Source organism: Neolamprologus brichardi, chromosome 2 (assembly GCF_056152115.1).
Source record: "Neolamprologus brichardi isolate AB-2024 chromosome 2, ASM5615211v1, whole genome shotgun sequence".
Lineage (NCBI taxonomy): Eukaryota > Metazoa > Chordata > Actinopteri > Cichliformes > Cichlidae > Neolamprologus > Neolamprologus brichardi.
Genome location: NC_142105.1, coordinates 17,855,005 through 18,089,521, shown reverse-complemented (window position 1 = coordinate 18,089,521; position 234,517 = coordinate 17,855,005). Strand labels below are relative to the sequence as shown.

Below are 234,517 nucleotides of genomic sequence, written 5' to 3'. Positions count from 1 at the left end.
ACTACACCACCAGGTATTATAGGAAAACCATAAAGCCTTTGAACTAAAACAAACACTGTTGTGACAGTGATGTACACTGTCTTGTTGGTATATATGTATGATTTGTATCACCTTAATGTTTTCCTCTCACCACGTATCAAAACCGATATCATGAGCAGCATTTACAGATGTGGCTCCAGCAAACATCAGCTGATACTAGAAAGTAATATTAAAAAACAGCTGATCATTGTTTAGTGCATCTGCTGGTTTCCTCTTTCTGGCGTAAAGTGGGCGATAAACAAACAAGAGAGACATCAGCTGATCATTGATCAGTTTCATGATTGAAGTAGCAACAGGAGAGGGAGGGAGAATGAGGGGAGAAGAGGCAGCTGTGCAACATAAAGACAGAATAACTCCAGCTTTGTGTCTTTTTTTTTTCATCGTTGCTGAAGTTCGGGATGAATCATGTTCCTTTTCCCCTCAATACGGATGTATTGTAATTGTTCCAGCCGAGAGTTGATCATGACCAATTGGCTAATCCACCACCTTTCATTGTTTATACCATTACAAAAACAAACAAACATAAACATGAAAAATCACCATCGGCCCACCGGGCAAATGCCCGGTATGCCCAATGGCCAGTCCAGCTATGCGGTCAGCTGGTGGGTAACATCCGAAAACATTAGAGCACTTATGCAAATATGTGATGTCTTGATAAATCGAGCAGATATTTGAAGTTTACACAGAAACATTCTGGCATGAAAATATCTTAAAAGTTTATTTTGTGACCCCGACAGAGTAATATTTCAAACTCCGCCACACCCTGTTTCTCCGCAACTGCCTCGTTTGAGTTTTGGACGAAATGGATTCTGGGATATTGCATTTCATCATTTCGAGCTGATTGGAGACCAAAACAGCCAATCAGATTTTTTTTGCATCCAAGTCTGTGATTGGCTGGTTTTGTGGCACAAATATAACGGTGTAGAGAAAGAGTTGAGCGCGCACTGGCAGAAATGTTGAGAGCGCAAGCAACACATTGCGAGCAAGTGCAAATGCAAAAACTGAGCGAGAGGTGCTGCTGTTGTGCGTGTGTGAATAATAGCAAACACTGATTTTCTGCACGCAGCAATGAATTCTGTTCACTCAAATTCAGTTTTTCTTTGCTCAAAATAAATTTCTCCTCAAAATGCAACACTTGCGCCTGCAAATTTTTTTTATGTGCGCTCAGAATAGTGGCACAAAAATAACGCCATACAGGTGGACCACTGACGGGTTTCTGTGGAAATCTCCACGTCAGACTAGATAAACGTGGCATCTGGAAGTCTTTTCATTTAAAGGAAAATTGAGGAAACTTGCAGAACTCCTTTTAATCAATGTTGACACCCATGTTTGACTTCAGTGTACTGGTAAACTGCTTTAAGGGGAAGTCTCTCAGAATAGCAGCCGATAGGGACTTTTGTACTGTAGTGTTAAACAATATGACATTTCTATTTGCACTTGATGTTACTTGCAGCTATTTGCCCCCCTCCCTCGTAAACAGTCAGTTCAGATCAATTCAGAGACCTGGAATGAAGGGAGTAAAAGCCACCCATAATTAAATGCAAATGAAACAGACTGTAGCTACATTTACTGTGGTTCCAGTGCATGAACACTCGGTGCCGTGATAATTTAGAAGAAAGCAATTTCAGCTTGAACTTCAGGTCCAACAATGAATGGAAGGGATTTGCTCTGTCGACTTGTATTGTTGGCTGCACCGGCGTCATGTTAATGAGATCTAAATGAATCTTTTATCATCAGCTGGCTTCTGACAGGAGTGAGGATGTGGAAGAAATCTTAAGGTGGTTGCAGTGATTCGTCTGTCCTGGTTTCCTGTGTGCTGTAAAACTCCAAATCTCAGGAACAGTAATAATCTGTCAGTGCAGACTCTCATTAGCATTAGAGCATCCTGAAGAGTTCTTGCTGACGGGGGGGGCACAGGATTAACCATATTTCAGGTTTTGCAAGAACACACTGTGTGTGTATATTTGTCTATTTTGATTATTAAAAATAAGAATAAAAAAAATTGTTGTGCGTGAGAATTTAAAGTTTGTGATCACAGCTCCTGTGTGCGTGTTTGTCCTGCAGAAACACTTTGCTGCCTGTCCGCGCGCCCCGCTGCTCTGTAATGCGTTTTGTGTTCACTCACAGCAGAAGTGTAAAGCTGCAGAGTAGTGAAGCAGCTCCTCGGGGACCTCGCCAGTCTATTCTGTGTGCTCGCTCTCTTTACAGAATGAATGCTGCTCTCTGGCACTGGGGGGTTTTTTTTGTTTTTTTTTGCTTGAGCCGAACATCTGCTAATTTGTGTGTGATGCCACAGAGTCGATCTGTCTGCGTGACACAAACGGTTAAAAGCCTTGTAATTGTGTTTTGAGATATCGAGTAAATTCAGTCCCAGACTTCTTCTTTTTTTTTTTTTTTTCCCTGCCGTTTTCAATTTTCAAGCAATCATGCAGAACAATTTGTGGAACTCAGTTTGAAGTGAAGTCTGTACGCTACACATGAAAATCAAAAAACTCTGCAAAGAAGGCCAGGAAGGCACTTCACATGTATCCCCTGCCAATTTCACACATGCTCTGATCATTTCCACTCCTCTTTTCATTTCATTTACTTCTCTTCATACCTGGTGAGTGTATTTTTTTTTCCTCCATTATATGAGCCTCTATCTGATCACCTGTTGAATGATAGTTAATTGTTGCACTCTGAACAGCTTACCTTTGTTTCCCGTATCAATGAGTCTGATTTTTGGTGCCTCGCTCAGCAGCAGCTCACTATCCACTCTCCACTATGACAAGGTTCACCCTCATACTCTGAAAATAAGAATTAGGTGTGAGTGAGTGAGAGCAGCTGCAACTGCTCTCCTCCACTCTTTGTATTCATCACAGCTCATATTTCTGCCTCAGCGGTTTTATCAGATCAATATTTATCATCACAAGCGGTGATCTCTGACCACCATCAAATTGATCTAATGGCAATTACACTGTTTACCTGGTGCTTTGTTTTGGTATTTTTCCTCTACCTCTCCCACTGCCCTCTTTCCCCTCTCACTCCATCTTACCTGCTCCTTCTCTCCAATCCACTCAGTCTTTGTCTCGCTCTCATCGTCTATCATTATGTTTCATACGCTGGTAATCGCATCACCGCTACGGGCTCGTATTTTGGCAGGTCACATTGCCTTTCTGTTAACGGTGGCGACATGCACAATTACATTAGCGAGAGGGAGAGGTGTGCACGCGTGCAGAAAGCGCTTAGCTCAGCTGCATTAAGACAAGAGTTCGTCTCAAGGGTGTGTGAATGAATCCAGGAACAGTAAACAAACTGTACTGTACTCCATCTCCCAATTACTTGATGAAGTGGACCTGAAGAGTACTTTGTCAGAGGAGCTGTTTTTCAGAACTGCCTGCTAATTAGCTGCTCTGCTGCTGCATGCAATACTGCAACTAAAACTAACTGCAGAGTCACTTACATGTTGGTCCTTGAGTGGTCAGTACCACTGCTAATGACACTGTTCACCCATCACCTGTACAGTAATGTGAAGCCATTAAATATGTGGAAAAGAAACAGAAGCAAAATGTTTTGCCTCTCTTCATATCGAAGATAAATTTTAAATAAATCACAACACCCTTTGTGCCACTTTAATATTTTTGATGTTGGATTGTTTGGTGTTTTAACATGTAAAAGGTGCTGTATGTGTTAGTGTGTATTTATATCTTCCAACAAATTTATGCATTCTCTTGTGCTTAATTTGTCCATTTAAAAACACACAGGAGCAGGTTTCTGGTAGCCGCCACGCTGCGCCACCATCTTGAATACAATGGCTGAGAAAGACGTCGCCTAATTGCATTTTATGTAGTAAGCTAGAGAACGACCACATCTGTAGCGTGGCTTATAAGTTACTTTTACATCAAAGATCACAAATAGCTGAATACTCTGCTATAACCAGAGATGGGCAGTAATGGGCTACTGTAATCCGATTGCTTTTTTTTCAAGTAATGAGTAATGTAAGGGATTACTATTGTAAAAGAAGTAATTGGATTACTGTTACTTTCCCATAAGCACGCTGTGTACTTAAAGTGTAGACGTAATCGCATTACTTTGAGTTTGAATCCGTAAAGTGACAAAAACATTAGTGTCCGCTGTGCACTCTGCGTGGAAAGAAAACTTCTTTCTACAGCGAAAAGTTAAACTTCTAATCTGAGCGAGCAGCGAGCACGCTGCCACGGGAATGTGACATTCACAGAGAAACCCCCGGATCCTCCCCACTGACATGACCACTGTGGGCAAACCTCCACCCGTTCCACTCCTGCTAAACGGGTGACAATCCGGTCGTTAAGTCTGACGTCACTAGCCATGTCTGGGCCTAAACTCCTCTGCAGGTCCATATATCAAACGATCACTATGGCATTACTGAGAGTTGAAAAAGTCTTCATCTTTAATAAAATGATCAGCGTTCTGCTCTACTATGTGTAACAATTGAGTTTAACATCCAGGCATCCATGAAAACGGAATTTATGACATTTAACGGAGTTAGAAGTTAGAAGCTAGCGAGCTAACTTCCTGCTATACAATATAGCATGTCCTGACTGCAGGGTTTTGGAAACAAATTAAAACGTACAGCTCTGTTATCACTTCCAACATAAATGAAGACAGAAAACTAAACAGCAGTGACGTTTGTAGGGTTACTGAAGTTGGACTAGCTGGTATATAATGATGTGCTACGTGACCGCTAGCGACACAGCTATGTTAGCATAATATAAACAAGCTAACTTTTTTCCACTTGATAAAAGTTAACGTGAGTGTTCTCGGTGGTCAGGAACAAATGTAATCGCATGGCAGGATGCTGTAAATGGACCAAACTTCAGCCAGGAGAACAACTGAGATAATCTATCCACAATACGAGGTTAGTCATTCATATACTGCTGCATGAGTTGGGCCGTAGTTACATCCTAAGGTTTTAAAAACTGAGCTTAAATCAATGATTAAATAAAATAAAAGCCGAGGGAGGTCAACAGTGAACACTGACTGTTTTAGGATGTTTTTGAGATTAAATAGAAGAAAATACAAAACATTAAACATGTTAACAACACAAAAGCCATATTAAACGCAGACTTTAGGCCCGGAAGTAGGATTCGTCATGTCATCACTTAACGACCGGATAGATTTAAGAGCTGCTGAGTCTTTGATTTTATTTATTTCTGCTGTGTTTTACTTTCATCTATTTGAAAGAGTTTAAACACAAAACATTATTTTATTTTATATGCTGGAATATGCAGACAGTAGATTTAAATGTTAAACAATTTCATTAAGTCAAAGACTGTTACATATAATTTAATTTTTGCTTGATACAATGTGCATAAATTTAAAAGATTAAAACTAAAAACTGTTTAAAAAGAGACTTTTCCATTTGTTTCAATTTTATATGATGGGTTATGCATAAAAATTAGAATTGGGCTTAAAGGTGTGTTGCTTTATTATGTATTCAGGTTGTGTATCATGTTTTTGAAAAGTAACTCCTTAATTTTGAAAATAAGTCATCAGTAAAGTAATGGGATTACTTTTTGGAGAAGTAATTAGTTACTAATTACTTTTTTTCAAATAACTTGACTAACACTGGCTAAAATTGTATTATAATTATTATGTCTAATTATAATTTATTATTGTATATAGCATTTGTATTCTAATTTATTCGATTGTATATAGTATTTTATTTTTATTTTATTTTATTCTATTCTATTCTGTTGTGTACAGTATCTTACTGATATATTATTCCAGTGGGGTTTTTTTTTCTTCTAATTTTTCTATGCAACTTTGCACTGTCCACTGCTGTAACAAAACAAATTTCCCACTCGTGGAACTAATAAAGGTTATCTTGTCTTATAACACACAAAAGCGTGTGTAAATAGCAGCTAGCTATAAGCTAATGTTATGCTAGGCTAAAGTGTCCTAAAACCTTTCACGTCCCGCATGATAAACGGCTTCATTACATTTTCACTTTGTATGAGAGTTTGTTCACTAAGTGTAAAACAGTGTTAGATGCACTTCAAAGACTAATGTTGGCTTAGAGAAGCTAATAAAACTAACAGAGACAGAAACAGCAGCGCCTACTGACAAGATATCTGCGACAACTCACCTCAGTATCACAAGTTTTACAGCCTGGTCCAGAGTAAGAGAGGTGGACACACAGTATATTGATAACTGAGGTAAACAGCAGACTGACAGCCTGCACTCACTACAGGTGAATGGTGGCCGGAGTTATTTGTCCTACAGCGGCCACTGTAGCTGGGATTATACACTTGAATTGGGAGGGGTAAGAAAACAGAATTCAGGTAACAGCAAACTGCAAAAAAAAAAAACTGCAGTTTTTGGGCATCTACCATTAGGCTAATTTTTCAGCCCTGTTGAGCAAGCTAAAATTTGCATCAGGATAACTAAACAGGGCTGCGCTACCTTTTAAATATGGCAGGGTTTATATAGGCCAGCGGTCCCCAACCCCTTGGTCACAGACCAGTAGCGGGCCGCATGAGTTGAGGCTTGGGTGTGAAATATAAGGTTTACAGGGGTTTTTTTGTCGGGTTTTTATAGTTAGTTTTTATCATTTTTATCGTTAACTCGGTTTCCCTGGGTCTTTTCTTGTGTGTGTGTGTGGGGTTCTTTTGGTATCGGTACTTGTTTTATTTTGTTGTATTTATCCGCAACACTTTAAAGGCTACTACTTCTCTGTTTGTATTTCAGGGTTTAAAACATTTCTAACATGCAATGTGAGACTTTAACCGGTTTTCCGAAGATCTTTTCAGACCAGAGTAAGTGAACAGTTGCAATGTAACGAACACTTTCACCAAGGAAACTGGGGTCTGCAGGACAAGCACTTTAAATGTGGCTTCTTGTTCAGTTGTTCTTCTAAGACAGTCATGAGGTAAGTAACCTGAATGAATATTGCCTGAAATCTTATATTGTTGATTTTAGACTCACAAAATGTTATAGCTAGTGTAAAGTAATAAAGTAAAATTCTTTCTTGACATTCCACTTATTTGGGGCTTTTGGTCAATTAAATGCACACTGTCGTCATTAAACTAAACAAAGCATTATCCTGGACCACAGCCTTTCCTGACCCTGAACGCAGACATCTGCATGGAGTATTGCGGAAGCAGCTGATTAGAAGTTGGACAAGATGCAATATGTTGCCTGTCAGTGTGAAACTAGTTTAATCAGGAGTCATTCAATTACAGCTGACGAGCTCTTACCTCGTTAGCGCCTCTGGAGCTGCGAACCACAGAGCTAAATAGAAAAACTCTCAGTTTTAACAAAATCACTTGGCAAAGAATGAGGGGGAGGGGCGGCCTATTAAAACTGCCACTCTGCAGATTGAGACGGAGGGAATGGATTAGTGAGTGGGTTTCTGTAATGAAACTGAATGGCTGTAATCAGCTCTTTGGTGGTGACTGGTTGGTGGCTTTAACAAAAAGGGGAAAATATATTTTGAGTAAGATGTTAGAGCAATGTCAGACTGTTGTTTGGAACATGAAATCAATAAATATGAGAGAAAAAAAGAATTCAAGATGTTATATCAGTTATTCAGGAATGCAGCAGGAGTTTGTTCATTTATGGTATTGAAAAAGGTAAAAATTATGTTTTGATAGCACAAAAGCTACTTTCTTCTCTCTTGATCGCGGTTAGGGTGGATGGGTAGAGAAAGGCGGCTACTAGTCATTTCTACGAAACGTTGAATTCCCATTAGCATGAAATCACTCAAAGCAGTTGTTCACTTTGTTCAGCATAACCATTAGAGAGTCTGTCAGCTGGTAAGGAAGCCGCGGAGTTGCAGTATCTGTGGGTGCCGTATCAACACATAACAGTAATTTAAGAACATGTGCCGAGTCATTCTAGTGGCCACCAAACCCTGAGGTGTGATACAGCAGATCAAAGCTTACTGTTGCTATGCGGCACATACAGTAACATTTTTGATGAATTATTAGGAATTCTGGTGGGTGATGGGCTCCACCAGGGCTGCCCTTTGTCATCAATTCTGTTCATAATTTTTATGAACAGCATTTCTAGGCATAGCCAAGTGGCGGAAGGCTTTCACTTGTTTGGTCTCAGAATCTCATTTCTCCTTTTCGTGGATGATGTGGCTCTGTTGGCTTCTTTGAGTGATGGCCTCCAGCTCACACTGGAACGGTTTGCAGCTGAGTGTGAAGTGGTGGGAGAATCAGCATCTTCAAATCGGAGGTCATGGTCCTCAGCGGGAAAAGGGTGGAGTGCCCACTCTGGTTCAGGGACCAGTTCATGCCCCAAGTGTAAGAGTTTAAGTATCTCGGAGTCTTGTTCTCAAGTGACGGGAGAAGGTCTGTTGTGGTGAAGAGAAAACTGAGTGTAAAAGCAAAGCTCTCAATTTAACGGTCTATCTACGTCCCTACCCTCACCTATGGTCACGAGTGATCGCGGATACAAACGGCGGAAATAGGCTTCCTCCGAAGGGTGGCTGATCTCTCCCTTAGAGTTACGGTGAGAAGTTCAACCATCCGGGAGGGGCTCGGATTACTGTGGAGAGTCCTCCACATCGAAAGGAGCCAGTTGAGGTGGTTCGGGCATCTGACATGGATGCCTCCTGGGTGAGGTGTCCGACCGGGAGGAGGCCCCAGGGCAGACCCAGGACACGCTGGAGAGATTATATCTCTCGGCTGGCCTGCGAACGCCTTGGTGTTTCCCCGGATAAGCTGGAGGAGGTAGCTGGGGAGAGGGAGGGCTGGGCTTCTCTGCTTAGGCTGCTGCCCCCTGGCCGGGCCGGCCCCGGATAAGCGGAAGAAGAGGGATATTAGGAAGACTAATGGCGCAAACGTAAGACTCCAACCTTTTCTACATATAAAGTTGGTCACTAGTAGATGTTCTAGGCTCCAGTTGCATAGGTTTGTATGTATGTCTTACCACCCTGCTATTTGCACAGTAATGTGAAGTTTCGTCTGGACTCGGGAGTCCTGTGGAAAAGCCTTCCACATCATTTTGGAGGACTTTTTCATTTTATTGATTTATGTTGTTTTACAACGTTGTTTGAGGTTTCCAGGCATTTGATTATGCACAGCTCCCTCACTGGTCCCACTGCAGCATTTTAATTGGTTGAAGTCTGGACTTTGGGCCATTTCAACGTGCTGCTGCTGTCCTTCGGATCAATGTTGGCCTCACATTTGAATCTAGAATCCAGTTCGTAGTCAATTCAATAACTGCAAGGTGCCTAAGTCCTGTTGCTTCAAACCAAACCATCACCCCTGCACCAGTGGGCTTGTGAGCTGATATGCTGTGTTTGTTTTTCTCTACTTATGTCTCGTCTGTCCAAATAACATTGTTTCAGGAGTCCTTCAGTCTGTTAGCCTTTTCAAACCTCAGCTGTGCTGCCAGGTTCTGTTTAGAGAGAGAAGAGGCTTTCTCCTGGTGACCCTTCCATACAAGCTTGTTCAGTGTTTTTATAATTATGCATGAACTTTAGTATTTAACATGCTAACTGAGGCTGACTGTCTGACCTTGGGGTGAATGTGCTCAGACAGAAGATTGTGGTATTGTGTTAACACACACCTGAACTGGCGCTAACACTTATTGATGATCAGTTAGTCAAGTGCATGTCATCAGCAGCACCTGGCTGCTACCTAGCTCCTTAATCCCTATGGAAGTAGAAAGAAAGTGCTCAGTTTTTCACAGTGCTGCAGAGTCCTGTGAAACATTTCCAGAAAATTTTCACTATAAATATCTGTATGTATGTCTTTACTATCCTGTCATCTCTCTATCAGGGGTATGCTTCACTGCCATTGGTACTACATGGTTATTTCATGTGGGACATGCTCACATGAAATAACCATTAGTGACCTGTCACAGCAAGTCACTGACATTCACTTTTTCTGGTGTCTGGTTGCTCAATTGTTGCTAGACTCTTCCTTGACTTGTTTAGCTGAAAGTTTCCACAGAGCTGGCCTATTACTGCTGTTAGAAACAGGAAAAATTTTTTATTTCAGAAACGTACAGATCTCATCTACTAATATTTATTCTTCTCTCCACTTAAAATCTAGGCATTGTTTTTCAAAAAGCCTGCATTTGAATATACATTTAAAATGGGCCGTCTGCTTCTCAAAGTCAAGTCTAGCATTCTTTGATGCCAGGCTTTTATTCAGTCTGTAAGAATATAACATAGGAATGGATAATGAGCTTTCCCAACTCGTCTGTGCTTTGGGACCGCTCACAAAGGGGGTGGAGGCGGGTGGGGGTTTGCACATCGGCTATCTTGATCACAGCGCCAGTCCACATGTAAAAGTCGATAGCAGCAGCGCGCATCAAGGTTCCAGTGCTCATGCCCCATTAGCTGTGTTTCTAACCAACTGTCTCAACACCCTACGGAAACATCACAGAGAATAAATCCAAGGAGTTTTTGGTAAAGACAGAGGTGGACTTGTGCTGCCTTCCATTACTTAAACTAATTAATAAATGATGTGTTAAAGATATCGTGATCCTTGGCGGCGCTCGTTCGATCGTGCATTTTTGTCTTCTATTCAAATCATGGTTACTTCTTAAATGTAAGTCTGTTTCTAAGCCATATCTGAGAGCCTATTTGACTGCATGGTTACCTGTGGCAATTAAAGCTATAAATCTAAGCTGTCAGTGTTTTGCCTCTGCACCAAGGACATGCACATGCACTGAGAGCAGGATATCTGAAGGCCTGAAAATAGTTTCCACCTCCTTATTCATTTATGGAAACACCGAATTAGACGGGATTTACGTCTCTGAGAAAATACTTTTTTTTGTCCTTGGTTCTTTTCATTTCTCTCTCACACTCTGAGGTCCATCTCTCTTTTCCGCCATCACGCACACGGCCCGCTTATTCCCTCTTGAATTCTAATGCGCGGCTACATTCAATGAATTAATCATGCATGGTGAAGTAGGCTAATAGTTGCTATGATGTAGAGTAAGAGTTCATTAGTGCTAATAAGAAGACTAGCTTGGCTCTTAAAATCTACGTCAGAGCCGCTCTTTTATTTATAAAAGAATCTTGAGTGTAAAATTTGGCTGATTTGGTTCATTAGGGAAAAAAACACACTTGCTGGAACCTTTGGAAATGTCTCAGCCTTCTGCTGTTGCCTCTACGTGCAATGTCAAAGGGAGGTTCAGCACATCCTCGCAAGGCAACTTTAAAGACCTCAGCCCGAATGCAATAAAAAAGACAGAAAGAAGACAGTGAGTACGGCAGGATGGCTGCTTCAAACAGATTTTAATCCATATTTTAGAGACATTAAATATTTAAAAACAATGGAACTGCATCACAACTTTTGATCAACACATAGAACAACTTCATTATAAAAAGAACCATAGAAAAGGCCAAAAGATAGCACTGATAGAAACAGAAAAAAACTGTGCAACACATTTAGAAATACAATGCAATCCGTGTTGGACAGAACTTTTATTTCGTTCTTTACAATGTTTCGTTATGCCAGTGATGTGCATCAGATTCACAGACAGATTAGTCAGGCTGGATCAGAGGCACTGTGCTGCTGCTGTACCACCAGTGTCAGGCTTCAGATACACAGTCTTAAACTTATTTGGTTGCCTAACTAACACGTCACAGTTTGGATTTAAGCATTTTAACGTCACTGAATACCACACGTGGCGTACGCTGTATTCATGCGGCGGGAATTCAGCCATGTGCTTTATTGCACTAATCAGGAAGATGGCGCTATTCTTCCACCGCAACAAAGATGAAAGAGAAAAAGGCTAGACGAGCTGATGACAATTTTTCACCAATGAATCTTGAGCAATTACACTGTTATAGTTTAAAAGCTGCTGCCCTTCTCGAGATTAATTTGGACATTATTAAGAGTCGCGGAGCAGAAACGAGCTTATTCGAGCAACAGTTTTTCACCGCAGGGAACAGAGTGACTGAAAACCTTAAAGAAACTTCCTGTTAAATGGGTCGGTTACACTTGGACCGTTTTGATTTCCCACATGATTTAACACTGTTATGTTCCAGGAAGAAAAGCAAAATAGCAATCACAGAAATGCTACACACAAGGCAGTGAAGGCTTCCTGGTAGAAGGTCACGTGATCGTAGAAGGAATATCATGGACTATTTGGAAATATGATTTTGCTTTTGCTTTTTTCCACTTTTCCAATTTGCTGTAAAATAGAGAACATGATACAACTGAAGTGCTGATGAAAGTATTAATAGAAATTTTATTTTAGAATAGTCAGTATTTTATCTATCCTCGTCAATTAATAAAACACAAAGTGCTAATTTAAAGAAATAAAAGGGCATTATAGGAAATGTTCTTGTTGCTTTTCTTTTCAGGACACCACTTTCATGCCAGATGTTTAATATGGGCACAGAACCATAAGCTCATTAGCCTAGCCTAGCTAAAATGTTAAAAGTGGGGTTAATCTTCTAAAATGGGCTAACGATACAGCCACTTAGAACTGCTGGACAGAAACTCCGCCCTCTCTCTCCTGGGGTGTCTCTACTTTCCACTATGAATACACTAATTTTAACTCAATTGCAGAGTGTCTCCAAGAGATGGCGTGTTCTTTACTTCTATATTTTTCAAATATTTTGCCATCAACAGAAAGTGGCTAAGTATCGTACTGCAGAGATATTATCTGAAATCGCAGCATGTTTGTGGCTGCCCATGTTTTTAAGGGCTCTGGTTCCAGAAATGACTTTCCCACTTCCACAAATTCAAGCCTTGAACAAAAGGCTTGAATGTTTATTCGAACCTTGAACCAAGCAAGACAGATATGAAGTGAATCATGACTATGCAGAAGTAGCAGACTGTGTACATAAATACTTTTATTGGTGAACTACCCATCCCATAACTCAAGGCAGGCGACTTTAAGGCCCCTCAAATGTAATCCTTTTCTTTTAGTGTTGTATAATAATAATTGTGAATATTATGTTGTAGTTTGTGTTGTATGTCGCTGTTAAGATTCTGGTGTAGTCATTCGTATATGACTTAGAAATTGTACCAAGATATTAATTTATTGTATTTTTCGGACCATAAGGCGCACCGGATTATAAGGCGCATTAACAAAACAGTCAGATATGTCAAACTTTACTCAACTCATTCTTTTGCTTCCTCCACTTCTGTACCATTGATTCATTAATGTTAAATTGTCTGGCAGCTGCTCTATTCCCATGTTGTTGCAGTATATTAATGACTAACCTCGTATTGCGGATGGATGATCTCAGTTGTTCTCCTGACTGAAGTTTGGTCCGTTTATAGCATCCTGCCATGCGATTGCATTTGTCCCTAACCATCGGGAACCCTCATGTTAACTTTTATCCAGTGGAAAAAAGTTAGCATTATGCTAACATAGCACATCATTATATCCCAGCTAGCCCAACTTCAGTAACCTTACAAACGTCACTGCTGTTTAGTTTTCTGTCTTCATTTATGTTGGAAGTGATAGCAGAGCTGTACGTATTAGTTTTAGAGGCGCAGTTTTTAGACTTTGAATAGAGATAGGGATGCAGTTTTCCACTGCTTTCTAGCTTAATGCCAAGCTAGGCTAACTTACACTGACGTGAGAGTGGTGCTGATGTATTCATCTCTTTGTAAGGCAAATTAGACATTTCCAGAAATGCCAACTTTTCTTTACTAAAGAACAGTCAGAGAGATGCTTGTTGGTTATCTCTTGATTATCGATCATATTTCTTGTTTTTGTGAAGAGCATATTAACATCTCCTTCCACTAACCTCAACAAATTCTTATTTATTGGATAATTCTTATTTGTAACACTGCTGCATGACTCTGACAGTAGAACGAATGAGGACGAACACAAAAGAAAAGAAAACATCTCTCTGGTAGATTACAGGAATTTGAGAAGAAAAAATCAAACCCTTTATTATCCTTTTAAATCCTGCTAGTTCATTTACTGTATGAGACAGTTTTTGCAATCAAAGCAAATCTGTGATTTTGTGAAATGCAAACAAATATTAGAGACACTCGTCACTACTGGAGAGATTATCAGTGTATTATCGGCTTGCTACCATCTGCTGTCAAAAAATAAATCAGTGTGTTTAGCTCTATTGTAATCACAACAGCAGTGATGATGTTTCTGCCTTCGATAAACAAGTTGACAACTGTGATAATGCAACAGGAGCTAATGGGATATTTAATAAGATGCCAGCAGAATAAAAGGCCATGCTGAGAAAAGTCTGTCTTCAAAATGTTTCAGAATATACCCACATATTGACATTGCATATAAATAAACTGTTGCATGAATTCAACATTTACCATAGCTGTCATGTGACATGTAGCATAGTGGAATGAAACTGATATTTCCCATGTCACAAATGCAATGTTTCTGACTTTTTACAGCATATTATTGTATATTGTACCGCTGCATACAAGAAGAATAAGGGACCATTAAGTGAACTTAACAATAACCATATAGTAACATCACAGTTTCACCATAAAACAAAACAACACCAAACATCATTGAATTGGACTGAGCAACACTGCGGACCAACTATCGACTTGAAACGACGGAGGTCAGAGAGAAACGGTTTGCGGGTAGTGTTTACAGGTTGTTGTAGAAGTTCAGTGGCTCGCTGGGACAATCCTAATTTGGCTTCAAGACCTCAAATAAATACAAAAAACAACTGTAAAAAGCGTTATTGTTAAGCAACAGAAAGTGGAGCTTGGACAGCTGTCTAAATGGTGATTAGTAAGCATTTTAGTCGTTCAGATGAAGAACCATGAGTCCATTTTAAAGGAACAGTTTGACATTTTGGGAAATAGTCTTATTTCCAATGTTTAAATAGTAAAACGCTAGATGCAGCTAGCGTCAGCATACACGTATAAAACATGAACGTAGCTTCTAGGCCAAAAAATTAAGCCTTAAACCTGCATTGTCTCTGAAGGCCACCAGATGGCACTAGCTGTGGTTGCTGTTACCGTATGGTGTATTATGTAAGCAGTGGTGCCAACTTAGCGACTTTGTCGCTATATTTAGCGAGTTTTCAGACTCCCTTAGTAACTTTTTTTTTCTAAAAAGCGACTAGCGACAAATCTGGCGACTTTTTCTGGTATTATTGGAGACTTATTTATGACGACTTTTTGACGTGAAAACGTGTATCACTCTTATTCTCAACAAACAGCGGTGCTGCCGTGGGCAGCTCACCCGTGCTAAAGCGCTCACAGGCGGAGGATAGTCCTCCCCCCGCTGCTATCAGGGCAGCAGATGTTCACACCTGTACGTCCAGACTGCAAACAGTGTTGCCAACTCCTCAGTAAGGAAAATCGCTATTGGTTGTCCTAAAAGTCACTAGAAGTCGCTAAATGACAACATCGCCTAATTTGCATAATTGGTCATGCTAATGTAATTGTAACCTACGTTGTTGGAGAGAGAAATAACATCGTGGAAGAGACATAAAGTGAGTAAAAAACGTCCTAAATGCATTTAGAGTTTATTTAGAACTACAAATTAAATTTCTTTTAGCAATTATTGTTTTTTTTAATGTCACAATTCCAACCCTGCTCCTTTACCCGGGCTTGGACCGGCAAAAGTGACCCGAAATAGGCACTCTGGTGGAGTTACTTTGTGTGTGTGTGTTTATAAGTAGTTTTAAACCTTGTGATCCACAAAACAGCATAAGAGTAAAAGAGTAAAAGAAGAACTGACTGCGTTACAGCACCCGCTGCTTGTTGAGAGTAAAAGCGATATGCGCTTTCACGTCTTTTTTTAGCGACTTCTTTTAGAAAAAAGGTCGTTAGGGGGTCTGAAAACTCGTTAAAAATAGCGACAAAGTCGCTAAGTTGGCAACACTGACTGCAAATGAATCGCGCATGAGCGAAGCCGCTGTTCCCGCACTGACTGTAACGCAGTCAGTTCGTCTTTTACTGTTATGCTGTTTTGTGGATCACAAGGTTTAAAACTACTTATAAACACACACCCACTCACACAAAGTAACCACCAGAGAGCCATTTTCGGGTTACTTTTGCCGGTCCAAGCCCGGATAGAGGATTAGGGTTGGAATTGTGACATTAAAAAAAAACAATAATTGCTGAAAGAGATTTAATTTGTAGTTCTAAATGCAATTTTTACTCACCCTATGTCTCTTCCACGATGTTGTTTGTCTCACCAACAACGTAGGTTACAATTACATTAGCATGACCAATTATGCAAATTAGGCGATGACGTCATTCAGCAACTTCACGTTTAAACCCACCCATCCTTGTGACATCTGGTATTTTGAAACTAAAATCGTGAAAATGGTAATGTTTAGGATCTAAAATGGGATATCATGTTAGCTACGTCCATCTTTTATACCGTTTAAAAAGCATACATTTAAAATTGTCGATATAGCTCGCTAAAAAGCCTAGCTTGTAACTACACAAGCTAGCTTAGCCTCTTCTTTTTTAAAAAAATAGTCACATCTGATTCAAAAACAGAGAAAGACATAAAGCTTCAAAACTGTAGTTTTTGAAGACTGTTGGGTGGTTATGTTTATCTTTCATATACATTTACTGAGCTTAAATTTTTTACTAATTTACATAAACTAGCTGCTAGTTATAGGTTCTATATTTCATATACAAATACGAGTTTTTATTCTCAGAAAGAAGTAAGAAAAATATTCCCAAAATGTCCACTTATTTCTTTAAGGTTTAATGTTCTTGAGGTTTCAGACTTAGCTGTAGTGTTGTGCAATTAAATGGCTGTGTATTTTCATGAGACGTCGACCTTTTCAACACTGCATGTGACTTATGTAACAAGAAATATACTTTTTTTTTCTTTGTCAAAATGGACACAAGTAGTTCTTGGTCTGAAGCTATCAGTTATTGCATGCGATGACTTAAAATTTTCAGGCATTTCAGACAAACCTATACTTGCTCAAACCGTCAAAAAGAGAAAACACAGCAACAGATGCTAATTTGGCACATTATCACATGTTTGTTTGTTTGTTTTTTTCTTCTTTTTTTTTTAAAGCCAAACCCTGGTGTCTTCATAAACGCCAGTAAAAAGCTTATGGAAACATTTGATTTTACGAAAAAACAATCTCATATTTATACCAATATGGTATGGAAAATCATTTAGATTCATTCTTTGTTTTAAATAAATAGAGCAATTCCCACCGGACACAAATAGAGGCACTTGAGTTTCCTTTTTTTTTTATCTTTTTTGTTTTTGTCAAAGTGAAAATTACATTTCACATCCGCATTGTCTTCCATACACATTCAGCGATGGTCAAATGATCCAAAACTTAAAAATTCATGCTTAATGTGCTGGATTTACAAAGACCATAATAAACTGATTTGGAGTCTTGAAGGCGAACGTGAAAACGTAGAAACAGCTTGGTCTCTTGTTTTTAATGCGCCACGATGACTTCAAAATCACTTTGGTGCTTTGTAAATGCAGCTATAGCCTGCGCGCTGGCACACACATGTAGATGGCCCATTTACCTGCAGCACTTCCTCATTTGCTCACATTGAATCATTCACAAGACACAAGAAACACTGTTTTCAGGAGTCACAGTCTGTACATTATTGTACACAAACATCGTTATTGTTCGGTCAGGTAATGATTTTAAATAGACTTCACAATAAGCTGTACACGTATACACACTAACGACACAGCACAACAAATGTGGGGAAACGACTATAAGACACCCGGCAGTTGATTTGATCTCATTACGTGCTGTACAAAGTCACAGATATAGTTTTTGTTTCTGACATCAGGGCAGAAAAGCCGACGTGACAGTTTCACCCTGTTTACTTGCTCTGCATGTGGGTGGGGGCTTAATTAGAGCCAAATCATACTGAATCTTGTAGTTTTTTCCCCCCAGTAAGTGTTTGACGCCTTAGTTGGTGGGTTACTATGGGAACTAGAACTGAGTGGAATTTCACAAAAGCTCATAACCAGCAAGAGAAGAACCAGACAGATGCTTTATGTGATGGAAGAAAGCCCTTATTTGTAGGTCCAACAAACTGGATGTTTGTTCTGGTAGCCCACAAAACTGAAACTTCACCCTATACTACAAGACTTTAGATATTTTTGAAGCTTTGCCCTATCGTACCTGTAATGTAGTTTACAATTTTATTTGGTCAAAAGATTCTCATTTAAATACAAAAATCTCATTAGCAAAGATTGCCTTTTTGCTAGTCTTCGTTTGTTTAAACTGTGTGAATCTCGGGCTTTGCCGGGTGGGAGTGGGGTAGACTGTCTGTGTGATACTGAGGAGAAACACAAAACCCAACTGCACTGTGTGCTTTTCAGAAATTAAATGTGGCATAAAAGTTCTTCCTGAACTGCCAATAAGTTAATTTTGCCATTGTTGAGAGTAACAGTTTAACTTCTTTACTCCCAAATTAAACGAGAGTAATAGATATTTTTACTAAACCGAAATGTCATCACGTCACACTACAGTCACACTAGGGAAACTCTGAAACGGTTGCTCTGAAAATGGTGACCAGGTGTCCGACTGCTCAGTCTCCTACTTTGGTGCAATACTATGGTGAAAAACAGGGAGTCACTTTGCGATTGTGAACGGGGTCAAGCTGGCAAATATGTGCAATCTGTTTGTGATAATACATGGATTAATGGCAATAAATCGGTGAAAATATCAAATCTGTTGCCATCTGTCACAAATATGTTGCCGTCTACAGGCACAGAAATTGACATGAACTGCAGAAGATCATAGACTGGAAACAGGAACTCAGAAATTCCTCCAGCAAAAGTCACGTAGCTCCTGATGTGGGGGCTCGGCAGTCTTGCTTTGATGTAGGAATATAACCAGAACGCAACAACCATTTGAGACGAGTTCCCTGTCGCAAATATGTCAAGTGCTCATCTGTGCAGACCGATTGCAATAATCTAATCTGTCTGAGAGCGACTGCAGTCAGTCTGAGTTGGACTCTGTTTGGAGACAGGTTGCTGCTTGACGGGCAACCTGTCAACTTGTGCAACTGCCTTGCAACTGGAAGTGGTGAAGCAGAGGTTGAGTGCTGCTCAATCTCTGGGCAACCAGCTGATTGCACCGACTCACTGTAAGTGGAACAAGTTCAGTGCAGTCACCGATCAACAGCTGATCCTCCCCATCACAAACAGATAGCTGTCCTGTTTTTTTTCTCTAGTGTGACTGAGGCTTTAAATGTAACAAAGTAACTCTGTACTAATTAATAACTGCAGTAACAAGTCAGGCATAACTGTGTTTTAGACTTTATACACAGTGCTAGCAGGTTCTATCTTTTGGTTGGTTGTTGAGGATCCCTCTTTAAAGACTGAAGATGGAGTGAAATAAAATAAGTGCAATGAATTTAGCCTCCATTAGTGGTTGTAGCTGAGCCTCTTTACCAGTGTGGTCCTTAACTAATAGATTGGACTGGTACTCTTCCACTTGGATCAATATCAGCCTAAAGCTTTAATTCTATCCTAATCATTGACACATTTCTGGTCCACTGCTGGAGGAGGTGAGCCTCTGTTGAGCTCTTTCCCTACATTCAGCCTCACACTTGTCTGTTGGAGAATGAACCCATCTCAGTGAAACTGGGAGATGAGGTTGGGAACATGTGCGTTCCCTTCAGGAGTTAAAGCTACAATCACTTGTATACTGTTGCTCCCCCCAAAAAAGCAGCATCAGCCAAATTGTTAATATGATCATTTGTATTCTGTGGTTCACAGCTGAAATTCCCAAACTTAGTTACTGTTCACTCCTAATTAAAGGTGATTTCAGCCCAATTAATCCACCTGGTGTAAGCCATTATATTACCATGCATGGTGTAAAGACATTCAAAGGATCCCAGTGGGAACTGAAGCATCGTTCTGGGTCTCATCTCACTTGTTACCCGAGTTCTAGCTCCCAGCCCATTTCTTCTTTTTCTTAATGTTGGCTCTAGTCCAGTCTTCACAGCAGGTGAGCCTCTATGCGGAGCCAGTGCAGTCCCTGCCTTACGTAGCGAACCAGCTCTGTCATGCTGCTCTGCTGACTCAACGGCTCCATCACAGAGTCCAGCTCCTGGAAGAAATCTACGGGAGGGAAGGAGGGGGACAGTGTTACTGAGAGTGCCTCTGTGCTTAAATGAAACACACAAACTACAGCTGGTGTTTTTCCAGTGGAGCTGTGGGCAACATGGGGCAAAAGTCAGGCTCGTTCTTTATTCATTGCTGGTCCTACAAGCCACGCCTGGCGTCTTTTTTCACTAGTCGACTAGTGAACATTTCTCTGCAAAGGTTTTAAGAGCTTTAACATTCACTTTCATAAAGCTCATGTTTATACGGGCGACCACACAGGAAGCAACTCATCACAAATCGGTTTGGCGCTGGTTGGTTGGTAACTGGTAGACGTTACAGACCCTGGTTGCCACGGTAACCTAACATATTAACCACTCTCTCATTTGCCAACCAGTGGTATCCTTCACTCTAATTGGTAGTTGCTTCAAACTGTGAGCGTGAGGAAATTTTAATTTGGGATTATTTTGCCCGTCAACACTTTAAATCACCAAATGTCACTTTCTGTGGTTGCTGCTTACAACATCAGCTCAAGTTGTTTTTTGTGGACACCAGTGTAGACTAGCTTTTAGTCTTAAGATTGTTGCAAATGGAGTAATTCAGAATTACACCGAACAAGTTGTATTTTTGTCCTCAAAACCAAAACCAAAAAAACCCGCACTATGACAAAAGATGAAGTCGACATTGAGCGATGATGAGCTGGTCCTTATATTTCTAAAAACAAAAGGAAGAAACTGAGATGATTTTGGGTTCATTTAATTCTCAAGAGAAGGCAGCAGGGGAGGATTTCATGGTTTGATCCAGGAGTGCTTTGGTTCATATTTCAGGATATCAGTGGGGCAGCTGAGCTGATGTGATGGGGCAGAAAAGTCATTTCTAAGAATCGACTGGCCCGGAGCAGCATCTAGCTGTGTGTCTGAATAAAACAGTATTATTTTACTATTTGTATATTTAGTACTGGTGCAAGTTCTGAGCTACGAGTGCACTTGTTACCAAACGCAGTGACCTGATTGGTCTGATCTGTTTACTCGCATCCTAAAAATCTGAAAAATCAAGCTTGGTCCAAGAAAATAAATGCTGCAAGTTCGACCATTCGGTGTGAATGGCTCCATTAAGAATAGCCAAATCCGAAAAACAACTTTAACACATAAAATATTTGGACAGGTTTTAGGTTTCCGGTGTGTAAAGGCCTTTAGTCTAAAAAATACAACAAAAAAACCTCCACAGTAAGTTGGATATAAATGAAAAATGAGTACTTCAACTCAGCGCTCCAGCATGGTAGTAACTTGTAAATCTTAAGATTGGCCGGCCTGTTTGTGATCCTTCATTGACCTTTGTGACTTTAATGGAAACCATGATTTACACAAAGTCTTTACAGAGGTCATAGACCAAGTAGAAGCAGGGGGGTGTTCTCATAGAATCACACCTACAACCATGCAGTCGCCCCCTGCTGGCCGACACTGGCTTCACTGTTGGTATCCATTTTTGATATACAGTCTATGGCTAAAACCTCTGCAAAGAGCTCACAGAGAGGATCAAATAAATAATAAGAAATAAATAAGAAATAAAAATAAAAACAAAAACTCCTGCTGAACGTTTTTACGTGTTCAGCAGTCTTTCTCAGTATCTTCAACACGTGAGTAAAGCTGTTTTACTCAAACTGACTCCTTTACCACATGTATGAGTCACATGTACATGGCATACTTTGCATGCCTGTCATGTTAATCATCATGTATCCAGATGTTAGAGATATGAACTTGCGGTGGTGACAGTAAATATTCAGCAGCGTGTTGGCGCCCATGTGAAAATACATCCAGCAGTACGCGCTCTTGTGCCGTCCTACCTTGGCTCTCAGCGGCCAGTCTGTCAGCTGTCTCCCAGTGTTCGTAGCTCCGCAGGATGTTGTTTGTGATGTTAACATGACTGGCAGCCATGTGGTGAATCCGCTGGGGGATTGCCACGCTGCCCGATGACCCCGGTGCACCTCCGGATCCTCCTCCCGCTCCTCCTCCGTTGCTGGCTGGAGAAGGGCTAAGCGACAGAGGAGATGGAGTCCCGTTGACCCTGAAAATATGGAAATGCAATAAGTCCCAGTGACATCACAGGGAGCCCCTGTATGCCATAAAAAAGACCTGTTCACTGTTTTTACCTCAGTTTAATAATTATTACAATGTCTGTGCTGTTTGTATAATTTATATGTCAGGCGGTCAACAAGTGACCGGCTTGTGATCTTAACTCAAGTTAGATATGATAGATGCTGTAGTTGCAGTCGAGTTGCTACAGACAGTATAAAAGATGAATGTTTCCATTGTGACATCTCTCATGGAGAAGTCCTGTTTTGAAGGCTTGAGCTGGAGATTTTCCCCGTCGCCTTCTTGCTGCTTTAAAACCAGCTGTGATGAGTGAGAGTTTGACTTTGAAAGCCAGGACAGCGAGCGCCCATTGGCACGACTAACAGACACACGCTGGATAATCCAGCCTTCAGACTCTAATAAAGACCACGGTTTTAAAAATGAAATTATACAATTACTTAATACATTTTTATTCTATTATACCAGGAAGTGGTTAGCACATTTGTTTGATAAGGAAAAGGTTGCTGGTTTGATTCCAGCAGGACACACAAATCCTCTTTGGGGATGTCTTAGGAAGTGGATGTGGTGTGGAGCTTCCTGCTGTGGTGTGAAAAGGGACCAGCTGAAAGTAGTTTAACTATAATACTGGAAACCAGTGAATGAGCCAAATCAGGAAAGTGTTTACTAAACTCAATGATGTCTTCTTTTTGTAACCAGGGGAGGCGCCCCCTGCTGGACATTAGATTAAAAGCACTTCGCTTGTTGGACCGGAACTACTTCCATCTTTTAAACCGTCTCTAGGTTTTGCAAGAAAAGTCAAATATTGTCACATTACAGAAGGCAGCAGGGAATAAGAAGGAAACTATTTGCAACAATACTGTCAATGTGATTTTTAAAGCTGCTCTTATTATGTTTTTCTGGCCATTTGTTGTCAGTGTGGTGTTTATAGCTTGTTCCACTGCCCGCAGAGCAGCATTATCATTGATTTGCAGCTGTGCTGCTGGTCACCAGATGAATGTAGGTCTAAAATTCTTTCTCCCTTTAGCTCTGTCATCAACGACTCTAAGCAAAAGTCTGACTTTTTATCCGTGGGTTGCCAATGTTGTGTGTTTAAAGCTGGAACGGCGAAAACAGCGACTGACAACAGATGAGACCGAACCAAATCATTTTTTAAGTGCGGCCTCACATCCAAAACAATCAGCTGAAAGATGCTGATGGACCTCCTGAGTAAGTAAAACAAGACACACAGAAATCCATATCAAATATCCGACCTCAGCACACAGACACGTTTGCTTACATGAGACAGATGTGTACATATAAGGGGACGGATGCAAGGAGCTAAACGAAGGTTAAAGCAGGATTTTTGTACTTATGCCTCTGTACTCCACCACGATGGATTTAAGTGCAGACTTAAATCCTTGTAAAACACCTTGTTTTACGAGGATTTTGCATAAACTGTTTAGGAGTTACTGTGATATACTCAACCTGTCCAGGCTGTCCCTGCCTAACATCTTATAACAGCTAGGATAGACGCTAACTCAACTGTGACCCTGGATAAGGATAAACAATCCCTGATTTTAGAGGCTTAAAAAGTAACTGGACAGCTCGATCCAATAGAGCAGCTTTTTACTTTCAGCCTCTGAAAGTGTGGGACTTATTAGAAAAATGTCTTTAATTCCTAAAACAGTGCAAATGTTTATAAAACACCTTGAATTCGAGCTGAAAGTCTGCACTTTGGTCACATCAGGATTGTCTGTGGGACCGAACTGTACGTGGTTGTTAAAACATCCACCAAAGAAAATAAACACAAAAAAATACAACATACAAATGTGGTCAGAACGAGGTTAATTATTGCGCTCCCAGAATTGTTTTAATACTGTGTGTTCATGTTTTGAATTCTGACTCTGGACTTTGTCTATGTAAATATCAAAAGCCAGACATCAGCATCATTTTTAAGGATTTATTTTTCCCAGTCTGGAAATCATTCCCAGCTACAAAGATTTTCTTGTCACAATGTTACTGTTCAAATCTGTCTTTGTGTCCTGTGCCCCCCCCCCCCCCCCCCTTCTTCTGTTTTTCCATTTTAATGTAGCACCGGTATTATCAACATCATATCAGTATGTTATTTGTTTTAAATATGAGGGTGAGCATAAATAGAGAGACGTCACCTTTTCTTTTTTCTTCATGTGGAGCTGTTAGCATGCTCGAAGGAGGTGGGTTCTTTACCCCCCTGTGACTCACAGTCAATGTAAAGAGTAACAACTCATTACATTAACTGTGTAGGAAATTAGATTAACAGTGTTTTGTTATTGGCATTATAGCAAACTATAGAAACGGTGACAGAGAGCTTTGACGTGGATACATTAGTGCAAACTGCTCCCTGTTCTGGACAGCTGTGTGTGTGTGTGTGTGTGTTCCTGACATGATGTAATGTCTGTGATGTGGCCTTGACCATTGCTGACCCACAACTTGTGCCTGATTCAGTGCCCCCCCCCCCCCCCCACACACACACACTGAGCCCAGTCCTGCTGCTGTGCAGCGTCATAGCTGTCCAAACTCATTAGCTTCACATCCGCAGGTCCTCCACGCCTCGCCTCCATCCATCATCACTCCCTCCATCACTCCTTCTCACCCAACACCCGGCAGCCCTTCCAGTCTTCTCCTTCTCACATCTACAACAAATCAGTCCCTTTATTTGCTTCCTGAAGGTTTGTTTGAGCAAGTGGCTGTCAGGGTCGACACGGTATTCTGCAGCAGAGCTCCGGTGAATTATAAATTCTCAATTATCAAGGTGAAGGGGTGGGGGGTACTGCATGTGTGTGTGTGTGCCTGTGTATGTATACTCACTTTCCATTGGTCCTCCAGGGAGAGGGTGCTTGGTGGGAACTCTTGGCTGAATTCTGAATAACAAAAACAGAAATGTATTAAACCGTGTTGTTTACAGCTCTCCAGCTGTAGAGGAAGGAGTCAGCTCATTCACTCCAGTAAATACAACAAAACAAATTACAGGTGCAGTCCTACCTCCAAAACACTGCACTATTAATAATACGAGGAAAATGCTGGTGAATTTTAAGAATTCAAATTAGTTGGTTTCACAGAAAAATAAAAGGAGCATGAAGAAAAAAAGTAACAATTTTTTGTTTTTTTGTGAAATAGTTAACAACTTGACCTCTTTATGCAAATAAACTTAGAAGATCTGTACTCCAAGTTTTTAAATGTAAATCTTTAATTGTAAACTAATGAGTAGCCACAGCTGTGTGATTAGGAATAGACTGGAAAAACAAACTTATGCTGAAGTGCACTTTAAGTAAACGTTCCTCCACTGTTAGAATAAAATGCCATTTTGCATACAGCAAAAAACTATGACATGAAGAATGAAAAATGATAACATGGATTAGAAAAACAACACATTTGTCTCTGTGTACTACAATAACAGTACACACTTAGCTTAACCTCCTAAGACCCGAACTCTTCCATGGCATGAATTTTTAATTTCTCTTTGATATTTGGGCTGATTGGGACCCAATGCATGTAAAAACAAAGAATCACCAGATTTTTTTTTTACCCAATTTTTGTTTCTAAGAAAAATGAGATCCACATATGAGGATATTTGTTTTAAATTGTGATAAAACAGAGGCAGTATAAGGTCCTCGTAAGTGGATATCAGGCTCTTGTAGAGCAAAATTTAGTATTTTGGTCTAGACAACCCAAAATGTGATGTCCACATATGTGGACGCCAGGTCCTAGGAGGTTAACTAGAACCCCTACAGCTCAGTAATTATTGCACAATCCATCCATTCGCTTCCGCTTCTCCTTTTCAGGGTCGCGGGGGGTGCTGGAGCCTATCCCAGCTGTCATAGGGCGAGAGGCGGGGTACACCCTGGACAGGTCGCCAGTCTGTTGCAGGGCTAACACACAGAGACAGACAACCAGTCGCACTCACATTCACTCCCGCATTCACACCTTAGATTGTTCAATTAACCTATCTCCACAAAGTGCATGTCTTTGGACTGTGGGAGGAAGCCGGAGTACCCAGGGAGAACCCACGCAAACACGGGGAGAACATGCAAACTCCACACAGAAAGACCCGGCCTGATGGTAGAATTGAACTCAGGACCTTCTTGCTGTGAGGCAACAGTGCTAACCACCGTGCCACCATACTCCAAAACACCGTTATTGCACAATATCCTGTTTATTTAATTCACACAAAAGTGAGAGTGTAAAAAAATAAATAAATCTGGTTTCATGGGGATTATGTACTTTTTACTCACAATTCATTTAGACATGGATCCCAACAGAAATCTGTTCATTTGACTATAATGCAAAAAAATAGTCAAATAGTTTGCCTGCAGTCTCCTCCTACACAGTCAGGAGTTGAGCTGCTAGACCCGGTACTGCGGCACAGCTTAGCCCGCTCATTGCTCTTAACTATATTAGATAAAATGATGCCAACATTTTGCCTAGCAGCCACATAACATCGCTAAATGTTACATTTGTAACACAATACGAAAATGATCCATTTGTAGCATTTACGCACCTGTAACACTTTAAACATTGTATCACTTTAAGTTTGTTACAGAAAGATCAAATGTAGCAAATACTGAATATACCCATTTTTGATAGCTCTACATTGTGATGTTTATTTATATTTTATTTATGTTTATTTATTTATAGTATGTTTACATTACATTTATAGTTACATTGAGATAATATCAAAAGTTTAATATCAGATATATAACTGTTGATATGTGTGGCTGTGTATTCAATCAAACAGAAGTTTGCATATCAATGTTTTATTATACACTACAGGGTGAACAGTGTGTGGCTGATCAGTATAAGATCATACTTATTTTTTCATACAATAACTGACTGACATGTTGTCTTAATCCATTTACATTTTTCTATCCATTCGCACTCACATTCACACCTTTGGGCAATTTAGAGTCATGAATTAACCTGACCCCGCTAACTGCATGTCTTTGGACTGTGATAGGAAGTACCTGGGTAGAACCCACGCAAACATGGGGAGAACATACAAACTCCACACAGAAAGGTGGGTTGTTAATGTATGTAGCTGTATCAGTTTGCTAACAGCACAAACAGGATGAGCACGTACTAGCACTAAAAATACACAAACATTATATATTGCATTCTTCTTACTTCAGTAAATAATCCAGCAATTTTTTTTTTTTAACTTTATGCATCCAATATAGTTTTGTTTTTGTCAACTTTTCAGTTTATGGATGAAGGATGACGGATCAAGAAAAATATTAATTTATTTATTAAGAATAAAAATCTTCGGTTTGATAGATGACAGGCTGCCAGACTGAAGTATTAGACTTAAATGAATTAAGTTTGAGGCAATTAATCAGATCAAATCACATTTTCAAATCATGTAAAAGGTATTTTGTAATAAAACCCTTCAGTCTGGCAAAAGCAATGCTAAAACAATGTGAGCCTCTGCTGAACTTCTGGACAATAGATAGGTCGTAACGTTAGTGAATTTTGAAAATGCTAAATGAATGTGTCATGCAGATAAGTGTATTACAGAAACGGTTAGACTGTTGTTGTGTAGCATTTCCTTTTTAAAATGAACTGCTCCAACTTTATGTCAACACTTACTGAATGTACATAGACTGCGCACACATGCACAGATAAACCCCCCAGTTGGTCGCTTCCCAGAAATCCAATCCCATCACTGCAAATGCAGCACTGTGATAATGACATCCTCAGTAATTAATTAAACTAAACATAATTAATCAAAACAAGCACATTAAACCCTAACAATCCACGGTGATGATTGATGGAGCTAATTAATACATTAATATCAAAGAGAAAGAATGGAATTTAATAACGCCATGCAAAATTAATGCACAGGCATCATGAAAATGAATATGAAATGTATTTGAGGGATTGTAATTGGCTTTGTGTGTTTTCCACAGAGAGAGAGATAGAGAGAGAGCGAGCAAAGAGGGAAATGGAGTCTGTGTCCAAGTATGTGTGCGCGTGTGTGTTACCTTGAAGTACTCCATGAGCGACCGCGAGTACTTGACAGCGTGGTCTTTCTTCAGATGGAACATCCTCAGATATAGCAGAGACAGACAGCGGTTACTATGGAAACAAAAGCATTAGAAGGCAGATGAGTCCTCTGTACAAATTCCCTTTTAAGATCTATCCTCAATATTATTTTCAAGTCATTCGCACAGAATGCACCCAGACTTCAAACGTGCCCCTCAAATCCTTGTGGATCAGGAAGAACTTCAATGAAATAAGGAATGTGGGAAATATATAATACTGTGAATGGAGAAAAAAAACAAAACAGCGGCTGTGCATCACGGAAAGCTCACACAGTCACAAAAATACAAAAAACACTGCAAAAAACACTATTTTTTGGGGGGAAATCAAGCCTCCACATTCACTGGGCCTCATGGCTAACAAATCTGAACACATTTAGTGTAATGTGGTAGGATGTGTCAAATACCACATCTTATTTTATTTGTCATGAAAATACTAGGGGTGCAACGATACACAAAATTCACGGTTCGGTTCGATACTTTGGTGTCACGGTTCGATATATATAAAATATATATTTTAACTCAAACGTACAGTTTTTAAATTTAATGTTGCTGAAACAACAAAGGGATAAAATAATAAATCTATCTGATCGAGAAATTACTCATCTTTGGAAAAGAGAGTTTATTACAGAGAAATGGCTCTTTCCAAAATAAAAGCTATACTATACGCTTCTTCTGGGCTATATTCTCAGCAGCATATTAAACATATCAGGTCCCCATAAGGAGAATCATGTGCTAACGGCTGTCTAAATGACTTGGGTAAAGTTTGTAGCATGCGTGCTTGTTGTTTTTGTCTGCTTCCACTTGTCTTTGCACTAGGATGCTGTCGGAGTAAATGTGCAGTCATATTCATTTTGTTCCCACTAGTGCTGTCAGCGTTAATCTGAAATGACGTTAATGCCACAACACGGCAAATCTCCGTTAACGAGTTACCACGGATCGCCCCGTGCGTGGGGCTGGACGGCGTCAACACGTTAACGAGCAAACTGCGCTAACACAGTAGTTCCCACCCATGTAATTGAGCATTGCGTGGCACATCCGACATACTGTTTTACTTTTGTCCATGACACGCTTACCTTCAGGGTCATACGTCACATGAAGACCAAAATAGTTCCAAAGGCCAGATCTGAATGAGGGTGCGGGAGGTTCAATTTGCCATGTTGCAACGAGCTTAGCTTCTGTCTTGCTAGCTTGCGCTGCACTCAGTGGATCTGCGCTCGACAGTGCAGCCTAGGCGGAGTAGTCGAACGCAGATCCACTGAGCATCGTCAGAAGAAAAGTTGATAAAATAATTAAAAAAATTTGTATTGTTCAATACATATGCGTACTGAACCGAAAGCACTGTATCGAACGGTTCAATATCGATACGAGTATCGTTGCACCCCTAGAAAATACATGTGACATGTGGTGCAGTAGCTAGCACTGATACCTCACAGCAAGACGTAGATCAGTAGATCACTACTCTCAGTACAAATCAGTGTCGTCTGCAAACATCATAATCCACAAAAACTCCTGCCTGTCCACCAAAATGTTATCATTTAAATCTCAATTGTTTGTTCATTTTAGTGACACCATATTTTTTTATTGTCACGTAAATATTACAGTACTTTCACATCCATGATGTAACACATTCTTGCTACTGAATACCTTTTTGCATATGCGACATTCCTCTTTGTTAAACCGTTGTTGCAGACAAATAAAGTATAAGTACATCTAAAAAAAAACACCAAGCTGTGTGTTGCAGGGAACAGCTGTGATTGGCACGCCATCAAGCAGTGATTTGGGGAGCGCTTGATTTTCTTTTACTTTTTGCGTTCTATTGGTCAAGTACTTACCAATAGAACGTGATCAAGATTAACATGAGACTGATTGTGCAGTCCCCTTAATTTTTTTGAGTGTACCGTATTTTCTGCACTATAAGGTGCACTTAAAATCCTTACATTTTCTCAAAAATCGACAGTGCGCCTTATAATCCGGTGCATCTTATGGTCTGAAAAATACGGTAGTTGTCACAACGCCAACTTAAAAAGTAGCCAGCGTGCTCTTTTCTTACAAAAACATGGCCAGATGCAGTCAAATGACCAAACAAGGAGTGCATGACTGAAAGGGGCTTAAGTCAGATAATACTTTTGATACAGTGCTTTGATACTGTTTAGTTTCGTTTAATGTGCCTTATGGTCTGAAAAATACGGCATATACTTTTTCAGGCAACTGTAATTTTTTAAAACATTTTTCTAAATATATTTATTTTAGACAGCAGACATACTTTACATGATTCATTACACACACACACGCACAGACAGTGAAAGTGTATCGTACCACAACACGGCGAGTTTCTTCTCAGGGATGGTGGCTAAATGGCTGGTGAAGTTCTTCAACCTCATGGCATACCTGCAGTGGAGAGATGCTCATTACTCATCTGTGGGCATTTGGGAGAACCGAATGTCAAAACAGAACTCTGAATTTTACAAAAAGCAGATGCATATATACCCAAGTGCTGCTCTTCACTTAGTGATCAATTCTTCCAGTTTACCAGCAGCCAACTGAAACGCTCTGAATTGTTTGTAGGCAAAACAAAGTTAACTTTCTCTAACGCTGTGGGAGATACAGTGCTCCTTTGGCCAGCCCTCTCTGTTCAGCACAACACTTTATCAGTCAAAATCAAATTCAGCCGTCATGATTGAGAGTTCATTGATTCCTGAAGGGAAACGCCGTCCTTTCCTTCTCTCAGGGAGTTCAGAGGTCAGAGTGACTGCAGCTGCTAAAAAGTCTGTGTTTTGCTCAAGGACCCTACAGCAGAATAGATGAGTGCAGGCAAGCAGATCTTGAACCTGAGCACTTGAGTTAAAAGACTCTGTCCCACTACACCATCCTCCTCACAACAAGTCAACCTTCAGACTTAGCAGTCATCAGTTATTCTCAGTTTGCTCTCTTATAGTTACACTCAGCAGCTCTCAAAAGATGAAAACCTGCAGAGATCCTGCAAGGCAACAGATAACACGTCTGTGGACTCAAACAGTCCTCGCTTTTCTCCCAATCACAGGGTTTCACCAGGTGTTACACTGCTTTGAATGAAGCTTTTCAAAATAAAACCATTGATCAATTCTGTTCTACTAACCTGTTAAGAAACTAGAGAGTGTTTATTGATGTTTTTCTGTCCATCCCTACCTGATTAGTTCCACAGTCTCAGAGTACATTGTATATGGTGATTTGGCCTCTAGTGGATCTCGCTCCATAGCATTTCCACACTCTATGAAAGACAGAGCGCCGTCTGCGTAGTTCACTGCTTTCCCAAATTTGTCCATCTGCAGACAGAGGACAGGAAAGGAAAGAAAACAGGAAACAAACGTGAAATGAAAGGAGATGTAACAGAGAGAGAGAGAGAGAGAGAGGAATGAAATGTGAATAAGCGATAGAATAAGCGACGTCTTGACGGCATTGTGGCAGAAGCACGGCAGCCTCTTTGAATAATCTCCCACTAAGATGCAAATCCCTAGATAAATCTGAGGAAACAACTCGTAAACATAAGATAAATACCAAGTTAAATAAATCTCATTTCATTGTTTGTGTGTGTGTGGGGTGGGTGGGTGGGTCCGATAATTCTTTTGATATTGTATAATCTTGCAGACATCATCAGTCCTTGAATGCAATGTCCCCTTAGAGACAAATGGTGCAATAAATAACACAAATTATACAGTACGGTCCTTGGTACCAAATAGATTTTCATTCTACTGAGACTTACAGTGCACACATAATTGCAGTCTAGACTGTAGATGTTAACATTGTGTGTTTCTGCTTTCACTGTCTGTCTGCCTCGTGTCGTTAGCACAGAGGGCTGAAGGTGTGCGTCTACCTGAACTGGGTCACACAACATCTTACCAAAGCATCAGCCTTGTGTTTCAGTCTCTTGGCCTCCTGCATGTAGTAGTCAGCACTGTGGACCCTGCAAACATAATGGTGACAAATAATACAGACCATAAAGAGCATGTGTGCGCTGACATGTTGTTTAACAAAACCTGAAAACAACACCCTGCATCACTGAGACAGATTTGCATAATCACGGACTACAAGTAGCTCGCAGTGAGCTACACACAGTCATCTACTTAGGTATACATACCTCAGGCTTAGTGTAACCTTAGTATAACAACAAGACATGTTGTTTCATGAATAATGCAGAAGCCTTTTGGGACAAATATCCAAGATGATGTATCATCTTTCAACGTTAACACACATCTGGACAAATGATAAGGCTGCTACAGCTTTCCCCATCCACATACACTAACAGGCGAGTGTCTAGCCTTTAGCTGAAGTTGTAGTAAATAAGACAACTTTTGTTACAACAGAGGGTCGCACGACCAGAGAACCAAATCAGGGTTGAGCAGCAAAGACTGAAGATATTCAGTAAAGAGCTATGAAGAGCAGTTATGCGTGGCCGATAAAGTTGATTGTGACAGGACACTCAGTCGTAGCCATGACGGTAAACAAAATACACATGAAAGAATGATCAGAAACTTCATGAACTTTTTATACAATCATCACAAACTTACCAGCTGACTCTCCAAGTAAATGTGTAAAAAGATCACAATGTCCCCTCCTGTTCCTGAGTTATGGCACTGATTAGTGATCAGAAAAGTGCTCCTGATTTATTGCCAGTATTTTTTTGTGAGGTCACTATGACCTTAACCCTTGAGCATGAAATACTAATAGGTGCAACTGAAGGTTTAGGCCAAAGTGGAAGAAATTCCCTCAATGTGTTTCTGAGACATCAAGGCCATGAGAACCAGAGAGCAGGACTGCAACTGCTGCCTCTGGCATGAAGGCATGAACAGACTTCCCAAGTAGCACAGCTAAGAACTGCACTGCAGCTAACATGATCTAGCAATAACTTACAGTTAGGCCTATGTAGTTTTATAATGCCTTTCAGTTTAAATAAAAAATTGTTATAAACATGTAATAACAGCCGTTCCCATTCTTATCTGTTATAAGTTTCCTGCTGTTCGACAGTCCTGGATCTTTTTGCCATTTCATGATGTGCCAGATGTTTTCAGTTGATGATATATCTGGACTGGAGGCTGGCCAGTTCACTACAATGAAATCATACTGTTGTAATAGATGCAGTTGGGGGTGTTTAAGTTTAAACACTTAATGTTTCTTTGTTCTCCTTGCTTTGTTGAGAAACCTTTGCAAGAAACCTGATGTCTAGAATCCATGGTCCTCACCAAAGAGTGTGTTTCCTCCTTTAATAATGGTTTGTCTGGCTTTTACTACAGCTGTCTTCAACTGTTGTTTTTGTTTTTCTGGACTGAACTTTGCCTTTCTTTACACTCTAAAACTGGGTTGCTTCTTTGCTGGTATATGGCAGGTTATTGCTCATTTGTCCTGCTTAGCACCATCTAGTCAGCACTGCCTCATTTGGCAGAATCTGAGCTGAAATAAAACTTTACCTGCCTGCTTCTGTGTTCTGTCACTTCATCAACACAAACACTCATGGCCCAGTACCATTTGGAGCCATGCTCATGTCTCATACTGCCTCCACAGTCCAATCTATCTTTTCTATTGCTGAGGCTTATGAATGGTTTGCACCTTGTAATGAACCCTCTGTATTTGCTTTTGTGAAGTCTCTGCTTTATTACAGACTTGGATAATATTACTCACTCCTACCTCCTAGGCAGTGTTCTTCATTTGGATGTGTGTTGTTTTCTTTACAATATAAAGAATCCTGTAATCACACAGTCCACTTTTTATATCGTCAAGCTCATGAGTGTGTCCTGATTTTAACACTCATAGTGTTCCCGGTATTTCTGAGATGGATTAGTTTTGTTTTTGGAGACAGCCCGTTCCTCATCTGATCATGGGATCGGTGTTAATAGACCTCTCTGCACTGAATCATACTTGTTATTAATCTCTGTCTCTCTTCCACAGCATGTCTTTATCCTGTCTTCCTTCTCTCACCCCAACCGGTTACAGCAGATGGCTCCGCCCCTCCCTGAGCCTGGTTCGGCAGGAGGTTTCTTCCTGTTAAAAGGGAGTTTTTCCTTCCCACTGTCGCCAAAGTGCTTGCTTATAGGGGGTCATGTGATTGTTGGGTTTTTCTCTGTATGTATTATTGTAGGGTCTACCATACAATATAAAGCACCTTGAGGCGACTGTTGTTGTGATTTGGCGTGGGGAAATTCCTCTCTGCATTTAACCCACTCACTCAGTGAAGCAGTGAAAGTCTAAACTTTATGCTCATTTTCATCAGAAACTATAATTTGGATATTTTTTGTAAAACACCTAAAATAACAAAAAATATGTTAAAAAAAATAAATAAATATGGATCCAACTGTATAAACAATCAAATGTTTGTGAGTGCACATCGTGGTGTGTGCTTTTACTTACGTGTCACTGAATGAGAGTTTGGGCCTGCGGGGTTCTGCGGGGTCCATCAGGGGTTCCGACCAAACCTCCGAGTCTGAATGACCGTTGGTATGGTAACCGTCTCCACAGTGCTTCTCGCCATTGGAATCCATTTCCTGTAGTAGAGAGGTTTTTGAAGTATATGCTTCCAACAGTCTTAATTAAGTTTATATTGTGTGGCTTTCAGTGACCACCTACTTAAACTTGAGCACTGGCGTCTGATTCACACTGACAGATTTAAACTTTGCTATTTATCGATAGCAGCTGTATTGAGCAGGAATGAGATGTGGTCACCCTTTCCTACAGTCTTCCTTAGATATAGCATCATCATAATCTACTATGACACATCGGTGTTCATCATTAAAAGCTGACCACCAGGTCTGTGTCCACAGGACTGTATATATATAAGCACTTACACTGCCATTTCTCACATGCGCTGATGTTTTTCCTTCACCTCTCCGGTGTCTGTGTGAGGAAGAGGAGGTGGAAGCAGCGGAGGCGGCGCAGGGCAGCATCCCAGCGGCGCTGGCCTCCTGGCTGAGAGAGGAGCTGCTGTCGCAGGGCCGTTTGCGAGGCGGATCATCAGACAGAGGGGACAGGAGCGGCGGGAGCAGCTTCTCATCGTGCCGTCGGGACTGCTTCCTGTTCAGAGAGCTACTGAACACGGACGCACACACACATACGCACAAACACGCGCGCACACACACGCACACACACACACACACACATAGAGACAGAAAAGAAGTGAGATTATTTGTTTACTTGTGCAGAGGCACTGAATGCTATGTTTTTACTTTGTTCTGTGTTGTATCTGTGCTATACGTGGGTTACTCATGGTATGCTAGTCTCAGTGTAGCTCGTCCTGGCACTGTTAATTTTGCTCCAAAGACACAGACCAAGTGCAAGGGTCCTGAAGCCCTCATGTGGGGCTTTTTGCTACCTTTAAAAATTAAGTGAGTGATACTGAAACTAACCCCACGATGACTGAGGACTCCTCTTGTATCTACATTCAGTTTATTACTGGGTTCAGGACTGTTAGTGGCAAAAAAACACAAGACAGAATTTAGGGACTAATGAATGAATTTACCATATTTTTGAATCCGTGAACGATATTTTTTTCCCCTGTAAAATTATTGGAATTCTGCCTTCCCCCGTAGCACCTCGACAATTATTCCCTCAGCCGCCTTATTGTAGCTCCTGTGACTCATATTGTTTGCAGCACAACAGATAATATTTTTATGTTTTTCCTCTCCCTGGAAACTCTGGGGGTTTGATGCGGTGAGGAAGTTGCTGAGCTCGCAGAACAAGGCCCCAGGCACCGACATTAGCAATAATAGACAAAATCATGGAGACAAAGACTAATTAGCTGCTGTGGAGTGTGTGCATGCGGAGCACGAGTGTGTGCTTTGGTGTCTGCGCATGGCATAATTGATGTGTCTGTGGCTGTTTGTGTGCGTGCATATGCTAATTTGCGTGTAGTGGCGTGTGTCTGTCTTTAAGTGGACGCTGATGTGTGTGCAGGGAAGTAGGTGAGAGCACTCAGACTTCTTTTAAAGGCATAATAAGTTAACAAATTGAGAGGCTCTTAGAATAAAATGACCACAGTATATCTGCCAAATCATTTCCTGTAATGCATTTGCAGTGACTCAGTGAGAAGATTTATATTCCAACTGAAATGAGATTTCTCCTTTTTTTGGTACACTACAGCATTCATATCAGTTTTTAAATCACTTGTCGTGTGTTCGGCTTTGTCATACGAATTAAGAACCAAACAGCAGAATGCCACTTATGAGATTTTTTCCGGTTTTACTTTTTCCAGTGACCCTGCCGGTTTGTTGGGTCGACACAGACGGGAGCCGTCTCTTCTACACAGAGCGAGACACGAAGGAGTAGGAGCCCAGCATTAAACACCTATGTCAGCACCTTATCAAAAGTATTATCTGACTTAAGCCCCTTTCAGTCATGCACTCCTTGTTTGGTCATTTGACTGCATCTGGCCAGGTTTTTGTAAGAAAAGAGCACGCTGGCTACTTTTTAAGTCGGCGTTGTGACAACTCCCATATTTTTCATACATAAGGCACATCGGATTATAAGGCGCATTAAGTGAAACAAAACAGTCAGATAAGTCAAACTTTACTAAACTCATTTTTCTTGCTTCCTCCACTTCCGTACCATCGATTCATTAAGGTTGAATTCTCTCACAGCTGCTCTATTCCCATGTTGTTGCAGTATATTAATGACTAACCTTCTATTGTGAATGGATGATCTCAGTTGTTCTCCTGACTGAAGTTTGGTCCGTTTACAGCATCCGACCATGCGACTGCATTTGTCCCTAACCATCGGGAACCCACACTTTAACTTTTATCCAGTGGAAAAAAAATTAGCATTATGCTAACATAGCTGTGTCGCTAGCCACCACGCAGCACATCATTATAAACTAGCTAGCCCAACTTCAGTAACCCTACAAACGTCACTGCTGTTTAGTTTTCTGTCTTCATTTATGTTGGAAGTGATAGCAGAGCTGTACATTTGAATTCTTTCAGAAATCTCTCAGTCGGAACATGCTATATCATGTTTAGGTGGAAGCTAGCGAGCTAACTTCCTGCTAACTTCTAACTCCGTTAAATGTAATAAATTCTGTTTTCATGGATGCCTGGATGTTAAACTTAATTGTTACACCTGGTAAAGCAGCAACGCTGATCATTTTATTAAAGATGAAAGAATTTAGACAGTTTTTAACTCTCAGTGATGCCGCAGGGTTTGTTTGACTTTGGGACCTGAACTGGATGGAGTTTAGGACCCAGATTACTCCACGAGGCTCCTGACTGCGGCAGCCATAATGCTCCAACAATCCTTCCTAGCTTAGCAAAGTCGTACTAAAACATTTTTTTAAAGAGTTTTGAGTGCCGGGTAGCACATCAAATCTGTTCGAGGTCAGTGAGCACAACCAGAATTCATACCCAAGGCACACTGGATTATAAGGTGCACTGTCGATTTTTGAGAAAATTAAAGGATTTTAAGTGTACCTTATAGTGTGGAAAATACGGTATGTATTACTTTCAGTATGACATGCTGTTACACCAAGGGGCAATCCATGGAGCTGAAAAATGAAGCCGATACAGAACTAGCAAAAGCTGCAGTTCCCGTAGGGGCCCACTTTTCTTTAGTTGTGACAAGAACTTCTTCAAAATCACTAAACATCTTTTGTATATTCTGAGATTTTACTTCGTTCTGTAATTCTACATCTAAAACAGACTGAAATATTTACAGAAAGTACAAGTTGACTGTATAGCACCTAGAACAATGCAGATAAAAGTCTGTGACGGGTCAGATTACAGATGAAATGTTCACAGAAGGTAAATTCATCTGGTTGCTTCCAGCTGTTTCCAGAAGTCTTCTCTCAAAGCTTCTGACACACTAACAACAGCATAAAATGACAAAAACACTTCATGAGTAACTTATGATAAATTACCCATAAAACTGAGACGGGATCAGTGAGGATCAAACAGAAAATGATGCTGATTAAAAGTTTTACTGAAGTTTGTGCGGGTGCATCCACAAAAATTGAGATAGGAGCCTCACTAATAATCCAAGAGGCTATTAAAATACATTCCCCATGGTAAGAAACATTTTTTTCCTAAACATGGCTAAACCACCACGGTAACTTATGCTGAACACATAACCTGGCTGGGAGTCGGGAATTGGTTGTGTTTAAAATTGACTGTGAGCGCCGTGTTTTCACTGAGCCTATTATTGAAAGTTTTAAGTGCAATATAGATTTTCTGCTGAGGGAATAGGTTTTATATGTCCAAGTTGTTAAGCCCTACCTGACTAAAACCACTGAATGAAGCGTGTGTCACAATGAAAAAGGGATGTACATGCATTAATACAGAAAATGTTTAAATGTTATACTTGATTCTAATCTGCTGCTAATCCTCTTTCACACTGATGGAACTGCAGCTACTGGAACACAGAACACACACCAAGAATATCAGTTCAATTAAAAAATTAATTTCACTTTGATCTGCCAACAAACTAAAGTAATTTCAAGGCGTCCTTTATGAGGTTCTGGGATGTTAACCTTTAATGTTTAAATGTATTCAGTTTAAAGTTTCAGAGCTCTAATGTGCAGCTGTCAGAAATAAAGCAGCACTGGGAGCAACTCAGCCATAAAATAATTAACTGGAATTAAAAAATGTATTTTACCACCCTGTGCGCTAAATCACCAGATTAACGATTTTCTGCAGCATTAATTTCTTGTCTTATTTGCGACTGTTTGCAATTTTTCTGTTATATTTTTAGATTCTTTACAGATTTTTAATCACCTTTTTATCTTTAAGAGCATCTGAGATGTGTCTAATTGCAGTAGGGGGTGCTGTTCTGACCCAGTGTTTGTGTTGTTGTTTCTCTTGCAGTAAAAATAATGTATTATATGGACCACAACTGGGCTGTGCTGTTCTGGGGTCAAATCTCAGTCACATGTGGTCATCGCGGATTATCTGCTATCAAAATATGACCCATGTGATTAAAAAAGGTGGGATGATAACTGTCAAAAGTCACAGGAAACTGCCAACTGGATCTGAGGCAGATGATCACATCAGCCAATTCAGAGTATACGTAAAAAGCCTCCCAGATGATAAACGGGCTGTGACAACTACTCCAGTGTCACAGGTTCAACTCCAGGTCACTCCCTCTTTTCTCTGCCACCTCTCTCTGCCGTGCATGCTTCGATAAAGCTGAGATGCTATAAAAATATTTCCTCTGTAGCTGTCACGTTGAGGCTTATTTATAGCGACAGCCCGCTTAGACTGTTTTTAAATAATTCACACGGAAAGCCGAGATTCATGGTTTGTCATTCCCGTGTCACCGTGTGAATTGAACTCGCCTGTCTAGTGGCTCCGTCGCGACATTCAAATTTTTAATCCTTCCTAAAAATACCCAGTCTCTAGTAAAGTTGCCTGATTACCTCTACTAGTGTCTATGACAGTCACATGAGGATGAGGAGCATGGGAAGGATGAATCAGTGGAGGGAAAGCTGAGCCTTTTCCACGTTTCTGGAATTTCTTAACTCATTTTAATAGAGTATCTAAAATTTTCATTCACAGGTTTCTTGGGATGATTGAGACATAATTTACTAATGAAACGAGGCTTCATTGACTGTTTTTCATCATACGGTTCTTTATTTTTTCCCTCACCTGCTCTGGAAAGGGTATTTGCAATGACCCTGAACTTTTGGTTTCAGACACTTTTTACCACTGTTGGCTCTGTATGATGTCACTATGAGCTGATATCCATGTTGCAAGTCAAGGTCAATGAAGTTATCATATATGGTTCCACATTAATGAGTTAGATTTCTCACTGGATCACCATATAGTGTTATATGGAATTGGGGCAACAATTAATATAAAACTGACTACCGTTGTTCTACATTTATGATAGAGTATTGTTTTTTTCATCGCTGCTCACTAGACATATCTGGTGCATGTCTAAAACTGGAGTTATCATCACTTGCACTAGTTTTACATGAGCAGGGTATATAAATAAATATGGTGCCTTCATATTATGGCACCAATTTTTAGAAACCAAAGACAAACAACACCTGTTTCAACATTTAGAACAACTCTTGATATGTATGATGTCTGGGTTTTATCGGCTTGCCACAGCTAGTTTTGATGTTACGATAAGTTTGGCAGTTTGGGTGAAAAACCCGATTTCCCTGAAAAAATGCTGATGTTTGAAATGCTCCAAGGCATTACTGATTGGTCAAATGCAATAGCATCACTATCTGTCACATGACCTGATTGGCTGGGAGAATTAAGTCAATTTAAGGAACCAAATATAGTTCCTCGTACATGTAAAATAAAGGATGAATGGAGCTAAAACAGCTTCTCTCAGGCAGAGGATGAACTAATAAGGTCCAGCATAAGATAAACAAGGATTATATTGAACTGAAAACATGCAAAGCTAGCTGTGTTTTTATTAGCTGTGCGAGTACATCCAGGTAAAGCTGTGACTAAATCCTCTTTCGATTTCAGTAAACTAATGTGTAAGAAACTGAGCTGATGTTTCTTGTGGTTTTTTGTGCTGAGTCTGTGTATCTGTTAAACAGCTTACCAGCTGCTTTGAATTTGTTTGTGATGAAAGATTCCTTCAGTAATATTTTCTCAGAAAAAAGGAGTGTCTTGTTGCATGAGCTGCTTGCTTTCATATCCAGGACCAGGAGGAGAGCGCGAGCACATTATCTTTTGTATTGAATTTAACAGACTTACTTGTCTTTAAAGCACTTTGTGGTCTTGCACCAGCCTGTTTGTCTGGAATACCTCTAATCTATGAAAAAGGAGAGCACCTCGTGCCCTCCGGCAGACTCTTATTTATTTCATTTTTCATTTTTTAAGTGCAGAAAAAAGATTTTGTTGGGCAGGTTTTACTACATTGACTGAGGACATGTGGACAGCTCTAACCGATGGTAGATCTGCCTTTAAAAAAGTAATCGGACTCCTAATAGATCAGATTTGCATGATTCACAGATTACTTTTGTTCAGCCTCTTGGTTCATCCACCACCTTCTTTTGGTTGGCTGTCGTTTGTAAACAGAAGCACTGAACAGTAGGTGGGCGGGGCCAGAGATGACCACATCATAACCAGGTGTAAGTAAAGTCCAGTAGAACTAGAGGAACAGAGGGTTCAGACCTACTCGCACATACGTTAATCTAATCACTCGACACTTTGGCCACGTTTACGCTGGCATCCACCATTGTACCAATGTATGTATGACAGAAAATAAGAAGCAGCACAATAGGATGACACTTTGCACAACATGTCTTCAGGCTGTGCTGCATTCTGATCTATCGATGCTACTGTTTGTGGATTGGTATCAGCACAATTAGTGAAAACCCCCTTGGACATCTGGCTCGTTGATAATGAGGGAGTGATGCCAAAACTTGATCTATGTAGTGTTTCGGGCTTTCATTACAGTACAATCTCTTCCTCATCCCGCTGAGTCCTTTCCCAGAGCTAATCTGCCGGGTGGCTCGTGTGCACTGTTAATGCTTACTCTGCCGTGCTGCTCTTATGGTTGTGTATTGGAGAGATGCAGGGTGGGAGGAGCAGACAGTCTTTGTCCAATCGCAGCTTCTTATTGCAGTTCACTGATGAGTCTCCGTGGTCCGACTAGGAACAGAGAAATCAGAATTCACAGATGTGAAGGAGTGAAGTAAACAGCCAGCAGAACAGTTAAGGCGCTATATGTGAACAAACGCTGCTTCACACCTTGTGTTTCCTCTTGCTCTTGCTTGTGTGTTTCTCGGGTGGAACCACCATGTTTGCAGCCGCCTGCCTTCTGTGTTTACCTCCGTTCTCTGCCCTCTCCGTCCTCCCAGCCAGCCTGGGATTAGTCTGCTCTTGCACGGGGTTGTTGTCCGGGACCCCCAGACCCTGGCACATCTTCTCTCTCTCCCCGAGTCCGAATCTTTCCCTGTCCTCTCTGTCCATCGGCCTCTCTCTCTCTGTTAATCGCTCTCTGTCACCTTGCCTCTCTCTGTCCTGCACTAATCGCTCATTTTCTTCCTCCTGTCTCTCCCCTTTCATCAGCTTCTGTCTCTCTCTGAGCCCCGGCCACTCTCTGTCTTCCTGCTTCTGTCTCTCCCTCTCTGCCACACCTATCCTCTCCCTCTCCCCCTGTCTCTCTCGGTCTCTCCCCTCACTCCCATCCCTTTCTGAAATTCCCACCCTTGATCTTTCCCCCGCGGCCTGGCCGGGCACCCTGCTGAGCAGACTCAGGTCAATTTTCACCCATAAACTCTGGATCTCATGGTATTCCCTCAAGGGTGAGAGAGGCACCTCGTGTCCCAGATTGGAAGGCGGTGACATGGGCTCCAGGTCTTTGCTTTGCCCTCCTAACCCTCCAGGATCGGGAACAGAGGTGCCAAATGAACCACTTATGTTGCTAATGCTCAGGGAGTTACAGCTACTACTGCTGCCGTTACTACTGCTGCCGATGCTACCGTTACTACTGCTGCTGCTACCGTTAGTGGGCACGTTGCTACCATCTTTGACTCGAAGTCCCTTCCCTCCAAATGTTCCCAGACTCCCCACACCGCCAGCAGAGCCAAGGCATGGGAGAAGAGGCGCGTGCATGTGTGCGTTGGACAGAGTCTGCGTGTTAATCGCAGAGCGTGTCGTCTGTGGCGGCAAAGCTGGGATTTTGATGGCTTCCTCCGTATCCGACTGGCATTCTGACGAAGAGGAGGAGGAATCTGTTTCGATGAATTCTCTGGACTTGGGTGTGATCCTGGTGCTGGGACCTCTGTGTTTCCGCTTGTCCTGATGAAAATATATGTAAATGTATGAAAAGGAGCAACAAAATACAAGATACAAGTCAAGAAAAAACGGCACATATAACACACACAAAGGAAACTTCTCATCTTTAGCCATCTCTTATATCCCGTCCACTAATGCACTTTTAAACCCCGATGAAGAAAAAAACCTGGGGTAGACAAACGTTATAATCAAAAGCAAAGCACATACAGCACATTACTGAATGTGATAATATCATGCAAATTAGGCAGCACGAGTTGCCAGCTTGTTCCACTAATCTGTGAAGCAAAAAGAAACATGTTTGACTGTCTCGTTTTGAATGTCACTGATATTCGCTGCACACAAGTCACACAGTTGAGCGCAGGCGGTCTGTTTGTCACATGCAAATTAAAAGATGCGTCTCACATTTCTTAGTTGAGTTCTTTCTAAGATGCGAGGGCACAGTTTCATAAACAAGTGCATCTTTATTATAGAAACTTTTCCAGTTTTCTCTTTAAAGATCCCGTTTCGATCCACTTCTGGATTGCTTCTGGTAAAGCAGGAATTTTTCCTGAGCTTCCTGGGAGCCGTGTCCTGACCACCTTCACTTAGCGATCCTCAGACTTGACCAGAGAGAAAACTTCTCAATGTCCCAAATTTCACACGGAATAATGTGTTTGATGAGCACAGTTCTCAGCCAAAGAGATTTGATAGGAGCACGTCGTCGTTCTCTTCATCTTTGTGCACAGTTAATTTGTCTTCCAGGGTGAGGCGCAGAACTTTTTTTTCCTTTTTTTTAGCTGTACAAACACAATATTCACTTCCTACCACACTACTTACATGATTTGGCACCCTGCGACTTTTTTCACTTCCCCCAAAATGAAAAATCAGATTGACCATCACCATTTTGACATAGTGAAGGAGCTCCAACACTCATTGTGGAGGCATTACCAGCAAGGGACAGAACAGCTCTTCCGGGGAGCGATGCATATAAAGTGGTCTGGAAGATGAACATCATGAAGCTTTAGGTTTCTAGAGTCGTGACTCACATAGCAGATCATTGAGTGTCCACTAAAGAAATATCCTCTTTGATGGTAACAGTGATATTCAGTCTTGATAGCATTATCATTAATTCTTTTAAGTTTTTAAAATATGTGGCGTCATATTCAAGTGCATCTAAAATCCTTGAAGAATAGGAAGAAATCGTTTGGAAAAGCTTTACTGTCTTACTGTTTTTCTCACAGACTGTATATAAAAGATGGACATAGCTTCCATAGTAGCAGAATCCAGATGTGAAACTTAAACTGAGTGTTTGTGCTGTTGTCATGTTAGTGTTTGAAACCTCAGAAAACGAACACGCAGGTTTAACCAGTGCAGGTGTAAGTGCTAGCTTATAGCCTAGCACAGTGGCTCCCAAAGTTGGGGCCATTGCAGGGGGGCACGGTATGAATAAAAAAATAGAATGCTTGAACACTGCTAGCATAATGGACAGGTTTTCAACGGGGCTGCCACACAAACACAAAGCAGAAGATGAAGCATCGCCACATGTGCTTCCAACTTCATTCCAAGCCAAAGACTTGAACATATAATGAAGGATATCTTGCCTTTGGCTTCACCTGCACAACGGTGGTGCCAAGGTAGGTCTCCCTGCCAGAATTAGTTTCTCCTGCTTCGGGAGCACACGCTGTCCAAATCTAGCTCATTTTCTTTCATGTAGTGAAGCTGCATTAGTACATCAGCTACATAGTCTGCTATTATTAATTTAATGGTGATAATTTACAAAACAAACATGTTGTGTTTAGTATGACCGGACACTAGCATGGACGTGGATGCTTCCTTACTGTTGCCTGTAGACTGTTTATCTACTAGCAGGAGCATCATTGTAATTTCAGTTTGGTTAAATGGATTTTAGTTACATGATGCTGATGTTACCTGAATAAACATTAGTATTAGTAGATATTAGACTTAGTATTTTGTCCTTTCTTTAATCCTTGGAATCATACAGTACACGATGACACAATAATGTGACATTTTGATTTAAATTGGGGAAATCCAGAAATCATCAAAGTCATTAGCTTACACTCTGTAAGCAGTCTACATTTGAAATGGAAATAATGTGAAAGGACAGAATAACTTCCAATTAAATTTTAATAGTTTTTCTCCTGTTTTCTTACCTAAATATGAGTGTGTAATATTCTGTTTTTACAGATGGATAAAGAAAACCAGTGACTGGTTAACCTGGCTCCTTTACTCTGTCTGTGGATCTCAGCCTCAAGCTTAGTTTATATCTCCTACAGACCAAACTCTTTGCAAACAGGTCACATCTACACAGTTTATGCCTGAAGCTGCACCACAGGGCACAGTCGTTTTAACCGAATTTTACTTAAACCGGTTAAAATGGTTAATTTTTTGTGGGCTGTCTTCTGTTGCAGTTAGTATTTACAGCAGCAGACATGCTGAACTATTCCATGTTTTTGGATAACAAAGGTGAAGGATATGGGCTTTGGCCTTATTGTAGGTTTGATTAGTGTTTTTGTTCTTTTGATTATTTTTTAACAATAGGAAAATAAATGTATATATAAATATATACGAGTGAAAACTGGCTTCTAGCTGTTTGTGTATCATCAGTTTAACTTTCTGACAAGCCTTCTTTCTTCTTCTGTAAATAATGTGTGCCAGCTGGCAGATGCAGCCACAATCCACTCAGTTTATTTTCATTTTTAGTGCTGTGTAGCTACACCTGCATCGCTGCCCTTGTCTTGTTCCCAATCAAAATTGACCCTGTGATGTTGAATGCTTAATTTTAGACATGTACTGATCAATTATCCTCAACTGAAACAAAGGCGAGCGAGGAGCAGCGATGTGTGTGCAGCAGCAACACGAGAAAGCAACTACAGAGGCAGATGCAGAGAAGAAAACACCACTAATGTTCCCAGTCGTCAGTATAAACCCACTCGCTTGGCAGACGCAGCCCTCTGGAATCTTTCCAATGCGTGTTGCCATCTGCAAAATCCATTCTCAGTAAATGCCATGTAGTGTTTTGCTGAAATAGAAAAAAGGGGGAAACTGTCCCTTGCACAGAGCTTATTTGTACTGCCGGCAAAAGCTTTTCCTTTCTTGAACAAAACTCCTCTGGCCTGTTTTTTCCATAGTTCACCTCTCCTCACTGTTGACATTAGCCGTCTTGCCAGCTGCTCTGCGCAACTAAAACAGGCAGAAGATCAAATGTTGCGACAGCACTTACGGCACCGATTGCACATGTTAGCGTTCATCTCCATTCTCAGGTAATTTAAGAAAGGTTATATCTCTTTAGTAAAACAAGGACATTTTCACCTGCGTACACTTGACAGGAGAGGCACATCTGTATGTATACCATGAAATATAACGACAACCCGTTGGGTTTAATTATATAGCATCGTTAGCTTTGATCTGTGTACGTACAAGAGAGCCAAAATCTCAGACTTCAGACTGAAAGGCTCACGTGTAGATTTTTATTAAACTTTTTGATCCGTTAGATGTGAATGAGACAGTTTAACCCAAATATAATCATTTCAGGCACACAGCTGTGGCTGTGAGCACAGCAGCATCACACAACTGCTGTGGAAGTGTAACAGTAACCAGTATTAGGGCCCCATTAAAAAAGAAATATTATTGCACATTTTGAGAATAAAGTTGACTTCATTCTTTAAATAATATTTCAAGTTTAATCTCGAAATTTCGACCTTATACTCAAAATAAACAGTAATATATATTTTTCATAATGCTTTGTCGTATTAATTCACCTGTAAATAAATGACATTGAAAACTTTGAACTTACAAGGTAAAATATTTACATGTAGCTACACTGGGACAAGTCGGTAAGAGTCAGCTTTCTCAGGAAACAAAGAAAGAATTATATTTTAAGTAAATGTATGTAGTGTTTAGGTCATTTTAAGGAATTGTGTAAGGGATTTTAAGTAGTGGAGGACTGATTTTAGAGCATCACTTCATGTGTTTTACAGCAAAGATGACACAAATCATACTGTAAGTAGAGAAAATCAAAACTGGCCGGCATGTGTGACCTTGTAATATAGGAACCAAGTCTAACTTAATTTATCAACTTTTATTTATAATCAAAAACAATATTGAACACAACAGAATTCGCAATAAATCAAATAAAGATATAAAGATGCAAAAAAATAAAGACCTAAAAATGTAAACTTCCACAGTATGACCGCTGTCCCAAAAAATAATTTACGATGTAAGATGTTCGTTTTTCCAAATATGACCACTGCACACTGCTTAAACTTACATTATATATATTTTTGTGTTGCTTTATTTCTATAAAATATATGAAGTTACGCAATTCTTAAAATTACTTACGCATTACTTAAAATTACCTTCAGAAAACTTAAATTTACTTACAATATAATTCTATCTTATTCTAGTGTATCTACCTTTAAGTGTTTATAGGTAAATATAATGATCTAATTTCAGGTAAAATACATTGAAACTCCATTTAATTACAGGGGAGCCGTTAGTCGTGGACGCCATTATTAAGTGTTACCACAAAAAGTTGTGTATATGTGGGGCAACCAATCAGAAAACAGCAAGGCTGTAAAGGGCTTGCTTCAGACAGTTGGTAAATTGAGAGGATTCACTAACGTCTGGCATAAAATAAACGATGGTCATTCTGAAATAAGAATATTAGGTCCCCTTTCAGGGGGTCCAGTACTGTGGGTAAATCCTTGCAGTGGGATACGTGGAAAAGTATTCGAACTTTTATGTTGCTTCCCTGAAGTCAATGAAAACAAAAGAGAACATGATGATAATTAGGCATTAAGTAATTAGTTGTTAAATTAATTCTAAGTAGTGTGTGAGCGAATTAAAGTTTGGAGCTCTGAGGGGCTGTAGCGCCTGTAGCTCCGGCTGCTGACGCAGAGGTGGCAGTTGTCAGAGTCGGGCACGTCATGCTGCCGGGTCACTTCTTCAAGTCTTCTCTGTGGGCTGTAACAGCTGAGCTGCTGTTTGCTGGTTACTGCAGTTTTCCTCAGTGTAATCTTGTTGTAACATCGCTGACAGCTGCTAACGTGTTAGTTGCTAATTTGTCAGCAGATGAGTTTTACGAGAACAATTTCCACAACCTGACAGCAGAACAACGGAGGGGAAATTTGTTCTCAAAGCAAAACAAGTAATGACGAAAGACACCAGCATCACAGAGATCAGCCAACATGAAAACATCTGAAAAGAAAATCATCAGCAAAATTTGTTTACACGTTTTCTAGGGCTTCTTATTCACTCACTGTTCAGCCTCACTGCAACGTTAAAGTTACATTAGGTCAACATTTTCATGATTTCCTTTTAGCATTTTGAACGTTTGTTGCTGTTTAACCATTTAAATCCTCCTGTTCTTCCACTTGAGTTAAAAACACTCTGTTACAATGTAACACTACCACCAACATCATTAGGTACCCCCTGCTAGTACCGGGTTGGATGCCCCTTTTGCCCTAATTCTTTAAGGCATCACACAGTTGCTGTAGATCTACAGTGAGCTCACTGTCATGAAGAAAGCAGTTTGAGCTTTTGTGATATTGAACATTATCTTGCTGCATGCAGTCATCAGCAGATGGGTGCACTGTGAGAGATGCTCAGGTAGGCTAACCTGTCGCTGGCGTCACACAGATGTTTTTCTAAACATCTGTAACTTCCTAAACTCCTAAACCCTTTGCTAAACTGAAAGAATTCCCACGCTTCCTGAAAGCAGCGTCTCTGTGCTTTTCAGTGATATTAGGGTTGCTGCAGCCCTGCTAAGGTTGCAGCTGTTGGTACCCAATGTGTGCCAAGAAAATATCCTCCACACCACTGCATCACCAGTAGCCTGAACTGTTGACGAGACATCCTGACCATCCACCATCTATCTGAGTGAGTCTGTGCAAATGATATCCTTAGTTTGCTGTTTTTAGCTGAAGGAAATGGCATCATGCGTGGTCTTCTGCTGCTGCGAGGTTTGCTGCGTTGTGCTGCGGTGTCAGGGATGCTCTTCTACATTCATATGTTGTAACGAGCAGTTATTTGAGTTACTGTTGCCTGCCGATCAACTCGAAGCAGTCTGGTCATTCTCCTCTGACCTTTGGCATCAACAAAGCATTTTTTACCCAGAGAATTGCTGCGTTCTCGATATTTTCTGAATCCTTTTTGAGACCATTCTCTGAAAATCCCAGTAGATCAGCAGAAACACTCAGCCGAGCAGCCCATCTGGCACCAACAACCATGCATTTCAAAGTCACTTTAATCACCTTTCTTCTCCAATCTGATGCTCACTTTGATCATGTATAGAGCATGTATGCCTAATTTCACTGAGTTGCTGCCCAGTGAGCAGTTCAACAGATGTACCTAACAAAGTGTTCATCTTTTGGTGTTTTAATATAAGTATGTAGCATTACGTGTATGCATTTAACAAAAACTGATTTCCCTTTTTCATTAATGAGCATAAAATAGCTGTATATATTCATATATATTCACACACAGCTGAGACTGGATTACAAACAGGAACCTTTCAGGGAAGGAACCACGAGTCAGTACATTTGCTGTAGAGTTGCATAAAGCGATAAGTATAGGGTACAGTCTGATACATCTGTACTTGGTGTTCAGCCCTATTCCAAATGTCTGCAACCTTCCTGCAGTACACACACACACACACACACACACACACACACACACACACATCTAAAACTAACCTGGTTTACACTGACAGCAGGTACTGGCAGTGGGGTTTGCTGTAGCGCTGCTGGTGGAGTGGCTGTGTTAGTGTTTGAGTTGGTAGCACTGCGAGGTTCTTTCCTTGGGGCTGTTTTCCCACCGGGAGGTTTACTACGCGGCCTCGGGGGGTTCTGATGCTCCAGGGAGGGGGGAGGCAACAGGTCCTTCTCCCTCGCTGCGGGGCTAATGGGAGAAACAATAAGAGGAAGGCTCACTACTGGAACTAGATTCACCCTTGAGCAAGGCAGTGAAGCCCAAGCTACATGATAAACAATAGAAGGTAATGCTTGCCATTGCTTGGTCTTGTGACAGCATGAAATAATTGAAAACAGCATGCATTCAGTCAAACTTGGACGTAGGAAGTTTAAAATGGAACGGAGAAAAGGAAGAGGTGACTGAGGGAGAGGAAAATGAAAAACAGGAAAAACAATCAATGTTATTTTTTTTCCTAATTAGGCCAACGTCAAGCTGCGCACAGAGTCTGACATGGCTTCTACTCAGTCTCAGCACTGTTCAGCTCAGAGGGAGTGACAGTCTTCAGTGGCCATGTGCCAGACAGCTCAGTGATCCACGGGAAACTCTGTTAGCTCTAAGCTGCAGTGTGAAGCAGGTGGTAAAGTTCCTAACAGTAATTGTAATAGTTTAGTCAATAGCAAGCACTGTATCAGTTATAGAGCCAGTTACACATCAGAATATAGGCTGCTGTGGATTTTTATCTCAAACTGTCAGGCTTATGTTGAAATGATGAAAGTGCACCAGTGTCTTCTTCATGTGCTGCTTTACAGAGACAGCTAAGATGGAAATATCTGGCTCAATTTTATTGATTAAAAGAGATATCACTATAGTCAGATGCACACAAACCCTGCCCTTGTACATTATGGCACAGCCCACATAGTAACAAAGTGTAGTGTAGAATGTGCTCAGCTCGAGTAGGTCAATACGGCTTAAGACAGTTGTTGCTTTTTAGGTAACTGGCTCTCAGAGGAGCTGGAGACATTCACCTGGGAGATGAAAATAAGACTTTTGTAGCTCTAGCTTAAAATTTATATATATATATATATATATATATATATATATATATATATATATATATATATATATATATATACTAGGGGTGCAACGATATACAAAATTCACGGTTCGGTTGGTTCAATACTTTGGTGTCACGGTTCGATATTGTTTCGATACAAAAAAATGTTCATGCTTTTTTAATTTGTCATTTATTACAATTAAAAATATATATTTTAACTCAAAAGTACAGTTTTTAAATTTAATGTTGCTGAAACAACAAAGTAATAAAAAAATAAATCTATCTGATTGAGAAATCACTCATCTTTGGAAAAGAGAGTTTATTACAGAGAAATGGCTCTTTCCAAAATAAAAGCTATACTATACGCTTCTTCTGGGCTATATTCTCAGCAGCACATTAAACATATCAGGTCCCCATAAGGAGGATCATGTGCTAACGGCTGTCTAAATGACTCGGGTAAAGTTTGTAGCATGCGTGCTTGTTGTATTTGTCTGCTTCCACTTGTCTTTGCACTAGGATGATGTCGGGGTAAATGTGCAGTCATATTCGTTGTGTTTCCACTAGTGCTGTCAGCGTTAATAGGGCTTTGGAGCGTGATGTCACGGGGGTGGGCGTGGAAAGGATTTTGGCCTGATCCGCCATTTTGGGGGTCCAGCGCAAGTGAAAAGGGAGCGAAGGCACACACAACAGCCATGGTTTGTATTTGCTGTGTGGTCGGCTGCAATGTTTGATTGCAACATGAGGCAGCTTGTGTATCGATGTTACCAAACGAAGGTGTCTAGCCTGGATAGCAGCTGTGAGACGAGCTGATATCCAGTTCTCTTCCATCTCCAAATATCTGTTGGTGCTCCAGAAGTTTTCATTCTGGTAAGTTCTAAATATGTTCATATCACTCTTTATAGCCTATTAGTTTTATTTTCTATGCGTTCTGAGGTCATAGCAAATTAGAACAAACATCCTACTGAGTGATTTTGCAGAACTACCTTCTGTTTCTAGAGTTGCTAATTATTTGGCATTATTGCAAACAAACCAGCTTATGAAATGGATGAAACACATCATGACTGAGTTCCAGCGCTCGTTAACGTGTTGGCCGTCCAGCCGCACGCACGGGGCGATCTCGTTAACTGAGATTTGCCACGTTATGGCGTCAACGTCATTTTAATGAGATTAACGCTGACAGCACTCGCGGGAACACAACGAATATGACTGCACATTTACTCCGACAGAATCCTAGTGCAAAGACAAGTGGAAGCAGACAAATACAACAAGCACGCATGCTACAAACTTTACCCGAGTCATTTAGACAGCCGTTAGCACATGATTCTCCTTATGGGGACCTGATATGTTTAATATGCTGCTGAGAATATAGCCCAGAAGAAGCGTATAGTATAGCTTTTATTTTGGAAAGAGACATTTCTCTGTAATAAACTCTCTTTTCCAAAGATGAGTGATTCCTCAATCAGATTTTTTCTTCCATTATTTTGTTGTTTCAGCAACATTAAATTTAAAAACTGTACTTTTGAGTTAAAATATATTTATAATTTTAATAAATGACAAAGTAAAAAGGCATGAACACTTTTTTTTATCGAAAAATATCGAACCGTGACACCAAAATATCGAACCGAACCGTGAATTTTGTGTATCGTTGCACCCCTAACACACATATATATATATATATATATATATATTTAGAACCTCACTTCACTATGACTTCAAAAAATTATATCCATGTCCACTACAGTATATCACAACAGATGTGACAGATATGAGCATGCCAGCTGAACTCAGTGGTTATATATTATATTACATTATTATATATATTATATTCAGCCATTAGAGGGAATATATGCTATGGTGAGGATTTTACAGAACTATATTTATCTTATAAGAATCTGTCCTGCCAGTGTTACATATCTATTTTGAAGAGCTACTTTTCTGTGTCTACAATAAAAAAATGTTGTTAACAACAACAAACAATTACTACTCCAACAAAGCTTCTACTATGTTAGAAGTAAAACACAAGCAGCTCGTCATCATTTTCTTTATTTCTTACCTGTGCTGGTTTGCTCTGTTCCATGTCTGGTTCTGATTATCCTCCACGCTGTTTGACCTCTCTGTCCGTCTGGGCTGTTTCTTCCCTGTGGTGTTCCTCCTTGGGGTCGTGACCTCAGGCCCCGACAACAGGCCCAGCGACAGCCTCATCTTAGACCTCTGGCCCTCCCCCGAGGCCTTCTGGCTCAGCTTGGCCTTTGCCTTCTCTCTGCCCGGGCTGAAGAAAACAAAACACATTTTTTTTCATATATATATGGTTAAGACACATTTTTGCCAGCTGCAACCTACAATTAGTCTTTCATTCAGTCTTTCATTCAGCAGATGCTATTTTGAAGAGCTACTTTAGAAATATTCTAAACAAACCTACCAGAAAGCTGCCCTCGTGTCCTTGTGCTCCACTGTAGGTGCAGCTGGAACAGGCGTACTGCTCGATCCACAGGGCTTGGTCTTGGCAGCCGTACCCACTCCCGGTGCTTCATTGCCTGGGGAGAATGTCTCTGGACCCTGGTTGATGGAGCCTAAGCAGTGGACCATTTGACTAGAATAGGTAATTGTAACCTAACCAAGATATGTTTATCTAGGCTATTTAGCACATCCTGCAGTTCTTCGTGGACAGAATGGCTTTAACCTTCCATGTCTACCAACCTGTGCCATGATGTTCTTGTTGTGGGGGAACCAGGGGTTTGGTCTGAGCTTGGACCTTATTCAACCAGCTGTCCAGCTGCCACTTGTTGGTTGACGGAGGCTCGGGCTAATAGGAGGAAAAAGACAACTTTTTATTTTGTTTGTGCTGTGATTTTTTTTACTGCTTTGTCTCTTTACATCAGTTTCTTCCAGTGTGTTTGATGGCACACGCCTATAAACCCAAGCAGCGTCGAGGCATTGAAATAATGCGATAAATATTGTCGTAATTTGTTTTTTCTGCAGATGAAGTTTTATGACTTTCAGAGCACTGACAAGACAGAGTGGGAAGAGTTCATTTAATTTACAGACAGTAAGATTTACAGTAAAGTGAGAAGCTGTGAATCGGGAAAATAACAGTGAAAGGGGATCTGTCTCTTATAAAATGTAAATAAAATTGGAGAGATTTGTCAGAGCTGAAGATATTCACAGCCTCAGTGTTTGTATTGGTGCATTGTTGACAGTACTGTGTAAAAATCTCGAGTGACCCCTCATTTCTTTATCTTTATATACAAGGAGCCAGGCTTTCTTACCATTTTTAAATTAATCTTAAGGAATAATTCTCCACGTTTTCTGAGAACGGCTTTTTCACTCAGTTCCGTCCTTACACTGGATAGTCGCAGATTTAAGCCCTGTGGGAGTGTCCCCCCAAGAGGGACAATGGACCCCCTATTGATCCTCTACCTAACCACACAAGCCAAGGTGTGAAGACGGGTGTAGGTCACAATCAGCCAAGGTTTCGGGTGAACTCATTGTGAAACCTAGCCCCACCCTATCATGTAATTTGTGAGGTCAGATGGCGCTCATATCAACTGACTTTCAGACTTTTTTAACCTATTCGAACTGTACAAACTCTGCTTTTGCCTTAGGTACTGTATTTCCATTTATTTTTGCATGTTTCAATAAATCCCACGACCATTCCTAGAAAAATCTAAAGAATCGAAGGGTGGCTCAAGACTTTATCACATTACTGCATGTGATACAGAAAAAAACTGGCTAAATGAGATCTAACAGCTGAGAAAAAGGATCACCTTTCATGACTCTTCATTTATTTTACAATACATTAAACATAAGGGAATATAATATTTACTTATTTGTATTTAACCATTTTAACAATGGTTAGCATTTTCTCCCAATAAAAAATTTGTGTGTTTACCCAGTTGGTACCCACTGTGTGCACACAGTTACCAGGAAATCTGCATAAATACACACACACACACACACACACACACACACACACACACACACACACACACACACACACCGAGTTGTCATCCTACCTCTGGAGTGTTTGTGCGGGAGGCCTGATTATACTCGCTGTCACTGGAGCTGCTCTCAGACTCGTCGGTGTCAGACTCTGAGCTGCTTTCTGATTCACTGCTGCTCCCTGATGCACCACTAAAAAAGAAAGACAGACAGAATGGGGGGTAGATGGGGTGTATGTGTGTGGGGGGATCAACATGTCACAATGGAACAAAACAAAATCAGTTTCACTGGATGCTGAGAAAGCACAGCGACGGCCACTGTCATCGCTAATGAGGTTACACCAAAAAGTTTCAGCACAAAGTTTCACACTTTGCGGGATGACACGGATGTCCACTCGCTGCTTTGCTTTTTGCTTTTGTTATGACTGTCAGCACTGCCTGTCAGAAACAAAGGTTTACACTTTCAGAACATTATATGGTCTTTATCCAGATGATACTTAATCTTCAAATCTCCATAAATTTAGGACAGGAAATTATCTTTTTAAAGAATCATGGCTTAAACATCTGCATGTCCTCTTCCTTTTTCTCTAAACAACATGACATCCACTATAAAACACTTTAAAATTCTGGCATGACCTCTCATTCGCCAGCTCAAGTCAATTATGTCTTTTATTGATTTCAAATGTTGCACAGCCAAGAGGACTCTATCACCAAAGTCACCTCTCTGCTGGCATGAACTCAAATCTTTTTGTCTGTTTAAATCCAACTTTCAAACTCAGGAAGTAAATTACCCTTAACTGGACATGAATTTGAACAAGCACATTAAAAACGTATCAGAAGTGCCCTTCTTATATAAATATACTTTAATTTATGCACGACGTGTGTGGGTGCAAACAGCCTTTGTTCACTGCTACTGGATGAAGCCCTACAGTGTTTACTGACTCATCCTGCCACTTAGTCTCAATCAGTGTCAGGGCTGTTTAAAGTACCTGCTGGGTCGTGACTTTCACTGTTGCTTGTACTGCTTCTCTTGCTTTAGTGTTAAGATCGTAGCTCCCTATCAGTCTGGTTCAAATGAGATGAGCCAACGTGTTTGTTGTGTTAAAGTGATGAGCGGGGTTCTAGATCACTATTATTTATATTTTGAATATGTATTATATTCATGTAAAATAAAGAGGAAGAAAAATGCATTTTCCCTCGAAAAGCAAATGGTTTGTTTATTAGTCTAACAGGGGTGTTCTGTTGGATGTTTTTTTTTTTTAATATTATTTTTTGGCATTTTGCCTTTTTTGGATAGAGACAGCAAAGAGGGGAGAGAGAGGGGGAAGACATGTAGCAAAGGCCTGTGGGTTAGACCAGCGGTTCCCAACCTTTTTTGCGCCACGGACCGGTTTATGCCCGACAATATTTTCACGGACCGGACTTAAGGTGTCGCGGAAAAATACAACAAAATAAAACTAGTACCGCTACTGAAAAACAGAAGAGTTATTCATAACACACGTGAAAAGGCCCATGAAAACCGAGTTAACGATAAAAACGATAACAAAATAACGCTGAACCGATAAAAACCCTGAAAACCACACATTTCACACCTGAGCCTCAACTCTCGCGGCCCGGTACCAAACAACTCACGGACCGGTACCGGTCCGAGGGCCGGGGGTTGGAGACCGCTGGGTTAGACTAGAACCCGGACCGCTGCTCTATGGCCTTGTGGGATGTAAGCTTAATCAGCACCCAACAACGGTTCTCATTTAAATAAAAGCAGAGGTAGTTGACTTTCCATGTTTCGATTGCCTGGATAGCCATTTAATTCATCAATCAGTGGTATTCTTACCTCAGGTTTGAGAAAAGTTTGACTTTGAGGGTCTTGTCCCAAAATCCCTGATGCTAAATCAGCAGTCCCCAACCTTTTTTCGCCACAGACCGGTTTATGTCCGACAATATTTTCACAGACCGACCTTTAAGGTGTCACGGATAAATACAACAAAATAAAACCAGTACTGGTACCAAAAAAAAGATTTATTCATAACACACGGGAAAAGAACCAGGGATACCGAGTTGTAGCGTTTGACCCGATAAACATACGCTGGGGCGAATATTTTGACAGCAAAACTTTTTATTTAGAGATGTGGGTTTATTCACAGCCACTCCCGCTCTCTGCAGCTGTCACGTCCGCTCTCCCTCCGACTGTCACTGTCAACATAAAAAGACACACAATCAGTGTCGGAACCCAGCACACCTGTCGACCCCGCCCCTGCGCCGCCCCGGGAGCTCACTGTGTCACCCCTCCTCTGCAGCTGGCCAGAGACCACACCCACGCCACACGAGTTAACGATAAAAACCAATAAAAGCCATAAATTTCACACCCGAGCCTCAAGTCTTGTGGCCCGGTACCAAACGACCACGGTCCGTGCCGCAGGGCTTGGGGACATCTGCGCTAAATGATGGCTATGATAACTTACCAGCAGTTTTGGCGGGAAATTTAAATGATTTACATTTTATCCCTTTTTCCAGTTTATATTTGCCTTTGTGTGTGTATGTATGCAACATTCAAATAATCTGCAATATCGTTACATTATCAATGTTTTATTACAAATTCTGGGCTTGCCTCCATTTTTAAAATGAACAAATAAATCTCTGTGTCACCACAACCCCTACCCAAGTACAACGTATGACAATTTAATTTTATCGCTTTATACTCAAAATGAAGAAAAAGACACAAAAGGAGGTGTAAATAGCAACACCTTCTTTTGTGTCCAGATCGCCCAATCTGTCTTCCTCAGCCTCCTATTGGAATCCCGGACGAGCCCCCAATTGTAAATATCAACACTTCACCGAGTTCTTTGGATTTCTCAGAGGCATCCAATGGAAGACAAAACACTGCTCAGTAGACCATTTAACACTTTATTACTTCTAGAAGGGAGATGCGTCCTGCATGACACGCTGCCGTGGATCTCAAAATGGTGGCGTGCCCCTAACAGTTTTATTATAGAAGCTCTCTCATTCTAGTCTAAACAACACCGTCTCAGTAACTTTCCACTAGAGATGATCCCATTCATTCAATGGTCATTCAGTTTTTAACCAATGTGTTTCATTCTTTAATCAAGGGTGTCAAATTAAATCACACTAAGAGCCACAGAAGGAAATAAGAATCACATAAAGAGACATACATATACAGATTATTGACACACTTTAATTTAATTGAACATATATGTCCAATATAGCTACTTTTACATACAATTTATTGTCCTCAGCGTCTCCATAGGAAATTCACAGCTACCTGTTTCAAACACCTGATGTCAGCTAATGATCGTATGTGGCATTTAATAAAAACTCATATATCCTGATGGAACTGGGGAGAAATGAGTGTCAGGTAAAGTAGTTTTTGTGTAAGACAGAATCTTTTCTCAGGCTCCGTCGTTATTGGTCGATTAATAGATGGTGTCGTTGAACGTTCATTTCTTTCTTCCTGCTATCCCTGTTTAGCCCAGAAATGGGAACAAAACACAAATCTTCACAACTTTCAAGACCAAACTATTTGTCCACCTCTCATTTTTGTCATCAGGGAGGAGTTAACAAGACCCGGATGAACTATGATCCCAGCCTATCATCAGAGTGACTGGAAAACTGAGCTCAGGAAGCGGCTCTGAGATCCTTCAGGACGTTTAAACTAATCCCTGTTTTCTCTTCACTTCAAAAACATTTCACACACTTTTTTGAACAAAAGATAATAATCAGAGGAATCGACTGCTTCATGACTGATTTGCTAAAAAATTACGCACCTATCAGTGGGTAAAAAAAAAGCCTAGCTACTAATAAATGCATAAACACAGCATTTTGAACCTGTTCAATTGTCTCATCTTCTCTGGTGCTTCGGCTGGCCTTGTGTTCATCCATCCTTCCACAGAGCTTTAAATGGTCTCCTGGAGGCAACACGCCCGCTCGTCCCAACTTAAGAATACACACAAATACACTTGTGCGCGCACACAGTTTTTTTGCAATTATGTGTAGTTCCCTTTGTGTAAGTGAGAGTGTGCACGTAATTTCAGTTCAAGGCTGCCATCACAGCAGGCACCAATCTGTGTGAGCAGTCAAGCAGCAAATCCATCAACTGTTCCTCGGGCAACACACACACACACACACACAGTGACAGAGACTGTATGAATGCAGTCTCTGTCCTGTTTTTCTTCTATCATTACTCATCTATTCTCTGTCTTCCCTCTCTTTCAGTTTCAATTAAATTTTCACCTCACTTTGCTCTAATAGCAAACCAGTTGAAACAATATTGGCAAAGCACTGTGTTAAACCCTCGTATACATGTTTGTGTGCGCCCCTATGCATACCCTACATCGTGCAGTCTCTGCCAGTTGTGTGTTTGGAAGACATACGAAGGCACCCTCGGAAAGTATTTTTAAGAAACGCAGGAAAGCTTCATGTATGTGTGTTGGTTTTCTTTGCCTGGCTGGTGAATCGGCATCACAGTAACACAGGAAATGAGTCAGTGATATGATTCCCAATTATTTCTCTCTCTCTCTCTCTTTTTTCCTGTAACAGGGGACTTTGATTTTCTACATGTGCTGTGATGGTTATGTATATACTGCTTAATGTCAGTGCTGCTTAAATGTCATTAGGTAACCTTTCCTATGCCTGGGGGAAATTTATTGATGAGGCCAAATGCATCCAGATGAGAAGCGGATGTATTAATTCATCTTCTGTTAACCCCTGGGAGGCGCCATGATACACTACAAACAAACTGACATGCTGACGCCCTAAAAGCTGATCTAGTGAATATATGTCATCTGAACACATCGAGCAGAACGAGGGAAACTTGATCCAAGAATTCTGAGTCATAGTTCTGATTATTTAACAGATTTAAGTGAAATATTAATGCAGCTTTTATCTTTTTACTTTTACTTGATTCTTGAGGAAGGCAGGACAAAGACGATATCCAGTTCATGACAACAATGAGAAGGGCCACTCAACATGATAACTGAGTCAGCGCTGGCTGATCGGTGTCTCGGCACAGGCGACTGGACCGGATTAAGTCTGCTAGGCCTTACCCGCTACTTTGATATACAGCGCCCCCTCGTTTATCGCAAGAGTTACGTTCTAAAAATAATCCACGGTAGTTGAAATCAGTAGTCGGCTTTATTTTTTACAATAATTATAATTATATTAATGTTTCCAGACTACAGTTATAGTGCTTTTCCCCACTAATTTATTTTTCATATTTGCAGTACATATGAAAAATAACTTCTGTTTCTAGTTTCTTAATACTGCTTTTTACTGTTCACTGTCAATCTGACTAAAAGAAATAATGGATTATATGTAAAATAATAATAATACAGAAAATCCTCAGACAATGATCTTTTAAACACTTGTTGCTCCTTCAGTTCTCTTTAGTCAGAATCTGAGATATTATACAGCTTGGCCCAATATCACTGTTTAAAGTCTAGTATGTGTTTATGTTGGAGTGGTGAGTGTTCTGTCCGTCAGATACCTGATAAGGAAATGGGAGGCAATGTGACGAATGATGTGAACATTAACTGCATTTCTGGATTGTTTCAGCATGAAACTGAAAACAAGGACTGTTAGGTTTTTTAGTGACGATCCTGCTTATGCTCAGATTAATGAAGAAATGAGTTGAGATGCCAGACAGATGGTAACAGCAGACATAACCTGGACTTCAGTCTAAGCCGACGTTTTTATGTCCCTTACTGCCTTTAAAGATCTTTTGATGTGTAACCAAAGAGAACCAAGTGTGTGTGAGTCAGCAGCAGATCTCTCTTGCAGAGGAGGCTCATTAATATTATTGATTCAAGTCCAAAAGACCCAGACTGTGGCGTGACTACAGTATGCCACTCTTTTTTTTCCATCTAACAAATGAATAACTTTTGGACAAATGAGGCTTAAATCAGTGCTACAAGAGGACGTTACCTGATGCATCTCTTCAAGAGAATTATTAAGTAGTTATCATTTAGTTTACATAAAGCTCCAAAAGCAAACTGATTGTCCACTACTGTGCAAAAAGATCTGGCAAAGTTCAAAGTTCACCCCCAAATATCCCAAAATATGACACTGGACTTGACGTGACCCCGATGGCAGGCAGAAGTCTTTTGGTCAGCAGTTTTTTCTTAAGCCGGATTACAATCTGCTTCTGTTGTTGCTCCAGGAAAAACTGGAGCTTGCTTTCATATAAAGCACCGTCTTATTTAATGAGTGTGTCTACTTTCTAACTCTCCTCAGTGGGCAGCTAGCCCACAGTGCCGATAAGACATCTGGCAAGAAATCAAGGTGAGAACAAACATCAGCTGAGCATCTGCTGCATCGAAGTAGGCTGCACTTGTTTGTCATTAGTGCTGGAAAGACTTGTACGAGTGCTGGGCTCCCTCTACAGAACTGTTTAAGTGGACCTGGGTGATGTTAGTTTTTTAAATTATTCATTATGTTGCTATCAGACGTTTGCAACATAAAATGTCTTTTTTTTACACCACAATAGAAACATTATGGGCAAACGGTGCAAAGGGCATTTAATGCATCTGATGGGAGGCTTTTTTGTTTCAGCTCGTCATTCGTCAAAAGACAAAAACTGCCCGACACGAGTTTACGTTTCCCGCTCTGATGTGTTTCGTTTTTGTTTAAAAAGCGCCGAGTGAAGTTAAAGGAGGAGCGTGAGCGTCTTTTACTCTCAATGGGATTTTCAGTTGAGTGCTCTCTAGCCTATTTTATTCTGGCAACATAAACAGTATGTGTTGAAGGAAGGAGATTAAAGGAGATGAGTATGCGTGTGAAAGCATTACATCTGGCTTGCTTTCCTCCTCTTTCCTCAGGAATCAGCCATCAAGCCGTCAGAAATAAATTAATGCCGCCGTCGTTGCCAAATTAAAATGCGGCGCCAGCTGGTGCAGACTGACGGAGCAGCTTTTAAGTGGACGTTTCGTGTACATGCCTCAGATGTTTAGCTCAAGTTAAGACATACAAACTTCATCTAGGAGTGCATTAGTGTGTCTGAGCCGATGACTTGATGGACACTGAGTTACTAGTTTTTCCAAACACATTCCCCTTGTTGTCAGTTAGAAACGGTGAAACATATGTCACTTATCTCTGAGTGAGCTTGAGATATTAGCTCTTATTTCATTATTAAATCCCTATTGTTGATATCCTGTCTCCCATAATATCTTATATTACCTCGTTCATGTATTTATAATCACTCAGCTCAGTCTGTGTTATAAGGCTGTATATAAAGGAAGTGACAGGACATATGTTTCCTGTATACAAACTACCCGAAAGACAATTTCCTCTTCAGTGCTTCCAATTAGTGTTTCTGTCCTTGTTTATGTCGTAAGCATCAAACCTGTTTGCTCATTTAGGACAAAGAGGCTTCGCTCTGGGTTTTTTCCTGTGTATTCCTGTGTCAACGTTGCATAAGTAACACAGATAAGACTTACAAAATAGCCTTTGTCAGATCTTCAGGCTCCAGCAGAAGCTTCGGTGTCTGTTTATTTGTGTGATAAAATCACAGGCACAACAGGGGAAATGAAAGCCTTACAGCCTTGACAAAGTGATCCGTTGGTTTGATATGTCCAGTGGGCCTCACAAGATCCACACGACACCCACATATTTAAAGGCTGCAGCCTTTTAAATAGTGACTCAACAAAGTATTCGTGGTTGGAACTATCAACAGGGTCAAGGGGGAGAGCTCGGTAGAAGTAATTCCTGGTTTTTGGAGGTTTTCTTTTCTTCATCATACCAGTGAGACGTGTGGAAAATGTGTGTGTGGGTCACAGTCCTGTGCTACAGCTGGTCTTTCAGCATTATGTGCATTATGTGAGTCGGGAGGTAACAAAGTAACTGTACTGAAGTGGAGCTTTTGGGTATCTGTACTTTACCTGAGTAGTTTTTTTACTTTTACTCCCTGAATGTTCAAACAAATATCTGTACTTTGTACTCCTTACATTTTCAAAACAGGCTCATTACTTTTGGTTTAACGCTTTGAGGGGTTTTTATTACACATCACGGCGGGCTTCAAACATCAAAGTGATTTGAGCCCAAACTGAAACACATGAAATGCATTTATTACCAGGAGATGTGGCACAAAAAGACATGAAAGATGCAAAAAACAAACAAACCCCAAAACCCTGTGTGGCATAGTTGAAGGGGTTAAATTGGGTGTTTTTATTTATTTCTTTTTTTGGCACAACACCCGAAAAACTGCAGGTGGTACTTCAGCCTCTAGCCATACAGAAGACGAGCGAGCATAAAGGGAGTTACATTTTTTTTAAGTGTCAGGTAATTTCAAATGTAACCTTTCTATCAGTTCAACAAACAACTAAAGGTCCAGCTGCTGTATTTCACAGAAAAGGAAGAGAGCTGACTTCACTCAGAGATGGAGAAAGATAAGAAAGGCAGGAGAGGAAGAACAGAGGGTAGATTTAATAGTAAGGACGCTGTTTGATGAACTGGAAATGTAAAGTACATGTGGCATTATGTTTTTTTTTTCATATTGTGAAATGTGCTACAAACCAAACTGAGGTTGTTATTTAAGGTTGCATGAAAATCCTTTGCAGTTCAGTGCAGGACAAACAGGTTAGTTTGCTGCACTGTGATGGATTTAAAGTAAAGAACAGTGTGACTGGTGCACAGCGGCCGTGGTTTCATGGGCAGAGTTTGGTTACATCGAGGGGAGCAGAGATTCATATGATTTTTAGCTGATGATGCTGAGATCCACTGACCGAATTCTACCTTCATACCAACTGCATACTGTCTAATACAAAGCCAGCATAGACCGTGTAGTGTCAGTGTCGAGGATGAAAATCAGCTCATGAAACTTCTGTTAAATTCAGGTAAATCCACAAAGAGCAGTAAACCTCAGAGCAGCAGCAGGTCAGCTGATCACAGCCTGAGCTATAAAAATCTGCTGGAGCTCTGAACAGAAATGACCATGAGCTGTGATTCTTTCCCACCCAATGAGCCACTACTACTGATTTCTAGGATTCCTCCACCTGCTGAATCCACTTGAACCTCTTCCCTACACATGTTTTCTATTTCGAGGCAAAGTCACCCTCAGAAAATAAACATGTTTTTTACTCCTTCTTTTTCTCTTTCCTGATTCCAGCTGAGTAACTTTATTATTCCCATCTACTAATTTTATTTTATTGTTAAATGAATGTAGCACAAGGTTCAGCCTGCTTTGCATAAAAATAGGTGATAGAAAATCAGCTACTTTTACTTTTTTACTCTGAGTACATTTCAGAGCCGGTACTTTTTCACTTTTACTGGAGTAAAGAAGTTGAATGAGTACTTCAACTTTTACAGGAGTATTTTTTAACGCTAGTATCTGTATTTCTACTCAAGTACAGAATGTCTGTCCTTTAGTGTCATGATGCCTCATTGTTTGTGGGTCCAGCCTGACCACAAAAACACAGCAGTGGTTACAGAGTGTGTTTACACTGCCAAACACATGTGGTAGTCTGAGTGCATGTAAAATGTCTGACCTTAGAGCGGGGGAAGAAAGCGTCACTATAAAAACACGAGGAGGTGTATACACTGTGAAAGGGCCTTTTTTAAAAACTGAAGTCATTGTCTCCTCCTAAACTTAAACTATACTGTTTTTTAGCTAAATCTGACTAGACTTGTATGATTGTTATTATAGTTCAACCTCAGGTTTAGTTTAATTGCTTTATGACTCATCATGATTTGATGCAGTCCCTTTCAAAAACAAGCTTAAGATTACTTTTACATTCAGATTGATTTGTGCTTAAATTAAAAATACTTTAGTTAAAATAGTGACATGTTCTCACTCCCAAAGTGTAACATTTTACACCAGGTGACAAAACGTCAGTATATTACGCTTCCGGGCACCCAGCATGTCCCTATATTACCAGATCGGAAAATGAGGACACATGAGTATGGAATAAATCTGCATATGTACGTTCGTTTTACTTAAATTGCTTTGGAAAACACTATCTAACGTCATTAGAGTGCTGGTTAAGGTTAGGGATAAGGTTACAGGGTTAGGGATACATGGCTGGAACGTGTATGACCGCGGGAGCATCATTCTACTGGATTTCATCCACAACCCAGCGCGTAGCATAAGAATGCTGAAGGTCACCTTTCGCGTTCCTCAGGAACGCCTCCGGACATGACAAATCGGCACTATATTGTTGTGACAACAGACTGAAAGTCTATATCTATATCAAACTCTGCACGCTGTCTATAATGCCCCTCCCTGACCCTGGTTCAGCTGAAAATTTCTTCCTGACAAAAAGGGAGTTCTTCCTTCCCACTATCAAATAATTCCTGGGGGTTTTCTGTATTATTGTATCAATGTAAAGCAGCTGGAGGCAACTGTTGTTTGATTCGGTGCTTCAACTGAATAGATGTGCGGTCCTATGGAAAACAAAGTTGACCCTTGCAGCTTCCGTAGAAGTTAAGAGGGTAACAAGGTAATACCTTTGGAAACAGTAAAGGTGCACTTAGTTTTTCATATGATTGCACAAACCCCTGTAAAAACTATAGTTAATCCTGTCTATGGTTAAGTTATACTTTCATCGTATATAGTGATATTTACATCTGATTTTCAGAAAGGTTTTGTTTTCTGGTCTTTCTCCAGGGTCCATCAGCTTTACACTGTACTGTTCACTCTGGACTTGGTCACCATTAATTAACCAGGAGGTATTGAACGCAAGGAGGACAATCAAGAGACAATAGACAGCTGCTGATGTTGTTTTTTTATGTTCCATTTGCCTCTGCTGTTAAACTGAATTGATCAGGCTCTTTAGACAAGAGAGCGCATGGCTTTGATCCAGAAAGGCCACCGCTCAGATAAACTGCTGCCAGCGGAGACACAATGCAACAGAGGCTGCAGGAAAAGTGATCATGCTGAACAGGTAACTACAGGTTCTTCAAATAACCGGAGAAGGGAGTGAAAATATGCACAATTACAACAGCATTATGGGACTGTGAAGTGAAGATGTGGAGGCCATCTGGGCTCAGTTCATCTGTCATCTTATCATCTGCCTTCAGCTCGCTGGTTCTGCCCTTCACTTGGCAGAGCTTCCTGCCGCACAGCTGGCTTTATAATCTCTCTCCATCTCCCTCTCAATCATGCATGTGTGCACGCTCCAGCATGTGTGCTTGTTTACCTAACGCATGTCTGTGTAGGATAGAAAGTGAAAATGTGACATGATTTATGAAATAGTTGCTGTTACTTTGTTGTGGGACACCAGTGTACACATCTATCAATAATTACTGGAAATACAAATTCCTTGTTGGTAAGAAGATTATTAGTCGGGTGAGTAAATCATTAAATTCTAACAATAAAACTCAATCAAACAAAATCAGCAGCATTTATTAAGCATTTCTTAAGCACGGTTGCATGAAAACTAAAATCTGCAGAAGAAAACCTTTTGTTTTCACCTTCACGTTGCTTCTCTCGGCCTCCAGGATTCAGCGATACGTGCATGTGCATCTGTGTATTTGTGGCGTGTGTGAGAGTGTGTTTGCCCCGGGCGCTACTGTGGGGAAGGCTATAATAGGTTTCCATTTCTACATATGTAGCATAATGTTCCCTGGCAGCAGCAGGGGTGACACTGTTTGAAAAGGTGTTTTTACATTTGAACTTGCGCCAAGCTGCACGATACTGCTTAACCTGTCTGTTTAACTTGCCAACATGATTGCATTATTTATCACCAACGTCAGTGCATTCACGTCTGGTTACATTACAACAGAAATGAAACACGACTACTTAAAATACAGTTAAGGTAATCACATAGATATCTTAGTTTAACAGGTGTGTCTAACAAAGTGGCTGGTGAGTGTATTACATGTCACATCAGTTGAGGTATTTCTTTACTCCCACTAACTTCAGTCACTAGTCTTAACTTTGAGATGATCTATTTCAGCACACAAATTAATATATGACCATGTGACTGTGCAAGTGGTTTTACAACCTTTTTAAAAATCTCTTCTGTGTGTTTCATTTGATATATCACAATAAGCAAGTCTTTCTTTTAAACTCAGCTAATGCTGGTTTATGTAAATTTTTTTAAAGTAATGTTTCACTGAAAGTGCCACGGTTAATTGGCCCTGTAGCTGAACGTCTTATTATGTTAAATACTCCTAAATTATCTGGGTGCTGGATTCTCTTTTACTACAATTAACTGAAACATATACTTGAGTTGTAGCTACATAAGCATCCACATATGTATTATAGATATAGTTGTAGGCTTTGTAACAAATCAAACTTGATTATAATGATATTATGATAGTGTATAGACCTCTGCCTCCCTAGAGGCCGGCCTGCCCGTGAGCAACATGGTGGCTGTGTTCAAGCATCGCCACGATGACAAACAGCAAGCGATGCAGCGTCTGTGTTAATATATCTGCAGGACACCCTTAATGAGCTCGATCGACTGACGAGCTCTACAATGTTTTCAGGTGACTTATTAACAGCTCGGCCACCGGCTACAGTGTAACAACACAATCACAGCGTTGTTGCTCTCAGGTGTCACCAGTGAAGTAACCAGAGCTACTTGGTGACATTCAGCCAATCACGTGAGTGAGTGCCGAGTATTTAAGATAGTGTTTTAAGTTATTCTGTATTTGGGTCTTTCTTTGTGTTATCATGACATTTAATAACTTACAGTTTAGTCTTGAGTTTATTTCTGTCTTTGTCTCATCCCCATGTCTCCTGTGAGAGTCTGTCATGTCCTCTGTGTATGTCTCTCGCCCTGCGTGTCACAAGTTCCTACATCTTCGTCACTTCCTGTTTTATTTTGACAGCGTCTCGTCCTGTGTTCAGTGTGTTCAGTTTTCCTATCCCTGTCTCGTCACGTCTAATTCATTCCTGCTGCGTTCCCCATGTGTTACCATGTCTGTCCTCATGTGTATATATTGTGTCAGTTTCCCGTTGTCCCATGTTGATGTGTGTTAACCTTCCCATGTGTCTGCATGTCTCAAGTGTTCAGCTGTTTAGTTTTGATTCTTCTCTCATTTGGTTAATGTTTTGTAATCTCCCATAATTATTTCTTGCTCACGTCAGAAGTTTTTAAGCTCGTGCGGTCCTACGTTTACATAAATATACTGCCCGTGGTTAACGTCCATCTCCATCCTGACTTTCCATATAATCACAAACACTGAACACCTTTAGGATACAACAAGTGAAAGAAAAGCTGCTATTCGAGAAATAAGGTCTCATTAAATAATAATAACTTTCCCATGAACTAAAAGTTGGTTCTTCTTCTGTGTCAAAGCATTCTGCTAAACTTCCTGAACACAACACACTGACCCGACAGCCTGAATGAGCAGCCTGTTCTCATTACTGCTCATGCAAGCACATCCATCATTGTTGAGCTTTACTATATCAGCATATTGATTTGCCCGTGTCTGAATGGTTTTGAGTTATTGCTGTCCCCAGTTATGAATACAGAGGACCTGTACATCAAAGAGCTCTCAGTAAAACCCATTCAACACCATTCACAGCACCGCTAACTAAAATAACACTAGGACTACCCACCCAGAACTACTCGAACGCTATTACTATTAAAATAATCACACAAAAAAAGACCAGTTCATATCACTGGAGGCGGTTTTCCTCACCAGTGTGATGAAAGATGTGAACGGGATATAACGCACAAAACAGAAGCAGCTAGCAGAGATTGTGAAGATTACAGAGAAGTAATAAAAGAATGATACAGTCTAATATACACTGTGGTGGGATGATAAGGTGGGTGGTTGTGTGTGTGGCACAATAACGATTGGTATGTGGGTAACGCTGTTAGAGCAAGGATTAAAAAAATATGCGTGTCTGTATGGATGGTGTGAGGAGTGTGGGTGAGACAGCGAGTGTTGCTTTCCACGGGGGGATATAGCCAGTGGATCGCTCACAGCATCTCTAGTCCCAGCGTCCCCACAGATATCTGTGTGTGTGTGTGTGTGTGTGTGTGTGTGTGGTGTTCAGTAGATTGGGCTGCAGAGTGAATGGGCTCATTAGCGGTAGCAGAGTAACACATGGCCTGGGGCACACACAGACACACACTCTCTTTCTCTCTTGCTTTGCTGTCTGTCTGTCTCTCTCTCTCTCTCACTCACACACACACACACCTACACACACACACAGTCACACTCCAGACTTGAATACTAATGCCCTCAGATTGTGAACACAACGAGCCTCATTTATAAAAGATTCTTATATCCTAATGCACCAGTCTGGGCTTCACAACACATTGCAAGTAAAAGATGAACTTATGAAAAATTGATCCCGGTGCCAAAATCAGCTGTTTACATGGATTCTTTCCAATGTTCTGTGATGTTAAAAATGCATCTAACATTGTTTTTCATTCTAATGATTAAGTAGGTGATATGTTCCCCAAAGATGTTAACACTTAGCAAGAAGACAAACCGGGGAGCCCACACAGCCCTGGAAGATAAATGGAAACATGTCTTAAAATAATGAAAATGGGCTTTAACACCTTCAGAAAACTTATCACTGATGACAATGTTACATCCGCAGTGTCTCTGCCTATTAGATATATGTTTAGTGAAGAATGCAATTAGTGGCAACAAGAGAAGCACAATTAAATACATAAAAAAAGATGAACCAGGTGATCTTACCGAGCTTGTCTTGGAAAAGCAAATATGTTTGGCACAGCAGTGCAGATCATAATTCTGATTGCAAAAGCTGCCAGACATGACAGGCTACAAAAAAATAATGAATTCATTAATTATTACAAAAAAACCAACACCAACAAATATGCAGTCCTCTGGAGAAAGCTAGACTCATCATCGATGACTAAAACATTTGTTTAATCAGCCCTAAACCTGTACTTCTGATATCACAATGCCCAATAAACGGCTTCAACTGTGAAACAGAAATGGAAACTGAAAACACTGACAGTTTTCAAGAGATTGTTTTTGGATCCATCCATCCACCCCAACATCCTGCCATGGTGGAGCATCGCTCGGCAACATCAACTCTCACCTTCTCCTTTGCTCCCGTTATTATACAAGCCATAGATGGTTGCAGCTGTTATAATAAAACTATGGTTTATAATCAACTGCTTCCATAATTGCTCAGTCACACTGGGGTAAAAACAGTACAGGAACATCGGTGCATCTCGGAAAAATTCATGGCTGCCCTGAACATGCAACACCCTCAGCCTCAGTCTGTGGGTGAGAACTTTAGACGGTTAGTCCAGTACACAGGAGGCGAGAGGCGACCTGTTTCGACTGAAATGGACTCATCATTCTCAGACAGACTGGCAAAGATTTGCTAATCATTTCTGTCAAATTTATAAATGCTATCCCAGTTTGTTGCACTATGAATGCAATAAATGCAACTTGTCTACGGTGTCTTTTCGCAGTAAGCGATACAACTCAGCTGGTTGCCGACTCGTAGTACTTTGGTTATATTCGTATATGAAGCAGCCATGTCACTCTGCAGTTAAACTGCCATCCTGCAGCAACTATGTCACTATTTATGGAGGAGTTTCTGTTTCAAATCTACGAGGCTGGTTGGAAACTGAATGTAACCAGTTGACTTTCTCTTTAATGTGAATTTATGCATACAGATTTGACATTTTTACCAATTTCTTACAGCTAATCACCACATTAACAGACACAGGTCGCATGTAATTGTTAATTTAACCCCATCCAGTGTCAATCTGATAACAGTGGACTAGTGCAGACCTGGTCCCTGTCTTCAAAGCCACCATTACAAGATGCAAGAAGATCACCAGTGCATTGCACATGGCCACAATAATTTGATCATGCAACCACAGTTTTCCATAGTGTGACTGTGATACTAACAACCTATTATATGGGAGGAAAATATCCAAACTCTGATACACTCAGAGGTAACAGAGCCACAGCGGTGCAGTGGTTAGCTCTTTCACCTCACAACAGAAGAATCTTTTCCTCCCACAGTCCAAAGACATCCATGTTCGGTTAACTAGCTATTCTAAATTGGCCGTGATTGTGAATGTTTGCCTGTTTGACTAGAAAACCTGTCCAGAGTAACCCCAGCTTCTCACCCTAAGACTGCTGGGATATGCTCCAGACCCTGACCCCCGGTGGATGACAACTTTAGGACAAGAGCTGCTGAGGCTGGGAGGTCCCTCGCTGCAGAGTAATGATTAACAATGTGGTGGGAAAAAAATAATGAATTGAAAAGAAAACAAATCAGGAACAACGTGTTCATTAATTATGCAGGTCTTAAATCATTTGTACATGTGCCACTTAACCAGCTGAATCAAGAATAAGCTGTTCATTTACTACAACATACCGCAGGACGATTATTACTGATGCTTGATCTACAGTAACAACTGGCAGAAATAAGATTACGCTAATGCACAATGCATTACATCCCATAACCCAGGATAATAAACAAAAAAGGAAACGCTGGAAACTCAAAAAGCATCGATAACAAGGTGCCCTACACTCGAACGAACAACAGAAGCATCTAAATGTTAAATGTCTGTTAAGCTGTAACGAGACCACATTTATTAAAAAAGAGCCTGAGGAAATGTTACTCGCTGACCTTCAAACATAACGCATGCATGCATGTATGCAGGGTTTTATGTTTCCTCCTCAGAGCCACAGTCTACACGCAGAGCCCCTGCAAAGTCTCCCTGCGATACAAATAGCGAGTATGCTGTCTAAATCTGAATGTTAGAGCTGAAGCGTGCGGGCCGCTGACTCTCCTTATCAAGTGGACACCTGTCGCCGCAGATGTTTTGGTGAATTAGAGGCGCAACACCTGCAGAAGACTTAATAGCGGCTGCATTTGCGATTAACTTCATATAGCAAAAAACCCCTAAAAATTAAATGCTGTCCCGCTAAAACGTTGGATATTTACTAAAGCAAAACGTGTTAGACGCTGAGGGTTGTGAGAGCCGGCTCTGCACTCCTAAACCGTGCTTTCAAAAACAAGTACAGAAAGAGAAACACTGACCACAGCTACCTCAATTGCCTGTTTCAGGGCAAGAACAGTTATTTATAGCTTGTTGTTTGGCTGATATTGAAAGTCACACACTCCATTAACCTCACACCCTCTGCCAAAGACTCGCTGGCTGCCACACCATATAGAAGCATGACGCCCCGGCTACTTGACTTAATGCAGGCCATATGTGGATCTGCCTTATTTCTCTCTGCCAAAACAACAAGTAATACACGACATCTGACTGCGGTCTTACTTAGCCCAGGTTGCTCTCGGTGGCAGAAGAGCAGCTTGCACGCCAGCTCTATTGTGAGTGCTATTTTCTGTGAGGATGAAAACGAGGCTGCAGAGTGCAGTCCATCCGCTACGTGGAATTAAGACGAGCAAATCACCTCATTACAAATACAGCGTTTGGTTATTTGTCTTACCTCAGGGCTGCGGCTCTGGCTTTAGGCTTGTCGGACACCTGTCGCAAAAAGAAACAACAACAAAAAGAAAAAATCAGAAGTCACGTTCATAGATTATGTTTAACTATCGAGACAGTGATGATGGTGAGAACACGATACGACGTGTGATAAACATCACTGACTTTACTCGCCGTCTGATTAATGTTCTTATTAAGAAACAAATGAAAGCTTGTTCATTTTTTAAAACTCCCGAGTGTGACAGATGCAGTTATTCCACAATCGGAGGACGAGCGAGGAGCGAGGTGCCTCTATCGATCACCTAATGGTTCGATTCAAATCAATTCCAGACAGCGCTGATAAATTGATCAATGCGCTCATTTGGTTGGATTAAATGATACTAGACACTGTGTCAAAAAAGAGAAATAAAATCAACCCAAATCGTCACAGTCTGTGTAACTATGTATCTCTAAGACATCTTTTAATAAACATCAGAAACAGGGTGGTAATATTCGTTACATTTATTGAGCACAAAAAACCCACAAAAAAATACGACACAGCCCAGCTCGCTCTCAGGGCAGCATTTACTTTTAAGACAATAGTATCTTATTTTGTTTCGCTTTCTTTGTTCTTTTTAAATACTTTAAATGACAAAAGCTGCTCTTTGCATGTGTTAGACTGCACTACAGATTTCTTACCATTCCCTTAAAAGTAAATGCTGCTCAGAGAGCGTGCTGGCTTGGCACAGGATTATTTTTGTAGATATAAAACATATGTTGCATAGTTTAACTGCATAGTTTTTTCATAGTGTAGTAAAATTTGTTTAAACATTTAATAATAAACATCAGGGAAAAAAGTTGCTGATCACAAGTTTATTTTATTTTCCAACAAAAAGTTAGTCGGGAATGATTAGAACCTGTAACATACACAACAAAGACTTTCCCTATGTCGTTTCCTATTGGTCTGTATGTTTTCAATACAAACAACGGCGATGCTATTCGATGCTTTTAATTAGCGACATAGAGCATTATTGTTGAGAGGTCAAAGGTCAAATGTATGACAGAGTATTTTAAGATTAAATTTGAAATCCTAGTTTGAGAAAAGTTGAGATTACAGTTGTCCTTTCCAGCTGCTGCACTCAGTGTAGATGAGTTAGTGATACGACCCCCTCTGTACTGAACGACGGTGTAACCATGTGTGTGTGTTGCTTTTCTTAATTATTTTCCAGAAAACACAAACTATCTTTTCACCTTCTTAGCCTCACCTTCCCTCAATCAGCTCTCCTCTATTAGAAGAAGAACGTCTTGTCATTAAAATAACAGTAAACCTCGATTTTCTCCTTATCGTCTCTTCCTCCCTGCCCTCTCTCTTCACTCTGAGCCTCTGCTTTATTTCTATTCATACTTTTCCTCCTTTCAGCAACAAGAACAGGGGGGGAGGGGGGATTGGGGAGGGGGGTGATTAAGCATGTCAGTGAAGCCTTTTCCTAACCTCCACCTTCTACCCCGTCCTCTCTTCCTCCCTCTGACGCCTCCCAGTCATTTTTGCGCATGGCTACATCAATTAGAACGGCAAAACAAAAACAGTAAACACAATTCCCGCAAATATCAGCCATTAATTTTTCTTCAAGCACTGTAACCCAACAATTAAAATGAATTACTCAAACAAAAACAGGACCTTTTCTTCCCTCCGGCTTGTTGTTGTTTCCCCCCCCACTCTCTCTCTCTCTCTCTCTCTCTAGGAATAAGGTGATTAACTGGACCAGTGAAGTTTCTGATAGATCGATGCGGAGCTGCAGGCTAGAACAACAAACCTCCTCAGATCTTTGGCTTTGGGAGGCTTGCAGGGCTCATGGAGAGGATCTATGTGTGAATATATTTAGCTGGCTGGTGGCTTTACTTGGATTTAAATAAAGAACAAACCAACCAGCATTTATTCACACAATCTCCTCTGTTATAACACGGCTGCGAGCATTGTTCCCGACAAAAAGGGACAAGCTGTTTTACCAAAAGCAACACGATTCAGACCTTAAAGCTTTTCCAGACGTATATGATTATATTTCTAAAATCCCCTCTTCGCTCGCCTTTCTCGTGTGGGTGCGAGACATCTCAATGTTTCACAGCGGGGCCGGCAATACGGTCTTAACAAGGCTTTAAACACCCCCACACCAATTTAAACAGGAAGCGAACAATGAATTCTTTGCTTGTCTTGTACGGTGTCACTTTACTTTCACGTGAGAGACTTTGTAAAAGCATTTCTAACACCTGAACTCAGTTCTCGAATTTATGATGCAACTCTTGCGAGGAGGTTGCGTTACTGAAAATACAGGAGCTGCTGGATTTTCACAAGTGGAACACAAAGAGACTGTATTTTAGCATCTTTCCCTCCGATGCCAGCTGGATTTGACACAGCAAGTCCACCGAACACTTTCCTGTTCGTGAACATTATCAGTCTTTAATCTGTCCTGTTACATACACGAGCATTTCTGCTTGGTTTGATGGCTGTGATCTCAATCATGTCGAACAGACAACTAACATAAGAACAAGTGTGTTTCTTTGCGATGTGTTAGCTATGATAAGGACTCCGTTTACTCAGCTGCCTTTAAGCCCACGTAGTCACTTTAACACTTTGCATTTACTCGGCAACCTTTTGAACTCACTGATCGATGCCTTTCTATACTTCTATTTGTTTGTGCTGTCTAGCTTGCTTTGACTCGTTGTTACGCGATATTTCTATTTCAAGGTTCGTTGGTAGCCTCTGCCCTTTCCTTTTTTTTAAACTGCTGCTCTTCTGCAGGAAGTCTGCCAATCTCTGATGGAAGTCGCAGCAGTGGACATGATCTGCGCTCTGAGATCACCTAGCATTACGCCAAAAATGAACAATTGCATTTAGTTGCAAAACTGGTGATTATACAGGCACAAAAAAACCTACCAAGGCTAAAAGTAAACACATTCATTTCAAAAACCCAATTTTGAGCTTTAATTAAAGTTGTAGTGAAAGCGGTGTCCTGACACTTGTCCCGTCGTCCTTGTTCTCTCCATAAACACCCACCGTTCACTTCTTTTAGCTTTTCTTTATTTATGAGGCTGCTTCGCAATTAAACCACCCAGGACTGTGATTTGAGGTCACCCTGTAACTATGTGCTTTAGATGATTAATAGGATGTTGCCACTGGATAGATAAAAGGTCAGAGCTGCTCACTTGTGCAACACAATATATTTTCTACACGTGTCAATTGCACAGACTTAACGGCACCCCGAACACCAGCGTGGGTCTTTTTGTCGTAAAGCTCCGCTAATCAGATTTCCTTTGATGCTCTGGTTTCATGTTTCCTACCTAGTGCACATTCAAATCCTTGAGTACATCACAATGATGTGTACTGGATTTCCAGCAGTTGAAGTGTTTTCTGTGCATTTTGTAGTCTGCATGCTCATTTGCATTCTGCAGTGCACGCCAAGTGCCAAGCTAAACAGAAAGCCATTCACAGAAATACTGCTTCATAGTACTAGAAGCAAATGCTTTACTTCCTTGTTAGCTCCCTTCTTACAATCTGTGATCCGTCCAGAATATAGATGATATAGGAAGCCAATGCAAAGTGTTTTAAAACTATTTTGATAGGAAGAGGTGATGTGTGAGGATCTGTCACATAGTAGACCTTTTTCTTCATGTAAAGGCTCAGTCACAGTAAAAATGATTTGGCAACTGGTGATTACACTGACAGACTGATCGATTTCTATATATTTCTTAGTTTTATGCAACTGATTGCAAGTAGCTACAACAATGAAATATTCACCCAGAGGTTGAGTGTGCAACACCCTCAACATCTGGGCAACTTTGATATAAAAGTGACGCCACAGGTCACCTGGTGGGAGGCAACCTGTCTCCAAGCAATCATGGTCCAACTCAGACTGGCTGCAATCACTCTCAGACAGACTAGTGGTTTTTCAACTCAACTGGTTGTAGATTGACGAGGACTTATGTCATTTTGCTTTGCCAACCTGCAGCAACAACATCACTGTCGGTGAAAAAAAATATGTTTCAAATCTGTGAGAGTTTATTTGGACCTGTGTAGATTTGGGATTTATGCCAAATTGATATTTGCTGTATTAATACAAAAAAAACTATATTAACCCCATGAAATCACTGACTGATGCACTAACACTGTGCACTAACTGATAGTGGACTGAAAGCAGGTTGGTAGGCTGCTGTTTTATCACTATCTCGACGCATCAAAGTTGCTTAAAGGAGTTCATTGCACATGCTCACAGTCATTGTAGTCGTGCCTCAGCCTCTCGTCCCTATTACGATCGTAGTATAACTGAAATTTGTTATAGAATTTGTATTTCCTGCGCTTTCCCTGCTAGCAGAAGTCAAAACATTTGCCATTACTATTGGCTGAACATTGATTGGCCTCAGCAGGTTGTCTGCCAATTGGAACGCCAATGGCTTAATCCTTGGGCAATGAACCCCGGTGACTGTAAAGGCATAGATAAAATAATACAGATCACAATGGTAACCAATGTCGGGAAAACTAAACCAACTTTTCAAACTAAAAAAAGGATATCAGCTTAATTCTATTTAAATATTCCAGTTTCAAGACTCTTCATGCTAATTCACTGCAGAGCTATTGCTAATGTTTCGACCAACACCTGTGAGTTTCCCATGGCGACAAAGCCAACTCTGCTCCATGCAGTGTGCATGCAGCTCAAGTTATTTCATGCATGCAGCTCTTTTAACCTTTACCAACCAGCTCTGTCAGGCTGGCATGTTTATCTCTTTAGACCTGATTTCCTCCACAGATTCATCCGAATGCTGCGCAGCTAAAACTGATCTCCTCCAGCTGCATTTTCCTGAATTTAATATTATAGCGTCGTGTAACATTACTCAGCCTACGCACAACAAAACTCGTCTGCATTCAGTATTACTGTAGCTAAGCCACAGTGCAGCAGGCGTGATGTGTTTAAGGCTTCCTTTCTGCTAGACACTTTTCCCAGCTGCAACTGTGCCTTCATATAGAGACGGAACTTTTAAGCCCGACTTTGCTCTGACCAAGGTGATCTGTCATCACGAGCTCGCAGAGAGAAAAAGAGAGAAACACAGGCAGATAGAGACAAAGGACGGTCCTGCAGCGGTAATTGGGTTGCTGTTTTTCTGTCAGTTTCTAAAGTCATTAGGAACATCTCTCTCTTTTCTGCCCTCACTCCTTTCCTCTCCTCTATCCTCATCTCCCCCTTCCTCTGCTCCTTCTTTCAATTCCCTCCTCTCCTCCATCTCCTTTTGCTCTGTGCCAAAAACATATTCATCATACTCCTCTGCTGCCCTCACAGTGTTGTGCCACGGCATACTAATGACACTGTGCATCTGTGTGTGTGTCTCTCTTACACACACACACTCTGTCAGCATGTGTTTATATTTATGTGTTTGCTGGTGTAAATGCTTGTGAGGCAACGTCTGCATGAGTACACTGTATGTGCACCTCCCTATGTATATGTGCGCAAATGTGTAGTACATGCAGGCATATATGTGTGTGTGTCAGTTATGAATGTGTGCGTGTTGTATTTTACTTCAGGCTAAGAAAGCTTGATAATACACCGTGCACTCATTTGCCATAAGCCTGTTAAGAGCATGCACGGAAAAATGCCACCAAATACATCTCAGCCTCGCTGTCATCTGGTTTTCTTTCCCTCTTTCTCCGTCCTTTCCTCCTGTCTGTGTTGTTTTCACTCTGTTTGGTCTCTCTCCCTCTAACTTATTCAGTTCCTTTCATTCTTTCGCACCTCCCTCTCTGTTTATCTGAATCAATCCCAGTGTCTGTCTTGCACACAGGCTGACAACAAAATAAAAAATACAGAGCGTGAGAGAGAAAGAGAGCGACTGAATGTATGGTGAAAACAGTCGAATTAGACTTAATCCTGTCCTTTTTTTGCATATATTTTGTGTTTTTATATCAAAATGTCAAATATCGCTTTCGCTAACACACATAATAAAAATAAAATTTGCACAGACAAATGAAGCCTGTAGTTTTTGTTACCTACACACAAACAATACAACAAAAAGTCCCTCATACACTGCTGCCTTTCCCCTCGCTCTTTTTAATTCTGCTGGGACTTGACAATATGTCAGCCACAAATGGGAGATTGGAGGAAAACCATTTGTGTTTGAAACTTTGCTGCATAAATAAAACCCATAGAGGATGTTTCCAGCCCCTGTCGAGGTGTTGACTGCTTGGCTTCATCTTCAAATGGTTCAATTAATTCTGAGTAAAACAGGTTTTCGTTTTTTTCTTAAATACAGAAAGACAGAAAAATCCAGTTTTAACGTAAAGGCATTCAGACACTTCGTTAAATCACCTTTAGCAGCAACGTCAGCCTCAAATCTTCGTTTCTTGTTATCTGAGATTTCTTCTGGTGTTTCTTTTATCCTGTCTCCCTCCCATCACCCCCGGCTGGTCATGGCAGATGGCCCCGCCCCTCCATGACCCTGGCTCTGGCTGGAGGTTTCTTCCTGTTAAAAGGGAGTTTTTCCTTCCCACTGACTGTTGGGGTTTTCTCTGTACAGTTGTAGAGTCTATGCCTTACAAAGCTTGAAATGTCTGTTTTCTTTTATTTGGCGCTATATAAATAACATTTTATTTAATTTAATTGAAATGCTTGAGCCTTTTGGGAATCTTCCATACGACTGTCTGTGACCTTCTATAATGCCCTCCCACCTCCACGTCCTTGGAGCTTTTAGAACCGAGGAGGTTCTTTAGTACCTTTAGTACCTCAAACCGAGGGAACTGCTGATGCTAGTACCTCAAACCGAGGGAACTGCTGATAGTTCCTAACAACTTCTGTTTCAAACATCATACTTTCAGCGCTGCAGAAACATACTTGCAATTTTCCCCAGATCTATGCCTTTACACAATTCTCTCTCGCAGGTCTAAAGTCAATTCGCTCATGACTCCCAAGGCTTGTTATTCACTCTGACACACTATCAGCTGTGACTGCTATATCCAGTCATTTTGGCACATTTACGTGAAGTCATTGAAGTACCTCAAGAACAGCTGACAAAGACCAAATGTCATGTTAAAGGACCGGAAAACCTTTTCAAAGAGGTTGTTTCTTAGTTATTTCTCAGAAATTAATTAAATGATGGTGTCTTACGTGTAGATTGATGATAAAATAAATAATTGAATCTAGTTCAACAAGACAAAATGCTGATGTCACTTATTGGTTCAGGACACCGTAAGTTAAGGCCTCAGTGTGACTGATGCCACATTCATTAGAATTAGCAGACAGTGACTGGGTAGAGCTGCCTGTGTCAGCACAGTCAAAGTGGCCACACATCTTATTTTCCCCATAAGAATATAGAAAGGAATGAGAATATGAAGGAGGAAATCAGCTATAGAACAAACTGTTTTTGTAGCAGGCTTTATTTCTTTATATGGATAAAGCTGTGCATATGGAGACTGAGTGGCCAACAAGAACGGCAGTTTTTGGCGCTTCTACCTTGGCTTCATTTTTCAGCTTTGGCTGAAGGTGGCTTATATGACAAGTAGGACTCGCTAGTTGTTCCAAATCTCATTCGATTGGATAAATATATGCATACAAACTCAGTGCAAATGATGCAAGCAATCAAATGTATGCTACTGACATACAATCATATGAAAAAGAAAGTTTTTCACAGTACTCTGAGGTTTGCAGACAATCGTTCATGGATATTTTATTTATGGTCTCGCTATAATATTTTGGTTGAGTTCTGGACTTTGACTGAATCATTGTAGATTTGTTGCTGTGTTTGGGATCACTGTCAGACATACGACCTCACATTTGACTCCAGAATATGATGATTACAATGTGCCCAGGTCCTGTGGCTGCAAAACAAGCCTAAATCATCACCCCTCCAGCACCGTGCTCGACAGGGTGTTTGTACTGTCGTAGATGGCCAAACATCTCCACTTCTGTCTTGTCCGTCCAAAGGACATTGTTCCATACGTCTTACAGTTTGTGTGCAGACCTAAGCTGCGATTCCATTTCTTTTTCTTTTAGAGAGAAGATGTTTTCTCCTGGAAACCTTTCCAAACAAGCCATAGTTGTTCAGTATTTTTCTAATTATACTGCCACTCACTGCAATCCTGAATGCACACATTACACAAACTTAAACCATTATAAATGACCTGCCATCATTTATAATTATAATATCTACCATCATGGTTATTATACAATCAGAAGGCCAGTTAAAATGGGATGAGAGGAATCGGTATCGTCATTAACAGAAAACATCTCACAGACTCTTTGATGAGCGCTGATATCTGTGTGCACAGTGGGGAGGGGGCAGCAGCACGACCCCCACTGACTGCTTTGAACTCATCTCTGGCATCATTAGTGCGTGATGACAGTGATTAGAGGAGAAAGGGCCACCGTGCCAATTTCCATACTGAAAAACAAGACAGGAAGAGCAGGACGACCGCACGCAAATATGCAAAGTTTCCCAGAGTGACAAAGCCGACCTCTTTAGTCAGTGAATAGTGGATAAAAAATGCTGATACACCCCACAACAGGACACATCACCGCTCCAAGGTTTGTAAACATCAGACCAGTGATGGAGAAGGTACCACCAATACTGACATTCTGACCTTTAATGACTACGCTTGGTGTTTTTTAGCCCCAGAATTAGCAGGCAGAGCCACCAGAACACTAACTGACCTACTGTATTTAATTACAAACACTTAATAAATTGAACAATTTAAAAAGCTATTACAGAATGACGAATTGAATTAGCATCTAAATGATTCATTACAAAACTTAAAGTAAAAACCAAAAGATCGCCAGTAATTAGTCACTCAATAAAGTCAATAAATAAAGTACAGGAGGAGCCTTCACTTTCTTTTCTCTGTGTCTGCTTGTTACTGGAACATCTCACTTTCCTGCATGTCTGTGTTTGGTTTATTGCATTTTAATAGGAAAAAATAAACAATCTCACCAGAAATTACATGTATTAGTTTTCCTGAAGCTTTTGATCATATTGCACATTTTCTTCAGCATGAAGTTGCACAATGTTAGTCTTGATGTGTAGTGTGAGATAAATGTCAGGTTAAACTTACAGTTATTATGTAATAATAACAACTAACCGACTCTTCTAAAGTGTAAATGTCAGCCAGTATTTATACTGTAAAACCTGAGTTGTTCCCCCTGCACCCTGCATGACTTCAGTATAAACCTGTAGCCAGCTTTGTTGTACTTTGATTTCCAGCTGTTTGTGACATCACAGTGAGGGGGCAGCTTGCAATCAGATTTAGTCTTCCTTAGCGCCTCGTCCCTGAGCCTGGCCTGTCAGATCTGACCCAGCGTTTTGTGTATTGTTGATTTCTTATGTTAATATTATGTTAAAATCACGCGCGCTCCATAAGAAAGGGTAGAATTAAGTTATTTTGTAATACTCATGAGCAGTGTTGTTCAAGTTACTTGAAAAAGTAATTAGTTACTTATTACTGATTACTTCTCCAACAAAGTAATCCTGTTACATTACTGATTACTTATTTTCAATTAGTTACATAGTTTCTTAGTTATTTTTCAAAAACATGATACACAACCTGAATATGTAATAAACCAACAGACCAATTCTATTTTTTATCCATCATATAAAATTGAATCAAATGGAAAATTCTCTTTTTAAAATTGTTTAATTAGTTTAAAATTTTTAATGTTATGCACATTGCATCAAGTAAAAATTGAATTATATGCAACAGTCTTTGACTTGAAGAAATTCTTTAACATTTAAACCTATTTTCTGCATATTCCAGCATATAAGATTTGAAGTTACATTTTTCACTGTAGAAAGAAGTTTGCGTACGGCGGACACTAATGATTTTGTCACTTTTTACGCAATAAAACGTAAAGTACTATAAGTCCGTCCCATTTTTAATGCTGTATGGTCGTACTCTCTCCTGCACTCCATATTATCCATTGTTAATCTGCACACATCTGTCGCTGCCACGGATGTCGCACACTCGAACGTCACTATCATGAGACGCTCTCACAAACAAAATCACGGTTTAGTAACGCAGTAACATAGATTACTGTTACTTTCCTGTAAGTACGCTAACTTATTTTGCAATAGTAATCCATAACATTAATTGTTACTTGAAAAAAGTAATCAGATTACAGTTAATTGTAAAACGTTACTGCCCATCTCTGTTCATGAGATAATGTTAAGTTTGGGTTACGTTTCCACTCAGGCCTTCTGTGTTAGTTGTGTGTTTCTTGTCTGCGTGTTTCATGCTGTCAAGCCTGAGTTGTCATGGTCTGTGTCTCTCAGTGTTTCCTGTTTTATTTTGAAGAGTCAGGTGTCTCTTGTTTTACTTCCCCTGCGGTGTCATTATGTTGATTTGTGTCAGCTGTGTCCCCAGGTCTTTCCACTTTCCCTGATCACCTCCTGTGTGTATTTAGTCTGTGTGGTCCATTCAGTCTTTGTCAGGTCGTCTGTTTTCTTCCCTTCATGTCAAGTTTCAGGTCGTGCTCAAGTTTCGTGTTCGTGTTTATTCTCATAGTTTCCTGCTCTGAGTCATATTCATGTTTTTGTCACAGTCATCATAGTTTAGTTTTTCCCAGTTTAGGTTTTAGTTTAGTTTTCGCCCCGCTTCGCCTTTTGCTTCTTTTGTTTTGTATTCATGCTAATCAGCCACAATAAACGGCTCGCCCTTTTGTTTAAACTTGTTTAAACTCCGTGTCCTGCGCCTTGGTCCAGGTGACATGACCCGACTTTGCCGTGTCATTCATGAAGAACAAAATAACTTTGGGTGACTGACATCCAGCACCTATAAACAGTGTTACTCCTGATTTTTATTTAATACTTCATAAACAGGACGCAATCATTTTGAGGAAAATGCAACTGAAATATATAAAATCAAAGGTTCATTTATCCATATAATGAATTGTTAAAGAAAAGCGCTTGATATAAACTGAATGCAGTCAATTCCATTAAATCTAACACTTTACAGTGTACTCATGTCACTCATAGGAAGAGTTACATGTGATCCTATTAAAGTAAGTCTTCGAGTATGTGGGCACTTTGGGGGCTCAGTATCCTTCATATGAAGTCCACAGTCAAAGCTGATGCAAGTTTCTAAGTATCTATCTTTTAAGCTACTGTAATACAAGACATTAAGTGACAAATGGAAGGAAAAATTAGGACGAATTATGCTTTCAGAAACACTGACAACTCCTAGATGAATGAATTAACAAATGTGACACAACCACCGCTGAATTTACTGCGTGCTATGCTAGTAGATGAAACGCTGAAGGACAGATGGAGGAGAAGCCGGAGCGAGGGATCATATGCAGCAGCTGAATAAGAGGACGGACAGCAGAGGGAGCTCACCTGTTGTTCGGCCTCTTCCTCGTCGCTGCTGATCTTCAGGTCATCCTCCAACATTCTGCACAGAGATACAGAGACATGTGTTATTGCGGCCGTGACCTCCTGTCTGCTTGCATTAGTTTGATTATGGCAAGTTGTGATCTGCGATTCCCTTTCAAGAGCCTTTTTTTTTTTGGTCAACAGACTAATTACACAGCAAAAAAAAGCAACAAGCTGGTGGTTCATGTTGGGGAATGAGGAAGCGGACATTCACAGCTAAAAACCTACCAGATGTTCAGCTTTTAGAGCTCAGGGATTGTTTTTTCACCTGGAAACTTTCTGTCTGACAACTGCTGACCTACGGCCAAGAATTTCTTGGAAACAAAAGAGGAGGTGCTCGGCAGACACGGGCCCTTCATCACGATTGCACGCAGATTTTTTAAAGAGGTTTCTAATTGGAAAAAGAACCTGGTCGTTGCCCCGTTTCTCCTATTCTCGTGTTTGCTTTGCTAACAATACAGCTCCAATGAAAGAGATATATAAGGCGCAGTCGATAACATGACCTCCCTCACAGCATCACCTGCTCCTTACCACACAAATTATTCAGTATTTATGTGCTGTGGATTGGCAAGTTCCCATGTTTTATTGCTTTATATAAACCCTCCACACAAACTACTGTTATTTTAAGCTTGCACTGCTATTGTTATGACAGGAGAATCCCCTAAAGGGATTTTTACTGCCTCACGAACCACTCTTGTCAGTGCTTGCACCGCTAAAAAATACTCCCCAGTGTTGTGGTGTTTTCAGATGGGGCTGTATGAGTCGTGAATAACCGAAGCACAATAAGAAAAAGCTTTGCAGATAAGGGGCACGGCGCTGCACACGGCAATGATAGATATGTTTGAATGAATGAATAATGGATTCATATTTTATTTCATAAGAAGGGACAGATGGAGAGAGAGAGATAGTGAGTGAGATGGAGATGATAATGATGGGGAAGTGAAGGGGAGCGAGTGGTGGTGGCAGCGACTGAAAGAGAGGGAGATGTAGGCTGAATAGAGAGAGAGGGAGAGAGAGCGAGGAAGGGAAGCATGGCAGGGAAATGAATAAAATGCACAAGAGAGAATAAGGAGGACAGACGCACTCAGATATAAATGAGTTATGGACTAAAGCATCCATGACATGCAGAGCTTAGAAAGCAGAACATCACATTTCTACTAGGTGCAGATGCTCTTAATTGGCTTTATAAAATTGAGTCCTTTTATTGGTAAAAGTTCAGCGCTACCAGAGCTCCATCACTCGAGGAGGAGCCACAATCAAAGCCACGCTAATCTAATTACTCAATACTTCCACATGTGCATCTGCTCACCCTGCAAATCTAAATGTACACACGGTTGCCTGGACACTCGTCTCCCTGGAGCACAGCGTAGCGCTCAGCAGATAAAGAGCCACAGTTTTCCCTCTGGACACCAAAACAGTGTGTAAAGTGGAAGTTGGATGGAGTGGACGGATAACGGTATGCAAACGTGTTCATCGTCTTAGCATAAGTTCACTTTCAGAGTTAAGTTTACGTATTCTTCATCACATTTGCAAGACTTTCAGAAAACTTGACCTCTGACCTGGAGGTCGAGGTCCCTGAGATTCAAAATCCGAGGTTTGATTTGATTTGATATACCTTTATTACTCCCACAAGGGGAAATTTCTTAAGGCTGCTGACCGATTGCATGCGATGGCGGCGCCATCTTACCCTCCGACCATACATACATTACACAAAACATCAAATGGGGAAGACAGGTCAGAGAGGTATAACAATGGAAAATGCACCACATGAGGAAAGATAAGGAGAAAAAAATAACTCCCCTCAGACTGAGCTCCAACAGGTTTATACAGCTGATCACTGAAACTGTAAACTAATTTGGGTCATAGTTTGTTGTCTTTTAAGCAAAACATTAGCTGTGAATGATTAACACCATGATTACTTACTGTACATGGTAGAAAAAAAATCTCTACCACGTAATGCAACAACACCTGCTTCATTTTAGCTTTAAGCTACTTCCTGTATCAGGTTTAGATTTATGAATTCACTTTTTTGCATTTTCTATCTGATCGAGTGTCTTCTTTGGTATAATCTTTTATCTTTCTGAACTATTTTGTTTTCTGATATTGATATTAGATATGTTTTTAATCTTGTTTTTCATGTTTTGACTGCGATAAAGTATTTCTTCTTATTATTATTAATAACTGCATTTTAAAAACAAATGTTGAGGAAAGTTTTGGCAGGCTGCTATTTTAGACTTTACCTGCGTAGTAATACCACCACCTGGACCCCAGTTTTATGGTTAATGATTGCTGGACACCAAAGGTAGCACTTTTCCAATGATAATGTAGGGGTTTGTGTTCTACCTGTAAGGAAACTGGTAATGATTTTTGCTGTAAACTTATTTAACTGGCACCTTTGGCACTTCAGAGTTCCTCCTCCTATTTGGGATTCTTCAAGTGGTTTGTTTATCCTTTCTAATGTCTCTGGCTTTGTAAAGCTGAAATGACAAGCTTTTATTAGCTCTCGCTAACTAGCTAGCTAGCTAGCTTAGCTCAAAATGTATTTGGCAAAATGGCTAAAGTTAGCGTAAGTGGGGTTCAACTGTGTCTGTGATTATTTTTTAAGTGTCAGACAACTGTACTTAAAGTGTACTGCAGTAAAAAATCTTTAAGCGTTTAGTGTCGCGAGTTTTTTAGCATTATATTTTATTTTATACAAAGCGCTTTTTGTTGACAAATGCACCCTAACCAAGGTGGTCAAAGGAGCTTTCAAAGAAAAGCTACACTGGAAAAAACTACTACAATGACCTGGATGACTGAGAACCTTCACAGACACTATCCAAGGTGTTATCTGTGTTTCTGAGCCAGCAAAGCTCAAAAACTGGTTCACTAAAGGCTTCCTGTACTAAGGCTTTTTCATGCATTTGCCTAAATGAATATCATGTGATTGGATCACAGTGTCACAAAACTTCTTACTCACTGCTCTATCGACTATAATGAAACAGCAGAATTCACTGTGTTTTTCTTATTGGGCATTAAGGTACTGAGCCTGTTGGAGAAGGATTACAGCTGGATGAGTTTTCTGTAAAGCCAGACATAGTAAACATTCAGCAAAGAATATAGCAATTAGCCTAAACAGCTCATTTACTGTTGAATAAGACGAGGTAGGGCTATTCATTATCGAGAACATTTTACGCCTGTTGAGCATCACAGTGAAAACAGAGAATGGCCTAATGGCAGCAGTAAACTAGGCATTGTTTTTAACCAAGAACAATTATTTCACCCTAATAAACAAAGCAGCATTTATGTTTGAATACAAGATTGGGGAAAAATTGCACTGTGGAGTATACATGAGTAATCAACAGGAAAGGGCTTATCAGCTTTGAAAGCTTAGCATAAAACGGCACAGAAAGCACTACAGCTCCCACAGACTTCATCCTAATGGAGATATAATTAACTATTTAACTGCATATCTAAAGTGAAGGAAATGAGAACTTACATTTTGACCTGGGACTTTAATCAAACCATCCAGCTGAATTACTGCTAACTTACAAGACTGCCTTGACTTTTTCTTAAGTTGCAGGATTTTTGCATCATCTCCTACCCATCAAGTCTTTTTTAGGAGAGTGCTTTTTGACGCCATCCTCACCAAATACTCTCTAACCCTTAAATGAGGTTTTTAATAAAGTGTATAAATAATGCATCACACTTGACACTTAAAAACTCTCATTAGATGTAGTAACACGAGAGTTGTACTACTTTATATGATATGGTGTGACAGCAGATCAAAATCCTCTTCCTTAGATACTGAAATATCTTTAACTAGGAGACTAGCGTTTGCAGGACAGCAACCATTAAAGACAGCAACAGGTCAGCACGGTCGCAGACCTGGTCCCTGACTTCAAAGCCACCATTTCAAAGGCTACGAGACAGCAAGCACGCTGTTGCAATAATTTTATTTGTGGCTCAGTCTTCAAACACTGTTTTTCCCGGTGTTACAGTAGCACTGCAGAGATTAGACTTTTAGGGAATAGGACAGAAAAAATATGGGTCATAGTATTATCATCTTTGGCACTACAGAGTTCCTCCTCCTATTTGGGATTCTTCAAGTGGTGTGTTTATCCTTTCTAATGTCTCTGGCTTTGTAAAACTGAAATGACAAGCTTTCATTAGCTCTCGCTAACTAATTAGCTAGCTAGCTTAGCTCAAAATGTATTTGGCAAAATGGCTAAAGTTAGCGTAGCTGGCGTTCAACTGTGTCTGTGATTATTTTTAAGTGTTAGACAACTTTATTTAAAGTGTACTGCAGTAAAAAGTGGTGAAAAAACTACAAACATTCCACAGCTTTGTTCTTTGTTCTGCAAAAAGCAGCTTGCTACATTGTTACAGCATTATACTGTATATAATAAAGACTTATTTAAAAAGAAATTTCTGTGTAATTAAAGAGTTTGTGGCTGCTGATAAATATTACATGCAAGCTATTTTAAAGAATTATAAAACCCTGATATGAATAAGCAAAAGAGAAGAGATGGATACATATATAGACGGAGTTTAATTTTAACTTGTTTAATTAGTTAAGAAACAACTTTCAGGATAAAGTCTAAGTATATTTAGCAGATGTATTGCTGACTCATTTACTGACCACCCCTTCTTCTCACATTTTAGGTTACTAGGTTGCCAGTTAGTGTCATTTTCCATGATTGAAAGAACAATGGAGAGGCAGGTAAGGTGGTAGTTGGTATACAAGTCACATGACTTCTGACTCCTATCTGGTTCCAGAGTTTTCAGACTTTCTTATGTGTCACTTTTCAGTTTGAGTTAGGGAAACCGCTGCTATTTGCAACAAGCTTCTCCACCAATTTCTTGACACAATTTCAGACATGGAATAGCCAGTAACACAGCAGAGAGGTCCAGCTTAATGACTCAAAGCAACAGATGAGCAGGTGCTAGCAAGTGGATGAGTTATTTAAAAAATCATATAATCACAGCTGATATGACAGGGGAAAAACTCTCCATAGAAGTCAAAACCATCTTTGTACCCGGCTGTAAATATGTTGGACATTTTAACATGGGAGTCTGTGGGGACTTATCTGGAGCCAACCTCAAGCAGCACCTAGTGGAACTGCAGTTTTTGCCATCTGGGGCACCTTTCAAGCCTTTCAAAGCGTCAGTCATAAAAGGGGAAAAAGTCACCCAGTATATAGTTGTCATGAAATGAGGAAATTCACTTTCAAGGTTAAAAACTGATTTTTTTGCACCAGACTGTAAACATGTCAGTTTCATCTGTGAAGTGGGGATTGATTTGCCTCTGGAGAGCCTAAAGGGGTGTCTGGAGAAACTGACGTTTTTTACACTTTACGTTAGCTTGATGTTTCATGCCCAGAGGTTAGCGCTTGGCTTGAGATGAGCTGAGAGACGCAGCAGTTTGATCTTACTGACACTGTTAAAATATGAACCGCCTCAAATCCAGATCAGGGTAAGTTGGGTTAAGTTACCACTGCAGGAGCTAAGCTGGCTAGCTAGCATAATGACACTCAGTTTTATCCTTCCTTTCTCACTTGCTCTTGCGTTTTTGACTCGTTAAGCTCGTTGTGAGCAAACGTGCAGTGCAAACCGGGGTCATAACACGGCCTTACGAGTCGAGATTTATGCCTTTCCACTCTCATCCTGCCGTACAGCTCTGTGAGTGATGCGTGGAGTGGGTTGCAGCCAGAGATGTTGCAATATGCTCCTGGCTCACGTTAAATTAATGTAGCTGCACTTTCCCGCTCTGATCCACACAATCTTTTTTTTCTCCTCCTACCACCAGTGAATTTCATCCAAGAGTCAAGTTTAATTTTACCTTGAGGCAAACGTAGCAGAAGCAGCAGCAGCAGGTCAGAAATTCTCAGTTTCTCTGTGTGTGTGTGTGTGTGTGTGTGTGTGTGTCAGAGAAAAAGAGAGAGATATACTCACGACTTCTGCGGTGCAGTTGGTGGTTTAGCAGCAGGCTTGTTAGCTGATACAGTACATCGCTCTGCAATACAACAGAGGACATTCAATCACTGTATCACAGTTTTGCATGTGTCAAGACTTGTGTCTGTGTGTGTTGATTAGTGTTTGACAGGAAGCCAAACTCACATCACTGTAGACCAGCAGTACTGTCACATTGGAAAATATGACACTCTGTTCCAGTGTGTATCTGTTTGCTTTGGTAACAGGATTGTGGGGTAAAAACAGTAAGTAAATGTCCTTTTGCAATAAAAGTCAAACTGAAACACTCTGACAAAAACGAGGAGATTATTTATTTTCCAAGTGGATATACAGAGGAGTCTGTGAACAGAATCCTTTTTGCTGTATTTCATATTCCAGTCAGTCGTATTTCTTCTTTTCTTACACAGAGAGGAAAAACCTGCCAGTGGGGAAATGCTTGAGCTTTATATACAGCACAAATAACTCAAAACACTACAAGATGGATTTAACAAAGAGCAACAACCTCAGAAAAGCTTTTCATGATCTGATCAACCCTGGGAGTCGGAAATACTGTAAGGTACTACATGCAGTACTGGGTGAAGTTTGCATAGAGTCCTGTGAAAAAGGAAAGTTTCCACAGGACTGTGAATAACTAAATGCATCCCATGATTCACTAGCTTGTAGAACCACCTTTTCCACCTTTTCCAGCAATAATCTGAAGTAATCGCTTTTTGTATGACTTTATCAACCTGTGGCAAAACAGTTTTTCCTCTCTGCTTGATAGTATGTTAAAAACGGATGCAATGGATGACCAGCTAGACTCAACTATGGAGCTTTTTGACAGTGGTATGGCGTGTTGCTTTATTCTGACTGATTCATAATGACCTATTTTGTGGTTTCAGAGGTGTCTCGACCAATGGAAGAACACACACAAACACAGGAGCCCAGAGGCCACCGGTGAAATAGAAAACTGTATTTAAGGTGTTTTTCAACCTCTAACACCATCACCATTAACCAGACGTGTTATCTGTAAATATGCAGTATATCCATAAGGTCTTAAGAATCAAAGCTTTTTACACCTGGTTCTGATATGCAATCTGCATTTGGACGCATTATCTACATAATCACATCTGATTGTTAGCATTAACACCTTGTTTTAATTATTGTCTCATTATCTCAAATCAGCCTGGAATGTGATCAGATATGGTAAAATGGTAAATGGTCTGTATTTGTATAGCGCTTTATACTAGTCCCTATGGACCCCAAAAGCGCTTTACACATCCAGTCATCCACCCATTCACACACTGGTGATGGCAGCTACATTGTAGCCACAGCCACCCTGGGGCGCACTGACAGAGGCGAGGCCGCCAGACACTGGCGCCACTGGGCCCTCTGACCACCACCAGTAGGCAACGGGTGAAGTGTCTTGCCCAAGGACACAACGACCGAGACTGTCCAAGCCGGGGCTCGAAACAGCAACCTTCCAATTACAAGGCGAACTCCCAACTCTTGAGCCACAATCGCCCCAGATCTAGATATGTAAATTACTCTGGCCCACCTGGCTGACTTATCAACAATTTAATCCGTTACTTTGTGCAACCTCCACCACCAACACAGGTTTTTAGATATCTAATTGTATAAACATCTTTATAGGGGCCTGTAATTCTTATTTCCAGCTTTGTATTTTTCTTCCTAAATCATATTAGAGGATTCACATGATTCACAGTTTAAAATAAGCCATATTTATGTTATACAACAGCCCCGATTGCCCAGGTCCCACAGGTTGGTTAGCAGCCAACTGACAACCACCTCTCGCTAGGGGACCTCCGTATCCCCCAGACGGTTGTGAGTGGATGTTGAAGGTTGCTGGCAGTTGCTGTGGAGGATCGGGGAGCAGCACAGTCTTCTCACAGTGCCTGATTTAAGCGAGTGACAGCCAGAAACCACTTGCCAATCACTTACAGAATACCTGTGGTTGCCAGGGGGGTTGTCAACATGTTTGTGTCACTGAGCTCACTGGCTAAAAGAATGACCTTAACTTAAAACATCTTTCTTCTGACTGGCTCAGTCATTCATTTGAGAAATGAATGACAAAGCAGCAGGTGGGTGGGGCTTCTGTATTTGCCAGCTAGAGCTGTGCTATGACCATATAAGGCCATCCCTGCTTCCTGACATCACACAGAGCCAATAATAGGGGGAAAAAAACCTCAAACTCAGCATTTAAAGTGAGTCTGAAGAGCTTTTAAAGCAGCGTGATTGTTTGTGCATATGTTGACCTCACTATCTAAACTTCGGTTAAGGTTAACATCAATCCTCTAACAGTATTTATATGACAGAAAACGCAGGAGATCATACAACTGCTGCCGTGTGCACGCATTTTCAAGGAAGAGCTACTTTTTAAATGTTATGCATGAATTCATATACACTATGACAGAACCTTTTACCCTCATTAATCTACTCTAATGTGATGTTGTCAGTTCAAACACAAGCCCCCAATTTCCACTCATCACGTAATCACGTTTGTCTGATTACTTGTTCAGATGAACCCAGGAAGATAAAAGCAAAGGTTTTTCCGACTACCCTCCTCCCGTGGCAATGATTTCATTTCAACGTCAGCTGCCTTTCTCACATTCCTCCTGGGTGGCGTTGCCTTTAATGGCCTCGGCAGCATTAATTATCGCAGAGCTCATACGTGAGTGTTTACGCTGGGAAAACTTACTCTGGGTGTTGTAGCCCGAGGTCACATGCTGTGACTCCTAGAGAGCGGGAGAGAAGGAAAGAGAAAGCCAGAGGGAGACGAGTTGAATGAATAAACCAACAAATGTCATTATTGATTTCACAGCAGCACAAGGATGCCATTACACAGAATTCAGAGCCTCTCATCTCCCCGCGTCGACGCTCCTCCTCATTCTTAAAACTCACTGTGACGCAGGATTAGTGTGAGGCTGGAGGCTGAAGGCGCCACAACAGTCCTTCCTAATTCATTAAGTACTCGGTCAGACTTACTGCCTCTGTGTTTACATTCCTACTTCACCTCACACCAACACCAATGAGGCGCTTTGCATATTAAGAGTAATTCATAAAAGCATGAGGCAAAAAAAATTAGCCTGCTGTTTCAGGGAGGATTGTTATCGTCACCTCAGAGATAAATGTTCAATACAGCATTGCTGCTTCTTTTAATGTGACAAATCTTCTAGATATTTATATTACAAGGCGTCGTAAATCTTCCCTTTTTTGTAGCGGCAGGTGAAACTTGGAACATCGATCTTCTGAACTCTTCTATCTGCTTTTATTGTGCCTGAACGTCACTTTTCAAACATGACAGACAAACAGTGCAGGTGAGGATACAGAGTTATTTTGCTGATGACATTTCTGTAGGTGATCTTTGTTTCCTTGACTCTTCAGCTGTGGCTGTTGTCACTGTTCCTGTTAAATACACACTCAGTTTTCTTGTTTTTGATGAACGGTTAAAAGATAAAGTGGAAAAGCGTTCAACTTGAAGTAGTTTTTATCTTATTTATTTCTAAAGCCTAAGTGATCTGCAGATCCTCAACTTTTTTCTTTTTTTATTCGAATTTGTTCTGTTGATTACAGGCTGGCTGTCTTGAGCTCTGAGAGATAATTGAACTGGTGAGTCACAGAGGACGCTGTTGGTGCTTATTAGCGGTGTTCACCTGCGGTCCTCTGCTTCACAAAGTAAGGAAGACGACGCCGTGTCAGCGGTGGAACAAAGTCTTCTCAGACTGTTTTGTCCTTTTCCTGACTGAGCGATTAAACATGTTAAGGGACAGTAAGAATAGACGGTAATAGCTAAGTTAATAAGAAAGTATTTTGTTGCCGAGTGAATAACTTTGCATTAAACTGTCAGTAAGTTTAATTCCAGTGATTAGGTGGAAACTTTGAAATTCGCCTGATTTGCTGACGTTACTTGAAAATACTTTTTTATTACTGCCGCCAACGAGGTGATGATTTTGGTAGACTTTGCGTTTCAGTCTGTCTGTAAACATGATAGCTCCAAAACTTTTGAATTAATTATGAAAAAACTTTGTAGGGGTGTAGAGCGGGGTCACGTTAGGAGTCCATTAAAATTTGCCTTACATCCACAACTTGTGCATCAACTTAATGATTTATTGGTAAAAATCTGACAAAAAGCCGAAAAAAATGAGAAACTATGATTCTTACAATTTATACCAACAACAACCAAAGGTGTTGTTTAACATGTGGAAACCTTTTTTTATTATGGCTGATCTGACAACTTGATAGATGATTTTAAATATAAATAAATAAATAAATATCCCTACTTTTAAGATTAGGCTTCAAACTTTCCTTTTTGATAAAGCATACAGTTAGGGCTGGATCAGGTGACCCTGAATCCTCCCTTAGTTATGCTGCAACAGGTGTAGGCTGCTGGGGGATTCCCATGATGCACTGGGGGTTTCTCCTTCACTCACTATGTGTTAATAGACCTCTCTGCATTGAATCATATTCAATTCAATTCAATTTTATTTATATAGCGCCAAATCACAACAAATGTCGCCTCAAGGCGCTTCATAGATACAGAGAAAAGCCCAACAATCATATGACCCCCTATGAGCAAGCACTTTGGCGACAGTGGGAAGGAAAAACTCCCTTTTAACAGGAAGAAACCTCCGGCAGAACCAGGCTCAGGGAGGGGCGGCCATCTGCTGCGACCGGTTGGGGTGAGAGAAGGAAGACAGGATAAAAGACATGCTGTGGAAGAGAGACAGAGATTAATAACAGATATGATTCAATACAGAGAGGTCTATTAACACATAGTGAGTGAGAAAGGTGACTGGAAAGGAAAAACTCAATGCATCATGGGAATCCCCCGGCAGCCTACATCTATTGCAGCATAACTAAGGGAGGATTCAGGGTCACCTGGTCCAGCCCTAACTATATGCTTTAGCAAAAAGGAAAGTTTTAAGCCTAAGTAGAGATAGTGTCTGTCTGCCATATCCAAACTGGAAGCTGGTTCCACAGAAGAGGGGCCTGAAAACTGAAGGCTCTGCCTCCCATTCTACTTTTAAATACTCTAGGAACAACAAGTAGGCCTGCAGAGCGGGAGCGAAGTGCTCTAATAGGGTAATATGGTACTACAAGGTCATTAAGATAAGATGGGGCCTGATTATTTAAGACCTTGTATGTGAGGAGCAGGATTTTGAATTCAATTCTGGATTTAACAGGAAGCCAATGAAGGGAAGCCAAAACAGGAGAAATATGCTCTCTCTTTCTAGTCCCTGTCAGTACTCTTGCTGCAGCATTTTGGATTAACTGAAGGCTTTTCAGTGAGTTTTTTGGACATCCTGATAATAATGAATTGCAGTAGTCCAGCCTGGAAGTAATAAATGCATGAACTAGTTTTTCAGCATCACTCTGAGACAGGATATTTCTAATTTTAGAGATGTTGCGCAAATGGAAGAACGCAGTCTTACATATTTGTTTAATATGTGCGTTGAAGGACATATCCTGGTCAAAAATGACTCCAAGGTTCCTCACAGTGTTACTGGAGGCCAAGGTAATGCCACCCAGAGTAAGAATCTGGTTAGATACCATATTTCTAAGCTTTTCAGCACCGAGTACAATGACCTCAGTTTTATCTGAGTTAAGAAGCAGAAAGTTAGTGGCCATCCAAGTCTTTATGTCTTTAAGACATTCCTGCAGTTTAACTAATTGGTGTGTGTTATCTGGCTTCATGGACAGATAGAGCTGGGTGTCATCTGCATAGCAGTGAAAATGTATGCTATGTCTTCTAATGATGCTGCCTAGGGGAAGCATGTATAATGTAAACAGAATTGGTCCTAGCACTGAACCCTGTGGAACTCCATAATTAACCTCAGTGTGTGAAGAGGACTCTCCATTTACATGCACAAATTGGAGTCTATTAGATAGATATGATACAAACCACTGCAGTGCAATACCTGTAATACCTACAGCATGTTCTAATCGCTCTAATAGGATATTATGGTCAACAGTATCGAATGCTGCACTAAGGTCAAGAAGGACAAGCACAGAGATGAGTCCACTGTCAGAGGCCATAAGAAGATCATTTGTAACCTTCACTAAAGCTGTTTCTGTGCTGTGATGAGCTCTGAAACCTGACTGAAACTCTTCAAATAAACCATTCCTCTGCAGATGATCTGTTAGCTGTTTGACAACTACTCTTTCAAGGATTTTTGATATGAAAGGAAGGTTGGAGATTGGCCTATAATTAGCTAAGACTGCTGGGTCTAGAGATGGCTTTTTGAGTAAAGGTTTAACTGCAGCCACCTTGAAGGCCTGTGGTACATAGCCGATTATTAGAGATAGGTTGATCATATATAAGATCGAAGAATTAATCAATGGCAGGACTTCTTTGAGCAGTTTTGTAGGAATGGGGTCTAAAAGACACGTTGATGGTTTGGAGGAAGTAATTATTGAAGTTAACTCAGAAAGATCGATTGGAGAAAAAGAGTCTAACTTAACATCAATGGTACTAAGAGTAGCTGTAGATAATATTACATCTGTGGGATGATTATTGGTAATTTTTTCTCTAATGATAAAAATTTTATTTGTGAAGAAGTTCATGAAGTCATCACTAGTTAACGTTAAAGGGATGGTTGGCTCAAAAGAGCTCTGACTTTTTGTCAGCCTGGCTACAGTGCTGAAGAGAAACCTGGGGTTGTTCTTATTTTCTTCAATCAGTGATGAGTAGTAAGCTGTTCTGGCTTTGCGGAGGGCTTTCTTATAAAGCAACAAACTATTTCTCCAGGCTAAATGATGATCCTCTGAATTTGTGACACGCCATTTCCTCTCCAGATTACGAGTCATCTGCTTTAGGGTACGTGTTTGAGAATTATACCACGGGGTCAGGTACTTCTGATTAGAGACCTTAGTTTTCACTGGAGCTACAGTATCCAGAGTTGTACGTAGTGAGGAGGTGAAATTATTAACAAGATAATCGACCTCTGTTGGGGTAGCGTTCAGATAGCTGCTCTGCTCTGTGTTGGTACAGGGCATTGACGATGATAACAGTGGCTGGATTATATTCTTAAACTTAGTTACAGCGCTTTCAGAAAGACATCTACTTTGATAAAGTCCACTCTCCACTGCTGCGTAATCAATTATTGTAAATGTAAATGTTATCAAGAAATGATCAGACAGGAGAGGGTTTTCAGGAAACACTGTTAAATGTTCAGTTTCTATGCCATATGTTAAAACAAGATCTAGAGTGTGATTAAAGTGGTGGGTGGGTTCTTTTACATTTTGAGAGAAACCAATTGAGTCTAACAACAGATTAAATGCCATGTTGAGGCTGTCATTTTTAGCATCAACATGGATGTTAAAATCACCCACAATAATTATTTTATCTGAGCTCAGAACTAAATTAGATATAAAGTCTGAGAAATCAGACAGAAACTCTGTGTAAGGCTCAGGTGGACGATAGATGATAACAAGTAAGACTGGTTTCTGAGTTTCACAGCTGGGGTGGACAATGTTAAGCATCAGGCTTTCAAATGAATTAAAAGTCTGTCTTGGTCTTTCATTAATTAATAGACTGGTATGAAAAATTGCTGCCACACCGCCCCCTCGACCTGTGCTTCGAGACTTCTGGTAGTTAGAATGACTCGGGGGTGTTGATTCATTTAAACTAACATAATCATCTTGCTGCAACCAGGATCATATCTGTTATTAACCTCTGTCTCTCTTCCACAGCATGTCTTTATCCTGTCTTCCTACTCTCTCCCCAACCAATCACAGCAGATGGCCCCACCCCTCCCTGAGCCTGGTTCTGCCGGAGGTTTCTTCCTGTTAAAAGGGAGTTTTTCATTCCCACTGTCGCCAAAGTGGTTGCTCATAGGGGTCATATGATTGTTGGGTTTTTCTCTGTATGTATTATTGTAGGGTCTACCTTACAATATAAAGCACCTTGAGGCGACTGTTATTGTGATTTGGTGCTGTATATATAAAATATACAAGTAGTGAAATCTACTAATAGTGCCTGTTTAAATTTTCCTACCTATGTGAATCAAACAGGCAGTATTTAACACAGTAATTTCATTGGCTGTCATTTGTGCCACTGTGCAGAATGAGCCAACAGTAATGTGATTCTATCCCAGCATCACTGCTGCAGTAAATTTGTGAATCAGAGCTAATGAGCAGCCTGAAGATTTTCAGTGACAGACTGCAGTTAGTCTTACTGCGCCCCTCCAATAAGTGTCACAGTATAAGTAAAGGTTTTTCACGACTGTATCACATCTTTTTCCACCGCTCGCTGACTCACGCTGTAAAGTGAAAATGATCAAGCCCCAAGAACATGATAACAACTTTGAAGGAAGCATGCATCAGCAGGCGTGTCATTCGGAGAGGATGTACACTATTACGGATTAATGTGAGCCACTTTGATTTTAGTGATGAAAGGTTTTGGGTGTAGTAGAACGAAAAAGCATACTAACCTTGTTTGGGATGGGAAATTTGGTCTGATCAGCTTTCCCAGGAGTGTGTATGGCTGTTAGTGGAGGAGGCCAGGAATGGGTCATCTCCTGAACACACAAACACATTTTTAAATATATTATTTTAAACAAATAGTCATAAGTAGCAGAATTTCTGTCATCATAACCAGCTAAATAAAGGATACACAGCTTGCACTTGTGTTGCCTTTACCTGGTGTCTAATCATGATAAAGTTTAGCCCATTGGAACAAAGGGGTTTGCTTATGCAACATCTTTGGTGCAGTGGAGTGGAGTCAGCATTCAGTCAAGGTTGTGCTGCACCAGCACCCAATCAGGGTGGGTTCAGTATAAGTTTTAGTATAAACTGGAAGGTGCTTAGGGAGTTAGTGACCCACCAGGGATTGGTGCAAATGCAGAGTTGGTGATTTACCAAAATAAAAGCTGACTCCAGTCGGCTGTATTTCAACAGAGCTGCACAAGGCAGCAGCAGAAGCAGCAGCATCCCCTTTCAATTATTCTAATCACACCGTTTTCTCAGTTGAATTCCAATCTCAGTATGTAGAAGCATCAATTAGTTAACAAGATAAACATATGTGCATGAGTGGGTGGGTGTGTTGGAGCTTTATAATCTGTTAGGTACTGGCTGTTTTTATTTCTCACAAACATTGGAAAGGAGGCACATAGAAGGCTGAATATGGAAAATTACCAGATAGATTTTCTTAAAGCTTTGATTCCCTCCTTGATGTCCTTTGTAACCAGCATCACCTGAAAACTGAATTCTTGGTAAATGCGTTTTAATGACCAATAACTTCTTTTTTTGTGACATGTGTTTAAAATGGTTGGTAAAGTCATTAAATCCATTTTTTTACATGCTCATTTCCACTCACACAGCTGCCGTGCAGCAGGTCACGATGTCAAAGGGCCTGAATTTTCCCATCATCCATCTCTTCACCCCCCCTTGGTAGATGAATGCTATTCATCAGATGACACATGAGTCTGGGAGGACGTATGTGTGTGGGTAAGGTTGTGTGTATAACTGAGCTACACATTAATGACGATACTTGAGCATGAGTGTGTGGCTGTGTTTTCCCTCTTTATAATCGTAACGCACTTGGCCTGACGACATATGGTGTGTTGCTAGGTAACCGCTCTCTGACATCATTAACATCATTGAGTCCATCCTTGAAGAGTTCCTGTGCTTTCACAGACAGGACAGCTGTTTTCTCCTGAATTTGTGTTTGCATGTGTCTGTAAATGTGATACTGCAGCCACTGCGCGTGAATTACTCAGTCTGTCATAGTTAAACGCAAATGGTTTCCCAGTTATTATCAATTTGTCATATTCTCCATTATCTACATCTATTACGCCCCGACACAGACATGCAAAATGTACATTTATCCACCACCGTGCACTGAAAACACGACTGACCTCGCTCTCTCCTTTCGCTCCTTCTCTGTTTTTTAATAAAGAAGCAGAACAGGGCACGCTGCATGCTCCGTGTTAGATGGATAATGTGGTGTGCTTCACATCACCAGCTGTTTCTCTCTTTTGCCTTTTTTTCTCTTCCCATCTTTCTGGTAATCTTTCAAGTTATTCTTAAATTCATCTTTCCAAAGAGTCTCTTTTAGATGTTTTCTGGCAAACATGTTCTAATCTGACCTTTTTATTCTTCGGTGTAACCAGAGGTTTGCAACTTGGTATAAATTTTTTAAATTTCCATTCATGAAGGCGTCTCTCGATTGTAGACTTTATGCATGTAATTCCTTGATAATATCACTTTTGTTGTTTTCTGTGGTCTTTCAGGCCATTTGCTGTCGATGAGCTACTCTGCCCTTCTTTTTAAGAACATATTATATATACACATATCAATTGATTTTTCCCAAGTTTTCTCTAATTGGTTAACTTTGTTTCTTGTCCAAAAATATGCCAACTGTAAATTACAACAAGCTAGCTAGTTTTCTTGGCTTGCATCATTCCAAGTTAAAGCTAGCTAGCTTCTGACTCACAGTACACATGTAGCAATGTAGATATGGTAGGAACAAAGAGGGAAAATGCAGCCATTAAATGTAAAAATGTAATTATCTACATACACATATATCGTGGCTTCTTGATATTAGTTTACTTTTCTAATTGGCTAGGTTTAGGTTAATGTTAAAATCAGATAGCTCAAATATCCAGTCTTTAAGTCTGACGTCATTAGCCATTTCCGGGTTCAAACTCCGCTTCAGGTCCCAAAGTCAAACGAACACTGGCACAACACTGAGAGTTACAAACTGTCCAAATTCTTTCATCTGTAATAAAATGATCAGCGTTCTGCTCTACCAGGTGTAACAATTGAGTTCAACATCCAGGTATCCATGAAAACAGAATTTATTAAATTTAACCAAGTTTGAAGTTAGCTCGCTAGTTTCTCCCTAAACATGATGTTCTGACTGAGGAATTTCGCAATGATTTCGCAATTTCGGAATAAAGACGTACAGCTCTGTTATCACTTCCAACATAAATGAAGACAGAAAACTAAACAGCAGTGACGTTTGTAGGGTTACTGAAGTTTGGCTAGCTGGTATATAATGATGTGCTACGTGGTGGCTAGCTACACAGCTATGTTAGCATAATATAAACACATTAGCACTTTTTTCCACTGATAAAAGTTAAGGTGAGGGTTCCCGATGGTTAGGGACAAATGCAATCATTATACAAATCATTTAAACATTTTAATGGCAGGAATAGCCGGTTTGCCTACAGTCCCCTTTTGGCTCATTAATGATGTATCTTTAGATAATGCTTCTTGTTTATAGTGAACTTACCATAAGCTAAAACATTAGCATGGATATCATAGAGCTTGGTGCTCCAGTGGTTCAAACACTGTAAAAAGTCAATACTCCTCAGAAGGATTGACTTTACTGTACAATATCTCTGATGCACACCGTTACCTTGAATTGTGCAAACATCCACGACAACAATGTTCCTGTGACAAACATCTTGTAGCCGTGTCATTACAGAGAGAGAAAAATGAAGTCCGGGCCCCGTGCTCCGATTCACCTCACCTCACATTTTGAACTCCTTGATCTTTCCACTTGACACAGCTAAAAACCACAGACTGAATTCAATAGAGCACCAATATTATCGACAAAGGCATTTCATGCAGCTCACAGCAGCCTATCTGTCACACAGCCTGTTGACCAGCCTATTGATTTGTGGAGGGGGAGGAGAGGGAGGGGGCTGAATGACAGAGAGGAATGAAGAGGGAGGAAGACAGACACTGAGGAAGAAAGAGAGGGCGCACCAAGTGCAAGAGAGGAGAGACGGCAAGAAGTGAAAGCGGTAACTTGACATAAAGAAGTCAAAGATGGTCCTTGTCCTAATCTTCTGACTGGCAGTGAGGGAAGATTAGGGAGGGAAACATTTTTGTTTTGACATCACTCCCAGGAAGAGACAGGAGAGAGAAACTGTGGGAAAATGTATTGCCCTGTGTGATTTTGATTACATGCAGCTAGAAAGGGGGAAGAAAGAACGGGTAAAGGAGATGATAGGTCTGTGGAAAAGATGTCTGTATGATGTCATCCAAAAAAAAGGACTTGTGTAATCATTGACCTAAGCCAACAGATTGCTTTCTCTTCTCCCTCCCTGCCTTGTAGTCCCCTTTCTTTTCCCTGTCCTTCCTTTGCAAAATCAGACTCTGGAGAGGGACCAAGCTCCTTGTGAGCAAACAGAAAACAGCTGATAATCAGTGCAATTACTGTGCATGCGTGTGTGTGTTTGTGTGTGTACCCAAGCAACGTACCCGCAGAATCTCTTCAACACAGCTGGAGTCGTTTGGTAGGCTGACCTGGAGAAAACAAAGGAAGACAGAGAGATTGACTTCAGCACTATTTATAGCGACATTACATTGCATGGGACACAGCGGGGGTACAGAAGTTTAAGCACCAAAAACAAAAAATTAAAAAACATCCGCAGCGCAATTACGAATCGCCGCGGACTCGCACGGCACATGCTACAATGACACCTGTGGCCGATTTACCATTCAAACTCAACGAGAAGGACTTCTGAAACAATAGCTCACTGATTTCACAAAGATGTAAACAAACAATGCATTCTCATTTCTAGCTGCAATAGATGCTCTTGGGTTTTTTTTAATTGTTTTGATTTTATTGTTAGTTAGTCAATTTAGCTAACATTTTGAAAATAATTTATCCTCACTGGTTAATGCAATATTACTCTTGCAGGGTTATACGTTGCCATCATGTCTCCCCACGACCTTCAGTAATGTACATAATGTTTGTACTGTAGTGAAAATTCTTCGTTATCATTATCCTGTATCGTTTTCATTGCAGCTTCTTCACCGCTCTGTAAATTGTTAGAAGATGATTATTCTTGGTTGACAAAGTGTAAGAGTGCTCTGATGGATTGATGTTTTCAGCTTATTTGATCAGCAGCAGCTGGCGGCTGCTTTCCCTCAGAAGCAGTAAGGGTCGACTGCAATACGTCATACACTGGTGTTCATGTGAGGGTCAAGGAAGTTTTTTTGTTTTTTTAAAAAAATATGTCCTGATATATAAAACTACAGTAACAAAACACCAGAATATAGAAAAACATTGCAAAGGACACAAAAAAACACAGGAGTGTTTTTGGGGGAGACAATAACAGGATGGAGCAGCTGTGGAAGTGACAGAAAACTAAACATGCGAAGGACTAACATGGTGCAGGATAGTGTATGTTTTAATCACAAGATTTATATAACACAGTGGGTGCATGTTTGTTAGCTGTTTAGCTGTTATCGTGTCACTTCTGCAGCTGTTCCCTGTCATTACTGCGAGTAACACTTGTAACATTTTTCTGTGTGTGTTTCTATTTGCTGGTGTTTTCTTAAATTGCAATGTGTTTGACCTCTTGAGTACGGTGGCCCCTAGAGACAAAACACATACAAACTCCAAAACACATGCAAACTCCAAAACACATGCAAATTCCAAAACACAACGGAAGTGCTCCAGGACGCTAGGGGCAGTGTTGAGCTTTTGTTACCTAGTAACTACACAAGCCAGGAAGTACCAATGACCGGATTTGGGGTCTGCAGCCTTAAAGGCCGCATGTTAAGGCCGATTACGTCACAGCGACACGACGAAGGCTGTCCCAATTCAAAGGCTGCTCGAAATGCGGCCCTCAAATGCGTCCTCAATTTCCCTAAATTTTAAGGATGGGTCGGTGTAGCCTTCATGGCCCAACATATCCCAGACTTCATAGCGCGGCGGTGGTGTGGATAATTTTGCCGGAAAAAACGGCGGAAGCGGAGCGGACGAACAGTAAACTTTCAGAAGTAAGTACTGAATATTATGTCACTTAATTTATGCGCAAATGTTTTTATAATGAAGAACATTAAAACATTACTGTTGGCCACATGTCGGGAAAGTTATGTGCCATTAGCGATGTTTGTACTAACTTGGTTTTAAAGCCTTTACTTCAAAATATACGCCGTTCAATAGTTGACTTTAATCTTACAGAGAATGTGATGATTTTATGGATAATTAAAGTCAGTCATGTATCCACAAACACAACAAGCTGAAAGTCAGTGATGCAGCTCAGTTTGCAGTCCTGAATATCACGGCACAAGCAGGATCCACTGCACTGTTAATGTTAGCTATGTTATATTGCTGCCTCTGTTCGGTGGTGTCGAGCCAAACGGACTTTAACGTGTGTTTGAACGAGCTGACGGTTCACTCGTTAAGCTGAAAGAAAGATGCTTTAATCACAGGAGTCACACATGTGTCCACTGTACCATCTGGGAACTCTTCTTGTTTCGTAATAACACAAACACTAAATCCTCCTTCTTTTGTGCTGTTTTGTAGCAGTGTATACACCTGAGACTGTCACCTGTCTGTCTGTCCGGCACTCTCTCTCTTTTTCTTTCTCTCTGATTGTGTAATAAAAGTATGAACATTCATTTATAAGTTACACTTGTGTTTGAATCCTGCAGCTTATCACACATTTGATTTCCATGTGTGACAACTGCAAGTGTCCAGAGTGAGGACAGACTGAGGGACCCACTGCTGCACCTCATCTGTGAGGCTTTGCACCCCTGATGATCCACCAGGACAAACTCAGCAGTGTGTGAGGAAGAGGAGGAGGAAGAGCCAGCAGCAGCTGACAGATGGAGAGAATAGACAGACTGTTCCCTGTTTGTGAAGGACTGCTAGGAAAATTTAAAATAACTAATTGTCTGTCCTGAATCAGTCTTATTAGGTAATGTTCAAATAATTTGATCATTCCAGTGTTTTCAGTGTGGGAGAAAGTACTCAGGGCCTTCAAGTTACACACTATGAAAGGCAGCAACAAGTTTAATATTCAGAAACCCAAAGTATGTATCAGCAGCTGAATGGAGCTAAAAATAAATGTTTGTTTCAGTTCTATGAAGCTTTGAGTATTTTGGATTAGTAGCACTGCTGTGTTTGTTGCATCATATTGCTGTAATTGTTTATATGCTTTATATATTCTGAGGTAAGTTGATCTATAGTGTTACATCATATTCTATAAGGATGTTATGTGTTTGTATACTTTCTGCCCAGTTTGACCCATTTAGCAGAAATCAGCCTGTTTAAGGCTCTGATATCTATTCTGTATGACTTAAAGCAGTTATGACATGGTCTGATTTTCTCACCCAATAAAGGAATATTTAATATATCAGTCTACTCTTCATTTTATCAGAAACAGTTATCACAGCTCATACATTTTCTTTTTATAAATATATGTAAGCAATGAGCCAAATTTAGTAATGCCAACATACTGAAGGAACAACATTTGTCTCTTATATATGATACACCTATATATGCACTGTCACAGATACTTGTCTTTGAGTGAAGATTTAAGGTGATAAGACATATAAATAACTGCAACTTGAATCTGTACTGAGGCTCAGTATTTGACACAGAGTTCATGTTCACTGCTGTAATAGCTAATAATGATTAATATAATAACTATAATATTGGCCATATTATATTTACATTACCAAAGTGAGATGACTTTAGTCTCATGAACAACATCAGCTAATTGTTATTTACTAACTAATCTTAAATGACTGTTCAGTACAGAAATGAAGCCCAACAATCATGTTTTACAGTCCTGTGGTCTCAGCCTCAGATACTTATCAAATCACACAAAGCTCTTGTACAAACAAACAAACAAATGAACAAAATATGTTCTCCTTCATTTCTGTCAAACCAAGTTGTATGACACGTTTCCAGCGGTTAGTATCATGGTTGCTAGGCAACCTGAGAAGCGCGACGAAGACTAGACCGTCCCATACAAACAAACTTGCCGTTTATTTTGCAAATCGAGCTCAACACTGCCCCTAGCGTCCTGGAGCACTTCCGTTGTGTTTTGGAGTTTGCAAGTGTTTTGGAGTTTGTACGTGCTTTGTCTCAAGGGGCCACCGTACTTGAGACTGCCTGTCGCTCACATGGTAGCTCAGGTCACCTACTAACTGGAAGGTTGGTGGTTTGATCCCAGTCTTCTCCAGTCTCCATGCCAAATATCAGTGGGCAAGATGCTGACCCCATGTTGCTCTTGTGTGAATGAGGCAAGTTGTGTAAAGTGATTTGAGTGCTCAGATAAGTGTCAGTCTCACAGTGAAAATAAAACCTTAACATCTCCTGTTTTATGAGGTTTCCTCAAATTGGTAAATTCCTAATTTAGTGAATGTTTGAGTCCACTGAATACAAACATCTTGACTCTAAGGCAGAGAGTGGGGTATAGCTGAGTGGATGGTGGATGAGAAGGCAGATGGTGTGACACACTTCCACAGTTCTACTTTTAGAAAATGAGTTTATAAGAATGTGTTTATTTTGTTGTAGGCAGTTATGTGGCCCTGTTCACAGTGAGTGCTTTGTTTTTATACCTTCTTCATTTTAATGTAACTAATACGAGGCATTTTAAATCCATCCTAACTTTCCATTAACAGTGTGACTCTCAAGGGGATTTGGTATGTGGGTGGTTCAGGTGTTAAAACCTAAAATCAGGAAACACATGAATTAAAGCACTGTTGTCAGATTTCCAGGTGATCATTTGGGTGTTGTCCAAACAGCACTTTTGCTATAGATTTTTAAAGAGCTGTTGACAGCACATGTCTAGCTACCACTGAGTTTTAATATTTGGAAACTCGCCCCACTGCATAGAATTTATGACTCTTGGCATTCATAAAGTCTAGAGGCCAACCTGTGGGCCAAAACATTATTGTACATATGCACTAGGCTGCAAAAGAGCAAAATGAGACCCCAGAGACAGAAAAGGTTTTGGCTACAACGCTAGGCAAGATCAAATTTAGAATTTTATCAAAGGCAAGATGTTTGAGTCTTGCTGCAGCAGAGGAAACAACACAGAAAGACTCAGAGTACAGCCTTACTTTCCAGCGTGTGAACTGGTATGCAGCTTTGGTATGTATGTAATCAAGCTGGTTAATTATGTTCTTTTTGGTCTTGAATGGAAAAATCAGTCATTAGCGTATTTGGCTAACAAGCTTGCTACTTATGTTTGAAATCAACATTTTTAAACTATTTGTTCTTTTTGTAAGTACATATTTTTGAAATAAAATTAGAGTAGACACCATAAACAGATTTTTTAACTTCCAAGAAGGGCTTTTATGATTGTATACAAATGCCTTCAGTGTCTGGTTATGGTTATTCCACCCACTGTGGTTCAATCCCTTTGAAAACATTCATACTTTTCGGAGCATTCATTTAAAATTCTCTCATTGCAGATGTAATTTTCAATGAGTCTTAATAAAGTCAAACCATTTGTGCACCGTTTGTCTAAAACAATGTGATGCACTGTAGTCATCCACCCTCCTTGTTATGAGCGACTAACTTGTGCAGAGGGTAGAGAAAAGATGTTTTGAAAAATTAGTTATTTCAGGTTTAAAATTCAAAAACAGCCATTAAATAGCTGTGGTTTGGCCAGCATCGTGTGAACCACGGGGCCATTTTAGCTCCACAATTCACTGGACTGCTTCGAGGTTTGAGGATAAAGAAAGAGGCTGTTTGAGCTTAGACATACGCACACTCTGATTAACCAGTTCAGTGGCTGCGCGCTGCTAATCTATGTTAACATGCGCCCTTGTCAATAAAGTCGTCCTTTGTTAACAGGAGTCATCTGCACTGAGCACTAAAGCAACATTGCAGCAGATGCCTGGGATATCACTGCAGACAGGTCTGGCATTTCAGAATGCTCCTAAAAACCTAAATAAAGTATTTGTGTCAAACTACACACAAACATTTCTGAAGCTAGAAGTCTTTGCTTTTTCAGATAAGCCAGCCCTACTAAGAGGTTTTTTCCCTGCTCATTCCAAACAAATTATTATTGTCGCTTTTGGAAAAACACAACTTTTTTGCTAAAAAAGACACAAGAAAAAAAATGTCCACTGCCAAATCATTGCCTCACAAACAGTAATTGAAAAGAAAATCTGTCTGGGTCAGATCTGGGCTCAGATCAGTCCAGCAGACGGGCTCATTAAAGCAGAAAGAGTGTGAGGAACAGCAAGATGAAGGCGGACAGACTGAAAAGCTCAGAAACTCTGAGGCAAATTCACTGCAGAGCTCTAACATATTACATCAACATAACCTCTGTTACACACCATTACTAATAGCACTAACACGAAAAGAGGAGCAATTTAGTATAACCGTGATGAGAAGGATGACATCATACTCTGCCTTAAATCACTGACTGTTAAAACAACAAAAGGGACTCTGGGCCGACGGGCTGGTTGAGCTCACCAACGAAGTATCCGCTTATTTGTATGTTTTCTAGACATGAGCTGTTCATCTACATCGACATGTTAATTCAACAGTGAGTCATGAGGAAACCAGAGTGGGAGGATGAAGATGTGTTTTTCCCCCAACAAAAGTCCCAAGGCCACTTTTTACTAAAAGAAATCTTACAGACTTCTAGACAATACGAAGCAGATGTGCTACATTTGTATCATGCAATAAAAAGCCAACAGCTGGATTATTTAGCTAATGAAACAACGTCATTACCATCAGAAGGCAAGCACACGAGGTCTTGATTTACTGTAGATTACAAAGTAGACACGAGATTTCACTCACAGTGCAACAAACCTGAAGCATCAACATGTCTTGAAATTCTCCAGGGGCCCGGTAACAAACTAATTATTTGACCCAGGGTGATATCTGGCCTGGAGTTGGACAGCTCTGGTCTAGGCCACACACAGGATGGATGCCTTGCAACTACGTGAAATTGCACTGAAATTTTTTGCATTCTGCAACTGATTGCAAATAGTTGTGACTGCTTTTGATTGCAAGGCATTTGCACTGGTTACCTGATGGGAGGCAGAAAAATCAAATTTTTAAATGCAGACAGATTGTCAGCATGCGGCACTCAATACGAGTGAGTCTATGCCAATGAGCATAACTCATCTGCCACATGACTCGACTCAACTGGCTGCCAAATGTTTGTATGTTGGTTATGTTCATATAAAAGCAAGGTTGCTGAGGATACTCAATGTTTAATTAACTTTAAACACCGAGAATTTGTTTTTCTAAATATTTTGATATGCAATTTTGTCTTCAATCAGTCCTTAGGGAAATATCTGCTTCTCTAGCTTGCAAATGCTCAATTTATGTCCAAATGACAGTTTGTGTTCTTTAGTGAGCTTCAGGTAACGTACAGATGGTTGATTAGAGCTGATTGGCAGGCAAAAGTTGCAAACTGCAACGTGGAAATGAAGCTCATTAGATTTGTGAAAGAGAACCAAGAGAGTAACGTCGAGGGTTTCAAAGTTCAGAAAACGAGCTGGAAAACACTAAAACACTTTGCAGAGATGAGAGGAAAAGCACAGTGACCGATAACTGTCAGCATTAATGACCCCTTTTTTTGGTGTTATTATAAAAATAGTATACTCAGAGTGTAATGCAGTAATGGTAGCGCAGGTTGAATTTCTTTAATGACTCAAAAAGAATTGCCAGCAAAAAAAAAACAAAACAAAAAAACTGAAAGAAAACAAAGAAAAAGACGGCTGGTTAAAAGAAAGGAAATTTGATAGTTTAGGAAGAATTGATTTAACCACAGTTTTACTTTGCTGTTCAAGATCAGTGGTGTGTTTAGTGTGACAGTACCTGGCTTCCCATATGGAAAACAACTAGGAAAAACTTATAAAAGACTTGCATCAGCTTTAGCTTGCTTCATATAGTGAATCATATAAGGCTTATATGATTTACTCATGAAATTACTCATTACTTTCATATATTGTTTTAGTAAGTATCCAAAACATACAAGTTTTATTTATATAATTTTTCAAGGGATCTTATATCTGTTTTCACTCTTGTATGCTTTTCATACAAGTTTCACACAAGACAGATTCAAACTTTATAAGATTTATATATATCTTTTCCATATGGGATACTTCTGTATATTCTGCTAATGGTTTCACTGTATTTCACCCTGAAATACACCTCACGAATCATTGTCACTGCTTTGCAATTACACAGTTCAAACCGCTAATCACACATTGTCAACTATAAGGATAGAGCTACATTAACAGCAGTTGTGCTTGGGTTATAAGGTGATATAATTTAATATCATTTAATTAGTCATTTTAGTACTACTCATGGTGGCTGCTGCCATGACAAATTGCGATGTTTGCGGGGGAAATTCTGATTCGGAACTCGGAATTTCCTACTTCCCGTAAATGACAAAGCACAGAAAAATTAGCCGTCACTACAAAACAAAAGACAAGTATACACAGAGGGCACAAACACATAAACAGACACAGGGAACACAGATTTACAACCTTCAGTACGATACTTTCAATTCTGTCTTTACTTAACTGACTATGAAATATTTTCAGTTTTAGTTTTTATCACATATTATTACAATATTGTCATTTAAATAGAAGATATTTGTGTTGTTATATTAGATTTATTGTCCTATTACTTTTTTTTTCTTATTTAGTTTTGTTATACTTTATGCTTTTAAGTTGCCTGCTGTAACGCTGAAATTTCCCAACTTATGATTTTTTTTAACCTTAGCTTACCTTACTGTGTTATAACCCTAAAGTATTATCTTATCTTCAACACAGCACTGAAACAAGAATATCACAAAAAACTGCAACATGTCACTACAATAACTCAAAAACTACAAAATACAAAAAAAACACAAAAAACTAAGGGTTTAAACGAGAATCCAAGACACACACAAAACACAACATGCGATGCCACGTATACCGGATTTTTTGGACCATAAGGCGCACCCGATTATAAGGCGCATTAAGTGAAAAAAAACACAGTCAGATAAGTCAAACTTTACTCAACTCATTCTTCTTGCTTCCTCCACTTTCCTACAATTGATTCATTAATGTTGAATTCTCTGGCAGCTGCTCTATTCCCATGTTGTTGCAGTATATTAATGACTAACATCGTATTGTGGATGGATTATCTCAGTTGTTCTCCTGACTGAAGTTTGGTCTGTTTACAGCATCCTGCCATGCAATTGCATTTGTCCCTAACCATCGGGAACCCTCACGTTAACTTTTATCGAGTGGAAAAAAGTTAGCGTTCATCCTCCAGCTCCACTGTGTTTATGCTATGCTAACATAGTTGTGTAGCTAGCGATCACGCAACACATCATTATAAACTAGCTAGCCCAACTTCAGTAACCCTACAAACGTCACTGCTGTTTAGTTTTCTGTCTTCATTTATGTCAGAAGTGATAGCAGAGCTGTACGTTTGAATTTGTTTCAGAAATCTCTCAGTCAGAACATGCTATATCATGTTTAGGTGGAAGCTAGCGAGCTAACTTCCTGCTAACTTCTAACTCTGTTAAATTTTATGAATCCTGTTTTCATGGATGCCTGGATGTTAAACTTAATTGTTACACCTGGTAAAGCAGCAACGCTGATCATTTTATTACAGATGAAAGAATTTAGACAGTTTTTTAACTCTCAGTGATGCCGCAGTGTTAGTTTGACTTTGGGACCTGAAGCTGATGGAGTTTAGGACCCAGATTCCTCCGCGAGGATCCTGACTACGGTAGCCGTAATGCTCCAACAATCCAACTTACAAAAGTCGTACTAAAACATTTTTGACAGATTTTTGAGCGCCGTGTACCACATAAAATTGGTTTGAGGTCAGTAAGCACAACCAAAATTCATACATAAGACGTACTGCCAATTTTTGAGAAAATTAAAGGATTTTAAGTGCGCCTTATAGTGCGGAAAATACGTTACTTAAGCTTTAAGCTACTTTCCTAAACAAAGCAACAAACACAAAGTAAGTCGGTGTATGAGACACGTTTCAGTACCATTTCTGAGAGAAGTGCATCACTTATGCAACAAACAATGCTCCCTTGTGTTATTTTCCCAACACTTCCACACTTGTCACAGCTGATGGATACAAACAAGTGCATTTAAATGTGATTTTCTACAGTGGTCTAAAACACAACTGACAGGCAAAAATGGAAACACTCATATGATTTCAGGCCCGCCCGGTCTGTTTACGTCCATCTCCATCCATCTCTCTATACATCTGAAAGGAGAGAGCCTTTCATCACTTTATCCATCCCTGTCCATCACCATTGTGATGTAGCTCACCGAAGCACAATACTGACACTGCCAGGGTTTGGTGTTTGTTTTGCAGGATGGGCCTCTAAAACAGACTGTGTATTATCATAAATATACCACTTAATCATTTGAAGGAAGTCTATTATGAGTTTACTGAATGGAAACAGGCTTTAATGGATTTTAATGGACAGGTGACTTACTTGTAAATGTGTGCGTTTCCCTAATTGATCTTACTGTGAGATCACGGTTGATGTCAAGGACTGAGAGATGGAGGGAACATAAAAGAGAGCTGAAAGATGAGTGAGAGCCACAGAGCAAGTCTGCAGGAAGAGGAAGGACAAAACTCAGAGAGAAAATAGATACAAAGAAAAATGAGAGCGAGAGAGATTCAGGGGGAAAATATAGCCGAGGCAATTACTGAGGCAGAAATCCTTTCTCTCTGAAATAGCTGCTCAGATAGATAGACACACACACACAGAATACCCACATCAATCACAAAGGTACATGTGGATACACGAGCACACACACTTACATTACCACACTCACAGTTACTAAAACATCATTATCCATTACTATTATAAATACTGCCTTAATGTAACCAGGTTTTTTTAGACAGAAAAAAATCTATGAGCCTGCGAGGTCGTCTCAGATGTTGTCAAAATGTTGTACTCTGAGTCACCAACAGCCCAAAACCTGAACATGTTTCAGCTCACAAGCATAAACATCCAATAGAAAAAGAGATACAAGTAAACAAGATGACATGCTCGAAAAATAATGCAGTTTACAAATCATGTGCGATTGTGCCATACACACTGCGAGCAAAGATCCAGTTACATCCAGTGAAAAAAGTATTTTGTCTAATGTCTACAGTACTGTAGACTCTACTCTTTAGACATTTTACTCAAGAACAGATACATTATCCAGTATATATTACATTAACTTCCCAAAGAATCAACAGAAATTACATATTACTGAAAGCATCGACACCTCCTGCAGGGTGTAAAAGTGACACTGCTCATCCCAAATAAACCAAGAGGAAGAAACCTGAAGTCACACAGACTGACAGGCTGCTCGGTCACCGGGCAGCTCGGGTCACGGCATCACCGGCAGTCAGGCCTCTGCTGTGTGTAACAAAGAGCTCAACAAGAAAGAGCTGACAATGAGCATTATTAATTAGTTCCAGCTGGAACTGGGCCTTGTGCGATGTATAATAAATAATGACAAACATGTAGAAACAGTATCAAATCGAGGAGGTTGTAAGTGGGGCTCGGGGTTAGTAGCTATGCTACCTTATCGTTTGTTTTAATAAAAAAAGTGCCAAAATACATACACACACCTCCGCTTCACTTCCTGATGTATTAGGGGAAATCCATGCTCTCTTGTGTTCCCACTGCTACCAAATATTCACGGATTAAATTTTCCCAGCCTCTTATCCCTCCATTATTCCTTATAAGATCGCTCTCTTCACAGTCTGATCACCCGGTGGATTTAATACCAGTTTATGCTCTATTTTGACTGAATGCTAATACAGGAAAAACACAATCATCCCATATACTGTAAATAAAAGATGGAAATAATCAAAACCCCTTGAGGCAGACGACCACACTGATCTAACAGACTTTTCATGACTAGCTTCTGGTCCACCCTATTTTTGCATAAAGTTTTGACAGGTTGTTCAGTTCCTGTTCGTTTTAGTCTTTTACCAGTGACAGCACCGAGTTCAACATGGACACGGGACGATAGCACAACAACACCCTGGCTATCAAATATCAACATGCCACAAACGCTCACTTTCTGTCAGCATCTTTAAATTAAAAAAAAAAAAAATCCTTGGTTTTAACCCAAATATTACATGAATTATGGCCCAATACTTCATTCTGATCTGCTGAATGGCTGTTTATTACATTAATTTGTCACATTAGCGAGGAGCCCATTTACACTCCACAAGCAGTCACCTGTAAAATTACACAACAAACACATTTAGTGTGATTCCATTCAAATGATTTTCTTTTTATATGCCTGTCTTTTCATGTTTCAAATCCACCAGAGTGTCTTGTTTCTTTTATATTGGAATTAAAAATCATTAAGAGGTAATTACAGTAATGTGTTTAAGACTGAACAAACAGGCTTCCCTCTCTGCATTAGTGTGTGTGAGCGTGAGAGAGATGAATGACTCAGTGTATGCATGTGGGAAGACAAATTATGAATTAATAAAAAAACACCCCAAAACACACGCAGTCTATTCATATTTACAATAACAGAGAGACAGTATCATTTGACTTGGAGATTGGCAGAAACAGAAGATGAAAGAGAGAAAAGAAGAAAGGCTAACGAGGAGAGAAGAGAGAGACGAAGTCAAACAGAATCAAATTTGGAGCCTGATTAATGTAAACACGGTTTCCTGCACTGCCCTCAGAGGGCTATTAACACATCACCGCATATTTCTGCTTTATTTCTGAAATGTTTTCTCAGGATATTTTCTCGGAAAGACGAGAAAGAGGCTCTCTACGTTGGCTAAATTACACAAAGTATCTCGCTTCATCCCTTGAGGCGGCTCTACGAGGCCAGAAATGTGCCACGGAGGGAAAACTATCGCGCTGCTGTCATGAAAAATGCCAAAGTCAAATGAAAGCTGTCTATCATCCAGTCGACGCGATTGAACTTCTGAGTCGTGTACAGTTCAGGCTGAGGTCCAACAGGGTTTGGAAAATCTTCAAGGATTTTCTTTTTTTGGTCCGTGGGCTTCTCGTTTATTCAGTTTCATCTGCTCCTTTTATCATCCATATTTCAGCTGTTTACAGAGCTGGAGTGACCGCCATCGCTGGGATTACCAGCATGCTAGATAGATCACAAGCACTGCCCTCAGAGGAGACATGTATGTGTGTGTGTGTGTGTTTTGGTTTGTTCAACAGTTGTGTGCGAGTGATTCACTGAAACGTGTACATGTTTATGTATGAGTCAGCCTGCCTAATAATCCGAGGATTGGTGAAGTAGGTCTTTCACATCATGTGTCCTCTTTGCACATTTATACCTACTTCACCTCTCATATAAGAAAACAGGGTATTTTTTGGGTGTTGCAGTGTCTGGTATTCTCATAAAAACAGATATTTTTATCGGCTGCACAAAATGTCCTGTTCTGTTGCTGCAGCGTTTTCCGCTGTCCCAGTAATACAGCCATTACTGCCTCGTGTTGTGCTATCAGCCTCCTTGAGGCCATATCCTGGTAACGCTGTAATTGCGGGGAACATACTGAGCGTACAGATGGACAAAGAAGATTTTGCTAAGAAAAAATGGTTTGAAGTTTCTATAAATGCTTTTTTTTCATTACAACTGTCATTATTTCAGTCCGATGCAAACCATATCAATTTAAGCTGCCATTGTAAATTATTACAACCACTTTTCAAGCCAGCAGGGGGTGATACTCAGAGGCAGAGCTGGAACAATGCAAGAGTTTCAAGGCCAATGCAGACATTCATAACTACAGGAGAACAAAAAATTAAAAGTAAAGAAATAATGTGTATTTTGATTAATCACATAAAACATTAAAACATTTGGCCGAGGTTCAGACTACACACACGTTTGTTGTATGATTGTCTAACAATTTAACACGTACAGCAACAGATTAGAGTTATTCAGAAATAAAAACATTTCGATTGATGTACATGATGAATTTACATATATACTTACAAAATAGGAAGTACACAAATTTAAAAATATGGTAGACATAATATATGCTATAATAAATATTATAATGTAATGCTTTGTTTCTGGTTTTCCCCACTAGGACATTCAATTACTCCATTAAACATTCCCAAAATTGTGTCTTTTCCCACTGCATCATTGAAAAATCTACAATCTCTTATTAGATGCTCAGTCTAAGCCGGGCATCTTTGTTTAGACCTCAGCAGTCCCCTATTTTTCATTTCAAACGGTTAAGTTTGGAAAGTGTCCTCTCCTAGTGATGCCTAAAATACTACTAAATTCAGAGTTTTTGTCCAAGAAATTCTTATATTATTGCCTTGTCCAAGTTTTTTCCTCTGGAATGGCCCTAATATACGAACATAAACGACTTAATGTGAGCTATAATCAAGCATTAAATGTCCATAAATTATGCACCACTTACACGTGTTAGTTAAGCCCAGATACTAATGAATTTCATATTAACGGTTTAGTATTTCTCAGTATTTCAGCAGTTAGTAACCAGCTTATTGTTAAGGTAGACTATGTCAGCTGCTTCTAAGTTATTGCATTAACCAGTGGAGCAGTAAATGGTAGCTGGTTACCTTGTTTCCTCCAGACCACTGACAAAGATCATTTAACACTTAATCCGTGACAGTAAGTAAACTGTGTTTATGTTTAAAAGCAAGGAAATTTGTCTCTGGAGATAGATTTAAAAGACAGGAGTAAGGCAGCAAATCAGTATTTGGAACTCATTAAGCAATAACTGTGAATCAGAACCTCAAGCAGGAAAAATCAAGTGTTAAAGTTAGCATGTTCCAGCTAAGGAGCCATAGGAAAATAAGTACGCTAGGTTAACAAAAATTAAACTTAATTCATTTGGATGCAGCTTCCCATATGGAAAAGAAATAGAAAAAATGCATCAGATTTGGCTTGCTTCATATAGAGATTATATATATGATATTATATATATGATATGAGATATATGATTTACTCATGAAAGTGGCCACTTTCTCATTACTTTCATATATTGTTTTAGTAAGTATCCAAAACATACAAGTTTCATTTATATAATTTTTCAAGGGATCTTATATCTGTTTTGACTATTGTGTGCTTTTCATACAAGTTTCACACAAGACAGATAAAAACTGTATAAGATTTATATATATCTTTTACCCTGGGAAGGATAAGTGGAAGCGAATGGATGGATGGGTGGATATATATCTTTTCCATATGGGCAGGGCTATCCCCATATTAGATTTTCACTTCATCATCCATCTGTTTTCTTAAGTGCAAATCAGGTTAACAGCCAGGCTGGAATTATCTCAGCTGTTATGGGTCAACAGGCAGGGTATACCCCACCACAGACACAGAGGCACAGGCTGGTGTCTTATCTAGCAATGAATTGTTCAGTTATCATTCAGCCGCTCCTTATTTCTCTATATTTTTCTTCCAAATAGACACTTTTTGTAATTTCACCTGGTCTTGAGCAGTTGTTTTCCAGGAATTCTGAAGATCTTTCAAAGGTTTTTTGACACTAGCTTCATTTTCTGTCCAGTCCTTGTACCTGATCTTTTTAGAGGAAAGGTTCTTTTTGTCTGTTAAACCACTTCACACTGACCTGTGAGTCATCCAGGCACAAAGATGGACCTAATACAAGGGGTGAATCTGAGTTGTGCCTACACATAACAGACAACTTGGCAAATAACCAACATTAAATGGTATCATCAGGCAATTTGTTACTAGCAGCCTTTTATAAAAACACATCACTTGTTCTGAGTTCTTAGGCTGAATATAAGAAAAACACCAAAGATCCAGTTTGACAGGCATAAAACTGTATTATAAGTGATTCCCAAAGTCTTTTGGTCCTTGGCAGATCTACAAAACTACCTACAGCAGATAAACAGGATCTGATAGTCATGTCAATTAGCCAGTGGTGTTTAGGTGGTCTCGTCAGCTGAGGGAATTCAGAAATGTGGAGATAAAGCAAAGACCAAATACTCATTTTCAAGCTTTGCCTTACTGTATTTCCACGTTTGCATGTTTTCCCAGTGAGATATGAAGACATGTGAAAAGTATAATATTTTAAATGAAATTGAAAAAAGCTGAAAGCTGATGGAAGCTCAAGTTAATTCAGAATCAAAATAAGGAGTTCGCTTGATTAAAACTACATCTGTTCACTAATCCTAAAAATAGATTGTAAATATAAGGTGATATTTTATAATATTCTTACCACAAAAAATTCATTTTTTGAAAGAAAACTCACATTTTCCCAGCAGACACTGTGAATGGAAACTGCTGTAAAAGCATCTCTGTAATTACTGACATTAATGAGCGCTGCATTTCGTGTACGTGATTCTGTTAGCCTAGTGTCAGGCATGCTTAGTTTACTGGCAAACATGTGCAGAGCAGAGCCATCGTAATTATTATCCCTCCGCCATTTTCGTTTAAACTATTAAATGAGAAGAATAAACCAGCTGACCACTGTGTTATGCTATTGATTTGGATTTTCTACACTGCACATCCATCATGCTGCTTCCATTCCTGTGTTGAAGTCTACCACACTAACTGCCTCTTATCAGCTGGCACCACTATGACGTCCCAGAGTTTCACCGTCACGCTGGAGCCCGCTAAGGTTACATTAAACTGCTGTGCACAAACATACACTCGTACCTCCACCATGTGTCTCTCAGCTCTTTTCATTTGTTTTTCTTTAGCTCGCTCTCTGCGTCCTCCTCTTCCTCTCAGCCATCTCTCTCTCCCACCAAGCTGTGGAGAGGCTGATAAGGAGTTGATTTACCGTCCAATTAAATGTCGTCATTGAAACATTGCTTCAAATAAGCCTGACGTTTTCACGCGCGCTAATTGGCCTTCCACTAACATGTTCACGTGTTGGATATGTGTGAGATTCTGAGTGCTGTGTGTGCGTTTGGTCCTTCTGTGTGCCCCGTGCAGTGTTTAGACAAGGAAACTCAGGCTGTAGCTGTTCCTCACTTTAAAGAGGGTCATTTTAAGTTCAGACTACGGAGTATGACAGGATGGTTTAGTCTCTCTGTTGTTAACAACTGAGTCAAGTAGTGATTAAAAATGAATGACAAATTTCTCTTTGAATAATTTTAGCAAGGCACAAAAAATGTCTAAATGCACAAAACAGTTAATTTGAGTCTGACCGTTTTATCAGCTTATATTAGTTATTAGTTATCAGATCTATTAGCACCGGCATTTAATAACAGCCACTAAATGACAAACACAGTTCAGCCATATTATGTTTCAAGGGTCATCGTTGTCTGTCCGGTCTTTAAGTCTGATGTCATTAGCCATGTCTGGACCCAAACTCCGCTTCAGGTGCCAAAGTCAAATGAACACTGCAGCATCACTGAGAGTTAAAAAACTGTCTAAATTCTTTCAGCTGTAATAAAATGACCAATGTTGCTGCTCGACCAGGTGTAACAATTAAGTTTAACATCCAGGCATCCATGAAAACGTCATTTATGAAATTTAACTCAGAAGTTAGCAGGAAGTTAGCTCGCTAGTTTCTATCTAAATACAATATATCATGTTCTGACTGAGAGATTTCTGAAACAAATTAAGTCGCACAGCTCTGTCATCTTCATAAATGAAGACAGAAAACTAAACAGCAGTGACGTTTGTAGGGTTACTGAAGTCTAGCTGATATATAACGATGTGCTACGTGATCGCTAGCGACACAGCTATGTTAGCATAATATAAACGGTGAAGCTGGAGGATGAACGCTAACTTTTTTTCCACTTGATAAAAGTTAACGTGAGGGTTCTTGATGGTCAGGGACAAATGCAATTGCATGGCAGGATGCTGTAAACGGATTCGCAGAGGATTCGTCACGTCATCACTTAAAGACTGGATAAACACTATAAAACACAACAAAGTTTTGCACCGTGTTAGTAACACTGAAATTTTAAGACAATTTCCTAACCAACAAAACTTTTCCATTTGGGAATAATGGGAATTTTTAATTCCAGACGCTCTCTACGTTTTTTTTCTCTCATTCTCTGATTTTCTGACTGTCATCATGGTCAGGAGAAACCACATCCTTTAGACAATCTCTGCTGAGAGCTTTTTACAACACAGTGTCAAGTAGATTTATCGCTTGTGTTCTTATCATTTGAACTGAAGTAGATGCATGTTTGTGTTGCAGGGAGAAAATCTGCATCATTCCAAACATCAGCTGCAGTTTTACTCATTCTGTTAACAGTATGTCATTATTTGCTGTCAATTCAACATCAAACAGCTGCTAATATTGTTAGCAACTAGCTGGTGCCAAGCCAAATACCCAGCTAGCAGCTAAGAAGCTACATGATCAGAAACTACAAATAAAAAATAAAGATAAAAAGAGTTAATATGACAATTACTTATGCTTATTGCTTATTTATTTGTTGAATAGTTAAAACACAAAATGACTTTTATAAATGGAATTGTTGCTTGGTTTCTAAAAACAGGTAGATAGTATAATATTATAATAGTTGATGCTTCTTGTCCATTGGTCTGTTTATTGGTTCTTCTAAACTATGGTTACGTTTGCTTCTAACTAAAGTATTTGATGTGTATACACACATATCATTTAATAAGTCCACCATTCTTTTTTTCTAACATAAAAAAGAGGTTTTATAGAATTTTAATAAATCCATGGCAAAGTGCTCTCAAAACTCATTTATCAAACATTTAACACCGAATTGGCCATTAAAGGGGGAGAGAGAGGAAGAGAGGAGAATAGATTGAAGAAGAGAAGCTATGATCAATGCCAGTGGACCATATAATTGCACCAGGAGTGGGTTAGCTGAAAACATTAGCCTTGTTTTCTGATGGATCACATCCTGGAGCCGGCTAGCCAAGCTAAACGCTTCAATCTGTATTAGTACAACCCAGAGTCATCCATCTTAAGGAGCCGCGCCACTAAAATTAGCCCAAGTTTTCTGCAGTTGATGAGCTGCTAGCAAAAAAACGCTCTAATGCCATTTTGGAAGAAAGAATAACAGATGGTTGTTATTAACTTTTTTAAAATACTTAGAATCTAGCCTCTTTTTTTTATTCTTGACCTTTTTCAAGAAAATTACACCAAGTTTACACTTGTTCAATGTCGTGTAGTCTCATCAGATACATGTGTCTCCTCCTGGGATCTTTTCACATCAGCTCCTCAGCAGCAACAATCACAGGCAGTAACCTTCTACTGAATCACCTGTTGTACCATCACACGTGCCAAAAGGAGATTTTCCAGCTCTACTGTGAAAACTATCTTAGAAGCGCGCGTTCAAATACTGCTTTTTCCTCAGCAGGAGATTGTGCTACTGGCCACTTGGTGTGTCAGTGGTCTTACTGACTTCCTGTTCTTCGTTGTCACATACTCTTCCTTTGTGTTGTGGCTTTGCATTTATTGACTTTGATTTGCATGTGCTTTAAGGCCCTACACTCTCACACAGGTGTTTTTAATTATTCTTATTGATCAGACTGATTGAAAATGGATCAGAGTATTACTGGCAGTGATGGGATGGTAAATGGTAAATGGACTGGTTCTTATATAGCGCTTTTCTGCTCTGTCCGAGCACTCAAAGCGCTTTATACAGCTAATTCATTCACCCAATCACACCCATTCACACAAGCACTTCTAAGCTTAAGTGCTAAGTATCTAACATTCATACACATTCACACTCCGATGGATGCATCGGAGAGCAACATGGGGTTAGTATCTTGCCCAAGGATATTTGGCATGCAGACTGGAGCAGCCTGGGATTGAACCACCGACCTTCTGGTTAGCGGCTGATCCGCTCTGCTACCTGAGCTACATCCCACACTGTGATGCAACAACTGAATAGTGGTTTTCTCCACTCTCTCCCTCGTTTCCACTCTACTTTCTATTAAACTGTTAAATAAAGGCTAGAAAACATCAGAATTTATTAATATATTTTTAAGAAAAGACATTGTAAGCATGACAAAGATGCCAGCCTGCCTTAGATGGGGGTATCCTGTGGATGTGAAGGGTCTGGCCATGGGATCTCTCCCTTCTGTGACATATTCTTAGTGGCTTCCCATTACTCCTAACCGTTATCCTTCTTCTTTTTTAATTCCCTTACAATAAGACCAAAAGTGGGACTTTATAAAACTATATTTTATGCAAAATTACACCCCCATAGTCATTTTTTAAAAAGTCCACGTAATTCTATACCTTTGACAGTCAGCTACAAAGTGCACTCCCAGGAAAAATACAAACTACATGTTAACACCTACAACTGTCAAAGTCTTGTCAATGGTTTTGTTTCATTTTGTAATTTTTCATATCTTATTTCTCTTTGATTTTTCAGTCTTCACAGTATGTGTAAAGAGGGAGAAAATGTAGTTGTACATGCCCACAAAGAAGAGCAGAGGTGTATTTGATGCCAGACTTAAGACCTGTGTAGGTGGAGTCACTGAACCGCTGCTTTTACAAAGTTTGATAAATGTCAAGCTCTTGGAATTCACCAGACATGGAAATGACTCTTCTGTTAGCTTACCATGTAGCTTAACTTTTAAGCTAACACGGCTTAAAACAGGGTCTGAACACGAGTGCTTGAATCTGGCTAACTGTTTTGGAGAAATGTGGAGGCTGGAAAATCATCTCTGGTGATTTGGTTTTGTTTAGCTAAAATGTAACAAACTACATTACAGAAATCTAATTTAATGGCAACCACAGGGAACAAATACGCATTCCAAACACTTTGTCTTTCATCTGCCCCAGGCAGTGTCAACATATGCATGTGACAAATACAAAGAATTCCCTGTCACACTGAGTATTTGTTCCATACTGTTTACAGCACAGTTGTTACACTTTTGCATTTTGCTATTAGGCCTTTGTCTTTTTTGGGTGGAGTGGGCGGGGTTTGTTTAGTTTGTTTTGAATTCCATGTATTTGGCAGTAACTTTGCTCATTTCAGTTCAACTTTCATTGCTTGAAAATGTGCAGTTTCTGTTCAGGTTATATTGTTTTCAGTATTAGTTTGTTATTCAATTTTATTTATACGGCGCCAAATCACAAGAACAGTCGCCTCAAGTTGCTTATATGAGGGTATTTTGTCAGAGGAAAAAAAAGAGAAGTTATAACACAAACGCAAAACTTTGTGGAAAGAGTTAACACACAATCACGTAGACATTCTAATTCTTAATGAACATTTACTTTAAATCCTCATCAGATTATGGTGGTTATGGTGTCAAAGGTAACCAAACTGACCATAACTAAAAATAAGAACGTTTCTTTTTTCCCTGTTTTTCTTTTATTCCCTATGTAGACAATAATATTTTAGTTAACATGTTTGTTTGACTCGTAGTTTGTTTGTTTTAATAAACTACAATCATCTTGGTTTAGAATTCACTTGTCTTTGTATTTAATATGCACAGCTGTGACACCAGGGGTGCAGTGGGTACCACAATGTCACAAATAGGCCCGTTCATAATGAAGTTCTGTATTGCTCATCTCCGCTGGGGCTAAGTCACTGTTTGTCACTGTAGTTTGGTTAAAGATAAAAATCACGTGTAAGGATCCCTTTTGATTTTCTGTGAATGTGTTCATTTGAAAATACAGTATGTTACGTTACATGTGGACACCACTAACAGTAAATTGAAATGTAAAAATTAAGTAGGTTTCAAAGTGATTGAAAAGTGATAAAGTTAAACACAGAAAATTACTAATAAAATAATTACTCCTAGCTACCCCTGCCAATCTGTAGAGTGTAGCCCACCCCTCGCCTTATGGTAGCTGGGGTAGGCTCCAGTGCCCCCATGACCCTGATAAGGATAAGCAGATGCATGGATGGATAATTACTGCTAATAAAATGCAGAAATGAAGTTGATGTGAATTTAATGGTAACATAAAAAAAGATAATTTAAAGCAGTCTTGCATAATTTGAAAAAAAACCCCACATCTTTTGAAAGTCCTTGATAAACCTGGGGCATTTTGATTCAGTGTGTGTAATGATAAACACATAAAAAAATCAAAGATGAGATTAACTTGAGGCGTTTCTTTTCCAAAAAAGTTACAATCTGAACTTGTCAGTTGCGTTCTTTTTCTTTTGGCTCCTCCCTTTAGCGGCTGCCACAGCGGATCATCCATCTCAGCCTATCCCCAGTATCCTCCTCTGTCAGACCAGCCATCCTCACATCCTGTTCCTCTGCATCCATTAACCTTCACTGTGGTCTTCCTCTTTGCTTCCCGCCCGGCGACTCCATCTTCAACATCTTTTGTCATATCCACGATCCTTCTAAATAGTCATCTACATTACGTGGCTCCCAGTTTGTTGCCTCCTGTCACTAGCTCAGTGTTGCTTTGCTCATAAAAGGATCCCAACAGATGAGCCGCTGTTTGACTAACTTTACTAACATCTCTTTGAGCTGTTGTACTACTGCTTCTGTACAAAATGTCTGCTGTTTAACAGCCATTTTCTTCTTTCTGTCCTGCTGTGATTACAGCCATGTCTAGAGCCACGACTAGTCTATACAGAGTAAACCACAATTAGAGCCAGGTGATGTGGAGACTGCACTTTCAGTCATTTGCATTTGTACAAAAGGTACAAAAGGCTTTTTTCAGTCCTTAGGCAGAACTTTGATGCTGTCACTTCAGGGCTCTGTTTCCTGAATAGCCAAAAAACTGCTGACAGCATCATTCAGTTTGGCGTGTGTTGGTGGGTGACCTATAGCAAAGGTCTTGGCCCTTTGTTGGTCTATCAGCAACCCCTATTATCTCTGCTGTGAAGCTCTCATAGTTCTCCCTATGAGTATAAGTAAACTAAAGCTGCTAAACAACTGTAACACTGAATTGAATGGCAGACAAAATAAATAATAACGGTAAAACTCCTTGTGCAGTAGCTGCAGTATGGAGTTACTGCTGTGGATGACATCTATATTATACGACAAGGGGAGGGAGATTCACAACTGTGATTAATTGTGAACAGAACACCTCCCACACACACCCCCGCACTCTCTCTTTCTCTCTGTCTCATAGACATCCCCCCCCCCCCTTCCTTTTATAAATACACACACACACACAACACATGCACACACTCTGCTATATTAACGGAAAGAAAAGGGCTTTATATAGCCACACACGCACCTCTGTTTTAATTAGCGGAAAAAGGAAACACACACACGCTCAGAGACGGCAGTGTAGCGGGGACAAGGGGATGACTGACAGCTGTATGTGTGTTCGTGTGTGGAGGCAAAATTCAAGCTGAGTATATTTGATTTGTTCTGTTGGCAGGACGTGTTTGAGTGTGTGTGTTTGCACTCGCTGTGTGTGTGGTCTGTCTGTGTGGGGCTCTCAGCGTGATGTCTGCGTGCTAACTAAATAAGTGCCTCTTGAGAGGAGGGGACGGCGGGTGGAAGGTGGAGGGGTCCTTGGCAGTACAATAGGGCATCGAATGTGTGTGTGTTTCTCTATACATTCGAGTTTATCCGTGAACACACGTATAATTCCTGGAGGACTGAATAAATTCCTCTTTGCAGGGAAAACAAATGGCATCTTTTCAGCTAAACATTTGTTCTAACATTGAAGGGATGTTTTTTTTAAGAATACTTACAGGCTTCTAATAAAGACTTAAATTTGGAGGTTTTGAGTTTTTGGCTGTAGGGAAAGCACGACAGCAGGCTGGATACGGGGCTTTGCTTTAAAAAGCACTGATGGCATTTTCACAACCTGTGAAAAGTTCACCTTAGATTGTTTAATTTTCAGTAGAGAACAAAGACAAAGCCGTTTGTTTGAACCAGGAGACCAACCCTCCCTATCAGATGTTCAGTTCTTTCTAAAATCCATCTCAAAGCGTCAACTTTGTGTATGAAAACACTGCGGTGGCGTTTCTGTATCAGTTTGAGCAGCGCACAGGTCTGCATGTATGCAGTCAGAGTAACAGAGCAGAAAGGCACTCAGAAGCTGCATGTGTCTCTAACGATGCACCCACTGAGAAAAGGAACTTGTTGGAATGCTTTTTGTTACAAAATATCAACACCCCTTTGCAATTAGCTTACACCTGCTGGTTACATTGTTCAGAGGCTGCTCACACTACTGTACATTAACCTCTGATGTATTGACTTTGCCTCACTACTTTGCTAGTTGATCCTGGCAGCATCTCCTCCATCACAGAACCAGGATCATGTCTAATTTCCTCACAGCAACACGTTAACTGTTAAATTGCTAAAGCTGGGTAAGCAGAGCTTCTTTGTACACAAGAAATGTAAACGATACAGTCTTGTGTTACACTAAAAGAAATCCAGTAATATGATCTGATTGAACAAGTAACTAAATAACTGACTGCTGTGAGTGACACATTACTCGATACAACGAAAGCGTTAACATCGTCTCTTTTGCTTTTGAGCTGCTCGGCTCATTAAAAAAATATGATTGGTTTGAAGAAACAGCAGAAAAAACAACTTTGGGCACAAGATGCTTTTCAGCTTCTATTTCACAATCTTACTCAAATTTATTGCTCCCAAAGTAATCTCATAAAAACCTCAAAGCCACAGATTTTATTAGAAAAAAAGATTTTTTTATGGGCGACCAATACAGGATTTTTAAGACAACACCAGTGTTGTACAGTTTACATTAATTCATATTGATGGACTGGTGCAGCGCAGGCTGTGGTCTTCATGGTCAACGTTAAACTGAGGCAGAGCAGGGCATCTACTGATCGGAAGGTTGTTGGTTCAACCCCTGGATCGAATATCCTTGGGCAAGATCCTAACCCTAAGTTGCTCTCCGATTAGAAAAATAATAATATTGTTTTCCGTGCTTCGATCTGGTTTAAACTAAATTTGATTGTACTGACAAATAAAAAATGATGTGGAGAGGGAAGTGCTAATAACTTGTTCATAATCTAATTTGATTACTGCTTGAAGACTATTTTGGATGTCCTACATCAGCGGTCCCGCCATTGTAATGTCAGACAATATTTTCACGGGCCGGCCTTTAACGTGTGGTGGATAAATACAACAAAATAAAATGATCTGACCAAGACAAAAACTGTGTTATTTTGTAAATATAATAATAAATGTGAATTCACTGTGTAATTGTGTAACTTCATTAGCAGCGTCCTCCTGAAATGCGGCAACAACACTGACAGTAACATCCTCCCCTCTGCCCCTTAATGCTCTGTGGTTGCTATGGTAACGCCTAAAAATTTCTTTCAAAATAAGACGCACAACTACAACACGGGAAAAGACCCAGGGAAACCGAGTTAACAATAAAAACCCTGAAAACCATAAATTTCACAGCTGAGCCTCAACTCTTGCGTACCAAGCGATTCACGGTACCAGTACCGGTCCGTGGCCCGGGGGTTGGGGACCGCTGTCCTACATGACATCCTTAGTTACAGCTCCTTGTCTCGCTTCCTCTCTGTCTGTCTGTCGCTGCCTGCTACCATAAAACGTGTTAACGGATAAGCTGCATCTGCACAGGTCGCCCAGCAGAAATGTCTCAGCAGCATCACCGGTGCCAGTGCTGGCCTTCGTCCCGGACGCTGACAACCACAGGGCTATAAAATGAGCAGAGACCTAAGTGACTTCACAGGTAAGCTGTGTGCATTTACACTGCGGCCAAAAGCACCGCTGCAGTGTTTCACACCGCGGTGGCGACGACGAGCGAGCGTGTGACACAAAAACACAGAATCCACAGTGGTGTCGGTCTCTTTGCTTAATCAGAAGATAACAACACCTCAAAGTTTGGTGTGTCTATTTCTCACTCCTCTCTCACCTATTTGCTTAAAGCACTTTGGCTGTTTCTTGTGTTTATTCCTAACAAACACATTCTTCGCTGTGAAGAAAAAGTGTGAAAGCGGCGTAAACCGTAAACGAACACTTCTTTCTTCCACCTCGACACGTCTTCCTGTTGTCTCATCAGGCCAGCCCGGTCATATTTTCCTCCTCATTTTCTTTTTCCTCTCCTCATCCCACATTCTTTGTCTCTCTTGCCTCTCTATGCAGTTTAAGTCTAAATCAGGGGATTTGGGGGTGTTAAGAGCTGAGGTGTAAAACACCGGCTGGCTCTCTGTAAGCTCCTAAGAGGAGAAAATAATCCAACACAAAGTCTTTTTCTCAACAGCAGCTCTCCTCCCCCCTAATCACCCCATTAGCTGCCTCTTCCTCTCCCCTTTTTTCCTTGTGGCCTAATGCTGCCTCGTTAATAGTTGTTTGACTGACTTTCTGAGCGTTTGTTTCTTCCTGTATTAATGTCCATTTAAATCATCAGTGATGCAGCGGCCTGCACGGGCAAAAGGAGGAAAAAAAGGACTCGGCATTCTGCTCTGATTGCAGGATGCCTTTTGTTCAATCAACCAATCACGCTTCATGTTTATTGATACTGAGCATTCCCATTAATCTTTGTGCCGCCTGTAATATGAAGGAACAGGAAAACGCTAAACAAATGGCAGCGACAGAGGGAGAGGGATGGATCTTCTGTGTAATCTCTCTGATGCATTCTCCCGTTCACTCTTCCTTAAATAACAAACTGTTGCGCACAGAAACAGAACAGAAAATGTTTCCTCTCACTTTCCTCCCCAGTCATATCTCTCACTCTCTCTCTCCATCTGCGCTGCTCTCTCGCCCATCTCTCTCATCTTCCTCCTCTCCTCTTCCACCCTCCTCCCTCTCTCTCTTTTTTATATTCATAGGATTTTAAAATGTCTGTAATGGCCCTGGTAGATCAAAACACTCTTTCTCCCACTGTGTGTATATGTCTGTGCGGGTAAGCTTGTGTGTGTGTGTTTACGTGTGTGTGTGTGAGATTTGCATATCGTGGCTATGCTCTGATTGGCAAACTGGCAATGCAGAGCCCAGCGGGGCATTTTTTATTAAAAGGCCCAACGACACACACACAGACACACACACAGACACACAAAGTTAGGAACAGCCACTGGCCTGTATCAGAACCTAATGAATAATACTAAAGACCTAGCAGTAGGGGTTCTCCATGTATTGTTCTGTAATGCGAAGAGCTATAAAGCTTTTTTATTACCATATTTTTATGGGCAACAGACATGAGCTGTTATGGAACAGTCAGATATTTTATTACTTGTTTGGATCAGTTTTTTATTGTACCAAAGAAAGTTGCTCTGTAATTTATTATATTTTACAATTAAAGATGTTTAAAGATTAGCTAAAATGTTTTTTACCCAAATAGCTCGAGCACAGAAACAGAGCAGCTTTCAGTAACGTGTTAGGAATGTGTTTGGCACAAGAAGGAAGTGAAAATAAGTCCAATTTTTTAAAAATCTCAGCTGTACTTTGGACCAAATACAAAGTTCTGTAGGGTATTATGAGGAGCTGTCTACAGACCTATAATAGATATAAAGGGTGATCCATGCACTACCACTGCAGCAATATAAAATAGCTCTTTTTTATAGTCGAGCAGGCAATCCACTTTATTTGGCACCATGTGGGCACATAAAAGAATGAATGTACTTGCAGAACCAGTGGCTCCAACTAAATCTGATGAAATAATATCCTGAGATATAATGAACAGAAAGTGCTGCCATTAGTCAGCTGAAATGTGGGTTTTCACTTTTTTCTAGTCTGTGTATCACGACTGTGAGACATATGAGACGTCGTTAGTTTAACATGTCAGATGTGCAGCAGCAGCTTCAGATGCTCTCTCAGCCTCTGACCTCCACAAACTATTCAACTGTAAGCTGTAGTGGAAACAGCTTTAATGTACCGGCCCTGGAAGTATATCCACATCGGAGGGATCTTCTCTATCGACTCAGTACAGAAACTCGGGCTCCTCTACTTAAAGCTAACACTGATTGTTTTCGATTCATGTAAACTTGTTTGATAACTAAGTATTTAAAAGTATAATTTCCATTGATTGTGGTTTAGGTTGTGCTTGCCCACTCACATATCAGCTTTGTAGTAAAGAAGTGCAATTATAATTCTATGAGTTTGTGGCCGTATTGTTAACTTAACTCCATCGCAGAGCTGAATATAATTAACCTTCCTGTTACGTTTGTTTCTCAGGAACACCAATGATCTTGACCCAGGGCATGTTTACTTATCCAAAAGGGTCAGAAACGAAAACAATCCCAATAAACATTTTTTATATCTCATTATTAACTCCATTACTAACCATTTTAATCAATATTTGGTGTAATGGTCTTCTTTACCTCTCACAGATCATGGCTCATTGGGGATAATTCACTTGTTTTGCATAAAAAATGTTTTAAAATTTTATTTTATAATTTAATTTTTTTTATGTAGTGATGTAGATAAAGTAACATGTGACATCTCTGCTGTTATGGGTCAAACTGACCTGCTGACTTAAATAATGTATGAATAGTTCATATGTTAAATATTATAAATTAGTTAAATATAACTATGTTATAATGGGTATAATAATCTTAGTAGAACTGTTATATAGTTACAGTATAACATATTAACTGGAAATAGTGGACTTAATGATTTCATTTTGAAGGTTAATAGTTAATCAACTTAAAAAAAACCCCGTGATGGTAGCAGGGACAAAATCAATCAGGGTTTTTTTTTATTCTGTCAAATTATTTATGATTAAGATGCTGTACAGTCAGTACACCTGAGCTTTCCATGTGAACTGCCTGCTGCAGTGGAAAACAGTAACTTGCACCAGTGAGGTGAAAGACAGTTAAGCGCTCTGTAAAGCCCAGGGAAACTGCAGAGTCAGGTTAGAAATGCTTGTGACACCTTTCATATCATACAGTCACCTCATACTGCAATTTAATGCATTGTTAATGTCACATTTGAAAGCTTTAAAATAAGGTTTTAGACCAAAAGCTAGCACAGCAGTGTTTGAGGTGAACAATAATATAAGCTGCATGGACACGATTAGCATTTGTTCACAGAAAACTTAACATTATTCTCTTTAAGTCTGGATTACCAGCTGGTCTAAACAGGCAACGGCCCCGAGTCCCCCGGGTCCACAAAGCCTGCATGTTCACCGCCTGTCAGTTTTTGGTGAAATGATTAATTGAACCTCGGGGAATTCACACCATTCAAGTGCATTACAAATGAAGCAGCAGCATGACCTCAGGGTTATGTCAAATACTATCTTTAAAAAGCTTTTATTGATGGCTGCTATTTCTCAGTAAGGCTGTACTCAATCAAATTAGCAAAAGTAACAGTAATTATTCAGTTTTATTCCACATCGGTCTACTGATCACAGTGGATTTACATGAGGTAACCTTTACATTGGCTCTGCATCCCCCTGAATGTTTAGAGCCACGATCCCCTAATAACACATAAAAATCTGTTTTAATAAAATAATAATAGGTCAATATTGATAATTACAGTCTAAAACGACTCGCTGTCTATTTTGCTTTCTCAAATACGTCTTCCACCACTGCCCATAATTATTTTATTAGAATGTCACACACTCTGGCTTTAGACTATGAATTTCATTCTTTGACTGTGTGAACCCGTGACACTGGCTACATGCTACCGCTGGCACTCTAAACCCCCTAAATCACTCTAGCAGAGGCTATGAAAGTGCAGGGATTGACTGCCTGACCCCCCCCCCCCGGTCAACGATCGCTAGGAGTTCGCTGTGCGTGTCGAGCGGTCCAGCCTCCACCGACTTGAACTGCGGACCTCGGATTCACCAGCCATGCGTGGCTTGAAACATTTTTGAATTAAAACAGCACTTTTATCTGACTAGCCTCTTGAAAAGTGTCTAATTTAAATGGTGTGAAGGAGAGAGGGAGTTGGAGGGGGGGGTTTACTTAGGGGCGAGATGACTGCACTCTGAGGGGCCATAATACACACCATCAGCCTATTATAGCGCCTGCAGAGATCACTGCAGCTAATCCAGTAAGCAGAGCTATAATGTTAATCCTCGGGGTAAACAGTTCATCTGAAATCATATTCCGTCTCTTATAAACAGCATCTTGAAATGACTAACTACTCATGTGGCATCCACATTAATTCACCCAATACGCTGTGTGCGCTCTCTCTTAGATTAAAGCACTGTTAAGCATTGCAGCCATGCACTTTTGACTGTTCATGACGCCGGCCCGGCACCTGCTACCTCGTAACAAACCTAACGGCGGTCTCAGCTGTTCTGAGATCCTGCCGCAGTGGCAAGCCCGGCTGCAGCCCTCTCTCCTCTGTGATCTCTCTTATCACGGGGCGACTATTGCCGTGATGACACCCTGGCAGCGCCATCGTGGTGGGAGACCTCTCCCATGCTATTCATTTTTAAGTATATTTCTCCCCAAGCACCCTCTTCTCTGTCTCCCTGCAGCCACTCGAGGCGAGTTTGATTCATGGAACTGTGCTCTTTGTTTCTAGAAGATGATTTTTATGATCGTTTTATTATCAGCACAAAGGCTGAATCATTTCATCTTTCCTCTTTTTTTTGCAGAGGCAATTAGTCGGCTTTATGAAACTCAAATAAATTAAAGCGTTAAAAAGCTTCCAGTGAGTCACAGGGAAGCTTTGAAATCACATGACGTGATACGCAATTGCTACTTTGCAGGGAGAAAAGACAAATATATAGCTACTGATATACTGAAAGGTTGTGTGCGTGCGTGCTCGTGTGTACGTACCATTCGGCCGCGAGTTGACAGGCAGCCTCGGGGAAAGAGGGGCCTGATGGGTATTATGCAAATGAAGCCAGCTGTTTGCTGCATTGGCAGACTCCTCATAACTCTCTTCTAGTTCTGCTGCAAGTGAGAAAATATTTTATCCCCCGCCGCCACTTTCTCCTGCCTCTTCTTTATTTCCTCAGAGAAGGTATTTCTATAGACTGTAATTTTATACACACCCTTCTCCCCACATTTCTCCATTACTCCCCTGCGTCTGCCCGGCCATCCATCTGCACTGTTACAGTAATGAATGTACAAACAGGGAAGGTTTCCTTAAGCATTTGTTGACTTCTGCAGTATAAGTAAAGTAAATTGCTCCGTGGCTTGGAATACATAGCTTACTGAAAAACAAACAATAAACAGTGTTTTTAATGGCTGCTTCTTGTGTCACTTCACACACACAAGTGGTGCCTTTCTGCTTACAACAGAAAAGATAAGCACAATTTTCTCTAAAATAAGGTGTAATTCTTGCTAGCTGCTCTCTACTCTTTAAGAGACACTTTGCTGCTTTCTTTTCAACGAGGAAGACGTGATTTAAAAAAAAAAAAAATTAATGAAAATGTCATGGCCAAATATAGTGGGACGAGTCTTTTGCAGCACACCCCGTTGAGGCAATCACAGCAATCAAGTGTTTCTTGCAGAGAGACTTCTCAGCTTGACTCGTCTTGAGCGAAACTGCTCCACTTCTCTCATGTTTGATGGGCGGCAGACGGGCGCGTAGCCTTTAACTTGACCACGTGTGACAATTATTTGTGTCTTTCTCTCCAGGAACAACTCTCCTTTAAAAGTTTTCTCTCTCACACTTTTTGGGTTAAACTCTGTCCCAGCAGGGTGGATTCACTCAAAAAGACTTCAGGGGAATTTGTTTCTGATATACAGTGGTTCACCTTTCGTGGCCTCGCTGTTTCTCAGATTTTTTTGTGTGTGCAATTTTTGCAATTTTGCATGCATACAGCGCATTGTGTTCTGCGTCCTGATTGGCTGTAGACCATTGTAAGTCAATCTCCTCCGTGTCTCCTGTACAGTACAGAATGCATTCAGCTTGTCAAATTTACATAAATCTTCGATCGCTAGCAGAGTGACTCTGAAGTGCTGTACTGTATGTTTGTAAGTTTTCTCCCCAACAAACACAACAATGTCAACGAAACGTTTTGCACCGTCAAAGACACCTGCGGTAGTTCCCAGCAGGCAGAGGACGATGCTAACCATCGCACAAAATGTTGGACTTCTGGAGATGCTAAAGGAAGGTATTTTTCGGATTAAAAGGCGCATTAAGCAAAACAAAACAGTCAGATAAGTCAAACATTCCTCAACTCATTCTTCTTGCTTCCTCTGCTCCCGTATCTTTGATTTAATAATGTTGAATTCTCTCGCAGCTGTTCTATTCCCATGTTCTGGACCCGAAAACAGTTTGATCTTTGGTTTCATTCTATAATACTGGACTTATTTTTCTACGAAGGTTTGAAAAGTGTATAAAGTGTGTAGTGAGGGGTTTTACAGCCTTAAAACATCTATTAAAATTGTAAAAAATAAAGCTGGCTACTTCACAGATTTCACCTATCGCGGGTTATTTTTAGAGCATAACTCCAGCAATAATTGAGGGACCGCTGTATTTACATCATGTTTCAGTCAACGGTCTCCTACACACTCGCTTGTAGTCGCTTCAGTCAGCCGACTAAAAGATGAGCAACCTAATTACTTCACATTGCTGCCAGTTATTTTGCTCTTTGTTGCCCAGATGTCACTCATTTTCTGGTCTGTGGATGCCAGTTGCTTCCCGCATACACACACGTGCATACTCTATTTGCCTTTATGTTCACGCTTTAACTTGCTTTTTTCTTTTTTACCTCTGTTTTGGTCTCCACCCACTCTAGGGGCCTTTAACAGCTCCACTGTGTTCAGAAGCCAATCACAGAGTCGTGTTTCAAACACTGGAACAGTCGAGTAATGTGGGTTTATTGTGGAAACTTATGAGGGCAGTCAGATCGTTAAGCGCAGCTTTAAAAATGTCCCCTTGCTTTAGAGAGGCGGATAAGTGCTGTTCAGATTGGTAAGAAAAGCTACATGTAAACCACCACAGCTAAAGCTTAATGTCGACACAACAACCATTTCTACCCATAGCAGGGGGATTTTAGTGCAATGACTCCACAAACACTTGCTAATAAATCAGCACAGCTGCTGCTGAATCGCACCGGCTTATCTTCCTCAAAGATGCTTAACGTAGCAAATTAATATGCAAATTGGCATATGACAGCAACACACACCGGTTTTACAACACGAGATCCACCAGCGGGGTCATTTTGACCTCATCTTGCAGCTACAGCAGTGATGGCACAGATGTCAATTCTTGAAGAAGTTCAGTTATATCTAATTGCTATAATTATAAGTAAGATTTGTAAGTAATGTTTTAAATTTTAGGAGTTTAATTAGTTTTAAAACGATTTAGATTTCATTACTGATTGTAGAGGTATGTATAGTTTATAATTCAGTAATAAACAAACAACATAGTACCTGACACATGTAGACAATTAAGTTTTAGTAGAAGAAGAAAAGTATGGAATTGTTGTTCTTTTAAAACAATGAGTCATATTCAGTTAACCTAAATTAAAGAAGGTATTAAAAACAGAGCGCTCACTGTGAAACACATTGAGCCGGTCACGTGCCTACATTTCACAATCAACTTCACAGTTGGCTACAGCAAAATAAGAAACACGTTAATTTAATTTAATACATTCATTCTTGCAAAAGCGCAACAGCGACACTTTATAATTTCGTCCACATCTGCCTGCTCTTTCAGCCAGACCTCTCTCATCCACGATTCCCACCGCTCTGTCTCAGTCTGCAGCCCTCCTTTACTTTCCTGAACTCTCCTGTTCGAGCCTGAAACCCGTGGTGTCCATCTGATCTACTCCAGATTTCACCCATCTGGCCTCTCTGGCTCATGCTGTAGCCGCCTTTGTATCTAAATGTGTGTTACCTGTATGTTTTGGCAAACAGGGATTTACATGAATCTCTATGGCAGGGGTGGGAAACTCCAGGCCTCGAGGACCGGTGTCCTGCAGGTTTTAGATCTCACCCTGGGTCAAAACACCTGAATCACATGATCAGTTTGTTACCAGGCCTCTGGAGAACTTCAAGACATGTTGAGGAGGTCATTTAGACATTTGAATCAGCTGTGTTGGATCAGGGATAGATCTAAAATCTGCAGGACACCGGCCCTCGAGGCCTGGAATTGCCCACCGCTGCTCTATGGGGTCGAAATGATGGTGTCAACATTTTCAAACAGTCATATTTCTTTTTCGTTTTTTTTGGCCAACACCTCAAAGTTCACTATGTGATACATGAACCCATTTTAGGAGCAGTCATGAATTATGACTGTGGGGTTACATAATGTGGTAGATTTGATAAGTTACCAGCAGGATCTAAATGCAGCGTCTAAATGTTCCAGGTTACCTCTCGGGGGATGATTTGACTCTTTTCACTTTGCTGAAAAATATCGTTTTGTTCAAGATTATCAAGAGTTTTGATACGTGAAAGCACGAGTGACAGCATTTTTAGGATAATCATAAACTTCCTGCACTTGTGCTGTGAAGATTGATATTTGAAAATTTAAAAAAAATTAAATTTCTGTTATTAAACGCAGAGCATCACATCTTGATGTGGACTCGATGGCACCCACACTCCTCAACTGCTTTGGATGCGGTGTGATGCGGCCGTGACCCTTTGCTGTGGCCATTCAGCACGAGAGCACATTAGGGTGAGTGTTTTCCTCCGATCGGGAACGAGCTGCTGCAGAAACATAAAGAACGTTGACTGTAGTGCAGAGAGAGAGCGAGGCAGGGATGTCGCAGACGGTCCATCAAAAGTCAGTTTAAGCAGCTTCTCGGGCTGACATCAATTTTTATAAATGTGCATTCCCGCGCTCCTTTTATCAAGCCACTGTGTTATATAAAGGCAGAATCTTTTCATCCAAAAAGGCATAAATGAATGCATTCTCTGAGAGCCGAATTGATTTGGTTGGTGTTAGCCTCGCAGTGATTACTGACTGGAGGTCTTAGTCTACCCTGCTTCTTATTTACCGCTACATTAGCGGCGAGGCGCCGCGTGCACCTCCACACGCGCCTCACGGAAACACCACAGCGGGCCTTCAAATCAGTGTGAAATTACATCAGCGCCATACTTTGAACTACATGTAAATGAAAGTTGTCACAGTGCTGTTGGAAATGTCACCTGTCACCTCCATGTTTACCTTCTTGCAGTCTTGCTTGCAGGGCCTCACAGACGCACTTGTGTATCCACTTGACTTGAATATTGTTTACCCGAACGAGAATGCAGACTGGAAGCAGCTGAATGTCACTAAAAGCGCCGTGACAGCTTGAGTGGTTTTTGAGGAGAGAAGACAATTCTTTCCTAAATACGATAGTGTTTTTGTTTAAGGATAGTGAGCCCACGGGAAACTGCACAATTACTAAGGACGAAGGTTTTAAAGGTGTCTTTAAATGAAAAGTCAGTGCAATAAATTTTTCTGTTTAGTGTTATCAAAGAAGAATCTGTTGTTTTAAACAAATAAAAATAAACAGCTTTTATGATGGCTGTTTTGTCGCCATCTTGAGGCACCAAATTGCTTCGAAGACAACCGACTGAGCGCTCGCACACCTGCTCCACGTCTTTGAAGCAAGCAGTTCAAAGGAAATATGGCTGCGAGTTCACTGCGCACAGTCACTTCGTCACTTTGGTTGTGCTGCTGTCTCCAGTCACTGTTTCTCCTTGTGTGACTGGAGCGTGAACCACCAGATGCTTGTGGTTTAAAATAGGGTGTTTAGCTCTGCAAAGGTGTCCCTGTGTATCACTTTACTGCATTTATTGAGCTGTTTTTTTGGTGTAAATTTAACAAGTTTCAATCAAAGTTTAGCGCAGTTAAGTGGGTGGCAAATGGGCTTGCAGCCATTACTTTCTTATTTCCCTCCTTATCTCCTGGGACAAGTCAAATCTGTCCCAGCAGAGTAGTCTCCCATTAAAGTTGCGTCCATACAGAAAGCCGTTTACTAGCACACAATCTCAAAAGTTCAGTCACAGCCAATCAGCTACGCAGCCACCAACCCTTCTCATCTCACGTTTCCCCTCCCAGCAGGCTCGACGCGGCGCCATTGCGGCAGTCTTTGGTATCATTTAGCTGCCTCTCCAGAGAGTCTGACGCAAACATTCGGGACTGCAGCAGGTGATGTGTCAGCATTTCTGAACGAGCACGTTGTGAGCTTACAGTATGCTTGTAATTGTGCAAACTGCTTCGCAGCCTGTGAAAGTAGCCCAATGTGTAGAGCTATATTTAATATATACAACCTCTGTTTTTGTGGACACAGGTGACAGTTTGAACGCAGGCTCCTCTGTCACAGTTTATTTCTGTATGAGACAGGACATCAGAGTAGCCCGCAGTCTTTATGCTTAGTAAAAATCTTTCTATGTATGTTTGAAAACCTGTCACGTCGTGTGAATCGTAACTTGAACTCTGAGCGGTTTGTTATGTTATTGTTGGCTGTTATTTGGCTGCATGTTTACGTGATGAGGCTACAGCAGTAATGACTCAACGTAACAATATCTCAAAGCGGATCAATCCAAAGTGAAACCATGCAGCGCCTTGCTGTGAGCTGCTGACAACAACTAACAGCGTGTGTGTGTGTGTGTGTGTGCGACCAGAGGTAGATTTAAGCCTACTGTAACTGTTAGGAACAGATCAATAGTGTTATCACTCTCTCTGTCTCTCTCTCCCTCTCTCTGCTTAGTCTCGCTCTCTCTCTTTCTATCTCTCTCGATCTTTCGCTCGCTCACAAACACACGCGTGTGCGTCCGAGCGCACTTGGAGATAAAGCGCGCTGATCGATAACTCTATAGTGCTAACAGAACACTTCCAAAGCAGTTTAAAGGTTTATTGCACACACTCAACAACACAGCCATGACTCTAATATCGAGGATTTCCAACACATTCATTACACCTGAACTCATTTGAAAACTGTTCCATGAAAAATCAGCTTTAAGGATCTCTTTCACTGGAAACACATTAAAGATTCTGCTGCTACACTGTAGCCAAAGTTTCGGTTCGTACACCGATCAAAAGGCCCCAAAACGGACATCTTTCCCCCGCTTGCTGGCATGAAACGAGCAGCGGGATTCTTTGAGTCTTTCATTTGCTTTTTGGTTCAGTCCTCTGATTTGCTGCTATTTTGCTGTTTAAGCTGCAGAACGCATCCAATAACTCATCTAACCAGAACAAATACAGCGATGATAAGGTGCTGTAATCAGTCAGTCATTGTCTTTCTCTATCCCCTCTTTCCTCTTTCTGCCCACCCTCCCTTCCTCCCTCCGCCGCCCCGCGCTTCACATCATCAGTCTCCCCTTTTTTCCTCTTGTGTCACCCCTCACCCCCACTCCCCCCCTCGGTTCGTATTGAGTTTGCATTCTGCTTCCAATAAACTCTCGTCAGGATAAATATGAGAGGAGTGAAAAACAAAAAACAACTAAAAGAAAAAACTAAACAGCGAGCAGGCGATAACGGAGCATCCATGGATGTGTGGGAGAAAACAAAGTGAAAGAAACACTCATGGCCATGAATGTACTCTCTCTCTCTCGCTCGCTCTCAGCAGCCATAAGAAAGTGTCGAAAGTATATTTTAATTCCCTCCTTCTCTTCCCCTGCTTTCTCCTTCTCTGTGCCATATGCTCAAAGCTCCATCTTGGGCTCATTTGCAGCGCTGCACACACACACACATACACACACACACACACACACACACACACACACACACACACACACAGACCAGCTCTATCAAAGCAGAGGAACAGCTGGCTTGCTCGATATGGATGACTACTTGCCTGTCAACTACTAGTTTCACATAGCACGCACACGCACACACACACACGCACACACACACACACATAGAGACACATGCACAACATCATCAAGTCCCGGTTCTGTTTGGAGACGGTGAGCGAGCGAGAGATTCTGGTTTTGTCAGGACAATTAGCCAGTGTGAATATTCACCGAGATAATATTTAAGGAAATATTACAGGAGACTGGAATGTAATCAAAAATTGCAAACACGCACTCAGGCTCATGACATCAGAAGCAAAATGACAGTATGTGTCGCTGTTAACGGTCTCACACAGATGCTCATGAATAATTTTATGTGTCAAGTTAGGAGGGGTCTATTTTACTATATACTCTCCAGGACAAGTAGTGCTGCGGTATAGAGTCATTAGAGTGATAACTTATTCTACAGTTAGCATCAGTATTTGTCTAATGCAGTGGTTCCCAAACTTTTTTTGCTTTGTTTTACAAGAAAAATACCCCCCCCCCCCCCCCACACCCATATTTTGCTCCATTGCAGTTTATTTCACACCTCAAACATTTAGTGAATAATTAAGCAAATACAAGTAATCTGCAATAAATTACAGGTAATAAAATAAACTACTAACTCTTTTATGCTACGTCCACACCTACACGGGTATTTTTGAACACGCAGCTGTTTCGTCCACACGTAAACAGCGTTTCGAATCACCGAAAACGGAGATTTTTAAAAACTCCTTTTTTGGGTTTATGTGTGGACGAGGAATACAGAGTTCGTCACAAAACGTCAAAGGTATGTGCCTTTTTTCACGTTACGCTGTGCGCCACGTTATTGTTTACATGAGATGAATTGCAGAATGGCAGATAGAGACAAAATACTGTTAATCTGACTATCTGCAGTATTTACACGCTTACATACACACACGCAGTTACTGTCCCTCTATTTAGAAAGGCAGAGGCGTCACGGTGTAATTATGTTACATGTAGTTGTTTTTTTCCTGTGTAATAATATTCAACATTGCTATCAATACATTTTTCAAAAATGTCTCTCTGTGCAAAATGGGTTTGAAAACATAAACAACTGTGGGATCCTGTTTGTCCGTGATTTGAACCGAGGGAACAAATCGTGGCAGGATCAGCCTGATATTATTTATATCCCACTGTAACTTTACTGTATAAAGAGCTAACATCTCCAAAATGTCAGGAGTTGTTTGTCAATACAATAAGAATCAAGAATGTGGGATCCTGTTTGTCCGTGATTTGGAGAGCCCAGCGCTGCTCTCGACGCAGGGAAAACCAATTTTGCAGGGGAGACCTACCTCGGCACTTGTGCAGGTGAAGCCAAAGGGAAGATTTGCTTCACCATATTTTCTAGTCTTTGGCTTAGAATGAAGTTGGTTTGCAAACATATTCAGCGATGCTTCATCTCCTGCTTAGGGTTCGTGTGGGCACCCCGTGCTAGCAGTGTCCAAGCCTCAGGGTTTTTTTTCCCTTTTCATGCCGCACCCCCCCTGCAATGGGCCCCACACTTTGGGAGGATCTGGTCTAATACATGATTAAAGGCATGATTAAATGAAAACTTGTTAAACAGCACTGCATCCATATGATTTACTAGTTTTAAATTTTAGTATGTTGCTACAAAGTTCAGCATAAACAGGATATGGTCTGCTGGCTTCATTCGCCCTGACAGTGATTACACAAAGGTGGTTATTAAAGTTGTTCATTTTCCAGAAATACAGGGCAAATTTCAAAGATTAAAGATGTAAATTTCTGAGGAAAAAAAGTGATAATTTTATGAGAAAAATATTTACAAGATTAAAATTGTAAATTTGCATTAAAAAATCGACACATTTAAGAGAAAATGTATTAGGTTAAAGTGATCATTTTAAAAGATAAAGGTTTGATTAAAACGGCAAAGGTCAGACAGAAACTGTGGACATTTATGGCTTAAAGTGGGAAATGTACGAGATTCAATTGTAAGTTAAAACAATGAGTTATTGAGTTCAAAAATAGGAATTTCTTTCCATTTTAACCTTGAAAAGTGAAACAATATGACACTGACTGCAAAAAACTATGTTTCCATTCTTTGGCATGAATCTGTCATTCAGACACGTATTTATTTATTTTCTCTGCCTTCTGTGGCCCTAATGCTGCTGTATAGTCACCATGTTGCTGTGAATCACTGTTGTTCAATTAATCTTGTTGTCATTAAGACAACATAACGTTTGACTGTAATTTTAACACCATTATTAGAGCATCAGTGATATGTTTAAGGTTGTGCTGTAGTGACTAGAAGACCTTTCGCCTGTTTTATTTAAGGCACAGTTAAACGGCAAGAAATTCAAACTGGTAAGGAGGCTAACATAATTTTATATGACGTTAATATGTAGCAATACTTAGATGTCCTAAGTGTTTCTTTTATACAGCAGTTAAACTCCTTGAACTTGCTTAAAGCCCACATGGGGAAACAGTTGCTATTCGATCCTACATTTCACATGGATCCTCTTCAGGGAGGAAATTAGGAATACTGACACTTTTTTCCACAAAACTGTTTTTTGTGTTGGTTTGTTATCTTGAACATAACCTGCTCTGGAGCAGGTTAGGTATGCAGAGTGAGTTACCATTTATCTCATCTTAGACTAATTCAGTGAAGACCATTTATTTCACATTGGTTTAATATAGATATGGAAAACACGTTCCAGTAATTCTTCTCTTACCTCTCCTGTGTGGTTGAGACTCAGCTTGGGCAGTTTATTCTTCGCATTTCCAGAGTTTCCTCCATAAGCCTGACTGCTGTTAAATCCCTCTGTGGCCACTAGAGGGGGTTTAAGTTGGGGAGAGTCACTAGGCGCCTGGTCTTGGCCATCCATTGGTCGAACATACGCTGTAGGCTTCTGCTGTACAGCTATCGGCTTCCCTGATAGGCTACCAGGTGGGAATGTAGGTGTGGTCAATCCAGATGTGGGCGTGGTTAGACCTGGAGTGGGTGTTGTCAGAACTGACGTGGAAGCCAGCGGGGAGGACGATGTACAGAGGTGGGAGCCTGTCTCACTTTCAAATGGGGAGGATTTAAAATATCCACCATTTTCTGCATTAGTGGAAGACTTAAAGTGGCCACCATCCATGGCAGTAGATCGAAAGTTGCCACCATCTGTAAAAAAAAGAAGACAACAATCAAAAGTCAAGACTAACCAAAGAAACACCTGTTATAACACAGCGTTGCTTAACTCTCTGCTGGCAAAACTTAATGAAGGTTGACATGCTGAACCTCTCCCAGATGGATGTAACCAATCACAATCAAATCAAATGATGTGTTCAACGTGCTTCTGAAATCAAATGCAAGATGTGGTTATCATAGAATGCAGATGTCAATTTTCATGAATTCCCCAAAAAGGTGACAGAGTGTGTTTGTTGCTGAAATTATTCATTCAAATGATTCATCTGTGCTCATGGCTCAAGCAAATAACAAAGAAACAGATTAAAGAGACTTTTTACCAGATGTCACCTGGAATTAAGGACTTTCTAAAAGGTGGGGTAGGTGTGATCCCACTTTCCTATTTAAGCCAAAGATGAAGCTAAACCTGGGATTGTATTAGTTGAGGTTAGCATAAAGGTTGTAGTGGGGGCGAGACAACTAGGCTGAATTTGAACAAAGTGTGGGATGAGTGCCTTCTAGAAGAAGAGGAAGATGATGAGGAATAAGAAGGGCTTGAATCTTCTTTTAGATCAAATAATACAAACTTATTGGCCTGCTGGGCCTAAGTTAACGAACCATTTAAAAAAAATAAACTCTAATATTAGCTCGTACATCTTATTAGCCTACCTATTAGCCATTTTTGCATGTAAAATCACAGCTTGAAACAAATGTAAATAAGCTAAAAAAGACACTAAAGAATCAAGTAAATGTTTCCATTTGCATGTACGTGATGGCACCAATACTCCTAAACTACTTTGGATGCAATGTGAAGCGGCCGTGACCCTTTGCAGCCGCCCATTCAGCACAAGCGCATATTAAGGTGAATGTTTTCCTCCGAACGGGAACGAGCTGCTGCAGAAACATAAATATGTTAAATAAATACGTTGACTATAGTGCAGAGAGAGCGAGGCAGGGATGTCGCAGACGGTCCATCAAAAGTCAGTTTAAGCAGCTGACATCAATTTTTATAAATGTGCATTCCCACGCTCCTTCACTAACTGTGAATTTCCACTAACTGAGCATCTAGCATTATAGCAGGTGGATACTTATCACCTTCACTGCTAGAAACCCTGCTACACATGATATCATGTAGACATGCTAGCTTATCTACATGATATTTTTCTTAGAGTACAGATGTGAAAGTTAAACAAGCCAAACGTCTTCTTTTACAGCTTTTTTTTTTTTTTGCCGACTTACCGGCGAGTGGGTGGGTTTTGGCTGGGTGGGATGAGTGCCTTCTAGAAGAAGAGGAAGAGGAAGATGATGAGGAAGAAGAAGGGCTTGAATCTTCTTTTAGACCAAGTTCATCTTTGAGTGAGCTGAACAGCTCGTCATGTCGTTGCTGCTCATCCAACAAAGACATTTTCCCTCTGCTGGTGGTAGCTCCTGCTGTCACCTGCCCCTGCCCATTCTGTCCTAACCCCACAACAAGGCCTGTCCCCTGGGTGCTCTGTCCGTGGCCTCCCCTTGACCAGTCCATGGAGCTCCGGGACTTTTTGGAGTTCTGATGTGGGATTGCTGTTGATGAGGATGTGGTTGAAGGGGGTGGTTGCATCGAAGCTGTAGAGGAAGAGGGTGTATTCCCCTTCTTGTCCCCACCTGTCTCTGCTCCTCCTCCTCCACCTCCTCCTCCTCCACCTGCTCCTCCTCTCAGGGCTTCGTTAAAAAGCTGGGATGGCTCTATGGCGGGTCTCTCTGTCGCTGACGTGGTCGGGGCTTGCTGGAGGTTGCTGTTCGCTGTTGTTCCTTTGGGGATTCCCACCAAGTGGCTCTGGTTGGAATGGCTGGTTAACAGGTCTTTCATTTCTTCATACGAGCCCAGCGTGTTCTGGACACGATTGGCCAATGCATCACCTTTATTAGTCTGAGAGGAGAGAAGGAAGACAAAAAAGACAAGGGGGAAGGGAGATACAGAAGAGTATTAATTAAGCCTTCCATTCTTCTTTTTTTACAGGTTTGATGAAAAGCCCTCTTTACTCATCTGGAAAAGAACAGTGAGAGATAGATAGGGTGACCACTGACCAGACATCAGGATGAGATGATTAATTAAATACATGCCACCCTTAAGAGGGTCCAGTCCAGGCTGGAGTAGTAAAATTAATGGGGCAGAAATCATTATTAGCCTGACCCCAGATTCTCAGGCATTAATGGCTTGGAGGACAGTACACGTTTTACTGATATATGAAGGTAAAGCTCTTTAGCTTCTACCTGGTAACATGGAGATGTTCCTCAGAATAGCTCAGCAGTACCTTTGGTTTCAGTCATTGACAGATTCTTTAATAATCAAACTACACGATTTGATCATCTGGCATTTTAAAAAGGACACGGGTAATCAGCAGCGGTTTCAACGCTTCTATTTTAGGAACCGGATTCTTGCAAAACGTCAGGAAAGAGGAGCTGGGAAAAAGTGAAGGCCACTAGATTTTTATCCTATCCATTGACATTTCCTTTTTCTACCAGAGTTACAAATTGTGTAGCAAATATTAATCATGAGTCACGTCTGAATTATGCAAGATCTCCAGCCTATAATTTACGTGTGACATTTCATCATGAGCTGCAGACGAATGATGAACAATGGAAACACTGAATGAGATCAATGTCGAGTGTGGCCCTGTAATTTTATTGTACAACAGTGTTGAGGTTTGCTCAACAGATTTTCTCAGGTAGTTGACAGCCTGCACTCGTCTAATCAGCCCTGTGCTAACATTAAAAGGTAGTGTCAAATAAATGTGAGGTTGAAACGTGAGAGTAAAAAAACAACCTTATTCTAATTTTTGAGCCAAGGTGAAACTGCTTTATTTGAAGAACTTAATGAATTTGTGAATAATGAATATTTAAGGTGAAGGTCATAGTACCAGTATTGGACTGCAAAACAAATATATAATTATGTATCTATATCTATATAATCTGTGTGAGGTTTCCTTATATCCTTTATTCTCCTCAGTAATGTCAGACTCTTGGCTACATGTTGTGTGGTTTTGTTTTTCCAATGCTAACAGCTTCAGTCAATAACCACATAATACTGTAATAACATGCAATGATCCATGGAGAGGTCTTATTGCTGAAGAGGGAATTGTAAGTGCTTGTGCGCATGCGTGCGCAAGTGTGTGTGCCACTTCACAACATTACAAATTAGTATAACACCACCCCAGTATTTGCTCTAATAGAGGGCCGTGTAAGTACCATTTGATAATAATTGCTATATTGTGGTGCCCCCCTTTTTCTAATCATCACTGGTTTGACAATAGTTTATGAAGCAGGCAGAGCCAACTTTCTCCTTTTTATTCTGACCAGTCACACAAACATCAGGCTAAACTATTACTAACTAAAATCACCAACAACAAGAACAGGAAAAGTAAAAACCCAGCGAGGTCCATAATTATCTGGACAATGACATTTTTTGTAAAATTAAACTGTACATATATGATTGAAATGCAGACTGTTTGGGTTTGACAAAAGTATTGCATGGGCTGTTTAGGAATTATAGATATTTTTATACATTTTTGAGAGGCTCAAAAGTGGCTTAAAAATCCGATCATCCAACAAACTCTAAGAGGAGCCAAATCACGCTGGGCTTCTGGAAAATGAAGAAGGTCAGCATCATCAAAAGGCACTAAAGACCACAGAAGATAACTTTACCAAATATATCCAGGAACAGCCTCAAAGAGGTAGGTTTATCACTGTCAAAGGCAACAATGTAGACACACCGTCATAAATGGAAAGACAGACAGTTTACAACAAGGTGCAAACTGTTGGTGCAACACTCAAGACCAGATTAGACTTTTGTGAAAAATACATTTAAAGCAATTTCTGAAAAAAGTCTTTGGAAAGATGAAACTGATGCTAACTTGTAGCTTAATGATGGGACAAGAAAAGTATGGAGAAGGAAAGGAACGCTTCACAATCTGAAAGCGCCCCACATCATGTGTCAAACACAGTGGAGACCATGTTTTGTCATGGACATGTATGTCTGCCAGAGCTATACTCTCTGTTCAGATTCAGCCAAATGTCCTGATTGGACAGCTTGGATCAGAAGTAAATATATGTGCTGTACTGGCAGTTCACCAAAATACCAACAATGTGTAGCCCAGTGGTGATGGTGCTCCGTGGGCAGTGTTGGGAAGGTTACTTTTAAAATGTATTCCATTACAGAATACATGCCCCAAAATGTATTCTGTAACGTATTCCGTTAAGTTACTCAATGAGAGTAACGTATTCTGAATACTTTGGATTACTTAATATATTATCATGCTGTTTACAACTACATGAATGTACTATTGCTGTGATTTATTACTGTTACTGAAGGTCCGCGGCTCCGAACCGTAGTAAAGGGACCTCTGGCTAACACGGTGGGTTCTGTGTCGGGCTCGTAGCCGAAAACTAGCTTTACTTTGTTGTCTGGGTCAACTTTGCTAGCAGAGACAGAGAGAGGCGTTGAAAGGCTGCTCCAACGGAACTTATTGTTTTTGGAGGAAAACACGAACACGGTGTACAGTCGAGTCTTAATAGCTTACTTACAACTGGGCTCGTCAGGCACTCTTCTTGGCTGCAGTGGTTATTATTATATTTACATGCTTCCAGCTCCCATTTTTGCTCAATGACAGCTCGTACTTTTCCTTTTTCTCCCTCCCTCGCTCACAGACACATAACGGGTATGGCAGTCCATTCTCCCTGCAGCACGGACTACACTGCCTATGATGCTACATTCTTTAGAGCTATACCGGTAGCATTCTGCCTATTAGCTTAGCACAACAACAACAAAAAGACCTCTCTCACCCAGGAAACACGCAGAGAGAGAGCGTCACCCTGTAACCATGGCAACCGTAACGCTGCCACCTGGAACAACAGAACGTAGCTGTCAAACAAAACCCAAACAGTCCTGACCCGCGACAATATGAAACAGGGAAGTACCGCCGTGTAATCCATTTATTTCAACAAAGTAACTGTATTCTAAATACCACCTTTTTAAACGGTAACTGTAACGGAATACAGTTACTCATATTTTGTATTTTAAATACGTAACGGCGGTACATGTATTCCGTTACTCCCCAACACTGTCCGTGGGTAGGTAAAATGCTCATTCGTTGAAAAGCTATTGGCAGAAAAGGAAAAAGAAAAAACGTGACTTCCATCTTTCCAGATAACACAGGCTCTAAGCGAGCACATTTAAGCATCTTTAAAGTCTAAGCTAACCAGCAACAAGAGTAGCTCATTTACGGTGGTTGCACATATTTTAACACTGTCCCCTGGTGTCACACATGGTACACTCCTACAGCTCTACACAGGACCAATGAATAACCAGCACCCAACCATCTTTACTGAACATCTCTGCACCGGTTACACTAATATAGAGGTTAATAGAACTGATTCTTATGATTGTGTGTGTCACAAAAAACGTCAACTCGAACCTATGCGAGTGGAAGGACCATTCATCTCTTCGTCACTTCACTGTATCCTTCAGTTTTAGACTCTAACAAAGCAGGAAAACCATGGAAATACCGAAATTAAACAGGGCAAAGAATCAAGCCTTATTTACAAAAGATTCACGCAAAAAAGGACAGAATTGCATTCAAATAATCTTAACAGATGTAATTTCTGTGTGCGCACACTCACACACTGGCACGCAAACACTACACACCGTGAAGTTAGCTGTGAATAAATTAGCCCATCTCTTCTCCATCTCGGGCTCATGAATAAAAGATCTGGTGGCTGAAGAGGAACAGAAAACACATTTACAGAGAGGCAAAATGGAAAACAGAGGAGAAGAAGAGGATGAATACCTATGTGCGTATGAATGTGTGTGTGTGTATGAATAGATCATCCCAAATAGCTGCTAACGGCATAACACTCTTTAACAGGATTAGAAGAGGGATTAGCTAATAGCTGACAGAGAGAATGAATACTGGAGAGAGGGAGAGAGAAAAGACAGAGGCAGAGTGATGGACAAACGGGAGATACGCAGGTACAGAGAGAAAACAGAGACCGGTGGTGGACAAAAAAAAGTAAAAATGAAAGCAAGTGGAGCCTGGAATTACTAAAGTTCTACAAATTGTATACGTGATGATCATAAAGTGATGATAACAATCTATAGGCTGCAGTTCAGCACATTCACACAGATGAACTGCAGCAAGGTCGCGCTGGCGCTGGTTAAGCCAGTATGAAGTAAAGCCGGCATTGAAAAAATGAAATGTTTCTGTGTTAAATAAATCAGAAGAAAAAAGTAGCAAACTGTGGGGAAGCCATTTTCAACTTCAGCAGAGAGACGCAGACCTAAGACACACATGCTTAACATAACATCAGGGAAAATAGAAACAGGAGATGGGACACGGACATAACTAAGAAACAAATACAGAGGGCATGACGGGCTGGGGAGAACACACATGACAAATGGGGAAGACATAGAATGAGACACAAGGGGAATTTAATAAACAATGAGCTATAACAGGGGAACCTAGGCAATATAGAAAAACCTCAAGGCTAACTCAATGAATTTAAGCCTAAATAATACAAAATAATATTAAAATACAAGAAAACTCAAATGACCCTGGACCATGACAAATATTTATAGAAAAACAATATTTATAAGAACTTTAATACTTAAAAATTGAATTTTAAGAGTTTTTCTATGCTCGAGCATGAAGATGAAGGTTGGTCACTAGCAGACCTTACAGGCTCAAATTGCTTAGGTAGCCTAACCTGATATGTTAATCAACAGTATCCTTTGCTCGCATTGGTTATCGCTTTAGCTTGAAATTGAGAAAGGTTTAACTCACAACCTGCCCGCTCCGTCACCTATTGTCAGTTGCGGTTTCATTGACTTTCTGTGGTCTCTGATTGATGCTTGTCGCTTACAGTGTGAATGCCCGTTTAGGAGTGAAAGAACGTCTCATTCATATCTATGTCAGCTACCATGCAGTGAATGTGCTGTGCCTCAGCCACTCACTGAACAGAGTGCCAACAATGGTACTGTTCTGGAGAGGGCCACAGGCAGAAGCTGCATGTTTAAGCTTAAAGCTACAGATAAAAAAAGAAAGAAAGAAAAGCTACAGACACCAAGACATCTTGGAAAAGAGTCAAATCCAGGGATATCTGTGCAGTATCTTGCACTGAAACTTCAAAGCCATATTTTTGCGGGACCTTTAAAGTGAAGAACTATATATGGCTGATGAAATGTATGGTATCCGGTCATTAAGTGATGTCGTGACGAATCCTACTTCCGGGCCTAAAGTTGTCTGCGTTTAATATGGCTTTTGTGTTGTTAACATGTTTAATGTTCTGTATTTTCTTCTATTTAATCTCAAAAAGCTCCTAAAACAGTCAGTGATCACTGTTGACCTTCCCCGGCTTTTATTACCGCTAATCATTTATTTAAGCTCAGTTTTTAAAACCTTAGGATGTAACTACTGCCCAGCCCATGCAGCAGTATATGAATGATTAACCTCATATTGTGGATGGATTATCTCAGTTGTTCTCCTGGCTGAAGTTTGGTCCTTTTACAGCATCCTGCCATGCGATTACATTTGTTCCTGACCACCGAGAACACTCACGTTAACTTTTATCGTGTGGAAAAAAAGTTAGCTTGTTTATATTATGCTAACATAGCTGTGTCGCTAGCGGTCACATAGCACATCATTATATACCAGCTAGCCAAACTTCAGTAACCCTACAAACGTCACTGCTGTTTAGTTTTCTTTGTTTCCAAAACCCCGCAGTCAGGACATGCTATATTGTATTTAGATAGAAGCTAGCGAGCTAACTTCCTGCTAACTTCGTTAAATGTCATAAATTCCGTTTTCATGGATGCCTGGATGTTAAACTCAATTGTTACACCTGGTAGAGCAGAACGCTGATCATTTTATTAAAGATGAAAGACTTTAGACAGTTTTTCAACTCTCAGTAATGCCATAGTGATCGTTTGCTATATGCAGCGGAGTTTAGGCCCAGACACGGCTAGTGACGTCAGACTTAACTACAGGATTACTGTTCTGACTTACACTCTTCTTCTACAGTTTAAATCTACCAAATCTAAAACAAAAACATTTCAGATTAAACAGGCTTCCTTTTATCAGGCCGCAAAATTAAAAGTACTTGCAAAAATACAAGCAGGAAGCAGAGCAAGCAAATGCACTGATTAAATTAATCAAATCACGACACTTTTAACTACTTATTGCAGACAGCAAGGCGGTGTCTAAAATTTCCGCCTTCCTTCCCACAGACCAGCCCGCACTGATCTTTGCACTCTCCCCACACATGAATCTTGACCTCACCTCAGCACCATTAATTAGCTGGAAACAATTAGTTGGAGTGTGAAGACAGTTAGGATTGGATTCATTATCAGAACAACCTCTCATTTGCTTTGCACTGGCCCTGAACCGCGAGCGGCATCTTAGTGAGAAGACCTTGTGTCCTCTGAGTTCAGACGCAGCAGCGCTTAAACACGTTCTGTCAGGATTCAAAGCCAGTCTGTCCCAAGGTCGATACACTTGGGAGCATAACCAAGTGTTGAAGTGCTTGGTGGTAGCAAATGAGAGTTAACAAACCAAAATCAATTTTATACACAGGGGCATTCGAGTGGCCGTGGACTTCATGCGTGGCTGCTTCACTTTCTGCTAAAAAACCCCAAAAAATCTCTGAAGCGCCTCAGAAGATCAGGACCTTATACACAAGGGCTTTAAACTTCATTCCACTGGAGAAGAGCGTGGTTATACTAAAAATGAATGGTACAAAACATCTTTGGATAATTGCTGATTAGCCGTATCAATTCCTTTCAACTGATTGTTTCATATGACGCTAAATCACAGAGCAGTGCTGCTGCTGTAGAGGGGAGTCGCCCGTCCTCATGATTAAGATGTCGTAAATTCACTCCATGCCCAAATGAATTTCTGGTGTCCAGTACATCCACTTCTCCTTCCATGGAGATCAATCAAAAACTTAACAGCGAAGTATTAAAACTGTCTCTGGAACAGCAATGAGGGAGCACTCGGTGCGAAGTCTCAGCTCAACCACAGCTCAGCCACAGCCGCAGCTCAGAGCCTTACGTTAGTTTTGTTTTTCAGTCTACAAATCTGAACAAATTGCCTTTTAATTTACAATTGAGAAAGTCAGAAGTGTTAATGTTTTCTCACATTTTTCCACACTTTAGAATAAGTGACATGCAGAGCTGGAGCTCACATGTGCCTAGCTACTGCAGGAGCCATGCTAATGTCTCATTTAGCAACACCTGTACAGAGAAACCTTTACAGTTTAAAAATGTTTATTACAGAAATTGTCATCCCTGTCGGACAACATCTCCCACCCCATGCAGGAGACTCTGACAGCACTGAGCAGCTCCTTCAGTGGCTGCGGGCGCCACGGTGTGGGACGGAGTAGCTCCGCAGGTCTTTCTATGGTGGCCCTGAGAGTCCAAATGGACTGCAATTTAAGAAAAAAACAGCAATAAGAAAAACGCTACAAAATCACGCAAAACACAATGGGAATAGGAAGAACGAAAACAGAAATAGGAAAAAACAGATTTCCAAAAGCACAAGTGTTTCTGGGGAGACAATAACGCGACGGACCAGTTGCAGGAACTAATATGCTAAGAATTACGCTGGGAGACACGTGAAATAAGTGGAGGATCTATCAGTTTTGTGAGGAAAGAGAGGTAAGTCTGTTAGCCTAACTATTAGCCTAAATCTGTCATCAGTATTATATGAATCATGAGATTAAAACACACTTACCTAGCAGGTTTTGGTTCCTGCAACTGGTCCGTCGGGTTATTGTCTCCCCAGAAACATTTCCCTTGTACTTTTGCAAATCTGTTTTTTCCTATTTCTGTTTGCCCTATTTCCGTTGTGCTTTGTGTGCTTTTCCAGCGTTTTTCTTATTCCTGGTGTTTTCTTAAGTTGCAGTCTGTTTGGCCTCTCAGGGCCACCGTATCTTTCCTTCCTGCTGCTGTCAGACTTCACAACAAAGACTTTGCAGCTGACCAAACACACACAAGTGCAATTATTGTTTTCTGACAACATTGCATTTTATTATGTTGTATATAGTATTTTATTCTATTCCTTTGTTTACAGTATCTGAAACTTATTATTTTATTCTATTCCAGTGTTTTTTCTTAATTTTTGCTACTGTAACGTTGCACTCTCCACTTTCTGCTGTAACAAAACAAATTTCACATGTGTGGGACTAATAAAGGTTATCTTATCTTTAAATACACTTCCTATGGAAAAGTGTTACTTCATTAAAAAACCCTGAAATTTCTCTCATTTAACATGAAAAACTGTGTTTAACAACAGAAATGACCTTAAATACAGACACTGTTTTCTGTGTTTCTCTGTGACCAGACTTCCCAACACCCTGTCACCCAACACAGAGAAAAATTCAACAGTGAACCAAGCTGTTGAGCTTTGTGTGTGATTCTAAAATGGTTAAAATAACATCCCAAAAAGCATAAATGAGTAATTATCTACTTGTTAACCATCAGTTAACCTTACTTTATAGGGTTCTCCAAACAGGTTGAATCCAGTAGAGAACAAGTCCTCATCCTGTTGGACCTCCTGGTTCCTCCTCTCCCACTCTCTCCTCTTCAGAGCGCTGCGCTCTGACTCCAGATGACTGGAAAGGCACAAAGAGAAAAGCTAGTTAGCGTCCCCCCTCTGAGGCGACACATGGCCTGCCACAGTGGTTTTTAATGAGTATTGCTTACAAGTAGTATTTGGAGCTGCAAAGAGCATTGGCTGAAATTCTTTGTTTTGAACAGACTAGCGGGGAAGCTGGTAAAGGAAAATAGCAGGCTAAGTCATGTGATTATATCGTGTGAAAATGACTCAAGTTCCAGGTAAACGAGGAGGAAAATAAAAAACCTAAACCCTGACATGAGTCTTGAGGTAAGAGTAAAAATGTAACATTCAGAATTGTAAGAAAAAGGTTTTCAAAACTCAGTTTCCCAAGTCGACATGGGAAACGCAGTTTATGATTTACCTAACTATGAACACGTAGCTGTTGTGGATGAAATGTTTGTACTGGCAGTTTTAAAACTGAGGAGTGTGTTCGTTGCCTCTTTGAGCAGCTGACGGGGTTTAAATTGTTATTTTTACTTAACTTCTGAATGAATTCCAGGAGTCTTTGAGTCGCTTTGCAAACTCTAAAATCTAACAAACCTGACCTGCACCGTTTGGTTCAAAAGGAAAACATCTGATCAGCCGAGGTTATATATGCCAGAACTGTTGCGTGGCAGGTCTAGCACATTCTTTCTCTTCTTTTAAGTCCATATTTATATATCTACATATTTACTGCAAAACTTTGAAATCTGAAAGAACTACACTACAAAAAAAAAAAAAAAAATCAGACAAATCTATTAGAAAAATAAATCATATCTAAAAGTGGTTTAAAATTCATTAGGATTCATGGCTGCTTTGTGACAACTTGAAACAAATGATTATCATGTTTTTGTCTAAGTTTCCAAAGTAAAGCAGTGAGGGAAGATGGTGCGCGCAGTTTGTTGCTTTGCTTATATGTTCATACTGCATGTCAGTGATAATTACAATGATGCTTTGAGGAGAACAGGCCTGTTTTTCCAATTAAAAAAAACGATTCAGCCACCCCATCCACCCACCTTTAGCCAAACCCCTGCTGGACATGTTACTCTACATGAATGCTCACTAAGAAATTATGTCATCCTAAAACTACGCGTTGTTTTTTTAAATAGATAAAATAAAGACATAATTAGGTGCTGGAAGATACATTTGCCAACTTTGGACAGAGCTAAATGTTCCCCCGACTGTCCAGCTGATGCTATGCTAATCCAATTACCTCCGGCAGCCTCCAGCTTAATACTTTCAAAGAAACCAAACAGTATTTCCAAAAACATTTAACTCCTCCTTTGTACAGCCTGTGTCATCTTTGTGAAAAGCTTTAGGGACGACTGAGTCAACAACAATAAATAATACAATTAAATGAAATTCTGAGTGACGATCATTATATACAGACATAAGACGTAACACACACACACACACACACACACAAATAAAGAAGGCATGAGCAATAAATAGTCTGCTCCCTCCTCAGTATCAACCCTTTTTTTTTCAGATTTCTATTTCCAGTGAGTTTAATGCTGTGATGTAACATATGCTTTTAGCTGGCTGGTTTCATTCATGAGTGCATTCATTTTTAACACAGGTGAGCCCAGTGGGGATTGTGCTCCTAATCCAGGCAGTGTTTACGACACGCTATACCCACTGAAGCACTTGAAAGGACGGATACATTTATTTCCTGCTACGGCATCTTTGGATGGCTCCCAATCAAATCAGCTTTTAATCTTCAAACGTTCCCACAGAACGTACGATTGCTAGATTCATGTGATTTAAAGTATGAAAACATTTAAAAAGGAGACAGCTGACTGTAAACAGGGACAGAAATGATTAGAATCAAAGGGGTTCGGTCTGTAGGGAGCAAAGGGGGGGGGCGGTGAACCTCAGGTTTTTGGGACATTTTCGTTGCGTAACCATGTATTTTTAGAAAAAAATCTTTTACTGCACAGTTCCCAATTCACTCTGCCCTCCTGAACTTTCTTTAGTCACCAGCCCCCACTGAGGATTCTACAAGCTGGCAGCCAAACTGGAATCCCAGAGGCACAAAGTAATGTGTGAGAGTGTTTGTGAATACATGTTATGCATAAGCTCGTGGCCTGCTGACCCAGGAAAGGGCATCCTGTTTTACCACATCCACTGCAGAGAGATGAGACAGGCTGGCTAATTAGTGATCAACACAATTAAAAGAGACTTTCCTCTTTTTTTTTCACTACCAGGCCTTGCCTTCAACATTTCATCTATCAGCAAGATGTGAGTGGGAGGGAGAAAGAGCAGAGAGGCAATGAGAGGAAAGAGAGAGGGAGAAAAAAAATCGGAGACCCAGGGGAGAGAAAAAGACCCAGTTTCAGGGCAACAGACAGTTTCTTTAAAAGGAAAGAAAAATAAGAGAAGGATGAAAGACAGAGTGGAGGGATGGGGAGAGGAAGGTAAGATAGGAAGAAGGGAGGAGCAAAAAGGAAGCTAGAGCAGTGGGAATTTCAGATGAAATGATTGACAGGTTAGGTAGGGGTGTGTGTGAGTGGATTGGGGGATGCAGCGACAGAAATGTACGTAGATGTGATCATTGTGTGAGCTAGCACTGCTGGTTGACATGTACGTTGTCTGTCAGCGCAGAGAGATAACTGACAGAGCTGTCACGACCACAAACACACACGTATGGAGCACGCACACAGAAGCACACAGCCCCCACGTGACAGATCGCTGTCTCCGTCTGTCACACACCAGACATTCACACGAAGGGAATCGGGTCAGACGAGGTAATTAACACATCCAGGATTTATTTCCCAGCATGTAGCAGGGCTACAGAGCTACCTGTCACATACGGGTTAGCCGAGGCTTTTATGGCTCACACCTTCCTTCCTTCATGAGGTTGCATGAGAGGTCACAATCCCCCATCTTTCCTTCAAGTACAGCTCAAATGCAATTTTTTCAAATATGTTTTCTGTCATATTAAGAAGTTCTGATCAAGGTGATACATGTTCGACTGTTATTTTTCTAACAAATTTGTTTTTCGTGAGTCATTTGTAGCTAGCATGTGTCACCTCTAAAGTAGGCTTGTTGCCAAGGCACCTGTGGATGTTTTGGGGAATTAGATGTAAAAGCTTTGAATCACTGTTTGCTAAATAGAAAATGTTCTCAAGTAAACTGTGCTAGACAATATTCACATCAACAGGGGAGACCTTCGTTTTTTTCTTGAGTAGGTCTGTGCATTCAAGTATTTAGTTATTTAGTAAGTTAATGTTACAGCTAGCAAGCTGACAGGCATCGATCTGAGTTACAAAGTATAGAGAAGAATAAAAATGACGTGTGCTCTGCAGTCCAAAGGCTTTAAAACATCAGACATGTAAAATCTGTGCAAATATTTAATTCCAAATATTGTAGCCATTCACACCAGCCACATAATTTTGCTCGTGTGAATTTCCAGTCTCTTAAGCTTTGGACCGAGACATCTCCTGATGTTGACTTCACTTTTTTCACAATGCATTGAGGCTGAAATATCCACAAAAACGAGTTTCAGTGTGTATATATAATTTACACAGGAAGTTCGGATCAGAGAGAATTTGAAATTTTCTTTTGCTTTTTCACAAAACACTCAGTGTATATGGGGCTTGAGCAAGACATGGATAAGTAAGATAAAAAGGAAAGAAAAACTGCCAGAAGAATCTATAGTGACAACTATTCTATTCAATTCAATGCAATTTTATTTATATAGCGCCAAATCACAACAACACTCGCCTCAAGGCGCCCTATATTGCAAAGTAGATCGTACAATAATAGATACAGAGAAAAACCCAACAATCATATGACCCCCTATGAGTAAGCACTTTGGCAACAGTGGGAAGGAAAAACTCCCTTTTAACAGGAAGAAACCTCTGGCAGAACCAGGCTCAGGGAGGGGCGGGGCCATCTGCTGTGATTGGTTGGGGTGAGAGAAGGAAGACAGGATAAATACATGCTGTGGAATAGAGACAGAAGCTGTGTCCAAATTCATGGGCTGCATCCTCCTGAGGACGCATTTGTAGACCGATTACGTCACAGCGATGCACCAAAGGCTGTCCAAATTCGTAGACTCCTCTGAATGCAGCTGACAAATGCGTCCTCCTTTTCCCCATATTTGAAGGATGGGTCGGGTGTGTCCTTCGTGGCCTACCATATCCCAGAATTCAAACTCCAGTTTCCAACAATGGTGGCCGCTACTTTTAAGTTTTAAAATTACTCTTATTAATCTTTCTGGGTCACAAAATAAACTTTTAACATATTTTCAGGCGAGAATGTGGGTGTGTAAACTTCAAATATCTGCTCGGTTTATCAAGATATCGCATATTGGCAAAAGTGCTTTGACGTTTTCGGAGACGTCTGTTACCCACCAGCTCGATAGCTAGCCGAGAGTTCGAGGGTTACTGAAGCCGCCGAGAACGGCACAACTCCCGGCACATCATTTTCAGATCACCGCAGAGTTTCGCTACTCAGGTTAAACGTAATATATAAGTCACTTAGACAACCTAAAAATTTTATATTTTGTCTTTTTTTCGGTGTTTTATTTGTTCGTGAGTAAATCAGTTTGGCTGAGATTAAAGTTATTAGATTAGATTACATTAAATAAAACTTTATTAATCCCCCGGGTGGGTTCCTCCTTGGTTTTTACACAGCTGAATAAACGTCAAACAGAAAACTGATTAAACAGAAGTGTGAGATGGTCGAGAATTTACGCCAGTGTCCTGTTATATTTTAGATAGCAAGGAGCAGACGGACGAGTTTATTAAACTCCACCGAGACAGCGGTGACGCTAATCAGAAGGCTAGACCGTCCAATTTCCCCAGCCGTTTACTTCCGGCCTACCCAACCTTCTGAGGACCCGGCCTTCGGGTCCTCAGGAGGATGCAGCCCATGAATTTGGGCACAGCTAGAGATTAATAACAGATATGATTCAATGCAGAGAGGTCTATTAACTTTCCGTGTGGAAATGCATTTTGTGCTAGCTAATAATCGTCCAAATAAAATGAATCCAACTTGCACATAAAAACATTTATTCTTGAAAATTGGCTGTGATGATGTTTTCATAAATACGCCCAAAACGGTTTTATCCACACACTTTTATATTTACTCTAATTTAAGCTGCTGAAAATTCAAATAGATTTTTTTGTGCATCTTCGCGCTCGCTTTTTGACCGTTTCAGAACACTGTTGTCAGTGCTCTGTTGTTGCTGTTGTCTGCACTTTAGATGAATAACAGTCAACTACAGACTTTTCAAAAAATTAAAGGAAGACTGGAAGAAAGAAAGATGGATGATGGACGTAGAGATTGATTGGATTGGTGGGGATTACTAGCGGTGGAGATATCAGCAGTGGGCATACTGTCGATGTTGATATTTTCTGTGAATGAAAATGTAGTGACGCCAGCTTTCTTTCCAAACACTCCCGATTCCCTTGCGTGAGTGTGTGTGTGTGTGTGTGTGTGTGTGTGCGCGCATGTGTCCTGAAGTAATGCTGATAGTCAGAGTAAGCTCTGGGAATTTAATCTCAGCAGAGCTATGCTGTTCTCCCCTGATAACTGAACATACACACACACCATACACGGACAAATGTCTCTAACTGAGGCTCATCACCCTCTCATTTACTTTTACTGCACAGAATTTCAGTATCGCTCTCTCCCTTCTTTAGCAATTTGCCACAGTGCCCTTTAGCAAGGAACTGAACCTGCAACTCAGCAGGCTGTAGGCGCAGGCAGCTGCCCAGTGGAAATGTGCTTTCTCTCCTTGATAAACAAAGGTTAATCACAGGGTTTATCACAGACATAAGGGGATATGCAGCTGTAAGCACTAATAGAATTTATAAAATGAAGAATGAAGCTGGCAGATTTGCTGTAACACTGAATTTTACTGAACGTGAAAATGTGCACAAAGATGTTTGGCTTTATTTATCATCTTATATTACTTAATGGGGAACCCGTACTTTAAATGCCAATAAAAACTGAACACTATTTCCAAAACACGGCACAGCAGCTGAAGCCGGTCGGTGGTTTGAGTTCAACAGGGGTTGAGGTTTCTGCATTCTGTCATCAGTAGCAAGAAAAGCTCCAGTCTGTGAATGTCATCAAGAGACTTTCTGGGCCTGCTTCATTGAAAATCAACTGGAGCCCGACTTCGCGGACTCATGCTGCATTTGCGTCTTATGGGAATATCTGTCAGAGCAGTTCAAGGCAGCCGTTTGGAAATATATTCTAACTCATTCGAAGCCATCAAGACATTTTGAGCAAAGCTCTCTGTACATTTCGGTCATGTGCAATCAGCCTTTTCTCCAGTCAGTTTTGTGCAGATGCTGTGGCATTTTATAGTTTACGTCATATCCTTCCTTCCTTTAATTATGTTTTTTTTTTACATTAAATAGTGTCTCGTGTTGCTCAAAGTGTAGACAGTACTGGACAGTACTCAAAGCAGCAGCATACAGTTAGGGTTGTTACAGATGATGACTTCGATCTCGTCTATAGGCTTTTACACTTGACACATTATTTCTCCATTGATTTGTTCAAGTTCACACAGCCTGCTTAAACCTTCTCCACATGGTATTTGTGGTACTGCTGATTTAACTCTCTGAGGTCCAACTTATCGTCACTGATGACCCTAACGCTAACCTCATGCTAACAACATATATAACAGTTGTTCTTTTAAAAATGTTTTCTCAAGTCTTGGGGATAAGGAGACAAAAAAATAAATAAATAAATAAATAAAAAACAATATTACATAACTAGATTGCATTGAAACGTATACATCCTTCCAAAAAAACTACGTTTTGCTTGATTGTCTCCCAAACATAGTTTAGGGACTAACGTTGGGAACATCAGACGATGACGTAGACATCAGAGGGTTAACGATGGTCTATAAGCTGTTTCTACAATTGACAGTCCCTATTATAGTTACAATGATTTGTTCAAGCTGATGCAGCTTGGTTAAACTTGCTCCACATGTTACTTTTAGCATTGTTGATTTAACCCTCTGAGGTCTAACTCTGCGGTCCCCAACCCCCGGGCCGTCCGTGAGTCATTTGGTACCAGGCTGCGAGAGTTGAGTCTCGGGTGTGAAATTTATGGTTTTCAGGGTTTTTATCGTTAACTCAGCTTCCCTGGGTCGTTTCCCGTGTTGCAGGTGTGTGTCTTATTTTAAAAGAAATATTTACGTGTTACCATAGCGACCAGAGAGGAGGATGTTACTCTCAATGTTGTTGGTGCATTTCAGGAGGTCACTGCTAATAAAGTTACACAATTACACAGTGAATTCACGTTTATTATTATATTTACAAAATTGCACAGTTTTTGTCTTGGTTGTATCATTTTATTTTGTTGTCTTTATCCGCGACACCTTAAAGGCTGGTCCATGAAAATATTGTCTGACATTAAACGATCCATGGCGCAAAAAAGGTTGGGGACCGCTGGTCTAACTTATCAATGACGACCCCAACTCTAACACCATTCTGTCGCTCTTTTAAAAATCTTCATGGGAATCAGGGAACAGAGAAATAGTCATTTGAAGTAAATGTAAACATTTGTCCACAAAAGTACATTTTCTTTGTCTCACAAGATCAGGGCTACGGTTGGGGACATCAATCCCAATCATGTAGACATCTGAGAAATAATTTTGATGTACGTTTTTAGGCCGAAGTTTCTCGCTCAGCATCATCACAGCAACTTGATAGTTTATTCCAACCAACCTGCAAAAACTATTCGCTGTAAATGGCAGATTCCTTGACAACCAGCGACTCTCATTGCTTCACCCAGATTGGTTAAACCGAACAGTGCAAGCTCTAAGACATCTTCAGCTTCAGCTGAACTCTATTACAGAAGTGAGCGCTGGAATTTTTTTTGTTCCAGTGAGTGTAAAATCCCCCTGTCAAAGTACACAATGGAGCTTTGTTTGTGTTCACAAAAGTGTCGAACACGACTGCAAAACCGGCGAGGGATTCTGTTTTCATTTTACTTCAAAGTTTTAACCCACGCTTTTATCATTGACACCTCTGCGAGTAATTTAGTCATTACGACAATTTGCTTTAAAATAAATCATCGTATTAATCTATTGCTCCTAGAAATTAAATGCCGCCGATAATTACACCTTTAGCTCGAGTGGTGGTGTAAAATGCCCGTCATATTTTTATTCTTTGTATTTTATTTAACCTGCATTTAACCAGGCAGCTCAATTAGGAATAAACCCTTCAATGCATTTGTGGCGTGTGTGTGGGAGACAGCGAGGGAATGAGGGGGTAGAACGTGTGTTTTGGAATGACAGGGAGAAGTGAGGGGGATAATGAGAGGAGGAGGAAGAGGAGGAGAGGGGGAAGGAGAGAGGAATAGCTGTCAGGCAGCAGACAAAAGCTTTGTTTGAAGTGTCAGTTCAACGACGCATTTTTTTGTGTGTATGTGTGTGTGTGTTTTCAGGTTTGGGTGCTCATTCAGACGGCATTAGACATCAGAGGAATATCAGCAGGCATTCCTGGATAAATAGAGGAGAAGAAGAACATCCAGGATGCCATCAATGCAAAAATGTACAGCTTTCAGGTTTCTGTATGAGGACAGACAGGAAGAAGGACGATATCAGAAATCAGTTTTTATTTCATGTTTCTGTGTGTTTGATATGAGAGCAGGTATTCTAATGAGACAAAGCCTTAAATGCATTGTTACCTTCTGGGTTTGTTTTCATGCACATCACACAAACCCGTGTACGTGACACTGATGGATAGATAATAGACTAAGAGCAAGGACAGAGTAGGAACATCAGAGGACCCTGCTGCTTTGTTCTTTCGCTCACACAGGCACACAAATGTATAGAAATCACACATTAACTCAAAGAGTTCTCCTATTTACATATGTACACATTTTCAAAGCGTTTCTTCCTTTTCTTTTGTTGTGTGGGTAGAAAAAAAAGTGCTGTCAACTCACATGTTCTAATCATATGTTTGTTTCGGAAATAGCAAATAGGACATCTGAGGCTGAAAGTAAAACTGTTAATATCAGTTACAATTCCCACAGACTTTGCGTCACAGCTAGCCATTTTAGAAGCCTAGCTCTGTTGCTACCAAAATGTCTCTTTGTTAGGACAAAATGAATAAGAAAAAAGAAGTTCTGGTAGAAAAAACTAGCGGCTACTAGCTACTGTGGTAGCTAGCACTGCTGGTGCACAACAACAAGGTTCCTGGTTTGAAAGCTGCCTGGGCCTTTTTTGAGTGTGGCGCTTGAATGTTTAACCTGTACTTGTGTGGGTTTTCTCTGGGAACGTGTTACAAAGACGTCCACGTTAGATTAATTGGTGAATCTAAATTGGCTATGCAAACAACCTAGCTAGAATGCTTGATACGCTTTCACCATTGGTTGTATGGTGTGGCTGTCCCTGCTTGCTGTTAACATAGTCAGAAAATATTAAATTAAAAATATGTTGTTCTACTTTGCTTGTTTTACTAAGGTGGTTATTTTACTGTCAGTTTGTAATGAGAGGACAGTGATGGCATGTTCACAGTACTTTTTAACGTGTACGTGAGTGTTTCTTCATTAGTGCCCTCTTTTCAAAACAGCATTTTGTGGATTTTATAGCAAAAACTAAAAGTCTCTACTGCATTTCCCAGTCATTTATGGTCAAGCTTTGTGTGTTGTGTATGTGTGCGGCGAGGTGTGTGTGTGTGGAGGCAAAATGGGGAGAAGATAGAGACAGGAGCTGATGACAACTCGTTAGTCTACTTTAAGTGCATTAACAGCTTCTCATCGTGCGCACTGGGGGTGGTGTCACCCCTGTCAACCACCTGCAGTTGATCTAACGGAAAAACTGGCATTACTAAAAAAGAAAAAAAAAAGTGTTTTACCTTCTCTTTAGCTGTGGAAACAGAAAAAAATCTACATATGTGGGACTGATTAGTTCATTATTTGCTTATTTTATGATCTGTCGTGTTGATTTTACATAGTCTTATGTTCTTAAATTCTTCTCTACAAGCAGCTGAGCTTTTGGGCACATAAATTAAAATTCCTATTGGGAAATCACCGGGAACAAAAGCTGCTGTGCTTTGAATGAATGCTGGATTTTAATCTTTCTTCAAAGGTTTAAATTCTGTTTTCTCTGGAGAATCACAATATATTTTTAAAGGGCAAGTTTTAAATGGAATAACAGAGTTTTTAGTTAGGATGTTTCCCATTTAGCTCTCAGAGCTGTCACTTAAACACAACTAATAGTGGCCCGTCACTGCAGGGCCTGTGTATTTGGGATCTTTGTGTTTTCTAACCAGCAGTGAACTTGTTTAAAATAAATGAGCATTTCCCCAACGTGAACCTAAAAAGGTGTGTTCTTGGGTATTAAATGGTGTCTCCATCACTGTAGGTACTCTAACATAATGGCTTTCTGGAGCCCAGTGAAACAAAAGATTAAAGCGAGAGAGAGGGGAAGGGAGAGAGGCCGAGAGCGAGCTGTTGAAGTGCGTGTGATACAATGAAAACAGGCCACTCAGGCACATTTCCGAGTGCAAACACTTTTGAGTAGAATCATTGTCAGAGCAAACACAGACTCTAGTGACTCTACAGGCCATTCTCACGCCATCTCATTTCACCTCTCTCCGACCGACACATCCCAGGATTCATTGTAAATGTCCGAAAGGGGCCTCTCGCCGCTCCCGGTACAATAATCAGATTCATGATAACGCAGCCTTTTACAATGTAAAACAATTTGAATTATCTGGCTTTATTTGCGCGAGAGATATTTTCAGTTTTCCGGTGTTAAAAACACGGAAAGCGATGATTTTGAAAAGGTTCGATTCTCTCCGGAGTCTTTTCATCCTTTTCCAAGTGCACATCAGTGATGATGACCTATTCTTCTTTCAGAATACAAGAGGAGCATTGTCAAAGATGTGTGATAATTCACAGCTCGGCTGTGAAGATTCTTACTGTTTGCATTAATAATGGAACATGTACTCCTTATTAATCGGGTGCTGCTGAATAATGGCCAGATAAAAGGCTGGAAAGGATTTTCACAGGTTTTGTAAAAATGCAGCTCGGTGCACTGGAGAGAGGTGTCTTTAAACAGGACTGATTAACCAGACTGTCGATTATTGTGATGCCAATTTATACAACCGGCCAGTTGTGTCACCGGTGTATGAAGATGATTGGCAAAGTTAGCAAATTAACTAACATAACTTTAAATGAAAGCAGGGTTTATTTTTTTTTTCTATCACAGCTCAATGAAAGGACACTTTTATCACTCTTTCACAGCCGTGCTGTTGCAGTTACATACAGTAGATCACATGTCTAAGCTGAATATGCCGCCATGCTTTTCTCCTTGAAACCTTAAATGAGGTTGTTTGGCTTCACAGCAAACATGTTTGCATTCATATCCTGAACCTTCTGATTACACCAGAAGTGAGCAGTTTCAAAGTTTCAAGTTTCAAATAATTAACAAAGTTTTAACAAAGTAATCATAATTATTCTGCTAAAAACATCTAATAAGTGGACAAAAATTGAGTAATTGATTGGCTGACTGAAAATGATTTGAATTTTACTTAGTGACTGACTGTTGAAGGACTGCTTGACAATGATTTTTAAGTGTCCCGGTAAAATAAGTGTAGAGCTTGCCAGCTACTGTTTCTATGGCTTCTCTGCTGCCTGTGCAAGTGAATTACAACTGACAGCTGTTGTTAAACTAAATAAAACCCACGACGTACATCTCATGTGCGTGCACGATGCAAAGTAAATGGTGACCTAGTGATACAAACATTGTTCAGTAGTGGTAACAGTGGCCACAAACTCCAAAGGGTAAAATCCATTACAGTTATATATCAGAGGATGCTGTAGCCTCACATACAGTCATGTGAAAAGGAAAGCCTTTACTTTCACTAGGAAAAAACTAAGTACACCCTTACTGCTTCCATAGAAACTGAAGCGTAAGTAGCTGAAGGATAAAGCCTGGATTATACACGGTTACAGAAATGGACAGCTCCGACGGTCAAGTAGTCATTCGTGTTAAACTTCTGTGAAGCAGGCTGCCTACGCGTGTAGTTAGGGCACCGTAGAGGACTCATACCAGCTGTAAAGCACGGTGGTGGCAGGGTGAGGATTTTGGCTTTTGCTTTGCACCAACAGGACCTAAGCACCTTGTTGTCAAATTCAGAAGAAAGTCACAAGTTGCATTCTTATTTAGCTGAATTACCAGTGGTGGGGTGTGGTTTGTGGCTCAGCTGCATGGGAGGGGTGGAGCAGTGGGTTCAGGGTGTGGCATCGGGGGAGGCTGCCTTACACAGCTGATCTCCATTATCACATCTCGCCATTTGAGTATGTTGCCGGCACCAGAAGACAGAACTGTACGTGACGTGAAGCAGTAGGAGGGCAGCAGGTAAGCTGCCGCAAAGACAGTCTGAAAATAAAAACACTCAACCTATAACGCTGTGTGTGTGGGTCCTTTATCGTGTCACAGTGGCATCAAAACCCACGCCGCGGTGTGGCGGACCTGGTGGCCACGTCATCTAAGGTGTTTGCCCAGATGGTGGCTGAGCTGGCATCTGTGCATCAGGAGTAAAGTTGGTCCACTGCCCCCGGCCTGGACTCCACTGTGACAGGCATTTGGTGGGTTCGTGTGATGATGGTGCACGTCTTGCCTGGACTGGCCATTGAATAAATCAATTCCAAAAGCGCCTTTGTGCCCGTTACCATTAATTAGGTCCCCTTGGAGTGCATTGGCATGGACCTCATTGGGTCATTTCATGGGGTGTGCACAGGGATATTGCTTTGTTTTTATTCTGGTGGATTATGCAATGTTACTCTGAAGCCTTGCTGCTGTGCACAATATCTGCAAAGAGTGTGGTGCAGGTGCTGTTTCAAGTCACCTCCTGAGTCTGCATCCCGAAAGAGATACTGACTCATCAGGACGCATTGTTCCTGTCTCACACAGTAAAAGACCTGTACAAATTACTGGGAATTAAATCTATTCCAACCAGCGTCTACAATCCTCAGGCTGACGGGTTGGTGGAGCAGCTGAATAAGACTTTAAAGTCCATGATTCGTAAGTTGATTCACAAGGATGAACTTGATTGGGATCACTGGTTAGACACTCCGTTGTTTGCAGTGTGGGAGGTGTCGCAGGCCTCTACTGGATTTCTCTCTTTAAATTACTGTTGGAAAAGGCTGGGGGTGTTGGACCTAGTTAAAGAAAACTGGGAGGAAGGTCCAAGCCCAGGTAACAATGATATTCAGTACGTCCTGGACCTGAGAGAAAAACTGCACATTTTGGGGTGATTATCACAAGAAAATTTGCTCCAGGCCCAGGAACGCCAGTAGCGCCTATACAACAGTGGGGCTAGACTCAGGCAATTTTCACCGGGAGACAAAGTGCTTGTAAAATTCCCTTCTTCCAGCTCAAAGATACTCCCTAAGTGGCAAGGACACTTTGTGGTCACACAGCGAGTGGGTGGCATAGAATATGAAGTGGACGGATGGTGGGGAGCCACACAGCTATATCACCTCAACCTCCTTAAAGCATGGAGAGAGGGTGAAACTGCTCATCTAGTGAGCTTGGTGTAGGTGAAAGATCAGTCGGGGGTGCCATATTCCACCGTTCCTGCCTCTCTCCATTGTGATGACCATCTCACACAGGCACAGAGAGCATTGCAATAGTGTTTTTGTAGATATGTTCTCCCCCAGCCGTACCAATCTCATAGAGCAGCATTTCAAAACGTGCCCTTGTTTGACGGTGCATTCACGACCCAATCGGTCACCTGAGCATAAGAGATGGTTCAGTGGGAATTGGCTGAAATGCTAAAGCTGGGATTAATAGAAAAGTCATACAGTGCAGTGTGTGTGTGGCTCCATAGTTTTGTGGTGAAGAAAGGCGGGTCCATAGGATTCTGTATCACAGTCTCATGCTTATGCCATGCCCCGGGTCGACGAGCTCCTGGACCAGTTTGGGACTGTTTGCTTTTTCACGACACTGGATTTAACCAAGAGCTACTGGCAGATGGGTAAAACAGTAGCCATCGCATCCTTTCCACAAAGACCAAAAAATGGTGAGGCGGTTCTTGGGGTTGGCTGGTTACTACCACTGTTTTGTGCCCAGCTTTGAGGAGCTAATCAGCCCCTTGATCTGATCTGAAAAGGTGCCCCAGATCTGGTCCAGTGGATGGAGCAGTGCCAGGCAGCGTTCTCTATGCTAGGCCGGATGGCTCCCAGGGCTAAGTTGGGCAATGGGTATGTGGCTGGGTATGGTTTGTGGCTCAGCTGCATGGGAGGGGTGAAGCACAGGTTTCAGAGTGTGGTGTCAGGGTCAGCTGACTCACACAGCTGACCTCCATCATCTGATCATCTCCCTAGCAAGCACTCAACCTACACCACTGTGTGCGTGGGTCCTTTATTGTGTCACAATTGTCATTAGTTCATTGTTCATTGTGTCTTCTGCACGCTCACAATGAACTTTGATTACACCGAGATCCGCTAATGTTTTGACACGACAGAGAGGGCTACTTCCCATCACAAGATTTCAAGATTTCTTTCTGTGGTCTGCCTTTGATGTGCAACTCCCAGGTCTGCCTGAAGGATGTTTCCATGTGGGAGCAGACCCAGTGACTTCCAAATCGAACAGACTTCTTCAAAACGAGAAAAAGCATGACATACATCAACGGAAATGGGAAGAAAAAACAAGTATGCAGCGGCAACAATGACACCGTAGCTCCAAACATTCAAACATGCCAGTGCAATTTTTCAAAGACACAAAAATCACACATAACAGTGTGAAGAAAATGCTGATTGCTCTGTTGCCTCTTGAAAGGAAAACTGATTGTTCCCTGATTAGCCAGATCAACGATTAGAGCTTCTTTTATCTCCTGATTTTCACCTGATAATGAGGGGTTAATAATTTAATACTCACTTAACGAAGAAAAAAATCACCACTCCTTTCACACACATACGTCCATAGTTAATCTGCACACTTTTAGCTGATGAGAAAGAATTAATGTTTGCTAAATTAGTTAATTAGATAATGACTGAACACAGTTAACTACATCCTGCCCTCTGTAAAATCAGAGTGAGAGAAACAATGAGTGATCAGATAACAGGTTAGAGAGAAGGACAAAAGATGGGGTGAGCAGACTGAGACACAGAGGAAAAGACAGAGAGAGAGAGAGTCAGACAGAGGTATCTGGTGATGTTAATGTTTGCCTCCAAATGCTCTGAGAGCTCGGCTCTGGAGACTCAGCGTGGCTAAAACAAACACGCACACACGCGCATGCATGCAGGATCCCTGGCCGTCTTTCTCAAAAACATTCATTAGGTGTTCATGCACTCAAACCAAAAAAAAAAGAGGCATACACACTTGTGTTATAAGCACACATGCACGCAGACACACACACACACAGAGCGATAAGAAAACAATGTTAGACAGGCAGTTTATCATGAGGGCAGGAAGAGACAGAGAAAGATTACAGACCATTCCCGTATTCACATGAACATAAACACTGTGTGTGTGTGTGTGTGTGTGTAGGTGGGGGTGTGTCACGATTTCAAGAAAATGACTCAGAGGGAAACAGGTGCATTTTGGGGAAATTACATTTAATCAGGCTAACATGAACTTCAGAGATATGTGTGTGTAATTGTCGAGAATACACACATATACTGCATATATATATATATATATATATATATATATATATATATATCTGTGTGTGTGTTTTGTGTGTGTCTCCATATCCAATGGCATTATGTTTGTTAATATCTGTATCCTATAATCCCTTACATGCCTGCACACATACACCCTGGTGTGTGTGTGTGTGTGTGGGCCTGTTAATTTCCACAGCGCTGTTTATATGTTAATGAGATCTGTCATCTAAAACATAATAGCTTTACTAATGTAATCACGGCCATTATCACGCTTATGATCTCTGTCTCAGACATTATGTGATGTCACATGCTTGTCAGCGGCGTTGGGACCCTCTAACGATGTCTCAGGCACTTCGACAGCGCATCGATCGTTCGCAGGCCGCTGACATTTCCCAAGCTTCCCGAGTCAAGGTATTATGCGATTCATGAAATTTAATTGAAAAGACAGCCGTGTAATCCTCACGCTTTCATCTTTCACATTTACATGTGCAAACATGAGTGTGCCAGGGCTCTGAATATGTCATACGCTTTTAGCTCATATATGCACATTGATAGAAGTACTGTCAGTATTTTTGTGTATGAAGACATAGATGGACCTTTTACTCAACATATGCACGCTTTGATATCATTCTTAAATAGTACTATAGCACATCTGTTGGTATGAAACTTATTAATATTAAAAATCATAAACTCTGTGCTGTAATCATATTAGAAGTTAATTTCAGAGGCATTTTCCTTTGCAGTGACAGAGCACAGTTTCACTTCTGTCACTCAGAGTGATGACTAACAGGTCCCTCTTTAATTTAAAACGGTACGGGGAAACACACCCGTGGTGATTACAGGCAGGCACAACCTGCTGGGTCATCAGTGAAGTGTGTTTCAGATTTTCAACTGTAAAAAAACATATTTTAAGTTTTTTTGGTTACATGAAAGCACAATAAAATAGCATCTTTTCATGGAAACAAATTCTTCATTTCAGTGTTTGACCACAGGGAGAGCAGTCAGTCTAAACAGCTGCATTCCCCACAGCTGTGACAGCAGGCCATACCTGGCTTTTGGTAGATTTCCTTTGCAGAAAAACATGGAAATGCATATATTCTTAGACACATACTGTGTATAATAGATGGATGTAATCCCAGTGGTCAGTCAGTATTTTGTAGACCAGTTTTGTGCTGTTATTGTTTTAAAAAAAAAAAAAAAAAAAAAAACAATTCTCAGTTCTAGACGTTTTGATTTATGCCTTTCAGTTTAGTTATTATATATATATATATATATATATATATATATATATATATATATATATATATATATATAATCTTTGATCCTACGCCTTAGCTTTTTAGCAGCTAGCAAGTGAGCAGCTTTCTAAACATAACTAAGTAACTTTTATTGTCTACTGTAAACCTGAGTTTCCAGAAAAACCAACAAGAACATCGTAATAGGTCAACTCTTGTGGCAGTTTTACAAATAGGTTGCAAATGTACCTGAAATGTTATGTGTGGTCCACTAATGGTCTTCTTTCAGTTCATCTGCAATATTAGCAACACACTAGCTCCCTGTTATAACACCTATTTTCTTCCATTTCATGATATGAGTAATATGTTCTGTTGGCATTAATTAAAACTACAAAAGAGGAAGTCGAAGTGTGATTTTGTGTAGTATGTAACCAATAAACAGTATGACCGATATTGTTAACTAACTTAAACAGACACTAATGGTCACTGTCGTCAGTGGACCTGTGACTCTTCTCTGATTTTATGTCATTTTGGATTGTCACCAAAACCAGTATTTATACAATACCTTTCAATACCAAAATTCTGAATATTCTGAGTATATTCATGATTCAAGAGCTTTATTGTCAATACAGCAGTATACACAGTATACAGTGTACCGAAATGCTGTTTCACCCCAAGCCCCCCATGGTGCATTTCTAAATATATAAAGGATATATCTCCAAGAGATATAAAACTAGGAATTACAAAAATAAATAACATGCTAAGACTCTGTAAATTTAAGGGATAAAAAAGTACTAATTACTAAATATACAATACTATAATGATAATTATACAATACTAACTGTATGATAAACAAATACAGGACAGAGACAATACAAAGTGGATTGTGCCATAGTATATATATATTTATTAATTTTTTTTTTTTTACTTTTGGCATGGTAAGTACCAATTTTTCCAGAATTAATGGGGGAAGAATATGATTACAAGTGTTTTACCTATCATTACAGGCCGAAGAAGAACAAGAAGGAAGCCTTCAAGCAAAAATTACATTTGGAAGATGGTGAAATTACCATATTTTTAAAATAGCTCTCATTGTTATTGTGAAATCAGCAACGCGTCAAAGATGAAAATTTTGCAATGGCTAATGCTATATTAACACTTAGGCTAACATAAGTTAGCTAACATTATGCAGTCCCTCATACTGTTAGCAGGCTACACTAAGAAACTAACATTTAATTCTGTGTCTTTTGAACAATGTATAATAGTATTTTAAATCAACAGCTGACTTTTTAATAATGAAATTTATGTTTAATTATATGCAAAAACATACATTTTCATTAGGGATTGAGAATTGTGTACTTCCACTATTACTGATACCAACAACTGCATTTCACATTCGTGATATCTCAGTCATTGCATTATGTTTAGGCATGTCATAGATAAACATCAGATAAAAATCTGTTTCCGCCTATGTGCACCATAACAATAACGACAAGTTAACTCTTTGGAGTCATTATTGCAGATATGGTGAGCATGTTGGGAAACAGCTGCCTGTATTCACCCTCCATGTCTCTCAGTGGGTGGCAGACATCCAATACGCAGCCAGTTTTTGGCTCAGATTCGGTCTTCACCATCTTGTGGAGGAAAATAGCTTGTTTAGCTGCTAAATGCTTCACTGTGTCAACTAGCCACATGCTAAATTTGTCAATCTGAAACCAAGACTGAATGAGATTGAAGTGGTGGCTCTTCTAGCCGTACTCTACTCTGTAATTCCCCAAACTGTCATCATCACTTTTTCCTGTTTGGTTTCATTTGAATGCTGATCAAACCTAAATTTCTTTGAATAAAAAACTAAAGCTAGATACTTAATATGTTGTATTAAATATCATCAGCTAACAGCTTGAGTGTAAATATTTATTCACAGCTACTGTTGGCTATTATTGTCTCCTGTATAGTATCAATATGTACTAATGAGCCACATCACAAAGCCACAGAGTGCTTTTCCGTGTTTTATTATAGTGCCAGCTAACCTTGCTTTATGGCGCCTTGCAGAGTCAGATCTACCTGTTGTACAATAGGCTGACAACTTGAGAAAACACAAGAAATAATGAATGAGTAAAAGCCAATTATCTCCCCACAGTGGCATAAATAAACTATCATGCTGTTCTTACATGACCTCGTCTACTCTGCTGCAACACTCTGCCTGTCCTGCTTTTCCTTCAGCCGATCTCTCTCTTTCTCTGTGTGTGTGTGTGTCTGCATGCTTTTGCCTGCCAGCATGAACAAGCTGTACCGGACACACACAGATAAACACACACACACACACACACACACACACACACACACACACACACACACACACACACACGACTGCCTGCCTGCCAGTTTGTATATGCACAAGATAGACGAAGGAGCAGCATGTGTTTGTGTGTGTGTGTGTGTGTGCATGCAAGTGTGTGTCTGAAAAAGATAATACAATTTTTGGGACTCCAGCAGCATTACCTCTTCTTCTATGTTGCTATGGTAACAAGCTCCGGACCAGAGAGTGAGAGCGAGAAAGATGGATAGAGAGACCCCCAAGGACACACACACACACACACACACACACACACACACACACACACACACACACACACACACACACACACACACACACACACACACACACTGCAAACATGCCTCCACACCACCTTCTTCTTCTCTCTCTCCTCTTTTTCAGACAAAGGCTTTTCCAGCCAATTATCCGTCCCCGGCACATGAAGGGTTAACAGCTGCTCGGTGTCTGTACCACAGAGATTTTACCTCGAGCCATTTGGTCTTGGCTGTAATCGCTGCACACTATTCTGTGGCGTTACACGTATGCCAGCTATGAGAAACAGCATTCTCTCATTGTGGGAAATGTTAATAACCCCACAAACACACACCCATTAACACACTCTCTAACATATCAACTGCTGCGACATACACTGGCTAAACAACATGCTGTGGCTAATATAGACGTCTGTGATCCTGGACTTCTGATGACTTTAAATTAATGTATGTGTGTAACTTTACATAGATTATTTGCAGGATGTTTTTCGTAAGCTGGTAAATCTCTTGATAAATCCTGTTCTAATAACAAAAGAAGCACTTTATAATTAACTGAACTGATAAAAACACAGTGTGTTTACTAAGGTTGGGCGATATGTAAAAATCTTCCAACCGACAATCGGCAGTGCAATAATCAACAATGGGCGATATATTCACGCATGCGCAGACTTTCGATGGGCAGAGCAATGTAATCATGCACGGACTGATTTGTGCGTTTACAACACAGAATAAGTCCAAACATGGACGAACTAATTTCCCCCCAAAATTAGAGCTGTCAGTGTTAACGATTTAATGCGGCGTCCCATTTTCAACCCATCTGCAGCACAGAATGAACGAACTTTGGACAAACTGCCCGAAATATGTTGACAGAGACATGTCAGGGATTTTGACTCTTTGGGTTAACTGTTAATCACGTTAGTCATGATGACGCCGCGTTAACGCTGACAGCACTAAAGTTGTCAATTTGGGATTTCTTTGGCTTTAAACCAGATGAAAGAGGGAAACCTAAGGATGTAACCAAAGCGGTGTGCCGCTTGTGCAGACCTATAGTGCGAGTAAAGTACTCAAACACGACTAACTTGCATGAGCATGCACGTGTCCACCATCCGGCTGAGTATACTAGGCTATCAGCAGCTTCTGTAGCTCCATCAACAAGCATCTGGGCGCACTCTGAGGAGGGGGCGTTTGCTCGCAGATGAAAGAGGGTGCTGTTAAAACAACGCTTTTCTGTTGACTGCTTCTCCATCGTTATTAACAAATTCATTCATGGGCAAATAAATAAATAAATCGCCCTTGTCGATATATTTGTTCAGTCGCCCGGCCCTAGTGTTTACTATCTCGATTACATTATCCTGATCGAGTTTTGGAGCAAAACATTTTACAAAGATCTTACTGAACTGTTTTAATTTGAAATGCAATGGGCTTAACAGACATAGACATTTAATAGACATTTACCTGCTCATTACAAGCAGCCAGTGTTTTACCCTAGGATTCATGCATCAGTTTTAATTTGGATTCAAAGCTGAGCAGGAGGGAGTCTGCTGTATCGTATTACACATCACAACAGAAACCAGACGTGATTAACGTCTCTTAAAGTAAGAGACATTCTGTTAAGGTCTATGGGCCATAGTTAAAATGCATCGTCTATATGTCAATGTACAGTTATACACCTTAAACACAGTTATACTGTAAACATTTAAAAGTATGTTTCCCCTATGTTCAAATAGCATTGCCATAACAGAGTGAACCTTTTTTTTCAAGCTCTGAAAACACTGACATGATATGATCTTAGTGATACTGCAGGCTGTGTATAAATGTTTAATTACACATCCGTAAGCAGTGATTTGGAGTTACATGTTCTGGACACCTAAAAATTGTAATTTTAATATTCTCTCACCTTTAAGCTCCACTGTCATCGCCATAACAACAAATGCAGTCTTTGAGCTGGCTAGATGCTAACTCTTTCTGCTGTTTCACGATGGATTAAAGCAGTTAATGCTGAAGGAAAATTATAAAGGCGTAGAACATCAACACAAAACAAATGAAGCTGAAAGAAGCCCATGCAGCATTAGCTGTAGTATTAGCTCCATACAGCTTAGAGGTACTGCAGAGCAGCATCATAATTCACTGTGGTTCCATCTCATGTTTTACTCTCATATGCACTGCATGTTCAGTGTATACAGTACTGTGCAAAAGACTTGATGCAATCATCATCACCTTGGTGTTGCAAAAACATAATTGTTTGCCTGTAAAACTGTTTTATCTTTGGACTCTTTCATAGATTCATTTAAAGAATTGGGAACAAATTATGCATTTTTTTGACAGGCTGCTATTGGAGACACAACAGTGGTTCATCCCTTGACCTAGTTGCCTCTTTTACGCTTCAGCGATTCATAGATCAGTGCTAAGTGACTTAGCTCCCCAACAAACTCAAACTGTTCCTTTGAAAATGGTCAGGTACAAAAAGAAAGAAAGAAAGAAAGTCGGGCTCCTTGAACCCAAGTACAAAACACTGAGAAGAGGTTTGAGACATTTGCACTGTATATAAAAACCATGTATTTATATTATGTTAATGTACTGTTTAAAGGCAATTCCAGATTAAGTACTGTTTATCTGTACCCTGTCACTGCCGACATCCCAATTTCCCTCAGATCACCATGCACACAAATCAATAACTCAATACTTGAGTATGTTTACATAGTCAAGTATTAAAACTAATTATTAAAAAGTATTTAAACAATCAGTTTGATATCAGTGCTAGTGGTGACAGCTGAGCAGTGTTTACGTAGCCTCATCAGCAATTTTGATTTCCCACCTGATGCGTGCTGCACCTGAATCTGCCAAACAGACCTGATGTGATGTGCAACATTCACACTTATCATATGCAAATAAATTAAATGCAATGTAAGATTAATATAGTTTGCAGTTGACATACACAGGGCTGTTAGTACCACAGCAGGCCAAATTGAATTAGTGCATCCTGAATCAGTGTAGCAATATAAGCAGTCCATGCATCACTGCAATGGGGAAACAAGTAGAGGGCTCAACAGAGCGGCAGGATTAGAGTCATTTCAATGACACAAAATAAAAGAAATGACCTTTCTGGGAACTTTTATTTATTTATTTTATCCCCTACACCACAGAGTGTAATTTATAGAGAAAGTGTAGAGACATTTCAAACACAAAAACCACAGTGAAGCGCACAAACCAGCGATGCTGACCAGGCAGCTGCTGGGAGTCTAATACAGACAGCTGTCAGGGATCTTCTGTGAGCACGTTAATCTCTCACTGCAGGTGTATGGAAATTTTTTGTCATTTATCTTATCCCCGATGGCTCTACCTTCAGCAGGTATGAACTTCTTTAAGAGGCTACAGTACAAAGCTGGTGGCTTCATGAACCCACTTCAGTGTGCTTACGGCTAAGACAGGCGCAGGTGACACAGGTATCACCCCCACTCATTCACTCAAATAAAAGCCGGGCCGGGCTGCCGTTTGTTGACTTCTCAAGTGGTGGAAGTCTATTGTGCCTACAGCTCTTAGGCTGAATGTAAACCCTCTGCTGATCCAGTGGATTCAGTCTTTTCTAACAGCGGGTCAGATTCAATGGGCACTTTACACACTGTATCGCTATCACATCTGTCACTACAGAAAAACCCTCAGGGTTCTGTACTATCATCGCCACTGTTTACTTTGCATACAGATGACTGCAGGAGCACAGAGCCCGATATGTCGTCTGAAAGACTGTGATGACAGCGTAATCCTGAATGCATTTAAGAGGCTCCTGAGTGCCAGTGGTGCTTTGGCTTCCTGGTGGAAAAGCAATCACCTCAATCTCAAAGTGTCTAAAACAAAAGGCACGGTTATTGAGTTCCTGCGTAACCTTACACTCCCATCGAATTTGACAGTGGAAAGCAAGACGATTCAGCAGAGATATGTATGAGTACTTGAGCTGTGTAACTGTCTATGGGCTCTACTTTTAAGAGCAATGATGAACAGATGCTCTTAAAATGCCAAAAGAGACTCTTCTTGAGAAAATGAAGATGTCTGTTATTGCAAAAGTCTCTGCCACAGGCCTTTTACAGATGTTTTACTGAGTTAATGTTGAGGTTTGAGATCATAGCCTGGTTTGGATCTGTGTCTGAGCCCCAAACAGGGCTGTTAGTGGAAAAACCATCATCCAAGATCTGCCCAGCTTCACAATGATTTACATGAAATGGCTCTTCGGAAAGTCTGAACAATACCTGCAGACTCAGACCACATGCTTCACATTAGGTTTAAACTAGAGCCAGCGGGGCATGATTTTTAGAACTAATGCTGCAACAGGGCCTGGCAGAGTCCCTCACAATCTCACAACCTCTGTCAACAGACACAGGACACTATATGCTGGACACCTTGACCCATCAAAGGTTGTCCTGCTGCTTGTCCTTGTTCCTTACACCTGAGGTGTGAAAGGAAAACTCAAGAACTATAAGCCCATTTATTAATAGCCTACAACATGTTTGCTATGTTTAAGTTTAAGAAAAATTACATATTATCTCTATCTTATTTGTTTAGGTTTAGGCAAAGAAAAAAAGGTTGCATTTAAGATTTAGTTAAAAAAAAATGAAACTATCAAGTCTTTAAGTCATTAGCCGTTTCCAGGTCCAAACTCTGTTTCAGGTCCCAAAGTCAAACGAACACTGGCGCAACACTGAGAGTTAAAAACTGTCTAAAATCTTTCATCTTAATAAAATGATCAGCGTTGCTGCTTTACCAGGTGTAACAATTAAGTTTAACATCCAGGTATCCATGAAAACGGAATTTATTAAATTCAACAGAGTTAGAAGTTAGCAGAGAGTTAGCTCGCTAGCTCGCTAGCTTCCACCTAAACATGATATAGCATGTTCTGACTGAGAGATTTCTGAAAGAATTCAAATGTACAGCTCTGCTGTCACTTCCAACATAAATGAAGACAGAAAACTAAACAGCAGTGACGTTTGTAGGGTTGCTGAAGTTGGACTAGCTGGTATATAATGATGTGCTACGTGATTGCTAGCGACACAGCTATGTTAGCATAATATAAACACAGTGAAGCTGGAGGATGAACGCTAACTTTTTTCCACTCAATAAAAATTCACGGGAGGGTTCCTGATGGTTAGGGACAAATGCAATCACATGGCAGGATGTTGTAAACGGACCAGCCAGGAGAACAACTGAGATAATCCATCCACAATATGAGGTTAGTCATTAATATACTGCTGCATGGGCTGGGCTGTAGTTAAAAACTGAGCTTTAAAATGAACAGTGGTAATAAAACCCGAGAGAGGCCGACAGTGATCACTGACTGTTTTTAGGGGCTTGTTTAGATTAAATAGAACAAGATTCAAAACATTAAAACATGTTACAAACACAACAGCCTTAATACACAGAGTAGTTTGGATCCAGAAGCAGAGCTCATATGTCATCACACATGCAATAAAAGATCATGGTTTGGATTCAAATATGGTTGCCCCAAGTTCAAAACTCACTTTTTTGTAGTCGTGCCTGTAATGAAAACAAGACTATTTGTTTCCATGTACACAAAAAAAACATTGCTTGACGTGACTGTTTCAGGTCTGCCACAAGACTGAGCTGGCCATTATCAAGTTGATGCAGCGTAGTCACATCTACGTACAATAAAGCTACTGTTTATACACCTTTGTCTCTGCATCAGTCTGTCACCATCTTATCTGCAGACTTTACTGCTGCCTCCATGAGCTCATGGAAGCAAAGTAGAACTATTAAGTCGGTAGAGTTTTCTGTTGGAGAGATCTACTGCTACAATAGAGACTTACTACAATCTCTTTAATTAGTTAACTACTATGTCTAAAAATATAAGCAGTACAAATACAGTAGCCATGCCAATAGCATTAAATAGCTTCAGTTATATAAGCCTGTTGTAGTGTACTGTAATTTATTTCAGAGTCTTCCCACGCAAGGCAGGTTTGGAAGAAAGTGCCTCAGTATGAAGCTCAAAATGTGTTTTATTGACCTAAAGAAAAAGGCATTAAGCAATAGTGTCATTAAAAAACCCCTAACAATAAAAAAAGATTTGATATGTGACTATGAGCTGCGCTGAGGGCATGTCAACTTAGATATGTGACTCATCCCATCAAAAACATTTAAATGATAAATCTCAGGGAGTAAGCATCCATTTTTTTTTATCTGCTTTTGTTTTGTTTTCTTCGCCTGTCTGCCGTACCTGTGGGCCCCGGGAAAAGGGCCTGACAGGACAGCCGTTGTTTTCTAGGTCAGCTCTTCCTGCATGGCAGACCATCAAGGCCACCCACGTACCTGGTCGCTACACTGGGGATATGATGTCTTAAGAAGCTTTGTTCTTCAACAGATTCAGACAGACAAGGACTTTGTGTTCTGTCAGTGTGAAAACGTCAGACAGGACCTGGAATCTGTTTTCCGTTGTTATCCCTTCACAGGCACAGGCTGGCTCGTGGTGATGTGGCGTTACACACTGACACAGTGAGGTCTGGGATATATATATAAAAAAAATCCACTAGTCTAGAGTCAGACTGAGGGATCACTTTGTCAATACAGTGGCCAGACACTGGGATACTGCTACAAGGAGGGCATTGTCAAGGAATAACCTACTTGACAATCCATTCAGACATAGTTACAAGGGAAGCTCTTGAACTTTAAGGAATAACTAAACCATATGAAAAATACCTCCGTTTGCTTTCTTTCAAAAAAAAAAGACAAAGATCGATACGATTGCCGTGGTATTTAAGTTTCACTTTCAGACACTGGGCAAAACAGTGGAAAACGAAAAATCATTAAGTAGTTTACAACTGAATGCATTCAAGCTGGCAACGACATGCAGTCCATTGGTAACAATAACAGTTAACTGTGATAAATTGACAAACTCTGTTGCCATCTATATACACACAAATTCACATTAAACAGAAATTCATTCAGTCCAGTAAGAACTTCATAGTTGCTGTAGGACTCATGGTACTGCAGCATGACATTGGGCTTTGGTAACATTGCTTTTATACAGGATTATATAACCAGAATGGAACCACCTGAGTCAAGTCCGCTGAGACTGACTCAGTTTGATTGTAATGATCTGCTATCTTTTCATTTATGACAAGAGTCAGTGTAGCTGATTAATCTGGCTTCACTCTAGCTTTAGATTTAATGTAAAAATGTAACATTGGCATCAACATTCTGATCTTCACTTAAGAAAGAGAGAAAATAGTTGCAATGTCTTTCTAATAGGACATTAATGAGAGTTGTAGCGGTGTAAATGAACACATAGTCTGATTCTATTTTTAACATCTCTTGGGCCAGGCAGCGGGTAACCCATCAGGTCTCGCCCAAGGACACTCTGACATGCGGACAGGAGGAGCAGGGGATCAGGCCGCCAACCCTGCGATTATTGCTCGACCTGCTCTATCACCTGAGCCGCAGGGCACAGCCGCCCCAAATAAATGTCACTCAGACAAGCCAGTCAACAAGTGAGCTGGAAAGAAGCAAGTATTCCGCATATCTCAGGGGTTACCAAGGGGCTACGAAGCTGCAGTGAATCAGGCAGCTGCTAAACAACAGCCCTGGCCTTTTCAAGGAGCTGGCTATGAGTCGAGGCTTCTGAAGGAGCAACACTGCAGCAACACTGACAACATGTATTTTTATTTATTGTAGATTTAGCATCAATTACACCAAATGAAGCTTCATGTTAATATATATAGCACTCTACTTTTTTTAGGGATCTACTTACAACTTCTAAAAATCTGCAAAGACGGAAAAAGACAAAAAAAATCAGAAAGCAAATCCAGCTGCAGTCTCACCAGAGCGCTTTGTAACATTATAGAAATCCCCTTTAGTCTCTAGAAATAGGAAAGTCGAACATTATCTCTGACTAAAATAACTAAAGCATGATATTGTGAAATAAATTAGGAAAATATTACAAATCCCCGTGAAGCCAAAAGACTTCAGTCTGAAGGATTTACTCAGATAACATGGTGATTATACTCAGAGAACGAGAGCGATAGAAGAAGAAAACCTGAGAGAAACATATTAAGACGGAGGAATGGAAAAAAGAGTCAACGAAGATAAAGAGCAAAGGAAGGAGGATTGAATTAGCAGCGTACGGAGGGACAGTGGGAATTATGTGTTTATGTGCGAGACCTATTGGGAGGAGGTCTGGGCATTAGGCTTTGTGTTTATCTGTTATTTACAGTAACATTAACAATTTGACCTGGTGTACTTCTTTCTATCTTTTGCGGTTCCAGCCCTGCGGGGTCTGCGACTATTGTTTTTTTTTTTTTTGCTCAGGTTTATTATTTTTATTATTCTCCATCTGCTGTTTCACAGCCTCCCCCTGAGAACCTGTAAACTTGTGTATAACAACATATCTAATGATGTGCAAATGCTTCATAACAACAGTGCTTCTGTTTGCCTAATGGTGGCGCTAAAAATAATATCCAGCAACTCCTTACATACTAATTTACTGTATTTCATTTATTGCTAATGTCTGAAAATGAAGTGCCAAAGATTACCAAGCTGTTACCAAACAGACACAGGAACTGGCGATGGACTCTAGTAAAACTATAGCTGGATTATTGATTTTAATTTGTGGCAGCATTTCAGAAATCTACAGTCTTTGTTTTAGTCTAAGAGATGATGAGGTTTCTCTTTCTTTATTAATATGGGAAACATGAGATTCAACCCTCATCCACACACACAATAGTAATAAAACTAGAACACTAAATCCTAAGACCACAAATCCACTGAACGTTACCCACGCCAGTGTTCTCCAAACTTGTTTTGCTTGTGGCAACTTAAAATAAAGCAAAAACAACCTGAGAGGCTTTTTTACAGGCTTTGGAGGGAATATTTCCACCAGCAGAAGGAACTTAAGCACACCTCGTGACAATACAATATATACAACAATTTAATATTTGGCAAACATAAACATGGTTTGCATGGCTCTTGAACTCTGATGGACAGATTTGCAGTAAGATGCTACTTAGATTGTAGGTAAATAATATGCAGATGTTTGTCTTGCTCCACTGGTATGAGGACACCGTGTCGCTGTTGCAGGCTGGTGGAGATGCAAACTAGCTGCACAGTTTCCTGGTTCCTGAACACAACCTGACCTGCTTTTAATAACAAACTGCTTAGCAGATCGCTGCCTGCCATAGCACACTCAATTCTGCCTGAGATAAGATAAGATAAGAGAAGATAAGATAAGATAAGATAAGATAGGTGTGAAAAAAAGGTGTGAGCAACAAAGCGTTTACAAAAACAGAATCTATCCAAATATGTAAAAACAAGCTTTTAAATTCTGCAAAGTTAGTCTTTTTTACATGGAAGTCTATGGCAGCGGTCCCCAACCCCCGGGCCTCGGTACCGGTACCGGTCCGTGAGTTGTTTGATACCGGGCCGCGAGAGTTGAGGCTCAGGTGTGAAATGTATGGTTTTCAGGGTTTTTATCGGTTTTCAGCGTTATTTTGTTATCGTTTTTATCGCTAACTCAGTTTTCCTGGGTCTTTTCACGTGTGTTATGAATAAATCTTTCTTTTTTTTCGGTACCGGTACTAGTTTTATTTTGTTGTATTTATCCGCGACACCTTAAAGGCCGGTCCGTGAAAATATTGTTGGGCATAAACCGGTCCGTGGCGCAAAAAAGGTTGGAGACCGCTGTACGGTGGCCCCTAGAGACAAAGCACGTGCAAACTCCAAAACACTTGCAAACTCCAAAACACATGCAAACTCCAAAACACATGCAAACTCCAAAACACTTGCAAACTCCAAAACACATGCAAACTCCAAAACACTTGCAAACTCCAAAACACTTGCAAACCCCAAAGCACAACGGAAGTGCTCCAGGACGCTAGGGGCAGTGTTGAGCTCAATTTGCAAAATAAACGGCAAATTTGTCTGTATGGGACGGTCTAGTCTCCGTCGCGCTTCCCAGGTTGCCTAGCAACCATGATACTAACCGCTGGAAACGTGTCATACAACTTTGTTTGACAGAAATGAAGGAGAACATATTTTGTTCATTTGTTTGTTTGTTTCTACAAGAGCTTTGTGTGATTTGATAAGTATCTGAGTCTGAGACCATAGGTCATTTAAGATTAGTTAGTAAATAACAATTAGCTGATGTTGTTCATGAGACTAAAGTCATATCACTTTGGTAATGTAAATATAATATGGCCAATATTATAGTTATTATATTAATCATTAATCAGCTATTACAGCAGTGAACATGAACTCTGTGTCAAATACTGAGCCTCAGTACAGATTCAAGTTGTAGTTATTTATATGTCTTATCACCTTAAATCTTCACTCAAAGACAAGTATCTTTGACAGTGCATATATAGGTGTATCATATATAAGAGACAAATGTTGTTCCTTCAGTATGTTGGTATTACTAAATTTGGCTCATTGCTTACATACATGTGTAAAAAGAAATTGTATGAGCTGTGATAACTGTTTCTGATAAAATGAAGAGTAGACTGATATATTAAATATTCCTTTATTGGGTGAGAAAATCAGACCATGTCATAACTGCTTTAAGTCATACAGAATAGATATCAGAGCCTTAAACAGGCTGACTTCTGCTAAATGGGTCAAACTGGGCAGAAAGTATACCAGCACATAACATCCTTATAGAATATGATGTAACACTATAGATCAACTTACCTCAGAATATATAAAGCATATAAACAATTACAGCAATATGATGCAACAAACACAGCAGTGCTACTGATCCAAAATACTCAAAGCTTCATAGAACTGAAACAAACATTTATTTTTAGCTCCATTCTGCTGCTGATACATACTTTAGGTTTCTGAATATTAAACTTGTTGCTGCCTTTCATAGTGTGTAACTTGAAGGCCCTGAGTACTTTCTCCCACACTGAAAACACTGGAATGATGAAATTATTTGAACATTACCTAATAAGACTGACTCAGGACAGACAATTAGTTATGTTAAACTTTCCTAGCAGTCCTTCACAAACAGGGAACAGTCTGTCTATTCTCTCCATCTATCAGCTGCTGCTGGCTCTTCCTCCTCCTCTTCCTCACACACTGCTGAGTTTGTCCTGGTGGATCATCAGGGGTGCAAAGCCTCACAGATGATGTGCAGCAGTGGGTCCCTCAGTCTGTCCTCACTCTGGACACTTGCAGTTGTCACACATGGAAATCAAATGTGTGATAAGCTGCAGGATTCAAACACAAGTGTAACTTTTAAATACATGTTCATACTTTTATTCCACAATCAGAGAGAAAGAAACAGAGAGAGAGTGCAGGACAGACAGACAGGTGACAGTCTCAGGTGTATACACTGCTACAAAACAGCACAAAAGAAGGAGGATTGTGTTATTACGAAATGAGAAGAGTTCCCAGATGGTACAGTGGACACATGTGTGACTCCTGTGAGTAAAGCATCTTTCTTTCAGCTTAACGAGTGAACCGTCAGCTCGTTCAAACACACGTTAAAGTCCGTTTGGCTCGACACCACCGAACAGAGGCAGCAATATAACATAGCTAACATTAACAGTGCAGTGGATCCTGCTTGTGCCGTGATATTCAGGACTGCAAACCGAGCAGCATCACTGACTTTCAGCTTGTTGTGTTTGTGGATATATGACTTACTTTAATTATCCATAAAATCATCACATTCTCTGTAAGATTAAAGTCAACTATTGAACAGTATATATTTTGAAGTAAAGGCTTTAAAACCAAGTTAGTACAAACATCGCTAATGTCACATAACTTTCCCAACATGTGGCCAACAGTAATGTTCTTCATTATAAAAACATTTGCGCATAAATTAAGTGACATAATATTCAGTACTTACTTCTGAAAGTTTACTCTTCAGCGGCTCCGCTTCTGCCGTTTTTTTCGGCAAAATTATCCACACCACAGCCGCGCTATGAAATCTGGGATATGTTGGGCCATGAAGGCTACACCGACCCATCCTTAAAATTCAGGGAAATTAAGGACGCATTTGAGGGCCGCATTTCGAGCAGCCTTTGAATTGGGACAGCTTTCGTCGTGTCGCTGTGACGTAATCGGCCTTAAAATACGGCCTTTAAGGCTGCAGACCCCAAATCCGGTCATTGGTACTTCCTGGCTTGTGTAGTTACTAGGTAACAAAAGCTCAACACTGCCCCTAGCGTCCTGGAGCACTTCCGTTGTGTTTTGGAATTTGCATGTGTTTTGGAGTTTGCAAGTGTTTTGGAGTTTGCAAGCGTTTTGGAGTTTGCAAGTGTTTTGGAGTTTGCAAGTGTTTTGGGGTTTGCAAGTGTTTTGGAGTTTGCAAGTGTTTTGGAGTTTGCAAGCGTTTTGGAGTTTGCAAGCGTTTTGGAGTTTGCAAGTGTTTTGGAGTTTGCATGTGTTTTGGAGTTTGCAAGTATTTTGGAGTTTGTACGTGCTTTGTCTCTAGGGGCCACCGTACCGCTGGTACCACATTTGAAGCCAGCCTCAAGTGGGCATTAGAAGAACTGCAGTTTTTTGGCACTTCTGTGTTGACTTTATTTTTAGACACAGACGTTAGAGCTAGGTATTTAACTGGTATCCATAGACAGTGTAAAATATGGACGTAGCTTCCAGCTCAGAAAAATGAAATTTAGCGGAAGGCCTCCAGCTGGCAATAGTTGTGGTCGCAAAAAGATTTCTGGTCCGTCAGACTTTTATGGGAAAACAGCTTTCTGACTTGACTGCTGCAAACACTTTCCGGATAAGTTAATGGGCTCAGTAACTTGTTTTGTATCATACTGAATGGAAAAGTAAGCTTTGTAAATCTTGAGTGTCTGTAGTATAAAACTATGCATTCATTAGCTAATGAGGTTTCAATCACGAATTGTCAACCAGTGAGTGTCCGACTTCACGTGCACTTTTTGTCACATCCGTTGTTTTGCAGCATAGCTCATCTCAAGGTTTAAAAAGGGGATTTCAGTCAGTGGGTATCTATGTCGCTCGTTTATGTCCTGTATTCCAGCATCACACAAGAAAAAAATAAAACAGGTGCAGGCCGTGCACAACAGTTATAGACTAAGAATTCCAACCTGTCTAATTTATTCAGCGATTTAAATGATTTCGATTGATTTTGTTCTGTAATCTTTTTGTCAGTAGGAAAGCGTAACCACCAAATATCAAGCTTATCTCGGAAGACTGAGTTTAAAGATCTATAAATGGTTTTCCAACAAGGGGAAAATGAAAACATCGAAACAGCAAACATTAAAAAACTTCCTCCCTTTAGTCCAATCATCTTTTGAATAGCAAAATAAAAGCTACATGAGAGGAAAGTAATGATGAGAGCACATCAAAGAGATGATCTGAAAGGCAAACGTCGAAACAGCAGTGAAGAGATGCGGGATTATGGACAACAGTAAACACAAACAGTAGGACCAACTGAGTGTATATTTGTATATGTGCTCAAGGATAAAGCAAGTGAATCTCTGTTGGATACGAGCATCCAATGCATGTATGTTGTGATGCTTTGTCTGTCTCTCTGTCTCTGCTTCGTCGTGCAAGTGAGGTCGCGAGGCTCAGAGATGACAAGGACCGGGAGTAAGGAACTGCTCACGCACTCTCCAAAATGCATCAGGGTCTAATTCCCGGCAGCTAAAAGATGTCCTGAGGCTACTTTTAAAAATCGTGCTGATAAATCAAGCTTCAGCTGACTTCATCAGTCATCATTTGTGTGTGTGTCGCACTTAATGAAACTAAAACAAGGCAGACCATCAATTACACAAAACAACACCTCAGGATCGATATGCATTTAGACAGCCTGTGCGTGGTTAGAGATGTGCACGCACGGACACCCATAATGCAAATGCACACACAAGCTCTAGTAGAAGTCAGACACACACACACACACACACACACACACACATACTTAGCCTATTGATTGAGCTCCCTGTTAGCCATTTTCTCCACTGGCTGTATGGGCAAACTGAAGGGTTACAGCTTGCAGTCTGTTCCCACTAAACCACTGTCATCTATCTACAGGTTAATGAGGCTCAACCAAGGTTATTTTTTTCTCTCATCTTTACTGTGCTTAGCAGCAGCGTCAGAATTACACACAGTTATAAAGAATATCCCAGAGATGGTAGAACTACATGTAACTAATGTTTATTTGTGATACAAATCTGTGTATACACCATTAGACAACTGCAAAATAAAATAAAAACATGATTAAGACACAGTATACATATTGGATGTACTGAGATATTCCTGTTGCACGACTTGCAGACACTGAGTGAGCGCTCTAAAAGATTAATTTGCAAAAATACATAAACAATCTACGTGTTTCGTGGGCGATCGTGGCTCAGGAGTTGGCACGTCGTCTTGTAATCGGAAGGTTGCCGGTTCGAACCCTGGCTCAGACAGTCTTGGTCATTGTGTCCTTGGGCAAGACACTTCAGCCGTTGCCTGCTGGTGGTGGTCAGAGGGCCCGGTGGCGCCAGTGTCCGGCAGCCTCTCCTCTGTCAGTGCGCCCCAGGGAGGCTGTGGCTACAATGTAGCTGCCATCACCAGTGTGTGAATGTGTGGATGACTGAATGTAGTGTAAAGTGCTTTGGGGTCCTTAGGGACTAAGTAAAGCGCTATACAAATACAGGCCATTTAGCATTCTCATTAGAATTTACTGCTGCATGTGTTCCCACTGTAGGAAACTCAGTTTCTTTCGTAGTCACAATATGCAAGAAAAGTCTTTGCCTGCTACAAGATTCATCAGATATTACTGCTGATCAAATAGATGTAACCGAGATTTAAATATGAATATAGACTGTATATAAACGATAGAAACAACCACGACGTCACCCACTGGTTAGCAATCATTTCTGTTCTGCTTCTTTTTTGAAGTCTGCTTGAACTTTGCTGATCAGGCAGTTTTTAATCAGCATGAAATAAACTGAGTGAATAAAGACCATGAACTCAGCAGGAAACTGTTTACACAGGTTAACACAGAAAGCAACAGTCCCACAGACTTCTATAGGACCTTTCTGCATCTACAGTTATCGCCATCTGGTGCTTTTAGACAGAATGCAGGCTTAAAGCACTTCCACATTGGCTCATTTTTCCAACTGGGAAGCTACATCCATCTCTCTTACTGCCTGTGAGGGTAAAGCATACTCTGCTTTATCTTCTTTTTTTACTGTAATGTGTGATTGATACTTCTGTGTATATTTTGAATCCTCTACTTGTGCGGGTTGTGCCTGCATTGCATTATGCATTTTCAGTAGATCACGCTATTTGGAGCTTCTCACTTCGAGTTGATCCAGTACTACTGAAGGAGAGTGGACATCATGTTACGACATAAATTGCGGCATACGGTTGCGGTCACGACGTCTACATTTAATGCATAAGGATAAGTAGCAGAGACGATAACTTACACATTGGAGATCATCATTGATAAGACTTGAGAAGTTACTGACACCATAAACTCATTAGGAAAGCTCATAGAGCAATGGAGCTGAAGAACAGTTTTCCTGAGAGATTCATTTTGGATCTATATAAGTTGTCCCTGCTGGCTATTAGGAACAAAACGCAGACACATTTGTTTTAATCATCTGTGTCCATCATTTATATACAGTTCATAGTCCTATCTCTTGATCTAGATTGAACCATGTGACATAAAGTTTCTATAGCTGTAATAGCTATTATTGGTGTTACAAATGTGGCTTTGAACATGATAGCTTTGATTTTATGCTGAGCAAGCGTATCGACCGAAACAGCAGAATGTTAAAAAAAAAAATATCCAAAAATCCATGGGATGGGTGTAATGGTACCAGTACCAATGGTACTGGTGAGAAGACATATGGTTGAGGAAGTCTGCTTTGACAATATGAGATGAAATTGAATTAGATAACAGATACATAGATGAATACTGTATTGTTCCCACAAGGGAAATCACTGCGTTACAGCAGCAGGATAAAGAATAAAAATAGTTCAGCCTACAAAAAAGAAACCCTGTTGTTAAAGTCAAATTGGCACAGGTGGATAGTAAGAGCCTTACCCTGTGAGGAAAATGTTTGTAACTGTGATAAAAATAAATGCATTCATAAATATTATGTACATTATAAATGATAAGAAATAGCGACAAAAAGGTATAATAAAGAAATATGTGTGTGGAATTTCTTTTATTTTTTTATTTTTTTTCCTGGACCCATTTTGTGCTGTTAAATTTCTTTAAAAACTCTCATCTCCGTCTGAATGTTTTCCTGTACCCTTTCCTGACATGTCATATTTCCACTTCATTTAGCTGAGTTAATTAGAGCGGCCAACCTGACTTTCGCTGGCACAAAAAGCGTTACGCAACGCAGCGGCAGTCCAGTTCACGACCGCAGACAAAACAAATGCGAGCCCGCACGGCTTCATTCGAACTTATTGTCTTGGCAGAAACATTCAGATTTAGCTCGGGGTGAAATCGACGACAAACGCAAACAAGTCTGCCGTACAGATGAGATTACTTTTTATACCACTGTTCACTGTGCTTGAAAAGCAGGGGAAATTTCTATTGAGGGGGTGTGTGGGCATATTTGGAAGTGTTGAAAAAGGAAGAAAAAATCAGGCGCAGCAAATGTTACATGAAGTCTGCTGTAAGATGTGCCCCATGTCAAATGTACAAAACAAATGAGCTGTTTCTTTCTTTTCAAGCATAGATGCAGAACCTTCAGAGCAGCTCTGCTGAGGAGGAGATGTTACAGGGCAACACAGAAAGCAAATGCTAATGGCTATCACACAGACACCCTGTGAACCCAGCATGGGAGCCTGCCAAGGACTCCTAAACCGCAGCTTGAAAACCACCAGGGTTACACACACACACAGCGCAGGCATACCGAGACACGACGCTGAAGCAAAGGAAGCTCAGAGCAAATGAGATACACAAGCTCACACCTTCACACAGAAAATGGATCTCTGAGTCCTGCTGGCTTTCAGACAGACAAATTGTCTGTCTGCAGATAATGGAGCCTCAGAAGTGAGGATGAGGAGCCATCCTGAAATTCATATATTAAAAAAAAGAGAGAGCGAGACTGAAGAAGATGCGTGACGAAGAAAAAGTAGAATGAAATAGGAGAGCGCAAAAGAAGACATCTGGACGGAGTAATAGAGATAGGAGCGACTCAGACAGAGAGGGGGCATGTTAATTAGGGACTAGGTTGATAACAAATGTATTAGCGGGCCTCTGAGGGAAGGCATATGGAGAGGCAGGGAGAGGAAGCGGGGTGAGAGAGATAGGAAAAGGTTAACAGAAAGAGGAAAGAGAGGGGAGACACCAAAGAGAAAGGCACAGAGAGACGCAGGATAATTATGAATTAGTTGATAAAGAGGTAATAAATGTCCTGAAGGGGAGCAGGAGTGACAGAGGACACAGAAGCGCAATGAAGGAGAAAATGAAGACTGGGATCCGTTTGATAATAAACTTTGAGCGCTGAATGAAAAGTTATTACCTCGCTTATTTATTAAGTTTGATGGATAACACTTCCTGCTGGGAAATAAGCAGAGGGGTGCCCTTTGGAACGCGATGATGGCATTCTTCGCTAAAGCAGAAGCACCTAGCGTCACAACTCAATGGCCACAGCACAGCTGAGCCTCATGGGAGCATTTTTCTACCCATTTCACTCAGTTAAATATTATGTCCTTGCAAATATTTTGATATTAAACCAGACTTGCTTGGTCATCCATTCAGTTCAAAAAGAGCTCAAAAGTTAAAGTCCCCGTGCCTGTGACATTTCTCAGCCGCATGGTTCGTGTCCTTCATGAAAGTCAAGTTTTTCTATGGTGTGCTTTTATTACTGAGAACATGACAAAGCAAAAAAGAATCTAGCTCATGGGAGGAAGAAGAATAGAATTTATGCTTCACACAGAGACATCGTTCCCAGACCTCTCATTCTTAACCATCAAATCTTATCTCACTGAACACACTGGCGAACGTATTACTGATATACACTCTACAGGCTTTATATTGCCTACAATGGCAGTACAGAGGAACTAATTTTATGCATCGTGAGAGTCCAGAGCCCTGCACATATAAGCTCACCATGCAACGTATCGTGAGAAAGAATTTACATCTAGATAAAGATAAATGTTTTAAGAAAAAGGGAGTCCTGTACGTGTAGCAGGCAATGTGTGTGTATGTATAAGTTGTCAATCAAATGTCAGTGTAATAAACAAACAGACATCTTCTTTTTCATTGCAGTAATATGATCGGATTTTCCTGGTTTCTAAAAGAGGGTGTGTCACCAGGGTCACCCTCTGACTGTCTGCAATCTGATACATGCTTCATGCAAATATCCACAAGTTCTCTCATTATTGAGGTTTGTTTAAAGATTGCACACTTTAAGGTACAATATGTAATTTTTGAGGTTATTTAGAAGAAAAAGATTGTTGTACTCATAAATAAACACTGATTATTGTGTTAAATTAATTAAAGCTTCCAACAAATTGATGCATTTTCATAAACATAATCTATTAAAAATACACAAGAGGAGAGGTTTGTGGAAGCGGCCATATTGAATAAATGGACACTGGTGTTCCACTTAATTTTATTGATGTGGCGAGAGACTGGCCACATACATAATTTCAAATAATTTCAAATTATTTATGACGATTTAACATTTATACATACATTTTTTCATCGTCTATTTCTCATTATGTTTTTCTCCACCACTGCTCTTTCCTCCCTTCACCCTCGCTGCAGGAAGGAGCGCTTTCGCAGATCATTCATCCCAACAGCAGTTAGACTCTATAACTCCTCAATCACGATGTCATAAGTCACTGGACACTGAACATCCACGGTCACCACTTCATGCATAATGGACCTTCCATGTGTATGGACATGTGCAGGTATATATGTATGTATATGTATAGATATGTATATTTAGTGTGTACATGTGTGTGTGTACATGTCTATACATAGGAATAGTGGTGGTACAATAGTAATGTCAAGCTATATAGTTTATGTCTTGCATATTTCCAACCATATCCATAATCACATACTGTGTATGCTACCATTGTATATAGTGTATTATCTTACTTTTTTTTTCATTGATTGTACTTATTTGTATTTTTGTATTTCCTTCTGACCTGAGCTGAGGTAACGCAAAAATTTCCCCATCGTGGGATCAATAAAGTCTTATCTTATCTTATCTTATCTTATCTTATCTTATCCTATTTCCCCTCATCCTCTTCCTCCTCATCTCAGGCCTCAACTGGAGTCAGGGCTCTAACATCAAAACGTGCATAAACATACTAATTTATACCTGGTAACAATTGCTTACTGTTAACTGATTAGACATGTGACATCTGTCTGGATAGCTGAAAACAGGTAGACTAAACAACAACTGGTTATATGCTAACACTATCCCAGCTAAAAACACTCCCCCTCTAATAAACAGTTTGATTATATTCTCACATGTATGAGAATCTAAGTCCATTTCCCCCCTTCACTAACACTGGCTAACAGAGGCTAACAGCAGCGAACAGATGCTAACAGAGGCGAACAGCAGCTAACAGCAGCTAACAGAGACCAACAGCAGCTAACAGAGACTAACAGCAGCTAACAGAGGCAAAAAAGCAGTGATTATTGAGAGAAAGGTTTAGGATATCTTCATCAACTCGCCTCAGAGTTGCTGTCATCAGACAGAAGTGAGCTTCTCTGAATCGCTGACAGGTATTTGACTCCTGTCATAAAGTTTTATACTCTCCTCCAGACTAAATAGATGTGGACAGCCGATGTAAACAGCGACTGTACCTAGCATTATGCACTTGAATTGGGACAGATATGAAAACAGATTTTTGTTGATCGCAATCTGCAGACTACTGACATCTAGCAGCACTTTACACACTGACATGTGACCCATTTTTAGAAAATGCCTAAGTGGTGGCATTGATTCAAGAAGGTGCTTTAAACATTCCTCATCTATTTTTAGCCATATTGACATTATAGCATAACACTGTTGTTGCACATTCATTATGTGAATCTCCCATTCCAACACATCCCAAAGGGGGGCTATTGGACTTAGATCTGATGACTGTGGAAGCAGTGAAAATAATGGCGTGTTCAAGAAACCAGTTGAAGATGATTTGGGCTCTGTGATGTAACACATTATCCTGCTGGAAGACGATATCAGAAAATACACTGTGGTTATAAAGGGATGGATGTGATAATCAACAATACAAATACAATAATCTACAACAATCCACAGTTCAATTTATATCATTTCAAGGAACTTGCCATGCATAAACAAATTAAATACAAAGTGCATTTTTGTGGGCACTTCCAAGAAGCAGTTAAGGAGCTGTTAAATACTATACTGTATTAATTCAAGATATTTACACATAAATCCCCTTAAATCTAAATATTAATATTTCTGTTCTTACCCAAATCCCAAACCATTAACTACTAATCCCGTTGGCGGTTCCCTCTCTGGATAGCCCAAGGGACACCCTGACACACACACACACACACACAGTAAGCTGGTCTTTGGGGAGCTGAGTCCGCCGCTTCAGGGGAAATAAGAAAAATTTCTTATTCTATTTAACGTAATAAAAATAATGACACATAAGGAATTATCATTATGTAGTACAAGTTAATACATCGCCTTATCGTCCTCACTGCATAATGATACAACAACAGATTCTGGAAGCATCTGAGGAATTGTGGGGTTCGTTGTGGGTTTGTCCTTTTCTTCCTCATCTTTGGCATTTGCCAGACATCACCTGCCAATCACACAGTTTCTGTACAGCATTTTCCAGACATTACTTGTCAATCAAAAAGTGCAAGTGGCATCCTTTTCTTCAGGTGTTCTCTTAGAGTGAGTTTTGTCCATCCATGCTGCTGATGCTAATTATTACCCACTTTTTTATCTCTTCAGGCTAAAATAATAGGAGACATCAAACATACTGCTTCCTCAGCTCCACAGGGGCTTTCCCCGAATGAAGGCTTGTCTGCATGACCTCGTGTTTAAAGCAGTAAATAAAACAGGTTTAATAAAGTGACAGCCAGCGTAAAGCTGTGAATCTGAAAAAAGAAAAGTGAAAGAGGTAGTTGGGTATGCTTCAGGCAGTTTCAGAAAATTATCAATTTAACGCAACAGCAGTACATGGCTGCTCTAAATATGAAGTCCGACCTGCATCCAAAATGAAAGAATTAAAATAGCACAGTGATAGATCTGATCACATCGGGCGTACCAGTTCTGTGTCAGAAACACGGACACTACGTCTTGATAAAAGCATCATTAGGGGCATTTGCGAATGTCTTCAGGGTTCTTATGTTAACACTGCAGACCAATTACAATCAAATCAAACATGCAAGGACTGTCTTCTTATATTTCTCTGTCCGCTTTTTATTTTTTCTTTAAATTCTGAGTTTCTCTGGGCCCCGCTGCCTCTTTCTACCCAGTGTAAATAATGTAATTTGTCACAGACAGGCCTCCGTGTAGGAGATGACCTTTCGAAACCTCACAGTAAATTGGCCCCGGCTAGCAAAGCTACGTCATTAGCCCTCTCCGTCTCTGTCTCGCTCTCACTTCCTCTATATCGCCCTGCTTTCAAATTCACTTTTATTACTTCTGTTTAATTTAAAAGTCCGTGTTTAATCTACTGTCCTGTGAGGCTAACTAGCTCTCTCTGTCTGTCTTTCTTTCTCCGCTATATCCCACAGTCACACACATAAAACCAAATCATAAAGCCCTGCCAGTGGGTAATTTTAAAGTCATATTAACTCTCTCGTTTGTTTAATATACATCAAATGTATTATAAATTCACTCTTGCACTAGATCAGGCAAACTACAAAAAAGGCTTTGGTCTGTATTGTGTACTGTACAGTTACAACTTTGCTTGTATTGTGTATTGTCAAATTGACACATAATAAGATATTTTGTCTGAGAGTTGTGCGGGCCTTCTGTAAAATGAATCAAATATTATATTGGCTGAACTACATTAAACATATGTTAAAGTATACAGTTGCATATCTGGAAAAAGAGCACACATAAATGATAATGTAGCTAGCTAATATCTAGCTAGCCGTGATGTATAAGAATCATAAACAATTTAGAACTTTTATTTGCAGAGAAAAATTAATTAAATAGCAGTCTTTGCTGATTGTTGACAGATTCAAAAGACTTATTTAATGATCGTACACATCAGGGCTACTCTAAAGAATTTAACAAAATAAAAAAATTGTAGCCTTCCCGATACTTGCATTCCTAGCCCTTTGAAAAATGCAAAACCATATCAAAATATCTTTAAAGTGTTTTTTGGATTTCTGGATTTTTTCTGAGTTTCCAAGCCTTCTCTCCAAGGCCATAAACAGCCTGTAAACATGGTGGATGGATTTTAATCTATTTTTTATTTGTTTAGATGAAAAGCAGTAGGTGAACTAGCACTAACTAAAATCAGCCAATTAAAAACCTGACCATCCACACAATCCTGAGCTAAACATTGATAAAACACGGAGGGGATTTCCCCCCCTCTACTTTCTGCCTAAATAAATAATAGGCCTACTCATTACAGGTGCAGAGCAGGTTTGGGTTTACAGAAATAAACTTCTGCCAGAAACATCGCAACATTTTGGCATTTTCACCTTAATGATGTTGAACAAAATGAACCTGCTGAAACATTTAAGTTCAGAGGGTGAAAATGCACTACTAACACACAGCCCGACAGGATTCCAGCACATCTGCACATACCTGGATGTAAGTCGGCTTTCTGCCACCATAAAATACTCGCACGGACTTTTGGACAGACACAAAATGGGTATCAGCAGTATCACAAGTGCCAACTACAGCAGAGCAGAGAACTACTAGAGCACTGGGTTCAAGGCAGACTGAGTGTGTGCCTGCAAAGAAAGAGTGTGTCTGTGTGTGTGTGCGTGCGTGTGTGTGTTATCATTCCTCAGCACCATGCTCCTCTTGGCAGATGGCTGTGCCAACCCCGGGACCTGGCGTGTGTGTGTGTGTGTGTGTGTGTGTGTGTGTGTGTGTGTGTGTGTGTGTGTGTGTGTGTGTATTGTCTTGGTATCTTGGGGGCACAAGGGCAGAAGCTACCTGGTGTTGACTGCCAAGTCTCTCGTTCTCTTGTGCTCTCTCTCTTTTTATAAACCCTACAAACACACACACACTCTCTCTCTCTCACACACACACACACACACACACACACACACACACACACACACACACACACACACACACACACACACTTCTACTGAAATGCCGTGCCCAGTCACAACTTTTATTGCATATGTGGTTGAATTTAGTTTTTAAGAAGGTCCAGCCATGGAAAACTGTGTAAAAGATACTGTAGATAGAGGTAGTGCAATTTCCCCTTTATGCATTAGTAAAGGGACAATTCACCAACAAACCTAATTTGTAGATTTTCCCTTGTCTGCAATGCTTTTTGTCTGACCAATGGAAGTGTGCAGCTAGCTAACAGCTAACTCGACTGAGAGGGAGAATCCGTGATTGTGTCAGAAATCCCTCACTGACTGATAAACCTGTAGATGGATTTATGTGTAGAAGATTATTTTGTGAGCTCAAACAAACAAAAATCCTTGCTGATGCTATTCAGTTAAGGAGCCATATGTGCAGACTGGAAGTTTCACTCTTTTTACATATTCTGACCACATGCAGAAGAATGAAACACATGAAGACAGTTTCAAAGCCACACTTCATATCTCTGCTGTCAAACATTAACGGAGCTTAATGAAGAAAATTATTTGTTTTGGTTTTATGTTATTCTTTTCTTTTTAAAACCTTAATATTAAAATGTGTTATTTGTAAATAAATAACACATTTTAGGCAAAGGTTAAAATATCAATACTACAGTCTAAATATCAGGAGAGCAAATCAATATTTATAGGAAAATTTTATAAATACAGAAATAATAAATAGTAAATAATAATACAGTCACATATTGTGATACAAATTTTTAAGCATAGCATCCACCACTACGAACATTTATTTTTAATATTTCTGTAACAAATACATATTGTACTGAGCATATTTTCTCTTTTTTGAAACTCTAGTGAAACGCCCGAAGGTCTTCTGTTCTTGAGCAGTGAAAGGATACTCTGAACAGTCTGTACAGGGTATATTAAATCCATTTGGCAGTGCTAAAAAATGGCAAACTCATTATTTAGTCCACTATGCTGGATGTTTCTTCCTGTTAAAAGGGAGTTTTTCCTTCCCACGGTCACCAAGTACTTTAACATAAAGAGTCATTGGATTGTCGGGGCTTTCTCTGTTTTCTCTGCATTATTGTCAGGTCTTTACATAACAATATAAAGAGCCTTGAGGCAACTGTTGTAATTTGGCGCTATATAAATAAACTGAATTAAATATGGAGTAAGCATGAGTGAGCGATTGTGGACAGAGCTAACGCTTACATCCTGCTTCCTTCTGCATCATCATAGAGACGGAGTACTCTGATGACCATACACAAAACTGCTCACAACATGAATAAATAAATGAATGAATTATTGATACTTTGAGAACCAGACACATCTACAAAATTCCTTCGAAACAAGGAACTCCTGCCAAAACAGTTCAGATGGGAAAAAATGCATAAATGAATTTAATTAGTAGCAGTGACTGTTGTAGCACTGAATGCGTCGCTCTCTACATAAAATGTTAAGCTCAGGTTAAGCGTGTACTCCAAGTTGTAACTAAGTCAATGTTATCACATATTCCTGATACTGTAACGTAATAACAATATTGTCCTGCTATCATGACACATCATTCTCCTGCCTGAATTAGTGTTACGGAGCAAACACTGCTTACTAATTCCAATAATTACTAATGAGAATTTCCCAACAAATTAGTGAACGTTACTCCAAGCAAATACTTGATCAACTAATTAAACAAATTCTTAATTAGCTTTAACAACAAACTGGGGGATGTAATTTCAAGCAAGCTCTCTAGCTAATCGGACCCATTCCACCAAAAAAATGAATATTATCTTAAGCAAATAGTGAGCTAATTAAATAAAGTCATTACTAAATAAACACGTACACTTTATAGAACCAGAAAGTGCTATGCCACAGTTTTCAGATATATGCAACACTCAGGTTATTTCCTGATGAGTTATGCTCCCCTGCTTAGATGTGTTTCAGAAATTCCGCCGCAGCTCACGCTTCCTTTATCTCTCCTCTGTGCGTTGTCTGATAAAGAAACTACCACAAAACTCATCTTTAAAAAGACATAAAAAACGACTCGTGGCAATAGAAACGTAGGTAAGTACGAGCATTAAGAGGTGGGAAACACTCTAAGACAATGACTATGCCGATAACAGAAGAGCAGCTACAGCACAACAGATCTGATCCCAGGGGAGAGATTTGTTTCAGTTCTGTACAGTTATGCTCAGCTTTATAGTCTAATTAACAGTTACAGGGCTTTTAGTATTGGCAATTGTGATTTTGGCGCAGCATTAACAGAATGATGTGAAACTACCTGTTTATTTCATAAGCCTCTTCACCTACGTGTTAACACTGTTTGCTTTTTTTAATAACAATATTGCCGCTCAGAGAGAGATATCTCCGTCTAAGTACTTCGGCTGCACTCATGAGTGACTTTACCGCACCTCATTGAGCCACTCAGTGCCTTTTGGGTGTTACCATCTGAGGCTTGTCGTGGTAATTTGTTGTGTGAACTCTCTTTATTTATGATAACTGACTAAAAAGGTTTGGAGGGGTCTCAATGCATTTTTTCACTCCACAACTGAACACTTATTGGATTTATTCAAAGATTTGATGCAATTGAAAAAAAAGTTTGTGCACCTTACTGAGTATGGCGTCCTTTGGGCTAATTTTCTGTGGCATCGTACAAAATAGAGTGCGCAGCAGTAGAGGGAGGCCAATAGTATGCTTACACTGATAAAGATAAATGTTCTGCTGAGGATTTTTATATCCCATCCAGATGGTTACTCTTAATTTTCTTATAAGGCACTAAAGAAAGTGAACAGATGGTTTAGCTCTTTATATGGAGCGTGTGCAAATCCTACAATGTCTTTACTCCAACCCTCAACTGAGCCTCAGTTTACCTGCTAGTAAAGTTTCAACAGCTGACCTCTGTCTTTGTACGAGTTCTGTAATGTGATAACATAATTGGATTGTGTGTCAAACTGTTAATTCAAAGGCTTCATCAACTTAATTATGTTTCTTAAGAATCATGCAATTAAGTTTTCTCTTTCAGTACTTCAATGAAAAACAGCAGCGTCGTTTTTCAAGGCTGTAAGATCTTTAAAGACTAAAACAGAGTGTAAACTGTGAGTAGTAAGTGATAATAATATCTGAAACATAAGTAAAACACTTGAACTCTTCAGTTAATGTAGCTTTATGTTATCATTTTGGATCCTAATACATCACATATGTTGTATTATCTGTTTACAGCTCGCAGCGTGGAGCACTAAATCCTAAAAGCTAAGCTAAGACAATATTTCGAGTTAATTTGGAGATTCTGATCATTGCTTCCTTGTTGAAATGTAAACAACCACAAAGACACATCTGTATAATTTTACATCAAAGTCTCCAATGGATCAACTCCTCACAATTGACTCTTTGGCAGAAATGTAGTAAGATTTCTGGTGTACATCAAATCAGACAAGTTCTTTCAAATCTGGAAACAATGTCTTATAATAGCTGTAATCAAACATATTTGATCAGTAGTGCTTCTTAATGGCCCTGCGTATAGTGAAAAATGTCAATTGTTTCCATGAGACCCACAAAGAAGTATGACTTCTGCAGAACTTTGAAGAACATTTTAAACTCATTCTTGGGTTGTTTTAACTTTTTGGTTCTGCCTCTGGTCAATCACATGCTTCATTTGCAGCATTTAGTAGGTGGAGACCAAAAAATAGCTTAAAGAAGAGCAGATTGTTCTACATGGTTGCAAGCTTTGGGAACATTTCACGTGTATTGTTGAAGATTTTTCTGCAGGTTTTTGAATTCCTAGCGATTCCTATCTCCGATAAGCCTTGATAAAAGGTGCCGCCCACCCCCAATACACACACACACACACACACTTTAATGACAGAGAAGTTAGTTCTCTGTCAGACAAAAAAAAGACAAAAACCTTTATTTCTGCTGCTATGCTGGAGAATTACAACAGAATAAAATGTATTTAAGATTAGCTCAGCCTTAAACATCTGCAGGAGTAATATTGATCCATGTAACACAGATGAGGAACATTTTTGCAGAATATGTTTTATAATATTTTAGGGACCATTTGCCAGTAATACAGTTTTATGTGTGTTTTCAAAGTGTTCAAGTGTTCTAAAAAGTCCTCCAGCACTCGTCATTATCAGGTCATGGTGAATATTTTTGATAAATAACTATAGAAGTAATAATATTTGACAGGTCTTCAGTCAGGAGGGAGTGCTTGTTTATCGCCAATATTTTTTAATAATAATTAATTCTGAGTAATATTAATAATGTTAATATTAAGTACTAGTGACAGTTTCTTACCTTTCTGTTGTTTTCTCTTGTTCACTAACTGTGATGTCTTTGTTGATTTTAAACGTGCTGTAGAAATAAAACTGACATTGACATTATCCCATATAAGATTATTTGATTGGTAGATGGTTAATGAAATTAATGCTGCCTTATTTATGGTTTGAGTAAAATTTATAAAACACTTTTGAAAAAGCAAAGTTTCCTTTTATAACCTTGAGTTGCTTCCTTTTTCTTCATCTCTGCTTTTATTATCAGAGCAGATTTGTTGTGAACCTTTGATTTGATCTTGACTTGCATGAGGGTATTTGGTTTGTTGTGTAGCTTTGAATAAAAATAATAAAGCTAAAAAAAATTTGATGCTTTGAGTGTTTTTTTCTTTGTTTGTTTGTTTTTTCAGCACCACGGACAGTGACTGTTTCCTCCCAGATGGAGTCCAGGTGATCTGGCTACTTTTACCAGCTTTTTCACACCTGCAGACAGAGCTGGTGCTTCACAGCCCTGTGGGATAAAATGGATTTTCTTTTTCCCAGTTAGAAGATTTCCTTCAGTGTTATCTGCTGTCAGGTTGAAGCATTTGTTTGTGAATTCTTGGCAGTTTGGGATGAGACACAGCTTCCTTTCGCAGCCTCTGAGTTGCTGATGATGTGGGTGTGAAGTATCATCAAGTGGAGCTGGTTTGGCAAGCCTAGGCCGATCACACAGCAAGGATGGAAATTTCAGTGTGTGATGAATGATTTTGCGCTTATTGAGCTTGCACGTGTGAGTGAGCTGACTGAGAGCTTGGGAGGATTGATGGCAGATTGAATACCAGACTGTGAGAATGAACATCGAATGCATTGACTCTGTCACCTTCTTTCCCCAAAGATTCCATCACCGCTTCTTGTAGGTTTTCAAGAGCCGGACCTGAGTATTCAACTTTCTGAATATTTGATGGCTTGGTGGGTATTTAATCATCTACTGTGGGATTCAGTTTTTTGGAATCCACAAATCTAGCACCTTTGTGGACAAACAGTTGCCACTACTCCACTACGACACACAAGGACAAGGAATTACTCACAGCCTCCTTGGCCAAGTTATTAAACCCCCAAATTGTCTCTGATTCACTCCTCAGTCTGTCTCTCTGTGCATGTATGTGTGAGCGATAAAGCGTTTTAAGTTCATAGAATAATCTGCCACGTGAATGTGTGTGTGTGATTGTAGGAATGCTACTTATAATCTTTGTAATCCTTCAATAGTCAGGAAGACTAGAAAAGTGCTATAAAATTACCAAATACCATTCATCACTTTGTGATAAAATAGCTGAAGTAACAACATAGACTGTACATTAAAGATGGACATGGCCACCATGACATCACCCATTAGTTTGTAAACAACTGGTTTAAAGCCTTGAGTTCAGCATTTGTGCCACTTTTCAAGTTTTAGAAGTTTTGTAATAATAAGCGATGATATTTTGGATGAGACGGTGGAGTGGGGAGGTAATCAGCTCATGTTAATTAGGCTGGTGAACTGAATTGTGCATCCATACAGTTGGTGCATCACATAGGTACAGATAACCTGCTAATTATTTTTAACAAATAAATAGAATAAACATATAATTGCTGTCATCAGTGTTAAATGGATCAGTCTGGATCTCAGTGGGCAAGCAAGGAAAGCAGTGCTTGCCCAGTGAGTTTAACCTGCAGTTAAATAATATTAAGGCATTAAAATGTTTAACCCTCCTGTAAAAGTCACCACAGGCCACTCGTCTATACCAATAACCATTTGTCAGTCAGCACAGGTGGTTGATAACAAACAGGCGTAAACCTTCATGTAACTTAAAATGGAGATGTAAACACACACTATTATCATAAACAGGGAACAGGGAAGTATCCAACTTCTATCACATTATAAACATGTTTAATTCTGATGTAAAGAGGGGATTTAAGCAGGCGAGCCTATGTGGACTGACTTGCTTTTGTGTTGTGTTGGCTTCATTTTACAGCCCCGCAGTTTGACTATCAGCAAACCTGTTTAATTTAACTTTACATGTATGATGATTTTAAATAAAATTTGTAAAAAGATCTTTAATTATTAAATGCAAAAGACAAATTACTTTACAGAGTCATCCCTCTTCCCCGCCCAGCTGAAGACGCAATAATTTGGTCGTTATTACAAAAAAAGAGAAACACGATATTTGGGACAGCCATGGTGTATTTTCCCCCAGATTGTTCTGAAAAGAGAGCTTTGATTACACCTTTGAACAACAATCTTTTCTTTGTCTTCCAGCATTTAAACAACAATAATAAAAAAAGAATAATAATCGATGTTTCTTCCCGCAGATGTGAACTTTTAGGATCCAAAACACGCAGCTGGAAACTTATCATTGCATGCTGAGGATATGTGTAATCAATTCTCTAATTAACTACTTAAATGGTTCAACCAATCACCATCAGCATCAATTAACATTCAAAGCGATCTCCCCCAGATTCCACTGCCATGATTAGCCGGCTACATGATGGGCAATTACAGTGAGGAGCACGCGAAGCTCAATGCAAGCCATATTACAATCATACAAAAGCCTTCAGATCTCCAAGCGAGAGAACGAAATGAGGCAAGATGGGAGGAGGAGAGAGAAAGAGCAACAAAGAGGAGAAGAGATGAAAGGGTATTTCTTCAGGAGGAGGAGGAGGAGACCTACAGTGTTCGTTCAGATTTAACAAAGGCGTGGGGAGCTTCAAGATTGTTTTCTCTTTCTCAGCTTTTTTTTTTTTCTTAAAGGGAAAATCTACTGTCAAACACCAGCCACACATCAATGGCGCGTGACAGACTTTTAACTCCAATCGGAGTGATTTTCGTGGTTTCTATTGAAGGTGCGTGTCGTCTTTTATGCCTGTAAAATCCATTGTAAAATTTCAGGAGGAAGATCTATTTGAAAATAACTCGCTGCATTCTGGTTCTCATCTTCCAGCGGTGCCGTTATCTTTGTTATCATCTTGGACAGCTGAGCCCATTTGAACATTTATTAGCACAGAGTCGCCAGCAACATCAAAAGTGGCCTTTAGAGATGTTGGTACAAGCCGATGGTTAAGAGACGATATCGGACAGGAAAAGCATAAACAAGTTGGCCTCCATTCTCAACTGAAATATTCTTTAATTGAATTTCAGCTGAATTTATTCAGCTGTTTTTATTGATTTAAGGTTGTTTGGGTAACGGTGCTTTTGGATGGTCTTTACTTAACCCTCTGAGGTCTAAGCCGTCATTGGTGATGAGCCCTCTCCAACCCTAACCCTAATTGTAACCCAGGGCAAGCTGAATCTTTTTGTATTAACTTGTTCTTCCAAGGCTTGTAAATCAGGGAAAGAATCATTCTCCTCGAAAGCTATTCCCATTTCCCCCCCCAAATCTCCAAAATAAAGGATAATGGTTACCACCTGTGATGACTTAGACTTCACCAGGTTTAGGTCTTCTATGGTTTTCCACCTGTCATAAGTTCATAAATTGAAGAGTTAACAAACTAAGAGCACGTGGGTGGGGTATTGTTAAAGAGATCTACGTAGATCTCAAAGGCTGTTAGACAATCTGACATTGATTAAGTCCTTTAAACTTGATTTTGAATTATCTTGTGTCTCCCAAACTGACGACATTGAAATGTCAGGTACATTTTATACGCACTCTTATTTTTAAATAGATACATTTAACACATGAAGGGATTTGGCTTTTTCAAGACACCAGGATGGATTGTGCACTTCTACTGATTGGAAAACTTTGCCTGTTTAGCTTATGATGAAAAATAATTAGCCTGAATATTTTCTGTTGCAATATGTTGACTATGATGGCTGATGTGATTGAACAAACATATAGGACCATTTTTATCATTACATTTTGCTTTTATTTTAATCATTTAGAGGCCTCCCTGTTTGAGAATCACAGTCGGTACTTGTAAAGGGTTGAACGGCTCCATGAGGAGAGTCTCCTTCCTGTTGTGTTGCGCTAGAGCTGAGACTTCTACACTGATGGTGTCTGAGATTCTTATCAGTACAGCTAGTGAACGTAGTGAGGCAGAGACCTGTTGTGCAGTTGATGTCAAGTACTACAGGAAAAAAACGCAAGTGTGCAAGACTCTGTTTTCCTGTCCGATAAACACTTGAACTAACATGCTGGCCCGTGCTAAATATGCTGGGCTAGCATAGCGCGTGCTGCTCCCACCGGTTTGTTAATGTAGAATCTCTGAGAATTACTCAACGTTTGCTTCCTTCTGCTGCTTTTTGAATTGGAAATGTGAATATGACGCCTTTCTATTTAGGTTCATTCAGTTTTTATGTTCATTAGAAATTGTTCAAAACAAAGATTTGATTCAAATTCTTCAAAATACTGACAATCTGCAGGTTTAAATAAGCCAACTCTACTGACTTCTGTGAGAAGCAGGAAATTAACACGCTCTGCCAAAGTGCCACACTTTAACAACATGACCAGCACTGCGAAGGAAATATATAACTGGCAAATCCTGGTGCTTCAACCCTACGTAGGGCTTCTCATAAATAAAATCATTGCTTACACTGTGGACCCCAGTGCTCCATTTTTCTTCTTCTACAAACATAAAAGATTAGGATCGCATCTGACACGTTAATATGATTTGCTATAGAAGAAAGCATTTTTCTTCCAGCTTCTTGTGACTCCCTCAAGGGCACTTGGATGAGTCCAGACCCCTAGGGTGGCACCTGCTGGCTGTAATACACCCACAGACAGCTACATAAACAGACCTGGCGTGATGTTTCCAGATTGTGACTGTTTAATTCTAAATGAGGGAGAAGCTGATCGACACACATAAGCTGCCTTCATTGTTCTGCAGTTTCCTAAAAACATTTTCTTGTATTTTCTTTATATTCTTTCTGGCCTAAAAGCCGTTTCAGTGGGAGCCCAATTTCCCATCAGGACCACCTGACAGCTCTGGCGTGATGGAGTGGTGGCAGGGGGAGGGTTACATGTGTAGACACCCCGAGCTTGTTGTTGAGCCCTGAGCAGCTCCACTCCAGCAGCGGGGGGTTAAGTACCTTGCTCCAGGGCCCTTCCACGGTGGCTGCTGAGGGACAGCAGTGTGTGTCACTTTCCCCGCTCAGACTCTCCCTGCTGGAATATGCATTCAAAACAACAGCGTGGTTGCCAAGTTATTGTGCTCCCTCTGTAATACACAGTTAGACTGGAAAGGCTGACTGTTATATAGACCTTACTTCCTACAGTCCTCCTGAATGTTTCCACCAAGTGACAAGAAATATGCAGCATGAAGTGAGACACTTGATAATCTTTTAATAAAAGCTGAAATTTTAAAAATGCTGTTAATCCAGAAGAATAAAATCATATATTATATATATATTTATATAGATATGACATGCATACATGACGGCATGTATGAAGCATTCTGCCTGCATTGTTTCTGATCGTGCACATGACTCTGCATCAGATTGCTGAATCGGTAAGTGGAGCAATTATTTAAAAGAATTCCAGGGTTGATGATAAATGGCTGATTGAAAGGCAAAATTAACTACTTTGAATTAAAAAAAAATGTAATATGAATTGCAGTTGAAGCTGTGACCTCAACAGGAAGCTGCCCACCAGTACAACCAGAGCCTGACAAAGTGTTCTGAAAGGTTCAAATTGCCCCTCCATTACTTTCCACACGCCCAGTTTCTGCACAAATGAGTGCGAGAATAAATTCCAAATCACGCTGAGAGACTGAATTATGTTTAACTTCTTGCAGATTCCAGCCTCTCTATCATCTTTTTGAAAACCCCAGCATCTTTTTAGGCCTCCATAGTGTTAAAAGCCTTAAAAAGCACTTCTCCCCATGTGGCTCTTTGTTCTTATGTCCTCTACTGCATAGAAAATGACTTCACAGAGGCATGCAGGAGGAGCAGAATCCACAAGAATGACTTTCATTATAGATGATAGTACCACTGATACTGATTAATAGTATAATACAGATTTTAGAGTTTTATAAAGGGGCAGCGTGGTGGTGCAGTGATCGGCGCCTGTCGCCTCCCATACAATTATACTGCACTGCACACCTATGCATTTTAATGCATAAATAATACCATATATACTTTGTGACAGTATCCAATAGAGTAATAGGAGACTTCAGTTCCAGTGTCTTGAACTACAGCTGGTGACAGTAGACCTTGTGCTCTTTGGGAACCCAGCAAGATCTGCTTTATGTGGCCTTCCAAGTCACAGCACATTTCCAGACACCAGGAGGAATCGGACACATTCGAGGACTGTCACGACAACAACCAGACCAGCCTGCCTATGTGGAAACACTGTACTGTAAAGCCTGGAGCAGCAACTGGATTTTCAAAATAAGAAACCGGACCATCCAGAAGTAAGTCAACGGTCTTAGACAGAAGAAAAAGTAAAAATAAGCCTCAAAATATAAATGTGTGGGATTCAGTGCAGGAAGGTTTGTAAATTGTAATTTCACTTGTTAACCCTGTGATGGGTGACCTGTTCCACCTTTTCTCGCCCTATGACCAGCAGAGATATAATTAATAACATCATCTTAAATGTTTTTCTTTATTGGTGAACTATAACATTTTCCCAACATGTCCTGAAATGAATCTACTTTATGCAGCTATTCAGGTTAGAAAGCATCACCTCAATGCGCTTTTCTAGTCTCGACCTAACATTTAAGCCTTTGGAAGCTCCCACACAGACGGTACATGCAAACTCCAAACAGAACGGTCCCAGGAAGGGACGAACCCAGAACCCTCCTGTTGTGAAACAGCAGTATTAACCGCTTCACCACTGTGCCACTCGTGTGCTGCACTTTAACAGGATGGCAGGAGGTAGAGCAGGTCATCTATTATTCATGAAGGTTGGCGGTTCGATCCTTGGCTGCTCCGGTCTATGTGCCAAATTCTCCTCAGGCAAGATACTTTCTCTTGATGCATTCATCAGAGAGAGAGAGAGTGTGTGTGTGTGTGTGTGAAAGAAAGCACTTAGATGTAGAACAAAGTGCTTTGAGTGCTACATAAGAACCAGTCCATTTAATGTCTTGCCATAGATATCAGGTCCTGATATATAAACAGCAAGCAGATACCAGCTGACTTATGTGCTGATTTTCACTGAGGATCATTTTCAGTGAGAGTGGATGGATCCAGAAGAATGTTTACTGCTTTTAAAATTACAGTCAAGTGTACATCCTGACTGTCAACTAATGAGTTCAGCTCTGAATCAACAACAACAACAACAAAAAAGGACCAAGTGTGCCAAACAACACGAGGCTGATACAGACCTCTCAATGCTGTCAACAGTACTGGATTTAAAGATGGGGATGATCTACTTTAAGTGTTTACAGTAACAACCACTTTGCAGTGATGCTCAGTCAACATACGGCCAAACACTGACTGAGCGTCATCACTCCATCGCTATGCCTCCATGGATGTGACGCTGCGCCTTTACACCTGCGCTGCACCAGGTGAGCTGAACTGAAATGTCACCAGGACACGTGATTCTTTAGGGACTGAAATGGAGCAAACACTAAACTGCCCAAACTTGTGGGGACGCAGTTCATTCACGTTTACGCCGATCCCTCCCTGCCCAGCGCTCCGCCACACTCCCCGGTGTCCGGTCTCACGTTTACGCCGAACGTTTTATTTTTATTTATTATTATTTTTAATTTCACAACGAAACAGTAAAAAGCCGGCGTTGCACTGGCTGCCTATAGTGTGTGTGTGTGTGTGTGCAGACTGCGTGTGCATGCCTCCCGGTTCATCTCCAGCAACAACGGCAGCTTTACGGTGACAAAGAAAGACGGTGTGCGCGATTTCTCCGAGACTCAGTTTGGCTGCATCTCCAGACAAAAATACAAGAATCTTTATTTATACCCCAGAAAGCATGTCCGGCCATCCCTCCACAATAAACACACACATGCATGCATTTTATAAACACACACACACACACAAGAATCTAAAGCTGCGCGCACAGGACTTACCATGGTTGTTCAAGCTCCCAGTCTCTGAAAAAGTCGAATTCAAAGAGATCCATTGCCGCTTGGGCTGGTGCTGTTGGTGGTTAAAATCCAAAGGTGGTGCTACGTGGTTCTACATAGGCTACTGACACTGAGTGTGTGTGTGTGTGTGTCAGAGAGAGAGAGAGCGAGGGAGAGTAGACACAAGCTGCTGCCGCTGCCAGGAAGCTGCTACGTGGTCGAGGCAAGCTGACAGCCAGGCAGAGGTGGAGGGAGGGAGCGCTCTCTCACACACACAGACACACACACTCATGCTGTGGGAGACAAGTCACTGCAAAAATGTTCTTCATAACAAGCAGAGCTATTTATATTACACATTTGACCAAAATAAATGTGTGAATCAGTCACTTGACAGCAGCTGGAAAATGGTTTAAATGCCGCCCTTAAAAAAAGTGCCGTGTAATTGTGCAAGGTGTTGACATGTGAGGTTTTTAATCTTCATCAGGCAGGAAGCCACACATATGACCACACCTCTGATCTGATCACAAGGTGCCCCAATACCTCTAAACTTGACAGTCACCCTGTGTACACAACACAAAAGATTTCTTTTTGTGTGTTTTCACACTCCTTGAAACAGAAAATTACATTAGACTTTCTTCTGTTAAGAGCCTTTGTGCACAAGGCAATGCATAAATACACTGTGCACCATAAAATGCTACAAACAGGATTTTCAGAGACACAGAGGTTGTTAGCTAAGATCTGAACCTGTTCATGCATTTAACTTTAAATCAATTCCTTTTTGTGTAGATCTCAGCACCCTAATGTCTAATAGGCCGGTGTATAACTTGAGGTTAATTCAAACTAGGCTTTCACAACGGACCTAGCATGATTTGTGCTTTTATGATGAGTGAAAAATCCTTGTAAGCTGATTCCCAAATCCCCCAAATATACAGAGGGCTTAACCTAATGACCCCATGACCTCTTTGTGAAAAAACAACAAATTCTTACCAACTACGACTCTGCCCAAGACCTCTTTTTCAAAGACTCAAGAAGAGTTGTAGCGAAAATGTTCGTCCGTGATACAAAACAACCCTAACCTCTACGTTTTGGAGAAAACAAACAGTTTCTCTGTTCTCGGTCTTCTGATTCCCAGTTTTTTGACAACATAGATTTGAGGTTAGGATGACCTCGGGGTTAAATGTGTCTACATATTGGATTATGCATCTCAGAACAGCTTGATCCAGATTGGAGTTTTGGAAAAAAAATACACACACACACACACAGACACACACACACATATATGTATATATATGTGTGTGTGTGTGTGTGTGTGTGTGTACAGGCAATTAAACTTACAAAGAAGCAAACACTCTTTATTGGTAAGCATTAGAACAATATATCAGCTGATAATGGCAGATCTGCTTCAGCTCCCAGCAGCACATGTAGCAGAGCAGCATCACAGCTGTGCACACGGTGAAGCTACAACCAGAGATTTCAAAGTATGTAAATAAATATAAAATATATCAGCCGATGCTGTAGAAATCCAGTGTATTTCTACAGCAGCGTACAGCTGACAGACAGCACTGGCGTGGCTGGCTGGCACTGTCTTTGTGATAAATGATTTGTACCAATGAGCTGGAGACACAAATCCCTCAGGAGGGGCATCGGGTGTGTAATCATGCTAAAAACAAACGTGTGAAGCTACATCCTGTGATGACCCGTTTGTGGATAAGGGAGCAGGGAACGAAACTTTTTTGGACGTCTTCACCTGAATGCATATTTGTAGCCAGCAGAGTCTGAATCCTGTGGAGTCTTGTTATGCTAAGCTCCTAAGTTTGTGATTTCTATAAAAACCTCTTTGATTTTTGAGCAAACTGGGATTAACTGAAAGAGTCATTTTAAGTGTTTTTTGGATTTTTTGTGTGCTGCATGATTAAAGTGTCTGATTTGGAGGCTTTCTCGCTGAAACCTCGTTACTTTGCGATGAACGATAAAGCCGCTGAAAACCTGAACTTCAAAAGGCAAAACTTTCACTGGCGGTGCAAACAAGTTTACCGCCGGGTGGATGGAAATTGCCATTTGCTTGATGATGATCAGCACATTGGCTGCTCAGGCAGCTGTGGTTATTCTGTTTCTGTACGTTACCTGAACGGAGGATTTGATGTCATAGAAGAAGGAAATCCTCTGTCCATGAAGTCCAGGTGGTCTTTGAACCCCTCACAAAGCAGCCGTGTGCCTTCTTTTAACCACCACACCTTTGTTTCGGATGAGCCGAGCTAGCAGCTTAGCATCCTCGCGCTCTTTTTCTGCAACACATGCCCGGCGGCACGTTTTACTGTTTACGCCTCGCTATGAATAACGATTGACCAGATGGTTGAAACTTCTCACTCAGCATGTGCCGTAGCTGTAACTGTGGCTCCATTGTGACGTCACTGTCCTCTCCTTTAAAATAAATAAAGAAATAAAAAGAAGCTTGAAGAGGGGGAGGTCCAAGTGGATCGGGAATAAGATTTGAAGAGATTCTGCAGGCTGTGCGTTGGCGTGTCACTTTGTGTATGCGTGTGAATATTTCGGTGTGGTCTGGGGCAACATGCCAACACTAGTCTGCATCACACTGGAAAAACAATAGCAGAGAAGAGAAAAGATGGAAATCATGGAGGATGATGGGAAGACGAGATTGCTGTCCTCTAGCAACAGTGCAAATGAAAACAGTTTCATGACCTTGATCAAATCCAGACGTTTCAACCTCAAAAAACTCTGCACGTCTCCAGACCTTAAAAACATCACATCAAACATCAAAATTCAAACATTTCTCAAGGATTTAAAGCACCTGAAGGACCACCGGTTTGTGCGTGTGAGAGAAACGCCGTCCAAAACTAGGTCAGACAGAGAGACAGGGAACGACAGGGAACGACAGGGGCGATGGAGAGGAGAAGGATAAAAAAGACAGAGGACAGTTTAAGAAAAAAAGAAGCAATTGTGGGGTGAGCTAATGAAGAATCAGATGATAAAGAGAGATGGATGAACGTGAAGGGAAAATGTAATTAAGGCCAAATCTGTCTTTCCTTTCCTGCTCATGCCACGCTACGCAGCCTTCGCAGAGGAGTGTCTCTTTGTTTGTTTAGAGATTTTTAATTGTTTTTGTTCGCGTCGTTTGTGATATTGTTTGAAGCCACAGTCAGTGCCAGTAATTTATATTTAAATGATGACACGGGAGTTAGTCTTTCACACACACACACACACACACACACACACACACACACACACACACACGCACACACACACACTGAGCTGGAAAAGAAATACAAACTGATAAAATAGTCAGGAAGGACCAAGTTCTGTGCTTTGAGCTCATTATACTTGCTGTGTATCTTGCAGAAGTTGAGAAGTGCATGTCATGAATTTTCAATATGAGCCCAGGCTCTTTTTGTTTTTTTTATCCTTTTCCCATGCGCCTCTCTCTCTTGCTCTCTGGTAGCAGGGAGGCAACACAGTGCTACAGCTCCCCCATGTGGCTCAAAGTAAGAATTGCAGAAGGAGGAAGCCAATAAAACACTGTTTATTCTCTCACAGCTCACACACTCAAGCTTTAAAAGCTTTGGAAAAAAACAAATTTTTAGAGACGATACAAATCAATATCATAATCAAGAGGTAGCTTTTCTCACTCAAGGAACCAGCTGGATCTAGCCTGCTGTGCACAGGTGGACAAATTAGATGAGAAAACAACTGGAGGTTTGAGCAGCTGACGAGTAACCTGCAGGTTGGTGAGATGATTGATTTGCACAAGAAAGTGCACCTTTTAAGGTGTCAGGACATAATAAAACAAGTTGCCTGGCCCGTTTAAATGAGGTAAGTACATCTTCAGAACAGCGGAGGAGGAAAACCATCAGCAGTGATCTTAAAGAAACAATTCTCACTGCACAACAATCTGGGAAAGGTTATAAGGTCGTTTCCAGACAGTCTGAAGTCCATCAATCTTTTGTGAGAAAGATTATTCAGAAGTGGAAAATATTCACAACCACCAATCTTCACAGGAGTGGATGTTCCAGGAAATTCACCCCAATGTCAGGCTGTGCAAAAAACACTTTCTCTCTGAAAAGAAAACAGCAGCAAAACCTACTTGGAAAGCTGGATCGCAACAAACCACAGGACTGCTGGAATTTCCAAAGTGGAAATGTCTGACCATAATGGACAGCACCGAACCACACCCAAACGCCTCATGTCTACAAACCAAAGCATGGTGGTGGATGGGTCATAATTCAGGCTTGTTTTGCAGCCTCAGGCACCAGTGACCTACTTTTAAGACAATAGTATTATATTTTGTATATATTCATTCTGTGTGTGAAAAGTGTTTTTGTTATTTGCCCCACTGAAACCCATTTTAATCTATTTTAGATCAGTTTGAGTACAATTATTTTAATTGTTTATTTTTGTGGACGTAATACATGTATGGATTTGTTTCATTGTTTATTTTATTAAATAATAAATATGTTTATCTTAATTTCCAAAAAGCAAACAAATATGTATGTATTTAAATACGTATAATTCAATTTGGCAAAGTTAATGAAATAATAACGCAAATTCCTTTTAACGTCTAGTAGTTCAGTATGTCGGTATTTACCTGAAGCTCAATGAACTGATTCAACAAAGTTAACAAACACAGACTCGATTCAAAGTTTAAGAACAAAAGGTAACATCGTGTCCAGATGCTTTTTAATAAATACTGCTGTGATTATTACTTTTACAGTGCGAGTGAAGTTAACATTCACTGAAACTAAAAGCAATCTCATCACTAATTTACATGTAAATATAATCTTTTTATAATCTTTTCAAATCTAAGGACACATCCAATAAGGAGTCTTTTCTAATGTTTGGCTGCTCTTCAGTGCAGTTCTGTTCTTTTAGAAACAGGAATATTAGAAAAGTTCTAAAGCCTGAGAAGAAACTAGCAGTAACTCTCACACAGTCGACGCTCTCGGGATAAGTAAAACATAATCACCTTGTTAATAAGCAGTTATAAATGCTTAATCTGATTTCCTTTTATTTGCTTTCAGTGGATTTTCATGAGAAAGCTTCAGAGGACTATGGTGAGTGCTGATTGTAAGTATTTAGTCGTTTAGGACACTTATTCTAATTTCCACTTGAATTGTGTCTAAATGATTTTCGAGAGTTTGTCGTTGTCCAATTTTAGAGGCAGCAGCAGAGTAGAGCAGTTTGGCCTTGACTCTTGATTGTCCCTCAGCTCAATAGCTTCACTTTCGTAACAACCTCTTTTCATTCAGGCTGCATTTAAGTGGTCATTTCACCGAAGGCCTCAAAATGCTGATGATGTCTATACTCAACCTAATGCAATTTATTTTTAATATAGTACCAATTCACAACAACAGTCACCAACAGCTAAAGGTGCATTACGTTTTAAGGTAACGACCCCACACTATTAGAGAGAAAACCCCAATAATCAGATGATCCCTATGGGCAGCACTTGACCACAGTGGGAAGGAAGAACGCACTTCTAACAGGAAGAAGCCTGTTGGAGAAGTAGGCTGAGTAGGGGACAGAGAATGCTTTCAAGCATTCAGGTATGTTTTAACACCACAATCTTCAAGGAGTGAATGTCCCAGCAAATCTGTCCAAAGATCAGACCACAAAAGTCCAAAGACCTGTGTTTGTCAAGAGCCTGCCGATGGTCAAGGTGAGCAGCAATGGCTCTCCAGTTCAGGAAGTTCTGTTAAAAATTAATTTTCCCATTGATAAAGCTAAATTATCATCGTTATGGGATTCAGAATAAATTGAATCTGCTGTGCTATAGTTTCACGTTGGATCTCCACATACAACCGGTGCACACACACAGGTTCATGGCCCAACTTCTGTGTTGTTTTGAAATTAATGTGTGTATGGAGCGGTGAAAACAGGAGGGTATTTCTGACCGCTGTTGTTGCTTTTTAATTTTTAAAAAAAAAAATGCTACAGTTGAATGGGAATGTGTGTCCTCAGAGACTCTTTTACATTGCCTCCACAATTTTTTCCCACCTACCGCCTACACTAGAGAAATGGTAGTAAGGCTTAGGTTTGCACGGTGGTGGAAGGATGATGATTTGGGTTTGTTTTGGAGGACACCTTGCAATAATGGAGTAAAGACGAACTCCTCTGCAAAACAAGGGACCAACAATCAAATGATCTTGGAGGATAGTTCTGTTATCAAACTGGCCGCATGGTAAGGTAAAATAAAAAAAAAACAGCCAGCACTAATTGAGGAAGATCGACCTTTATTTATTGAAACTGCTTGCATACAAAATATATTGCACTATAACCAGACATGTCAACCCAAACATCTTAAATGCTAGTAGTAGTATGTACAAAAGAAAAGAAAAATGCCCAAAAAGTGCACACAAGGTTTTACAGCGGGTTTTTTTTTCTCTACCCTGGTTGAAGTATCTACAGATTCTCTGCGTGTCTTCACTTCCTGGCATAATATAGTTGAACAGCCAACAATGTGCCTAGATAGTATTTGCTTATGTATATACATTCTGCAAATAAATGTCTGCTGACATGTGCTGTGGAATAGCAACCAACAACAATGACAATTTTAGGTCTTATCTCTTTAGATGGTTCCCCGTAAACCATGCTGCAACCCCGACGTGACTAACAGCTTAGTGAGGGACGCAAAAGGTCACATGGGCTTGTATTACAGTCAAGAGGAGCTGAATTTTATCCTTGTATGTTTGATACATACAAAAAGCCAGTACAGAGAGCTTCTCTTTTGGCATGTCCAGTCAAAGATCAAGGTTTGTGTACAAGCTTGGGTCCATACTTTGGTCACGTCACTGCCTTTGTACGTTAAACTGTTGCTGTAAAAGTAAGAATCCACACCAAATGCACATCAAATCATCCAGGTCCCCTCTCTATCAAGAAAAAACAAGGTACCACCAGACAATCTGCCAGAAAACATCCTCAACACAGCAACGTTTCATAAGAAAAACTGTCCAATACTTGTATTGTTGTATTTATGTCAACTGACGGTAAACTTTCAACCATGCCATTTTGTTTCTTTGTTGTCCTGTAAAGCAGAAACCTCCAGTGAAAGTTATTTCTGCACTCAGTTATTAACAGTCTATTTGCAATGACAATACTAAAAAGATTGAAAATGTCACAAGCAGACAAACCTCCATCCCAAACCCACTAGCTCACATTTTGAAACTTCATGTGGGTTAACAGCTTTTTAGGGAGGCATTTTAAACCCCACCACTGAAATTTAAACTGGGGTGTCAAACAATGTACAGCGCATCTTTACAACCTATACGGTTCTTTTGATTAATCTCTAGGAATCAGTGCCACTGAGGTGGACACAGTGAAGTGTTTCTAGTCTTAAACGTTCTTTAGGGACTTCAAATATCACGCAAATCTATTTCTAGGGAAACATTTCTGATGCCTCATCCCTTGTGACCACATGTGCAGTGATTCCCATGGCTAGATACCACGTATCAGGATACTCACAGTGAGTTGTTTCCAATGCAAGTCACTCAAAAACCACAGAACTGAATAACAAGGCCACAACCAGTAAGTTGTGGAAACTTGAACGTAAAGGCTTCCTTAGTACCATTTTTCCAATGACCCAAACTGGTCAGCATGCAACAGTCCTTTACTGCTTTTTTTTTTTTAATATACATTTTCCACAGTATATAAGCCTTGGTTTAAAACTATAGTTTGTTAGTAATGCCCCTAAAAAGGCAACCAAAGCATGAAAAAACAAACTTCAGCTCTCCCAAATGTAGTTTTCGGTCTGGAAATTAAAAACTTCTACTCTGAACTTTGAGTTAGGAGGCACAATAAAATACACCAACAAGCAGGTTGTAGCTCACACAAAAATGCAAAGAATTTCATTGTCACTGGTGCGACGGTGTGAAAGTAGGACATTTGTAGACTCAATACAAGTTTTTTTTTTTGTCATTTCAAAGAGAATCAGCTCTTGCAAGAAAAGTCTTACCTGTAAATTTATGAAAACATTACAATATTTTAAAAGAAAAAGAGGTTAAGGGAATCCTAACAAAACTCTCATTAGTCATTTGGGTCTCTGTACATAAAAGGATGACAAGTCCAGGGTATAAGACACATTTACTGGCTTTAAATTAAAGGGAAAATCCACATTAAACATGAGTTACTTCAGTTACAGAAGGAGGCAAGCTTTTACCAAAGCTGGTACATGCTTGTAGGTAGACCAATGCATCCTTTATGGGAGAAAAATAAACAAAGAGGTGATTAGCTTAGCATGGCATTATGCTATGGGGTAAACAGCTAAGCAGACTTATGGTCACCCAATAACAAGCTGTACCTAATAAGTTAAATGAATGCTTTTTAATTACCAATTACAAGCTTAAATCACCACATTTTTACATTTCAGTGCATCTTCAGCAACCCTAAAGGCGCCTTTAAACTTTGGATAGAACCTGTGCTTAGCTAGGCTAACCACCTCTTAGCTTCATCTGTTAGCACGCAAACATGAGCCTAATGTTGATGGTCTCATCATATTTGAGGACTATCTGTTGATATTGGTCAGGTTCTAGCTAGTTTAACCTCAACCCTTTAAAAAACTGGTGGCTCTTTGGAACACCCAAATAAAAGAAATCAATGGATTAACGCTGAAAATGTACGTATGGCTAAGACAAAACTCAGCCCTAACCTTACATGGTCCATCGGTGGACTAGTGGATAGTGGTAGCTAGTGGTAAACATGGCCAATCATTACCAAGGACCTGAGTTGAAAAATGTCACTGGACAGTTTTTAAATTAAATTATGCCCAACCAGACAGGTATACTAAATAATATATTTTGGATGGAGTATCACTATGAACTTTGGTGCATTATTTGGATGGACTTAATTGCTGTTTCAGAAAATTAGCGGACACATTATAAAAGTAACACAGTGCCACTGAATCAACTAAACACTGTACAGACTAGTCAAAATCAGTCTTAGCAAACCTTCTGTATGTGATTTCAATCATTCATTGTGGATTTTCCCCATCTGGCAAAAACAAAACAAAACCAAAAAACTCTCTTTCAGTGAAGTTGTGCAAAATTATGGACATCTCATTATTAATGAAAGCTGAATGTGACTCAATCCTGCTTAGAGAACACTATTTTTTCCACACGTTAAGTTTATTATCAAGAGTTCTAGCAAACTAAACAGAAAAAAAAGAAAAAAAGAATATATCAGGATAAGTGCACATTTGAAACATCTTTTCTTAGACAAATAATGACATCATTATATACAGTATGCCATCCTCCCTTCTTTTTCTAACCGTTTTCTTTAAATACAGAAACTCCATAATATTGAAGCTCTACTGACAATAAATGGGTTACTTTCACTCGAGCAATCTGTCGATGCACTGCTGAGAACGCTTACAGAGAAAAAAAATGCAACATGGCTGCAGTAAAAGCAAAGGTCCTAACAGATTAATGATAAGTAAAGCCGACAGCCATAATACTTTTTTGTAAAAGGAAAAAATGAAATTCAAAGAAAGCCTGTTTCACGATTGGTTACTTCCTGTGACATTTCCTAAAAAAGGTGAAAGTGTTATCACTGTCTCTTCACATACAATGTTATTCATCGCTGGCTTTGCTAGTCGAACTCAGGTCAAGAAGAACTGAGACGAAGCAACACTGATCCAAAAAAAAGAAAACAAACTTAAACTTATCTTTTGAATGTGTCCAAATCTACTAAATGTCTTTAAGATGCAAAATAAATAAATGCATGCACCGCAAGACTGAAAAAGTACACCGATGTCTGTTAAAGAGAAGACCTGGCTCAACCTCTGAAATCTCTTCAGCTGCTTTCTCGGTTCGGTGAGAGCAGCAGTGACGCTGCACCGGATCGCACCGGGTCGTCTTTACTGAAAACCCTTTAAAAGGTGTGAGTACAGAGAACATGCCTCTCTTTGGCATGAAAATAGCCGCTCAGAGTCTATCTCTGCATGTTCCCACAGAAGTAACCGAATCCATTTCAGAAACAAGGCGAACCAGGTCCCGAGCTACAGGCTTACGTTTGTCAACTGCACAAGGTTACAACACCTGCAGTGTGTCCAGACCAGGTGGTTAAACAAGGCAGTTTCCTGAAGTGCCAAAAATCACCCGTCTCATAAACGGCCCTTAGACTTTTAGAGGAAGCTCGAGATGCTCAGCATTGTCAGTGACGACCAAAGAGGATTTGCGCTACAGGAGCTGCCGTCTTTATTCATCTGGTCCGTTAGTAACATCTCATCATCCCTGATTTACAAGTCTACGCTGTGATGCTAGCCACAATTAAAGGCACATGTTACACAAAATATAGTTAAGGTTTCCCTGAGCATTCACAGCATTCACATGGATTTGCTTGCCATGACTTTTAACCTCTGGTCATCCCCCAGGTTATTGGTGACAAATCTAGGGTTAGGAACAGGATTCAAAACGTAACCGAGGACGGGTTACCAGTGAGCTGGTGAATACCAAGAGGAGAGAGCTCTTGTTTCTGACAGTCTGGAATTTAATTGAACATACTGTAAATTTATATTCTGCAGTGCTTATTGATGGTGCTCTTAATAAAAGCAGTCTGTTGGGCAATACCATTACTGCTTTTCTCACCAATAAATCCAGGTCAGTACACCTTAATTCACAGTAAAGTTTCAATCGAAACAAGGCAAAAATGAGTTTAACAAAATCAGAAAAAGAAAGCCTACATGAATGTGACTGGTTTGCTGGTCCTCCAACCGGCATTCGGAGGTGCTGGTCACCAAGTTTGGTTAGCTTTGGCTAACTGTTTAGAGCCCCTGCTAATCTAAATACGCAATGGCTCAATTGTCATTATTTAGTAGAGATTGGCACCAATTTTCTTACTGAACTTTACAGACCTTGGACAATCTGATTGCCAATACTCGTGGAACAATTTTTTAAAGGAACAAAAAAAGATTAGGGTATCGTGATCACCCATGATGACTTGGTTTCTTTTAACGCTGTGTGATCTAACTTTATATCCAGTGGATTCTTCCTGGGAAAGTCCTATGCTACTGTAACAACCAGTGGAATAAATGTAACCTGGATAACCCAAAGCCAACCTGCTACTCCAGACTCAGTGCTAGAAACTAGTGGCGAGATGTTCCTGTGAAATGTGCCTACAAATGCACAGAGAAACCTTAAGAACAGCTTTTTGTTGCTTGTCTTTTACACTGACCGTCACTTTATTCGAACTAATAAGTATTATTTTCATCATAATCACCCACAGGTCCACAGGTACTCTCTACACTAGCCTGTATACAGCACAGCAGTCGCTTTGACTTTAGGACAACTTGACAATGTCAATGACCAACAGCCTCGCTGCAGCCTACATTTGACTCTCGCTATTTAGATGTTTACGGTGAACCTAAGGATCCTTCTATTCAACATATTTACGAAGTCAGTGATCAACTGGGGTGTCAACCGAACAGCAGGTTGGAACACCTCAAGAGCTTGAAGCGATGTCCTGCTTAGTCTTGCTCCTTTGTTGTCTGAAAGTCTGCACTGGTAACACAAAGTTACTGAGCTGTTTGAAGACGAACCGTCTGCTGCTCCGGTTGTTTACGTCAGCGCCTCGAAGAGCTCTGACTCGAGGCAGAAAAGTATCGAGCAAGGTCAGAAAACTGGTCTCACCCTAGAACAAAATACCTCAGCAGGCTACACCGCTGTGCCTCCTCAAAACAATGGAAACCAATGTAAACAGGGTCACACAACCACCCACTCTACAAAACATCCATCTGCAGTATGTTTTAAAGGAGGGGTGTAGCGCTGGGTTTGAACAGGCAGGATGAAAAGTTCTAATCTGTTCAGGCCAAATTCAGAGAAATGGAGGAGCATAAATCAAAGGCACAGAGATAAAGACTTTTCACACACTTCAGTGGGTGTGGATGGAAAAGGCTCTGTGATGGACCTCTGCCTCTCAAAGTCAGCTGGGATCAGCCCTAGTACCCAAGACCCTGAATCAGAAAATCGATGGATCGAAAAATCGATGGATGGAAAATCGATGGATGGAGCATGACTGCTATCACACTTCTCTACTGTCCAAAAACAAGAAGGAAAAAAAACTAAAAGAAAACATATGTGAACTGAACGGGTCAGGAATAAGATCACCAAAAAGAATAAAACTTAGGCCAAATTTTTATTTTGTCAAGGAAAAACTCAACAGTCTGTCATGTCCTCTACAGTTACACTTCAAATAAGTTTGTCATGGCAAAGTTAAATACAAAGAGTTTCATAAATTAAGAAAAACAAAGTGGTGCGACAGGAGTTAGCTGCTCTAAATGCATCCTGCTTGTCTGAAAGCAAAAGAAATGACTTTAACGGGCATCAAGCCAGGTTTACGTGGACCTAACCAAAATACGCCTAGCTTTAGCCTGCACCCTTCACTGAAGAGGATGAAGAGTCTGGTATAGGATGGTGATTCCTGCTGACAGCTCTTTACAGATGAGATGAATGAGTTCAGGGAGCTCAGTCCCTCACTGTGGACTAACACCACTGCACACATGTGGAGTGTTTATGGTAGACTAATTGTAAACACGCAGGAATAATGCATTTCTGGTCATTGTACAGGAGTGTAACCTTCTTTTGGAAAGGAGAACAGTTCATAACAATATGTACCCTGACACAAACTCATGGGAGTCGCTGTGTTTAAGCAGTTTATGTGCATCAGTGTGCCTCAGATTTATGTCTCCCCATTTGTACGTTTCGATAAGTTTTACTGAATCTGAATATCAAGGCAATGGGAAACAAAACACAGGTGACTTCAGAGCTCATGCATCCCTGTTTGCATTTCATTCTGAAACATGGATGCTTTAAAATGTTCAAAAAAGAAAAAAAAAGAAAAAGAAGAAAGAAACAATAACTATGTTAGAAAGAAAGAGAGAAAGAAAGAAAGTCCATAAAGTGCCCTCTACAAACATCATCTTCCAGTCTGAATCCCCATAGGATTGCATGTCATTTGAGTGACACCAAAACGTTTCTGCCCCTTATTGAAAAGATGTGTTTAAATTGATAGTTAACCTCAAAAGTCTCGGTGGAAAAATAGAGCTGATTTCCCACAGAGACTCGCTTCTCTGGACAAAACAGTTCCATTATAAAGGATGTGTTGGAGATTTCGCACAACCAAAATTTTTTTTTAGACCTGCCGAAAAAACTGAAGCCACCTCCTAAAAGTGTGCTTTTCAGGGAGCGAGGGCACATATTCCATCCTGCTTTCTCCAGTGGCTGCAAATCTTTGATTCCCGACGGCCAATGATTTGTTTTGCCTCATTTTTCTCTCTCACATTAGCAAGTCCAAATGGGGCATCAGTAAACAAACTCTATGTTGGTTTAGTGGGGCAGGAGTATGTTTGGGGTTAATGGTTGTTTGTGAGATGAGCTTTAGTCTAATTCCTCCTCTTCTTTCATCCAGAGAATGCGCAGGAGATACAACACCAGTCAAGAACAGACCAGACCAGCAGATACAAGATCACCTCCAGCCTAAGACTTCACTACTGTAAACACTTCCATGCTGATGGAAATATGTGTATTCTTGTGTTAGACAGAGACAGAAAAGAAAAAGCAGAGACTGAGACTCTACGATGTTCTGTGATGAGTTGCCTGTGTGTGTGTGTCTAAGTGAGAAGGTCCTCCAGTGGGGTATCTACGACACTCCGTTCACCAGCGCGGGAGCGTCCTGTTTCTCCTTCTTCATCCCTCTGTCTCTAGTAGGTCTCTGATGATGATGGCGGGGCTGTCCCTCGCCGCTGCCACTGAGACTGCCCTGGGACGAGGACGGACCACCTCGGCCACCTGAGGAGTGCTGCACGCTACGCTCGTTGTTCCCGTCCACACGAATCTGCGGGTAGAAAAATAAAGAAATCCGTAAGAGTCTGGCCCCACACTGCACAGCTAACTTTTCCTTTACCCTCGGTGCAGCCTGCTGCGTGCTTTTCACATGGCACCAAATAACAACAACAGTCAACTCAAGGTGCTTTATATTGTAACAGTATTATGAGAGAGAACCCCAACAATCCTATGAGCAAGCAGTAGAAACAGTGGGAAAGAAAAACTCCCTTTTAACAGGAAAAACCCATCAGCAGGACCAGGCTTAGGGAGGGGCAGCACCTGCACCTGCCTCAGTCTTCCCTGCACCAGGTTATTTATCCGTTTGGTTTCAGCCTGGTTATTTTAGGTTTTTGTATGGCAATTATGTTTTTTGTTTTATTTGGTTAATAAACTGTAAAAATGCATTGTTCACAAAAAGGTTATTATAAAATAAAAGTAATAGAAATTATATTTTGCCTGTCCTGTAAAATATTTTGCATCTCAGTAAATCCACTACTAGAAGCAGAGGAGGAGCGTTTAGGAGGGTCAGACTAACGAAAACGAGTTCTTCTCTGAGACAAAGCTAAGAAACGAACAGTGGTTTATACTCTGTTACTGTGTATGAGTCAATGCTAGCTGACCAGCTGTCAACACAAACTGTGTGATAGATTCCACCTGTCTCTGCATACACTGATCATTCACACAGATGTCAGTGCTTATCTGAAGCATTTGGTGCAGTCCATTCACAGCTGTACTGAAAATCTGACTTTAATTAGCAGGATCAATGCTATACGCCACAATTTCAGTACCTCTTTCAGCTGACGTGAAAAACAATGATCACCTTGTTATGATGCACAAATCTGCTAAAAGAGCTTTGGTCCTTGTGTTCATGCAGCTGTTATTTAACATGCACCACCCACCTAAAAACTGCAGCAGAACGGGCAAACCCTTATATAGCAGTAGCACCTGAAAGGGCTGTAGTGTCCCAAACAGCACAGTGTGGTGATGTCCATCACAGTGCAAAAACACTTGAAACACAGCCTTCAAGTGTTTCATATCACAATTCATTATAGAACAAGTTTCCTCCAAAAAAGACCAAAAGTGTCCACTGCCAACGTTCCTTAGATCACCTCTGAGGTCCTGTGGGGCAAAAGGGACCACCAATGGCCACCTTATAATCCCCAGTTAAGCTAACCCACATGTATTTGGACTTTGGGAAGAAGCTGGTGTATCGGCGAGAACCCACACAGACATGAACAAGACATGCAAACTCCACACAGAAAGGCCCCAGGTGGATCAAATCCAGGAGCTTCTTGCTGTAAGGCAGTGGTGCTAACCATCACCCCACTGTGCTGTGCACCTTTACATATGTCAAACCTGCTGCAATCACGAATCAAGCAGAAAGTTAAGTTAGGACTAAATATAGCCCCATCTTAGAAAGTGTCCTACAGTGATGTTCAGTGAGAACAGGCAGGACTTTGAGTGTGTGACAACACAGAGAGTGTCTTGTTGACAGCTGAGGTTTGGAGTGTCAAACAGAGGGAACATTTGATATGCAGAAAATAGCACTGTTGACTGTGACAGTGGTGTAAGGGTAAACAATATTTGCAGAAGAAATGATTCAAAAATTAGTAGCAGTCTCATAATATGTGCCAGTATGCTGAAGTAGCTGGATTGTTTTTGCAAAGCACTGGGAATTCATTAAATAAGCATGGCTTAAAATATAAACGTAAATAGTTACACAGTCAGCCTCAAATATTATTCAGCTGTATTATCTTATCATCGTAAGTGATCGACATCATCTCACTGTAAACAATCATCACCTCCTTTAAATGTCTTGCTTGAAACAGAATTTCCAAACTTTGTAGCTGCAAAATAAAATTAGTGGTCAAAAACTGCAGTTCCTGTAATGGCCACTTGAGGGTGGCTCTAAAAGTGAGCCATGAAGAGTAGAAGGGTGTTTGCACACCTGTGTGTGTTGTCAGTTCTAACTCTGTTCGTTTCCCCACATTTTGTGTGGTTTGTTTGTGCAGGTATGAACACGACATGAATCAGCTAACAGGAGTACGTTACAAGTTTGAGCTACAAAACATCCCATAACTATGTACGCTGATCTCAGGAAGGCACTATAGATGCGCAAAGGTCTGTTCAGCAACTCTCTGCGTTCTCCAGTAGTCCAGAGCAAAGCACCTTCTTCCTGTATTTACTTGTTTTTTTTTTATTCACCCGCCCCAGACACATCTGACCAATGAGCCAACTGAATGGTCACATGGTTTGTAGTGAAGCATTTTATTTCACTTTTTTCTGTGTGAAAACAAACCAAACATCTGATTTGAACCGGAGTAAACAAACTAGGTGTAAAACTATAAAGACAGATGTAGTTTTTTTCCTTTTAATGACCACCAGGGGTGACAGATGTGCCTACAAAAAGTCCTGGTCCTACAGATGACTGAAAAATATCCTTGAACACTTTCCTGATGCTTTAATGGATTTAGTCACTCATTTCAGGTCATACTGAATTTAGAATTCTTGAATTTTTTCTGCATTTTGGCCGTTTTTTAATGCCAGAAAGAAGGATCAATCAGGGCATGCTCACTGAAAAGCATGTTTACAGAATTTTGAGGAGCGTTTCAAAGATATTAGACTTTAAACAATGACATGAAAATAACTTAGCAGCAGCTGTTTGTGACTGTTACCTGCAGAGTGTCTTCTTGGCCTCTTGTCTTTGAGTCTCTGATGTGACGAGTTCTCGGCTCGTTCCACTGCATGTCTTCACCTAAACCAACATTAAAAATAACAAGTTAGCAATCAAAGTTAGCCACAGTCATGTAAACAATCTTCGCATGGCTCAGTAGACTCAGTCTTAGGTGACATACCTTTTGCCAGGTAAAAATAGGGTGAAATTCGTGTACATCCTAATTAGATTAAAGTCGGGAGAAATAGTTTCTTTCAATATAAATATGGATTGTTTTGAAAAGAAAACTCATAATGAGAATTTATTTGCACAGGAGGTCTGCAGAGATCTCATGATGTGATTTATTTCCATTCTTTTGCCCATAATTTGATGAAAAGCATCTCAAAATGTTATTTCTTTTGAGTCATTACACACCAACTTTTTTCTCTTTAATCGTTTTCATATTTTCATTTTTTCAAATGAAAATAAATTCCATTCATTATCATCTGATTAATAGAAACATTTAGCAAGCTTTTGCATTGATCATTTTTGATGCTAGACAAAGTGTAAATGCTCCAAAAATAGGCTGAGAAAAATCATGGAACGAGATAAGAGTCCTGTGAAAAGATCAAAGACCACCAATGATAATTAACACTCACCTTTATATCCTCCCCCTCCTCTTCCTCTCCCTCCTCGTCCTCTCAGCCCACCGCCGCCTCCTCTCTTCCTCCCATCTGTCCGTCTGGGCAGGGTCCCACCTCCTGTCATTAGCTCCTCGGTGGGGGCCAGTGACCAATCGCTGAGCTCGTCTCTGTGGTCTGACTCTGTCTCTGAAGCGTTGGATGCCTCAGAGTTGGTGCCTGGGGGACCGAGGACAAAGTCCAACCTCATTTCGGCTGCCTCAGAAAGACAACACAGACTCAACCTTTGATTAATTGTCGTTTCATAATCAGATCATCGCCTGGGGAAACGTTTTTACTGAAATATCAGATGTCCAAACGCTTTACTTCAATATGAAATGAAATCACAAGAACATAAATCTATGGCAGAGAATCTGCTCGTTTGCTTTGTCATTGTGCCTTTTACATCTAAACCAAACAATCACAGGAGACTTTCTCCTATACGTACTTCTGTTAAAAACAAAATCTGGTAAAAGGTGAAAAACTGATTAAAATGTTTTATTTTAAAAAAGTAGAAGCTCTGACACTTTTATAAAAGTAAGTAGCTCTTTGGAGGATACTGTTACCAGCTGATGGGTGACTTTACCTCCATACCTAAACCGAAGAATTAGTGTAGTCAGCGGCTCAAGTGGGATTTGTCTGGTGAGGAAACCTAAGGTTGGTTGTAGTGGTGCAGCGTAGGGAGAAGAATCACTTAGAAATAAGTAACAATAGTCTTTGTTCAGAGCTCAAGTACATTTTCTTTGTGTGCAAGCTGCGATCAGCTGACGTGCTGCTCAGAGTCGATTTAAACAACTGAATTCATCAAGATATAAGCTGATGCTTGATTTAAATGTCCTGTCTATCAAATGGCAGTGAGAAGTCCTCACCTTTAAATATAACCTCTGTTCTTCTTCCTCTCCTGCCTTTCTCATCTTTCTCTGAGTGAAGTTAACTGTAATTCTTTTATCTACCTGTGAAATACAGCAGCTGGACCTGTAGCTAGCAATACACTGTGTGACAAACTGCATATAAACAGTTTATGCATTAGCTGATTGAAATGTTGCATCTGAAATCAGCTGCCACTTAAAAAAACATTACTCCTTTTAATCCTATGTTTTATTGTTCCCTCCATTTAGGTTCAGATTGGTTGAATGTTGGTGCTCAGCGACATAAAGTAATTACTTCCCTCAAATGTGTTAGACCTGAAGTAATGAGCCAGTTTTCCAAATTCAAGGAGCAGAATGTACAGATATTTATGCTAACATGTAGGGAGTAAAAAGTTGTGATAAAAATAAATACCCAAGTACAGATACCTGAAAATACTAAGTACAGTAACAACGTAACAAATTTTACATGAAACATCTGCAGCTGACTGACTTGAGCCGAGTACATCAGCTCTTGTAGTTTACCCGCAGTAATATGGATGCAGTAACTATCAAACCTGAGGCAAAAGCAGCTCCTCCTCCTCTCCGCCCTCGTCCACCTCTTCCCCCTCCTCCATAGGGCTTTCCTCCTCCCCCTCCTCGGCCCATCCCGATCCCCATTCCATTATCGAACACGTAGGTTTTGTCTTTAGGGTTTCGGGGCCCTGTCCCCCCCCCTCCGCCTCCACCGCCTATCTGTCTCAGCTGCTCATCGATCTGCAGACGCTCCAGTCGCAACTGGTCCACCTCCTGTGGACATGAACGAAAACGTCACAGAATGTCAACAATGAAAAGAAAAAGTATACTTTATTGATCCCCGTGGGGAAATTCCTCTCTGCATTTAACCCATTCACTCAGTGAAGCAGTGGGCAGCCATTGGGCGCCCGGGGAGCAGCGTGTAGGGACGGTACCTTGCTCAGGGGTACCTCAGGTTAGCCGTTCAGTGGATTCGAACCACCGACCTTCCGATCATGGGGCCACCACTCTACCTACTGGGGCCACCACTCTACCTACTGGGGCCACCACTCTATCGCTGCCTGACCACATCCTTTAGCTCCGTTTTGATGTTTGTTGGTAGAAGATGACATCACTGAGGACACAAACCTTAAGGTAGTTGAGGTGATAGTCTAGTAGTACTGTTGCATTGGAGATGCTTTCCTTGGTTCCCACAAACACAAATGGCACCATTCCCTGTGACAGAGGAGGACCAGGAGAGTTTGAATCCTCTTAGTGAATGAGCTCTAACACTGCTGTATTTACTGTGATGATTTTTAATGCAGCAACACGACGCAACTTTCTCTCCCTACTGACCTCATCAGCTGCTGCTGCTGCTGCCGCTGATGGTTTTTTGTCGTTCTCAGGCTCAATACGAACCCGAACCACACCGGACTTGTCAACCACCTCCTGAATAAGCTTGCCGTTCTTGCCAATCACCTTCCCTGCATGAGAAAAAACATCAGTCTCACTCTGGCTGAACTTGAAACTGGATTAAATCAAGTAAAATAAAGGTACCCGATGATTCATTTCTTTGTCTCGGTTGAGCGACTTTCTCACCTACTAAGTTCCGGGGAACTTTGATGATATCTTCGGAAAACTCCAGGAAACTTCTGGCTATACGGACAGCATCCTGGTCCTTTCATGAAATACAAAACAGGCATACTTACTTTTGTTTGTGTTTTTTTTTTTCACCCCATGCTGGTCTGTTAAATTTGTACCCACTTAACATTAATGAGGGCAAGCTCTACATATCTATGTCTCAGCTCATTTGTGTACAAGTAAAGCCCTCCTACCTCTCCGTATATGTGGAAGGTGCAGGTCTCTTCGTCCAGGTCTATGTTAGTGACTCCAGGAACTTTACGCGCCTGCTGAATGTTGGCCCCGTGAGTCCCGATGGCGAGACCCATTAAATCGTCCCGAACAGCAAACTGTTCATGAAACCGAGACGCCAGCTGTCTGGAGCTCTGAAGAAATGCACATCAAAAAAATTCATTAATTAACATTTAATAAATTCCACAAAAGAGCAAAGAGGGTGTGTAAGTTTACTGAAAAGAAACCCTTTAAAAACTCTCCATCCCAGGCTGCCAAATGATCCAAACAGTCACATACAGGCTGGAGCTGTGCGCAACCTGAATTTCCTGAACTGAATTTCCCGGAGGAACCCACCCGGGGGATTAATAAAGTTTCATCTGATCTGATCTCTCTCTGATCTAACCTACCTCCAGCTGTCGGCTGGCCTCTTCGTTCCTCAGCATTAGAGACAGCTTGGTGCGGAGGCTCCTGAAGTGCATGTCGCTCATCATATTGGCCCGCTTTGTTGTGACCTCATTCACCGACTGTAACAATCAAACATTACGCTCATTAATATCATACACGAGTGAGGTTCTGATGTTTTAAGTCACCTATGGATGCACTTCACTTCAAGGTGATGCTATGCAAGGTCAATAGAGGATATGATTGTGTGAAAATGTAGCACATTAAGAAGAAAAACAACAGTTTGACCAACCAAAATGACCAGCTGCTTTTTCTCTGAGTCGTAGGTGACACTGAACCCTCCAACAGCCTTTTTGAAGTCTTTGTGTGCTGATTCCTTGGAGCACCTGGGAACACAAGAACACGTAGACTTTATCATAGTGAAACCAGCAAACAAGTTGCTTAATAAATGAATTTGTCCTCAGTGATAACAGCTTATGGATACATGTACACATACAAAATCTTCTGGGAGCACAGGCTCATATACAAGCTGGAGTAAGTCAAGTTTTGACCGTACAGTTGTGGTCAAGAATGTCACAGTAATCTTAAGCTTTTAATTATTTCTTTGAATGATTAATATTCTAGGATGAAAAGATTGTGCAGCATACAACTTTAATGGCAAATGTGAAATTATTTTGGATTTTCTCTCATGCACACAGGGTCAAAAATATGTATATAGGATTAAATATACAGATGCACCCAGACGAATAGTCGGTTAATTGTCTCAATTCAAGTTGCAACTAAATGTTCGTTTGTCTTATCCATCCCAGTTTTGATGTGTTTGGGATCATTATCCTGTAGGAACACCCAGCTATGTCTTTTGAAGTTGAAGAATTTCAGGTATTCCAGCTCTGTAAAACCGCCCTACAGCATGATGACACCACCATGTCTGACAGCTGGTACAGGTCTTAGCCCTGAAAGCCTGATCTTTACTTCTCCAAATATACCTTGTCATTATGACCAAATAGCTCAGTCTTTGTCTCTTCTGACCATAAAACTTTAAAACAAAAGTTTAAAGAAGACATCTGACTTGTCTACCTGCCCAGATGCAAATTTCCATCATGCTTGAAGGCGTCAATTATAGAGTAGGGGCTTCTTTCTTGGTGATGTAAAACTAGTTTCTCTGTTGATGTTCCAGCAGTCTCAATCTCAGGGCACAGCTGAGCCTTGGCTGTTTCTGAACATTGTAACCAAATTCCTCTCATCTGAGGGTGACGGTTGGGGTCGTCTCCTAGACCTCGTCAAAGTGGTAACATTAAATTGATGCTTCTGGAATTTTTAGTTATTTAGAAATGGCTCTGGAATGGACTTCCTAAACTTTACCAACAAATCAACCAATTTAAATGAACTTGACCAATTCTGCCAAGATGAGCAGTCCAGCTATAATTATGCTAGGAGCTTGGTGATGGCTACCAAAAGCTTCTGGTTGAGGCGCACCTTGCTAAGGGACATTTAACCACAAGTTAGTGGGTAGTGTATGCATGCTTTTGGCCCCATGTGGATTACAGAAAATCCAAATAATTTCAAAATTGTGCACCAGTCTTTATTCATGCAAGTCAAACTCACATTTGCCGTAGATCTTCGGGTACATCCAGTCGGATCTTAATGAAGGTGTTTTTGGTGGCTGGTTTATTCGGGTTGACCGGCCGTAACCTCTCCAGCGTCACTATCTCATTTAATGTGGCTTCACATGCGGCATACTCTATTACATAAAACTGGAAACAAAGACAGATCAAGTATGAGCGATCCAATAGAAAAACATCACTTTTTTTCAAAAGTTTAAATAAGTCATACTATTATTAAAAATTTATTTTGAAGAAAGTACATCTGATGGTGGTAAGACAACAGGAGGACAAACAGAGGAAGAGCTTACGTGCACAAAAAATCCAGAGGAAAATGGAAATACAAGAATATAAAGAACATCTGGGGCATATAGTCTGAATTCAATCAGTCATTGAGTTAATGTGTTGTTCAGGATTGTAAAACTCAATCACACACTGACATCTGTCACCAGAGAAATGATGTTACACTGAAGTTAAATATCTGCAGTGAGCTTGATAAAAAGGATTTTTATGAGTACATAACATTTCATGAGTGTAAAATGTTGTTAGTAAACATAGCTGTATTTAGTATTAATAAAGGAAGTTGTGATATTAAAGCATTTAGGATGGAGCAAGTGCCTGGGCTGCGATTTAGGCAAATTTATCAGAGCCATGTTGTTTCAGTGCTGCTTGGTGAGCCTTACAGATGAACTGGAGCATGTCTTACCTCCCCTTTGACCATGCGAACCTTGGCTAGCCACCATCCACATGGCTCTTTGTCATTCGCCCTAGAATACACCTGGCAGACACACACAGTTCATTTCAGAAATCATTCCCACCTTTAAACAAAGCTGATAAGAGTAAACTGGCACAGAAACAACTGGACACACTGATACAGGAAATCGTGAATAATATTATTAATAAAAATAACAAGTCAGACTAATTTACCAATGATAGAACAGAAAATCTAAGACTATCTGAGCATCACCCTCTTTTTTAAAATCTTATTTTGCACTGAAAATTCAACTCTACTCACTCCGCTCCATGCTATTCCAAACTGCTCCCCAGCTATACCAACTTTGCTTTCCAAACCCACCATGTCTGACGGCAACAATCACTTTCTTACCTCGACCTCATCGCTCTCACTGATCTCCTTGCAGAACCCTGTTGGAGGAGGAAAGCGCACATCCTGGAATGGGATCTGCCGCTCCGGCTGCCAGCTGGGACAGAGGAAAAAACACAAAAAGTTCATTTTATTGTTTGGCAAAGAAATGACATATTACACAATGTTATATTTTATTTTACTCACTTGTTTTCAAATGCTACCATGACAGATCCTTCGTGAACATCCTTTACAAAGCCCTGCAAGAGTCACAGAAGTAAATTCAGTTTTGAAATATCTTTGAAATAATCAGTGTGCAAGTCAAACTAGCATCGACCATGTAAACAGGAACCAGTTCTACTGCTTAAGCCGGACCTTATCCTAATGCTCCTAGCAATGAAACAACCTAAATAATTTCCTTTTCTGTAGTTTGAGCTTTGTGCTCGAGTCAGGTTTGGCTCAGTCTCTCTCTCTCTCGCTGCTTCTACACACAGCTGATGTGTGTGTCATGTGTGTCAAACACTGCAAGTAGGCCATGCGATGCCTAGAAGGAAAAGAGAGCGCTAGAGAGCCTTGCCTATGGGTTGCATTAACCTGGCAAGCTAGCAGTCAGTGGTGGATGAAATGAAGCAAGAAGCAGAGATTCTCAAAACTCCCAAGGTTAAAAAAAACAAATAAACCAATTCTGACAGGACCTCACTGACCTGTGAGCAAGTTTAGGATTGTGACTGACTGAACTGTCTCGCTCAGAAACAAAGTTCAGACTTTAGCAAGAACATTAATCTTGTTAAAACTGGAAAAATACCAAAACACAAAATATGAGGGTAAGGCAGAGGGTGCATTAGGAGATAATGTAGTTTAGTCTACTGGCAGTAAACTGCAATTGTTATACTGCTGTTGAGATTACAATAAAAAAGAGCAATGACTTCTATGCTGCATAAGGTGCAATTTAAAAACAGCAAAATTAAGTTTCTCACTCAAGTGATTTATGGCAGAACCATTTTCTACAATTATTTCTTTAGTATTATTCTCACTTGGCAGATGAATGCACTCATTATTTCTCATTATTTCTCTTGGCTGTTCATTTCAGCCAAGAGCATATTTTAAGTTTTACTATAATGCCAGAGACAAGGGTATCATTTTCCAGTTCAACTATCACCAAAAACACTATAAAAATTATTTGCCAACTACACATTTAGTCAATCAACATCCTCACAACAACTAACTAAAATGATTACGTTCAAAACTCTTGATTCATTAACCAAAATTTGAATGCTTATTAACACTGAAATCATGCAAGTGATCTGCAGTAAGATGCAACTCCCTGTGTTGGAGGTATGCTGTCATCTAGCAAAGGTAACTGCTCCGTAAAGAAGTCTCCTTTAAAGTGGACCTATTACACTATTCCTTTTACTCGATTACAGTTTACTACACTAGCTTTGCATGATTCACAATTGAAAATAATCCACATTTTTCTCTTGCTGATGCAGCTCAATTCATCTTAAAACCATTTTAGCTCCACTCCTATTAGGCCAACTGTCTGCCAGCCAACCCCTGGCAAACAGAAGGTGTGAACAGCAGGTGGGTGGGGTTTCAGTCAGAACTATGTACCTAAGATGACAATATTAGGGATATTTGCTCTCAGTGACATCATACTGGGCCAAGAGAAGAACAAACTGCCTAAGTTTTAAGCACTCTGAATAAGCCTCTGTGAACACACTGGGCATTTTCTGATGAACAGAAAGACATCTGCCAAAGTCGCCCTCTTGTCGTGTATCTGCTTATACTTGTAAGCAGTCACACCTACATCATCTTATTAGATCGATCTACATAAGGTAAAATACATTAAATATAATGGTGGTATACATGTAGGTTATGATAGATGTATGGCTAATGAAATTATTCTTAAGAGTTACCTGGTGGGACTGGATTTTTTCAAACCAGACTACTATCTAACAAAAGTTAGCCTAACTTTTCTCATTGCTGTTTGACAGTAAAACTTATCATTCAAGCTACGGCACCAGTCAAATGTTCGGACACACCCACCCATTTATATGGTTCTGTACTTGCTAACAATATGATTACAACTATTAAAAGAATGGTTTCTGTTTAGTGCCACACCTAGCTAAAAGCCAAAGTACAACTGACAGTGCCAACTTCAACTTTCCTACATTCAAAGGAAAAGCCTCTTGATTTGGGAAAGCATACAAGTATTGAGCACAGCATGAAAGTCTATGGTTTACATGGCAACTGCTGAGCTTAATGAGAGTCTGTGGCCTGAATCAAGATTAATTTCAATTACTATTTACCCTGATTATACAGCATACTCACAGCATTCATGCACCTCGCATTAATGTGGCCACAACAAAAGTAAAGACATAAAAAAAGACATCTGTCAGAACTTTACTTGAAATATGTCATCCTATATTTATCCCACAACAAACCTGACAGCTAAAATAAATAAATAATAAATGTATCATTTTATTTAGATCCTTCACCATTCACTTTATTCTTGTGTCCTTGAATTGAACAATATTAAAATGTAAGTAATTATTGCTAATTAGCGTATTATCTCATTGTACTGCTTATGTTATCTCCCCCACCCCACCCCAGTGATACACGCAGGTCACGGAATTGGATTCATGATCTACTTGTTGCCTGACTGACCCCAAAATCTCTGCAGTCTTGACAAAACAAGAAAACACCTGGCAGCTACGGGCACAATAAAGGTTAGCCAAACCATCGCCCCTGTGTGCTGCTCTGAATTAACTTACTTTGACCAAAGCAAAAAGCAAAAAACAGCCAACCCGTGATTGATTCTGATGTTTGAGAGTCTGCAACCAACCCTTGCACATCACTTTAGGGGCACCATCGTATAGCAGTCACGTCAGCGTTACCGATACCGCTAAAACAGCTACCCTGGTTAAGCGTCATTGTCACCAATAGTTAACCAATTTATCCACTACCGCTGATGTTAGAGCCCCACCGCGGCGTTAGCTTTGTTTACAGGTTTCAGGTCCCGGTAGACGTTGAGCAGAAGCACCGAGGCCCACATATAACACTGAGCTAGCCCCGTGACACAAATTCATGTTAGTTAGGCTTACTTGGTACATAGTGTGTAAACGGTGGTCACTAAACTCGACAAAAGTCAACAACTTACCTTATAAAAAGCCCCACTTGTCCCTCTTACTTCCACGACTAGATCCTCCATGACGTAAGTTACTACAGCTCGCTAGCTAGCTAACTACCGATAGCGATGTTAGTAGCTAGCTAGCTAGCTGGCTAGCCTGACGCTAGCCAAGGCAGAGTCGCTAGCTAGCCTAAATACCCTGCCTACTGGATGCAAGAAGAGGCCACGGTAGCTGTGTGTGACCGTAATATTGTTTTCCGTTTTGCACCGTCTATGAATTTTGTTTCTTGCAAATTTGCAAATCCGACTGCATGAAGAAGACGAAACAATTAGCTAGCCAGGTTAGCTTTTAGTAGCTAGTTATGTTAATGTTGTGTGATTAGTGGTGTAGCAGCTACTGCTGTTGTATCTCTCCATGTGACGTCTCCGCTTTCTTCCTCTACTGAAAACCGAGGCTGCTTACTGTCATCCGAGCCTGTTGCTGCTCTCCACGGGTAATAAATAGGAATGCAATTTGATATAGCAGGAAATATATCAAAATAAAAATGACCACTGTGTTTATCCTGTGGTGTACCATATTTGAGCTCTAAGAACAAATGAAAAAATATATTATCCCAACAGCACGGCCAACCAGTCCCAGGAAAACAGCAAATTTATCCCTCTCCATATTTATCAAGCCACATTTCAACTATTCCACCTTGCTCTTTTTCCTCACTTATTTTTACAATGTGCATTTACAAACATAATACTGACTATCTTTAACTAACTACTGGAATCTGTTGCAAAGAACTTTGGCTCCTCATGTGTTGTTTATTTGATGTTTATTGTAAACTGTACTATTTTTATTCTTTATCACACTGTTGTAACAATAATTTCCCCCGTGAGGTCAATAAAGTATCTATATATCTATCTAATATAATAAGAAATTAAAATGAGAGATTTCAAAACCTAGGACAGCAACCAAGGCGTTCTCATTAAATGTTCCATTAATATCCGATGAATCTAATCTGACGTAATATACAATATATATTTAGACTCAGACTTACTCATTACTGCTGGTTGTTTCTGAGGACTGTCTCTTGAAAGCTGACATGCCAAACCCCATCATCCACTCCAAAATAGTTTTGCCTGGAAACCGAAAACATAACTATAATAACTATGTTTTAAAGTCAGGGCACATGCCTTTTTATGCTTAAAGGCATTTGTTACAAATAACTGCAAGGCATGACATGGATAAATGTACAGATTTAGCCACTTAAATATTTTAATGCTCCTTCAAACAGAGGCCTGCAGATTCAGTATTAAGGATCAGTTAAAACCTCATGTTTTTCCTCTATAAACCTCTCATTCTCTCAACACTCAGCAGCACTCATCTGCTACATCTATTTATGGACATGTGACCTTCTTGAGAATTATACTTTGTAGGCAAAAACAAGGAACTCCAACAGGCCACATGTTAAGAGAGGGAGAGAAAAAGAAGGGAAAGATGCAGACAGACTACAGACAGGGGTAAA

At 40.4% G+C, this 234,517-nt stretch overlaps 2 protein-coding genes across 3 annotated transcripts; both read right to left on the bottom strand.

Moving 5' to 3' along the window:
• Window positions 1-16,172: 16,172 nt before the first annotated feature.
• On the bottom strand, window positions 16,173-207,138 carry aff2 (ALF transcription elongation factor 2). 2 transcript variants are annotated; one of them, XM_006782067.3, is made up of 26 exons: window positions 206,920-207,138; window positions 151,997-152,117; window positions 142,716-143,382; window positions 141,040-141,473; window positions 101,436-101,480; window positions 97,655-97,741; window positions 91,921-91,957; window positions 89,205-89,265; window positions 83,235-83,289; window positions 71,899-71,936; window positions 54,610-54,727; window positions 53,294-53,399; window positions 53,016-53,166; window positions 52,650-52,865; window positions 49,545-49,749; window positions 41,803-42,855; window positions 41,588-41,703; window positions 34,951-35,191; window positions 34,517-34,650; window positions 32,015-32,078; window positions 31,304-31,440; window positions 30,455-30,526; window positions 28,079-28,172; window positions 24,909-24,961; window positions 21,833-22,053; window positions 16,173-20,007 (listed from the first exon to the last, which is right to left on the bottom strand). In XM_006782067.3, exons 1-26 carry the CDS (start codon window positions 206,970-206,972, stop codon window positions 19,886-19,888), a joined length of 4,701 nt encoding a protein of 1,566 aa, XP_006782130.2. In that variant the 5' UTR covers window positions 206,973-207,138; the 3' UTR covers window positions 16,173-19,885. The 2 variants fall into 2 exon arrangements, with proteins under 2 accessions (XP_006782130.2, XP_087703800.1); XM_087847674.1 differs by having other exon boundaries at window positions 34,951-35,188.
• An 11,903-nt stretch (window positions 207,139-219,041) lies between these two features.
• Window positions 219,042-233,454, bottom strand: fmr1 (fragile X messenger ribonucleoprotein 1). Its single transcript, XM_006781877.3, has 15 exons — window positions 233,034-233,454; window positions 230,081-230,133; window positions 229,898-229,991; window positions 229,499-229,570; window positions 228,797-228,945; window positions 227,484-227,577; window positions 227,197-227,313; window positions 226,771-226,941; window positions 226,535-226,613; window positions 226,292-226,419; window positions 226,085-226,171; window positions 225,499-225,730; window positions 224,055-224,255; window positions 223,418-223,497; window positions 219,042-220,752 (listed from the first exon to the last, which is right to left on the bottom strand). The coding sequence occupies exons 1-15, from the start codon at window positions 233,082-233,084 to the stop codon at window positions 220,558-220,560; spliced, it is 1,803 nt and encodes a 600-aa protein (XP_006781940.1). The 5' UTR covers window positions 233,085-233,454; the 3' UTR covers window positions 219,042-220,557.
• Window positions 233,455-234,517: the final 1,063 nt, after the last annotated feature.

What these genes read in the sequence shown, in the direction of transcription:
- aff2 (XM_006782067.3), bottom strand. Translation starts at nt 206,972, where the DNA reads ATGGATCTCTTTGAATTCGACTTTTTCAGAGACTGGGAGCTTGAACAA. An exon ending in AACAGAGCAAACCAGCACAG is followed by an intron (nt 49,750 to 52,649) that starts GTAAGAAATAAA and finishes TTCTCCCATTAG; the next exon opens with CCCCGCAGCGAGGGAGAAGG. An exon ending in CCCTGGAGGACCAATGGAAA is followed by an intron (nt 22,054 to 24,908) that starts GTGAGTATACAT and finishes CCATATTTTCAG; the next exon opens with GGTCAACGGGACTCCATCTC.
- fmr1 (XM_006781877.3), bottom strand. Translation starts at nt 233,084, where the DNA reads ATGGAGGATCTAGTCGTGGAAGTAAGAGGGACAAGTGGGGCTTTTTAT. An exon ending in AGTTCCCCGGAACTTAGTAG is followed by an intron (nt 226,420 to 226,534) that starts GTGAGAAAGTCG and finishes TTTCTCATGCAG; the next exon opens with GGAAGGTGATTGGCAAGAAC. An exon ending in AGGAGCTGCTTTTGCCTCAG is followed by an intron (nt 224,256 to 225,498) that starts GTTTGATAGTTA and finishes TCGGTCCCCCAG; the next exon opens with GCACCAACTCTGAGGCATCC.